Source organism: Eleginops maclovinus, chromosome 8 (assembly GCF_036324505.1).
Source record: "Eleginops maclovinus isolate JMC-PN-2008 ecotype Puerto Natales chromosome 8, JC_Emac_rtc_rv5, whole genome shotgun sequence".
Classification (NCBI taxonomy): Eukaryota; Metazoa; Chordata; class Actinopteri; order Perciformes; family Eleginopidae; genus Eleginops; species Eleginops maclovinus.
Genome location: NC_086356.1, coordinates 17,702,777 through 17,991,134, shown reverse-complemented (window position 1 = coordinate 17,991,134; position 288,358 = coordinate 17,702,777). Strand labels below are relative to the sequence as shown.

General features: G+C 39.9%; 6 protein-coding genes, 1 long non-coding RNA gene and 1 other non-coding gene across 12 annotated transcripts in view; 5 read left to right on the top strand and 3 right to left on the bottom strand.

The window, feature by feature from the left end:
• The first annotated feature begins 96,387 nt into the window (after window positions 1-96,387).
• On the top strand, window positions 96,388-104,897 carry ppp1r26 (protein phosphatase 1, regulatory subunit 26). Of its 2 annotated transcripts, XM_063889496.1 has the most exons (5): window positions 96,389-96,577; window positions 98,832-102,082; window positions 103,778-103,889; window positions 104,100-104,185; window positions 104,287-104,897. In XM_063889496.1, exons 2-5 carry the CDS (start codon window positions 98,901-98,903, stop codon window positions 104,324-104,326), a joined length of 3,420 nt encoding a protein of 1,139 aa, XP_063745566.1. In that variant the 5' UTR covers window positions 96,389-96,577; window positions 98,832-98,900; the 3' UTR covers window positions 104,327-104,897. The 2 variants fall into 2 exon arrangements, 1 of the variants encoding a protein (XP_063745566.1); XR_010166282.1 differs by lacking the exon at window positions 104,287-104,897 and having other exon boundaries at window positions 96,388-96,577; window positions 98,832-101,705; window positions 104,100-104,183.
• Window positions 104,898-104,958: 61 nt separating this feature from the next.
• mrps2 (mitochondrial ribosomal protein S2) lies at window positions 104,959-107,179 on the top strand. Its single transcript, XM_063889497.1, has 4 exons — window positions 104,959-105,045; window positions 105,280-105,426; window positions 105,488-105,608; window positions 106,237-107,179. The coding sequence occupies exons 1-4, from the start codon at window positions 105,021-105,023 to the stop codon at window positions 106,796-106,798; spliced, it is 855 nt and encodes a 284-aa protein (XP_063745567.1). The 5' UTR covers window positions 104,959-105,020; the 3' UTR covers window positions 106,799-107,179.
• A 522-nt stretch (window positions 107,180-107,701) lies between these two features.
• Window positions 107,702-110,405, top strand: LOC134868120 (uncharacterized). Of its 2 annotated transcripts, XR_010166246.1 has the most exons (4): window positions 107,702-107,731; window positions 108,490-108,575; window positions 108,970-109,040; window positions 109,316-110,405. It is a non-coding gene; the product is annotated as an uncharacterized LOC134868120 (long non-coding RNA). The 2 variants fall into 2 exon arrangements; XR_010166245.1 differs by having other exon boundaries at window positions 107,705-107,731; window positions 108,490-109,040.
• On the top strand, window positions 109,093-109,171 carry LOC134869009 (small nucleolar RNA SNORA17). Its single transcript, XR_010166370.1, has one exon. It is a non-coding gene; the product is annotated as a small nucleolar RNA SNORA17 (small nucleolar RNA).
• dipk1b (divergent protein kinase domain 1B) lies at window positions 109,579-114,590 on the bottom strand. Of its 2 annotated transcripts, none has more exons than XM_063889017.1 (5): window positions 114,054-114,590; window positions 112,772-112,906; window positions 111,889-111,996; window positions 111,524-111,700; window positions 109,579-111,225 (listed from the first exon to the last, which is right to left on the bottom strand). In XM_063889017.1, the coding sequence occupies exons 1-5, from the start codon at window positions 114,120-114,122 to the stop codon at window positions 110,413-110,415; spliced, it is 1,302 nt and encodes a 433-aa protein (XP_063745087.1). In that variant the 5' UTR covers window positions 114,123-114,590; the 3' UTR covers window positions 109,579-110,412. The 2 variants fall into 2 exon arrangements, with proteins under 2 accessions (XP_063745087.1, XP_063745089.1); XM_063889019.1 differs by having other exon boundaries at window positions 114,361-114,590.
• A 3,310-nt stretch (window positions 114,591-117,900) lies between these two features.
• On the top strand, window positions 117,901-142,170 carry ttll11 (tubulin tyrosine ligase-like family, member 11). 2 transcript variants are annotated; one of them, XM_063888911.1, is made up of 10 exons: window positions 117,901-118,036; window positions 126,661-126,760; window positions 127,269-127,402; window positions 128,053-128,343; window positions 129,122-129,406; window positions 129,524-129,619; window positions 129,710-129,822; window positions 136,603-136,845; window positions 137,940-138,046; window positions 139,890-142,170. In XM_063888911.1, the coding sequence occupies exons 3-10, from the start codon at window positions 127,271-127,273 to the stop codon at window positions 140,195-140,197; spliced, it is 1,575 nt and encodes a 524-aa protein (XP_063744981.1). In that variant the 5' UTR covers window positions 117,901-118,036; window positions 126,661-126,760; window positions 127,269-127,270; the 3' UTR covers window positions 140,198-142,170. The 2 variants fall into 2 exon arrangements, with proteins under 2 accessions (XP_063744981.1, XP_063744980.1); XM_063888910.1 differs by having other exon boundaries at window positions 117,944-119,004.
• A 2,160-nt stretch (window positions 142,171-144,330) lies between these two features.
• On the bottom strand, window positions 144,331-246,009 carry dab2ipb (DAB2 interacting protein b). The gene is given in 18 exon segments (XM_063889475.1): window positions 144,331-148,209; window positions 150,085-150,172; window positions 150,744-150,946; window positions 156,201-156,338; window positions 158,754-159,598; window positions 159,601-159,629; window positions 162,156-162,309; window positions 162,312-162,342; window positions 163,512-163,713; window positions 163,838-164,074; window positions 165,025-165,169; window positions 166,108-166,252; window positions 178,494-179,048; window positions 181,558-181,656; window positions 182,827-182,980; window positions 216,667-216,785; window positions 227,921-228,033; window positions 245,433-246,009. Coding segments are annotated over 18 exon segments (3,549 nt in total). The 5' UTR covers window positions 245,557-246,009; the 3' UTR covers window positions 144,331-148,041.
• Window positions 246,010-287,111: 41,102 nt separating this feature from the next.
• The window catches only part of si:dkeyp-72a4.1 (uncharacterized protein LOC100148058 homolog), a 5,978-nt gene continuing 4,731 nt past the window's right edge, over window positions 287,112-288,358 (bottom strand). The window contains exon 3 of the mRNA XM_063890064.1: window positions 287,112-287,249. Coding sequence (XP_063746134.1) covers window positions 287,112-287,249 — 138 coding nt within the window. The remainder of the gene's footprint in view (window positions 287,250-288,358) is intronic.

The following is a 288,358-nucleotide window of genomic DNA, read 5'->3' as shown; positions in this document are numbered from 1 at the left end:
GAAAAGATCAGTTGCCTTCAAAATATGTACAGTGGGGCAAAAAAGTATTTAGTCAGCCACCAATTGTGCAAGTTCTCCCATTTAAAAAGATGAGAGAGGCTGTAATGTTTATCATAGGTATACCTCAACTATGAGAGACAGAATGAGAAAAAAAAATCCAGAAATCACATTGTAGGATTTTTAATGAATTTATTTCAAATTATTGTGGAAAATAAGTATTTGGTCAATAACAAAAGTTCATCTCAATACTTTGTTATAAACCCTTTGTTGGCAATGACAGAGGTCAAACGTTTTCTGTAAGTCTTCACAAGGTTTTCACACACTGTTGCTGGTATTTTGGCCCATTCCTCCATGCAGATCTCCTCTAAAGCAGTGATGTTTTGGGGCTGTCGCTGGGCAACACGGACTTTCAACTCCCTCCAAAGATTTTCTATGGGGTTGAGATCTGGAGACTGGCTAGGCCACTCCAGGACCTTGAAATGCTTCTTACGAAGCCACTCCTTCGTTGCCCTGGCGGTGTGTTTGGGATCATTGTCATGCTGAAAGACCCAGCCACGCTTCATCTTCAGTGCCCTTGCTGATGGAAGGAGGTTTTCACTCAAAATCTCACGATACATGGCCCCATTCATTCTTTCCTTTACACGGATCAGTCGTCCTGGTCCCTTTGCAGAAGAACAGCCCCAAAGCATGATGTTTCCACCCCCATGCTTCACAGTAGGTATGGTGTTCTTTGGATGCAACTCTGCATTCTTTCTCCTCCAAACACGACGAGTTGAGTTTTTACCAAAAAGTTCTATTTTGGTTTCATCTGACCATATGACATTCTCCCAATCCTCTTCTGGATCATCCAAATGCCCTCTAGCAAACTTCAGATGGGCCTGGACATGTACTGGCTTAAGCAGGGGGACACGTCTGGAACTGCAGGATTTAAGTCCCTGGCGGCGTAGTGCGTTACTGATGGTAGCCTCTGTTACTTTGGTCCCAGCTCTCTGCAGGTCATTCACTAGGTCCCCCCGTGTGGTTCTGGGATTTTTGCTCACCGTTCTTGTGATCATTTTGACCCCACGGGGTGAGATCTTGCGTGGAGCCCCAGATCGAGGGAGATTAGCAGTGGTCTTGTATGTCTTCCATTTTCTAATAATTGCTCCCACAGTTGATTTCTTCACACCAAGCTGCTTACCTATTGCAGATTCAGTTTTCCCAGCCTGGTGCAGGTCTACAATTTTGTCTCTGGTCTCCTTTGACAGCTCTTTGGTCTTGGCCATAGTGGAGTTTGGAGTATGACTGTTTGAGGTTGTGTACAGGTGTCTTTTATACTGATAACGAGTTCAAAAAGGTGCCATTAATACAGGTAACGAGTGGAGGACAGAGGAGCCTCTTAAAGAAGAAGTTACAGGTCTGTGAGAGCCAGAAATCTTGCTTGTTTGTAGGTGACCAAATACTTATTTTACCAGGAATTTACCAATTAATTCATTAAAAATCAGACAATGTGATTTCCTGGATTTTTTTTTCTCATTCTGTCTCTCATAGTTGAGGTATACCTATGATAAAAATTACAGGCCTCTCTCATCTTTTTAAATGGGAGAACTTGCACAATTGGTGGCTGACTAAATACTTTTTTGCCCCACTGTATATAAGTTTGAAAAAAACACAAATGATAAATATTAATATATTTGGGTATTCCTACACACATGTGGGATATAAGATGTATTCCATTGCTCATTAGATTGTACACAATGTTTTAGTAAACCCAGTAAAATACTATTCTATACATTTCAACATTTGGAAGGATTTACAAACTGTCCGGGACATAGACTGATAGACTTATGTTGCCCTGAGCATGTCCCTGAATATGAATAAGTGGTATACATTATGGATGTACACAGTTTCACTATAGCCTTTAGTCCAGTGTCCCTCTGGTTGCTGTTTTTGCCTCTCTGCACTGTTCCAGAACATTTTCCCCTCAAGTCTGTCAAACCTTGCTACTGTTTAGATCTGTACACTGTCCAGAGGAGTGTGAAGCCACAGTTTACCCCGCTGCTTGTGAATTCAACAGTTTTACTGCAGTGAAATAAACACTCACTCTACACACCTTTTAAAAGATTATACTGCTGTCTGTCTGTCTGTCTGTCTGTCTGTCTGTCTGTCTGTCCGTCCGTCCGTCCGTCCGTCCGTCGTCCGTCCGTCGTCCGTCCGTCCGTCCGTCCGTCCGTCCGTCCGTCCGTCCAGCCTTTCTTTTTTTTTACCTTCACCCCTCCTCTTTCAACAAGGCTACCCTTTGCATTCATTTTCAAATAAAGAGAGCTAATATTCATAATGAAGGTTTGAACAGCTCAAGAGCCTGCGTTTGTAGTAGGCTGGATGATCTTTTTGCCGTAAATGGCCGTGCTTTCCATGTTAAAAGAAAGCGTTTATGACAAGGACTGTGTCACTGATCTGATTTTTTGGGTTTCTGAAAAGTTTTAGTTAATCATCATAAATGAATGATTTAGTATTTTATTGTGTGTGCACATCAATATTTGTATCTAAGTATACGATACAAAGAGTTTTTACCCTGGCTTTTATTAGTAGTATAATCCTCTCTGTGACTCTCCTCTGTCCTTTTGAAAGATTAAGACAGATTTAAAGGTGCCATGTGGAGTTTTTATTGTAAACAAAGAAAGTTTTGATTACAGTTGTTTCTCACCAAAACACACTTAGTTTCCCCTGAGAGAGTAATAAAACATCCCACAGCCTTTTACTGAATATTTTAAAGACTATATTGTTTACTCTACCTCCCTCCCCTCTTTTATTGGTGCACTGCTACCTTTTACAGCCTATTACCAACAACGGCTTCCTGGAGAAATGGATTTTACATCACCCTCATGCTTGTGACCGCGCATGTGCATCCTTGTGCAAATAACAGTAAAACGAGGAACAAACAGTAAAGAGAGCAGCTCATCAAAAAACTGCTCAACAACACAACTAGAGGTCAATAACTCTGCAGCGTGCCTTTAAAAAAACAGAAAGAAGAACATTTAAAAAGAGTCAAAGCCAATACATTCAAAGGCCTTTTTTGGGATGTTATTGGTTAAGTTTTTTCTGAAATTGAATGTTCACGAGGTGGAAGAATAGCTGGAGAGGATGAGTTTAAAGGTGCATGACGTGGAAGAGTCCCCTCTCCTTTTGGACGTATAGATATATCCCCTATGAATCAAAATTGAATCGGCCATGTGGACGAAACAAAGGCTTCTGCTTCTATTTGTAACAAGCCGAATGCTTTGTGGGACGCTCAGCTGAGCAGGAAGGCACAGTCAGCAGGGTTCTCGTGGTGCTCCATTCGGCTTCCCTGCTTTTTTCGTCTCCACTGCCTTCCAGACTGACACCTAAAGTGGCACTAATTGGCATGGGCTCTGACAGCTATCTAGTGTGCCTGCGGAACTTTTAATGACACGCCTTACACCCAGCAGCATCCAGACTATCTTCCCTGGAAACCTGTAGAAAAAAATATATATACACTCAAGCTGTGCATGCTCACTGGCAGTATGTTCCCTCCTGCTTTCCCTTTCTTTTCACTCTTTCTTTTTTCCCTTTTGCACAAATACAGACACACCAGCCTACACTGACACTCACTCTCTAACGTAATGTTAGCCATCGAAGCACAGATGGGGGCTGTCTGGCAGAGATGACGCATAGACCTAATCATTTTTTTCTGGATGTAATATGAATTATGCATGTATAAAATGGGGACTAAAATATAGCACATGCCTCGAAAATGCAATAAAACTCTTAGTTTCTACTGCGTGCAATATAATCATAATACAGTAATCATCTCATTAACTTTTGTGTGCCGAACATAAAGTCTTATCTGTATTCATATTTCTTTTTAAAACTTTAATCTATTTTTTAGGGTTGCCTCCTTGAAAGGATTTGCCCACAGTTAGAGAAAATATCCTTTATCTGCGGAAATATTATATTTAAAAGACTTTGCACCGCAGATGCAGATTGCATTCATTATTAATCACAAGACATAAAACAGGATGCAGAGACTCAAGCACACAAATGCAAGTCTGTATGTTCAAGAGAATTCACGTGAAAACGCACAGAAGAGAAAAAAAACATCCTTGGCCTAATTATTCTCTTCCTCTTTCCTTCTCTCATACTCCCATCGCCTTTAATCTATCTTTCATACTCCCACATTCTCAATATCACCCTCAAAGTGTTCGCACTCTGCAGCACTCTCCCTGTGTCAGTCACTTAAGCCTCTCACTGCTGCTCGCACTTTTCTCTCCTCGTCTGACACACACACTGTGAAGCAGAGAGCAAAGTTTTGGGCTACAGATTAAATCCAACCAGCAAAGCTAAAGATGTCATCTCAAGCATCTCTTATTCCTTTCCACCCTGTGGACAACAGCTAAAAATCTGTCTGGGATACACCGTAGCATTTCTCCACTCTGGGACTGAGTTTCTATTTACTTATGCTCTGCTCTAAGTGAGGGTACATCTCATTTCGGCTCATGAGATAAGGACTGTTGAAGGAGAGGGAGACAGGAATACCCACTGCAACGGAAAATAGAACAGAACAAGGGATAACAATAACATGGGGGGTGATGGAAGAGAAATAGGAGGTCCTCAATCCACCACAGGTGCTTAAATTACCCCCTTCCTCTCACAGCTTGCCTCGGTTCAATCTGCAACAAATAAGAGCAGCTGGAAATTGTGGGGAAGCATCATTTCTCTCTCTCTGCCTCTCTTTGGTCTTTCCATTAAGCCTGCATTACTAACATGAAGTCCCTGCAGACGGGAACTGGAGGTAGCGGTGATTTTTCTTGATCCAAAGCACCAGACAGGATACAGAATCAAAGTAATAGGCATAAAAGCTTACAAAATTGCAGGTACGACAGTGAAACAAACAAAAACGTTACGCATTTGAGCAGTTGTTGCTGAGTTAAAAAGTTTATAACTAAAGAGACAGGTTGCATTCCTAAACTCTTCAGGCAGAGCAATGCACAGCTGGGGGTGCACTGCAGCAGAAGGCTCTGTCGCCCATAATTTTCAGATATCAGTGGGGTTGGTGGTGAATACTTGAGCGAAGTGGGCAGGAGGGTGTGTAAGTATGAATGAAGTCGCAGAGATAATGGGGCGCAGAGCTGTGCACAGATTTGTAAATCGAGGATAGGATTTTGTACCCGAGTGAACAGGAAGCCAGTGTAAGGAAAGTAATTTAGAGCTATGTGTTGAGGTGATGCATGTGAAACTACGGGTACAGACTACGTTTTCCGAACATATACGTATGATTGTGGATAGAAGAAAAAAAATGACAAATTCCCTAATCTCAAGGTTTTTTGGTAGGTTTTTCGGGGTGACAAGAAAGGTATTTTGGGGGGAAGATGGATGAATTAGGTTTGGAACATGCGATACAGATGTTACCAAGGCTTCAAACAAAAGAGAATGGAGTTACTGGAATATTGTCAGTGTTTAAATTGAGGATGCTTGCTTTATTTACAGTTCAGACATTGACAGTACTGACAACAGAAAAATCCTTGTTTTTGTTGAGTTTCAGGAATTTGTGCTCTCGGTGGTCAGGGATGAGTCAGTAGGATCCGGCATGGTTGACATAAATCAACGTAACAGGGGAATCCTAGCCCTTATGTTATTATTATTTGTCCTAGTAGATCAAACAGTATTTAATTGGATTTCACTGTATTTAATCTTTACCTTTCATTCTGTTGTTGTATATTTAAATATATTAACATGTGCATAGTCTCCTGCATTTACTTGGTCACTTTCACCAAGCATTCGATGCATCATTCGGCTAATTGTATTTATTTATTTTTCTGACTTCATCTGCACTACTTGTAGACTGGTCTAGCAACATAACCTACACTATTACTCTGTTTCATGTTGCATTTTATGTTTTTTAGTTTTAGTCCTATTTATAATATGTTGCATTGTTGGAGTAGCTTGGGTCCTAAGATTTTCATTGCCATAAGTACTGTAGCGGCTGTGCACATGACAATAAATACCCTTGAACCTTGAACCTAGAGACACATAACGAGACATGTAAAGAATACAGAATGAAAGTGGGCCCAATACAGGACCTTTTGGAAGTAGAACCAACTACCGCCCATTTTGATAGGTTGTGAGTGTTCTGTTATAATCTTAACCTGATATGCTTCGTACTTTTTTCTGTGGGGTCGAGTAGAAGTAGTCTGTTTTCTGTTTTCCCAGCACACCTCAAATTTTATTCTGACTATCTGTTCCACCCGTATGAAAAAAACATTATTTTTGGGTAAATATTGACTGCCATAGGGTTCAAAGAACTTCATTCAAAACATCTAAGGATAACATCTGCTGCTAAACAAGCATTATTATTTTAGTTGCTTGTTATCATACAGGTCTACCACAAATACTGTAGAGTTTGTTGTGAAAGCTGAGCAGCTGTTTTCTGTGCAGTTAGTGTGTGCATGTTGGTTAATTTAAGGGTCTGGGGACACAGAGACCTTCATCCTCATCGCCAATAGTTAAACCAACAACCTTGGATTTGAATCAAGCTCCGTCTGGATGCAGACTGTGGGAACAGCCCAGAAAACCCACCAAAACAACTCGCACACATGTCTGCAAACACACAACATGCCATAGGGACATTGTGCACATACACATGGGCATAACAAACACAACACTCTCTCTGATGAAAGTGCATTTTTTCTCTTGAAAGATCAGCCTAGGATTTTCTCCAAGCTGTCAAACAGTCATGTTCGGCTGAGCAAGCACACACACACACAAGCAAATATAGCATGTTTGTATGTATTTTGGGTGTGACTTAATGCTGGCTAACTAAGGCCATGTTTCCACCGTCTGCAACCAGTCAGCGTTTGATCTGCCTCCAAACCTCCAGCAGGCTTTGAGGGTGGAGGGCTCCCTCTTCTTGGCCAACCTTTAAAGCCACATGCTCAGTAATTAACATGAATCACCTTCATCATATCACCTAAGATGTGGGGAAATGTAAAATTAACCATGCGAAACTCGGACTGGCACCAATGTGAGCATCATTATTTCATTTTGTCCTGGTCTTGCGAGCAAAACATCCACTGTGTTCACTGTGACCTGAAAAGTAAACCTTTTTGGATTCAACAGAAGCCTGGTGTTACTGTAGCTGTGGTTATTTTTGCATTGTCCCCATGTACCGTGTCATTATAGTCAGATCAGGATTCCATTTTGTGCTCAAGATGGAACATAATGTGTTTATCTGAGATCGATTGTGAGGCGAGGTTTAATATGTGGTCCCTAGAGTAGGGAGAGCAGTTACGCCACTGGCAGGGAATAAAAATACAGATTTTCTTTTTGGGGGGACGGGGGATAAACAGAGAGCAGGAGAAGAGTGAAAAACAGTGAAACCCAAAAATGGAGAGGGAATGAATATATATTTGTATTAAAAGGAACACAGTGAACCCTTTTTCATATATGCAACATCAATTTTATTTTTTAAAGTTTAAAATGCAATAACTTTTAAGCTGCACTGATCAATATTATTATGTTAACAATGCAGTTCAAATCACAGAGCATTTCAACTTAATGTTTTAGTTTTAAAGCCACAACTTTATTGTTTGGTTCACTATAATTCTCAACTAGCCGGTGACCGTTGTGCGAACAGAACTAATATAAGACTGAATATTGGATTTTAATTCATCAGGAGGATAGGAACACAAATCTGTGATAAATGTAAAAGTGTCTGCTGGATGTTTAATATGCACTTGTTTACTAACAAGTTTGCCAATTGGCTTTATAATTAAGTAAAAGCAGGAGGAAATCAGCTTAGGTTAAGCAAAATGCATGAATAAAGAGACGGTGAAAAAAGAGGAGATAGATGAGGTTGGGAGTGTAAACTGAATCATGCGAGGGATGCTAGATGTCACTTCCATCTGGAGGTGCCAGCCTGTTAGTGTTTATTAGGCCTCAGTAGACCCCACCATACCAGCAGAGCACCTGCTGGCCAACAAAACAACTCATAGATTTGATGCAGAATACAGCCGCTGTTAGAGATGCAAAACCAAAAATCTATCTTAATATTGTGTCGCTGAAGTGGGGAACTGTCTGCAATGAAGGAGCAGAGAGTGCGTGGGTAATTGATTACAGTTTTCATGCAACTGTCTCAACACTGATCATAAAAACTGTGGCACATGCAGCAACTCAATATATTGACTCCACTTCATCTTCTGTTTGCCATCACTGTCGTTGGAAACATTCAAATTTGATTGACAGCTTAAGGATTTATGAACACACAAAGACTGAAGCTAAGTGGAGCCTGCTGCTACGAGCCATGACCCTGACCAGTTCTACCACACACACACACAGCTGTAATTGTTTATTGATCTCTTCCAGATCATCGTCTAAATAAGACAGCTCCTTATGAAAAGAGTGCACATTTACAGAACATTCACTAGCCGTGTGACTGTGTAGGCATGCATTTACAAACACATCATTTTCTCAGCAGCAACTAATCACATTTCATATTTAATCACACGGTAAACTGCTTTGATTGGAAAATAGGCTGTTTTGACACTGTGTGAGAAAAGGAGGGAGGTATATAAAGCGAGATCTGCAGACATGAGAGAAATGTATTCCCCATAATGCAATTTTCTGCCTAATTTCTCTCTCTCCTGTTATGTCCCGTGTGAGCTTTGCCAAGAACTGTAACAAGCCTCACGATGTTCACGCTGCCGACTCCTCACTGTGATATTTATATCCACCCAGAGAAGTCTTCCTGTGCGGCCTGGAAATCGAACATGTATCAGCCTGGGTTATTTCTGTTCTGAAGTAAGTCAAGATCTGCTTTTTAAAAGGGTTGATTAAACACCGGAAAAGCATTGAAAAAATTAAGGCTGATGCCCCTTCACCCTCCTCTTTGTTTGTGCGTTGGTAGCATCCATTAGTAAATGAGCATTTGACCATTAGTTTCCTGTTAATTGAAAATAATGGTTCATTTGCCCCAACAAATTAACCAATTTCTGCTCCTGTGTCAACCTCTATTTACAGTGAGACTCCTTAGCTTTCCATTGTTTTCTTTTTGCTTTGCTTTCATTATTAACTGCAGTAATTGATTAAAATAATTATGCTGTCTTTTATACATACATTTGTGTCCCCGGTGTGTAAGAAAACTCTCTCCCTTTCCTCCTTACCCACATCTCTAAAAGTGGGGGTAAAAACGAGCTGATCCAGATTTGCTTTGGTTATGACATCTTAACCGAATTGTGGGCTGGCTTTACATTGAACTCTGTGCGTGTTTGTGTGTTCAGCAGGATGTCTGCAGGAGGGACTTAGAGTTGTTGTAAATATAATACATGTAATGTCTCTGTTCTAGAGGTAAACACTGAGAAGTGTCAGAAATAATGCTGGATGTGGTTTGGACCATAATATGAGGTTTAATCACGGCAGCGTTTAGCTGAGTATCTTCTCTCAGTAGAAAACTTTCTCAGAGGAGAGAGAGCTGCATGATGGAGGGGCGTGGCCAGCTTCAACTCAGCTCAAATTTAAAGCGACAGTCACAGAATCAGCACTTCAGGAACAGGGCTGACATAGAGGGGGATGAGGCATGCTACAATGGGGGTTCTGTTTAGTATTTTGAGCAAAACACCTCACAGACATGTTTTTAATAGATATTGCTCTACAATAAATTGTTGAAATATAGCATAATAGGGACATTTAAAGGATAATAGGGCTTCTTTAAATCCGTTAAACACGTTCCTGTTTTATCTCAGTGAAACTCAGAGCTATATCACGCCACAAACGTTTTTATTAATTTAGTCTTTGCCTTTTGTAATGTTTTTATGTGAGCTTATTTGCATTCATGGTTGGTTCCTCTAGCATCATTCCTGTGTTTTACATCCCTCCCATCATCCCTGGTTTTTCTGCTGCTCTAGTTTCCACTTTGAAACCATCCGTAAACATCCCGACAAGCCACATACAGAAGCAGAGAGCCCTGATTGAAGGCGCACAACCAGCCGAGCAACAGTTCATGCATATCGAAGCAACGAAGGATATGAAATATAGTCCTTTAAAATGAACTTATAAATCAGCCTTTGCATTGGAACCATATTTGGATGTATTGCCCCTGTCATTTTATACATCTTGTTCTTTCATAGCTTTTTGTATTTCATCTCTGTTTAGTTGGTATTTTGTTGCATTTGTGTCTTGTTAGTAACGTAAATATTGTTATGTATGTTGCAGATGGAAATCTTCCCTACACAGATTGTTTTCCTCTCACTGCAAAACCAACCCAGTAAAACAACCCTAAATATATTCATGCTGCAACAACATCATTTAGGTGCCTATTGACAGATTCAGGCAGGTGTATTTTTCCGCACTCCCTCGCAAGAAGCATGATTTTGAAAGGTTATTATAGCTGTTCTCTGATCAATGGAGAGTGCCGTGGGCAATGCAATGATCTAGCTGTATCTCTGTACTCCCCCCACCCCCCCTACCACTGATCGGGCTTTCGCCTGCCCTTCAGAAGGAGTGCATGTTGGGCAGGTCAAGAGGTTAAGAAGGGGCTGTTATCCATAAATATACATTGGATTTCCAAGTCAAGAGAGCTGTTATATGGTATAAGCAAGGGATAAGATCAACATAAATCCTGGGCTCAGGAGAGTGTATGCGTGTGTGTGATTGTGTGATTGTACTTTCCTTTATTCGTATTGGTAAAAAAAAAAAAAAAAAAAGCTGATCCGACAAAAACCAGTTCCCATCAAAATCTCAATAGGCTGTAAATCCTATTGTATTACATTCTGATTTGTTGCTGCAGAAATACAGAACATGATAAATGCGTTGCTGGCAGGGGGGAATCAGAAATGAAACATGTGAAACTTCAGTCCTGAATGAATGAATATCCTCATTTTCAGAAAAGTGCAGACCTTCTGCATCAGCTATTTTCCTGTTGCTCCCTTAAAGCCATATTCTCTTGGCCTTTAGGTGTGTAAAAATCCATCAATATATCAAGTTTGAGCTCTGCACTGGCACATCCACACCACTGCTGTCAGTACACACACAGGTAATTTAGAAGCCAATGTGTGTGTTGATATTTAAATATGGTCTGTTGAGAACTGATGAGGTATCAGCCTGCAACAGCCACATTACTTTATTCTAATTATGATACATTTCCAATCTGAAATACCTGCTTGTTTGTGCAGCTGATGAATGAGTTGACTTGAATTACTTATTGAAATAGAATGATTTTTTTTGTGGCATATTTGAAAACTGCAACACTCCACTGCAGTCATGAAAGAGCCTTATAGATAAAGTTGATACAATATAGCATCCACGATGAGGGGTGTGTGAGAGCCGGGAAACTGCATTTCATTTATATTACCTGTCCAAAAACACAATCCCTGTTATAAATCTGATGACTTCCCATTTATTTCATTTGGAGAAAATGACATTTCATCTAGTATATTTTCTTAGACTGACAGAAGGAACAGTGTCTCTTCAACAAAGACAGCCAAACAACAATTTCTGCAGAGCTGGCTCCTGTGCAAAAATCTTTCCTAATGTGTTTACAATAGCCATGGCGAGAAAGTGCAAAGTCACAATCTTAACAGTTATTACCAGCTGGGAGGTCAATTACAATACATGAAAGTCAAACTGAGTTTTATTGAACTCAGCAAATCTATACGGCAAACCACATTCACACACTCGAAAACTAAATATTAAAAGAGTAACAGGAAACTGCTGAAAGATATACACTGGCAGTAAATCTGGATGCATGTTTGCCAGGATGAACACAGGAACATAAGGCTGGGAGGGTCCCACACATAACAAAAAGTGTAATTTAGCCAAAGTTAAAGATTGGGTCCACACCTCAAACCTCTTCCTGTCTATAAACGCCTTTCTGTATTGCTCACATCTCTCATGGGAATGGTGATTTGTTTTAGCAATATATCAGTGTGCCAAGATGTTTTATCCCCAACTGGACAAACTGACAACCCTGTCTTCTGAAATATTACCTTCCCAGACACCTAAACTGCACTCTCCATTTACATTTTAAGGAAAACAAATTTTTTCTCAAGGATTATAGGTGCAGTTTTTACACCGGTGGAAAGCATTCTAACCTTAGAAAAATAACTAAAATAAAATTGTTATTTACAGTCTATGACTTGTTCTTAGGACATGTATTTATTTATCCGTTCATTTGTTAATTTATTTAAATTATTTTTATTGTTTAGTTTTTTTTGTTCAATTATTGTATTATTTATTTATTTATTTTGATTTACATTTTTAAAGGTTTCATACATTATTTATTTAATGTATTTTTTAATGCTGCTGCTCTCATGACCTTAATTCATATCCTGGTAGTGTTACATTTCAAGCGACACACTCAACCAATACTCTGAATGAAAAAATGGCATGTGTGATAGCCCAAGGGTCCACGGTTAAAGTGACCATATCGGAGGCTTCAGGGCTAAGCTGCAACTTGTACAGCTGTGAGGGCAGAGACACGCAGCAGTCCTTATTGAAAATTTCCATTTTACCGGGACAAGCAGCCAGAAGGAGCCACTGTGGTTAGAAACGCCTGATTGCACACAGACAACTGGCTATTGGAACGGATCGATCAGCAAGTGCAGCTGGAACAAATCATACAGCCACCCCGTCTCTAATCCTCTCTCCTTCACACCCTCTGCTCTCTGCAGACATTCAGCCCTGTTAACTTTCTCTCTCTTTTGTCCCTGAAATAGTGTCCTCTTCTTGTTAAACCAATTCCACCTCGTCTCACACACACAGAATTCACCTGTTCTGTTTCACCCATCCTCTGTGCTCAGTACCCACTCCTTCTCCAAATTAATTCAAATGTTATTATAATAAGACAGATTAAGGAGAAATATATATGAGGCTGGAATGAAGACCTCTCTGATAAACTCAAAGTAATAATATGCCGTTTCACGCTCTCATATCGCCAGCGCCAGGGACATTATCCCCAATCACCTTTCCTATTCTAATGGAGTCATTGATGGATGATTCCAGCCAGTAAAACAGTGCATATCTCCGCTGTAACAGATCACCAAAGCATGTTAAACATTTGTCATTGCTTTTGATTTGTTCCTCCCATAGCAGTAGAATGAAAGTAGCAAGAATATAGGTCATTAGATTAGATCGAAAGAAAATAGCAAATGGTGTTAGTTGTCCACACTGAGCTGGTTGTCTCTTATTGAGTCTCATTGGGCCTATATCAATCATGTTCATAATTGTCATATCGTGTGTGTGTGTGTGTGTGTGTGTGTGTCATGGTGTGTTATTGAGGAGACCCTAACCCTGAAATCTCACCAACATCATGCTAAACATTTGTATTTCTTTTATACAGCATTTAGATTTTTACTCTCCATACTAGATCAATTTTTAATTACTTAAATCATCACCTGCAACATGTCTAAAAAGGATGCCCAACTTCTTTTATATAAAATATAACACTTACTCTTTTTGTTAACACATTCAACTTACCAAATCATACTATTAAAGGCACATTTTACAGGGAAGAGAATAGTTTTATATGGAAGTTAGTATATATTTTCAAAGCCAATAGTTCAAATGTTTTTTTCCCCAAAGGTGGCTACCCTGCTTTGTCTTCAATTGGCTAATACTCATTGCAGTTGTTAGATTTAGGCATGATCACTGAAGATGTTGGAGTTAGGGTTAAGATATCAGGGTGAGACAATCACAGGATGAATGGTGTAGGTCCAATCTTTACCTCAGGAAAAAAAATCCACTAACACACAGACCTGGCATCCTGCTATGTTGATTTGAATGGGAATGTCATTTCTATAGATCCTCTCATGACAGCTCTACTGGTATTTATTTCTCCCTTATCCCTCACACACCCCCTTCTCTGCAGAGGCCATAATGCATTTCCTGAGTGACATCAGTAATTAGTGCAACACTGTAGCCTCTCCCTCTGTGAAGGTTATTTCTGAAAGTAATGTGTTAGGAAATCACAAACCTCCCTGTGCCTCGACCTCATCGTGCCAATTTGTTAGTAATCAGAACCTTTCTTCAAAGCCAAGAAACAACTTTTTCTATTATTTTATTTAATGGTACAGCCAGAGAATCACAGATGATTACATGAAACTGCTTTGCTATGTTTTTTTTTTACCGGTTTAATCCCCTGGTTCACGTGTCTTGGGAAGGAAAAGGCCTCTGCAGGTAATTCGGCTCAAAGTAAAAATGTATTTAATCATGGACAATTAAGGATTCCTAAACAGGAGAAGCTCTCTGTAATACAAACTCCCAAGATCCCACAGTCCTTTATGATACCACCAAACTTTGTTGAGATTGAGAGACGTAATGCAGATGGATAAATGTTGCACATTTAGGAAAGACACAGGGTTATTTTCATTTGTTTGTCACCAGGTTTAGCACATTACCCTATTTGATCCTTTCACCAGGCAGCAAGAGCATCAATAAATGGCTTAAATGAAACTTATGCAAACAACAGCAGAGAGGCTTGAATGTGCTAAAAAAAAAAACACTGTGGAGAGATAAAAGAAATATCCCCACACTGAGCTCATGCAGTGTTACAATTTATTTGAGCCTCGGCTATAGCAGACCTTAATCATAGTGTGCACCGGGAATTTTCTGCTGTGCTACTTAGCATACTGTGCTTTCAGAAAGTTTCAAGAGAAGAGCCATTTTCCATAAGGCTTGTCATTATGCACTAACTCAACCTGTGTGCAGGCAGTTTCTCCTCCATTACTTATGACAGAAACATCTATACTAAAGCAATCTGCAATAATGCATGATGTTGCTTTTCAAAGTGCTTTATAAACTATTAGCTTGATTTCATAGGTCAATCACAAGGTGAAGTTATTTAGTCTTCTCTCTGACAGATGGAGCGGTGCAATAACTGAATTGTAATATTTGGATGTCTTCTACCAGCTGGAGTCATTCATTTTTAAATGTTGCACACAGATGTTACAGGGTGAGGGTTAATGAGCACCATATTCCTCAGTTGATTTCTCTATTAATCAACGTTTTTTCTGATCTTACTAAATGACTCAATTATAGAGTGTTTTCTGATGTATTGCCACCAATTTGATTAATGGACACAAACCTAAATCGGGATAACATTGGAATATTATTATTTTAGCAACTTAGTTGTGTAATAAATTGGTCCAAAATGAAATATTTCAACCACTATTGGATGGATTGCCATGGACCTGTGAACATTCATGCTTCCCAGATGATGAATTTAATCTCAAACTGCTGCCGTGTCTGGGTACAGCTCCACAGGTCCACATAAAAAGTGTCTCTTGGTGTTAGACTTGTGTCCATTACAGACTGGAAAACTATGGGAAGCGGAAGACATTTCCACAAACAATTTCCCCCAGAATCATGTACCACCGTGGTATTGATCAGCCAGACCGAGATTACCACCCTGCCATGCCTCTACCCTTTCAAAGCTCCAGATCAATAGCGCTAAAGAACCAGCTAAAGATAGCTCACGATATCACATATCCGAACTGAGAACAATCTAAAAATGTTGTGAGGAAATAGCAGCAGGGCATTCCCTGTGGCTGAAACAGAAGAAAAAGAAACCTTAAATTCCACAAGGCCAAAAAGAGACAACAGTCTATCCAAAAGTCTTTGGATGTTGTTATAAAATAAATGTCAGCATGTAGAGGAATCACGTTCAATAGAATCTACTGATAAAGTTTCTTTAAAGGATAAAGTCCTTTCTTTTCTTTCCTAAAATGACTTGACCTATAAGCTGTTCAATTTAAGAAATATGTATTTCTTTGTGGTAAAAAAAAAAGGACCAAATACTGAAAATATTCCTCACTAGATGTGCAGCTTGTGCAGAGATGCACATCCTTAGCATCTCATTTGTATGTGGAACAAATTCGATTTGAGCAACTGCAACCTCTCAAATATAACAGAAAGAAGGAAATACAAAAGGCATAATCCTTGCATATTTGAAGAATCGCTTTTCCTGTTCCCGGATGCAAAACCATTATGTAGATGATTAGAAACAACTCTAAACTTTGAGGTCTCTCTCATTCCAGCCCAACGCAATCATAAGGAATCTTTTAAATGTGTACACGAGACATTGAAGCTACACATTATTAGGAGTCTGATTTTAGTGGAAGGGTTTTAGCTTGTCCGTCTTTATCTTTGGCTCTGGGAGGTTCATGTCGGGTTATATCCAGACTTTGACTGGTCTCAGTAGAGTTCTTCTCTGGGAGCGAACTGCTGAGTGATGAATAAAATTGAAGCATGATTCACAGTCAATGCTGTCTTCATGGCTCAGATGAAAACGATAAGGTAGAGCAGCTTTGAGAAAATCTCATCATTAGTCCTCTCACAGGCCAGGATTTAATTATCTACACATCCAAATCGCCCGCTTCCCCCTTCTCAGCAGATTACTCTGCTCCTGGAGGATAATAACCATCATGCTTTTCGCCCCTTTCCCTGCCTGCATAGTAAAACTGAGGTGTGTGTGTGTGTGTGTGTGTGTGTGTGTGTGTGTGTGTGTGTGTGTGTGTGTGTGTGTGTGTGTGTGTGTGTGTGTGTGTGTGTGTGTGTGTGTGTGTGTGTGTGTGTGTGTGTGTGTGAGGCTCACCTACATACTTGTCTTCTTTTATTTTCTTTGATAGGGGGATGGTCGGATTGGATAATGGTAATAGGTGTGTGTCTGTACATGTGTCTTGTAGAGCGCTGGAAAGCCCTAGGAATAGGCTCCTGTAAAATTAATTTTAAGATAGAAAATTTACCCAGATGTAGAAGAATCTCATCGTCCCTAACGGGATCAAACGGTTCCCATAATGAAGACAACATATAACAGTGACAAGAAGAGCTGAACAAGGCTCGATGATTAAGAGCGAGCTAAAAAAAAAAAAGGAGGGCAAGACAAACTGCGGGAGGGAGGTGGGAGATTCAGTGGCATGCTGAAGTGAGACGGAGAAGAAAGGGAAGACAGAGAGAGCCTATACTTCCTCCCAGAGAATAGTAATGCAGCTGCTTTATGTCTTAATGTTGATCACACTGATTCTGGTGGGAACTCATTAGCTGAAGGCAGATAACTGTGTTCAGCCATCTTTTGCCTTGCTGGGAAATTATGTTATTACTTAGCTCATGGCTACGACTACACATGCTAAGTTGTCTGTACCAGGTAGCCCCCCTCTAGATGTTCACCTGCTGAGCCCAGAGTGAAATACTTTGCATGAACTAGAGAGGAACAGCAATCACCAGGGTGATTTCCGTGACTGTGTGTAAATACTCACATTCAATGTTATGTTTTTCCATTACATTGACTTAGTATGAAATAATTAAGTAACTGTTAAAGCAGCAACCACCTAGCTAGCCAGCATTGTGAAGTGGAAACCTAACTTCACGACCTGTAAGAATATTCACATGCAGACAATACTATTCGTCTATGTACAGCATAAACATGTTAAAATAACTTTTCATCTTCAGTAACGTATTGTTAAGCAGCGGAATATTAAACATAACACTTAACTAAAGTCTGTCGGTTGACGGTGTAGGTTGTAACCTCAAGTCTTTTTCCTTTTTTTGGTTTTATGGCGGTTGGCCCCTAGAAAACTCCTCTACGTCAGAAAGTCTACGTCCAGGGTGAACAGTTAACGTCAGTGACGTCATGATGTTACCTTTGGGCATGCGCGTTACCTTTCTTTAGGATCTGGCTTCCCTTTATGGGGTCTAAACTAAACTGTAGTACTTGTCTTACTTTCAGTTTATATTCAACATATTCCCGTTGTGGTCAAATTGCTTGAACAAATAATCTTTAGATTTTACAGATTTCAGTTATATTTATATCTGAAAATATTGCTTCATATTTAAGTAGGTCAAGAACCAGTATTTTGAGTGTAATCTCATCTAACTCTGAAGTCTTACATATTTGCAACTAGGGTCTTATTGTCATAGTTCTTGCCATCATATCAATCAGTTAAATCATTATAATCACCAAAATAATCTCGGCAGACCAGAAAAAGGGATAATCATTAGTGCCAAGCAGACACTGTTAAGCAAGGCCTGTTTCACCCCTGGATTAATGGTCATGACTTGAGGCTTTGTTTCCAACAGATTGATTGTCTTTAAAATTCATTGGGGAGGTTGATTAACCTGGTGGAGGACCCCAGGGCAAAAACACTGCTAGAAACTAGACATGGCCACTTGCATTTAATCAAATCAAAAATCCAATGGACATACATTTAACCTGGGGTCTGGGTCAATGCCTGATTAATTACCCGTACTATCAGCAATGTGGTTATTTGTTGATGGAATGCTGGCCAGTTTAATTTGGAGTTTGTCTTGCTGGTGTGCAGCTCTGTAATCCTATTTTCCTCATGATCTGTTATCAAATGTGTGCTTTTTTAAAATGTTTTTTTAGTAGTATTTTAAATATTGTGGATGAATGCAGTCCTGACTGAGTACAGTGTATTGAGCTAAGAATACATTGTATTGTTTGAATTTGCCGGTCATCTGCAGGTCTTTGTAATTTGTCTTTCTTCTTGAAATAGTAGTAAAATCTCCTTCCTGTTTTTGTCTGAACAATTTTGTTTGATTAGAACAATGGGGGTTCCATTAAGTGCAAGTGCTGGTGTTGCTGGTTGATCAAGTTAAAACAACTTGGAGATGCTCCAAAGGGACGAGAAACACTTGTTCAGTAAAATAGCTTAAATTATTGACCCCTTATCAAACATTTTAACGATTAGATAGAAAGTAAATCAAGCCTTTATTGTGCTTGTAGTTTGCACTCACAACCTGGTTGCAGGCCGATTGTCGGTAGAGATTATTGCAACGAAGCCTGTCAGGCATCTCTTATCCCGATGTCTATCATCAGTCAGCTGACCCAACTCCATTAGCAGCTGAGCAACATGATATCTTGTCTCATAGACCATGCGGCCCTCTATCAGAGAATCGATGACGAGCAGCAGATTGATGTGCTGAAAAGCCTGAGGCTACGCGCTGAATGGTTATGACTCAATCACTTTATCATCTCACTATCATTCTCATGCAGAGCAAGTTCGTGGTGCAGTAAAGGAATATGGATTTGACCTTGACAGGTGTTTGTCATCTTTTTGTTTTAGTGCTCTATGAAAGCTTAAGAACCCTGGTATACATTTGTGGCTGAAAGACAAACCAAGTGTTCATTGTTATTGACTATGATGTTCTAAGAGTTGGTGTTGGGAGTTGCGAATATCTGCACAAAGGGTAAATTACAGCTTCTTAAAAGTGATAGTCCAACATTTACATTTGCATATTCACTTTTCTTGTGGAGTGAGATGATCAACCTGGTGCTACCAGGAAATGTAATTAGCAATAGGAAACAGCTAGGTCCTTTAGGCTCTGTCCAAAGACATAATGTGTAATAAGATATAATACATATTGTTTTATCTTTTGAGAGAGACTAGCTAGCCGTTTCCCTTTGCTTCCATCGGTAATGCTAAGCTAAGGGCCTAGCATAACTTTTAGTATACCACTGTAAGAGTGGTATTGATCTTCTCTCCCAACTGTGGTAAGCATATGCTTTGTAATACTTACTAAAACAAAATACCAGTGCAAATTCTGCATTTTTTACATATGGCACTATTTTGAGCATTAAATGAACATCTGCCTCCCCCACTTCATATATTTGTGTTACCTGTCTAGTCTCACTATTGTCCTCCTCTCCCTTCCCCCTTTCTCTCCTTTGCTATGTGTTTGTTCCCAGAGGTCCGGCTCTGTGTTTTCATGTGAGTCTCTGTCACTGCTGCACCGGGGGGGGAAGCTGCTGCCATACAGATATTCTGAAGGTCGTCTGAGGGTGGCTTTAGGTGTAGAGACTAGCCGAGGCCAGACAAAGATTCACTCACAAACTCCTCTCAGTAATACCCCATAAGCTGCCCACCAGAGACTCACACACACACGTTTTTCTCACATCCCTCGGTACACCAAGCCATCCAATTTCAAACCTTACCACAATGTGGTGAAGGGGAGGATCAAAGACACAAACACAGTCAACCTCTTGCAGACTCACAGAGTAATCCGATACAGTCTTGTGTGTGATGTGTTTGGCCTGAGTCATGTGAGGTCAGCGATAGTTCCCTGTTCTGTGATGAAGGGCGCAGTACTGGACTGTTGACAGCTCAATGTGACCTGCTGGGCAGTAAACATTTATTGAGCCCTGTCTCAGTTCATTTATCTTTATGTGTACCGCTGCACATTTAATAACACAAGAATAAAAACCTGAGAACTGACAGATTGATGTTGTTGGTGATGGGAAAACACACACCAGAGTCAAGCGACAGACTCTTTTCTTAATGTCGCTGCTGCCACACACACAACAATCTGACCATGCATGTCAGAACATATTCACAACATATTAAACTATCAACTGTCAACCAAGACAATCAACCATATAAAGTCCATATGGTTGATTGTCTGTACAGTGAAGTGTTACATATTTCTCAATAATTGTTGCTTAACAAATGGTTTATCTTTGAATGATTGCTTCCTTTGACCAGGGAGACCAGAGAGAGTATGTCTCCTCCCCCTACAGTATATAGGCTTACCAGCTTTGTGCTCGTTTTAATCCTTTACTTTTGCTAATTTGCTGCAATTAACAAAGTGAAGTTTCTGAATTACAACTCATGGGTGGATGGATGGATGGATGGATGGACATTTTTCTCCCCATATGTCAGACTTTCCTTGCATTTGTATCACAATGACCTTCTTTGGCCTTCTCTATTTTATTTATTGAATCCAGCCTGGTTACCGCTAGATAAATCCAGGGACCAGGTTTTTCTTTTCACCACCCACTTCGGCCTGCAGCAAAGTTAAAAGCCGCCTGATCCTGCAAGATTATTTCATGGGTCCCGGGAGATAAGATGATCCAGTCCTCTAAAGCCACGTTTCTATCCCATGGTATGGTTCGACGAGACAAACCTTTTATACCTTTTCAGATAGTATTATACTCCATCAGTGTATGTGCAATAATCAGCTGTTAACATCATTAGGTACCTTGCTAAATCTTTTCATCATTAACAAAAGCAAGGAGTGTGTGCTTTTCGTCAGTTGTAAAGTCTGGTGCACAACATAGTTTTGCCCGCCACCATTTTTGTTGAATCTGGATTGAGTGGAAAAATAATGCTTTAGCTAGTGAAGGAAGTTTGCTATTTAAACATCAGATTTTATAATGGAAAACCAAAAAGAATGAGTTGAACCAATAAATGCTGTACCATGCAGTGTGAATGCGTCATAAAACAGAAACAGCTTTGAATTGATATGCTCTGCTCTCAGTGACCAAACTTTAAGTGGTGTACATATTTGCTAGAAATCTATGCCTATAATATCCCCATAAATTGTCTGTGGGGACTCTTCCTCAGTGGATTTAATTATATTTTGATTTATCTTCTAAAGTTATTAATTGCCAGCAGGAACCCTAACCCTAACCCTTAACTCTACCAAACGACCTGGAGCTTTTCATCTTCACTGCTTGCTATCAAGTCTTACAGCCTTTTATTAGTGTACCTTGAGTCCAGATGGTGAAATTGCTTCAGAATAACATTAGATCTTAATCTCAGGACGATCAGCCTCTGATTTTTAAGGCTACTGGTGGGCATGTCTGAAGTGCTTTGTGATACCAAGATGTTCCAAAATATCTGGAGCATAACAATAGCGGAAATACTTATCCTCATAGTAATCGCTGCAGAGAGAGAACGTGGAGATGATACGTACATTGTCTTTGCACTGGGGACACAGAAAGGGTAGGCTGTGTCGTCTGACTGTTATTTTAATTGTCTGCTCTGTAATCACATAAGAACATGTTTTCTGTCGAAATCGCCATTGCTCTGGTGGGTTTTGCTCCATATAGATCTCATCGGACATCATCTACACAATTCACATATCCACACTGTATTCAGTAGCAAAGATGCAAATGAGTTTCTGTTCCCTGAAACCTATTTCAAGGTCTTTTTCACTCAACTATATGTAAAGGAATCTCTCTGCTTTGAGAAGAGCAAGGACAGTAATAATTAGAACTTACAAAGGACACAATTAGAGGGTATGAAAAGGTTTAAAATAAAGCAGTACTTACATCACCATCGCATGAAAGAATAAAAAGAAAAGAACGAAAATAAAGGATATGGAACTTAAATTGCTATTTATTTTTATTGGAAAATATTTACAATAGGCACAGTATTCATTCCCTTGTGAATGGCCACGCTTAAATTTAAGTGAGAGGCCTGATGTGTGTTGAGAGAGATAAGGAGCAAATATGTGCGGGGATACAGATGAACTCTGCGGACAGTCTACCTATAGCAATTCATGCAGCTGTTATACAAACAAAAAGGGAAATGGATGAATCAGTTGTGTTTGAGTAGAACTTTTATGAATTTAACTACAGGATTATTGTGGCCGAAAGAACTCACAAAACCATATTATTGCATTGTCGTGAGAAAAAGATAAAATAATAATGCTGTCAGTCAAATTCATCTTTAAATGTGTTTATTGTGCATTTTCTCTTTTTGTTGGCAAATGATTTACACTGCATATTATCATATGTGTATTATTAACAGATTATATCAATAATTCATGTTTAATTATGACTGTTATCTTCACTGTATTGCAACTCCGCTAATGAAAAGAATAAATAAAAAGAGCTTGAGAGAGAAACCCTGCCTTACTTTCACATTGTCATACATCTGGTGCATTGTGGCCCAGATGTGGCCATACACTGCAATTGCCACAAAAGCCTCTTTCCCCTTCACCCTCAATTTCCCTGTTGGAAAGATTTAGATTTACATAACCTCGACAGGCAGCAGGAAATCAGTGGACAGTCGGAAAAAAAAGATCAAGGAAGGGAGTCACGGAGCGAGATTTCATATTTAGGTCACTGATAATAACTTGGTATCTCCATGACAACTGAGCACACTCTATCCTACGTGATGCATACAAGATGCATGCGAAAGCTTGGGAAAAAACAAGTAAATAGGCTGCTTTGATATGTGATTTTGTTCCAAGGTCAAGATGAACCCTGGATGCACACTTGCTTTTAAGCCTACGAAGCTTTGTGGGATAAATGGAGTCTCCACTCGTTGCATCAACACAGCACTGTATGTCAGGTAGACTCCTCAGCCCAGTCTTTTACAATCCATTATTCAGATTTGGACTTAACTGCTTTGAATCCACCACATTGACATAATTACTGGTCACTGAGAGAAATTACTGTACAAATTTCCTTTTCTTAAAATGTCATCAACACTGTTGGTTTTCTCTTGATAAAGGCTCTAATGAGCAAACTGCCTCCATTGCTGCTGACTGACTGCCAGAGATGGGACTGTTCAGAAGCTGAGCTGAAGAGAGAGTAAACAAAGAAGTGCTTCAAATAAGAGCATTTCAAACCCACAGTCATCGTGAAACTAAATAAATAAGACTGTGTTCTTGAGTATTCATTTTCATCATCAACTGACATTTTGTTTGTTTGTTTTTCCAGAAAAAGCACAATGTGTATTCTCCTTTCTTCTGCTTTTGCGCAGTAGTGGGAACTTACACCAAGGCCATCTCTCACACTTGAAAAAGATGCAACTTCAGTGAGGAAAATAAAACTGAATCTGACACCTCATCGGTGCAACTGTGAGAGGTGTGTAAAAATGTGAGTTTCACCCCGAGTTGTGAAAATCTGTTCTCGATAGATGGATGAGTCACTGCAAAGTAGACAGACATGAAAAAAAAAAAAGAGCAAATAGAGAGCGTGACATTGTATGTGTTTGTCTTGAAGTGATTCGGTTCAGCTGCTGAACGAACTCCACTGGGGCTTCGACTCTGACATTTTTGTAATACATGATACACACTCAGGTGGTTGAAATGATCCAGGATGTGATAAGCAAAAACACCTTAAAGCAGCAACAACCTCGAGCAACCACTGAAGCTTTGTGATCATCACTCAAACACAGAAATGTCCTACTTTCAATCTCTGACGATTCAATATGCATTTACAAACCTCAATCCAATCTAACAACAAAACAGATAACAGATTTGTCACAATAGAATAAAAAGGTTTTGGTCAACTCGAGTTTCATCTGATGATCTATGTTTGTGGTGGAAGCTTCTGGAGCAATGGAGACGAAACTCAGAGGGATACAGGAGAGCTGGAACTTTGATGGCAAACGCTGAATGTTTATTATGAAGTTAATGTCCGGAGAATTGACAAGACTTTTGCTGCAGACATGAGTTGACAAAACGGTTGCCCGTTCTTCTGTAATCCCAGGTTTTAACTAGTTCAGATTTTATAATCAACATTCCTCATCAGCGAGACTAAAGTAGATAAATAAGGATCCTAAATCTAACTAAAGCTGTCATACATGGGGAAAGCATTTACGCCAGGGAACCTACGTTCCAGATAAGAAGGGCTTCTAGATGTCCCTTAAACAATAATCTATCTCAGGTCAGCTTGTGCTTGGTCAGAAACTGGCAACACCAAAGCGCCCAAGCTGCCCCTCCTTAAGGTTTCAAGGTTTTATTGGTCATATGCACAGCATATACTGTACAACGTATATGTTGGCAATGAAAATCTTATATCCCATGCTCCTCCAACAACTCAACAAACATGGTGCAAACCTTAAGGGAGATTACAGCAACCCGAAGGCCAAAGAACTATGCCGTGGGAATAGAGACAGAGGAAGGAGAAAATGATGAAAATAGGTCAAAAGTTAAACACCTAAGCAAAATATTCCCTATCAATGTTCACTCATGGTTTTAGTGCTTACTTCGGATGTATTATATAAATATTTGATTGGCTCTTCACGCATTGTTTCAAAATGTGATCAAAATCAGATTCCAGCATGAACTGAGGCATGAACGACGATGCCAGTTCAACATACCCTGGATATCTTTGAGTTCTCCGGCATAACTAAACCTGACAAACGCAATATTGCTATTCAGTCCTACGACACTGGTAATCAACTCGGTAAGTCAACCCAGGGATTCTCTGTCCAGCTATGGACAGGACTCTGGTCATGGTACTCAATTATAACAAAAAGCAAAAGCAAATATGCCAAACGCAGATCGCTTTACTGCAATAATAGACTTAAAGATAAATAGTGATTACGTCAGCATTACTAGTTTCATTTCAAAATTGATGGGCAGTGGAAGCCATTGAAACGCATAGGCAAGGATCAGGTTCAGTAGACCAAAAGCAACATTTTATGTAGATGCATTCATTGAAACAGATTTCATCCAAAATGTCACGATGTTATGTGTTACTATAATCTACATCTGTCCAATCTGTCAGCGTCTTGGCCCATTTCTCTCACCAGCACAAAGTTACGACAAATGTCAATCCAGAGTCCAAAAATGGAGCTAATTCCGTCATGCAAACTGAAAAACAAATGTGACCGGAATCTAATTCAGGACCACATTTGAAGGTGGCTGAAAACATGATTTAAAATAATGAGATTCTATGTGATATGTGAGCCACGCAAGCCCCCCAAAAAACATTATTAAGGCCTAGGTCGTGGTTAGAACTTGTCTAACTCCTGGATAACAAACACAACTTATAAGTAACACAATGTAGCGACTCGTCCACACGCCATCTGTCCCCGAATCACAAAGAGAAGAAACATATTAGTCCTTCATCAAACTCTTTATGACACCCCTGCTGTGAAATTACACCAATGTGCAATGATGTAAAAACACAAAAACAAACACAGATGACGACACCACGGTGCAATAACACACGCAATATGTCAATTTGAAATGTATTATGAATGTTACCTTTGAATTGAATATACATATAATTTAAATGTTATGTGCATTCCTTTTCTAATAGTGTTTAATATGTTTTGTCTCTATCTCTGTGACAATGTAATTGTCCGCTCTGTGGGACGACTAATGGTATTTTGATTCCGAGCAAACAAGTTGAACCCTCATTGTTTAACTGAGCTAATTAATTGGAATCTACTGTAGCTGCATTTCAGTTATCACAATGCATTTGCAAATTTTTGTGTCTATAGCATATTACATTTTTTGCCTCCCAGTCTCATTGTGTTACTTGTGATCCATTTAACAAAAAAGTTCATTTTACTGGAACAAATGAGGTTATTTGTGAGGATCCATCTCAGTTGATGTGATTATTTATGTTGCAGAGTAAAAAATGTGCCGATGGGGAGCACTGGTTATATAGTTTGGCTCTTTATGACAGCTGGAGCTGCCGTGTAATGTGAAAGCAATCCCATACCACAGAGCTGCATGTAATTGGAAATCACAACAGCAGTCCAGTGTGCATCAATTGAAGTAACAGGGGAGAAGAAAGCCAAATACCATCTATGATTCAGAAGCTAAGATGGCAAACATTTGTCTCCTTTTCTACTTCTCGCTCCTGCTATACCAATTGAATGTTGTGATTGTGTTTGAGGATCTGTCTCCCTGTGGTTGGAAATCAATGACATCTAAAAAAGAAAGAGCGAGAGATCAGCAATTAGACACATTTTTCAAGCTGCAACAGCGAACATGCATTATTAAAATCAATTTTATACAGCAGTGGATGTAGTCACTCTTCTTTTCAAATGTATTCAGGTAACCTCACATCATTTAAGTTCAATTTGTGATTGATTAAACCTGTGAACTAATCTAGTACTACAATATATCACAGAAATTATAGTATTAAATTATGCATATAATAGAATGTATGAGCTATGTAAACATGTTTGTTTTTCTGTAATTAAAGAGACTAGTTAAACTATTTTTCACAGCCCACACTGAAACACACATTTTTTATTCTTATGGCCTACTGAACTTTGTGCTTAACAGCAAGGTTGTGCAGAAGAAAACAAACGTGTAATCAACCATACTTATTCAAATTCATATACTAACTTGAATTATTTTAGGAACTTGTAAATGTGAGTTCTGGTTAACTCACCACTCATATAGCATCATTTCTTGGCTGCAGCTAGCCACTGTTTTAAGAGAAAACGCTCTTAAAACCCACTGTACACTACCTGTTTAGAATCTAAATAGGAGACTGACACAGTTTACAACAAGCTGCTGCCACTATTTTACACCGTTTGTCACATTTATTTATAAAAAGTGACAGATATTTCCCTCAAGAGCTGGTAGACCAACCAGAGCTAAAAGAGAGTGAGAGTGTTTAATAATTCTGAATTTGGTGGATGAACTTAAAAGTATAAATATAAACCACCTAGAGATGAAGACCCAAAAGTAAAGAGCATATTTCCAAAAGCCAACCTTCTGGAAAAGCTAGTTGAAGGAACAAAACAGGGAAGATGTGCTGTTGTGGGTAGGGCTTTTACAATAATCACTGTAGGCTACTTTTGTAATACGTATTTAAGTAAGCTTCATAAACAGTTGGAATATTATCATTTCAGAAAAGAGATAAAAACTAGATGTTTTTGTTCATGTTAACCTAGTCAATGACATTCAAAATCATAAGCTTTGTCGTATAGTTGTTTTTTAATTGCAAAAACACTGTGTACTTTTAGGTATTATATAGTGTATGTAGTGACATGCAATGTGATTGGACACCTGTCAAACTGTGTCTTCTGCACACCTGCTGCTCATCAGCTCATCAGCCCCTCTGCAGCAGCAGGTGAGCCTTATCATGCCATCATCTGAAGAGTAAAGCATCCAGCCCTCTCAGTCTTATTGCTCCATTGTTGAGCCATGTGCTCAGCCTCTTCCCAGCCGTTACTTCTGTTAGTCAATATCACTCGATACCCAGCTTTATCACCTCTGCCTCGATGGTTTTCAGCAAGGCTTGACACCAAGATCCTCTGAATCTGGTGTGTGTGTTTGGGTTCTGCCCTCTCTTGTAGCCTATAGCTCTGGCAGCATGTTGAGCATGTGAGTTCTAGTTTCAAATGTATTTTGATTTGTGCCTCCATTCGATCCATAGCAGATGTCATGGCAGACATGACGAGTCTCTTGAGAGCAGAAAAAATGAAACAGAACAACAACAGTCGCTGAGAGAACCGAGTTCAACTAGGGTTATTTAGTTAAAATATTCTGCACAGCAGAGAGATGCGTGTCAAACGAGAGAACAGCTGTATTGCTGCGGTCAAAGAAAACATGTATTATTTGTTTAATAAACAGACTATGTATTTGAAAATGCATTTAATGATTAATATGAACTGTGTGTTTTGACATTATCTATGAGGTTTAATATTCCCCTGAGGATGTGAAATGTTCTCCCATCTTACAAAGGCCTAGCGTGGTGTTAATGAGCCCCCATTAGCAGAAAATGGATGTGAAATTTCATTACACAGATTGGGATCAAACACATGCCAACATCTTGGTGATAATGTGCTTGCTTAATGTTGCGTGATTACATCGACAGACTACCATTTAGGAGAAAAAACCTGAGAGGAAAAGTGGCTAGAATGTTAAATGCCTGCTTTTGCCTTTCTAACCGACAGGCTCTAAACGTGTCACATGATCGATTTTTATCATTTTATTGATTTTTTGTTTTCTCATGTCACACACACTTAGTTTCCAACCCTCATGAATTTACAAGACATAAAAGAAAACACTTGCAGTGGTTGATCATTTCATTACATTACAAAGTTACAAGTGTTGTAATGATATTTTACTGCTTGGTCTTAAAGTAAAGTATTCTGAATTCTCTCCCATGCTTGGCAAATAAAATCTGCAACAAAAAAAGTTTCCTTCCTGAAGCAAAACTCAAGTTTTTCATAATCTTCCAGGCAAGATAAATCAACCTAAATGGTTAAGTGCATCCTTTATGTCCTTGTAGACAGGACAAATAATAAGAACAAAATAATGAACGTCATTCTCAATTCCACCCAGCCCACTCAAAGCAAATGCAATATGTACAGGAGAACCTATAATGTGCATTAAGACATACACATTAGTAAGATGATAAGAAGCAACCAGCCTGTCTAGATGAGCTATTCTGAGCAGTAACAGACATAAAGGGGTCCTATAAAGTTCATATTTGTATTATTAGTTAGTGTCTCTCCTGTGTCATGTCTCCATGCTTTAATGTTCAAAAAGCTCTTTATCTTTCTCATACTGCCTGTGCTGCAGCACCTCTATTCACCCTCGGTCTGAAACCAGAGCCCAGTCTGCTCTGATTGGTTAGCTGGCCGGCTCTGTTGAGATTGGTCAATGGCATTAAGATGTGTCGAAATGTGATAGCCTAAGAGGCAAGAAATGCTAGACAATAGATGCGTAAGTGTTACATAATGATGTCACTATGTAACTGAAGTACACAAAGGAGATTAATGGAGGCATTTCAGGCAGGGAGGGAGTGTGTGGGTGAGAAACTCCCTCTGGAGGAAACTTGGGGATTTTAGCCTTTGCAGATACTTTACATGCACAAAAACCTATAGAACACACTACAGCCTTCCTAAACAGCCAGTTCTGAAATACTAAGCCGGGCTGTCAGGCCTGACAGCATCGACATGCGGCCACAAGGTTGTGACCTCACATAACTCAATTTCCCACATCGGTATGAAACTCAACCTCCTGACCTCAACATTAATATTCACCCCCCTCTCCTGCAGTTCAGCCAAACACTGGCTCAGCCAGATAAACACATCTTCCCTGATTATTCTTTTCTCACATGAAAAAAAGTGTTTCCTGAGCCACTTAAGTTATCAGTGTGTCCTAAAGTAAAAAGTGATTTGTACACATTTCCTCACTTATATATTTATCTACTCTATCTGTTTTGCTCTTTAGTCAGGACTTATGAAAGATTCATCCTGTGTTGCTGCTGCTGGAGGGAGCAAGAGAAGCCGCAAGTCAACGTCAGACACATCTATTTGCTGGTGCTTGCGTGCATCTTGTAGCCACAAAATCTTTAATTTTTTATAAGCCTTTGCAAAAAATTTATAGAATCTAAAAAAAGATACAAGATAAAAAAAAATATGTTCCTGTTGTGTCCATCTAGAGCAGCAACAGTGCAAAGGGTGAATGGGTTTGAATCCTAACCTAATTTGGCATGTTGTAAATTACAGTCAGACTAAATGAAGTATGTCACTCGATATATCACACTTTCTTTATTTGTATAGATTTGTATGATCTAGCAAATAAAAAAACACAATTTACAAAATGATGATTACATTGATTACCATGCTTTCTATGGTATTGTTAAATTATGGCATTGACCCAATTATTAAGACAAATGAACCTTCTGAATCTATAAATGATTTATTTCTATATCGACACAAAGTGCACTGTCTTGCTGAATTTTATTTTTGATTGATAGTTCTGTATACTTCTTTTTTTTAATATAATTCTCTTAAGAAGACTTTTTAGAAAGACAAAACCTAAAAGAAATGGTGACAGTGAAACATTAAAGAGAAAATGAATCAAGAAGACATTATAAAACATGTTTTTTAAATGATTCACCAGATGGTATTTCATCATTCAACAGCTTGTTCTTTAAAAATGGCATTAAAAAAAAAAAATCCCTTTAATCTAGTGCCGTTTTTAATACATGTCAGATTTGATAATGGCCCATTTGCTTTATAATGTCACCTTTTATGACAGTAGTGTTGATTCTGCCATATCAAACTCAGCGCAAGTTCTTTCAGGAAGGTATACGGTCACTCACTGCGCAGCTGCATATAATCAGCTCATCATGGGTGTTCTCTTTTAACCAATTACATTTCACCACAACCTACAGCAGTCAATCATCGCGCTGCAGTCAAACTTTAAAATCCTTCTCCTCTCTTCTGCAGTCAGCTGTGATCTCAGCTGTTTATGCTGTGGCCCACCTCCACCCCATCCATCTCCATTCATCACGTCCAGTTCCCAGGAGAGCTAATCCAAAGACCAGACCTCCTCAGTGTCCAGACCCCGGGGGGTTCTCCACTTATACTCACTGCTGCACTTCCCCCTTAAGGTATATGACATCAGGATTGGGTTCTAATCGCTAAAGACTAATACCATTTATATCATATTGCGTGTGTGCCAATTAAATAAATGTAAGTGAAAACGTAAGTCTTTCCTGATTGAACTTACCTTTCAGCCCATCAGTTTCCACCTGCTCAAGTTTAACAATCACAGGTAGACCTTTAGCTCCCGTAAGAGCAAGAGAGCAACAACAATGTCTGAGTCATTTTGGGGCTGCTGTTCTCAATCTCCTTTTCGTTATTTATATTGATTTATTTTCCCCCCTGCTCTAGTTCTCTCATACTTCCCTGCTTCCTGTGATATGCAGAGCTTTGACAGGTATCAAAGCAGAGTACCTTGTCTGAACATGACGATATAAAAACTTGTCTGATTCATGTCAGTAAGTGGGTCTGAGATTGGCTGATCTGTCGCTCTTCTCTGAAGCGAGAACATGTTGGGCTGCCTCAGTCCCTGTGCAACACACTAAAGGGAATGAAAGAGAGCAAGCTAAAAGTCTTTTTTTTAGTGCTGTGGAATTTATTTATTAACACTTTCTGACAGGATTTTTTGGCCACTTGGTGACAATGGAAATAAAATGTGGGTAAAACATTGACATATCATCGGTTTTTCAGTTGATAAAGCTTTTTGTTAGCAAACACTGAACTTTTTCACAAATCCAACACAATCAAAGTGCAAAAATATCATACATTCTGTGTAATGTTTTAGGCCACTTTGAAATCTAGTCCAATATTTACACTTTTAATATTCTTTTGTTGTTGTTTACAAACATCTGGCTCTTAAGCTGCTTAATACTCCACGCTGTTCTTCCGCTAGTCACTTTTGTCAGTGTGCAGCTGAGCTGAAACGCTCTATAAAGCTCCAAAGCTGCAGATTATGTGGGTGATAATTCTCTGTAACTTCGTCATTAGCCACCTTTTTTATACTGTCACATTGTGATAACAATCAATCACAGCTGCTTTAAGTATTCAGTAGCAGCAATAATTCCCCCTTGCCCCTGCCTACCTTAATTTGGACATTTTGTCCCGTTTTTACCGGCTCACAGATGGGATGAGCCGAATCAGTGAACTATGGTCTTAACAGATTTAAGTCCAAGCTTTGGCTGGACCACTCAAGGACGTGATGGGATTGTTTTACAAGTCATTCCAGCATTATCTGGGCTTCAAATGTATCTTTAAATTTGGCCCTCTTTATTGTTTTGTCCATCCCCACCAGTTTATTAGTCCCTGCTACCAGGAAGTATACTCTCCTCCCATTGTGCTGCTACATTTGTGCTTAAGATGAAAAATACTAACATGTTGTTGTTCCTAAATTTATTTTTTGTGGGATATCTTGAGTGCCATTTGACAAACTCCAGGTGGTCTTTACTGCTGATTTATGACATTCTTTGCCACAGTTTACTACAAAGTCCTGAATGACAGATGTGCTGCAAAGATGGTAGTCCTTCTACCTCTTCGCAACATTCATAATCCCATTTTGAGCCATCGTGTTCTTGGTCACTTCCCCTGACTAAAGCCTTTCTTGTCACGAATCTGCAGATGGTCAGCTCTGCTATGCCGTGGGATCTCTCCGTGCTCCTGAGAAGATTCATCCTTGAGTTTATGCAGTAGATCAAATAAAATATCTTGAACTCTAAGGTTCAGGGGAGATTACTTTGGGTTTGGCATGCCTTTTGTTATCCTTCGTATCAGTAGGAGCTCTTTTAAACATGGTCAATGAACGCCAATCAATAAACCACGGATGTACTTCGACTAAGTGGAAGGAAACAGAATGGATTGATTTCAATTAGTTGAGCTTGATTGGTCAGCTTTGTTTCATCGACTACTCTAAGCAAGGCCGGGTCTCCTAGAAATTTCTAATTCAAAAAGTTCCCATACAACAAATTGCATTGTCGATTATATCTTGAGGAGTATGTTTTCCAACCCATATTATGTTTGTTTTTGACGTACCAAAATGAGTTTCTAATCTAAGAAGGAAGTCCAAATATAGAGACGGTTAGGGTGTAGATTGGTAAAACAAAGGACTTCCCTCTAGGTACCGATGCTTGTGCATTATGTAAAACTAAAAGTTGACTTGTTAAAATTTGCCTTAGTTACTTTAATAACGTCAAAAAATAATACAATTGAGTCCACCTCGCCAAGTAGATATCAAGCATTTTTATATTACACAACGTTTGCAGGTCAGAGGAAAAAGGTTGCAGTTTCAGGAGCTTTAGTCCTTTGGGTTTTTTTTTCAAGATATTTTTTGGGGGCTTTTTGCCTTTAATCAGATAGGACAGTGGAGAGTGACAGGAAAGTGGGAGAGAGAGTCGGGGTGGGATTCGGAAAGGACCACGGGTCGGGTATCGAACCCGGGTCGCCGGCGTACGGCGCAGGTGCCCCACACAGTCATGCCACAGCCGGGGCCGCTTTAGTCATTTTTAACAGGGTTACCTAAGAAGTCCCTGAAAACAAGTTAAAGTCATGTGGTCACCAGTTCTTCCAAAACTTCCAATCACAGAGGGGCATGACCTTATCTTTCGGCTCTCTGAAGGTGAAGATGGTGCAGTGCTGCTGCCCTCATCAGACTGTAACCTCCAGCATGCCTTCTAGGGAATTTAAAGTCTGAAGCAGGAGCAGATCTAAGGCCATGCTGCTGTGCTGACACTGTGGGCGGACCCTTCTCTGCAGTAGCCGTCCCAAGTGAGGCATATTGAGTATGTGTTGATGAGAATGAAGTCATTAGAGTTTGACTTGTGGGAATTGCAATAGAATTTCAAATAAAGATTGTAAAAATCTCTCTGAGCACTGATCTGTGGGATTGTTATTCACTCGCAGCAAACTAGATTATTGATCCCCCCTCGTATTTTGGGTGTCCGGTGACTGTGGAAGGGGAACCTCAAAGGTAGCAATGCTGGCTGATTCTTGGACTTCAAACAATCCTGGCATGTGTTTGATGAATGTTTGAGGTCCTAGCCTTGCTGGGAGAGAAATCCTCCATTGCACAACTTTAATACAAGCTTAGCTTCCCTCTGAAAAGGACAGCAAACTTGTCTTTGTCAAACATTTGGTCCAAAAAATGCAAAAACTATTTTACATTTGAATATTTACATCATCCAAGTGGGGAATATTTTCAGTTTGGTTTGTTGGTTTGTTTATACGCAGACTTTAAGGAAGATTATTGACGGATCTGCATGAAACTTGGTGGAAGGGTATAGCTTGGGTCAAGAAAGAGCAGATCGATACCCGGAGGCAGATACATGCATTATTTTCCACTTATGGAAATGGCCTTGGTGGAAGTCTGTACTCTCAGAGTGCCCTTCTAGCCCCATCACGTTTTGCATTAGGGTTTGTTTATTCATCATGCATTTTCTCCTACAAGACTATAACTGTAAATGTCACTTTTATTAGTATGCAATGAAACAATGCATCACCAGGCCATTATGTTCGCACAACAATAAATTATTTTTCCAGACACATGCACCTTTTTTTTTTTGCTTACCACAAGAAAAAGGAGAAAACATTCAGACTTAACAAAAATGAAAAACAATAAATTAAAATCAATATGGACCATGCAACTAGCTCATCAGAAAGGCATTACCATGATAGACATGCTATGGTTATCATCCCATGACATGAACTTTTGAATTGTATTATTTTATTAATTCTAGTAGGAGACGTCCACATTCATTTGTAGAAATGGCTATCTTTTAATTGCTTAATTGTCCCCTATTGTGTCAAATACACTTTTTAATACATATAATGTCACTGTTCTAGTGGTAAATACTGGAGAAAGGACAAGCTATGTTCTGTATCAGAAACAATGTGCCACATGTTTTGGAAGTAATATGGTCTGTGTTTACATTAGCAAGCATCGCAAACACTCAGAGCTAACGCTGTACTGGAGAGAATATGTGTAAAGAAGCTGGATATTAAAGGTACCCCCTGTAACCCTGCAAATGACATATAATTGATGCAGTGATGGTTGGAAGATGATAATTATACAGTTGCCTTTTTTGGTTGTAAAGTGGCAATCTCGCATTGTTTGTAATGTGATTTATTCATGATCTAAAAACTATTTTAAAGGCAGTCTATTTACTTGGTTTTATGTCAAATTAAATAGGAAACATGGCCCCTGTGGTCACAGAAAACAAACAACGTTCCTTTCCATCACTTTCGCCACTGTTGTTCTATTCCAGCAGGACTTAAATCTGTTTGTGTTTTCAACAACAAATAGACGTGTGATCAAAGCAGAAGTAGAGAACAAATAACTCTGAAATAACCCTGGGTTTTCTTGTCTGTTTTCTATCTGAGAAGGCGGTGAAAAGGTGGATTTATTTTTTCTTCTTTTGGTTGAGGTGACATGTCTGAGAATACATCATCACACCCTCTAAGGTGAACCTATCAGCTCCATGGAGCAGCATCCTGACAGACTGGCTCCCCCGTGGGCTCCTGCTCGTCAGTCTCAGGGTGCCGAGAGTGAGTCATGCTCTTCCTGAGATATCACGGGTGTAGCACGCGAAATGGAACCATATTTAGAAATATGAATAACGTCTATACAACAAACATATGTGGGAAAGCGACCCAAAAATTTAACAAATCAGAAATAGAAACGATGGCTGTGTATTGGCAAGAATCTGTGATATGAGACATATCATAAATGGGGTATATGTTTCAATACATTGTCATTCTGTTAGCAAGGCGATGTGTGGGGATCTTTAAAAAAGTATCATTGAATAAAGAACACACCACTAAATAAATAAAACACGTGTTAAAAAAAAGTTAGCTTTTAGATGCAATAAGAACGGATAGATTTGTATTAATCGAATTCCCTTGTAGAATCCAAAATCTATATAATAATATGTTAGAACCATATTTTTCGGTCAGAGCGACTGTCACAAACCATTGCATGTAAAAAAACTTCACAAAACATAACACTGGATAACAGAGTAAATCAATATGTTTTCTTACAGCCCTACTGGAAACACCTGGGCCAGGATAAAACATGTAAATGAGAAAATATATTAATATATATCTGTGGTACTTATAAACATGATCATTTTTCTTACTGTCACCAAATATAATGAAAAGATCCAAAAGTGTGAGTCCATCCATTAATGCTTTCTGACTTCCATACCTCTATTACTCTCTGCTTCAGGATCATTTGATTCATCAGATACTGTAAAAACAAAAAAAAATGGTTAAATATATAGTTTCATTTCCTGTAGTTTAATTTTTGAATATTCCCTGAGCACCGTATGTATGAGAAAAAGTGCTCTAGTCATTGCGTCATCATAAAATAAATATATATATATATATATTTTTGTTATTGTTTTAGAGACTTGTATTCTTTATTCATTACAAATAAATGTTTACCAAATGTTGCCTACAGAAAGACATAGTTTTATTGTTTTCTATTAACCTATCTATCCAATATAACATTCCATATGTTTGCTGTTGCAATGTCACTGTAGTGGTAACTGTTCAAACATCTCCAGGAAGTTGCTCCTCTGGGACGCTGTTCATTGAAGTGTGGCTAGTGTTTATGTTGGGTTAGTACAGTGCATGTAGAAAGGGCTAACATGCTAAATCTTACTGCAGCAGGGCAGCGCTGTGGTCCAATAGCAAGAGAGGATGTTCAGCGAGCAGTGCTTGGCACTCAGACAGTTGGACAGATGGCCGTGAGGGTCCATATGGGATAGAGAGAGTGCCGGAGCAATCTATTGGCATTGTGTGTCTACATGAGCGCATATGTGTCTTTTCCTGCGTGTGCATGTGTGAAACTAAATCATTTAATGCACCATGTGTGCTTATGCATTGTGTATGTACTGCAAGTGGGTGTGTCCATGTGTGAAGGCAATAAACTGCTTTTTTTAAACAATGCGCTGACCTTAACATTACCACCACCACGGGTCAAACCCTCAGTGTGAAGGTTCGTCTGCAGGAGGAGCGCCAAGAACACGACATCACTAACGTCAGTCGGTCAGCAGCAGCATGCAACACATGGCACACTGACATGGCACAGCAACACACAAGCACGACTCAGCAAGCCCGTGACGTGGAATGTAGTAAAAAAAACATCGACAAATGTACTGTTTCTGAGGTGCTTCTACTTCTGAGTTTAAAGTGATGCTACTTCATGATTAACTTTCATTTTAGATTCAGATTATTGGATACAATTTTTTTTAAAGTAACTCATAGATACACATTGGTATATAACTGTAGGTTAAGTAATCTAGCAGAGGTAAAAACAATAAAGTATTTTAAAGAGGAGCCCAGTCTGCTCTGATTGGTTAGCTGACCGACTCTTTTGAAATTGGTCAACCCATTAGAGATGTCCTGTCCCTTACCCTATCACGTACAATGTGTTGGAGCTCTAGCCAATAGAATCACAAGTGTTACATTGCGATGTCATTATGTCATCAAAGTAAACAAACAAGTCCAATGGAGGTGCCTCAGGTAGGGGCGAGTGTGTGGGAGAGTAACTCCCTTTGAAGGGAACACAGGGATGTTCACCTCTGCAGATCATTTACATGCACAGAAACCTATATAACATACTACAGGAGAGGGAAACCCCCAAAAAGCATAATAAATAACTTTTGCTTTTGGTACTTTAAGTATATTGTGATGCCAATGATTTTGCACTTCAGTAAGATTTTGAATTCAGAGTATTTTTACAATTCATTATTGCTGTTACTTAATTATAAGATCTGAGTCTTCTTTCCACCACTGACCTGACCCAGTGGACCTGTGTGTGCAAAACAATAATGGAGATATTTCAAGGTGAAAGCTAACATAAATGAAAAACACTTGTTTCAAAAGTAACATCTGTTGAGCTTCTTCACCCGAATGCTTTTGAAAAACATGAAACCTGTCTGCTTCAGGTATAAATGTCAATGTGACGGGCAGCTACCGTTCGCTTTCACACATTTTTTGCCTCCTTGCTGTATCTAATCCCAGGATCAGCGACAGACTGCGGTGTAAGAAGGAGGAATGTGTGGACTTTATGGGAATTAGGTCTGCTACATGACAAACAAGCATGGACAGTCAGGGCTCCCAGACGCTCATGATAATGTCTGATGCAGTCATTTAGCATAAACAGAAGCTCAGGGACAAATGAGCTTAGTCCCTTTCCTGAAAGGAGCTTTGAAATGAGTGCATAATGAAATGTATAATTTATTTATTCTGAGATGCTAGTGGGCCCTATGCAATAAACATGAGCGAGAGAGAGAAAAGATAAAGACCAAGAGAAGAGAGACGTGATTTGTAACACTGTAGGAGAGAAATTAAAGCTCATGACCGGGGGAAAGAACGAGAAGAAAATACTCCCTCCACCTTCGCCAATAAACATGTGTAGGATGTAATTAGATTCCTGCCTTGGTGCTATCTGAATGATTTGTGTGCAAATGTAATCATTTAGATAAGTACACAAAGCGTGCTGTAAGTTGATCAGCTTGTAAAAGGCAACCTTCTCACAATGTTAACCAAAGTGAAATGTGTGTATCCGCCCTGTGATTTGGTTCAGCTCCAAAACTGCATTGGTACTGCCTTGGCTAGTTTTTCCACATAATCCTACACACAAACACAGAAACAGACATGAACTCACTAACTTTTAATACCACAATTAAAAGTATACTATAAAGCTTTACTGAGGTACAGATAGACTTTGAACTGAAGGCTTACAAACGCCTGCTAACAATCCTCAAAACGACAATCCTAACATGCTAATGTAATTTAGATTTGATGCCATTGGGCGGAGATCCCAGTAAGCATGTAGCAGGACTTAAGGATATACAGTGGGGCAAAAAAGTATTTAGTCAGCCACCAATTGTGCAAGTTCTCCCATTTAAAAAGATGAGAGAGGCCTGTAATTTTCATCATAGGTATACCTCAACTATGAGAGACAGAATGAGGGAAAAAAAATCCAGAAAATCACATCCCTCCAAAGATTTTCTATGGGGTTGAGATCTGGAGACTGGCTAGGCCACTCCAGGACCTTGAAATGCTTCTTACGAGCCACTCCTTCGTTGCCCTGGCGGTGTGTTTGGGATCATTGTCATGCTGAAAGACCCAGCCACGCTTCATCTTCCGTGCCCTTGCTGATGGAAGGAGGTTTTCACTCAAAATCTCACGATACATGGCCCCATTCATTCTTTCCTTTACACGGATCAGTCGTCCTGGTCCCTTTGCAGAAAAACAGCCCCAAAGCATGATGTTTCCACCCCCATGCTTCACCGTAGGTATGGTGTTCTTTGGATGCAACTCTGCATTCTTTCTCCTCCAAACACGACGAGTTGACTTTTTACCAAAAAGTTCTATTTTGGTTTCATCTGACCATATGACATTCTCCCAATCCTCTTCTGGATCATCCAAATGCCCTCTAGCAAACTTCAGACGGGCCTGGACATGTACTGGCTTACCAGGGGGACACGTCTGGAACTGCAGGATTTAAGTCCCTGGCGGCGTAGTGTGTTACTGATGGTAGCCTCTGTTACTTTGGTCCCAGCTCTCTGCAGGTCATTCACTAGGTCCCCCCGTGTGGTTCTGGGATTTTTGCTCACCGTTCTTGTGATCATTTTGACCCCACGGGGTGAGATCTTGCGTGGAGCCCCAGATCGAGGGAGATTAGCAGTGGTCTTGTATGTCTTCCATTTTCTAATAATTGCTCCCACAGTTGATTTCTTCACACCAAGCTGCTTACCTATTGCAGATTCAGTTTTCCCAGCCTGGTGCAGGTCTACAATTTAGTCTCTGGTCTCCTTTGACAGCTCTTTGGTCTTGGCCATAGTGGAGTTTGGAGTATGACTGTTTGAGGTTGTGGACAGGTGTCTTTTATACTGATAACAAGTTCAAAAAGGTGCCATTAATACAGGTAACGAGTGGAGGACAGAGGAGCCTCTTAAAGAAGAAGTTACAGGTCAGTGAGAGCCAGACAGCTTGCTTGTTTGTAGGTGACCAAATACTTATTTTACTGAGGAATTTACCATTAAAAATCCTACAATGTGATTTCCTGGATTTCTTTTTTCTCATTCTGTCTCTCATAGTTGAAGTGTACCTATGATGAATACAGGCCTCTCACATCTTTTTAAATGGGAGAACTTGCACAATTGGTGGCTGACTAAATACTTTTTTGCCCCACTGTATCTGTATTCAGTATCTCAGCGAGTGTGTCTCCAACTAAATCCCAAAGAGACTTTACAGCCAGACAAAACCAAAGACAGTGTATAAGGGTGCCCTCTACCGCACAACCATGCCAGCATAAGCCCAAGAGTGTTTGATCCATATTTTGGAGTCTAAAGGGTGTGATGCATGCTCTGTGAAGGAATTTTAGCTATATTACCCTAAACCGAATACACTGGAGGAAGTTAATTTAGAACCGGAGAGAAAATATATCTACAATTACTTATTTATTTATTTATCTATTAATAATTAAAATATATCTATGTTATGAAGTAAATCATGTATTACAACAATACAATGTGCACGCATAAAATTGAATTCACACTGTAAACACCTTACCCCCGCCTTGAGCATTCTCCTTGTCCTTATCTAAGTCTTCGGTAAAAATGTTTTTTTTAAAAGCATGGAAGGAAAGTTAGGAATACAAAAATGAACAGAAAATGAGAAAGTGGTTGAAGGCACTTATTTTGCCTCAGCATTTGACTATTGAGTATTTGGGTTAATGAATATATAAAGCTTTTTGTTGCAGACTACTTTGTTTTGAATACAGAAAACTGCTGCATTATACCAGTTTCCAACAAACGGTTTCAGTGAATAGTGGTCCAACACATTAACTAAACCCACTTATAGTGAGTGATTGTTCTGGACATGCAGGTAGCAGATACTCCACACCTCATTTCTGTATATTTTGAGTTCCTAAAAACATAGTCAAATATAATATACGTTCAGTTATCAGACCTCTAGCAGTTAGAACAGAAAGATAAAGGTAAAGCAAAAGGAAAAATGTGGAATGATAAGTTATGAAGTTGTCATTAAATACAGCAGCATAAAACTTTTGTTTTGAGGTGAGTGGGTTCTGTCACAACCTTTAAACACAAGGTAGTAGGACTCAAATGCACGACCCCAGGACACAGAGTTAGAGTATTAAAAAAATACTTTATTTCCAAAACAAATGCACAAAAACAACAAGAACTCAAGACGCTCACGTGGAGGATTAAAAAACACAATGCTGGGTACGCTGGTTACTGACTCACAGACAGGACAAGACGAACTGGCACAAGACAGGGGAGACAGGACTATTTAACACGAGGTAACAGGGAACAGGTGGAAACAGTCAGGGGCGGGGCTGACGCTGAGTGACAGGGAGTCAAGAGACCTGGACCGAGACGCAGAAGGTGAGTACCAAAACAAAACAGGAAGTGGGAGACAAGATAAAAATTACTAAACAAATCATATAACATGACCAACCATAGACCTGGGGCATGAGGACCCAAACAAGAAACTTGACAAGATTAACATCTTTGATGAGACACAACAGGTTTAGTCAGTGCTTTTTTGCAGTTGCATTAATAATGTGTCTAACACGGCTGCTCTACTTAGTTTTGAACGTATTGAAAAAGCTGCATATTCTAGCTACAGGTTGACATTAATGCAGTGTTCAAAGATCTTATGTGTACTGATTTATATATAACATGAAAGACCTGACTGAAACTGCTGGATAAAATGCTTGTACTGTGAATTTTAATATGATGCACATTGAATAGTCACTTTAAAAAGACCCTATTATTATTATTATTATTATTATTATTATTATTATTATTATTATTATTATTATTATTATTATTATTATTATTATTATTATTATTATTATTATTATTTTCCCTTTCCTGTAGTGTGCTATATGGGTTTTGTGCATGTAAATGGTCTGCAAAAGTTAAAAACACAAAGCTCCTAGCAGAGGGGGTTTCTCTCCCCCACACACACACACACACACACACACACATACACACACACATTTAGGCGGGATTTTTACTTCACTGGTAAGGTACGTGTGACTTAATAAAAAAGAATCTCCAATCTTTATGAAATGTTGTTTTTAAGTGCAGACGAAGAATTTATAGTCCCTGTTGAGGATGGATTTTTCACTGATATGTTTCCAATTGTATATTGTTTACTTCAGTTCCTGTGTGACTATCATCCTTCTTAGTTTTGTTTTTGCAATAACACTATAGGTGCATGTCCAGGAAAATAAAGTTGGATTTTGCTTTAGCTGCTATAGAGCTTAGCTTGCCTCCTGTTGACTGGCTCTGGCTCATAGGCCCCTTATGGTGTGAGCTGCCTTCTCTCCACACACTGACCCTGCTTCCACACAGTTATGGACAAATATCACAGTTAAAACACCATATTTTCTTTATTCCTCTAAGTATAAAGTTATTCATAACGGAGCTGATAGTTATCTTCCTTCACAAAAAGTACGATTTCATCTCATGAGATAGATATCCACACAGAAGAAAGAAGATGGTGTCAGACAGAACTATCTACCGCCTTTATGTACTATGTGCAGGAATGGAGTGAAAAAACAGACACTCTTAGATAGGAGTCTCCAGCACGCCCAAATATCGATCGCAATGTTCTGAAAAAGAACCAACAGAGCAAGTGTCAGTGCAGTAAGAGTGAAGGGCAGTATACAACAGAAAGCAGTCAGGCGAAACAAAAATGCACTGAACTCAGTTGAAAAATAAAGTTTTTTGATGCAAAGATATTAGCAAAAACTGAGCACAACGTCAAAAGAATCCAAAGCTCAGTTCATTTGTATGTGATGGTTCATAAAAATATTTGACCATAAAACCAAATAATGAATAATTATGATAAATACGATGCTATAATACTTTCATGGTCAGATCAAGTCTGAAATTTCACTTGCATCACAGCAGCTCCATTTTCAACATCAACATGGACAAATATGGATAATTAACAGAGGTCTCAATGTTGATGATAGTTTTAGGGATATTTTTGCAGCCCTATATGGTCATTTGAGCTTAAATATAAAGATCAAGTACTTGCTTTAAAGGTCCCCTATTATGCAGAATGCACTTTTTGATGTATTTTATACATAAATACAGTATGTGTCCCCGGTGTGTAAGGAGAGTCTCAAAGTGTCAGAAAATACAACCTTCTCTCTTTTCCTCCTTACCCAGATCTCTAAAAACGGGGGTACAAATTAAATATAGCATAATAGGAGACCTTTATATAGCTTTAAAAATCCATGAGCAAACTACATATGGCATCAAGAACTTATTCTTAGGTATTTCAGTGTATGTGTGTGCTTTGGTTGAAAACGGGTCCATTTGTTTGTGTGTTGCTAAATACAGTATAAGAAGAAATTGTAAAAAAAATAAAATAATAACATTCTCTAACATTTTTTGTATTTTAGGAAAGAAACACTTCACCTGACTCTGTTTTGAATCCACCTGCAACAGGTTTGTGTTGTAAACAGCACATCATGGTGGGGTTATACAGTGGATGAGTGCCAGATGGATACAGCACTCCACACAAGTGCCTCCAGGTGATGCATTTCCTATGATAGCGCAGAGCAGGATTCTGGGAGGGGATATTTTCAGAGGTGCTATGAAATGCCCTAAGAGATGTTCTCAGCTCACAAAAACATTCTCTTAGTGGGCCTGCTTTAAAATCACTGCACCACATCTCTTTATAGCTGTATGATTTATGACTGAACCAGGGAGAAAAACAAAGCTATGGAAAAAGTATTTTCTGGTACATCACAACAAATATATTGTATATGTATAATATTGTTGTATCTTCTTTGCCAGTGAAAGGAATTAAATTGTTTGCTATGTCTCAACGTTTGGCTCATTGCCATCAGCAGTGAATGCATGCCCCAAAAAATATAAGAAATATAATGTATCTGCACTGTCCCCAGAAAAGCTGGATACTGGATACTCAATACAAGAACACAAGATTTCCAGGCATAAAAATGTGATCAATCTAAGAATTTTTACCAAATATAGGTATATAAGATCTGTCAAAAATACTTGTTGCAATAGATGCCAATCCATTGATGCATATTGGGTCCAAGCTGCCTGTTTTGTTTGTATGGAACAATAAAAAGTTAGCTGTAATCAAATTTAACGTGTGCCCTTATTCCTGATTCTGTGATGACGTTTTATCTATAATGCTTTACAGCTGCTTCCACCTTATACTTCTTCACTTTATCTCTATCGGCTGACACTACTGCTGTTCAAAGGCCTTCCTTCAGGTCTTTAATTGCTTATGAATGTCTTTTAAATATATTTTATCTTGTTTATTTACACAGGGTTAATGCTAAGATCGAAGTTTTTAAAGGAGGAATATGCTTTTGGAAAATCACTGCTTTAAAATGTGTTTTGTATGTGCTAATTCTTGTGATAGCACCTGACTTTCTAAGGTATAGAAACAGATTAACCTTGGTGTTGCGTGAGCTAAAGAATAGAACAGGTGACATGATCAAGGGAGAGAGTAAAGTGAGAGATCGCACCACCTTTCCAAAAATGGCAGCAGAGTGCGTCACCAGTTTAGATGTTCTGAAAGCACTAATTAAGATATTAAGAGCTCTCTGCAAGAATCCTTTGTCTTTCTCCATTTAGCCCATAATCACCAAGTGGTTTCCAAGCAAAGATTCACAAGGGATCTTCAGAAGGCCTTCTTGATTGAATTTGTTAAATTACCCTTCCATATCTCAGGGCCTAGATGATCCTAACTTCATCAAGATGGAAGATAACCCCAGTCATTAAAAAAAAGTCGTCTGATTTCCATCACTCAGTTGCTGCTACAGCATGAACTCCACATTGTTTCAGTGCATTGTCTAAGTCACAAATGATGCATTTCAGCTTGATCTCATGGGTATTTGAATGAGTTGCACACTCCTTCAAAGATAATTGTGCGTGTCATGTCTTGCATTCGAAGCTTTTCACAACTCATTCAACAACGTTCTAATTGCCAACTCGTCATCTACGGACAAACTGTCATAAATTAGTTGAAGTGGTGGTAAACTGCTCTCCATTTTTTTTTTAAAGACATCGTTATGTAAATTGAGGTTACATAGGGAAGTTAAGTAGTCATTGTAAATAGGACAATGGTTGGCATTAGGGTTAGGGTTAGTTTGACCAGTGGCGAACCGTCAGGGCCCTCTAGTTTGACAGCAGGCTCCAAAAAATAATAATTAATAACATAATAAATAATAATTATATGTATAATATATATATATATTTTTTTTCTCATTAGTGTTACCAAAATAACTTGATTTAATTGTATTTAAAACAACATTTCCAAAGAAAATAAATCCTTCAAATCTACCTATTCCGTTTCTGTTGGAGTGTGAAGAGTTAAATGAAAGAAGATCCTTTGGCCTCTCTGGAGTTACTGGGAAGATAGGAGGTGATTGGTGGTCCAGCTATAGTAACTCAACGAGAGAGTAATGTCAAATGACAGTACAATTGACAATCGTATCTTCCCTCTAAATGGGTGGAATTTATTATCGCGCAATTTATGACAAGTTCCGCCCGCTGTCAAACTAGTGGAAAAGTAGCTAGTTAGCATCAGAGCTAACATCAATTAGATGAGTAACACTTTCATTCATTTCAATAGGAGAAGAAGATATACTTTATTTATCCCTTACAAGGAAATTTCTTTCCAGAGTGGCTGTTGTGTTTTACATACACATTAATCAATCAATCAATTGTATGTGCAGAATCACCATGACGCATGGTCCCAATACACTCTACAGCTAATACAGAACATACAGCAATCAATTTACAACCACAAACAACCACAATCAAAACATCAACGTTAAATAATGTTAAAAGGTGATAAGCCAGGCTACATTTTAGGGAAGGCAGTAATGTAATGAATAAAGGTAGGTTTTCAGTCTTGATTTAAAGATTTCAACTGACCGTGCTTCTTTAACGTTTAATGGAAGGCCATTCCAGAGATAAGGGGCACGGTAGGCGAATGCTCTGAAGCCAATTGATTTTTATGTTAACTGGAGGAATGACCAGGAGACCAGCATTGAGAGAGCGAGGGCGTGCTGGTCTAATCAGCTCAGATAAGTAAGGTGGTGCAAGTCCATGCAAGGCCTTATAAGTTAAGAGAAGAACCTTAAAATCAGCTCAAGCTTGCACAGTGAAGAGAGGCCAGAATAGGTGTTATATGGTCAAATTTTCTGGTTTTTGTCAAGATTCTGTCCTCAGAATTCCGAGCTGAAGACTTCTAGTAGAACAGCTAGGAAGACCGGATAAAAGGACATTACAATAATCAAGTCTAGAAGATACAAACGTATGGATTAAGGTTTCAGCATCACGCAGTGATAGAACAGGTCGAACTTTGGCAATATTACTAAGATGGAAAAATGCTGTCTTGGTAATAGCCTTGATGTGAGACCAGAATGTCAGACGGGAATCAAAAATCACTCCAAGGTTTTTGACGGTCGAGCTTTCAGAGATAATACAGTCATCAATATTGACACTCAGGTTCTCAAACTGATGCTCATATTTTGCAGGTCTAATAACTAATAGCTCTGATTTATCAGAATTTAACAGCAAAAAGTGCATATCCATCCAATTTGTTATTTCTGATAGACATGCCTCTAAATTTAGGAGCTGGGAAAGGTCATTAGGCTTTACAAGTACATATAGCTGCGTATCGTCAGCGTAGCAATGAAAATGAATACCATATTTGGAAATGATGTCACCAAGGGGAAGCATGTAGATTGCAACAAGCATAGGGCCAAGGACAGATCCCTGGGGTACACCAAACTTTACTCTGGAAAATGCAGAGGCTGTATTGTTGTAAAGTGCACGTGTTCTATTGATAATATGAATGAAACCATGAGAGCACTGTCCCATGGATACACATATGCTTTTCCAAGCTGTCTATAAGTATGCTGTGATCCACAGTGTCAAAAGCTGCACTCAAGTCAAGAAGCAGCAGCAATGATGATAAATCAGAATCAAGAGTAATTAGTAAATCATTGACTACTCTGGTCAAGGCAGTTTCAGTAGAATGACAGAGTTTCATCTGAAAACCATGGTGCTGATTTAATCCCAGTACGTTTTCTGGTTGTAAGAGGATCAACAGCATCAAGCGTTTTGAGCAAGATGCTTTTCAGATTGTCTGTGAGATGATTAAGGGAATCGGAATTTGCACTACAGGAGTCAAGTAGATCAGGTAAACACTCAGCCAGTGTAGACCTAGCAATAGTGTCAATACGGTGATAAGTAATTGTTTCAGGCTCTGAACACTTAATTGGAGTGCAGAGAGAAACTTTGAAGAAGACACAGGAATGATCAGAAACTGGAACCTGTAGAATAGATGAAACATCAGCATCAATACCCTTTGAAAACACAAGGTCCAGTATATTTCCACGGTTGTGAGTAGCATTCCTCATGTGTTGGGTAAAGTCTAGACTACTAACAAGGTCCATGAATTCAATCGCTCTAGAATCTGAACAGTCATTTATATGCAAGTTAAAATCACCCAGACAAATTACTCTGCAACTGACAAAAGTTCAGAAAATTCAGACAGAAAATTAGGATTGTGCTTTGGGGGTCTATAGATGGTTAATACAAGAATGTATTGTTGAGTTCCAATAGTCATGGCTAAATATTCAAAGGTGGAAAAATCTCCAAAAGTTAATTCAGTGCAGTTCAGACTAGTTCAGAAAAGATGGCTGCTATGACACCCCCTTTCTTGCTTTGTCTAGCCATGAATAAAAAGTTATAGCCTGGAGGAGAAGCCTCGATAAGTGTTTCTGAGGCAGTGGATGAGAAAAATTAAAAATGTAGACCATACTGAGAAATAAAATGACTAATGTAGAAAGTCTTACTAGAGAGCGACCTAATGTTCAATAATGCAAGCTTCAAACTTTTACCTGAGGAGGGCATGGAAGGTGCAGGGTCAGGGTTTTTAAGCTGATATGCACTACGTTTTTAGTGCCAGGCCTACTTGTTTGATGTAGAGTGTAGGCATAAGCTCGAGTTGTGTTACATAGGACATGAATGCCAGTTTTGTTTAAATGGAGCCCGTCTGCTCCGAAAAGATGCCTCCTGTCCCAAAAGACATTAAAATGGTCAATAAAGCCCATGTTGTGGGAGTCACAGACCGAGGAGAGCCAGGTGTTAAGACTGAGCAGCCTGCTGAACCGCCCCATTCCCCAGCAATAGCTGGGGGCTGGTCCAGAGATGAGGACACTGCGATGGAACTGTTTCACTGTGTTGAAAAGACGTAAAAATTCCTGCTTCATTAACTCGGACTGTTGTTTTGGAATGTCATTGGTACCTGCGTGGATAATTATTTTATGACGTCGGGAAGTTTACACACACAGGGAGGATATAGATGCACACGCACAGATGATATACATTTTACAAACGCAACCACCCACATGCAGGAGAAGTGGCAGAGCAGGGAGGCTGCCAGGTACCCGGCGCCAGGGAGCAGTTTCAGGGTTCGGTGCCTTGCTCAAGGGCACCTCGGCAGTGGCTCAGGAGGAGAACCGGCACCTCTCTAGCTACCAGCTCACACCTTTTTTTTTTTGGTCCATTCGGGATATGAACCCGGCAACCCTTTGGACCCAAGTCCAAGCCCTTACAGACTAAGCTGCTGCTTCCCCGGCATCTCTGAAGAACACGCAGCTTGTGTGATGACATGTTTATTTGTAAATAAAATATTCGGCTCCCCACTGTGTTTGACACTTTCATTCACCCCATCGTCCTCCCTTTTCAATTCCTCACATCTACTGGTGCTAGTTGAAATAATGAATTAAAAAAAACGTTGTGATTACATGTGAAAAATGCAGTAAGAAATTGGTGCATTAATCATACTTAAGGTCCAGGCTGTGCCTTCAAGTCAGTTTTTATGTATTTGCCCAACTTAGCATTATCAAACAGCCTTGCAAAACTACACAAAGAATGCAAGAGAATTATTTTCATAAACTTCAATAGTGTTTATTTGTTTATTTTTTGACAGTTTATAGATTCTGTATCTTCATAGTCAACTGTGTATTTTTTTCTCAAATTCTGGTTTATTTTTATTTCTATTTTGAGATGTTTATATTTTAGAATAGTTTATTTCTACTGTTTAATTTCTCATATAATGCCTTGTTTTGTTTTATGCTGCTGCAACAACAAAATGCCCCAGTTTTGGATTTCTTATCTTATTAAGAGGAGGAAGGCATGTAAATTGATAGGATGCCGTGTGGAGATCACTTGCAACATGCTTGTTTAGTGCACATAATACACATTTTAGTATCCGTAACCAGGATTCAGCAACGCACAGACTCCATAGTTAATATGCCATCTGAGAGTGTGTGTGTGAAACGGTGCAAATGAAAAACCCCAAGACGGAAAAAGGCACATAAAGAAAAACAAACAATGCAGGAAGGAAATGAAAAAACTGGCATGTTGTATCAATGGAGAATTCTCTCTCACAAAAATTGAAATCATATAGACAACAGGTAGCAAGTAAATTAAATCTAGCCAACAGCACCGTGAAGGATAAGTCAACAAATGGAAATGATAACAATGATACTTTTTCTACTTAGCTGGAATAATGTGTCACCGCTGCACTCATTGTACATATCAGCACACGGAGAAAACTAATTTGAAAAATACATTATTATGCAAATATGATACTTTGAGACCAGATGCAGATATATTCTGAGCCCCTGATAAAAACACACAAGAACAACCTTTCCTATGATAATGTATCTGCACTCGGAAAGAGATGCCTTCACGGTGAGGAAACAGAAAGGCGGATTGAAGGAGGCTCCCCGCTGTCTGCGGTCTCACTACATGATACTCTGCTGATTATTCGTGCAGAGAAAACATCTCTCTGAGGGGGCTGAATCAAAAATCAAACAAGGTATATTCTGATCAGAAACAGTTTGAAAGAAAGCTTCTACTTTAGATATCACACCTGACAGATGTTCGGCAAAAGCATGAAAGGCACAGTTTTATAGTAAATAAAAAATAGTAACTTTCGTGTAAAATTGGGTTGGGGAATCATGTGAAAGTAAGTAGGCTAAGTAAAATGGTATTTATATAACACCCTTCTCAAAACGAATGTACAAAGTGCTTTACAGGCAGTACACAGTAAAACAGCTGTAAAATGTACATAAAAGGCACAACAAAACACAACACTAACACCAGGACAGCTAAAAACTCACTTCCCCCGACATCCCAAAAGCTCGTCGGAAAAGGTGAGTTTTCAGCTGCCCCTTAAACATTTCCACTGAGACAGTGTCTCTCAGGCCCCGGGGGAGTTCATTCCAAAGCCTTGGAGCCACTGCCTCAAAGGCACGATCCCCCTTAGTTTTTAGCCTGGTCCGTGGCACCCTTAAAAGGCCTTGCTCAGAGGACCTCAGGGCCCGGTTTGTCCTGTAAGGGTGGATCAGTGTTGAGCATGGAGGCGCAGTCTTCCTTCACTCACGCTAGTGGATATTAAGCAAAGAGTCATTCCTTCTCTCTTTAGCCTTCATCCAGGCATATTTATTTTAGGAATATCAACACTGTAGTTTCAACTACATCCCTCGTGTCTCACGCACGGATCATCACAGGTGATTGAACAGACAGAACTTACGTGTGCGCCGTGTGGTGACGTCACATATTACGTACCATAATACATGGAGTAAGGGCGCATCACAAAGTAAAACTTAACAATCAGGTCGTGAATGTAGGCGGGGGCTTGACCATGGGCAGCTCTATATGTAAAAACCTGAATTTTGAACTGTATTCTGAGATGGACAGGGTGCCAGTGCAGGAAGGAAAGGATCGGAGTGATGTGGCATGTCTTTTTGGACCGAGTGAGTAATCTGGCTGCAGTATTTTGGACCTGTTGAAACCGGTTTATAGATGTTTTGTTGAGGCAGGAGAAAAGAGAGTTACAGTAATCAAGCACGGACAAGATAAAATCGTGGATAGCCATCTCCAGTTTTACATTTGTTAAAACGCCCCTGAGCTTGGCAATGTTTCTGAGGTGGAAAAAACATGTAAGGGTCAGAAGTTTGATGTGTTTTTCTTGTAGCATAGCATGATCGAAAGTTACACCAAGGTTTTGATATTAGCCCTGACGTTGCCACTAAATGGTCCCAGATGGCTTGCTACCTTAGAGCTGACGTTATCAGCCGCTAAGATCAGGACTTCGGTTTTTCAGAAGAACATACACATAGTTCTCAGATGCTGATGACCCTATCACCAAAGGGACATGGTGGATGAAACATGTCCTGACAAAGGTGGAACACAGATACAAATGGTTTTGTTTTGTAATTCACAGAACAACCACACACTGTACATCTAGCTTTTGGCCACAATGTATCCACCAGAGACAGTTCTCTGGACTCTGCTCAACTAAGAAACAAAGGCATGTTTGATGATCACAAAAATCTCCCCTGACATGCCATCACTGGCTGGGAAATAAAAGCCCGGATCTCCTGTTGAATATCCGAACACCTCCAGGCAGGTTGGGCTCGGTAAAGCATTGTAAAATAAATAAATTCCCCTCTAAAGCTGTGCAGTATTTACAGGAAAGTAGCAGGGTGTTTTTAGAAGTCCATCAAGCACTGTTTGACTTTCTCCTACAAATGACAGTAATATATAAGTAATATGTAACAAAAAATGTCTTTTGAAAGAAATGTCGAGCCGCTCAGGCTACTATTATGGAGTTTCTTCACGTAGGTGATGTGAACTATTCATACATATATTTGATACTGTAGCCGACCATAAGTGTAAACTACCTTTTCAATATTTAAACAGCTGATACCTGATAGTTCTGTCCCGTTCGAATGAGACGTTTCCGGTAAGTCTCCACAATCATCGAGGTAGTGGCACATTAGGCTCTGGTTGTTGACTTGTATACCTTACTCCAGCAGACTGTAGAGAGGGCAAATCCGGACTCAAGGTCTTCTGAGTCAGTCATTGAAGAGATCCGGATCGTATGAGTCCTTTGAGTCATTTGAGTCAGCATCACCAAGAGCGTAGAAATCCTACCGGTGAAACAGGAGGCCATAGTCTCCAACTTTAAATAAATTCTTCTTTTTTTTTCTGTCTTAGGAGAGCGAGGTAATGCGAGACATTGTTTACATTTGCTCCCCTCTAGCCGAGCTAAAATTATATATCAGTAAAATCTACACATCTCCCATTAATTCAGGATGTTTCCTAACTATGGAAATTATCAGAATGTCTCCAGGACAAAGGACCTTGAAAATATGATTGTTTTTTAAAAAGTGATCTTGTGTCTCACTTTACCCCAGGTCAGGGGTAAACTGAGACGGACCAGAGAAATCAAGGGGGTAAAGTGAACCAGTAAATCGAATACAACATAATATAACTCAAAATGTTTTATTTAACATTCACAGTGTGGGGGTCAGAACACAGGACCTTTAGAGCCAGCTAGTGTCTGGGGGTCAGAGCAAAGGACAATCAGAACCAGCTAGTACACAGTCTGGGGCTCAGAACATACCACCATCAGAACCAGCTAGAACAGCCTGGGACTCAGGACACAGGCTAGACCCACCTGGATTAGAACATCAGCCTCATACTGTATAACAAGTCCTACTCTATATTCCAGCCCTGAAGGTTACAGGGAAAGATGAAGAGTTGCTCTCTCCGAGTGGTTCCTCCAGGCAGCTTCTTCACCACATCACCTTTAGGAACATGTGCCACATCATTTGCTTTTATAGCAAACGTGGGTCTCTCCCACTGTTTCTTGTTTCCCAGGATTCTTCAGAGGAATTGTGTAAGTATTTCGTCATCCTGATGGCGACGTGCTAGGAAGCTGCCCAACCACTCTTCTCCTAAAGAGTAGAGAATTCATTGTTATAAGATTTAGCTTTGTGGCAAGATCAGTTGGCCTAAGTTAACCTACAGAATCATGTGATCTCTTGCACACCCTAGCCTACCTGCACATTGTTTCTCTGTCCAATTGGCAGGGACAGGGATATTGTTTTTCTTTGCATATTGAAATGCCAGTTCACGGCACTTAACTGGAGCAAGGCCATGGAACTGGTCAGCTAGTTGTTTCAAGTGTTTGGCAAGCTCCTCCTCCATCTCATCTGTGAATATTCTTTTTGCCTTAGGTACTGCACCCCTGGCTATTGATTTTACTTCTCCTTTCTCTTTCTTCTTTATGAATCTTTGTAGGGTTGTCTTGTCAATATTTCTATCCCTTCCAGATTTTCTTAAGGACTTCTTTCCTTGCATGACCTCAGCGGCTGCACTCTCCATCTCTGCGAGGGGTGTTTGGCCTCAGGTTGTCTTCCTGCTGTAGTTTCTTGGCATGATGGCTTTTCTACAATGTTTATGACATAAAAAATAAAATGTATGTAATGTAATATTACACTAAAATATGTTTAAGACTAAACTTAACTGGTGCTTCATGGTGGCTGTGGGGTAACAGCCACCATTTTAGAAAAAACAACATCTCTAGCAATTCAGGCTAATCTTCAACTAGCATCAATCACATGGTTGGATATGTTGGAAGTTCATCAACGTGTATGGTATACGTTTTTCTACCTGAATCAATTTGCTTTGACACAACAGTTGATTAAGTTCACAGCAAGAACATTTACTTTTACATGTAAAAAACACATTTTTGTGAAAAAAACATACTTACCACATCACCAGCACCAGCTTCTCCTTCCTGGCAAGGGGGGAATGGGAGGGGCTTGAAAACATAATGGTCACATGACCACAAATGTGTTCCGTTGCCTAGATACAGGGGGGTTACAATAGCAATCAATGTCAACATTTCATTCGCTCTCCCTGCAATATCCACTCCTGACACTTGACGCCACTCTTAAAGCACAATCAATATCTGTATGTTTGGTTTTTTTTAAATCCACGAGGGGAATGAAGTTGCTGTGATTCTGTAGCACTCACAAGTCATGCAAAAGTGGATGGAGGGTGAGCAAGGGTGAAGGATTTTGACAATGCACAGAGGGGTTGGCAGCTTGAGTTGATTTGTTTTAGGCAACAGAAGCTTTTTTGATTAAAGTTAGTGAAAAGAGTCTTATAAATTATAATAAAAGTTGGGGTAGACAACTTTTGAGAAACTATCGAAAGAAAGCTACATTTTTTAATTGAGTCTGCGAGAGAGTGCTGGGGAGAAGGCTAACAATACCACAATGAATGTTAACAACAAAGATTAATATTGTTCATATGCACAGCTTTCAAGAAGCCATGCTAGTATTGGGACATAAGTTGCTACATTACACATTTTTATATAACCTATTAAGTTTTGTTCTTCAATTGTGTTAAATGTCTTTAATTGTGGCATTAAAAGAGGTCTTAAAACGTCTTGAATTTCCCTTTCCTTAAGCAGCTGGAACCCTGATCTAAGTAAAGATGTCCTTTCACATCATTTTAGCATGTCTTAAATAATTAATATTACCACTATTCAACAAAAACTATTATCTTTCGCAAATGTCGCTGAAGGGATAAGCAAATAAAAGTTGTTTCATGCAGCTTTAGTTGCAAGAGTAAAATTCATTGGGAAAATAAATGAACTGAACTACATTTAGTGAACATTTTGTCTGGCTCTGTTTCCTGATGCATTATTGGAATTTTTGCAGTTTTTTTCCTCCTGTGTTCCTGTGCTGCCTTTCCCACCTTCACACACCTACACACCTCCTGTGAATCAGCCTAGTTAGTCATTCCCCGGCTCCCTGAGTTCTTTCAACCAATCAGCTTCCTGGGTCCTGGGTTCCGGTCTAATTGTCCAAAAATCAGCTCCTATTGTTTTTCCTCTCCTCTATTCCTTCACCTCTGTGTGAAAAGTGACGGGGTTAAGGAAAAGGGAATAGGAGAATTCAAAAGGACGTAGGAAAATATAGTATATATATTTTTTATTGTATTCTATAAACTACTAACACTTTGTCTGTGTTGGAATTCAGTAGAGACTGTAATGGCTGCCATACATGTAGAGATACAGATTTAAGAAACATTCGGAGTGGTCTGTATATTCTTCATGACCAAGGTTGGATTTAACAAAAAAAGTATAGCGAAACTTATTGTTGTCACCCTCCGGTCCACACGTATTCACATGAATGCCAATACAAATGACTGTATGATGCTATATAAAAAAATTAAAAAATACAATTATATTGTTATAACTTGTTCGGCCTTCACCATTCAAACATGTTTAAAGAAGTTTAAGAAAGCCCACACCGCTCAGTAACCACTGAGAAATTATAAGATGGACCTTTATTTATCCCGTGGGCAAATTTGTATCATTTTCGTAAGAAAATAACGTTCATATTTCACCTCTTGATTAATATAGTGTTGCACGTTCAAAACAAAGCACTTTGGCAAGTTCCAGCACAAGCTTTAAATAGATTATTAAGCACCGTAACGTTCTGTCTCTATCGGTTGTTTCAGTGAGCGGCCGAATGTTGTGTCACTGTAAAAGTTGCAGCCGCAAGGCATTGTGGGACAGCATTTTCTCCTTTTCTTTGTAAAGGAAGGTCCAGTGTTTCCTAAACGGAAGGAGGTTATAAAGGAAGGTTCAGTGCTCCTTTTCTAATTCCAACAGCTCTCATCATGGCTGCCACTGAGGAACTTCCGGGTCATTTCACTCCGTTGGGAACCTTCCTAAAATAGGAACCCATCGACTGCAACCCATAAAATCTTCAGGTCTGTTTGTGTTTGAGTCCTGTTTTTTTTTTCCAGTTCAGCCTGTTTTCACTCCCTGGTTTTATTTTCTGATGATTACTTTCATGACACTTGTCGACAGGCAAATTGGCTGAAAAGTTCAACAAAACATTCTCATCTTGTCGATTCGAGAAAGTTCAATTCAGGGGAATTTCTTTCCAACCTGTTATCCTCTCTATGAGTTGTGTGCAGTCAGGATAGCACTTAAAAAATCAACAACATTGCCAGTAAACATAATCAGGCTGCAATTAAGCTTCCTTTATGAAAAATGAATTAGCCATAGCAGATTGGCAAACAAATCAGTGGTATATAAACACATTTTGTGGGACACATGATTGAGATAACAGCCCGCTGCTAATTAGGCATACAATTTCACTACGTGGCTTCACTCTGCTGTATTAAACTGTCACACTGGAACTTAGTTTATTTGCACATGTGTATTAAAAGAAAAAAGAAGACACAAGAAAAGTTAGAAAGTGGCTTGTGAAAACAATTCCTTAAATATTCAAATGCTTAGAGAGAAATGTATAACAAAGATAAGATTGCATGAATCATCCAGTTTCAAGACTCAGCAGTCATACCAAATTGATAAAAATGTACAATTAACACACAGCAGAAGTGTTTGTTTACAAGTTGAAACGCAACAATGAAGTGTTATAAATCTTTGCTAATAACTGAAAAAAAATTGAAAAGCAATAACGTTGATATATCGATGGAAGTAGGTCCAAAGAGACGCTGCTCTGTATTTCAATGAATATTGATTAAAGCAAGTCCAACAAAATGGAAGATAAATACATTGTCCCTGAGTCCCTGAGAGTGTCTTTTGGAATATAAGTAATTGTCTGAAGAGGATTTAAAATTCCAATATAAAATGCATCTTTATGATTTTTCCCTTTGGAGGGAAATTTTACCCCCTTAGGAATCAGGGCTGTCACCACTGCCATAATCTGTCTCCAATTTCCGTCAGACACATCTTCCTGTAATCCAAACCAATTTCTCTCACGGTTTTCCTGCTCAACACTTCCCAACCCCCTACACAGATACTAATTATAAATATACTTTACATATAAGCAAATGTCACTGCAGCTCATGGACATACCCACCTACTCCCCCTCTATAATTACCCCTGCGTGGCATCTCTTAATTTTCCATCTTTGCATCTTTATCCGTTGGTGAAGAGTGAGGGCTCCAGAGACTGTGGCTTTTGCGAGAACAATGGGAATTGGAAAAAATTCAGAGGTTCATAATTTATCTCAGCCTGGTTAATGCTCCTGTACACCTCCCCTTTGTATTTCAGTTGATGGCGTGTCCCTCTTAATTGATGTTTTTAAAGATAAATGTATAATTTTCAATATACATTTTGAGCTGCATCTGCTCTTTGTGGCATGTGAAGAGAAACCCAGGAGGTACGGACGGAGAAAGCTAACTGCAGAGAGTGTGTGCAGGGAGTAAATGTGAGAGATGTTGCAGGAATCCATTCTTAGAGGCTCATGCATTAAATATTCCATCAGAAGCTGCTGTAGCATACTGCTGGGAAGAGACAGACGAACACTTGATGTATAACACAGTGTGGATTCTACAGGCCCTCTGTGGACAAAGGTTGGTAGATACTAAAAGACATATGGTTCATTAAAGACGTCCAAATATGACGAGACCTATGTTTCGTTGAGTTGTACACAATTAAATCTGCTTTATTGCGTGTTTTTAGTGGTTAACCACCACTGTTTGTTTTGGACATCAGAAGACATCAAGATAAGTTGTTTACTTGTTAAAAAACTGCAATCAATGTCTGTCTTTTGTCATTGTTTCGATTTACCCTTTGTGGCAAAACTGTGCCTTAAATGCTATAAGAACACACATTATCAAGGTGTAAATATTTACTCTGAGAATGAAAATGGTGATTATTTCTCCGTTTTATAAGCTGTATAGCGCTGTATATTCTTGTTTCCTTTTTGTCACCACAAGCGTAATTGCTGTCGCTCTCAATTGCCATCTCCTCTTATTCCTTGGTTGAAATAAAGCTTTAGGAGACAAGCAATTACCTTGCAATCGCTACAGGTTATTATTTTTCCTTCTTTGTTGTGCTAGTAAATTGACTGACGATGTGCGTGCTTGGGGACGGCAGTGTGATCAGCGTTTAAAATAAGTGGCGTCTCAACAAGTTCCCTCTCCACTTCAGAAACCCATTCATACTCCTTTCTCAAAGTGTATCGCTCTGTGCTGCCTTCTTTATTCATCCCAGCCCGCCCTTATTGCGCCACTCTCTTCTCTATTTTCTTTTCTCTCTGAACCCCATCCACTTCCTTTCTCTGTGAAACCTTCATCCCCGTTGCTCAGCTTGATCCTTACCACTCGCAGAGAAAACAAAATTAGATTACCCCGGTTTCCAATTGTTCCAAAACGACTTATGTAACTGTCATGATTTTGCTCCAGCTGAGGAAATGTGTGCCAAGATAGATGTACACACATACTTAAGATTGGAAGTTCTGTATACCTGCAGCTCAGACTCTTAGCTTTTAAACAAATGAATCTGGGTCAGGATGGGCCTCTGTGGTGCTGCACCGCTTTTACAGGGGATTTCTAATCCCCCTCTAAAGGGATAAAAACGGGGACAAATCCAAGAATATAATGAGCATCACCATTTTATGCAAATAAACTGTACTTATAATGACCCAACTCCAAAGAAAGCTATCTGAAACTTTTCTTAACTATTCCATTATTCAAAGACATGAACGCAACAACAATGACAATCATTGGAAATGTCAGAGCTATCCGCCATGTCGTCTTCTTCGTGTCTATTCGGTTGTAATTTCAGCCTTGGACCGTGTGAGCTGTCTGTATGAGATGTGTGCAGAAAATCAAGTTAGCCTTTGGGAGCCGGGGCCCCTCTCATTTGGATTCTGTCAGACTATTACCGCGGTATATGGAGAGGCTGTGTTCCATTAGAGCTACACAGCCAAGAGCTGGCGAATATAATTACACACTAATTTAGCCTCCTATCCAGAATAGAAAAAGGCAGAGGGATGAGTGAAGTGAAACAAAGGCAGCAAAGGGCAGAGGGAGAGGTAACACTGGGAGATTTTGAGTAAACAATGAGGACAAGAAGAAAAGAGAGGATGAATTACAGAACATCATAGAAATAGATTTCGGAAAGCTCATTACAGGAATAGCTTGAAATAGGCTTTGCACCTGCCGAGAGATGGATAAGAAGATTGACAATCCTCATACTGTATCTGTACGCTATGAAAACAGAGGAAAAGCTAACCTGACTCTGTACAAACAAACTCTGTCTCATCTTAACAGCCATCTTTGCACAATGATGCATCCTTCAGCTTGGGTGACTGTGGCTGCGAGGAGAGTGTGGTTGTCTTTCATCCAGAAGGTTGTGAGTTAAATTCCGGCCCGTCCAGTCAACATGTTGATGTATCTTTGGGCAAGATACCTAACCCAGAGTCTCTCCCGATGGCATGGCCAATGGTGCGTGAATGTTAGTTTCCAAGAGCAGTTGGCACTGCCCTGTATGAATTAAGTGGAAAGGCTGAATGACTTGTAGTAGCACTTTGACCAGGTCGTAAAGACCTGATCAAGCGCGATATAAGTACAGTCCATTTACCATTCAGCGTATATCTTAACACAAAAGGTTTGCGCGTGGTAGCGAAACTAAATGCAGGCAACAAAACTATTCAGTAAGAATTGGAAAGTTCCTGAAGCTACAAACAAAACATCAAATGATCATGAAGTGTCAGTAAAAATAACTCCAGTTTTGTTTTCATGAGGGACTTTATCCCTTGCTTTTCAAAATCATCAGTGTGTCTAACAATGAGGCAAATTATTGTTTTAATCGTGGCCAAAGTCGTCTCCCAATGTCAGAAAGCTATACGAAAAGACTGATCAGTGAGCAGTGAGGGTCACAGACAGAGCCGGGGTTTTTTGGGGGGGATTGTTGGAACAGGCCGGCACAGCGGCAGCTCCGTGGCTCTCTGACAGGAGGTCTGTGCCAGGGTTAACTAGATTTGGATCCATGGTGGCTTCAGGGCCCACCACTACTCCATGCACTAATTCTGAAAGTGAGAGGGAAGTTGAGAGAGTTATTTTGGTCCGTCACAGAAATATCTGCCTTTCTCTATTCCCGACATGCTGTGATCATTTTTTTCTGCATGGCTCTGTTGTTTCCCATTTTGCTTCAGTTTTCTTTACGTGTTTATCGAGGCTGTTCAGTCGGTCGTTGAATTTATATTCCTGATCAAGGTAGTCATGCTTTAGTGAAATTTTCAGTTATGTGTTCAGTGTGTTATTCCTCACTGCGTCTCTGCACAGGATGGCATATCCATCTCTGTGCTTCTCTTTGGCTCAAGTGGACTCGGCTGTTATTATTTTCTGGGTACTAATGGCCCACCGTGGATAGCAAGGTGCTTATTAAAAAACGAATCGGCCACTGTGATATCCAGAGGCATTATCGCATGAGGTCTGAGCAGAATAATGTGCACATAAGCCATGTCATCTGTTTTATTGCTTTTAATGCTGTAATTTGTCTTCCTTTAGAGTGTCATCTAACATTTCAGAATGAAAGTTTCTTTTACCATTTGGTCAATAAAGGACATTTTCTCCAGAGTTGGACTGGTGACCTAAAGTAACTCTCATTTCTCAGTAGCATCACCTAAGTCGTAATGTAGGCGTGTTATAACAACTTTTATTGAACAATAAGAAATCAAAATAACTACAATAAACAATGTACATGCCACAGATAATCGTATAGTGGCGTAATTATGAAGGTACACCATTCCAAGAGCAATTAACTTTTATTTATCAAAGATATTCAGACATTGAAATTGCGCAATGGCTACGTCTAACAATAGTATGGATAACCCTGATGTTTATTCTGGGTCATTTGATATAAATGTTGGTATTGTCAACAAATATGCAAGTAAATGAAATGGGAAATATGGCAGAGAATATGTTATTTCCATGTCAGATGTTCGGTAGTAAATGTTGTATAACGGAAAGTGACCAACAAAAATACAACTTGGATACTGGTATTCTTTTGCAACTATAGAAGAAAAATGCATGCTTCCCAGATAATACTTACATGATGAATTTGGACTCCATTATCTACACAAAGTCTTACTTTCTTAATGTTTGGTTCAAGACTGAGTGTGCAAAACTAATAACACTCCAACATTGTGTCTTTATGCAAATGGATTTGGATACTTCAGTTGAACTACCTTATTCTGTTTCATCTCTTTTCTCAGGTAGAATGGTTAGGCTTAACGCAAAGGGTGAGACAAAATGGACATGCCTCCCTTTTTAGCTAACAAGTTTCTCTATGCAGCTCTGCTATCACTAATTCATGACTGAAGACAAAATGTGATGGGAATATCCCAGCAAAGCCTTGAAAGAGATAAAAAAAAGATCTGATCAATAACCAGAACCTTCCCACACAGTGTATCCATGTTCAGTAGTGCCAATTAAACAAAGATGTAGAACAGCTTGCATAGTCACGGTAGGACACAAGAGAGTTTCAATGATTGTGGTCACATTAAGCATTTAGAAATCAGTATTGCTTCATTATCACTTCATGATCACCATCAAGCTGTGAGTCATACACTTCTTCTTCTTCTTCTTCATCTTCTTCTTCTTCTTCTTCTTCTTCTTCTTCTTCTTCTTCTTCTTCTTCTTCTTCTTCTTCTTCTTCTTCTTCTTCTTCTTCTTCTTCTTCTTCTTCTTCTTCTTCTTCTTCTTCTTATTCTAATAACGTGAGAGTGTATGTGGTCGAATTTGAGCAGTCAATGCTTCAGTATTGAAGAAGCATTGACTGCAAGAAGTGCATACAAAATGTTGGTAACCACCAGAAGACTTGTTCCCATCTGATATTTCTTTAATGCAGACAATCATATTAATGAACTTACTGGTGTGTGTGTGTGTGTGTGTGTGTGTGTGTGTGTGTGTGTGTGTGTGTGTGTGTGTGTGTGTGTGTGTGTGTGTGTGTGTGTGTGTGTGTGTGTGTGTGTGTGTGTGTGTGTGTGTGTGTGTGTGTGTGTGTGTGTGTGTGTGTGTGTGTGTGTGTGTGTGTGTGTGTGTGTGTGTGTGTGTGTGTGTGTGTGTGTGTGTGTGTGTGTGTGTGTGTGTGTGTGTGTGTGTGTGTGTGTGTGTGTGTGTGTGTGTGTGTGTGTGTGTGTGTGTGTGTGTGTGTGTGTGTGTGTGTGTGCATGTGTGTGTGTGTGTGTTCTTAGTGTAAACTACCCTGCTTACAGCTGTATGCATGAGGAAAAACACAAGCTCCTTACAAATCGCAGGTAAATAAAGCAATGGGAGATGTGTTGTTTGTGTTTGCCAACACTCTGCTCTCCTCCTGACCTACATACAGAACACATCTGTTCCTGCATGGAAACCCAGAGAAGAAACCTCTTCACTCAACTGCATGAGGTGGTGATGTTTATCTTTGTGTAAATTGCTTGTAAAGATCTTTCAAAATCTCATTCGTACTCACGGCTCGGTTTGCATTGCATAATCAATAATTAATAAAGAATGGCATCCTTCAGATCTGCATTCACAAAATACAGCAAGCCATATGTGTAAACCTTTGATGCTTCAGTGGAAGTTCAACCTCAACTCCTAAACAAAGGGTAGAGATCCGGTGAACTAACTTGTTCTAACTCCACTTCCCCATATGTTTTTTTTTTTTACTTCTAGCTTTCATCTCTAACTCACGCTGAGCCATACTTTCTTTTTTTTTGCAGTTGCTAGTTAGACCTCAAACAGATTTCTATTGGGTAACTTCCCTTTTAATGTGCTGTAGTTTTAGGAGTAGCTTTTAGAATTCATACCATGCCCCGATGAAATCTATTAGAAGTGTTTGAGTTCAGAATACAAATCTGATTAAAAAGTTCCCTAAATCTAGAGAAATGATCTATTTAAATGATGTAAAAGTGTGTATTTTCTTCTTATTGTGATTAAGGACACTTTGGTTTTGTTGTTGACTTCCTCACATTACTGGATGTTACTTTTGTAGTGAATTTTCTAAATAGTGCAAAAATATTTCCGTCCCAGAGTCACCTTGTCCATTTTTTATTCTCTTCACTTATCTCTGACAAAAATATATTTTTAAAAGAACAGAAAATGAAAGTTAGATTTAATCGACTTATTGTTACCTTCACCAGCATTTAATAACAAAACATTTTTGGTGTTAAATGTTCTACCATCACTTTGTGTCAACACCTTGTGAATTAAATAAATAAATGGGATAAGATTAGGAGGACCCTGATGGTTGTTTGCATGTGGTACAGGAATAAATTGTGGATATGCATTTTAAAATGTGCTTAGTTAATACCACAATATTATAAAATCGCCATGACACAGTAGGTTAGTCCTTTAAATCTAACTGTCATTTTCAAATCTCTTGGAGGGAATAAGAATATAAATAGGGGAAAAGAATTGGTCAAAAAATGTGCACCACTTTACAGTAAGACTACCCTTATAAAGGGTTTACGAATAGTTTGTAATTCATTTATTAATTAGGTTGTGAACACTTTATAAATCCTTAATAAGCTTTTATAAGACAAGCGGCAAACAAAACATCAAGATGGATGGGGGAGAATCAACTCAACAGATACCCAGGATGGTGGCTGATGAAGAAGTAAGCTAGGTAGCCAATATAAGGCTTAGTCATCTTGCCAAATAGTGAGCCTGTGTTGATGTATGAAACTATGTTAGAACTGGTTTATAAATGGTCCTTAATGATTAATAACGTGTTTCCAACCTAATAAATACCGTAATCATAAACCATTCATGAATCCTTTATAAGGGTAGTCTTATTGTAAAGTGGTACCAAAAATGTAATACGCAACAGCATTTAGATTGGAGTTGTGGAAATCTGCCTCTTTCACACATAGGAGACTGTTTATTAGTCAGGGTTCTGCTCAGCCCAGAGGGTTGCAGAATGTCTTCAGTGGCTCTGTAGGAGCTTTGTGAAGTCTGAGGCGAAAAGCTGAAATAACCCCTGATAATGCCATCAGAGTTATCTGGACTTGTTCTTGGAGAATACCAACAGGAAGACTGTGTTACAAGCTAAAATGTAGGATCCAGTGTTTTGGAAGCTAGACTAATACTACAGAGGACAGTCAGAATGACTTCCCTCTGCTGTTACACATGTTTTATTTTTATTTTATCTGCTTTGCTCCCTATTGAGCAAAAACAGTAATCCAAAAAATAATGCTGGATTTGACTTGTAGCGCCTTTTACACTTTTTAGACACTATTGGTTTAAATAAGTGCTATAAAAGTGATCGTACTGGCTAGTTGATTTAAAAATGTATTCCAGTGGTTTAAATCAATGGGGAAAGTATTTTTGGGCCCAATCATGTCAGGACCGATATAATTATGTGATAGTCAGTCGAAATATAGAGATAGTAAGTCATAATATTGAGATAAGTAAACTTACAGGATACATTTTTTCTTTTTTGTGGCTCAAACAGGCTTCTAACACGTGTGTTGTAGTGCCACCATTTGGCCAGTATGAAAATGTGCTTCAATGCTCCGCCCTGTTCCTGAGGGATTGGTTTAGATTCTAAATGGTGTGGTTATTAATCTTCAACAATACTGCTGACATAATGCTTACTTTCTCCTGCTGATAAACTATACAGAAACATTATAGATATCAGTTGCATTTCACCTGTTGATAACACCGCCACAATAGCAGATGGATGTTTTCTATCTGATTATGCTATATTGTGATTTACTGTAGCTGTGTGTGCAATTAGACACAATTAAACAATTGATATGCATAACACATATGCACCCTGTCTAACCTGTGTCCTGAATGCACCCTCGGGTTAATACAATGCAACAACACATCCTTCATTTTAGTCGTCAATGTCACAGAAGCAATTCTCTGTGTCACTCTCCTCTCGTCTTGTTTACTGTGTTTCCTGCAGAAATGTGTCCTGACAGCTGAAATGATCCACCTGCAGAACACGGGCGTCCTTGGATTATTCCTGCAGGGAATTCTAATGAGCTAAAAAATGCCAAAACTGCAAGGACTTCCAGACAGACTGCGAAAAGAACATGCAAAAAATAGGAAGTCCACAATATATTCACAGCATAAATTACTAGCTATTGTAAGGATGGACTGCATTTGTGCATGTGCAGGGACGGGAAACAAAGACTGGGTAGATTATTCTTCATACAACCTTTGCCATCAATCTACAACTTCTGTGAGATTACTTAGGGCAACGTTTCTGTTAAGCTTTTCTGCACTATTTATATTTGTTCGGCCACAAGGGCTCTCTCATTCAAAACAAAAACAAAAGAATGAATGTGGTGATGTCATGAAGTAGTGTGGGATCATGGGAGTTGTTACCTTCACCAGCATTGCCAGCTTCTTTCAGTCGTGAGGTCTTAGTTTTTAATTGTTCAAAGGCTTTTAACTGGGAGCCTAATGATTCACAGCGGTCTCCTCCTCTTCAAACAAATAGACAATGCTACCAAAGCCAGATATAAATACTGAAAAAAGCAGTTGCACTTCAGTAAATGAGCATTTCTTTAAAGCTGTTAGGCAGAAAACAGTCTTCCCAGAGGGGCTTCAAACCGAGATGCTACAAATGTTGGCTCAGCTTGTTAGTCTGTAACTTCAGATCCAGACAATCAGGAGGATTTTTAATAGAACATTATTATCAGCAAAGGTGTTCTCTTCTCCAAAGCAAAGCAGGTTATTCAAACTACAGCAAAGACACTCAAAATAGTAGTTCCACATTAAAAAAACAATGTTTCCCCAATGCTAAAGATCTTGAAAATGTGCCTCCAAATTTTGCAATTGATGTGACAGCTTAAGGTAAACAACTACTATACATTCTTAAATGGGATCTGAAGTTATCAAGTAAACAAACTTGAAAACCAATATGGAGTTCCACTGAAAATTGGTTAGAAGAAAAATCGTTCTTTGGAAGTTTAATGTGGAAATGTTATATTATTACAGAACTATACCATCAGTGAAGAAAAAAGGTGTATTATGAAGACGGTTAGTAGCTATGTGCAGACCACACTCCTAACAGTATCAAGAAGCCTGTGGTGAAATCAGAGCCGTAAATAGACCCAGACAGCGAACGTCTCTAACACAGTGACCTACTGGTACCCTAGCACACATCCCAGTTCTTTCACACACTGACACACTAGAGCGCACACACACAACCATGCGACAATGGTCACCTCCAGATAAATGTGCAGAGAGATGCCGTGTGACAGGCCATTGAGCCCTCCGCAGCTTTAATGAGGCCTGCAGCCAGTGGGGACAGACAGGAGCGGCGATCCCAGTGTGTTCCCATTATACTGTACAGCAGCAGGAGCTGATGCACTGCAGAAAGGACACGTGTCCCACAAAACATGAAGCACTTAGCTATGGGATCTGTAAACCAAATACAGCTGCCTAGAGAGAGGAGCGTTATCAGATTCTTTCCTGCAAGAGTTAAGCGATAAAACTGCATTGTGCTTTTCTTAGGAAATGACATTGTTCTGTCCTTCAGGCATTTACGTTTAATTGGTATACTTTCAGTTTCATGCAGACTCTTATGTTGACGTTTGTTTACTGAGCTAAAACAGAAAGAGACATCGCATTAGAATTCACAACGTTAGAAACACGTGAGAAACGGCAGGCTGGTTAAAAATGCAGACGGTCATTACGACAGTGAAAATGTATCCTACCTGTTGACTTCCCAGCAGAAGCATCCCTTGTATGTATTTAATCTTTGTTCTGACTCAGTTAACTTTTAAGCATATTGACTTCATGCTGTGAAAGTAATGTTCATGGAAGCTAGACGGCTAAGCTAATTACAGTATTTTGCTGTTTGTTTCCTAGTTTCACTCTGTCGTCTCTCATCATATGTATGGATTCAGTACAATGTGAAGAAAATAAATCTACATACAAAGAACTTGGGAACAGTACAGACATTATGAGCTGTGAGTGAGCCATATGTGTTACTGGTACTGTTCTTCCAGAGGTTTTTTTAATTGTAATGCTGCTGAAATATTTAAGGACACAGATATAAAGATTGTGCTATCTTTATCCATTAGTTATGAATTATGGTTGACTTTAGGTGTTGATTAATTTATGGTAACTGGACACATTGCAGATTACATTAACATACAGTGGGGCAAAAAAGTATTTAGTCAGCCACCAATTGTGCAAGTTCTCCCATTTAAAAAGATGAGAGAGGCCTGTAATTTTTATCATAGGTATACCTCAACTATGAGAGACAGAATGAGAACAAAAAATCCAGGAAATCACATTGTAGGATTTTTAATGAATTTATTTCAAATTATTGTGGAAAATAAGTATTTGGTCAATAACAAAAGTTCATCTCAATACTTTGTTATATACTCTTTGTTGGCAATGACAGAGGTCAAACGTTTTCTGTAAGTCTTCACAAGGTTTTCACACACTGTTGCTGGTATTTTGGCCCATTCCTCCATGCAGATCTCCTCTAAAGCAGTGATGTTTTGGGGCTGTCGCTGGGCAACACAGACTTTCAACTCCCTCTAAAGATTTTCTATGGGGTTGAGATCTGGAGACTGGCTAGGCCACTCCAGGACCTTGGAATGCTTCTTACGAAGCCACTCCTTCGTTGCTCTGGCGGTGTGTTTGGGATCATTGTCATGCTGAAAGACCCAGCCACGCTTCATCTTCAGTGCCCTTGCTGATGGAAGGAGGTTTTCACTCAAAATCTCACGATACATGGCCCCATTCATTCTTTCCTTTACACGGATCAGTCGTCCTGGTCCCTTTGCAGAAAAACAGCCCCAAAGCATGATGTTTCCACCCCCATGCTTCACAGTAGGTATGGTGTTCTTTGGATGCAACTCTGCATTCTTTCTCCTCCAAACACGACAAGTTGAGTTTTTACCAAAAAGTTCTATTTTGGTTTCATCTGACCATATGACATTCTCCCAATCCTCTTCTGGATCATCCAGATGCCCTCTAGCAAACTTCAGACGGGCCTGGACATGTACTGGCTTAAGCAGGGGGACACGTCTGGAACTGCAGGATTTAAGTCCCTGGCGGCGTAGTGTGTTGCTGATGGTAGCCTCTGTTACTTTGGTCCCAGCTCTCTGCAGGTCATTCACTAGGTCCCCCTGTGTGGTTCTTGGATTTTTGCTCACCGTTCTTGTGATCATTTTGACCCCACGGGGTGAGATCTTGCGTGGAGCCCCACATCGAGGGAGATTAGCAGTGATCTTGTATGTCTTCCATTTTCTAATAATTGCTCCCACAGTTGATTTCTTCACACCAAGCTGCTTACCTATTGCAGATTCAGTTTTCCCAGCCTGGTGCAGGTCTACAATTTTGTCTCTGGTCTCCTTTGACAGCTCTTTGGTCTTGGCCATAGTGGAGTTTGGAGTATGACTGTTTGAGGTTGTGGACAGGTGTCTTTTATACTGATAACAAGTTCAAAAAGGTGCCATTAATACAGGTAACGAGTGGAGGACAGAGGAGCCTCTTAAAGAAGAAGTTACAGGTCTGTGAGAGCCAGAAATCTTGCTTGTTTGTAGGTGACCAAATACTTATTTTACAGAGGAATTTACCAATTAATTCAGTAAAAATCCTACAATGTGATTTCCTGGATTTTCTTTTCTCATTTTGTCTCTCATAGTTGAGGTGTACCTATGGTAAAAAGTACAGGCCTCTCTCATCTTTTTTAATGGGAGAACTTGCACAATTGGTGGCTGACTAAATACTTTTTTGCCCCACTGTATACACTCATTTTTATAAATTAGCTTTTTGATATTAGTCCTTATTTAATATCTCCATTTTATTCAACATTGTATTTGAAATTTAAAGCACACTCATACTTCATGTGTGGGGATGAAAATAGGAAAATGGATACTATGTCTGTCTTTGCCTTGAAGCCTTAGTTAATTAAAAAACACAAATGTGGACAAAAAAATAACAAATACAGGTGTGTTGGGTGTGAGACAAAAATCTTTATCTTGTAGCCATAATACCTCTATTAAAACATAAACGTTGTGTTGCATTTTTTATTTCAAACCTGTGTTTTAATTTCAAACATGTCCCTTCCAGTCTGTCCTCTCACTGCTCTCCGTGCACATGAACTCACTGCTGGGTTTGGAAATCCACAGAGGCAGTTCCGTCTCCATTTCTACCGTCCACTCCAGTTTGGACGTCAAAATCAGGCTGCAGGACACAACCCGTCCTCCATGTTGTTATTCTTTTACCCCAGAGAGAGATTTCTCTGTTTTCTCTTCCCTCTGAGCTGAGCTTAGGCTATCTGCAGAACCATGTGTACTCCAGGACTGAGGACTCAGAGGAAGAGAGATCCAGTTCAAATAAAAAAGAAGACAGATGACCAAGCCAAAGAGACTGGTAGATAAAGAGGAGCACATAGTGTGGGTGGACTGACAGCATAGGGAAGGAGGTGGACAAGATGTCAATGTTGGAGAAAGACTGTTAAATTACAGATTTCAGAAAAAGCCCAGGTCCTGAAAACATAATTCTTTGCTTACCAATGATCAAGGAAACTTACTCCAGATATGAGTTAACCCTTGGTCATGCTGAATGTGTACTACTGTATGCATGTAACGTTGAGGTGCTGTTTAAACCTGTGCTGCTCTTCTCCCTCCTCTCAGTCTTATTCTCTATCGCGTTCACAGTTGCTGCAATGACCCAGTTTCTATGGGGATCATTAAAGTTTCATGTGAGTTCACTGTACCGGGAATAAATACATAACAGACTTTAGATTTTATCTGTGCATCAGTAGACCTAAAACATCTCAAGATGGATTTTATAAAACAAAGAGAATAAAGAGACAGATGAATCACAAAGTTTTTTTGTGTGTGTGTGTGTGTGAGTGTGTGTGTGTGTGTGTGTGTGTGTGTGTGTGTGTGTGTGTGTGTGTGTGTGTGTGTGTGTGTGTGTGTGTGTGTGTGTGTGTGTGTGTGTGTGTGTGTGTGTGTGTGTGTGTGCATGTGTGCATGTGCGTGTGTGTTCTAAGTTGTGTAAACTAGCCTGCTTACAGCTGTATGCATGAGGAAAAACACAAACTCCTTACAAAACTAAAATCCTTCATGCAGCTCAAATATTGACTTAAACAAGATCTTAAAAACGTGTTAAATGTAAAATGTGATTTGAAACTGGCATGCTCAAAAGAGATATTAAAAAAGCATTTATTTTAATTAAAGTTATGATATTGCTACATTTGACAATTGTATACTATTGATTTGTGCAGCGTACACACGGTTCCGTTGTGTTGACGCTTGCGAGCAACAGAGCCAAAGCATGCACCGGAACCACAATGCAGTTTGGCAAAACTCGATGTCACCCCATTCAAAGTGAATGGGAAGGTGCATCAACGCAATGGAACCGTGTGGACGAGCCTTTAGGGTTAAGTACAAAGCTCAACAAAATATATAACCTAGATACAGTTATTTTTGTATTTTGAAATGATCAAACATTACTTTCTTAAAGTCATAGTAAAAGATACCTGAGATTCCGCTGCTCATTAGCTCTGATGAGTATACAGCACATGGTGATGGTTTCACTTATAGCGTTTGATTTATTCTCCTCCCTGCTCAGTGTTTCCTGGCGTTGGTTGCAAGGGTTTTATTAAATGCTCAGACCTGTAGGCTTTGGAGCTCAACATCTTTGTCAGAATACAGATGGACATTGGAGTTGAGCAGCCTCTGAGTGATGTAGAAACAGCAGGGCATTGTGCTGGAAAGTGCCTCCTCGCCCTTTATTTCACTCTTGCACAGACACTCTTGCCGTGAGCTGACACCGCCAAGACAGATGCAGCCTGTTTAAGTGTTTCTGTGACTTGACAGCTCGGCTTCTACCTGACTACCCTCTGCAGCCACGTAGACATTAGCCCCCTCCAGTACACACAACAGCGACACTATAAATATAGCATGATTACACACAATCACAACTGACATACATAGGATCACAGCAAAGCCTGCTGTCTTTTGAAGCTTACAAATGTACATTAATAATTCAGAGACAGTTTTGTTCAGGGGTTTGATGCACAGTGCATCTCTGCAGTGGTGAAATTATATTTATAGTTTATAAGTATTGACTCTAATAATGTACCTAAATTCATCTCAATGAATTTGAATATTGTGGAAAAGTTATTTAATTTCAGTATTTCAATTGAAAAGGTGAAACTCATACGTTATAGAGATTCATTACACACAAAGGGAATTACTTCAGTTTCTTTGTTTTAATCTTAATGATGGCGGCTAATGAAAACCCAGAATTCAGTATCTCAGAAAATAGAATATTACATAAGACCAATACAAAAACTGATTTTTAATACAGTAATGTCCGCCTTCTGAAAAGTACACTATGTGTGTACATTCACTTCTAAGAGGGCTACCCAAATCATCAATGACTGTGGAGACTTCACACTGGACTTTAAGAAACTTGGATTCTGTGCCTCTCCACTCTTCCTCCAGACTCTGGGACCTTCATTTCTAAATTAAATGTAAAATGTACTTTAATCTGAGAAGAGGACTTTGGACCACTGAGCAAGTTCTTTTTCTCCTTGGCCAAGGAAAGGCGCTTCCAAAGTTATCTCTGGTTCAGGAGTGGCTTGACATGAGGATTGCGACAGTTGTAACCCATGCCCTGGGTACGATAATCGAGTTGGCCAGCAAACTCACCTGACCTGAACCCCATAGAGAATCTAATCAAATGTATGGAGATGCACCTGTACAGGATTACAAGTCTTTTGTATTCACTTTATTATTATACTAATGGAAAGGAATCAACAAATGAGTTATAACGTTATATGATTGATAAATGTAAGACTTTACTGGTCCTATGGTGACAATCACAAGCTACCTAGCAATACATTTTGACATTTTAGAATATGATTTTGAAATGAGCCATTCCTCATGATGTGAACTCTTACTTTTGGAAACACACTTTTTCCTGCAAGATTTATATGAAAAAGTAAAACGCATCAGCTTTATTACAATGTTTCCCTGCCAAAATGGTGACGTCCAACCAAATGTCCACTTCTTCCATCTAGCTTCATTTATTATGCTTTTTTACGTCGTAACGGGAAAAGTGGGTATTTTCAGTGCACTGTGTCTGTGCTAATAGTTAAGAAACTACAAAAACCCATTAAAAGTGATGTGGTCTATCATCCAAAAATGCTCAGAATGGTGATGTCTTGAAAGTATCTGCCACTTAACATTTCAATTATGTTGCTTGAATTGGCAACAATCTTGTGGGACTGATTCATTATTAAAAAGCCAGTTGTATTTTAGCTGCTCTCCCTTTTATTCAGAGTACAGGTTTCCATTTTAGTTTTCAATCTTTGAGTTTCCTCAGGAGAGCCAGCACACCACTAAACAAATTGCTCCTTTTCAACAAATGCGTTTTCAGCCTCTGATCCGCAGAGGATTAAACTCTGCTTCCTAGAAGTGTGGCTGTAGAAGACCTAACAATACCTCAGTACATGGCCTTAGTCCAGATTCACCGGCATACTGTCAACAAATATTAATGGGCAATTTGCTCTGTGCAACTTCTTCACCTCCCATCCACTGCCACCACAGAAAAGTCTCTCCCAACAAATCCCAAATCACCTCAGGTACACGGGCCTCCAGGCAAACCAAGAAGCTCGAAGCCCCTCTCAGCTGAGGGGAGTGCTCTACTTCTAGTCCCGACAGATGAAGATCACATCAGAAGGAGCACAGGGGGCTGCACAACTGGGAGATATAATACCCGGAATTCACAGAGAATACGAAATAAATACCAGGAAGAAAATAAGTTTTCTTCTCTGATATTCGTCGACCATGACAAATCAGATTAAATTGCGTTGTGGGTATCCTGTCCAAAGGTGTTTTACAGACAGCATTGCCATTACATTCATGCGGTATATTCTTTGGAAATATAAACAATGAATAAGGCATTAAAAAGTACTGCCATCATCAAAAGTATATCTGTCATCTCTTATAATAATGAACTCAAGATGGATTCTAAACCTAGGAATAAAAAAAGATACACAAACATGACAAATCCTAAAAGATAGCTATTGCTTTATGGGTGCTATATGTCAAATACTATTTGTTAATAGCAGAGGAATTTACTGGGATTTGAGGAATTGCTTTTTTATTAGGAAGTTGTCCTTTTATATATTTTTCAGTGGGGTATTTAAAACTTTATTAAACTGCTATTTACTGCCCTCTTGGAGAGATTACATTCCAATGCAAACCTTTATTAACAAGCCTTGATCCGCCATGGCTTACACATAACACATTTCTTCTCACTGTGTCTGTTTGCAGTGTGGCTCTATGGGTGTCAATGTCATTCAGTTCACCACTTCGGTCCAATCTGAAACACATACAGAGTTGCATAATCCTCAGAACTTTCCTCTAGCACCACCAGCTGGTCAAGTTTTCACTCATCATTGAAACGTATTTCCATTTCTGATTGATGTATTGGCACAAAGGATTGCAGACGATTAACCTGATGACCTTGCTCTGACTTTTCCTTAGGGGCCACAGTCTGGTTAATTTGTTATGTATACTGAAATATGTCAACAACTATTGGATGGATTGACAAAAGAATTATAACACATTGATGAACCCTTAGCTATTCATCTGGGACAATTATCAGTCAATTCATTAGTCCAATACTTGGTTTTTAGCGGCAAAAGTACCCATCAGCCTCAGCTACCCTTTGTTTTTAATGCTAATTAGCAAATATTAGCAAGCCGATATACTAAACTCAACTGAGATGGTGAACATAGTAAACTATATTCCCCCCGAACATTGGCATTTTGGCATTGTCATGTAAGCAAGCTAGCATGCTAAAGTTAGCCCTTTGCTAAACGCAGTACACTCGCATAGCTGTAGACCTTTGTTGTGTTTGCATTCAGATATATAATGTACGGTATGTATGCATGTAAATAAAAAGGCCTGTAAATTGTATCTCTAGGCAACAGAAAACAGTTTTAAAATACATGTGTGCACTCGCCTCATTGAAATCTTCCAATCTCCATCTTCATCTTTCATGTTAGCTGCTGGCCTGTCTGTTTCTATTTCTCTTCAACTGAGATGGATAGGAAAATAGTTATTCTTCAAACAAAATCACAACCAACAGCCAAGAAAAGAAAGCATCTTATTTACAATCTTATGTTGACACCAATTTGTACAATCACTGAAGCTAGAAAGCTGTTACAGTCATAAAAATCAAACCAATATTGCCACTTGACTGCCAGAAATGTCACATCTCACTAACATTAGGGATCAACGAGAAGTTAAGAGATGATGGATGTCTTAAAGGTGAAAGCTGTGGATGGTGTGTGCTAAATCTGATATAGCTAATGCATATACTGTATACCTCAAATTTGTCCAAAAACTATTGCTGCTGAAAGTATTTTTATCAGGCGGAGGATAAAAGATACAGTACCACCTACTCTTACAGTTGGAATATACCTAGTAACAATATCTTTAGTCTTTTGAACTCGACTGTGTGTTTGTGTGCACACTGTTACTCTCAGTCAGGTTTAGGAGATGTTTTCTTGCTGATATGAAACCATATGCTTTCAGCGCTCATTCTCTTCGAGTCTGCCTTCCTTGCAGGCGTCTTTGTGAATCTACAGAGCAGATATTAAATTGTGAGGGTTCACACTGTATCTTTCTTCTGGGCATCCTTTATTTTCTGAGGCTGTACAAACACTGGAAAGAGGCTTCAGTAAGCGATACGAGCATGGAAATGCCTTTGATGTATGTGTTGTGGGGGGGTAACATGCTTATAATGAATGTTTTCTTCATGTACATGCACATTTAACCATCATCTTTGCTAGCAGTAGCTTAGCATTTCACATGAATACAGCCATTTCAACAAGTTTGCAATATAGTGAATCCCAGTAGGATTTGTTTCTAAACTGGTCTTCAAGGCAAAGCTTGAGAGCGTTTTTTGGATGATTATAATTATTGAAGACAGAAGATGTAGCTTGCAATCCCAGTTCAATTGTTTTCATCATCTTAATTAAATCATTTGTTTATTAGTGATGGGAGAATAGACCAATTTTAAATTAGAAAGGGACTCCTAGAACGCAGACCTTCGCCATCTTGAAATTTTCAAAAAGTGAAATATACTTTGTGTATCCACCCCCTGATTGGGATCCGCTCCTTAAATGTAATTGGTTCTTACTTATCCAGTGCTACAGCCTTCAATCAATTAAATCATTACAATGGAGTCAGCAGTCAAATACTTCTAAAGCAAAGGACACATACATTTGATTTTGACTGTTAATCACATCACCAATTTATTTTATGTTGTGAAATTAATAGTCCTGAAGATCCGGGAGGTAACCTCAGGGTCTCAATTGTGAAGCCAATTTGCATTCCATCGAATATCCAGCCGGGGGCAACACCATGTAATTGATATCCAGCAGGGGGCGACACCTCTGGTTACAAAAATAACTTGGGTTTTAAAGTCTATTAGAAAATGACCTTACTTTTCAATTGAATTGTTACCTCAATGAACAGGAGCCAATAACTTTCTGTTGCATCCACCAGTTCACTTTAAAGGCACCTGTATTTAGCTCATGCTGGTAATGTCACTGACCAGACAATTAGTGGCGAGATGGTGCTAGCTTCTGAGGTCTGAGGCCACGATTAAGCTTTAATTGCTTGTTTGTGGGTTAGTGTTTGATTTTCTTAGAGGGGAAGGGAGTGTCTGATGGATAAACAGTCTTAATGTCTTAAGAGCAGTTTGAGCCAAGTTTTTTTGCTCACATTTTTTTTAGGGAGGGTTGAGAGGAGTTTTATGAACATAAAAAGGCATCCTGGGAAATTCCCTCTTTGTCCAAATTTGTGTTTGGATCATGTCCTCTCCAGCACACTGTGTTTTGTTTCCACTTCTGTTGTGAGGATGTGGTTTCAGTGGATGGGCAGAAAATTGAAAAATAGGGAGGAGAAAGGCAAGGGGGAAAGAAACAATCCTTCATGAGTGCCAACCTGATACAGACCTTTACTGCCCCCCATTGGTGCAAACAGATTGAATATCAAACACTGACATAAAGAAAGATAAACTTGCAAGAATTTTGTTACATAAATCCGGCTGTGAAAGATACATCAAGAAGCTTCAGCAGAAACTGTCAGAATATAGATAGGAATGAAACTGGAAAACGGGGAACTACTGAAGTGGAGACCGTAGAGGTGAATAAATGGTAAGATTAAAAATATATATATATTAATAATGATAGATATCGCAACAAAACTTCCCCAGTTGACAACTTGCATTAAGAAAACTATTTTATGTATTCCAAGTTTCTGAAATGTTATGTTTATATGCAAATGAGGCACTATCCTTTGCTAACTAGTGAATTTAGGAGAAATCCACCAAAGAAAATAGACAAAATTAGTCAATGAAGACCTAAACGTGTAATTTGGATGTTTTGGTTCCACTAGTCTGTAAAAAACCTTTGTCATGAAAGTAAAATAATAAAAATAAAATACCCCCAAAGGGCCAGTTCGTGGAAAAAGGTTTTTGGTTGTAGTTTCTTGACAGAATAATGTTATTGACAAATGCTTGAATATCACACCTGTGTTTTACACCATGTTGGCAGTTTCTTTTTCTTTGACTGATGAATTGAAAATTCCTCCATCTTTGTGCACATGCTTCTCACACTTGAGCTGGGAAAGTAGGTCTCTGGATCATTACACTATCTCTGGAAACCTTTAGGCACTACAGTGTTGTCTCCTAGCAACCAACAAAAAGGGTTGGCAGTGCAGTGAGAGGTGACATTATCCCAAACCACCATCCAGTGATTCAATCTGTATACTGGAGAACATGCGCGTCCATGTTTTATTAAAGGGAATATGTGGCTGGAGCCCACAGGGAGGACATGTTTTCTTCAGTTTTTGGTTTAGATGAATTGGTGGAAAAAAAATCAAAGCAGGAGCTGTCAAATAACAGAAAACAAAATGTGTAATTAATGGATCAGCTTACCAAGCTACTGCTTTTTCTCTAAACTATAAAAAGACATTGATGAATTACTACATTCAATGTTTGTTTCACCTGAACCAAATGGTGCTTTATAGCTTATTAGCTGTTGTCATTTTAATATAACCACTATGCACGGATTGTCTCCTTTCGTTTCTTAAATTTGCACAAAAGAATATCAACTCTAAAAGCTTTGAACCCCAATGGATATGCACGTCCAAACACAGTAGAGCTGAATTTATATTTGATGCCAGTTGAAGTCCTGAGCTAAACGATATCTTTTCAATGGAGATTTTATATTTTCACCGTGCACTACAGCAGTCTCCTGACATTTCTGTTTCCCTTTTCTATCGGTTGAGCTGTCTTCGTGCTGTTATGCAGTTGGGCAAATGTGGAAACATTGAACGGCAGCGTAAACTCGGCTTGTGGGCTTCAGACTTCCACCTAGTCCGCCAGGAGCCTCCAAAAAAATGTATTCTACAAATCTGTAAAGTTTTGGGACTATCTTGCATGGTTCGGAATCTGTTGCATTTTCGAAATCTTTCACGGACAGAAATATAACACCTGGCAAACCTACACTCTGTTGGGGCTGTTAAAAAAGATAAACCTGTTCATTTAAAGTTTTAAAACCATTATCATATGATAATATTAATGCAAAGTGTAGTGTGTAAAGTGTACATACTACAGTTCGCACATCCAAACCAATTGCTTTTAACACTTCCCAGCCTTCCAAAACATTTTTTTTGCACTTTAAGATTCCCATACCAAAATATCAAACAAAACCTCATGAACCAATCAGTGTCTTGCCACAGTCCTTGCAGAAAGTAGGTGTTTATGCAGGCTTTTGCAAATTGCAAATGTGTCGAGGTCATGGTGAACTAGCACTGAGAGGATGTTCAATGTCCCATCAGTCAGTTTTAATCCAGGGATCAATCAACCTATGCCCCTCCCTCTCCTGTCATCCAACGCTGGGCTCCTTCTTGAGGGTCATGAGCTCGTATGGAAGTAGCTGCATGTTGTTTTCATGGGCTGTCCCTGACCTGGAACCTTACAGGCTGTAGAAGAAAATTCATGGGGGCCGAGGAGCGCGTTACATTGAGACACCCTCTCAGGAGCTGTTGCCCTTGACTCAATATCTTTAAGGGTCACAGGAGCAAGCAGACCCCTTGAGGATAGTGAAACAATTATCTGCCAATATCAAAATGCAACTGTGAAGTCAATTTGAAACATTTGAGCTGCACTGTTTAAAGGCCCAAAAATCAATTAAATAGCTGTGAAATGTATTTTGGTTCACCCCTCTCCTAAACCCTTTTTGCAGCTGCATCAAGGAAGTGTTTTCAGGAAGTAAGCAACGAGTTAGTAAATATAGTTTAGCAGCTTAAGGGCCACCATTTTCCTGAGGAGAAATAAAGCTAAACTGAGAGTGATTATTCTATTATTCATCAGGAACGCAACTCTAAATGTTTGCTAATGATGCTATGTCTACTGAATATGTAAATGAGCAACTTCATGCTCACAAACTCAACTTGTTATTTCTTTAATCAATCAAAGGGGGAGAAATGCTTTGTATAACAATATGTCAGTGCTGCATTAATTCAATCGGATTATTTCAAACACGATCTCACTAAAATGGAAGGAGTCTGTGTCTGTGTGTGTCTGTCCCTCCATTTTCTCAACAACCGTTCATCCAAATGACTTCACACTTGGTGGGTGTATTGCTAAGTACTCCACAAAGCGCAGTGTGAAGTTGTTTGTGTGAGGGATTCTCGGAAAAGCTGCAAGCAGCCACACAGGAGGCTAAGCAATTGGCCGACCAAGGCACTGCACCACTATCATTTGAGAGGCAAACGGAGGGTAACAATTAGGATCTGAATAATGCAAAAATAAAAAGCTGTTGGAGGTAAAACGAGACTTGAGGGTTTTTACATCCTGTTTTTTTTTTCTTCACAAAATGCTGTTCAGGGGTTTCCGTAAAATGATGGCCCCATTATAATGCATATAATATATATGGTCACTGCAGCATAAATCCACTCACAGAATGTAAGTGTATTTTAAAATACACATCAACTCCTCTGGTGTCAAGGAGCCTCTTAGCACACCACCCATCACACAGACACACACAGGAAAACACACACACCTACAGTGACTGACTTCACCGCTAGCCCCCAGTGTGACATGCATATTTTATAGACAACCTTTCACTCCAATCCCAGGCCTGAGCCCGGGGGAGCATTCTGGGTAAAAGTCACATTGACTAGGCAAACATTTTTCTTCCCGGCTGCCAAGAACTCAGCAGGATGTGTGTTAACTTCCACCCGTGTTAATCTGCCTGATTTATTGGATCATACAAGTGTTTCAGGCAATGTAACTCAAAAACCATACTTGATATTTATCGGAAATACACTATTATTAAGTCTTAATACCAGAGGTTAAATCTGTACATGTTGCTTTATTATGGTAAAGACAGATGTACTTTAACTTCACACTGTACATTGTACATTTATATTTCACACTTATTGTAAATAATATCCTGATATATTTTGTGTATACTTTAAGTTCCCTTTAATAGTGTTTTAATTGATTGGTCAGATACTTTATAGATGTTTTATCTAAACGGTCAAATTCTATATTTTCTATTCTCAAATGCTGTTTTATTTCTATTTTGAGATGTTTAAATTTTGGCATTGTTTATCTCTTCTCTTTTAGTTCTACTTATGTGCAATGCGTTGTCTTTTTTTGCTGCAACAGAAACAAAATCTTTTTTAATTTGGGATCAATAGTATATCTTATCTTTATCTCTTTATACATGTGCCCTGTTTAAAATGATCCTACTTTGAAAATTGACAATACATATTGTGGATTGGTAAAGGAATAGGCTTTCGGATACAATAAAGACCTTATTATGTTGAGACATTTACTGGGATGACATTTAATCGCTTTGAATGTTTTATTGAATTACCTCCAGTCAAGAAAAAATTAGCATCTTAGTATTTATTTAAACACTTTCATTCATTTTATTTGCTGTTACAGATCACTGTTACTTGCCTGAATTTGAATAACCGAAAGGATTCTTTCCATCCAACGGATATAGCCTTCTTATATATAAAACTCTGCTTTGTTTACCAGTGATCCTAGGAAAACTGTTTGACGGTTTCGGGCCTTTAGGGACAGAGACAGGACTGCACATGATGTCATCCTCACTTTTAATGAGGTTGGACGTGGTTGTAAAAGCCCCAGAGGACGGGATACAGGAAAAAAATAAAGGACACATGGGGATACAACCCCTTAAGGACACATATGGTGTAGTTTGAAAGTCACAAATACTCTCAAAGGCACAAGGTGTGATATGCTGAAGCTCAGAGAATCTCAGATATAATTCCCAGCTCAGGAGCAAACACCCTTTGAGGATAAAGGTGAATTCCACTTTTTTAAATAGGCTTTTCCATATCTGTACTAACACTCCCTAAGACCTGTCAACAGACGTGCTTACCATTAACCCCTTATTGACAGTATTTATAATTATGTATAAAAAAGAACGATTTGTTTTGGCTATCAATCAGATGTTACATTAAGTGGAGATTATTCATTTGAAAATAACATATAAAATAGATCAATTGGCGACATTAGTTATTAAAGGTAACATTAAGTAAGAATTTGATGCATGCTTGGATACAGTGAAATACATATGTACGTTTTTGGAGGTTTTCCCTTTCCTGTAGTGTTATATAGGTTTTTGTGTATGTTAATGGTCGGCAAAGGCTAAAATGTGTTCCTCGAGAGAGTTTGCCTCCCATACACTCCCCCACCCTGCCTCCATTGGACTCCTTTGTTTACTTCCTTAAGTGGTTGACCGCAACAGAGCTAACCAATCAGGGCAGACTTAGCTCTGGTTTCAGACAGAGGGTGAAAAGAGGTGCTGCAGCGCAGGCAGTATGAGAGAAATAAAGAGTTTTTTGAACATTAAAGCATGGAGACATGTCCCAGAAGAGGAACTAAATACAGATATATACCTGAAAATGAGCAGAGTAAGGCTCTTTTGAAGTGTCACCCATCTGTAAAAGCACATATAGATAAAACACTCTGATGACTTGAGCACACTCTTCATGAATATGTAAACTTTGTTAAACATCAGGTGTTTGATTTCATAAGAAAAATACTAAATTATGAATTTCGTTCTTTATGCATGAAAAACCCTGAAACGTCAAAGTAGTGTTGTCCAGGGGAAAGGATATTTAATAAGTAAAAAGAAATACTTCTGTTTTTTGTAATTTTCTCTCTTGTGCTTTTTTGGAGTTATTGGCATTGTAAAGGGGATTAAAGGCGTTTGAAGTTTTGAAATACAGACAATCTACTATAAACATCATCCTACACCAGATTAATCATTCAAGTGACAGAAAAAAAATCCCAAGTGAGTTACTGCCATGTGATGTCAATGACAGGAACTCATCAAATCAGTATTCCCTGTGGAGAGGAGGTGTTGAAAGCACGCACGCACGCACGCACGCACGCACGCACGCACGCACTCACACACACACACACACACACACACACACACACACACACACACACACACACACACACACACACACACTTTTTCTCCCTCTACCTCTATCTCTCTGTATGTGACTTTTACTTTCTGGAATATGGACAACCTGCTGAGAGATAAATTTAATATACTTTCTACACCAATCGATACCCACTGTGTGGAGATGATAGAGGGTTGTTGGGGTTAGAACAAAATGACATGGTTTTATCCTCGAGGTGCATTGCGCACTAAGTATCTGCAAACTTTACATAATGAGTAGTATATGTTTGCTAAATCAGCGACTATCTCATCTGTCTCTGGGTGACCCCTAACATATACATTACATCTAGAAGGGCACTCTGAGAGCACAGGCATCTGCCAAGGCTGTTATCATAAGTGAAAAACAATGCACCATTTGTTTCGGATTCAGTCCAAAAATATAATGAGATCTTCCCCATGCTACATATTCCCATCAAGTTTAATGAAAACTGGGCAAGTTTTTCTTCAAAGGTACAATATTATGCAATAATAGATAGATGTATGTCTCCCCTGTGTGTTAACAAACTCAGAACATTTTAGCAAAAAAAGTTCTCTCTCATTTGTGGGTTGTACAGTGTCAGAATAAATCAATATGTTGAAACGGAACTTTAAAGGACATAATTCACTGTTTCCGGACGGACCAGACCTTGAACTTCTGGTCACCGGATGTTATTGTTTTTATCTTCAAGTAGCATGTAGCTAATGGTATATCGTGTATGTGAGTATAAGGAGAATGACACGTGGAGTTACATACTAAACACACCGTCTACAACTCCCACGTATTGACGCTACAATTTCCACTATCATTATGTGTTTAATTATGTAATATTCTCAATGAATATTAGATTAATTGTGTAACAAGGATATTAGAAGAGACCTGATATGGTTACATCATAAGAGAGTGACAAAAGAAGATGACGAAGCCAGATTTGCCGAAGACCCGCCCCGTTGCCACTAACCAATGAGAGACGACGAGACCCGAAGGACCTCAGAGTTGAAAACAACTTGAAAAGTTTTAGATCAGCCCTTCTTCCTACGCCGCTGTAGACAGCTAACCATTCGAAAGTAGACCGTGGACCAATTAAATAGGAGAAGACCTTAGCCGAGTGTCCTTTTTGTAAACCTATTATATCATTGTATTAATAAATCCTGATAAATTTAGTTGAGAAGCTTCTTGGATTCTTTTCGCCTATTCCTACTATAGAATGTAGAACCCTACAACGGCAACCCTCTTACCTGAATCCCCTCTCGCTGCACCTCTGTGTGTTTGTGTATTTTTAGCCACCGGTTTCAGCAGGATGTCTGAGAAGACGCTGTGCTGTTTTAGGCTGCAAAAATGTGCCGCTGGACATTGTGGAAGCGCTTCTCTTTCGCAGCGTTCACCATTACCGTGGAGCTGCTCGGGCGGGAGGCATAGTGCCAGAAACACTTCAACAGAGGGGCGTGGCCAGCAGCAGCTCATTAGCATTTAAAGCTACAGACACAGAGTCAGCACTTCTGGAACAGGGCTGAAACAGAGGGGTTTATGGCATAGTATAATTCATAATCTGCTTGAGCAAAACTCTTCAGAGACGTGTTTTGTATTGTATGAGACCTTTAATACTGCTGACAATCAGAAAACAGACATGCGTTCAACAAACAAATTGAAAACATAATTCCTTGATGGGGGTAATAAAACAATTGTTCTTATTCATCCTTTTGGTGGCTGCAACATAATTTGTCTTTTCATGCTACTCATCCCGTCTTCGTTTGTAATAATATTCTTGATTGCTTATATGCCTCAACAGGGAAAATACTATGCTAACCGTAAAGAGCAGGCATGTCCTTCAGCAAATGTATAACAACGGTACCCTTATTCATCAAATGTGCATGCTTCCAATTCCATCAGATGAATATAGGCAGCATAAAACGGGAACTGAAAGGGTGATTCAAATCAGATGATGTAAAAGTGTTAAAATGGGTTCTTTGCCTTGTGAACATGTAAAACTCCTACAATATCTGTGAGGAAGATCTGGGTTACATTAAAAAAAGGTTGCCTCTGTGAAATATTGTTATGCAACACGGCCTCTGTGAGACTTTGCACAGCGCCACAGTGCCCCAGCTTGGAAAAAAAGCAAGGACATAAACTTGTTAAAAGCAAATAAGCCTAAGCATGCGGTCAAAGTCTGAGAGTGTGGCAATAGCAGGAGAGCCAAACTCAACAAGACAACTCATGTTCACTTGTTGGAGGTGTTGAAATCACGCATGCACGCGCGCGCGCGCACACACACACACACACACACACACACACACACACACACACACACACACACACACACTTTTTCTCCCTCTACCCTCTATCTCTCTGTATGTGACTTTTACTTTCTGGAATATTCCATTCAGCTGTGCTCAGACAACCTGCTGAGAGATAAATTTAATATACTTTCTACACCAATCGATACCCACTGTGTGGAGATGATAGAGGGTTGTTGGGGTTAGAACAAAATGACATGGTTTTATCCTCAAGGTGCATTTCGCACTAAGTATCTGCAAACTTTACATAATGAGTAGTATATGTTTGCTAAATCAGCGACTATCTCATCTGTCTCTGGGTGACCCCTAACATATACATTACATCTAGAAGGGCACTCTGAGAGCACAGGCATCTGCCAAGGCTGTTATCATAAGTGAAAAACAATGCACCATTTGTTTCGGATTCAGTCCAAAAATATAATGAGATCTTCCCCATGCTACATATTCCCATCAAGTTTAATGAAAACTGGGCAAGTTTTTCTTCAAAGGTACAATATTATGCAATAATAGATAGATGTATGTCTCCCCTGTGTGTTAACAAACTCAGAACATTTTAGCAAAAAAAGTTCTCTCTCATTTGTGGGTTGTACGGTGTCAGAATAAATCAATATGTTGAAACGGAACTTTAAAGGACATAATTCACTGTTTCCGGACGGACCAGACCTTGAACTTCTGGTCACCGGATGTTATTGTTTTTATCTTCAAGTAGCATGTAGCTAATGGTATATCGTGTATGTGAGTATAAGGAGAATGACACGTGGAGTTACATACTAAACACACCGTCTACAACTCCCACGTATTGACGCTACAATTTCCACTATCATTATGTGTTTAATTATGTAATATTCTCAATGAATATTAGATTAATTGTGTAACAAGGATATTAGAAGAGACCTGATATGGTTACATCATAAGAGAGTGACAGAAGAAGATGACGAAGTCAGATTTGCCGAAGACCCGCCCCGTTGCCACTAACCAATGAGAGACGACGAGACCCGAAGGACCTCAGAGTTGAAAACAACTTGAAAAGTTTTAGATCAGCCCTTCTTCCTACGCCGCTGTAGACAGCTAACCATTCGAAAGTAGACCGTGGACCAATTAAATAGGAGAAGACCTCAGCCGAGTGTCCTTTTTGTAAACCTATTATATCATTGTATTAATAAATCCTGATAAATTTAGTTGAGAAGCTTCTTGGATTCTTTTCGCCTATTCCTACTATAGAATGTAGAACCCTACAACGGCAACCCTCTTACCTGAATCCCCTCTCACTGCACCTCTGTGTGTTTGTGTATTTTTAGCCACCGGTTTCAGCAGGATGTCTGAGAAGACGCTGTGCTGTTTTAGGCTGCAAAAATGTGCCGCTGGACATTGTGGAAGCGCTTCTCTTTCGCAGCGTTCACCATTACCGTGGAGCTGCTCGGGCGGGAGGCATAGTGCCAGAAACACTTCCACAGAGGGGCGTGGCCAGCAGCAGCTCATTAGCATTTAAAGCTACAGACACAGAGTCAGCACTTCTGGAACAGGGCTAAAACAGAGGGGTTTATGGCATAGTATAATTCATAATCTGCTTGAGCAAAACTCTTCAGAGACGTGTTTTGTATTGTATGAGACCTTTAATACTGCTGACAATCAGAAAACAGACATGCGTTCAACAAACAAACTGAAAACATAATTCCTTGATGGGGGTAATAAAACAATTGTTCTTATTCATCCTTTTGGTGGCTGCAACATAATTTGTCTTTTCATGCTACTCATCCCGTCTTCGTTTGTAATAATATTCTTGATTGCTTATATGCCTCAACAGGGAAAATACTATGCTAACCGTAAAGAGCAGGCATGTCCTTCAGCAAATGTATAACAACGGTACCCTTATTCATCAAATGTGCATGCTTCCAATTCCATCAGATGAATATAAGCAGCATAAAACGGGAACTGAAAGGGGGATTCAAATCAGATGATGTAAAAGTGTTAAAATGGGTTCTTTGCCTTGTGAACATGTAAAACTCCTACAATATCTGTGAGGAAGATCTGGGTTACATTTAAAAAAGGTTGCCTCTCAGTGAAATATTGTTATGCAACACGGCCTCTGTGAGACTTTGCACAGCGCCAGTGTGCACCAGCTTGGAAAAAAAGCAAGGACATAAACTTGTTAAAAGCAAATAAGCCTAAGCATGCGGTCAAAGTCTGAGAGTGTGGCAATAGCAGGAGAGCCAAACTCAACAAGACAACTCATGTTCACTTGTTGGTCAAGAGCAAACATGCTGACAAACACTTTGCTATCCCCTGAGTGGGGAACAAGAACAGATTAAACATGGCACAGACTCAGAGCTGAATTAAGCAGATTTCTCTCCCTGATTACATTGCATTTTTTTTTAACAAATTGATCTTCAGTTCAGAGAAGGTCCCGAAATACTGGGTGTGAATTGAAAATATGTTTAATTTCCTTAAGTAGTCATTCGCCTTTTCATCCCATACCATATACAAAGCTCAGGTTCTGTGATAGGATGTCAGAGCTCAGTGGATCACTGAATCATCCCACCTGTCAAACCTGACAGAAAACATTGTGTTTCTTCTTAGACACTTACAATATCTCTAAGAATAGAAACCCTCAGGGGGAAAAGGAGCTGCCAGGATGCAAATCAATCAGAAAACCACATAATAAAATACATTTGAAGCTTCTGTTGACAGCTAAAATAGAGTTGAGATGTCTTACAATAAAGCTAATGTGTATTAATGTGCCAACATTAATGTATCCTCCTCCATCAGGCTATGCATAAAAAGTTAGGCATTTTAGTTGATGTATAAAACTATAAGGCTATTGAGATGCAACACATTCAAAGGGTGTCACGCCCCTGGTTACCAGTTAGCTGGAGAAAGACAATTAAATGTAATTATTATGCTTGACTTGCAGACTAATTTGAAGAGTTATAATGTTGGCTTTCTCCTGTGAGATATATTGTGCGAGATTGACAATTCTGGACTTGATGCAAATTTGTGAAAATGATTCTCCACTTCGATCGCTCTGCTGTTTACCCAATAAAATGTAAGAAGCGTATCTGGTTGGCTTAAATGTGTTGTTTTTTTAAACACAGCTCTTCGCCCACTGTGTTTGTGTGTGGGTGGACCTGCATATGTGCATATGTGTGCTGAGTGGGAGAAGGGGCACAGCTGGGGTCCTGGCTTCTCTCTGAACACCATCTTCAAGCCTTTTACATCTCATTGTGAAACCTCCGCTTACCGACTCCTAAGCTCTCTGCTCTCTGCAACATCTGCGACGGGCTCAAGCACACTTCATGCTTCAGTCATTTTGTTCCTATCTCCTCTTACTATTGTCTACTGCAGGGTTTCTGAAACAGTTCACGAACAATGTACACTCTTTTGAAATGTGTTTTTTCCACCGGTCTCCCCCTGAACAGTATAAAACATTTTGAATGGAAAAAAGGCTATATAAATATGCTCAATACATTTCTGCGCCATCAGTGTCTAATTATCTGAACAGCAGCTGAAAACACCTAAACCTGCTATGTACAGTCAAACTAAATTTGTGGCAAACCAAGACAGCCGTTAAGTTTTACTTCCTCCTCCGTGTTTGCAGCTGTGTTGCTTTGTTTAAACCCAGCAGTATTCGCTGAGTCTGAAAAGTGAAGCCAATGTGGAAGTACCTGAAACCTGCATTATGTCTAATATCCAGCAGGAGGTGTTTAGCGACAGACAGTAGTATGTTTGTATAGAAGTCAATGAGAAAATGGACCTACTTCTTAATTGAATTACTTCATTTTTTCCTAATGCGTTTATGTTCACAGTATCTACTTACAAGGTTAAAAAGCATGATGTTCATTTACTAAATGTTTGTCAGATTTTATCCTCTTTGTGCACTCCCTGTATTTTTGAATTTGTTGTATTCTTGTATGTCCTATATAACTATGTTGCAATGTTGGAGGAGCTTTGGACTTAAGATTGTCATTGCCATTTCTACACTGTAATCTACTGGGAATATGACATTACAACTTTTAAATCTTTAGAGTAAACAAGGCAATAAAGCAGTGTATTATTTAGGGTGTGACAACCTTGGTCACTATCATGGTGTTATCTGCATTAGGTGTCCCTGTTTTGTTCGAACAACTTCAATCGAAAAATGTCTCTTTCAGTGTTTGGTTGTCAGTTCTGTTTTTTTTTTTTAAAGATGGCGACGGCCAAAATACTGAATTGGATGGTTCAAAACTGCAGTCCACAAACCAATAGGTAACATCCAGATAACTACATGGACTAACAGAATATGTTTTCAACAAATACATTTTTTTATGGCCTTCTGTCCATCATTCAACATTGAAACCGGCTTCCCGTTCACATGAACTTGTGTGTTGGTTGCAACAGAACAACATGTCTTCCCCATAGTATTAACTCAGCTGAGCCCTGCTTTAGGAAGGAAACAGCAGAAACTGACAGGTCTACTAACAAGTAGCAGCAGAATCCTGCACCCTCATCTGTACACTTAACCTGACTGCCTGCATTTGAACCGACTGGATCCCTTTTTCCTAGACCAACAGCTCTGAAAGCACATGCATGCCAACAAGTTTAGTACTTGACATGCCCATTAAGAAAAATAATAGCTCTGCCGAGTGGCATTTGGAGCCCTGGATCAGTTTCATTTTGGTTAATAAACTTCAGGCATCATATCAGTTTGTCAAGCTCCTCTGAGGAGATAATGCAGGATGAGAGCGGACAAATTAAGATTGAACTTTGTGTTGTAATTACCATCTTTCTCCCATTTGAACACTGGAAATACAGCCAGGAATAAAAACCTAGAGCACCACAGTGAGTCTCTGCTGCCCCCTGTAGGAACAACTCACTAGGATTTATTACTAAAATAACACTAAATGTCTCTTTTCAAAATATCACTTCATATAGGAGGTCATACCAAAATGTAATAAAATGGAAAGGTTTTCATGTTATAATAAAAAGTTATGAAATTAATTATGTAAAACACAAAGAGCATACTGCTTTTTATAGTTCACTGTACCAACACGTGTTATGTCTTTGCCTCTCACATGACTGCATATGTTATATTTATAGATAATTAAAAAGGAGGCCACACAAGGCATTATGGCTGGCTCAGAGGCAAAGCATGCATGGAGAAGATACAAACTTGTCCTGTTGATCCTCCAGACACAAAGCAACAAAAGACAAATTTGTATATGTGCCAGCCCCCAGGATTATGGATGGAGTGGCTCTAATAAAAATATTTGTAAGTAGGTTTTGGAAGTAAAATAAGTACATCTTATATTAATGCTATGTTTTTATTTATTATCATCAATTATCCTTCACTTTATCTTAAATTGAAGAAGTATATTGTGTTTTTACACAGGTCTACACTGCCATCTGGTGGCACATTGCAGGGAAACCTACACGAGCATTATGTCATTATATTTATGTTTTGATTAGGTTAATCACATTTGTTGAGTTATATTTCAAAGCTGTTCCCACACCCACAGGCCTGAACTGAAAATCATTGGCCAATGTGTTTGCAGAGTGCTCTTCCTTTTTAAATATGAAAGGCATTCAACAAAATAAAATAAAATCAATAAATAACTAAACTAGTGGCAAAATCAAATATTCTTTCAATCATTCATGACACAAATCATGACAAAATTCAGCTATCAATATGGACTGATTCAACCATAAGTTGGGCCATAAGTTCTGCCTGGGCCATTTGTGGTTACTTTACATATCTTTAAGAAATACCAGGCACACATAATATACAGTATGCTATATTGTGTGTGCCTGGAATTGTATTCCAAAGATGATTTTACAAGGAAAAACAAAACCTGCTGCATTTTCAGAAGTACATTTTACACATTAATAACATTTCCTATTGAAACATTGTCATAAATCAAATGAATCAATAAAGGTACACTCTTTGCTTTGGTTGTACTGAACTCTTGTATGTGAGTTGGCAGCAAAGCACCCAGACTATGGAACAGCTTTTGCTCTTCATACTGCAATAAATAATTTCACCTCAACTCAGGAATAGACTACTCATATTTTATAGATGGGTACAGACGGATTGCATATTAAACAAGTACAGTGGAGTTACACACTAGCATTAGAGAGTGATAATAATGCAAGTAGTTTATACAAGCTGTGGATAGATGTTTTACTTTTGTTCAACACGGTTAATTCAGTAGAGTGCCGTCTTTCTATGAGATGTGTATTAACTGTAGTGAACAAAAAGTGTGAACATGTGCAGGAGAAGACTACTGCTGTGGTAAGAGGCTGATGATTCATTTGAAGACACTTTCATTAGGCGTTTTAACAATCGAGGCAACAAACCTTCAATTATTTGTAAAAGTCCCTGTCTCCAGCTCTAATACGAGTTCCTCTAAAAAATAAAAAATTGTACTTGACCTTCATTTGACAATAAAGTGCTATATCATAAAGTAAAAATGCTATGAAAGTGCCATTGTATTGCTGCATGTCTTCAACATATAAATGGTTATTTGAAATAAAAGTTTGGAGATTTTTCAGGACGGTAAATAAAAAGCTCTTTTATAAAATACTTTTTTTGCAGATTTGTCATAGTTAACAGCCTAAATGGAAAGACTACACACGTTTAAAGCTTGGTCCTTTGTAAAATATACTGAATAACAAAAATAATTGGTGGAAGGAAAGGAGATAGAAGCAAGGAAACAGGGTTGAAATGTTGAGATCAAGTGAAAAAGGAAGGTAGGAAGGGGCCGAGTGATTAATGCGACTCCCCAAAAAGATGATATGTTATACTTACCCTATTCTGTCTTGAATTCTGGGCGAAAGCGTCTGTTTCTACTCGTTTGCATCGACGGAAACTATTCAATAATAGAAATAGATGGTTGCTGCGTTTAACAGCAGCCAAACAATTCAGTATAAAACATCTGTTAACAAACACTGCAGAATCTGCATTGTAATCCAAGTCTCGTTTATTCAGGCGTGTGCTCACTGCTTCAAACACTTGAAGGAGTGTAGATAGAGGTTAGATGTTTGCTTGTCTCCCAACATCAGTATTTGTTTGTTACACATGCGTTTCGCTAAATACGAACTTTTTAAACCCTTCCGCACTAACAGTCCCACCGCCGCGCTACTTATTTGTGCAGGATTTGTAGCCTACTGTTTATGTGGAAGTGTTAAGGATTTAGGGAATATTCATGTGTGAAACAAATGATCATATGGCAGTCAAGATTTTCTTTAACCTTTATGAAGACTGCTCCGATGGTTTCTTAAGGCAAATCTCTATTTTGTTTGTTATTTTTCAAAAACAGGAAGTGAACAAGGATTTGTAACAACTTGTTATTAAACGAACACTGCTCCCTGTGGACCACAGCATTCCAAAGGGAAGTGTTCATACTCTTCTACAGGTCTGGTAAGAAAATAATGTTATGCAATCTAAACGCATGCCTCTATACACTCTTTTAGCAAACTAAATTAGTTTTAGTTATAGGGCGGCATTTTCACAACTGTCATTTGAGGTATGAATTGTTTTTACCCCCCTAATTATGGATTTCAAATGATCCATTCCAGCTTTAATGAGCACAGGAAGGAAGTTGGAATACATGTTGTTTAACTTTTGCAAGGACTTCCCAATCAAGAATGTAGAACCCCAAATATAATGTCACACAGCCACTTATTGTAGATTAAAGCTGATATTGTTGCACAATGGCCCGGGATATTGGTTCCAGATTTGTTTTAAACAAAAGAGCTATGACAGCTTGCTTCTTTTGTAAACCCTAATTGGAAAAATGGATGACTGCCTTTTTTGTACTCATTAAAGATAATAAAAGTAGTAGCAGGCGGCCTTTAGGTATGGCCATTTTGCATCATTGTTCAGTCTGTTTGTGTGTGTGTCAATATGTGTATAAAGAAATCCAAGTCAGATCAAGATATTCTGCAATGTCAAGTTGTGCCTCCACAAGGAACCATTTTGATTACCTTCTTCAACCATGGTATAGCCATTATTTATATATTAAGCAGCATTATTAAGCAGCAGTGGGCCCTTCAACATGTTTGTAAGGCTTTAAGGATACAGGCATATGTTTTGGAGGAACGAAGTTTCATTTATCAACGCTGGTTACCTCCAATGTTTCCATATTTTCCCCCTCCAAGGCTGAAGTGAGCATGGCTGCTGTCCATGGTGCTGAAGTCCCTTTCTCTTTAGTGTCTGCAGGGCTGAGTATCCACAGCAGACAGGAAATGAGCAGCAGATTTATAGATATAAACAGATACAAAGAGAGAAAATAGAGAGGTTGCTTTGTATTTTCATCATGTCTTTTGTTTTATTATCCAATTAATGATGTTAGTCTGAGAGCTTACGTGCCTGTCGGCTGTCTGTTCTCGGTGCAACGTCAGACTCACTTATCACCAAGTAGTAAGAACCTGCTCATCACCTCCTCATTTACATGCAAATGAAAAAACAACAAATGACCAGGAAAAGTGTATTTCAAGGTCAGGAACATACCAATATGTTGTAGTGGTGCTTGTGCCAGGCTTTGTGTCGTTATGAAAATGGGGCCAATTGGTTGAGTCCCATTACTATTAATGCCACTCCGATCGCTTCATTTCTTGCTGCAAAACAGACACAGGATCCTGCTCAGTATGCATTCAGTATAGTGTGGTTAAAATATATTGGCTCCTTGTCCTCAATAATTTCTTATGGTCCCACAAAGTGTCTGAAGGCACAGACTGATCATAACACCATGTGAGTGGAATATTGACATCCTTTAAAAGCCTCATAACCGTCTCCAAGTCAAAGTTGAATTGCTTTTTTTAATTAAACATAACTGAATTAAGATACAAATGCATTTCCCAGCTAGACGTCGTATCCATTTAAACTGCTATTGGAAGCAAATGTTAAGATGTAAGAGAAAGACCATTAAACATTGATGTTAACCTTTTCAAGGGCCTGTTTTCTGTTCAGTCTTGCAAGATTCGTAAAGTTAATTTATGTTTCCAACTGCTGATTATGCAAGAAATTGAAAAGAAGGCTGGTGAAAAACAAACAAATTACCAATAAACCTTCTCTGCAACCTAACTCTGATTATTACCTGTTATTACATGTTGCTGGACTGTTATAATATAATCTGAAATTCAGTAGATATAAAAGGGACTTTACAAACTTAATTAGTTTTCTTTATTATCATTTTTATATTTAAATTAAATTCTTTATTAAATCAAGTTATGGTGCTGTAACAGTGAAGGTTATTTAGATCACCTGTAGTGCGGGGTGTGGTGTCTGGCTCCTGAGAATTGAAAACAGCTTGATGCAGTTCTTCTCTCGGCCAATCCGGGTGTGATTACGCCCTTCCTTTTGGGCTTAAGAGAAGTAGAGAATAGGGCATTCAGATGCAAAGCTCATTTCAGTGGAGGTTGTCAGACAGAAACTGCTCTCTTGTGAGACTTCTCTGCTGTCTTTTCTGGTTAAGCGTGATTAAGATATTCTGAAACGTAGCTGCAGTGAATATTAAAGTACTTATTTCCACTAGTTCGAGGCAGACCTTAGTGCTATTTGTGCAAAGAGTTGTCGCTTGCATAATGATAATCTTATGCCCGCAGGCTATTTTTAGCATTTATTTTTTAGACATTATTATTATTATTTTTACTCAAGATTCAGGTAATATTAAAGAGGCATTTATTGTACCTGAAGAGGTGTTTTTTCATCAGTATTAAGAACGCATTTGTTATTGTAAAGGCACACGTGAGATTAGGGTTTCTCCAAGTAAAGACTTATTCCTGTTTAATCGGCCCCCCAGGTGAAACCAGTGGAATCCGTACTGCCACAATATACTGTAAACAGCATCAACAAAAACACTATTATCTGGGCACATAATATGTCCGAAGTCAGGGAAACAATCCTCTTTAACTTTCAGTATGTTTAAGTTAATCTGCAACCATTTTGATGACTGTTGGTACCTTTTATAAGCAAAAACCAGACACAACAGGGACGATAAAAATAAAAGATACAAAACTAAAATAAACAAAGGCTGGTAAATGTCCAGGGTGTCAGCGGTCCTGATTTCAAGCAGGAGGTCATTTTTCACCAGAGACTGAATGTCTGAACAAGACAAATGGACAGGTTATCTTGGAATCTGGACACTTATAATGGCTATTTTTCAACAGTTTTTGATATTCCGTAGATTGTAAGCCATGGTCCAATTATCCCTTCTTTTAAATAATAATAGTGAGAAGTAGTCATCCATAAAGGCTATCACTAGAATTCAATCATGAGAGACTTTTTATTTAAAGAACATTTATTGACACCTGCACCATATGATATAAATGTTATTTGTCTTTGGCAATTGAGGGGTACCTCAAGAACATATTTAATGCAACTAAATGAAAGAGATAATAAATAACAATACAATGTTTTTTACTTAAGTGTATTATCTAAGACAACAGAACAATGTGACCTTAAAAAAGAAGAAACCATGTTTTTGAAAATCTAAAATAAATGTATTCATAGGAAAACCTGCCTTTCATATTCCGTCAGCAGCCTCTACACCAACACTGAAACACATGAGCACATACTACAGTTCAAAAAAGCAGAGATAAAATCTGAGCTGACAGAAAATGTTCCGTTTTAGTTTAACACACACAGTTCAGCTCACACACTATTTTGTGAACATATGGGTTCACCTTCTGAATTAAAAAAAGAACAAATGATCCAAAGAAAGTGAAAACCATAAAGCAGATTCAGGCAGTAGGCGTATAGATTCACACTTAAAGTGTTAGCCTACAGAACAGTTTATAGAGAAGAAATACAATCTGATCCTTTTACAACATCACTATATGCTATTGTTGTTTGTTTTGTAACATAGTAATCCTGTTAGTAATCTTTTTTTTCTTTAGAAATGTAGCTGCAAGGGAATACAATTACCCTTTTTTGTATACTGATTACATAATCCCTCTGTTACTCCCCAAGCCTGTATCTACTATTATCTATTATCAGTATGTGTAATTAGAGCTGCATTGATTCCCCGACTCATTGATTTGATTTTGATAATTTATTCATTCTAAAATAAAGTCATTTTTCCCTCAAAACTGATGTCAATGCCTACATTATGTGCCAAATAGCAATGATCATGGATATGGATATTTTTTAGCTTTTCTCTCTTTTGTATCATTTTAAAATGAAAACCTGGAAATATAATTAATGATTTCAGACTTTGTGAAACTGGCATGGAAATGATATCATTTCTTTTGACACTTTATAAAACAAACAATTAAAAAAATTGTAAGAAGTTATAGTTTGTTTGTTTTTTCAGATATGCGTCCCAGATTTTATTGCCATACCCTAATGAAACTATTTCAAGAAGAAAAGGCAAATTACAATCTAACGATATTTAAAAGGGGCTAATAATGACTGAAAAGCTATAGTATATCAAGATGGTATTGCAGAAATATTTGGGAGTATTACTTTCAAAGCCTGTATGAATTTTTCGCTAAACAGGTTCTGGGCCAGAGTTGATGTCATTGCTGTATTTGTTTTCACAATACTTTCTAGATAAGAATTTTTCCACAAAAGCTTAGATATTGCACACAAGGCCAGACTTTGTTGTTATATGTGTAGTAGTTTCTATTAACTACATTCCAGGATTATAAGAGAGAGAGAAAACAGGGAGGTATGTCTTTTACTGCTGGTGTCTCAAGAAAAACAAACAAATGCCTGATGGTTTAAGGACACACAAATTCAAACAGCTAATGCCAAATGACTACATGTGTTATGTTTTAGCTCAGATGCCATGCAGTTATTAAAGAAATGTTTGCATCACCAGCAGCTAAATGTGCCTTGAGTATATCCAATTGGTTTTAGATCTACTTTTGTTTATATTGGCTTCATTGAGGCTAAGGTCTTGAAGGGTCTCTAATGCATTTCCATTTAATATTCATTTCTAAATGGCAATACATTGGTTTGGCAAGGCTATTCCCTGGGAGGTGGAGTGGGCTTCTTTTTGCCAAAGAAGATACATGATCCAAATGCTCTCTGTGGATCAAAATCCAGCTCATACGTTATTGGAGAAGAACCAGACATGAACTGCTCTTTCTGCTTCCTTGTATTTTTGGGAAGCAGTTTTCATTGGTGTTTTAAGGCTTTTTGTGAGCATTTTATTTAGCCTGCAACTAGTCTGTTTTATTAGTAGAAGTATTACACAAATATTGCAGAATATTCTTAAAATGTAAAGCAGCATCAATAATAAACCACAGCAACATTAGTGGTACTTAAATCCTAAAGTTGTCATTTATAATACAAATAATGTAATATATATAAAAGCTATATTTTTTAAATGGACAATTCTGCATCATATTGATGCAGTGGTGTATAGTATGTAAGTACATTTACTTACTTAGGTAATATTTTGTACTTTGTATCTAGTAAGGTTTAAGTATTACACTTGCAACATCACACTTCTATTAATAGGCAGATATTTAGCTACTTGCTCTACTACACTTACTTAATAACTTCATTTTCTTTGGAGATTCAGGTAAAAAATACAAAATATAATCAACAAATTTGTGAAATTCACAAACTAACTGGCAATATAGTAAAAACAAATGTTCATCATTAGCAGCTGCAACATTGAAGTGCACATTAATACATCAATGATTATGATTAAATAATATTATGGCCTATAGCTATAGCCTATACTATACTGAAATAGGCCGTTTTGCAAAACGAGTAGGCCAACCTTTACTTTTGGTAGCCTACTTTAAGTTTTAATGACTTAAATTGTATGAAGTATTTAAGTGCACTATACTATTTGTATGATAACGCGAACATACTACTTAAACATGTTTTAAATGCAGTACTTTTGATGGCGACAGCGAATTTCTACTTATTTAAAAAAAAATTCTTACGTAAATTGGGCTACTTCTTCCACCTGTAGGCTACACTAAATTGTTCCCGAAAAAGCCTGCTTTCATGTTTTAATGCAACAATACTACATTTAATAAAAACTATCCCATCCCTGTATGTTTGTAAAAGCAGAGTGTACTGTAAAATAACAGCGTGCCTGTCTTCCGGTGGTGTGATGCCGTCTGAAAGGGGCCATGCTTGGCTGGACTCTGGGTTTAAGGAAGCTGGTCTGCCCGGCAGTTGCAGCGGAGGGAGACTCGACGGATCGAGCTTCAGGCGGTGTGTGAGCTGGCGACGGACCCCGAAATATCTCCACGACGGCTCTCCAAACATCCTAAAATCTAGGCAGCACTGAACACAATCTCACCGTAGAGCAGTTTTGTGTCATATCTAGGTGAGTGTGACTTCTAGGCTTGTGTTTTTGTGCGAAATAGCCGAGGCTAGGAGGGTAAGCTGTAGCTCAATACAAAGGCTTTCTTTGCCGGAGAAAATGCCGGGGCTGCAGCAGCCGGGAGGCCCGCCTGTGTCTTTCAAGTCACCGACTAGCCACGGTTATCCCTGTAATGTTTCACACCACCATCTGTTCCATTTTCTCACTAAATATGTAGGCATACTGTTTTATAAAGAAGTATTTATGGACATTTCTCGCGTTTAGAGGTGATATCGACTGAATATGGTGCGTTTTGACAACCGTGGCCGGTACGAAGAAACATGGTTGCTCTGCGGAGTCTCCTAGCGCTGCATGCCGGGCATCGGTGCAGTTCGTACCGCTAGAGGGATACGGGGACAGCCGGGGTTTCTTTGTCGCAAACAGGAAAGGGTCCGGGAGGAAAAATACACCCAACAACTCAGTTGCCTATGCAATCCAGAAAATGCTACGCATAAATGTTTGCTTGTGTAGTTAAACTTTGTTAGATATGTCAAACAAAGTTGGCATACGACTACGTTACGTTATGCTACGTTTTTAGCTCTCCTCGGTGTATTTTTTTCGGCGGGGCGTCTTTGGTGACCCATCCTGGTTTCCTGTAGTGGTTTGCTATTTTCTACAACGTTTAGCAGGTTATAATAACATAGGAGTTGTGCATTTTGTCACTTGGTGTCAGGCTGTAGAGGGGATGCCCATATCCCCCTGCAGGGTGCAGAGCTCGGGAGGATTCACATATTTAGGGTAGGTAGACTGGTAAAGGTGGTTGCATAGCGACTCCTATACTGAGTTAATGTCATGGATGCACAATACAGGCTTTTGCATGGTTGATCTGTAGACATGACTCATACTCGTATAGGGTTCAGCAGGTGCCATCTTACCATTGAATAGCCTATGCGCAGCCTGGCAGGTACCCAGTTAGCATTTCGATTTGTTTGGATGAACTGCGTTTGCACCATGAAACAGGAACAAATAATTACAGTCAATATGTGTTTAACTGTTACATTTACTCAAGTCTTTAGGCGATTAATGTGCTGCTACTAAATACTTTTTGTCATTACATTTCAGAGGTAGGGTTAATATTGTTCATTTAACCCCATGACTTTTCTCAAACAACTTTTGTTACTTTTGACGACTTTTCTATTTTGAGATGGATCATAAATGCAAAAGATAGATTAACTAAATGCATAAACTGTTTCATCATGGATTAGGCCGACCAACAGTATATTTAAAATGTTGGTTTTACTCTTTCAACAGCTGCAACATTAGTTATTCTTATCAAAACATGAATAATTGTAATTTAAAACTGTAATGTTTATAATATTCTGAAATGGGACATTCTGCATAAGGAGTACTTTTACTTTTGATACTTCATGTGCATAATCATGAGTTTCTTGGTCTTCAGAGAGACATTTCTTTGTTTAAAAGCTGAATGCCATTTAATTCCATTATATTCGAGACAACGCAGGCCATTTCTCGCGAAAAATATATGTGTGTATCTGTTAAACAATATCCAATGTGGTGTTAAAACTGAATTAGACGAAGGTTGTTAAAAAGAGAAAGATCTATTGGATAAACAATTTAAAGTATTTGATACACTAATTCGAGGGAACTTTGTATTAAAGTAAAGCTGTTACTCTCTCTGACATTGCTGGTGATTCGTAATAAATGCATGACCAAGCTACAACAGCCCATAATCTTCAGTTCCTTCTTAACAGTGAGAATATGGAAGATGTATAGTGTAAGGTTTTACAAAATTGTTGGCATGAGTGATCAAATGTGTTTCCCATTATAACTGCCAAGTTCTGTATATTCATATCCTCTGTTCTCAATTATTTATTTATTTATGAATTTAACAGGGACAGTGCACATTAATAAATATTTCTGTAAATGTGCCAAAGTTTGCTTTGGTACAACAACAGACAAGAATGGCAATCCAACATTTCTTTCAAACCCCTATAATTGAATGCTGTTTTACATCAGGTTACTATCGTTAAGTTCAAACATGTCAAAAATATATCTACTGAAAGTTGTTATTCGATTTATTTTCATTCATACTGATTTTCCTTTGCCATAATGACTACAATTGTTGTTCCTTAATTTCATCCTATGTTGTCTTTAAAAATGCTTTGGAAATACTATTTTAAGTTGCTGAAACCCGTAAAAACCCTGAATGTAGTCTGACGTGCCTGTCTTTGTTTCTCTTTTTCTGTTCCCTCCTCAGATTGAACGATGTGATTGGTCGGAGGCAGCTGCACTCCAATGGTCGAGGACCTCACCCCCCTTCACTAGAATGTACTTGATGAATGTCCCTCCTGTCGCAGTGAGGCAAACAGAATGGAGAACATGTGGCCCACCTGGAGGCTATAGCCTTCCAGTCTGCTTCAATGACTCTGACCCAGAGTTGTCCACCAGAGGCACACCTATCTCAGATAAGGTCCAGATGATCATAGAGAGCCTTAGGAGCACCCAGTCCTCACTCGAGATGGGTGATGAGATCGAAGGAAACGTGCCACCAGGACAGGAAGTTCATCCTCAAGTCTGCAAGGTTGCGATGGGTTCTTATGTGGGGGCTAAGTCCAAAACTAAAAGTCCTACTCAGAACCAACAGGCAGATGTTTCCTCCCCAATCAACCATGAGAGCAGTGACTCTGACAGCGATAGTTCTGTGGACAGAGGAATTGAGGAGGCAATACTGGAATATTTGAAGGAAAAGGATGATCACAAACGCAAGGCGGAGCCATGCTTCACCTTCCTCGAATCCTCCAAAATTCCCAGGAAAAGCCCACCTTTTCCCGAGGTTTCCAAACAGAACTCTGACACCAACACATTTTTGATTGCCAGCAGCCAGTTCCCAAAAAGTGTAAAAACTGAGACTCCCACATCACCAGCTGTTATACCTATAAAAAAGTATATCAAAAGCAAAATCTCCCTAGATGACAACACCATTAATACATTTGACTTCAATAAAAGTTCAACTACCCAAAGTTTAGTCACGCCCCAAGAACCGATGAAGATCCCCTCAAAAACAATCAACCTCTTCAACAAAGCAATGTGCCCGGTCACAGTTAAAGTGGAGGAAGACTCAAATGATTCCAGTAGTGATGATGGCATCGAGGAAGCCATTCAAAGATACCAATTGGAGAAAAAGGAGCAGCAGGACAAACCAGAAACCTTCAGTCCACATGTATTTAAAGAAGAGTCTGACTCAACTAGCGATGATGGGATCGAAGAAGCTATTCGCTGCTACCAGCTTGAGCAACTCAAAGAGAAGAGTGTCCTCAAACCATTCTTGCACAAACCAAAACACTTTACGAAGTCCTTACTGCATGCTGTTGGAAGTACGAGCACTGAAAAAATAAAGAAAAAAAGACTGAGAAAGAAGAAGACCTTAGCAGAGAAAGAAGTCAAATCTGTTCAACCTCCTTCTTCATCTTTTTTCCTACCCAAGAATACACTTTCCGAGAGCTCAAAGGGTAAAGGAAATGAATTGCTTTTGTTTAAAGTTGAAGGTTTTAATGAGCAAACTACTTCATCCCCTTCAAAAATTAATACTACTGCAGAGCTCATGTGTGCTGAGGCCATACTGGACATTTCAAAAACTGTCATGCCTGAGGCCTTCCATCATAGTGTTGGCCATAGCAGTTGCACCCCCACTGAATCTTCCGTGCAATCATCCCCTCCTGGCAACTGCCAGGATGAAGAAAGTGATGGCAGCTCCATTGATAGTGAAGATGGGATAGAGCAAGAAATCAAGAAATTTCTTGAGCAGAAGGCCCAAATGCTCAAACAATCGCCAACTGCTAAGACTCAAGAGCCTCAAAGTATAAATGAACCAGAGAAAGCGAAAGAAGAACAAGTTGCAACTCCAAAGAAACCCCTAAAATTGTCTTTGACTCAGAGAAGAAAACAAAAAGAGGAGAACTTAAGCATTTCCAACCCTCCAAGGACAGGTAACGATGTAAAAGACACAGCCCTTAAAGCTTCACCCGAGCATGGAAAAGAATCCAGCCCATTATTATTTTCCCAGAGTAGTCAAACACACCTCATATCTCGACGTAACAAGACGGAGCACAGTGGAGACAAAAGCAGCTCGCTTGACAGTGATGAAGACCTAGACACAGCTATAAAAGACCTGCTCAAGACAAAAAAGAAGTCAAAGAAAAAGCGAGATCTTAAGAGGAAAAGGATGACCCTAAAGGATGGAGAAGCAGTGCTGGGAAATACTTTAGTGGCCAAAAAGTTCAAAACGGATCCTATTTCAATGAACATTTTGAAAAAAGTAGAAAAGAGAAAAGGATTAAGTAAAAAAAGCATTTCACAACCCAAACATACCAATAAAAGTCAAAATGTGCATGAAGGGGAATTGGCAGCTGGTGTTAAAGCTACCTTTGTGCCGTACAATACTCAGACTGCCATCGAGACGAAGGAGGACAGCAGTTCAGTGGACAGTGACGATAGCATCGAGCTAGAGATCAGAAGATTTCTGGCTGAAAAGGCCAAAGTATCCACCACAGAGAAAAGTAAAGATGAAGATGTTTCAAGAAACGGTACTACGGCTGTGTGTGCTCCACTTCAAAATAAAGACATTAAACAGGAAAATCAGCAGGCTGAAATTCCAATAAAAAGTCCAGGACTATCTCCTTTGAGGAGTCAGCCTCTTCCCACAGCACAGGGTTTGCTGCCAGACATCTCTGCTGTGGGCGCACAATCGCGTCTCTCCTGCAGCCCCGCTGTTTTGGAGCCAGCAGACGGGGCGGGGGCTGCTGGAACTGTGCAAAGGAGGCTTACCTTTGGAAAAGTGGACGTCCACAATGTCACCCCACAGATTGAGAAGGTTTGGCCTGTTTCAAGTCCTAACATTGCTCATTCTCGCTCTGAGGCAAACAAGTGGCGCCAGAGCTTCGGACTTCCCATTACTGACTCGAGGATGCCTAATCGAACTCCATTCCAGATCACTTCGTCTAAAATCAGCGAGACTTCATCAGCAACTTCCGCTTATCAAAGCGAGGGGCCCAAATCACAGACTCCAGGCACTGTTTGGTCCAAGAATGCAAGGACCAGCAGAGCTCCTTTGCCCTGCTCCACAGAGACAAATGTAAATACCACGTTCAGATCTCCTGGTTTGAGTCTTTTGTCGTCTGCCAGGCAGCATCCAAGAGTGTCCTTTACACAGAGGTCTCAGTTCCCTATAGAAGGAGAGACAGAGAGTATGGTGCACATATCTAAAGACAAGAGTGTGTTTGTTGAACTGGAGTCTAATAGGACCAACCATGTCCAGGTTCGAAACAGGGAAAGAAGCGAGGGAAATAAGAAAGTGGACTTGCCAGGCGAGATGAAGAGGGAAAGCGAGGGTATGGAGATAGACGATAAAGAAGAACATCTAGAGAGGAGAGAGAAAGACTTTATAGACGAGGCAGATTGTGAGTCAGGCAACAGGAGAAATCCAGGGAAGAAGCAGGGCTATTCCGCATCGTAAGTACATGTATTTCCTTTGGCCTCTATCTCCCATAGCATCACACATTCAATTTTAATTCTAATTCAAATTGTGTCCTGCTTATAAATATAATATAGGTCAAGCTCATTCATGTATGGGATGGGTGGAAATGTTTGTTAATATGATAAGATGAAACGGGCTTTTTTTAAAAATGTGTTTGTACGTTTATATGGCTTTGTAATGCAACGGCACCACCATGGCAACTTTTTTTGTTAATTCATATCAGCAAACCTGTGGAAAGCAATACAGTACAATTTTCAAACTGGAGCAGACTGAATATGTAGTACGATTGTCACAATGCATAATACTTTCTTTGGGGAAAAAACGGCATCATGCTAAATATCTTTCACGTTTCATGTAAGAAGTGACCAAAAGAAACAAAATAAAGATAGTGGGTTAAGACCAAATGATTCAAATGTGGATGTATCTTTTTTAATTCAACACAGGGACAACTCAAATAGCGATGTTAATCAGAAAATACATGCTGTCATTACAAAATCTTACCCAATATAACATATATATCAGTTTACTTTAAGTCATTTCATGTGCAAATGTTTAAAAGTATTGTTGTTATTGTAATATGTTTCCCACCATTGCCTTCATTAGGGGTATCTCAATAAAGCCATAAGAAAAAAAATACAGAATTCAATCAATTCACGTTTTGGTGTACGGTTTGGTTGCATTACTTGATTGGTTACAAAAGGAAGCATAAAAGAGATATGCATGCAAAACACGTGTTTCTTTGTCAGAGTAAATTACATTAGGTTTGGACATCACATTGGTCTCTGGTCAGTTCAGGTAAAGACAAATTAATTCATAAAGAAAATAATTGGCTAATAAATCTCAAATGGAAACTAGAAGGCCAATAGCAGAATTCAGACCCAATGACCATCTCACCTCACCCATAGATTGAGAATAGCCTTTCTAACTTTTGCACATAAGGGAAATAGCCAGGGTACACTTTCAAAACAGATTATACCCTTGACCCCTTGATAGGCACTGTTTTTAGACAAATTCTATAACAACATTTGTGAGTGGAACAATCATTTATCCTTTCTCAACTACTGTGGAAGCATTAAACCACATCTTCTGTACATTTGTTTTTCACAGTGCGCTTGTAAGGTTTAAACTCATATTAGAGTCGCTCAGATAAAGCCACTAAAACAGTCTTGGACTTATTACCTATATGAATCACGCGTTTTGGCAGATTTCAAAGAAGCCACATTGTTATTTCCTTCTTGTTGATTATATTGATATTTAGTGTAATAATTTCTTTATCATGTTGAAGTTTTCTTGAATTTCCTATGTGAAAAGGTTATTTATTTTTGTTTAACAAACAAAAGAAGTTACTGAACATGCTGTGCATTGCCAGGTTTTGTAAATATTTTGTAAGATTTGGTTCTTTTTTTCTTTTACTCTTTCAGAAAACAAGCTGTTGCTGTGTCTTTTAAGTGCATCTGTGTAATAAAGATTGAAATCAGAGCAACCAAGTGTCCTCAATAATGCATAATAACCCTAATTGCATCACTGTCATGCTCATCGTGGTTCTTTGAACACCTACAATTTTAATTTACACACTGTTAACTTGCTTGAAGATGGAGTTTGTGACGGATTATTAGAGCATTGTGTCATTACTGAGAATGTGTCTGATATGTGTCCTGCTCTTTGCCCAGGTCTTTGTCCAGTGCTATTGATCCTGGAATCACCTTCAGACCTTGCATAGCTCTAACCACAGAGGAAAGAAGGAAGATGTTCCGGAGGTACCTTACACAAAATTGCAAGAAGGTACAATTACATAGAAACCCCAGTGTTAGCTGTAGCTTATTTTCCTACATTCTGAGTCTTTTGACCTGAAACCAGAAATTAAGCATAAAAGATCAGACTCTTCAGCCAAGGAAAGGACAATCTTTGGGTGTTTTTCTGGTATTCCTTTCTTTGGATGTGAGTGCAAAGTATTCAATATCCAGAGTGAGAAATATTGCTTGATGCTTGCAGGGGGTTCCTTCTCACAGCCATGCTACTGTGTACAGGAAGGCAGTGGAATGTGTCAAGAGAAAGCTTCAGTTCATTCCTGTCGACAGGTACGTGTGTGGTTAGACCTGTATGTTTTTTTTTTCTCCACAGTGAATTATCACATTTAAATAAAAACCCATTGATTTTGGATGATTTTCATCTTTTTCAGGGAAAGTGAAGCATCCAGCCACCACAGCGTAACAAAATAAAACCTTTGCATTTGACGCATGCATGATATCACAATGTGGGTTGCTGAATAATAGTTTTGCACTTTATTCAGCGTTTGTAAGATTTGGTGTTATACTTGATTGTTGAAGGCAGGGGAAATTGAATGTGTTTTCTTTTATTCCAGCATTTGTTAGTTTTGAGTTGGATTTGGAAAGAAATGTTTTTGTCATCTTCAAATGATATGTTATGGTTTTTTGATGAGAGTTGGTAGTTAATTTGTTGTTTATTTAGCCAACAGGACTTTTTTTCTATACGTTTTTGGAATGAAAAAGTAAATCCAAGTTTTTTGAGTTAATAAAATAATTTGCTTTAAGGCATTGATATTAGTTTAATAGTTTTCCTGCACCACATAGATTACATGAAACATACTACAGCTGTTATTGTTTGTTTTGAAATGTGTCATCTTTAGTGCAGACATGTTCTATAGCACGATTTATTTCTTTAAAGTGACGTTGGTTTATATTGTGTACACTTTTAAAGCCAAATGACAGGAGGCCGTTGTCAGTTGTGTTGTATTTGTTTTTCAATAAAGTTTAAACGTAAAGACAATAATTTGCCGTCATGGGTGATGTAGTTTTATAGAAAGAGCGTTCACGACAGAAGGGCTGTACGGCAGTCTGTGAACTACAATCACGCAGTCGCAGTTTGCTGACCTTCCGTGGTACTCAAGCAAGCATGGCTGCCCGGGCACTTACGAAAGGTATGGAAGTATATGTTACTATCCGACACAGTAATGTTATAAACTGAATAATTTGGGAGTATGTCAAACAATAAATGCATTTGTTGTGGCATTATTCTGCTTGTAATGCTAACAGACAAATTAGCATCACAGCTAACGTCCGTCACGTTAGCGAGCTGCTTAGCTAGCATTACTCGCTTGTTACAAGTTAGCTTATATTGCTTCCTTTGACCTATATATGTGTTTTGCTTCAAGGGCTTTGGGGGCTACGACAGTCCAGAGCTATTACAGTCGGATACCCCGCTGCTGGACATTTCTATAGCACTGAAGCAGCTGTCAAATCACCTACACTACAATGTATGATGTTTCAGGTAATCAACGACTGCTTAACCATCAGGTCCGGTGTGTGCATGTTTTATTTATTTTTGTTATACTTTAAGCTATGTAATTCTCCTTCATACAGAAAGGATAATGACCCTGCCACTCGAGAAGCCCGACTTCTTTCGTGTGTCAGAGCTCTTCTCTGTCAAATCCCTTTTCGAGGCCAGGGTGCATCTTGGTCATAAAAAAGGCTGCAGACACAGGTTGGTATTAGTAAATCTCATCACCTGTGTACATTATTTATGTTGTTGCTTTGGAGGGAGGGAATTGTTTGGTTAGGGTCATCAATGTACTTTAACCATATACTTCAACAAGAAATATTTGTATAAAGAGAGAAATGATGTTAAAGGAACTCTATTTATTCTGATCTGATGGCTGTGTTCAAATACATTTATGAAATATCACCTTTTCTACACTGTTAGCACCTGATGTGTCGTCCTTAAATTAAGTTTTAAAGGTTTATTATTATCTCATGCTCTACAATTCCAGTGAAACTCTTAGTTGGCAATGCACTTCTTTGTTCTCAGGTTTCCTTCAACAATGCTAATGTTTTAAAATGCAGCTGATACTCCGTTTGTTAGTAAGTTGCTGATTGCTGTTGTGAACTTGACATGTACCAGTGTATTCTGTTCTTTGGATAGACCTGGTTTGTGTTTAGATTTTTGTCCTTGAAAAAAATGAATTTAAATCTGTTACCAGAGTAACCCAGTGAGTAAAATCTTGAGCAAAAGGGAGAGAAAGATCTTGTCCATTAGGCCCACATATCAAATCTATGGCAATGAAGAGTATGCAATATCATACATAGTGTAACTGTAATTCTCTTTTTCACAGGCTCATGGAGCCATACCTATATGGCTGCCGATTGGAACAAGATATAATTGATCTGGACCAGACAGTGGAGCACCTTCAGCTTGCTCTGAACTTCACTGCACATGTAGCGTATCGGGGGGGCGTCATTCTGTTTGTCAGCCGCCAGCGTCAGTTCAGCCAGCTGGTGGAGAACACTGCCAAGGGATGTGGGGAGTACGCTCACACCCGGTACTGGCAGGGTGGCCTCCTCACCAACGCCCCCATCCAGTATGGCCCCGGCGTCCGCCTACCAGACCTCATCGTCTTCCTTTCCACTCTCAACAATGTATTTCAACAGCACGTGGGAATCAGAGATGCAGCAAAAATGAACATTCCTACAATTGGAGTGGTTGACTCAAATTGCAACCCCAGCCTGTTGACGTACCCCGTGCCCGGCAATGATGACACTCCTATTGCCATGGAGTTGTACTGTCACTTATTCAAGATGATTATAAATCGTGCTAAGGACAAAAGGAAACACATGGAGCTCCTGCCGTCTGCTGCGCCTCCTCATGCCTCTGAATTATTGAAAACATCTAACTAGTGTTTGAGGGGAAGGCAAGAATGCTGTCTAATGTTAAGGGTTGCAAATCAAAATTCAAATTATTTTCATAAGCGATTAATCTGCCATTTTTGGACTATAAATTGTCAGAAAGTTTTGGAAAATGTCCATCCCAGTTTCTCCAGATGTCAGTCAAAAAATCCAAAATATTCTGTTTAAATAACATATATTAACATATACATATTTGAAAGGCTGGAAAAATACATTTTTGCCATTTTTCTAAATTACCCTAAGCAATTAATCAATTATCAAAATAATAGGAGATTGTTTCTCTGCAGATTCACTAATATTTGCAGCTCTACTAATGTTAAGACAAAGTTGTGTGTATATTATCATTATTATTAAAGAAATCTTTTTGTTACATATGGTCTTCTGTTTTAAATTGAATACTCTAACTGTATTTTGGCTTGCACTGTTGTGCACCGCCAAATATATAATGACTTGTGTCTACTGCCATGATCTGTGTTGTTGTGAATGTCTAAACAACTGAACTGCCTTTAAATTAGCTGACTGAATTACTTAGAAAAAATATCTGTTAATGTTTCCCAAAGCACAGAAGTAGATTTTCAATGTTTTTGTTTTATCTATCCAATGGGGTAAATTGAAAAAGGATATCCCAAGAACAACCTGGCTATCCTCACAGATGGGGTAATCAGCTTTTTTGCATGAACCAAATTCCAATATCACATTAAACAATGGGGCTTAACAGATAAGCATCGTCAAAAACAAATTTAAAAAACAAAACAATCCTTTCACCTTTTCAGTAAATGGCACCTTCACTTTGTTACTGTACAAGTAATGGGCGATACGCAAACGTGATGATGTTTGATCGCTCTTGGCTTCCGTAGTTGTTATCTTTTCCTGTACCGACTGTCTCTGTCCATTAGGCGCGAGACGTGTTGGAAGGACGAAACAGTGAGCATGAATATAAATTTAACTTAAGAAACACCTACCTTTTATTATAGCTGTAATGTCTTTGAGAATAAGATATACACATGTTCCCTGTATTTCTAAATACATTATTTTTTGATAACTTAAATATAAAATTCGCCGAATATAAGATGCACAATATTAAAATCAATGTAAGCTGCATTTAATCACATTCGATGTTTGCTTTCAGATACATTCTAATACTAAGTTTATCGTTTTCGTTTGCTTTGGCAGGTGGTTAACATGCAACAGGCTATTTCTAGTTTTAAGCTGTTTATGATATCTATGGCGTGATATTAAGAGTTTAATTTTCTCTTAATTTGACTTATTTTAGGCCAATGATTTTATCTAAATTTGCTGATTTTAGCTGATGTTCTGGTGCTGTGTGAGATTGGGTGTAGCTGCTTGCTGAGAGTCTGAGACTCAAACCTGTAACATGAGTGTTAGGTAATGTATATAAATAGCAATTGTGGTACAAGCACTCAGATATTTTAATGTAGTGTACAGAACAGGCCTACCTCAGTCCAAAATACTCCAATTAGAAGTAAATATCTTGAGTTATATAATTGTAGATTATTATATTATTCCTTTTCTTTCACTAACAAATACATGATTGAGCATTTTAATGTTGTAGTTTATCCGAGTGGTACAACTTGTAAATACTTTCGTACTACTGAGTAGATTTTTCGATTAATACTATTAAAGAAGTGCTATCTTCTGATGTATTGCTCTTTTTCATGCAGGTTCATGCACAGAGACAAGATTCATGGCCCTGCTCTCATGTGGACATCTGATCTCAGATAAAGAGACGACTGCGCTCTAGGAAATGGTCACTGGCCTCATCGAAGATGTTTGCTGTTACTGCACATGTGTTTTATTTTGCCCCTTGAGACACAACTCTGGCTGAAGTGTCTCTGTTGTGCAATAATCGGGCAAAAAGTAACAACTGGCTCACGATAGCTCAACTCCCACTGTTTTGTGGGCTTTGGGTATGGAACCGAGCCAGATACTAAGACTCAGTTTACCACAAAGTTAATTATTCATGATGAGTAAAACCTGGAGTACTTTGAGTACAATTTGTTACACTTAATCAATTTCTGCCTGTCTTGTTTATTTGTTTGATATTTGCTTAAGCTTGTTTTAATGAGTAGTTTAACAAACACTTTACTGATTTGCAATCTTCACAACAAAGATACCACTTTGCCTTGTTTTCTACTCATAAGACAGAAGACCCAGGAGTCACCTCTGATGGACCAGATAAAGCTGTAGAGCAGCAGTACAGTGGCTCCAGAAGGTGAGAATTCATGCAGACGTTTTGCTCTTGCACTTCTTTTACTCTTGTCCAGCATGCCCCTTGAGGCATTGCAGTCCGACATTGTGTTGAGGCTGTGTCATAAGGTGGCAGAGAATAAAAAGATCTACATCATCATCTGCATTCAATACCTAAAACAGTGGTGATTTGGAGTGATGACGTTTACCAACATATCACTTGTTAAGTTAAGGATAAGATTATTTTTGAGTTTAGAAACAGACAAATATTATCAGGCTAATTGTGATTTGTCTTCACAGCGTTGGACCCCCATCTTTTGGCGTGACATTTGAAGACGTCTGCAGGTATGTATTAAATAAGACATGGTTGAAAGTGAGTATTTTGCATCTTGACACCTTGAAACATATGCTTTAAGAAAGGTCACGTCTCAAGACAGCAGTAAAGCTTTGTGAAATTGTTGAATAAAAGATGTTCAATAAAAAAATAAAAGTCACTGAGTGTCTTTTATTTAAATGCAACCCCAAATTATCTTTGCTCAAATTGCAACAGCAGTTAAGGCTTTTGTTTACATCTATCAAATGAGGTTGATTGATCTCAAACACCTCCTTACTGATTATTTTTTTCATAGAGTCCTAAAGTGAGACTGTTACTGGTGACTGAGAGCTGTCATCAGTGGTCTGAATGTCCTTGGTCCTTTAAATCAAATAACTGATAATGAATGACAAAAATCCATCTATCCAACCCATTTTAGGAAGGATACCAGTTTTCAACCCCAAAATACAGTGCTCTTGAAGGTCAGATAGCTCATTGAGTAACCATTTTCAATATTTTTAAATCAATTATTTGAACCAAATTAAGTTTATTCACAGGTCAGAACTTCTTTCAAGTATAACCATGATTATCATATACAACTCCAGTCTGTTCAGTTTGATTTAAACACATTATCAATATAAGTAGGCACACATCAGTACTTTTACATTATTCCATCTGTTGTTTGTATCTTATCTGAACTTTACACAGAGAGTCATTTATACACAAAAAAAACAAGTTCAATAATTTCCACCAATAATTAAAATTGTACAAAAATCATCACACTTTGTCAAACTTGACATTCAGTAGGGAGAGACAAGACTCTTCTATGTATTTCGAAAACTAAGTTTACTCACAGATTATTTTACAAATAAAGTTAGAGGCAGCGCCCTGAGAATATTATGTCCAAGCAGATGAATGTGCTTCTCAAAAATAATGCATTGTAATGCTTTTTCGTATGGTATCACAGTTTTATGTTCACAGTCAATGTTAATAACCACCACCTTCTAAAACATTTGACAGAGCTTCAGGAGCAAAAACGACCACGTTCATGAACACATTCACTCCGTATGCAGATGATACGCTTTCAAGAGTACTGCGTGTTGGAGATTTTCTTCCACAGTAATGTCTTCAGGTTGTTGAGCACCAGCGAGTGGTGTACCTCCATCTGGCTGGCCAGGCCGCTGAGTGTCACACAGGTGCGTAGCTGCTTCTCCAGATCCCCACGGAGGTCCGCAGGTGCCCCAAAAAGCAGAAAATCCTGCAGCAGCACACAAACCTTTGCCAGATTGGGCTGCACGACCTCAGAGTTACACTGCTTCACCAGGCGATCACAGGTGGCCGTGCAGTCCCGGCCGTAGGTGCAGTCTGCGTTAGTCTCACACCGCCGCCCCCTCATAAATCCCCGCACCACTGCCTCAGACGCCACGCTGCGCAGGTCGGCCATCTTGCAATCATAATTTGAATTGTAGCCCACGTGGCGAGGACTGGCATCACATATGAGGAAACTCCCGTAGGAGCCGTGGAAGACCTCTTCCACAAACTCCAGCAGGCCGATGGTGATGCGAGCCCTGCGAGGCCAGGCCGGTGCGAGCCAGTGGTTCAGGCTGGAGCTCAAGGCCTCTGGAACCAGAGCCTGCAGGTAGTGAGGCACCTCCAGCCTGTAGAGGGAGCTGTGGCCCACGTGTTCGGTCACATACAAGTCTCCACAGAAACCCAGCAGCTTGGGGGTGTGCTCCTTCTCCTGCAGCGCCACCATCAGAAGGAACTCGTTGATCTGCAGAAGAGCCCAGATAGACTTGGCCTCTGCTAGGGTTACTTTTCTGTCCTGGTTTATATCAGCCAGAGTAATGACCCTGTCCACCAATGTGTTCAAAGATGGCTGATCCCCAAGGTTAGCCTGCAAGAAGGAGGTGAGTAAGTCATTAAAAATGGTCAACAATGATTAAAATGTTTATTTAAAAACAAAAAAAACACATATGGTTCTAACAATTCAAACGTCTATTTTTGCACATTTTGTCCATGACATCATTCCAATTAGTTACGAGCTGAACAGAAAAAAAAACCTTTTCTTAAATGTCAGATTTTTTTTGACAGTTTGAGTATATATCTAAAAGTATTTGTTGACAACCCTGATTGTGATATGTATTTTTCTATAAATATTACAGTTAATTTAGGTATAATTGTTTAAAAAAGACCTTGAGGAAACTGTGCAGCATCTCTTTAAATTCATCCATTGAGGTTCCACGAGTGGGTTTTTCAAATAAGGTCATCTCCTGTCGCAGAATAGAGTCTGGAGCCCCATCGATCTTCACCGGATCCTCAAGTCCACACTTGATCACAACAGGTCTGTCCTTCCACAGTCCACTGTACACCTGTGAGTAACAACATGTGAAGAGAGGGAGAATATATTCTGTATGGTTGTGTTACAACTAAGACTAGTGGTTAGACTGTCTACAGGATTGTTTTTACACTGATTTACATACGAACATACCCTTTAACAAACATGCAATGTGTGTGGTTTGTTATTGTGTTATCTCTGTGTGGGTGTGATTTATTTTACCTGGTGTGTAGAGGAGGTGGACATGCAGCGCTGCATGGTTAGAGTTCTCTGATCACACAATGCCTTGCAGGATGAGCCTGATATAATGCCCCTTCTGTAGTGATCACACTGAAAAAGGAAATGCAAAGCTTGACCTAAACACAGACCTCATTTCAGTCATCCAACCAAAAATCTATTTAAAAAACATTGACTTTGAGACTAGGGGGCTGGAGGTGAGGCACACAAATATTCACAAAGACACACACACAGTTGTGATGATCTGATTGTGATGATCCAATTTCATCATTGATGTTGTCCTAAAACATTTCAGCAGCCTGTTCGGACACAGTCAATGGAAACAGCTGGGCACAGCAGGATATCAGTAGGCTTTATCTTTAGCCAACATCAAAGGCCATGTGTAAAGGAAGAGGCCAACCCAAGCAGCCCCCAACTCTCCCTCTTATTTCTCAGAAAACAGTTCTGTCCAGTTTTCCAGACTTATTCCCCTTGGTTTTTATAGATACATTATGAACTTGTTCTGCCTTAGGGCTTTCTGCTGCTCTCTGGCTCTGCTGGAGCAACAGCAACAAACAGTTTAAATGTTAACACTAAGCATGGTCAAAAATATGACAAAATGTGCCAGAATTACAACTTTGATTTACCAGTGCATAAGGAAATCTGGCCATAATTTGAACTTGGATCCCACAAATGAGCCACGTTGGAAAAATATAAATGTAAAAACATTTCGACCTCAGCTAAGCTATACCACTTTTTACAGATATTTCCAAAGTGTTTCAAATGTATGGCGTTCCCACTTATTTTTATGAAAACATTGAACATGTGTATAAGAACAGGTGAATGAAAACGCACATTCTGGGTGTGGTAGTGTTGAGACTTTACTTACAATGACCATATGGCAGACGTGCCCGCGACACAGCTCAGAGTAAGAAGCGTACTGCATGTAGATGACCCAGCTGGCGATGAGGATGCCCAGCCAGGCCAGGAGAAGATATTTCACCTTAATGGCTGGCAGACGACTCTTATGAGTGTGGAAAAGGATGGATAACGAGGAAGAGAAAGAAAGAGAAAACTCAGTGAGCCAAGAGTCTATGAAAACAAAAATAGGCCCACAGCACAATAAAAGAACAGCTGGACACTTGATCTGTAGATAAAACCAACATAGCTATAGACAGGGGAATATCTTATTTTAAATCAAACATTATTTGAACTTATTCAGAATGCTGCTGCTCAAATCCTAACACTAAGAAAGTGGATCACATCACTCCAGTTCTGCGGTCTTTACACTGACTTCCTGTCTGTCTAAGAATTTATTTCAAAAATACTGCTGCTGGTTTATAAAGCATTGAACGGTCTACTGCTAAATTATGAACCATCCAGAACTCTCAGGTCTTCTGGGACGGGTATGCTTTCTGTCCACAGAGTCAGAACTAAACATGGAGAAGTTCAGTTATTATGCTCCAAATATCTGGAACAAACTACCAGAACCCTGCAGGTCCGTTGCAACTTAGTACTTTAAATCCAGGCTGAAGACTTCCCTTTTTGCCGCTGCTTTTAATTGAACTATTCATATCTAACACCGCACTGTAACTTTTATTCATGTATGTCTTATTCCTGTTTTATTTGAATGTTATTATCTTTGCTTTTTAATGGCTGTTTTTAAATGCAATTTTAAAATGTGTTTCAGCTGCACTATTTAACACTCTTAATGTCTTTCTTTTTTATAAAGCACTTTGCATTGCCTTGTGTTGAAAGGTGCTATATAAATAAACTTGCCTTGCCTTCTACTTCATGCACTATTTTTATCCTTTTGTGTCTTACGCAAACGTATGGTGCATTGCTGGAGGAGCCTGGGAGGTAAGAGGTAGAAGAGTTTCATTGCAAAACAACGCTATAGCTAGTTTGCATATGAAAATAAAGCCTTTGTATGTGAATGATGTGAAATGCAGTGGCGTGTGAAATATTCAGATCCTTTAAAGGGATAGCTTGGTTTAGAACAATAGTTGTAAAAATCAAGTACTGGCCTACTCAAGTACAGCACGTCAAATTGTAAATTTTGTACTTAAGGAGCTCTAATAGCCTATCTAGCTCCCCAATGCATGCAGGTTCTCTGCTGTTTGGACCCTGATAGCCACAAAGGCATAAGGCATCCTGCTGGGCTTACATACCTGCAGCCCTTTGGACAGAGGGCAGAACAGCACCAGATGGACCAGTCTCCGCAAAGCTCTCGGCATCATGAGCGGCTCAGTTAGGGGGCAGAGAGGAACCTGCTGGGATCACTATCTGATCACATCGTCATGGCAGACCTGCGCCATGCGTCGCAAATAACCAAAACCCAGCGCATATGTCATAATATTATCCGCAGATTTGCTGCAAAAACGCCACGGAGATGACGCAACACGATATCTGACTTTCGAAATGCTATTATTTTGAACCCATCGTTCATCGGAGGAAAACAATATAAAGAGAGCGTACTTGAAATTGAGCAATTTCACATTTCAGCTCCATATGGGGGAGAAAATTTCGGTTACAGCCCGATTCAAGTCATCGTCCTCCTCAGAGTCCAGCCGCGATCACGAACAAATCCGATTAATTCAAAAGCATCATTTTATTTATCCCATCAGATTAAGCTCGACCAGAATAATGTGACATATAAATAGCCAGTGGGTCTCCTGATGAGCAGCGAACCTCTGCTTCCCAGCGACTCAACACGGCGCTCCTTTAAAGGGGAAGCTGCGGGCTCTCAGCTGGGAGAGAGCCCGCCGACATAAATCTCGCCTCTGCTTCCTGTCCGTCTGTTTCCACCCAGAGATCTCTTGCTTCAACCTATGGTTTAAAGTCAATCTAATATTTATTTTATTCTAACAAAAATTGTGTTTTACAAGGCTACATTTGAGAATATAACGTATCAGTTGTACTGTATAACATCTACATTCACATATTTCTCAATGTTGGTGTATAACTGAGTTTAATCCTCAAATGCACCTTAAAGGTAAAAAAATCGTTTTTCTCCAATAAATAAAATCACATTTTCTATTTAACTTCTGAAGCAAGTAATTCAAATGATTTTATATATAAAATATCAAACTGCAGGTTATAACCGCATTGTAGCCTACTGCATTACCATTATCTCTTCTTAGTCAGGGAAAAGAAGCTTGTTGAGAAACTTATTTCTTCATAGTGTCTATACCGTCTAGCATACCAGGCAAATACAGATTATCAACAAGGCTTGTCTATGTATCTAAAAATGACTGACATAATTCGAGAGGGGAAATCAGATCCACAAGAGCAACAGTCAAGCAGCCGCGCGGGCAAAGTTTCTTCGGATCTCATTTGCCCTCTCGAATTATGACAGTGGTTTGCCGCCATACTTGTCTGTGTCTTTACTGGACCTCTCTGTGTGATTGTCATTCGGGGAGCGCATTGGTTCCAAGTTATTTATCATTGTGATTATGTTAGGCCCCACCATAGCCTACTCTGTAGCAGAAGATAAATTGTTATGAAAAAATGTCCCTCTATCCGAATTTGATCAATTGGATCTGATGACATTTTTAGTTAAAGAGTGCATCTTCTCTTGTTACTTTTGAGATTGATGCTTCACATTCCCAATAAAACAATTTAAACAATAATTGTTCATATAGTTTAGAGGTAAAACAGTGTTATGACAAAGAAAAAGAGACATTTGTTGTTGCTGATTAACCTAAAGAATATATGGTGTTTGAATTCCAAAATAACACATTGTGTATGAGAGTTCAGTTTGTGTTGAAACACGAATAATGGAACAACATTTGCATTGCTCATTTTATTTTTTTGCAGATGAAGTTCACTGCATCACATGCATACACCTGTATCTGATCACATGGATAGTATGTTTCAGATGAGGGCAGGTCTGTGTGGTAAACGACACGTCTGACAGATCTGTTCTGTTTCTGCCAGCGCTTCGTCTACCATAGGAATTGCACCGGCTGCCATAAAGCAAGATGATTTCTGCAGCAGTTGTCCTTTTTGTCAAGTGTCCTGGCCTGGTTCTCTTTGACACTAGTTCTGGATCTACAATAAGCCCGTCCTTTGGTCTGTATGGGATACGTACCTCAACTAATTTAGACATCTCTGAGGACTTTTGCAGCCCTGGATCCATTTTGACTGTAGGCCCTGTGCTGGTGTGGACCGTCCCCAATTCCTTGTCAGCTGCTGACCCCTCTTTAGGTTTATTGTGGTAAGGACAATCATTGAGATGGCAGGTATACACACTCCTGCTACGCCATTTGGTTGATTTCTGTCCCTGCTCTTGTTTTGTAACTTGTGGAGGAGCTTTGTGTTTGAAAGGAGAAGGTAGTGGCCGTGCAGATCGTAGAGATGTTCTTTTGTCCTTTTGATGGCGAATCTTGAATGATGGTACCCGACATTTCTTATCTCTTCTTTCGCCTATTCGTGGTGGTGGTGGCGAAAGTGGAGGTTGTGGTAGTGGTCTTGGTTTCTCTTCAGATATTAGAGCCGCACTATCCTGACAACCAACAATCGATGGGGAGTCATCCTCCGCTTCATTTTCAGTTATGGGACTCGGCTGTCTAACAGCAACCTGTCTCTTCGTGTAGGGAAAAACAGTCTTTTTTACATTGTGAATTACATTTAGAAAAAAATAACAAGTACAAGAACCGTTTTGGATATTTGCTTCAAAGACGATCACAAATACACAACTAGACATGGCTGCAACTGAATGAAACATCCAGTACCTCTTAAACTCCTTGTAGCAGACAACCTATTTGTACCATCTCACCTCAGGGAAAGCTGACACCAGGAAGGACTCAGAGGATGTACTGAACACACTGGAACAAGGTGAAGGACATTCATCTACACATGGTTTAAGGCTCTCTTTCTTTTTGAGCTCCCCTTCCAGGAAGATATTCTCTGAAAAAGTAATTAAAAAAAAGCACTTGAAGATACTCCCTGTCATGCCTTCATAATAATCAAAAATACCATTGAAAGCACTGGCAGACTGTTCCAATAGTGGAGCTCAACAGTAAAGAGTACCTTAATCAAAATGCCTCTCTGACTTACCCCACTGCTCTTCATAGCGAAAGGCCAGCTCCTTGGTATCTCTTGATCCGTCATCCCTGACATGATGCGAAATTCCCTCCACATGTGAGGACAGAAACTCTGGGATGTCATCTGGCTGCGCAAGGAGTGTTGCCCTGGTTATGCATTCCAACAGACATTTAACACCATAAGGTGTGCAATTATGAGCACTCATCTTTAAAGTTATGACTTTCCTGAAGACATCTTGTGGACATGTGATTTGTAAATGAGTGCAGAATGTCTGCTTAAAGGAAATATTGTGTTTCATTAGCGACATGCAATTTTGATTTGAAAATGTGTATGTATTTGATTCTCATTCTGCTTTTACCAGCGTGATTCTATTATTTGTGTTTTTAAAATACATCAGACTTAATGGAGGGATCCTGAAATCTAATATTTGTATTGCTAAATAACTGTAATATTTGTGCTTACAATAAACACAGAGCAATTAAATAAATGTTTACAATGACACTAAACATAGGATAACCCAACTTAAATAAATTGCTGTATTTATTTAAATTGGGTAAATAAATACACAATACTGATGGCCAAATTTCCTTAACCCACTTTAAATAAATGACTGTATTTATTTAAAGTGGGTTAACCTATTATAGCCCTCAGTAGAGTGAAGAAAAAGTATAGGTTAAGGATGTTCTTTGATCTAATAGGGGGACCGTCACTAAAACATGGCATCCCCGTATTGCCTTCAGGTGACGTAGGGACAAAATACTACATCTAAGCAAATACTACATCTCAGCAGAAACCAATTGAAGACATACATAGTACGACTTCACAAAATGTCAGTGTTATAAATCGTACTCTAAAATGAGGAATTACATGTACAAATTATTTTCGCTAGAATGTACTTATAGTGGAAGTCGGAGATTACGATGAGCTCAAAAGGCAGCATCAGCTGTGTTCAAAGCAGATGGAGGCTGGGCAACGGGCGGCTCTGCCTTCTGCTGCTGGTTCACAACACAGGGACGATAACATACACAGAGAGCGGAGGACTAACTGTGGGCGACTCTACAACGCTGCTGGTGACCGCAGACATATACATAACGCTACCTGTAAGGTAAAGTCTGTCATGGGTTAACGGGTTGTTACGCCAACGGCACAGACCCATATGTTAGCTAAATGACAAGTTAACGGCAGGTTTAGTTGTCTTCAATTAGCTGCTAGCTACAAGTGCTAACGTTAGGGCAAGTCAACGCCAGCTTGTGACACCCGCTGGCCTTTTAAAGTTTAAATATTGTGGCCATCTGGCATCGTTATTTTTTTCCCTTTAGCCTGAGCTGTGAGCCGGTAACTAGCTTAAAAAGACTGAGCATATCTCCACTCTGTTTATTAAACGACCTGACAGAACCAAATGGCTTTTACTGTTTAATGAGCCACTTAAGCTAGCAATGCGTTCAACATCTTTCCAGAATACCGTTAGCTTGCCGGGTTATTATTGCACTTTGGGGTACAACTGTCCCCTGTTCAGCAGCCTCCCTGCACGTAGCATACTGCATTATGAGTGAGCGTTATGTAAAAGTCAAGATTCACGTCGAGCAAATGAAATCATTCGGAGAGGATGCAGAGAAGCAGGGTGTGGATGCTGAGGAGGAAGAGGAGCAGGTGGCCGTGTCTTCGTCCCCCCTTGCCCCTGTCTCCCCAGACCCGCCCAGCATCACCATAGCCGGGAGAGATACGTCCAACACTTTTAAACATAGGGGGAAAAGTCGAATTAAGATGGGGAAAGATGACAAGAACAGTTGTGGCAAACACAGCTTGGATGTGTCACTGCATGGTGGGAGAAACGTGAATAAACTAGGCCATGAGCGGACACTTCACATCAAAGGGACTGGGAAAATACTGCAGGGCAAGAATAATGAGAATAATGGGGTCAGCAAGCATCCGTCCAAGAACATTCAAGAAGCACACCGTGAGGACGGATTCAAGCTTGCAAGGAAGAGAAGGCCAGTGACTGTGGACACATCCAAAGCCAAAACCTCCTTGGAGGCTCTGAAGTTGAGCATCAGGCAGCTGAAGTGGAAAGAGGTGTGCTAATGTCTTTATTTCTAATGATTTTGCTGTTGATATTCACCCATGTGCTTTGCAGGTTTTATCCCTATGGAACAATAAGGTACTGGTTAGAGCTGCAACTATTTGACAGAAAAGTAATCCTCTTTTGACATTCAATTATGATTTAAGTCATTTTCATGCATAATTAGCAGGAAATGCAGCTTTCAGCCTCTCAAAAATGGAGATCTCCTTATAAATACTTCTTTCTGTCCATCAACTACTTAACAGTTAGTCAACTATCTATTATCCCTTTCTTTTTTTCCCCAGTGTCCTTGTCAAAGCTTGACAAAATTAATGATTCAAAACCTTGCACATTATTAATTCAATAACGTGATTACTTTTAAACCAGTCATAATGGATGACAATTTGTTGTAAATATAAAACAACACATTTAAAACATTCATCAGGGACCAAATTGACGTATTTCTTCTGTCTCCCTGACACCATCTGGTCAATCTGAATGTGATGCAATTAATACCAGCTATCATTATGAACATGATCTCCATTATGCATGAGAAGTAAAGAAGGGCAACACGATGACATTGGTGAAGTAAAGACTCTACTTATCACCGGTGACCACGCAGTGACACTTAACCCCTTGCAGGTTGGGTATTGGAAACGATAGACAGAAGGCCTATACATTACCACGCTTTGTCCTCAACGTGCACCCCCAACAAAGTCAAGGGCGCTATATTTCCTCTGACATATTGAAAGTACCTGTCAACATCTTTGAAGGGATTGAAACTCGAGTAGCTTGTTTATCAATTACGAGAAGAATATGCATTACTTGAAAAAGGATTTGTAATATGAAGTACTTGAAGGGATAGTTTGGATATTTTAAAGTGCTGTTGCATGAGCTTTATACACTGACTATGGGTACCTGATAGAAACCTTCTAAAAAGTGGATGTAAATGACCACGTCTCTACATCTGCAGTGTTTTTGGCCTGAGAAGGACAGCTGTCCACTGACTTTCAGCATATGGCCTTCTCTCACACAGTGGGAAATGATTAGCCATAAGCACCTCTAATCCAATAACACCTCTAGTCCTCTTTTAGGCAGAGAGGTTGGCAAGCCTGAGGGTGTAAATGACAACTTCAGGAGAAGAGACTAATAACCGTGCATGGAGGGATGTACTTTTTGTATTGGGATTCTACAGACATTTTAAAATGGTCTGCCAACTGGGGGCTGCCTTGGAGCATCTTTTGGAAATAATTACTTGTATAATTGAACATTTGTAGATGCTATTTACTGGAGGCTTTACAGATGTTCTGCAATTTAAATGATCGAATATCATCACATGCACAGCACACACTGAAATTTAGACTCTACAAACTGGCCCCTCTCCAGGTCCCACTCAAACCTTAGTCCAGTCTGTTTCCTAAACCAAGTCCCACAAACTAAACAACCTTTCTCTGCTGGCCTATATATGGTTCTGTTCTTGCTAAATGATCTAAAGTCGAATACAAAGGAGCTCGTTTTATTATGCTCTCATACACTTTTTTTTTATTCTTGTGAAAGACCCAAAGAAAATCTGCATTGCACTCATGACATATTTCTTAATTATGTAGAATTGTTCATACCTGCTTACCTAATATAATGATAAATCCCATTGTCCGTGTACATTGAGAGCACATGCCAGTTAAAAAGTGGCAAACTGTGCAAATTGCCATTTAAGAGCACAAGACTTCAGTGCCGTGCATACAGACAATTGAAAAAGAAATGTTGAGAGTATTAAGTAAAGAATAGTTGAGCGATTTGAAAGAGGGTGGAGCCTCAAAGTCATAAAATAAAAAGTCAATATTTAAAAAATAGAGGTACGATGAAGTAGCTTCAGTAGCAGATAAAACAAATAACTCAAGATTCCTGGGATGCTTATTTAATGTAGATTTGGTAGAACTGAAAACTGTGGGAAATAACGGATTTTAAGAGGAAGAACATTTGATGAAAGAAGCCAAATGTTCTTTTTCTGTGTTTCAGTTTCAAAGTGTCTTCATTTGTAAAATAGCTCACTAAGCCCACACATGATTTATTCCACAACACGGGGTAACATGTTTCTATGTCTCCATATGTGAAAAAGAAGACCATTTTTTTAACCCGGATTCAAAGAAACTCCTCAATTAGTTTGACCTCCTGCGCTGACGGGATCAGACAGTTGCTGGCAGCTGTGTGTCAGTATTTATAGCCGCTCTTGGCTGTGGAGCAGGTTTCCCCTGCTGCACACGCTACGATGCTAACTCATTAATGAGATGCTCTGTCACAGATCTAACTCGTAGCTGGGCAGTGGGTCGGGTCTTGTGAGAGCAGCATTAAGAAGTGGTCAGGATATCCTCCTGACCTTAATACATCTTGATATAGAGCCCTGATGTAATGAAGTTAGAGATAGCCTCCATGACTAAATGATTTGCAGCTCAGCGATGATGTTTTGAGACTCCGATTTGAGCTGTCAACTTTTTATATATTGATGAGGAGGGAGGACATCAGGGAGGACATCTTTAAAATGAATTATTCAGATATGTTTCTGAAGATTTTCAGGAGAAAGACCGTAGACTGTAAAAATAGAATAGAAGACAGAAAAAAACAAACATTTATTGATTTAACTTTTTACTGTCCTGGTTATAGCCTAATTCTTGAACAATGTTTTGCAGTTCACTTATGACTAGCCTATAGCAATAAACTTAATTATTACATCGCTTTACATTATATTTACTGGATATTTTTATCCAAAGCGACTTGAAATATTTTGGATATGTTGTGGTTGTTGTTATATTTAGTTGCATGCAATGAGAGTCAGCTTCCTGTACAGTGCAGCAGGGATGATTTTTTTTTTTGTAGGCCAACCCCGCATGTAAGCATCGCCCTGGTTCCCTGACATTAAATCAATGGGATTTTTCCATTGGATTATGGATTATTGGAGACTTTCTCTGGCATACTTTATATTGTGGTGCCATGGGAATTGGACACAGAGTCAGAGTGTGTGACAGAGGAAATGTGCTGCACAGAACACGAGTCTGTGGCGACTTCATCACAACAGAGGCTAGCAGGTTGAACAATACAGGATGCCTGAGAGCCTTACTATACTGTTATATTTACAAAAATGTCCCCTGCCACCTTAATTTTGTGTTTTTCTTTTCATAAATAACATCATTTCCACCATGAACTAGTGCATAAAAATCTACCAGAATCCAGGAAATAAAACAAGTTACCTCCCCCCAACTCCTTGTTCAACTTCCATCCCTTTATGTGGAAATATTAAATAATTTAAGTCAAGAGGAGGAGCCCAGCTGTGCATGTTTTACAAGCAGATTGTACTTGTGTGACCTTATCGTAAACCCTCCTTTGCAGGCACATCTTACTAAATGAGTTGTGCACCCTTTAAATAGCAGGAAAATACTGTCACTAACTTTAGTTGAGCTTTTTTAGTCAATGACGCTTTCTACTGGCTCAAGATAGCACGGCCCCAAGAATGCATGTGACCACACCTCATTTTAAAACACTGGGTTTAATTTCTTAGTGACACTCAAACTAGCAGTGACGTTAGGTAAAGATGCATGACTGTAATATCAATTGTTTTATTTCATGATGGCAACACATTTTGCGAATAGTAAATGGTTTGGAGTGTGTGGATGTCTGCTGGAGTAGAGGTGTGTTAAAGACAAAAGCGTTGCTGTGTGCCAGCGGGATCGCCTAGATCTCTAAATACCTCTCCGTTTCCCAGCTCATCACAACAGAGCACGCACTGCCTCCCATCTTAAGGCAAGATTATCCCTGCACTCTGGATGACTCCATAAGGACAAACGCCCGCTAATGTCCTAATGTCCTGAGTCATATTAGCAGATCAACATTCTCAATCATTTACTGATGCGGAAAAAGGGTCACAAATATATGATATATTGTGGGGAGAACAAGTATTTGATACACTGCCGATCTTGCAGGTTTTCCCACTTACAAAGCATGTAGAGGACGGAAAAAATCCCAAAAATCACATTGTATGATTTTAAAATAATTAATTTGCATTTTATTGCATGACATAAGTATTTGATCACCTACCAACCAGTTAGAATTCCGGCTCTCACAGACCTGTTAGTGTTTCTTTAAGAAGCCCTCCTGTTCTCCACTCATTACTTGTATTAACTGCACCTGTTTGAACTTGTTACCTGTATAAAAGAGACCTGTCCACACCTCAATCAAACAGACTCCAACCTCTCCACATGGCCAAGACCAGAGAGCTGTGTAAGGACATCAGGGATACAATTGTAGACCTGCATAAGACTGGGATGGGCTACAGGACAATAGGCAAGCAGCTTGGTGAGAAGGCAACAACTGTTGGTGCAATTATTAGAAAATGGAAGAAGTTCAAGATGTAGGTCAATCTCCCTCGGTCTGGGGATCCATGCAAGATCTCACCTCGTGGGGCATCAATGATCATGAGGAAGGTGAGGGATCAGCCCAGAACTACACGGCAGGACCTGGTCAATGACCTGAAGAGAGCTGGGACCACAGTCTCAAAGAAAACCATTAGTAACACACTACGCCGTCATGGATTAAAATCCTGCAGCGCACGCAAGGTTCCCCTGCTCAAGCCAGCGCATGTCCTGGCCCATCTGAAGTTTACCAATGACCATCTGGATGATCCAGAGGAGGAATGGGAGAAGGTCATGTGGTCTGATGAGACCAAAATAGAGCTTTTTGGTCTAAACTCCACTCGCCGTGTTTGGAGGAAGAACAAGGATGAGTACAACCCCAAGAACACCATCCCAACCGTGAAGCATGGAGGTGGACACATCATTCTTTGGGGATGCTTTTCTGCAAAGGGGACAGGACGACTGCACCGTATTGAGGGGAGGATTGATGGGGCCATGTATCGTGAGATCTTGGCCAACAATCTCCTTCAGAGCATTGAAGATGGGTCGTGGCTGGGTCTTCCAGCATGACAACGACCCAAAACACACAGCCAGGGCAACTAAGGAGTGGCTCCATAAGAAGCATCTCAAGGTCCTGGAGTGGCCTAGCCAGTCTCCAGACCTGAACCCAATAGAAAATATTTGGAGGGAGCTGAAAGTCCGTATTGCCCAGTGACAGCCCCGAAACCAGAAGGATCTGGAGAAGATCTGCATGGAGGAGTAGGCCAAAATCCCTGCTGCAGTGTGAGCAAACCTGGTCAAAAACTACAGGAAACGTCTGCTCTCTGTAATTGCAAACAAAGGTTTCTGTACCAGATATGAAGTTCTGTTTTTCTGATGTATCAAATACTTATGTCATGCAATAAAATTCAAATTAATTACTTAAAAATCATACAATGTGATTTTCTGGATTTTTGTTTTAGATTCCGTCACTCACAGTTGAAGAGTACTGTTCTAACAGTACCTATGATAAAAATGACAGACTTCTACATGCTTTGTAAGTGGGAAAACCTGCAAGATCGGCAGTGTATCAAATACGTGTTCTCCCACTATATGCTAACTCATACATGAATCAATTAACCTTGAACTTTTTTTGTATTATTATAATTTTTTTAAATAACACATTGTTTTAACATTTGTAATAGTATTGTTGCTATCTCTTTTACATCATTTGTGTTTTTATTTGTATTTTTACCTTTAAAGAGAGAGCGATCATTGATCCCAATTTGGGAAATGTTTTTGTTGCAGCAGAACAATAAAACAAAATAAAAACAAGGCAAGGTAATTACAATAAAATAAAATAACATTTAAAACAAAGTAAAAAAATATACAATTTGGACAAAAAATGTACAGAAAATATAAACAAAAACGAAATATAAAGCAGAATATAATATTTACAGTCAGTGTGAAGGTGTGGAATATTAAATAGAATAAATATGGAAGGTACTGTATGGTTTAAATGATCTGTACTATCTCCGTGTATAGCCGTATTTACCTACAGTGGGGCAAAAAAGTATTTAGTCAGCCACCAATTGTGCAAGTTTTCCCATTTAAAAAGATGAGAGAGGCCTGTAATTTTTATCACAGGTATACCTCAACTATGAGAGACAGAATGAGAAAAAAAATCCAGGAAATCACATTGTAGGATTTTTAATGAATTTATTTTCAAATGATTGTGGAAAATAAGTATTTGGTCAATAACAAAAGTTCATCTCAATACTTTGTTATATACCCTTTGTTGGCAATGACAGAGGTCAAACGTTTTCTGTAAGTCTTCACAAGGTTTCACACACTGTTGCTGGTATTTTGGCCCATTCCTCCATGCAGATCTCCTCTAAAGCAGTGATGTTTTGGGGCTGTCGCTGGGCAACACGGACTTTCAACTCCCTCCAAAGATTTTCTATGGGGTTGAGATCTGGAGACTGGCTAGGCCACTCCAGGACCTTGAAATGCTTCTTACGAAGCCACTCCTTCGTTGCCCTGGCGGTGTGTTTGGGATCATGGTCATGCTGAAAGACCCAGCCACGCTTCATCTTCAGTGCCCTTGCTGATGGAAGGAGGTTTTCACTCAAAATCTCACGATACATGGCCCCATTCATTCTTTCCTTTACACGGATCAGTCGTCCTGGTCCCTTTGCAGAAAAACAGCCCCAAAGCATGATGTTTCCACCCCCATGCTTCACAGTAGGTATGGTGTTCTTTGGATGCAACTCTGCATTCTTTCTCCTCCAAACACGACGAGTTGAGTTTTTACCAAAAAGTTCTATTTTGGTTTCATCTGACCATATGACATTCTCCCAATCCTCTTCTGGATCATCCAAATGCCCTCTAGCAAACTTCAGACGGGCCTGGACATGTACTGGCTTAAGCAGGGGGACACGTCTGGAACTGCAGGATTTAAGTCCCTGGCGGCGTAGTGTGTTACTGATGGTAGCCTCTGTTACTTTGGTCCCAGCTCTCTGCAGGTCATTCACTAGGTCCCCCCGTGTGGTTCTGGGATTTTTGCTCACCGTTCTTGTGATCATTTTGACCCCACGGGGTGAGATCTTGTGTGGAGCCCCAGATCGAGGGAGATTAGCAGTGGTCTGGTATGTCTTCCATTTTCTAATAATTGCTCCCACAGTTGATTTCTTCACACCAAGCTGCTTACCTATTGCAGATTCAGTTTTCCCAGCCTGGTGCAGGTCTACAATTTTGTCTCTGGTCTCCTTTGACAGCTCTTTGGTCTTGGCCATAGTGGAGTTTGGAGTATGACTGTTTGAGGTTGTGGACATGTGTCTTTTATACTGATAACGACTTCAAAAAGGTGCCATTAATACAGGTAACGAGTGGAGGACAGAGAAGCCTCTTAAAGAAGAAGTTACAGGTCTGTGAGAGCCAGAAATCTTGCTTGTTTGTAGGTGACCAAATACTTATTTTACCGAGGAATTTACTAATAATTCATTAAAAATCCTACAATGTGATTTCCTGGATTGTTTCCCCCATTCTGTCTCTCATAGTTGAAGTGTACCTATGATGAAAATTACAGGCATCTCTCATCTTTTTAAATGGGAGAACTTGCACAATTGGTGGCTGACTAAATACTTTTTTGCCCCACTGTATGTACAAAACTGAATTGCCCTAAAAAAATGTCAATAAACAAACATGTGAGAGAAGTGAATGTTCATCCTCAAAGTCATTTTTTTTTAACCATCTTTATTCCCTCTTTCTGTTTTCTCTCCTTCTCTGCAGTTCCCTCTGGGGAGACGAGCCCCCTGTGATATCTACTGGCATGGCGTTTCCTTCCATGACAATGAAAACATTGTCTCAGGGCAGGTGAACAAGTTCCCAGGTATTTCACCGCTTCTATCACCTCCTGTTGATGTTGTCCACCTCAAACCAAGAGATGGCTTTATTTCAGCCCGCAGTGCTTCATGTGTGCTCAGTATTCAGTAATCACAACAGGGGGGATTCAGATAAACCCTGACTGATCCTCATAGATCCAATGCTAACCTTTTCATGCCATGGCAATAATAATGACTTTAGAGACTCAGAGATTATTGTATTAGAGAGAAATGTACATCAATGGAGTCTCCAGGTTACTACGTATCTGGCAATACTATTGTGTTGTGGTTGCATGATCCTGTCTAAAATGCCAATCACGCTTATTTAATTGTTGATTTATTAGTTTTAGCGAGCGTTTGCTGCATTTCTGCGACATATCTATAGAATGAAATAAAAAAGCGTGTTCCTCGCATCACCTAGAAAAGTGAAATCAAAAGAAATGACTTTTTTTGATTTTGATATGTTACATGACCGCCTGTTGCATTTATTTATCTTTTTTCTTTTTTGTGTTGCAGGAATGATTGAAATGCTGAGGAAGATCAACCTGAGTCGGGCAGTGCGGACAATGCAGGAGTTGTTCCCGGAGGAGTACGACTTCTATCCCCGCTCCTGGATCCTGCCTGAGGAGTGCCAGCAGTTCTCCACACAGGTATACTGGCTCTCATATCATGAACCTGGACAATATACAACCAGATTTTTTAAATTTAAGTTGCATGCACGGACGGTCAATAATTCAGATAAAAATATGACCTATTATAAACTGTAGTAACATTATAATATTTCCAGCAGGGGGCACCAGAATATCAGAGTTTTCATTCTACTAGGTTTGCAGCAGACAAAACAAAAAAGACCCTCCTTCCAAATGTTTTGTATGTCACAGTGTCAAGAGTTACAAAACACATTTACATTTCAGCACTGATGCAACTCAAACTGCTTTACATAAGACATGAAAAGTATTGAAATAAAAGGCAAAAAGAAGAACATGATACCAACTTTTAAATACAATTTCAAACGCTCATTAAAGAGCAGAAGGAAATCAAATATTCAGACATAAGAAATGAGCAAATTCAGCTAGAAGTTACAGTGCAATAAATGATAATAATGTGATTTAATAAAATATCACGCAGAAGATATTAAAGACCTGTGATGAATTGATATCATCTTTTATACGTGAAACTTTCCTCGCTCGACTCTGAGAGCTTTGTTTTAAATGTTGCAGCGGCATGTGAAAATGTTTGCTTGAGGTCTTACCAAGAGAGGTCTCTGATGTTCTTGTTAAACTCCCCACCTCTGCTTTAGATCCGCATGGTGAAGGAGAACGATGCCACGGTGAACCCCACCTTCATTGTGAAGCCCGACGGGGGCTCTCAGGGCGACGGCATCTACCTCATTCGTGACCCCAGTGACCTGAAGCTCATGGTGGGTTCACAGGCCAAACAGGCTGTAGTCCAGGAGTACATCCAGAGGCCGCTGCTCATTGACAAGCTGAAGTTCGATATCCGCCTCTACGTGCTGTTGAAGTCCCTGGAGCCACTGGAGATCTACATTGCCAAGGAAGGCCTGACACGATTCTGCACAGAGCCCTACCAGGTAGCCACGATGTCCACAGGTTCACTCTGAAGCTGAAACGCGTACTTCCACTTTTATAGCATGTCACTCAGATGCAGGGAGTCTCTTTTTCTCTACTGTGATTTTATCAAGAACCATTCATCTGATTTTAGATTTAACCAATAGAGCAAAACATATCTTAAAAATAGTCATTATGTGCCCCAGGAAAAATAAATGAAAATAGTGTGAGTCTCGGGATGCACAATATTACGTTTTTGAAATATACACACAGTTTTTTTCACCTAAGAACATCAAGTCCTTCCTGAAGTAGAATTAACAAAGTATTGTTCCTACTTTGATTGTCACAGTCCACTGTCACATGCAGAACAAAACATGTCATTTTAAAAATGCATATATTCACTGGGCAAAACGAATAACGACTTCGACTACATGTAAAACAGGCACTATTCTTCTATATAACATATTATTTTTAAAGCCTTCTTTTGCTTTATTATCACCTATGTGAGACTGTTCTTTCTTACATTATACTTCTTGTTTTTTTTTCAATCAGGATCTATTTTTAAACCCCCTGCCATCATAGTGAGCTAGGCTTTTTCAAGTCGCTAATGTGAGAATATTCCATTATCCAGATGATGGAAATGGCCCATGGTCAACTTATTGTGAGTGTTTTTCATTGCTAATCTTTTATGGAGTGAAGTTGTTTGGATGAGCAGCATCACCAGAGGAGGAGCAATCCACTCTTTCTGAACAGCACTGCAGTAGTACATTGATTAAAGCCGCTCTTATTCTGATTTTGTAGGAACCAAGCCAGAAGAATCTGAGCCACGTCTTCATGCACCTGACCAACTACTCGCTGAACGTCCACAGCGGAAACTTTGTCCACTCAGACAGCCAGAGCACAGGCAGCAAGCGCTCGCTCTCCAGCGTGCTGTACAGGCTGGCAGCTAAAGGTGTGGACATCAAGAAGGTGTGGTCGGACATCATCGCCCTCGTCATCAAGACTGCCATCGCCGTGGTGCCTGAACTTAGAGTCTACTATCAGGCTGAAATACCGCCTGGCAAACCGGGACCCACATGCTTCCAGGTGGGTGGGACTGAAAAATAAAAGCTATGCAATGATGCATTTTCTACCTCATTCAAGAACGTTTTTATTGGTAGGGGATGAATAAAATATGAATAAAGAAATATGTTTGTTTCTCAGATTTTAGGTTTTGACATCCTGCTGATGAAGAACCTGAAGCCAGTATTATTAGAAGTCAACTCCAACCCCAGTATGAGAATAGAACATGAGCAGGAGGTCAGAGTGAATGTCATCCTCAGTGTTTGTCAGAGTTTTCTTATATTGTTTTATTCTCTTTGCTGTGATAAATATTTCTGTTTGTCTCAGGTGGCACCGGGAGTTTTTGAATATGTTCCCAGTCCGGTCGACGAAGAGGTCAAAGTGGGTGTGATCAGGGACACTCTGCGCCTTATGGATCCCGGCCACAAGAGACCTTCAATGTAAACACACACACACACACACACACACACACACACACACACACACACACACACACACACACACACACACACACACACACACACACACACACACACACACACACACACACACACAGTAAACACACATTTAGAAGTGGCAACATTCTCTGAGGGGTTGAGGGCTCCCTCCTGAAGACCCGTAGTTTCTCTCTGATGCCTTCTCTCACGCATCCTCTGCCTCCCATGGTTTAGATCCTCTGACCACCGTTCAGTGGGCCAGTTGCTCAGCCAGGCTCTCCTTTGACTTGGTCACTCTGACTGGCAGACCAATACAGATTCTGAAGTTTTCAGCAATCACGTTAAAAAATCAAGATAACCGCGCCGTTTTGAATCTACAAAGAGCCCATTGATGATGGTCAGACAGACAAACTATTAACAAATGTATATGGGGTTCGATGATCTGTTTTGATTTATAGTTTAATTTAAAACAGTAAATAGACGCAGATCATCGATCTCCATTCACATTTTTTATAGTTTGCCTGACCATCATAATTGGGCTTCTTGTAGATTAAAAAAGAGCGGTTATCTGAATGTTTTGATGCGATTGGCGAAAAATTCAGAATCTGTATTGACTGCAATTCAAATGATAGCAAATCTTTTCCCCCAAAAGTGGGTGGGACCGTAATTTCGCCAGAAAGCGACGTAGGTGTTACTCTCATCTATTCAGGGCGATGACATCCCCGGAACCCCCTTCCAATTTTGTTTTTAAAGATTGCCTTTTTGTACTCGATGACTTTTTTATGAGTACAGATTAGAATTCATAAAAAGATCACAAAAACACACTTAAAGTATACAACACACGTTTATTTACACATTAAACAAAATACTAACACAGTGCACATTCTACACTTATCCATAGTCAGTGGGAAAAGCAGCAAAACATATTTATAATCCTAAAACATCCACATGTATATGCTGTATCTGGAATATTTTCACTCATTTAACATGCCATAAGAAATCCATTTCTGTCTGGAAATTAAAAAAGCTCTCTTCAAATCCACCAGTCTTCTTTAAGGGAGGACACCAGAGTTACTGGTCTACCTCTGCCTTGATAGGTTAGTTTGTTTATGTGCTTAAAAGGGTTAGTTTGGATGCACCAGTATTCTGAAACCTTTCAGGCGGTCCTCTGTAATACTCTGACCATGCAAGTGTACCTCATTTAACCCACATCAAGAAATCCTCCAAAAGAGTGAACGATGTGTTACCTTACTCTACCCTTCCCTTCTCAGAGCTCTGCACCGCTCTCTCCATAAGCCTGTTAAATAGAAAAATGTAATTCAGCTGAGTCGAGGTGGAGATTCACACAACTGTACGAGTGTGATGTCTCAATCTGCGCGTCTGACCAGCCCTGTGTGCTGCCTGGCAGTAAACCTCCTCCACTCCCTCTTAATCTGTTTTTCTTTTATGACAAGAGGATTTACTGTTTTCTATTCCACCACCATCTCCATGTGTTTCCTCTCTCTCCATTTCTTGCCTCCTCTGCAGATTATGTTCCATATCAGATATTTGATCTGCTTTGTTCTGCCAGCGACGGGCATATCTTCTCGGGGATAATACCCACTTAGCTATTACATTCATGATGATGAGTAACGCATGGATATAATGCGACTATAATACGCTTAATCCTCATGACTCCCGCATTGCTACATTTTCATCCAGCTAGAATCAGCAGAATCACATCTTGGGCATGAATGAATTACACTACAGCACTATGTCAAATGCACAATTTGAATTCTGTTCATTTCATCGATATCCGATCTACGTACTTACAGACTCCTAATCCATTCATCCAACGCCACTTTTGATTTTGATCATATTTTCTGTAAATATTGCTAAATATTTATAGAAATTGTTTGTTTGTATCAGCCCCACAAATACAGTTGTGGTTGAGCTAACATGTTTCCATTTGAGTATTATTTGTTGAGTTGTGAAAAAGTGGCTTTCAGTCCTTTTGATTTTCTAAATCATATGGCTCATTTCACTGTTTGTACATACCTCCACAAAGGTCTTAATCTTCCTGACATCGTTACTGGAGTTTAAGCAATGTGATTACAGCACAGATGGTGCAGCCACATATAGACAAACTTGCGTTGTGGTCTCTGACAGCTGTTGTGCAGTGGGATTTATGGGATTCAGTCGCTCAGAACGCAGAGTTTAGACTGAGCTCACCCACGTATGAATCTGACTTGTCAAGATGAAGTGGAAGTGAGGTGAGAACTGACCAGGCACACAATACAGAGCTGCAACCCAGTAAAAAAAGGTGTTTCTTATAAAGAATACGGAGTGAAACCTTATATAAGAGAGAAAGATAAATATAAAGTGGCAAAACAAAGTGGCATTTTGGAGAAAGAAGGTAGAGGTTAATGAGGATTCATTTTGGAAAGCGGTGTGATGCTATCAGTGACTCAGACATTTATTTCTTCCACCAAGCTCATTAATCCTGTGTATGATGTCTGAGGGTGATTTATGATGGATGTGTGGGTGGGAACAAAAGTCATCTGCATAAAGAGAGATAATGTGTTAGAGAATTATACATCACCTGGTACATCAGGGTAACTGAGGTGAGTCTGTTTCACAGTGGAAGATTTGAATTCATGCACGTAACCCATTCATTTGAAATCTGCATTACTAGGTTTTGTGTGGCCACTTGGGGACAGCAGAAACGAGCTGTGAAAAATGATTTGCATGTCGACATCCTTCCAAGTTGATATGTGTTAGCCAACAGTTGCTTGTTAACACATACTGCCATTACAGAGCATCATGAGCATAACATCAACTGTCATGTGCTAGCTTATGCTTCTGCTTCAAATCATGCCCCACATTTAATAATTTAACATGTGCACTTGTTCATGACTTTCCTTATGTTTTTTGAATTCCCTTATGTTGAACATAACTTTCTGGTTTAGTGCTCAATAAAAGAAAATAATATGATTACTTTATTATACAGTCTGGATGTGTGCTTTTGAAACGCCACTAACACACTGGGATGTTAAACCCCCAATAGGTTACATGGTATCAGATTTAAATACCTTTCCTGAGGTCTGCCAGGAGCTTTAGCTTAAGACCTCTTAGCATTTATTTTCTACATTTCTCTCTGCCATTGTTCTGACGAGTGTGTTCTTGGTATGACGGCAACATGTTTGCCCTTCCTGTGCCACATGGATAATTGCAATCAGATGCAAAAACCTTATGGTTGTGTTTGCGCTGTAGTATAATTATCTCACTATCTATGAGGAATCGGACCAGATGGGGCAGATAGTGCTTGCAAAAATAATCATGTCATGTTGATTCTATCGGGACTGCAGTCTATTATTTGTGAGAGGGGTGTGAGTGAACAATAAAGAGTTGCAGTAATGAGCTGGAACCCCTGAGAAAGCTCCAAAAGCCGAGGGGAGCTGCAGATTAGGGAGATGTCACGTTCTCAAATTTTAAAACGTTCATTCATAGATATAGCATACACCGATCAGCCACATTATGACCACTGAAGTGAAGAACAGTGATTACAGTGTTAGAATGGAACGGGGGGGGGGGGGGATGTTAGGCAGCAAGTGAACCCTTTGTCCTCAAAGTTTGAAGTGTTGGAAGCAGAAAGAATAGGCAGGCGTAAGGATGTGAGCGACTTTGACAGGGGCCAAATTGTGACGACTAGTCTAGCCGTCACAACTAGACTAGTCAGAGCATCTCCGAAGCTGCAGCTCTTGTGGGGTGTTCCCGGTTTGCAGTGGTCAGTACCTACCAAAAGGGTCCGTTGTTACCTGGGGAAGACATGGCACCAGGATGCATTATGGGAAAAAGGCAAGCTGGCGGAGGCAGTGTAATGCTCTGGGGAACCTTGGGTCCTGCCATTCATATGGATGTTGCTTTGACATGTCCCACCTACCTCAACATTGTTGCAGACTAAGCACACCCGGTCAGGACTGTTTTGTCCGCAAAAGGGGGACCTACACAATATTAGGCAGATGGTCATAATGTTTTGGCTTATCGGCATACTTCTTAAAGCTGCGTAATGTTTTTTTCTGATTCTTGTGGTTGTGTGGATAGGAAAACGTGAAAAAAGTGTCTATTTTAAATCACACACACACCTGACTTACTCACATGTCGGAGGCTAATTTGTTCTGTTTGTGTTTTGGTGTGACTCAGGCAATAAATCCAAAATTCTCCCTTTTTAAGACTTTTGACAATCTGAAACGGCTTTAGTGATTAATTCACCAGGAGGCTGGGAAAATCATTGAAGCCGGGTAATGACAGCTAAATTAGCCCCCTCTCACGTACCCTCAGCCAACATTTAGCACCAGGCCTCTGTAAATCTTTTTAATATCCTGCCAACTTTTGCTTCCTTGCCTAGCCTCCATCATTTTCTCCTCTCCCTCTGCTGGGAATGTGGACCTTCCCCTCACTTCCCCTGCCTGTCAGCTTCTGGTGAAGATGTGTCTGTTTTTAGCTGAGCCCGTCCTGTCTAAATACATGTGGGTGGTGTCCTGCTGGCTGCTGAGGAATGATTGATTCTATTAAACATTCAGCAACGCTCTCTATGTGCCATTCACACTGCTTACTAATTCATGGAGAAAGAAACTGTCTCATAAAAGTCAGCAGCACTGAATCCCCTTGACGTTCTGAATCCCCTCTGTTTCCTTCGTTACTTGTGTTTAACATTAGTTTATTTTAAGGCCCTGCACACCCACTCACGTGTTGTCACTGATTCTCGCTAATGAGGCCCCTGCTCAGGTTGCTATGATTTATTCAAAGTCACTGCACAATGAACTTATACAAATGATGAGGCCTAATTGATACTGCCCTACAGTCACAAGTTCTGCAGAGCTAACAGGCGAGAGCAGGAGATGTCAGTTAAGCACAGTGTCTACACTCCCACACATTCCTAAGGGTAGACAAACGCCTGACTCATCTTCAGTTTCTGTGAGGAGGCAAATCCGTCGGTAGAAGCACAATGGGAGTGCACCGTTCAAATGAATGAATTGTGAACTAAAATAAGTGGAAATTAGCGGAAAGGTAAAACGTCATCACATGTTTATTGCATTATTTACTTTACCTACAGTGGGGCAGTTTGGGGAAACACAGCTCAGCGATGAGAAATTCTAATTCTATATTACGGACGAGAGCATTAGGAACTGTAAACACAGCTGACTATCATTTGAACATATTATTTATAAAGTCACTTGTTTTCAACTTTATTTGGAAGAAAGTTATCCAAATTAGAGCGATTATGAACATGTTTACACACAACTTTAAACAAATGCACTAATATTTAATGATATATCTCCTTTATAATGTTTTTAGAACTTTTAGTCAGTTTATTTTACGTGTAATACACACATTTAAGGGACTTAATTCTTTCTTGACTGAGCCTGATATCCTTTACCTCCACAGCAGATCAGTCTTTTGTTATTGTGAAGTACACACTAACAATACTTATCTGTAGGTCTTTGCAATACACATAATGCCTTTAGGACTCAAAGTGAAAACTCTTCTGGGTTCCCTTTCTTATTACATTTTTTTGCTAGTGATTGTGAATGCCTTTCCTGCCTCCATAAAACATTTTCAAAAGTTTTCTTTTAGTATTTTAAGGCCAGATTTTACTTCCTCATTTGCATGGATCTTCCATCTCTTGGGACAGCGATGCTGAATATCCAAACCGACATAAGTGCTTTAATATTCTGTCGCATCAGCATTCAAAGCATCAAACATGAACTCAATAATTAACCTCTAAAAGCACAATTAGTCCCCCATCAGCATGTGCAATGTAACTGTCATTATCAGCCCTTTTACAAGCTCAGACTTTTTGTTGGCTATTGTCTTATAGAATATATAATAGAGTGAAAGCACTGTAGCTTCTCAAGAGGCTCTCCTGGGTATGAAGTCAGGCTGCTACTCCCATCAAAAGTACTCTTCCTTTTTTACTTGACTAAGTTTCCAAACTTTGTTAGAAGTATTAACTTTCTCTTTTTAAGCATTCAAAACAAATATCCTAATTCTACATGCAACATTCATAGCGTGTAGATGTACAGTGAAGGAAATAAGTCTTTGATCCCCCGCCGATTTTGTAAGTTTGCACACTTACACAGAAATGAAAAGTCTATACTTTTAATGGTTTATTTTAACAGTGAGAGACAGAATATCAAAAAGAAAATCCAGAAATGTGCATTAAGAAAACTATATGAATTGATTTGCGTTTTAATTGTAGGAAATAAGTATTTGATCCCCTTGCAAGAACCACAGTTCTGGCTCCCACTGACCGCTTTAAGAAAGTACTCCTGATATCATCTCTTAACCTGGATAAAAGACACATGTCCACAGTCAATAAATCAGATTACAACCAGACCATAGAAGTGGGCAAACTTACAAAACCGGCAGAGGATCAAATACTTATCTCCTTCACTGTGTCTACTGTTGCACTAAATGCTGTGAATGTGAGCTCAGTCGGTGAAAAGGCTGTGAAGTGAGGGGGTGGAAAGACATTATTCTTCCCATGTCCCCACCAATCCAGGCTCTTAAGTGCAGACTCAAAAAGAAATCTCAGTGCATTTATGTGCGTCCTCAGGTGACCTGTAACTCTGCGTTGGCTCTTTGTTGTCGAGCTTCTGTCCTGCAGGGCCTGAGCCGTGAAGTAGGGACTTTTGTTGTCCTTAATTCAACATGCTCACTCAACTGCTTTATTTTTTTCATACATTTATAATATAATGTGTTTTCTTTTTTTATTTCCCTCCTACCATTTTGCGGCCAAAGTTCTTACCTGAGGGCGGGTGGGACTGAACACGGGGAGGAGATCCTGATGGAGGCGGAGCCACACGAGAGGAGCCCGGATGACGGATCTCTGCCTTCTCTGTGTCTGAAGCAGGTCTACCCCAAGTACACCAAACAGTTCAACTACCTGCGGCTGGTGGAGCGCATTGCAGCGCTCTTCATACGCTTCCTGGGGGTCAAAGGCAACATGCGCCTGGGCCCCACTGCCTTCAGAACCTTCATCAGGTACACGTCTTATTTCATTATTATATTGGATCCCCATTAGCTTCTGCCTTAGCGGCTGCATGAGTTCCTGTACGTCCATCAAGATTATTAATATGAGCAGCAAACCACCAGTCAGATATTGGGAGTATAAAGGCCCTGGGTTAGACCTCTTCACAACGATCATTAATTTAGAGGTTTTTCAAATCATATAGTGTTCAGTGTGCAGCCTATTATTTCAGATAAATATGATCTTGAATAGCATTATTGTTTTACTCAATGTTAAGATCACATGACCTGGGTTCTTCTTAAAGAAAAGAAAAGATTAATATTTATATATTAGTTGCATAAAACAGTTGTGTAGAGCCTTTCCTTGTTTTGGGTTATAACAAACAATTAACACTGTTCTATAAAAAACAGGTTATTTTACTTTCGAAGCTTTCATATTTATTGAGTTTCTGTCTGTGCGTACAACTGTGTGATAAATGACACATTTCTTCAATTAATTAACAAAGCAAGCTGTCTCACTCTATAATAATAATAGATTACATTTTTATAGTGCCTTTCAAGGGACCCCAGGCCGCTTTACATGGTGTAAGGACAGACAAAAAACTGACTGACTGACTGACTGACTGACTGACTGACTGACTGACTGACTGACTGACTGACTGACTGACTGACTGACTGACTGACTGACTGACTGACTGACTGACTGACTGACAATAATCAATATTCCTATAATGATAGGTCACTTTATTGATGCAATAATCTAAATACATTTCTAACATTTTGTTCTGTACCAGGGGATTCAGTCTCATACCAATTTCATATATATATTCCCAAGGTGCATCATTTTGAATTCCTAAGGTATTGCATAACCCAAATAAACTGTAATTTTAATATGCACATTTTCTCAAAAAGACTATATCACGACATTTCGGATGTGGGGTTTGCGTCTGTGTTCCATCATCATATGTTTGTTGTGTACCATTTGGTTTGCTCCCTCCATGTCCTTGAAATGTTGGCAATATTTTTGACTTCAGAAGGGATGAGTTACTAATATCTCAGTTGGATTGTAAACTTGTAGGCTGACATGTTTGATTTGATCATTTCTTCAGGACCTGCAAGCTGAGCAACAGTAACTTCTCCATGGCTTCGGTCGACATCCTCTACATAGACATCACACGTCGCTGGTCGGGAACACTGGCTGATTCTAGGGAAGCAGGTAAAACACACACAAAGGGACACTCAAACATGGATGCAAAAACAACCTTTCCCCTACAAAGGAACAACATGTAAAGGATAGAGAGCCTGATATCCCTGAGACTCGGAGCAAATAACGTGCTTGGAGATAATTGCTTGTCATTCTTTGTCAGATTCCCTCTGACACTGTGCACTAGCATAATTGAAATGAGCTGAGATCACAATGTGACAGCCAGGAGACTCTCCCATGAATTATTCAGACGTTGCACCTTGCGAGGAATGTTTGCGAGGCGGAGTGGATGGATGGAGATCACATGGACAAGGATGGAAGGGTCTGTACGGAGGAGATTGTGGGCTGAATTCAGAATGAGCTCATACGTATTCAGAGGGACTCGAGTGTCAGGGTCTGTTATTTCTCTGGATGTGCTTTGGAGGATTTGTGGGGAAGCAATAAGAGGCAAAAAAAACATGGTGTTTTTCTATTTTTGGGATATGCAGCAAAGTTCTGAAATGACACATGAAGGAATGTATGAAAATGCTCGCCTCTTGGATCTGTAATTCGGATTCACAGCAAAACACCCCCCAACCCTCACCATGCCGGTCCTTATTTCTGATATTATTTTTTTGTCTGCAATCTTGTCTTCCTCTTCTCGATCACAATAACAGAGGTTAAAGCAAATCATTATCAGAGCTTTGGAAATTGTTTGACTGTTTCTTTTTGCATATTTCTATTGACTTTTTTCAACATGGTACAGTTTGACTTTTCTTTTTCTTTTTATCTATGCCATGCTTTTTCAACATCCTATAATGCTTTTTAAAAATTATAAAATACTTACCTTTTGTGTCAGAAACATACAGATACTATCTACAGAAGCCATGAGGAACTCTATTAGATCATTGAAAACGGGTGAAATGGACAGTTATGTACTTGCATGAACACATTTAAATCTGAACGGTTTTATTCCCAATTCTAACTAGAGGTAGTTATTCACATTAGCCTCTTGTGGCCAACATGAGTATTACAACAACCAACACCTTGCATGGATATTCTCTCTATGATTGGACATGTTATACCAGAGTGTAGGAATACTCTGTCACAGTAAAAGTATTCTAAATGTTCCTCCAGTAAAAGTAGAAAGTATTCTCATCTAAATGTACTTAAAGTAGCGACAGTGAAAGTAGTGATTGTTTGATTGGTCCATTTCAGAATAATATCTCTGATATGTTTTATAATGATTGATCATTAAAGTGTTCTCAGAGCTGGTAAAGGTGCAGCTAGTTTGAATGGCTTTGTATACTGCAGGGTAGCTGCTGGATTTACTCCAGGTGAACTACAGTCTGATTTAAGGGCTGATTATATTTACCATCATTAATCCAGATCTGAAAAGTAACTAAAGGGACTAAATAAATGTAGTGGAGTAAAAGTACACCATTTACCTCTGAACTGTGGTGGAGTAGAAGTACAAAGTAGCATACAATGTAAACACTCAAGTAAAGTACAGTACCTCAACATTGTACTTAAGTACAGTACTTGAGTAAATGTACTTAGTTCCTTTACAGCTCTGATAATGGAAAGTCTAGAATGTGCTTTTTATGACATTATTTGCAGAGACACAACAGTTCCCACACTTGTGACAGTAGCATGGAATGACTCAGGATTTGGGTTGCAACAATTTAGCTTAGCTCAAACACTGGAAACGGGGAAAGAGCTAGCTTGGCTCTGTCCAAAGGAAACAAAATCCTCCTACACGCAACTTTAAAGCTCACAAATAAACACGTGATATTTAGTTTGTTTATTGGCATTGTCATTTTAGATTTCCTTCTGAATTACTGCGGGCTCACCTGAACCGCTCTGTGCTCTGCAGGTATGGGACTACAAGCCTTTGTGGAAGCCTTTTTCTACCTGGCAGCTCGCAGGTTCAAATCCCAGCCGCTGAGGGAGCAGGTAGCGTCGCTGCTGGAGCTGTGTGAGGCTCAGCTGGAGTCCCCGCCGGGTGTAGAGGAGCGGCGCTCAGTGAGCTGCAGCAGGGCCATGCCTCGCACCATCAGGACTCAGACACTCACCCACCCTCAGCTCGCCTCCCCCGGCCCCCTGCGTCGGGCGGCCAGCCAGGACTACCGGCTGCATCAGAGACTCAAGCCTCGCACTCTCAGGGCCAACCTGGAGAACTGAGGAGAGCGGGCTCCTTCGGGCGTCCCACTCCCAAACTCCGCCTGTAGCCCTCTCCACAGGAGCTGCAACATTAGCATTCCCTCCTCTCAGCTCACACACGCAGGGCATGATGGGAGCTGAGAGGAGGACTCGCTGGACCCCTGCTGGCTCACTTTGCGGGAGCACCGTTCTCAGCCTGATTGCTTTTTCTCCAGAGGTGGGAGATGACTGCAGGAGGTTGTTGCATTTCTTCCTCCCCTCCTGCTGAGATCATATATGAACACCGTGGTCCAGTCAGGAGGACGGACGGCTGCATTTAATAAATGTACTGATTCCACAGGGCAGCTATTTGCTTCCCTTTCTCCACAACAGCTCACTGAAACCAACTTTATGTTCAGGGATAAGATGAGATGCTCCAGCTTTATTTTCAATGGGGATGCACGATATGAATTATTTTCAGCCAGCTCCGTTAACCGACAAATCTATGCTTCTTAACCTATAAAAGGATTTCACATTTTTGTATTTTTAAAGAAGTTCATATGCAAACATGAAGGCTGGGATGTAGGGAGCGAAGATGGATAACATCACCAGGGTTTTTTCTAGAAAAATATAGTATGAGGGTGAACATTATAGTCTATACATGTCTTAAAGCTGCTGAGTCATATATTGCACCTCAAACAACAAATAAATCCAGAGTTACGATTTCTTTACTTCCTCTGCAGAAACAAGGAGAGTAAAAGAAACTAAATCAGAAATCTCAGTTTCAGTTACAAAGCTGTCTCTGCCGTCTGACCAGACATTTGACACCATCTTCATATGTCCGGAGTGATTATACCGTTTCGGACCAACAGAAGTATTGTTTTCTTCAAGGTTTCAAGGTTTCAAGGTTTTCTGGCATCACTTTAACATTTTACGAGGAAAATCTCTATTTTGGTTTGAGGGCGCACACCGGGAGTAAGAGGGCGCAGCGCTCCTGTTACCTGGTTTAGATAAAACCCTGCTCACTATTGCTAACACAAGAACAGTTTTTTAAAGATAAAGGTGCGTCAAATAACTTCAATGTAAATGAAATGCTTTGACATAATCTGGCAAATGTTATTCTTCTTAAGAAAAGTAAAACAGTTCCCATTATTGACTGTTCTTAATCGCCCTGTAGATATCGTGCATCCTTAGTTACACACATAAATAACTGGGTGTGAGGGAGTGTCCTTATATTCTTGAATTTGCACAACAACTCTTTGACATTTGCACAGAGATGGATGAGAGGGTGACCGAGCATGTGAGCACAATGTGTACGTCAGAGTGTGTGTGTACTGTACTGTATTTATTTGTGTTTTCGCTCGATGATGAAAGCCTATTTACAGCCAGTGGCTCGATGTGCGTTGCACCTCCGTGAGCCCATTAGTGATGAGTTAAGTGAATAAGTGTTCAAAGGGAAAAGGCCATGCCACCACTTATCCTCTTTTTCTGCAGCTATTCGGGTCAGGCAGCTGTCAGACCTCCAGTTTTTAGGGTGATCTCTCTGTAGACACACAGTTGCTATGGGTATTGATTATTGCATGGCAGAAATTGTCACAATCAGATGCAATGTTCATTATGTCATTCAGACAGCTTTTTGTAGTAAAACCTCATCCTGTGTATCGTGGCTTCACACAACATGACAATAAGATCATGGCTGTTATTTTAATTAATTACACTACAGCGACTCACTGAACATTAATATTTGAATTGTGTGTTTGTCTCTTTTACACTTATATTATTAAATGCATTTGTCACATGCAGACTGACAATGATGTGTGACGTGTTACACACAAAAACCATCACACTAGCAGATGCAGATCAGACAGTGAACTACACTGTCTGTGAGATGTACTATAGGACAAACAGATTTCCTGCAGTATGATTGTTTCTATGAAGTAGATCTATGAGATTATGAACAGTGATTGATCATATTGTATTGATAGCACTGCAGAACAATAAAAGTCATTTTGCTCTTTGTGTGTGTTTATGTGGCCACTGTGATACTAATCAAATATCTATTTGAAAGAACTATGTTTAACAAAAGTTATCATAGTGTTTAGTGTTCTTTATTCACCAGATTTGTAGCTGACATTGATGGTCTGGTTGCCCTGATCTGTAAAACTTGTTAAATGTTCACCTTGGATTGATTTCCCCAACGTCATCATCACATGTTGTTCTGGGATAGTTTTTTAATGTTATGATATACTACATTGTGACTGTCATTTTTAACAACATACTACACTATGACTCTTTTTGCTTTTGTTGACTGTTAATTATTATCCTTCTTTTTCTTAAATGCTGTACTTTGACTTTTTCTGCACATTTTTTAACCTACTATACTATGACTTAGTTATCATGTTTTTCAAACTACTATACTATGACTTTATTTGTTGACATACTGTACTATGATAGTTAAACAATAAATTTGACTTTATCATGAATTGTCTTTCATATTTTTCAACATACTATACTTTGACTCTTTTGACATGATGTACTATATACTATAACTTTGTTCTATATGTTTCCACATACTATACTATACCTTTGTTCTATATGTTTCCACATACTATACTATACCTTTGTTCTATATGTTTCCACATACTATACTATAACTTTGTTCTATATGTTTCCACATACTATACTATAACTTTGTTCTATATGTTTCCACATACTATACTATACCTTCTTTTTCATGTTTTTCCAGCGCTATACTATGACGTTATTTTTCGACTACGGCTTTTTTCATATTATTCGACATACTGTATTATGCCTTATTTGGACACAGTACGCTGTGCCTAAACCCTCACAGTATTCTCGTTTGTCTTAGCATTTTTTGGACTTATGCTATTTCGAAAAAATGGAGAAAAACAACTACATACTATACTTTGTTGTTTTTTTCATTTACGACATGTTTTTTATGCCTTATTTGGACACAGTACCCCGTGCCTTACCCTACACAGTATTCAAAGTGTTTTTTAGCATTCTTTAGCGATAATATGCTACGTCATGTTTTTCCATTTTTTCGACTACTATACTAGTATAATGTAGCTTTTAAAAACAACATTATTCAACATACTTTACCACGACTTCTTTTTCATGTTTTTCCAACCACTATACTATGACGTTATTTTTTTCTTTTTTCACATTATTCGACATACTATACTAAAAAAAGCATCATAGTAAAGTATGGTGCAAAAAAACAAAACGTCAAAGTATGGTGTGTCCAAGACAAAAAAGTCATAGTAAAGTATACCAAAATATCTTCAAAAAGGGCATTCTATAGTATGGCTAAAATGTGAGAAAAAGTGACATTAAAGTACATCAAAATAAAAGATACAAGGTCATAATTTAGTGTGACGAAAGTAAAAGGTCAGAGTTTAGTATGTTGTAAATAAAAAAGGTCAAGGTATAGTTTGTCTGAAGATATGAACAAAGTCATATAGTAAAGTATATCAACATTTGATTTTTTCTCCCCACAAACTATACTGACACTTCTTTGTCCAAATACTATATTTGAACTTTTTTCAGATATTGTTTTGGACATAGTATACTATGACGTTTTTACTATGTTATGTGACTCAGGTCGTGTGTTTCATTAGCCTGACATCCTTAAGGCCCAGTGAGCTGGTTCCACTTGGCCAGAGAAACAAGCGTGACTCACAGGGAGCAATTAGCAACACAGGAGCTTTCCTTCAAATAAACTTGATAATGACCCGCTTTTAATGAGGTCCACATTCCCCATTCTAACATACTGTTTCTTTACAAATACATGTGCATGTCTCCTGTCTTTGAGCTATATTTAGAAACAAAGTGTGAGCATTTTAAAAAGCTCATTCTGAAAGAGACATTTTGCTACAATTTCCCCCGCTATTTTCAGCCTGCATGCTACCCACTGTGAGGAATAACAAGGAGGCAGTATGTAGGTCAGGCTCTGAGGAGTCTGTCACATCCTTCCATCATACCCTTCACTCTGTCTCTGGACCTCTAGTCTGAGCATATGCGCTCTCTAGCTACTTGTCATCTATCTAGGCCTGCTTGAGTATTTAATGAGCATGCATCTCATAAACTACAAAACAATCCAAATTTACATTTCACAATAACAGTACAAAGAGAGATAGACAAAGGAAACCAGATTTTAAAATAGCTAAATAAAACTTTAATAGGTCTAGTTGCAAATGTACATAAATTGCACAGCCACATTTTGTCAACACAAATTCCTCTGTACATTATTGTTTTGTCACTGTCGTCAAAGGAAGCAGAATCCAGCAAATACTTTATACTTTCAACATACTTACAAAAGTATTTTCTACAAGATAATAGAAAACTTACAACATCTTTTACTTTATTTATAGCTTTATATTTTTAATAGATCTTTTGTCTGACTGGATGAAATGTGTGACGAGAGAGCTTGTGGTTTTCCTACTCCTAAAAACTTGGATGAGAACATGGATGGGATAAATTAACTGATTGATGAGACGTACAATTAACAACACAAAGTAGTACAAAGTATATCAGTTAAATTATATAGATGTAAACTGAGATTTTAGGTAAGACTATGTCAAATTTGATAAACAACCGCCTCTGCGTAATGCAAATCCTATGATTCAGCTAAATGCTAAACCATAGTTAAAAAAACAACAGCTTGGCATTTAGCTAAAATGCCCTTATAGTTACTGAATTTAATAACTGCCTTATAAAGCAGAAATGACCTGAAATTTGCTAATATTGGCAACCGAAAGTCATTTGTCATACCAGACGATGCAAAGCTGTAACGCTAGCATCACTGTTTCCATGTGTTTAGTTTAGCATTTAGCTAAAATGCTAAGCATTGGTAACAGTAGCACAAACAGTCAGTGAACTGAATATTGAATATGCCTTTTATAGCAAATTGATCTCGAATTATTTGTAATAAAGTATTATTTGTTGGTCAAAAGTAACTTAGTCTTGCTTTAATCTCTGCAGTAAGTATTGTTTAAGGACTGAATGCCAGGTACGTTTGTTTTCGCTATGAGAATTCTCCTGTCTGATAGAAAGGTTTGTGAATGATCTATAGAAAAAATCCCTTTCTTAGGTTTTGAAATATGCCACTTTTTAAACAACCAAAATGGGTAATTTGCAAAAAAAAAAAAAAAACAAGAAGCTAAAAAGCTAAAAGAAACACCAACCACCGAGGATAAAAGTGCATTGAGCTAGACTGATGAGAAATAACGGGATTGGGTGGAAATTTCCAATACTTCCCAAGAGTCTAACTGCTACTTAATCAGTTTTTTTGGCTAGTGACATTACACTCTAAATACAAAAACAATAGCTCTAACAGGGAGTAAACACGGAAAGGTTATTTAAATTGTATAGTTCTACCCCATGAGGACAGATGACCGATTGAGCTATTTGGTATTTACAATATCCATAAAGATACAGCAGAGTTTGAGCACAAGATACATTTACAAAAAGCTCTGTTAACATTAGGTAAAAATAGTGTGTGCATTTTATTTACACGTTCCCAGGCTGTCCAGCCTCATGATGCACTCGGTTATCATATATTTGCTGTATATATGTCTGCAGCAAAGCATTCATCATTGTCGTCATCACCTTCAAATTGGCAACAAAAAACAAAAACAAACGGTGAAGCTACCATTGGCTCCAGAGCGAGGATGAAGCATGCGGAGCCTCACACTGGATGTTTACAGTCTGTTACAGGTAAGAAAAAATGAATACAAAAATATACAAAATACAGATGCATGGGAGCAATGAGAGCAAATGCGGAGAGATAAGATGGACCAAACCCCACGTTAAGACCACCTATGAGTTAGCATCTTCACATTCAGAAGAACAAGGGATGAAAAAGGTGAAAGCGACTAAGAAAAATGGATGAAGAGGCGAAATGATGTCACTAGGATTAATAATCACAGTTTGGATGCAGCACACATCATTACCACTGACAAGAAAAGCAGTTAGAGATCAAATGTTGAAACAAAGGAAGCCATTGCGACAACGGCTCACCAGTCCAGTGTATAGTACGAGAGAGCAGGGTTTCCGTTATCTGTTCCGTATTTAAATCTCTCCGGTCCAAATATTAGGTGTGGCTACATTGAAGCAGAATGTGCCGCTGATTGTATCATTTTACTGGCGGTGAGCTGTGGTTTTGTTTGGGATGTCCTTCTTCCTTCTTTTTCACTGAGTTCTTCTTTTATGGGTAAGTACAAGTCTACAGGGTTAGCTATGTAAGGAATACAATTACTAGGCCAAATGGTCCTGGTGAAATGAATACAATTAAGTCAGTTCATAAAAAAAATAAATAGACATTGTATGATCCATTCTATGCAAAAGAGGCATACCTCCCATAAAATATATAAACAGATGTTTGTGGATCCTTGTGACGTATATCCACCACAGGCGCTGCTCTCACGCCTTTGATTGTTGTGGAAATGTAGCGGCCACTCCACGAAACGGAAAACATGATGTGGTTCTTTATATAGCCTGCAGATGAAGCTGCACCAATAATATTTGATCAGAAGTTCTCCCACTTGTCCAGGACATTGAGATGTTCTAGGGCCGGCACTAATTATCTCTAACGGAAACACTGAGTGAGTGTGTCTTCACCCGCTCTCAATAGCTCTTGTGCTACTAGAGTGAGAGGACCACACGTGTGACTCAAACCAAAAAATCTAAATTGGGTTTTGAACTGATCGAAGAGCAATGATGAGCACCAGAAGAAGAAACCGATCACATGACTGTGCAAGCTAACTGTACAGACATTTCTCTCCAATGCAAAAAGGGTTAATGAGGGGGGGGGGACTGAGGCGATGGTGCTGATCACTGCTCGGTGTGATCGTCTCCTCCCGGGCTCTGCAGCACGCTACACACTAGAGTCTTTCATCGCAAGAGAAGAAAAATAAAACTAGATCTCACTCCTAAATAAAGGGCTGCTTTTATATTTGAGATTATCAAATATAGATATGTGTGTATACTCTATAGAAGAAAAGAAATGCATACATCTATATTAAATCTCATCAATATAGCATATCACATAGATTTCATTTACTTTACTCTTCATAATACATTTATGTGTGTACACGTATCCCTTGCCACAGTAGAAGTTGTGCCTTTTTTGCAGAAATCGGGGAGCTGTGGGATAAAGTCGAGGTGTGTTCCTTACTTAAGGCGGTTCATGTACCAATAGCTTCTCACAAAGTGCACTACATGGGGATGCGGGAGGGGGGAGGGGGGGGCACTCAGGAACACACCCAGGAGAGAGAAAAGGGACATAGAGATAATTTTTTTGACTAAAAATATCTATCTTTTTCTGCGCACCTATTTGGTTCTTCATAAACAATGACTTTGACTGGAAGATAATCCTCTCCAGACAACCATAAACCTCAATGCGTGTCATTGTTTTTTAACTGGGTCCACTCGGTTCTCAAGAGGGAAAAAGAGAAAGAGAGGAGGGCTGCAAAGGTGACCGTGAGAGGCGGTCGTCACTGTGAGTGGTTAAATAGTGGTTCGTCCTACGCGTAGGCAGGGTCTTGAATGTCCCTTACATCCTCTGGAGAAGTGTTCGACAGATGGACAGCTTTGAGTTTTATATGTACAAACTCGGCCCGCCTCCTCTGCCCGCCCCTCGTGACGAAGGCCGTCTGGTGATCTTGTACTCTTGAGGGATCTGTCCGTTACTTGGCGCCCTCTCCAAAAAGCTGAAATGTCCTCCAAAAGTAATATGCTTTCTAAAAACACATACACCCTTGCAGTCTTTCAAACCGGCATGCAGCCAGATGCATGCATGCAGACGTCCTCTCTCTGAATAACTGTACACACACGCAGGCACTCGCACAGGGCAGATGAAGTCTCTAACAGTTGCTGCTGTTCCGGAACTCTCCGTTCTCAGTGATCTGCAGTTTGGTGGGGTTGGTGGGGGAGATGCCATTGCGGGTCTGCATGCTGTAGCGCTCCTTCAGCTGCGTGAGAGCGCTCATCAGACGGGCGTTGGCTGCATCCAACGATGCTATGCGCTTCTCCTGCACACACACACAGACACGAATACAGTTAGAGCGACAGATGGAATCGATTTATACAGACAAGAAACAAATGTCCTGCATGTGTGTTTTCTGAAGGCCGCCCAAGGAGCTAGCACTTCCTGGTTCATTCAACTAAAAGCAAAGAGATTTTTTTATTGATTGGATTTTTGGGGAAAAAGGCTCTGTATTACTATAACTCTTTTTTCATCTTACAAATCTTAACAACTGATCAGTTTAATGATTTTTGAAGTTAGATGCAAATGCCAGATGTACAAAGTTGACTGAAAGAACTACACCACAAAGCTTAAGGTGGTCTATTGTCGGTGTTATGTGATCTACCCAACAACCTACAGTATGTCGTCTGGTTTAACAACATTCATGTTATACATCAGAAGTTCTTAAGCTAGCCTACTTATTTCAGTAATGAAAACCAAAACCCCTTCAAAACTGCCACTGACTTAAGGTAGAAGTGAACAAATGCAACCTTACTCTTGAGTTTGATCCTGCAGGTGGGGGGGTTTCTAATGCAATAACATTTTCTTCTTCTTATCCAAACCACTTTCTAAGTAAACCTTCTTCTTTCTATGTGGCTTGCTTGTACAAATTGGATATAGAAACCCTCTTAAATGCACACATTGGTTCTGAATTCCTTGTTTTATATGTGAAAAAATAGTTACCACAACAATGCAAGGGCGGTGGTGGCAAAGTGGTTAGGGGTTAGGGGCTTGGCCTGGGAACTGGAAGGTCATCAGTTCAAGTCCCTGAAATACCAAGTGCTACCGTGGTGTCCCTGAGCAAGACACTGGTTACCTACACTGCTCCCTGGGCGCCGTACATATGGCAGCCCACCGCTCCTAACACTAGGATGGGTCAAATGCAGAATGTAAAATTTCCCCTCTCTATCCTCAAATGTCTGTAAAGTAGTTGGATTTCTTTTGCTTTGACTTTCTTTTTATCTTATACATTTCAATTCCATATTGATAATAAAAGTACATTTCTAAGTCATGCTGAGCATAAGTCACTTTGCAGGTCTCTCCTGAAACGTGGTACAGATGTGAACATTTTGTCACACAATCTGCACTTACAAATCACTGTGTGTGAGCCTGCATGAGGCTCCCTGTGTTAATCACATAATACAGATCCCTCGGAGAGGCAAACCTGGCTCTCTGTCTTTATAATGAGATTTCTCATTTTCATTCTCTGCCTGTTTACTGAGGGAGACAACTTATTGCCTTCCTGTGGCGTGTTTGTTTGCAGATGCAAAGTCTCATTACTCGAGGCGTGAAGGAGATTAATCACCTGTCCGTGTCGGCAAATGTTATGTTGCAGCATCGTCGTTTCCCCCCCATGCTGTTGTTATATCCCATTGACATCAATCTCCAAAGACGCACCTTTGTGCTTAATTGTGTGTTGAAAGGCATTAACACACACTTTGTCCGGCACGCAGAAGGAACGGTCTCCAGGGTTACATTCTTTCTTGCAGCTGATTTGCCTTTTCAATTACTCTTTGATAATTATATTCCCAACAATCAACATTTCAGTTTGCACTTATTTGATTTCCATGACAGATTTTAAACACAGTTTTGTATGAACAAGAACACGGATAATAGAGCAGCTTCATGTTCACACAAAACTAGATTTGAAATGTGTAAAGGTTTTAAAAGAGAGGGGCAGAGCCACTCCAGCTTGTCAGCGGCAGCTCTGAGACGGCGATGAATTAAACATCTCTGGAGTGACCCTTTGTTTCCTTCAGCAGATGACACAAGTGGCAGCACATACAAATTGAAACGCTGGCAGAAAGTATCTCTATAACTATATGCAACCCGCAGTGTGCTTTCTGTTTCTGTATTGTCAAATGTGGAGGAGTAAACTGACCTGTGCGTCGATGATCTTCTGTTTAGAGTCCACCACAGCCTGCATGTCTGAATGATCCTTCTTCAGCTCCTCTTCCACTGACATTAACCTGCAAAAAGGACACGTATATATAAAAAGGAACAGAACATAAAGCTGCATTTTGACCCCGGCTGCACTATTAACTATTGTTTTTATTGAATGTACTAGTACAATGTCCAATATTTGGCTAAATATGTGATCATATCTGAATGAAGAATTGTGTTTCTGCAGGGCTGTTGTTCAGACTATATACTACTAAAAATCTATTACTGTTAAAGAACTTCTTGAAAATATTGTATTATTACAGAATATTGTTCAGTATTATTGTGAATATTGTTGACCATTTTTTGTTTCCTCTAATATTGCAAATCAAAGTCAAGCTCAAATAATTGCAACAAGAAACAAAACCTAAAGGTAAAATATTTCAAATATATTTACATTATATATATATTTATATGTATTGATTTTTGGGATTTTTAACATTTCAAGAAAAGCGGAAAACGATGACATTTCTAAAGCTTTACAAAGCAGTCTCTACAAACCGTTAGCGCTCTCTTGATGGAGAATAAGAAATACACATCAGCACTGCCAATTCATATTTTCCTGCACCCCATATTGCAACAGCTTCTCCTCCTCCCTACCTGCTGATGATGCCCTTCATCTGGAGGTCCTTGTCGTCCTGCTGTCTGCGCAGCCGCTCCTCCGACTCCTCCAGCCGGGCCTGGTACTCCATCAGAACCTTCTGGGCCTGTTCGTCTTGACCCTTCAGACGGGCCTCGTACTCCTCCAGCTTCTGCACCGACGCCCGCAGCTTCTCCTGCAGCACCATGATCTCCTGCTGGTACTGAACAAAGGAAGAGATTCTCATCATGGCTGTTCCCGTTATCGCCACCATCAACCCTATCAGCTGGGTCTGCTTCATTACCATAGCTGACAAGAACCAAAAAGACATTTCTCAATCAGGCCTGAGATTCTATCCTGTTGTTCCTGGGAGAGTGTCATTTAGAGAAGGGAATCACACGTTTCATTTACAACCCATTTTCATTACTGCACTCTCACTAAATGCCTGAACAGCTGCCCTAAAATAAGTTTTGGGAAATCAATTATCATTTTTATTTCCAATTGAACAATTTCATCCATATTAGCAATGCTTTCATGGCAGAAACACATCTGTTTCTTCAGTGAGACCTCTGAAATAAATGACTTATTGAGAAGTTAAACTGAGAGACAGAAAAGAGAGGAAGTTTAGGATGAAAAGAGAACAAGGAGGAAGTGAAAAGGGAGGCATGGAAGTAGTGAAGTCGGAGTCTAGACTGTGAAATAAGCTCTGAAAATCTCTCCCTGACCTCTCGCTGGACCTAAGAGAGGGCTTTTGAAGCAGCTATCTTCCGGCGATGGGGGGGGAGACTAATGGAGAAATCGAATCTCTTCAGGACAGAAAAACACATTTCTAACAGCAGTGAGGGATACTGTGATCAGTCAGCGTGACGCTGGGAGACCAGGGTGAGTCAAAATACAGACAGGGAAGCCAGAAAAAAGCCTACAGCCACTGAATGCTAAGAGCTAAATGCTAACAACAACTTGCTTCCAATGACAGAGTAGAAATGTTAGTGTTTAACAGGTTTAATATATAAATGATTAATACAAACTGCAACTGAGGCAGAGTATAGCACATATGAACATTTTCGACCTGGTGAATAATTTAACGTTAGCCACATTTGTTTCAATTCTTCCTCAAAGGGACATGGACAACCATTATTTGTTTTATGGCATTCCCTCCAGTAGTTTAAAACAAAAAGAAATCCAGCTGCATGGTGACAATAGAGGTTGTTATTAGGACTAAACCTCTATAAATAACTCACTTTCAGGGCAATCCAGGTCAGCTGACTGCTAATGACATGCCTTAAGTCATGCTGCTAAAACATCTTTACACCGTCATATATTCGGTTTGTTCTGCTTAAAGGTGCCATAGAAAGCATCTACCTGGTCTTTTAAATTGTTCTCTGATGTCTACAAAGAAGGTATATAACTTTGGTTGATCCCAAAAATGTCCAGATGTGGTTTTACAGGCCCATTTACAACTCTATGATTTGGTCCTAGAATGAAACAAGCTGAATGGCGTTATTTGGGGCTCATTTAAATAACTATGACGAGCTCTGCTCTGATTGGCCGGTTTACAAGGAGCACTCCATGGCTGCCTCAGAGCCCAGAGAAGTAAGTCAAGTTCGGAAACTGTGAGACATGAACCATGGAGGCTATCGGCATCCAACCTTACATGTGCGAGCCTTTATCGGAGGAGGAAACCGATGAATTTGAAGAACAGCCAGTTGGTCGAGATTGGAGAGCATCGTTACGGAGTGGTAAGTGTTAGCGTTAGTGTTTCCAGCAGCTGGTGTATGCAAATGTTGGGGCTGGACTACCGTGTGTGACATCACACACAGGGGTTGTTGTAATTCGCCCGTTTTACCGCTATGATATGCATATTCATGATTTGCATGTGAAGGAGGAATCAATGGTGTTTGAGGTTCACGGTATGTCAGTTCAATGTACCGAACTCTCCTTATTCAACTATGCCAAGGGAAATACAGTTTTCCATTCTATGGCACCTTTAATTAAATCCATGTTTTGTCAGTTGTTTTGAAGAACACTTCTACATTATCTCGTAAAGCTTCATGGTCTCTCTGGCTGATAGCTCCCTGTCAAAAGTCTCTGCTGTTATACCTAAATCAAAAATAAAGTATCAATGATTCAATGAGGAGTGTACATATGACATTTTCAGACCAAAGAAATACAGCTCAACAAAAGATGATGTTTTTTGTACGTCTAATGATAAGCTCCTCATAAGATGCTTTTCAACAATATTTGGTGTTAGGAAACCTCTGTAATCTGTACTGGAAATTCATAACTTGAATCTTTAATGCAAATCTTTAAAGATAACATTGTTTCCTTTCTAAGTGTATTGTTTATTGTGCATTTTAAAGGGTGTTTGAACCTAATAAGACACTGTTTTGCTCTAGTTCCTGCAAAAAACCTTGTTAACTTAATATGTGCAGAGTTAACAGCTTTAAATAAAGCAACACAAAATGTAAAGCTGTTATAATGATATACTAAGAAAGTCAGTTATGTGTTTGTAATGCTATAACAATTAAAACTACAACCTAGACATAGTAGTGTCTAAAGTCTAACAGTCTTTATAATGCTATTATTTAAATGTATACAATATTCTTAATAAAGCTTTATATCTTATAAGGAAACAGTGGGCCTTCTTGCCAATGAAATAATGTGTATTTATAAAGCAACACCAAACAAAAACGAGCTGTTTTTCTGTGTTGTGTATGTGAACGTGCTCCAGCTCATTACTGAGGCAGAACTAAAGAACAAGTTAGAGACCAACTGTCTGAATGATCAGCTTCAATCTCACACAGCCAGGACGCTGCTGGGATCACTCCTCTTTCCTTGTCATCTTCTACTTATATTTCCATGTCAATCTCCTGCCCACCACTGGGACATGTTTCCCATCCTCCCGCTCTTCCCGGGAGGAACGGTGACCAAAAATAGATGAATCTGATTGGCTCCTATAACCTTTTGGCCGTTCCTCTCTGTATCTCTAACATCTCCATCTCTCCGGGGAGTAAATGCCATCTCCTGTATCTGTACCTGCCTCGGACAAACTCACAAACATCCCCTCTGTACCCATAGGTCTTTCTCTACCACTATGAATCACTCTCCGGAGCGCATTGTGCAGAACTTGAGTGAATAATCTTATTCTAATAACTGTAAGATATCAATAGAAAATATTTTGAAATGTTCCTAATACAATGCTGAAAAAATGTCAAGTTAATTGACCCGGCCCTGGGCTCTCTCCCCTTAGCTGCTTCCTCTCTATTTGGAATACACTGAAGATAAACTCAGAGGAAATAAAACGGACTATAAATGAACTGTTCTCCTCTTCTGCTGTATTCATTTTTTGGGTAAATTAATTAATTTTGATCTTTTCAATTTTACTCTGAAAGTAAACATCAGAGGGAGAGAGAGAGGATGACATGAAGCAAAGGGCTGCATGTCTTTGAGTGTTATTAACTGTTTATTGTTTTTTATGCCTTTGAAATTTGACCAACTACAGATTAAAATAGCACATCTGACTATATAACAAAAGAGGACTAAAGAAAGTGAAAAAACAAGCTACATCTGTAAACTCATGAAAACATAATCCTTGGGACACGAACGGTTGTACGTTTTTATGTAAATTAAATTAGAATTATATACAAATATCAGGAACAGTGAAACCTAGACTTTCTGCAAAAATCAGAGATAGAAATAAAAATGCATCGCACATTTTAGTCTCACAAATTCGTTATGCACTGTAACACTCATACATTCAGTGTCATTCAACTTGGAAATTAAAAGTCAAAGAGCATTTCCTTTAATATAAAAAAGCAGTGTCTCATTATTGATCTAGTTTTATCGAAATGAGAATATTATTTGATGTGTTGGAATTTTCCACATGTTGATGTCTACTCCTCCTAACAAGACACATGCATGCTCTAATTTGTGTCAGATCGCTGAGCAGATACACTTCATGTAAATTTGTGTGAGAGCATAAAATGGCTCCTGTAGATGTGTGTTGTAGGGTGTACGGACCGTTAGCTGCAGCCTGCGTCTATTTTAAGGCGGCTGCGGCTTCTTTGTTAAGACTAAGTTATTTCCTTCTTTGGTTGCTCTCCCTGCCTGGGCTGCTGGCTTCCATAAAGTATGAGCTATGTTAGGATGACAGGTTTGTATTCATTATAGATGGAAAAAAAAGTGGGGGAGCGTGTGGCAGCCAATCAAAGCACGGAAGCGAAGCTGAGGGTAGGAACAGCAAAAAAGCATTTTTCTGTCTCCATCTCTCACATAGATGCAAGCACACACAAGCTCCAACATGTCTGTGCGGTGTACTGCACACACACACACACACACACACACACACACACACACACACACACACACACACACACACACACACACACACACACACACACACACACACACACACACACACACACACCTGCGTTAGGCTTTATAGTTCATTCCAAAGATGGTAAGACGGGGGAAAGTTGTGAGGGAGTTATTCAAAGGCAGGCGGAGGGACCTTTTTTTAATGAAGGAAGAAGGTTAAAACTACAACATCCAAGATTCTCTCACTGCACACAATATTTTTAGAAGTTATTCATCAATGTTGACGATATAAGTAGTGTATTTATTAGCCGTGCAAACACAATGGTTAGTTTATTTCTTCATCAACAGCTGCAATTCGTTTTATTATCAATTCTCAAGTTGTAGCGCTGTCACACAGCTGCTCTGGAAGCACCGCCCAATTATTTATTAATTCACTTGATGTTTGTACAAGTGGGTTTTTAAAGTGATGGATCAGGGGGTTTGATGTTTTACTGTTGCAACGTGTGTTATCATGGATGAAATTAACTGCAATAAATATCTAACTACAGGTACAAATATAATAACCTGGACCTGATTAATCGTTTGAGTCCATGTTCTTACAGACCATCAATAAATCTATCTTATTTGTCACATACATCATATAAAGTACAATTCCAGTGAATTTATATCCAAATCAAAGTAACTGATACTTTGATTTGTACATTTAAAAGTGACTGTTGATTGCACAACCACTTTCTTTAATTATGGCTGTTGCTTTCCTGCACTTGACACACTGGGGCTCACTGCTGGCTGTGTGAAAGAAAGACATCCCAGAATAACAGCATGTAGAGCACTAAGTAAGCCAATTTTCTCACGCAGAGCCAGCCTGACGCATAATATAAGCTATTTAGCTCAATTTGATGTAATCATTTAGCATATTATGACTTAAGTGACAATTTAGATACATCTGAAGCACCTCAGGCTTAGAGGAAAGAGAGTGGAGACAAATCCTGTAGAGTTTAAAGTGTGGAAGGGCTAAAGGGAGGGAGGTGTATGCAGGAGCTAATGAGGGGTGAACAAAGGAAGGAGAGTTGAGTGGGAGCGTCAGGGCTGAAGGTTGAGGTGGGTTGTGAAAGGAGGGGTTGGTCAAAGGTCAAAGGTCGGATGAGCAGGTAGGTTACCTTCTCCACCTGAGTCAGATCCTCTCTGTTTCTCAGTGACTCGGGCTCCATCCCCTCATGGTCTAAAAACTGCACATTCATATTCAAAAGCCAGGCTGCTGTGCGGTCCAGCGCACTGGGGTTCACTGGGGAGGGGGCCTAGTGAACACAATACAACACACACACACACACACACACACACACACACACACACACACACACACACACACACACACACACACACACACACACACACACACACACACACACACACACACACACACACACACATGAGCCAAGTGCAAGTGATAGGGAGGGGAGGGAAGGGAGGGGAGGGGAGGGGAAGGGAGGGCAGGTTGCAATAACAGCACAGAAACAACAGAAATAAGCTTGAAATGCACCAAATCATCTGGACTGAAAGCAGCAGGTGGAATGGATACACACTGCTGTCCTCAAGCTCACGCACACACAGGAGCACACACCTCGAAGCGCTGATTTGTGATGTGAGTGTGAGTGTGTACGCCTACAGTATTGTACAAGCAGCAAAGAAGGTAAACACTGTAAGATTAAATTAGAGGAATTGAAATCAGCCTGGAGGCAGATACTAGCAGTTAAGGTGTGTGTGTGTATTTCTATCTGCCATTTATCTGATATACAGAGGAGTAGAAAAGCTGTGGGCTGTTGCAGAACATGAGAGCATAAGGAGGATGTTTTTACAGTTCAGCACACTCATTTGCATCGAGGGCTTTTGAAAAGGCTGAAAATCGAATATTTGCAAACGGACAAAATGTAATAAAAAATGTTTAAAAATGTGGGAGCCGTTTCTTACTTGCCGGGTCTTAGTCATGCAGAAAAAAAAGTGTTTGGGAAATACAACTTGTCCGCCTACAGATAAAAACCTCTTATAATTGTTGTTAGCATTATGACTCATTATTGAATTGAAAACCTGTAAGGAAAAGTTCATTTTAATCAAGACGGCATGAGTCAAGATATTCATTTAATCAAAATGTTAGTGCTTTCTAAAAGATATACTTATTTTTCTATTCCGTAGATGTAGGTACAATAGGTAGGAAAGTCAACTTAAAGCCACTATGCAGAATTTCAATATTTCCAAATTTCTAAAGTGGTAGCATCAACAAATGATGATAAATATAACACAAATGAACCCAATGCTATCGTTAGACCACCAAAGTAATTCAAAATGATCCTGAGGAAAAGTCAGGGTCACCAAACTCATCATCTGGGAGCCATAAAAATCCATGTCAAGATATTTCTCTGGACAATTAAAGATTGAGCAGTGCAAAAGGAAAGGTGACTTGATCACAAAGCTGATCCATCCTCTGGGGATCATTAATGTGTACAATGACATGGCGATCCATTCAATAACTCTTGAGATATTTCATTCCGGGCCAAAGCGATGGAGCAACCATCACTACAATCCAAAAGAATAATTAGAAATCATGTAAAACTCCTCACATAGTGGCTTTAAGGTCCTTTGCTGCTTCGACCAATACATAATAAATGAATTTGCTCACATGCAAATTTAATTAGGGTTCGGTGCGATCTGTAAATAAGTCAATACTGTAGAGTATCCCTCAGAGACGAGAGCAAAGCATTATGGTTAATGTGCCCTTCCCTTGAGCCATTATCCAAGGGCAACTATTGACCAGTGTTTTAATTACAGCTGATAGTCCTGACCCGACAATATTGAACATAGACCCTCCAGTGAATGCATTAACAAATGTAAACCCCCCCACTGTGAGGACACACACAATGACTCAACTCAATTAGGGTGTCTGTGGTGACCCCCCCACATCCTTTTTAACATTATGGAAGTTTTGTTAATAGGAACTTTTTTCATCAATGTAATTCCAGGCAGCTCTAGTTGGCTGTCTCGAATAATGGTCTAATGAATATCATCGTCAATTATTTTTCTGGAAGTCAGAAGAATACTTCAATCACAAGACGATTTATAAGTCACCCTGTGTGACCTTGAATTCCTGAATACTCTAGTTGTAATGACTTACAACTAGAGTAAAATATCTGTGTATAGAAACTCACAGAATTGTGCGGGAAAATCCAAGTCAGATTTATCCACTTTTAATCTCACTTTTACCAAAACATTTCCCAAGGATTTTCACCAAAACATCCCTATTTATCATACTTGAACAACCATGAGAATAGTTCATTTTCAATATAATTTTTAAGAGGAAGAGGTAAGATTATGACTGGATAAGTAAGACATGGGTTATCCTGCACAAGTTTTAGAAAATATTAGATACGTTGTATTAAAATGTTTTGTCACAGCATGTAGCGAGTGTATGTAAATATGGTATTGCACTTTAAAAACAGTATTCAACAAAGAGTAAATGTATAGCTTTTTAAGAGAGATATTTGATTAGATTTGATGTTTATGCTGCCCTCATTTACTTACATCCATTAATAATTGATACTTTGTTCAATGTGCAGGAATGAAAAGTCATTTTTTCTTTACTTAATTCAACGTAACACAGCAGGGTGAGTCCTGATTAGACTCCTTAAAAAGATGTGCATGCTACGATGTGAGTCCCGTACCTGTTTGTGTGGCCCCCTCTGCTTGGTCTCCGGACTGTCCCCTTTAGAGGAGGAGGACTGCTGCCGTAACCGTGCGCCGCTGCCAGGCCAGTCGGGCGAATTGGTCATCATGTTTCCAGAGGAGGGCCGGGGGTACGGTCCGCTGTTGAGGAGATTAGGGGGTGTGCGGCCCCGAGTGATGTTCTGAGGCGGGGGCTGATCTATCCTCCGCTGGGGGCCGGCGCTGTTCTGTCTGGGGACGGTGGGCTGGTGCTGCTGCTCTGTGAGGGACAGCTGTCGGCGGTTAAACTCCCCCGAACGCCGGGTGTACTCGTCCCCGCTGCTCCCCCCGCCTCCTCCACCGTGGTTCAAGAAGGAGAGCTTCCCACCCGCCGGTCCATCCTCGTTGTTGCTATGGGAACTAACAGAGCTTTGGCACTCTGACCCCGAGTCGTTCATCCCGCGGGGGGACACAGGTAGGCAGGCCGCCATCTGGTACACCGGGTTCTGGAACGAAAGGGGGGCTAGCAGCTGGGCGGGTCGGCCTGGGGTGCTCTCTGTCGCCAGGGTGGGGGGGGTCTGGCCTGACCTCCTCAGAGTTGGACCCCCCGGGATATTGCCTTGTGGAACTCTGGCTGACCACACCCCGACAGAGCTTACACCTTCACCCAGGGCCTCCGAGGAGCTGGGACCAGGGCCCCCGTCCAGACTGCGGGGGTCCTGGAGGTCCACCATGGACAGGCTCTTGCTGCCGTTGGCCATGCCCAGGTCGGGTTCATTGGTCTCGGAGTAGCTGGAGCTGCGTGCTGGGGAGGGCTGGATCCCTGAGCTCCTTGTAACAAAGAAGAGGTCCTTATTCTCGGGGTGGGGGAGGGTAACCGGGTGAAGTCTACTAATCTGAAAGAGACAGAGCGAAAACAGATATTTAATCTAATGTACGAATGTTAAAACCTCCACCAATTAACTTCAGTCACAGGGGATAGCCTGGAAATGTGGACCCACAACATCATGAATGCTTTGGTGATCTCTTCTGTTTGTGAACGTATTGTCATTGCATATTTAAATTTCAGGGGCAACAACACTGGTATTGTTCTCACCTTGAACATATGTGTTTGAGTATGTCAGTATGTGTCTGTGAACATATATTGCAACCATGCTAGGGTCACAAACATGCAAATTGCAAAAAAATTTAAAACACATGTAAGCTTTATGCCCCGTGAAATGGGTGTAGCTTGAGGAAGTTGGGAGTTAGGAAAGTGGCGAGGTAGGTGACTACTTTATTGTCCATTCAATTTACATAAAATGGAAATTTGTCTTTGGCATAGACATATAAAACAACACTCACCAAACACATCACAACATACAGTCCACACACAAAAAGGTGTTCTGCATCATTGAGTATGTGAAAGTGACTAAGTAACAACCGTGCATGATTAAAGTGCTGAGTGTATTGTTATTCCTCAGGTGTGTAGTCCATTTAAAAAGATATATCACCACAGAGCATGGTACACAGTAGTGTTAAGAATACATACATTAACATGCATTCAAATCAGGTGATGTGTTGGTGATGGTTTTGGTTGCACAAAGATCCTAAAAGGCGTCGTTGAACCTTTCCTCAATTTCCCTCGGGATAAATAAAGCTTCTTGAATCTTGAATCTTTTACCCCCATGGCCCCAATGAGTCATCGCTGCTGATGTAATCTACAGTATTTTAGCATTACACTATTGTCACAGTAGAGCATGTGGAGAAGAGTCATAAAGTCATTGAACTGAATCAGTAATGTGTTCATTAACTAGCTCTTTGCCACCATTAGCTGCTGGTCATAACGGACCAAGTAAAGCTGTCTAGCAACAGTAGTTTAATAACGCTAAGCTAGTGTGAAATAAGCTGAAGCGGAAAAGAGTGACAAGGCTAGTTTTGGAGAATGTGCGGCCTGTGCACACACACTCCTGTCCCGTCATCTTCCCTTTCTTCCTTCCCTTCAGCCAGCAGATGGAGGCTTTATCGCCAGAAGAGACGATTACCTTGACAGCCGTGATTTATCTTCCAATAATCTCAATGATTCACATCACGCTCATCTCCTCCTTTCTGTGTCCTTCTCCCTCCGTTCCATTACCCTCCCCTTTTAACTTCTTGTCATTCTGCTCAATTTCTTCCCTCTCTCAGTTTTGGCACTATCTCCTACTTTGCGTGTCACTGGTTGGTGGATGAGAGGCAATTGTGTGAGAATGGTGAACTCATTGTTGCTACACCACAGACACACACATGTCAATAAACAAGCAAACAGTGATACAGTAGAGAGGCTCTGACATCGGGTCTTATAAGGACATCTCCTAATTAGCTCTATTGATCGTGGCCCTCTGATCGTCATAGTGACAGCAGCTGTCTGACCCTCTTCCTGTTATGTACAGTATGATCTGGTGTTGTGTGTGCTGGCGTTTGTGTCCGCTGGCTATTACTCATACATCTGTGGGCCCCTGTGCCGTCATGTTAATCTTTATAAGTGTCACCTTGCCTCCTGCCATTGTTCTGCCAGGGAGTTTAGAGGACAGCAGATAAGGGAGATAAGGTGCAGTCAGAGAGTGTATTCACCCACAGGAGTGTACAGAGGTTTCATCTGGCTGATGTAAACAAGCAGGGGTGACACTCACGCTGTGTCACGGCCGCGGCTGACAAACATTAACACGCAGAAGAACTGCTTTGAGAACACCATCTCCTTCGGAGGCAAAAGCATCGTCCATGTTTTTAATACCTACTTGGAATTATTGGTAACTGAAATTTACACAAACAGGTGAGCTGTCACAGAGGTTGCAAGTTCATATTGATGTCACATATTTGTTTTATTTGCTTGTTTCCTGATATAAGGACTGTTTAGGGACTTTGTAGATTAAAGAGCTCTGATATTTACCACTGCCAAGTAGGTAATGTTTTTTCCAGGAATATGTAAAAAAGCTTTAGCTAGATATTCATTAAACTCAGTGCAACGGTGTTACATTTGCAAATGAAGAACAAATTCAATTTGGGAGTTGATCTGAGTCACAGTGCGGATAAACAAATACATTTTCACTCTCTATAACAATGAGATGATGCATGGACCTTGCCAGATGTCTGCGCTCTCAGGAAGCCGTTCTATTTGTACTTATTGCACTCAAAGACTTTTTTTTAAATAGGCAGAGAAGGAGCAGAAACCCACAGTAGTTTGCACAGCTATGGCTGGATGTCCATGCTAGCAGCTGCAGTAACGTTAGATAGCTGCCTTTAACGTGCTGCTGAGTTTAACACATGCAAATATACTCTATCATAAAGATAAAAACTAAACAAAATAGTCTTTGAAACCTCTAATCTTTCAGTTAAATGTCAAACAGTGTAATCCGAATGAATGAACAAATACTTTTCGAGATGAGATGTTTAATAAGTGTTACCCTGAAAGCTCGTTGTCTATGACCATCTTCTGCAGGCCGGTGGAGATGCTGCAGCCGGCCTCAGCTGGGGGCGATCCTGTGAGCTCTGAGGAGGGTCCGGGTGTCATCTGGACGCAGGACGGGTTGGACAGAGCCGTGTTGACCTCCCGCAGGATCTGGGCAGAGGACCCAGCTTGGAGGCAGCGCTCTGTGAAGGAGACACAAGACACAAGGAAACGTAACTCTGGAGCTCTTTAGCACGGACGATAACTGGATGTAATTTCGGAGCTGTTTTGCTGAAGATGATATTTGCATATTTTTTAGACTTTGTTATTTCCTCTATGCCATGCAATCAACTCTCTTATCCAGACAACATACTAAATAATGAATAAGGCCGGTCAGTCTGATGGACTTAACTAGACACGCTGTGATTTCTGAATTATTGAAAGAGAGCAGGATGCTCGAACAAAAAACTGAAAAAAAGAATCTGCCCTTTATCTAATTATTACCAGCTTCCCATCTGCTACCAGCGCTAATGTACACGTCCTTGTAAATCCATTACTAAGCCTCACCCAGCATCTGACGCTTCACTATTTACCTAATGCAATAATGAATTATTGATTGATACGATTCCCACAACATCCTAATGTAGTCTGATTCAAGCCCTGACGCTTGTGATAATCATTTAAAGACCTTTGGACCTCCCGCAAAAGCTGATTTCGATTAAGAAATCTTTAGAATATCTATCCATACACCCCAATTTCTTTTTGAGAGAAGCAAATGCATAAAGATCAGCATTGTTTTCTACAGCATGTGGAATAGTGTGTTCAGCAACGCACGCTGGTGGCTATAACAAACAGCCATCTCTCTGGCTTTTGAGACCAACATTTCTTCTTTAAAGCCTCACACTGTTTTATGATCTGTACAGGATTTTCCACCTTTCCTTATAATATATTTGCTGTTTTAGACTCCTTTCTTTACAGGGATTGTATCAAGACGATCAAAGTTTATTTATACATTTGTTATATGAGATTTGACTTCTTGCGTCCTTACATAACATTTCATTTGTTAGCCCTCTGGGATTTTGGAGAATAAGGAAACCAACAACACGCTGGACAAATAAAACCCTGTGCCTGCACTGTACCTATACACAAGGCTAAAGTTACCATCAATCTATCTGCAAGTCTCAATTTAACATCAGTATCCCTGTCAAAACTTAAATGCACTGAAAGTTATTCCATCATATTGACGCCAACTAAAAGTTTTAGAAGTTAAATATGAATGAAATGAATGTCATGCTAAACTTTGGTTTTGCGTCTGTAAACACATTATAGAGATGTTTGTCCAAATCGATGACACATGATGCTGATGCAGTACCTGGTCCATCTGGAACACCACCTCAGAGAGGAGGGAGTGCAGGGTGGAGAGCTCCCTGCCGAGGTCTATGTACCCCTCGAAGCCCGCCGTGTTGGAGATTGTCTCTGGGTTTGAGATTTCCAGCAGGAAGCGCTGCATGTTGGTCCACTCGTGCTCCAGGAACTGGTTCATGAAGGACATGTACTCTTCCTTGTTACCAAATCTGAAGGCAAACAAGGACAGGAAAGGGGAACAATGAATAATGCAAAAAAGTTATTTTGAGCACATTCCTCTGCTAATAAGATCGGTACGGATATTTTCTCTTCATCCAAATCCCCAACACTCACTTGGTGAAGTTGGCCAGGTTTTGTGTGACTTTAGCGATGAGTGTGAGCGTGCGTGCTGTGCGGTCATCCGGATATTCCTGCATCAGATTGAAAAGCGAGGGGGACATGATGGCTGGACAGAGGAACCGCAGGAACAAGGAGGCGCTGATCAGACGCTCGCTGATGTCCGGTCGACCCCTGTTGCTGCATTCCTGACGCCACGACGCAAAAACCTCTTTCAGTTCCCTTGGAAATACACTGTAGAGGAACAAAGGAGGGGTTTTTTTTTAAGGGGAAACAGAAAATACACATCAGACTGCATGAAAATAATTGATAAACTGTGAAATAGAAGTGAAAATGTTTTTGGTCTTTTTATAGTCTCAATACTTTGGGGACAGATGGGCTGGAGCTGTGATGGAGTGACTCATTCTCACTCCTGCTCCCCAACGTAAGAATACAAATGATTGTATAAAGTTTTGTATCAATTAAAATGCTTTGAATTTAAAAGCGTTGCAGAAATCTCACAACATGGTTAGGAATAGATCCTACGGGACTGCAGTATAGACAGAGAGGAGAGCACATCCTGAGACTTGTTTTGAGAATTATTTTTAAAGGCAATTATGAATATAAACACGTATCTAAAGCGATATGTATAATTCAGAACAGTTTTCTCTTAGCATATTATTTGCATTTGTCACTGCTTCCCTTTTGCCTATTTCATTTGATGAATGCAAACAACAAGCAGGAAGCCGTTACTGATTTGATTGCAATCACTTTCTTTACATCTTGTGTTCTCATTATTCCAAACGCCTTTGTTTGCTTTTGTTTCCTTTTCATCAGAATTGCATCCAATCCCTTTTAATCTATCAATTATCCACCATTTTTGTTTACTCGCACCATAATAAAGAATCAGAAATCAGAGACAATCTTTGATGAAATAAAGTTGTTCTATAAACTATAAAAGTTCGTAAACAAAGGTTTTGATAAAGTGTTGCCTATTGTAAAACGAGGCACATCATGTAATATAACTCATTAAGAATATCCTCAGTTTTTTAGATTATTTGTTCACTTTGGTGGCAAATTAACATTTTTGATATACGAATTATCATTTTTGGGATTAAGTATTCCTATAATTACTTGGAAGACTGGATATTTTAAGTCTGCACATTGAGACACTATCTTTATTAATGCTGTGTTCCAGTATTCACCAGTATGAGTTGATGATTTTGCAGAAAGCCAGCTCGCAGCACATCTTCAGGTTACTCTGGTGCTCCTGCAGGTCACCTGAGGAACATCTGGACGGATCCACCTCACAGTTCTCATCTGACTCATACAGAGCCTTGATAAACTCACCTGAAAAACACACAGGAAACAGGAAATTAAGTAACATATTGAGATTTTCCACATCAGGAAACTATTTGTTGCCTATGTTTGTGATTTGAAGTGCTGCAGAGTCCTACAGAGCTGAGCTAGGACAGAGGACAGATAGGATGGCTAAGCTACAGAGTTTTACTTTGTCCTTGAGATACCTCAGGCTGAACCATAGACGCAAAAATAAAAAATGAAATTACTTTTCAAAACAGATCATTTTAGTTTGACCTGCTGTGACAACGAACAAAAAGACTGACAGAGAAGATTCAAGCACGCCAAACAAGGTTACCCTCACAAAAATAGTGGCAAATAGAACTTTGTGTTAGGTGATAAAAGACACATTTTAATGCTTGCCCCAGTGGTTTAGCAACTCATTAAACAATACAAACTACAACCATAAACACTAATGCATAATTGACCAGCCTTTGATATTTCACTGAATAAACCCTCTGATGCATCTATAGCTCCAAAGATACACACATAGAGCAACATGAACACACACGTTGAGCATTAACATTAGCAGCCTACAGAGGGGGGATTTGTGCCGTTTGTAGATTAAACTGCGACTGTGTACACTTCGGAATCAGGGAGGGAGAAAAGTACACAGTGCATACAGAGTGCTTATTGTTGCGACTGCAGACAGACAAACACACCTGATTTGACCTTGGACTAACATTGTCAAGTGGGAGTATGGGGGGGGATAAAACCATCGACCCATAATTGTCTCTACAAAGCTGATGAAAATGGACCCTTTTGAGGTGAATGCAAGGACAAACTGATACAAATTGAAATACTTAAAAAAAGAAACCTCAAACTACAGACACACAGCAACTTTGTTCTGCTTTCAAAACTATTTCTGACTCTTCATAAGGAGAAACAGCCTCTGCCTTCCACTTCTTCCAGATCAGTGCTCCACTCACCGAGGGCGTCCTGCAGGTACTTCTGTCCCACCAGTTTCAGGTACTCCTCTATGGCCTTTGTCGCGAGTGTGTTTTCTCTGAAGATGAGGTGCTCGTTCTCCCCACAGCGATCCACCTCCGACATCATCAAGTCAGTGAGGAAGTCCTGCAGAAAACAACAAGAACAAGTACAGGGTAAATCACTGCAAGTCATACAATCATATGACATTATTGACCCATCAGATGTCTGTCCATTTGTTGATCATCTTGCATTTTAAAGGAGTTTTTAAATATTCAAAATAGAATAAATTAAATGCATTCTCTGAAAGAGAGTTGAAATGTATGAGTAGGTTAACCCAGCTTGGTCATCACAGTTTCCTCTGACTCATCTCTATCCACTTCCTCCGTTTGTCCTCTGATATTTTACATTACAAAATCTGCCATTTCAGGCACTGTTATTCCTACTTTCCACTCGTGATCCCGTGGGTGTTTCACTCCTGGAACACTCCAGCTAAAACACCTGCTCCCTATCAGTAAACACAAACTCCCCAGCAACTGTTCACCTGTTCACTAGCTTGTCTTTCGTTGCCTTTACTCTGCATATAGTCATGTTGTTTGTTAAAACACCAACGCCCCACAAACTAACCAGCAGCGAGTCTTGTTAGCTTTGAGGTAAAATGACTGTTTCTGTCAATGGAGTCTGCCGGCTTTGCTGAGCCGAGAAACAAAAGCTTAGTTAGTGTGAGCTGTCTTTTGGCAGAGAATAACTGTGAAAATATTATAAATATACTGTACACTTGAACTGCTATTGATTTTTTTTAGTGGGCCTTTTTGAGCTGGCTAAAATATGTGTGGCTGCTGCCTCCGTACTAAGCAGTAATTTGCTTTCTGTGTCGTCTGTTTTCTGCCGACCTCCACATACAGTAGGTAATAAACTGACTATGGATTAGTACCTCACACAACCCCACTTCAAAAGACACTTAATATCTCTTTATCTTGACTGATCTCAACTGTAAATCACAGCTTTGCCCAACCCAACAAAAACACACGACATGTTTTGTGATGTATTCGAGGGAACTGCAGTGTCTCTTGATCGTTTCCTAAGGGTTCTGGATTAATAAAGACAACTTTCACAGACATGTAGTCATTAGTTCCACTGTTAATATAAAAACACTAAATATAGTAGCATTCATGCTAACAACATTAGCTACTTAATCTCCTTCCTTTTCCGTGTGTTGCACCTATTTCTACCTATATCTTTTTCCTTGTAAAGTTTAGCAGAGTGTCTCACAAACCTTCATCAAGTCACACCATGGCACAGGTGGATATCACACGTCTAATTATTAATAATGTCTTTTCTCATCTGTGTGCAAAATGATATAACAATCGCTATCAATTTGCAGGTGCAATCACATTTTTGGGACCATTAAATGTGAACAAAACATAATTCTGTCATTAAAATAAATGGAAGGAAACAAAATGGCTTTATTTATATAATCTTTTGAATTTGACAGAACAGCTGAAAAACAGTGACAGGACTCATATTATTAATATAATAGCAGCAAACCATTTCTTCACTTTCATTCAAATGCTCCAAAGGTTGATTTTGACACATGCTATGCTTTGCAATGAGCAAACAAAGAAAACAATTAGCTTGTCTGTTTCCGACGAGAAGAAATGGAGAATATTCAAAAATAAAGGCAAAAGTTATTATCACTTAAAAACATGTCAATAAACAGATGTGTTTATCTTTAAAGTCTGCAGTGTGAATCGTGAATAGAATTCTCTTATTTATTCGTTTCACTTTCTTGTTAAGGAGTTATCTCTATTAGGATTATACAGTATTCAGCAGGTGAAGGAAAATGACAGGCGGAGACATGCATCACAGCTCCCAATAACTCCCAAAAAAAGTCTGAAAAGGAGACTTGGAAACGAAGCCATCTGGGGATGAATCATCTCTTGTTTGGATCCCTTCGAAATATTTCTGGGTGTACGCTCCTGTAAGTCCCCTGGCAGCTTGTTAAACTAGGGGAACCAGCATGGCAGCAGCGCAGAAGAAAGCCAAGTGACAGATGTAGAGAAGGAGAGGAAGGAGAGACAGAGCGGTGGTCTTTAAAGAAGAGAGGAGGAGGCGGAAGGAGAGCGACGCAGCCTCTCAGACACTTCTATAGCTGCTGCAGACGCCTGTTATCCAGCTAATCAAAGATACACCGCAGGGAGCCAATCATCACTGATGTGCAGCCAAAGGAGCCTTTTTGGGAACGCATTTGCACATTTCACACATGGACCGACCCCATAAACACACACACAGAGACAAAAATCTCAACTTTTTTGAATATGGATTTATATGAATTACCATTTTAATTAAACCTAGATCATAGCATTAGTGTGTTTGTATATCTATGTGTGTGAGTTTGTACATTATCTGTTATTCTCAGAGATAATGATTTCATAATATAATATACAAATCTGTGCAAGTGGCTTTTTTGACACAGGTCAACACAAAAAAATGAATGTCTGCAATGCAATTTAAATAAATGAAAAACATATCTGCATAAGTACATCCTTTAACGATGAAGATTGAGGGGCAACTCAGAAAAAAAAGTGAATGACAACCAGGGGATGGATGTCAGTTATCATCCACTGTACAGTTAAATCTATAAATTAGGATAATTATTGAGTGATTGTGCAAGAAGGAGACATGGCTACCAAGAAAGCTATTTGCGAGGTTTTAGGGCCAGATATTCAAAAGATTGCACACACGACAGTGGTCTGGATGCTTCATGAGTCACAGCTTCATGGGGGAAATTAGACGAGGAAGAATGAAAATATCTTTTAAAAAAAATAAAAAGCTCCTCAGACGTCACGGCTGCAGTTTTGCCAGAAGCCATGTGGGAGACTCTGAAGTCAGCTGGAAGAAGTTATTACGGTCTGATGAGAAACTGAGCGTTTTGGCCCTTAGACTAAATACCATTTTACAGTGCACATCATCATAAACACAGCCTCCCCACCGTGAGGCGCAGCGGTGGCAGCCTCATGCTGTGGAGCTGCATCCACAAAACTTCAGAGGGGAGAGGGCGAAATTAATTCAGGGGAATCTTGAGGAGAAAAAACAACTGATGTAGTCTGCAAGAAACCTGCGACTAGGGAGGGGATTTGTTCTCCAGTGGACCCCGAGTATAAAGGCAAAGCCACACTGACTTTAAAACAAGTGAACATGTGAGTGCCTCAAGGATGTAACTGCTGCGAAAAGGGCCTTAAGTTAAATTTAAGGAGGTGAAATCAAGCATTTTGTGTTGTGTAATACATTTGAACACTTTGCAACATTATATATACCTTAGTGAACTTTACTGCACTGTACAGCCCCCCTCCTGTCCCTTCTAGTTCAGGAATCTCATTTATGCTGGCAGCATTACAATTTAGGTAACACTTTAGAAGTAAGAAAATGTCATCGCAATTATGATCATCTCTCTATCCTCCCCTCCTCTCTATTGCTCACCCACTCCCTCCCCTCTGTATTCCATATGAGGCCACTGAGGCGAGGCAAATCCAGGTCTGATTACAGAGGACGATTGGAGGAAATAGAGAAGGAGAGAGTCTGAAACTGAGAGGAAGACATCAAAAGAGAGACGGAATAATTCCTGCTGGCAGTCTAAAACTCAAATTTCAGCCCGAAGCCGCTGACAATCTCTCTCTAACATAATTTAGTGAGCCTAAAAACATATAGTATGAGCGTACAGTTTATGTCGGTGTTTATGCTCTCAGTATTTCATCACAACATATTGATAGTATGAAAAAAGAGGGACTATAAAGTTTGATTTTCACACTTTCTCCCCTGTGCCTCGAGTACAAACTGCATACATTATCTCTTTTTTTTTCTTTCTCGTGCAAACCATATGTTGTGTTAAGACTGATTTCTTACCTTCCAGGTGGCAACTTGCTCCCTGGTTCTCTTTTTGGAATGCTGTTTAAAAACAGACTTGAAAATGGACCACTGACAACTTTTGTGTTTGCAGACACGGAGTCAAAATCCCTAATTTGAGAGCTGGCTGCATTGACAGGCTTTGAAAACAAACACCAAGACCAAGAGATTATGCTAGCCCTTCTTGGAGGCTACAAAACCAAGAGAAAAATAAATCAATGCCTGGGTGTCAAATATGGCATGTTAAAATTGCCAAACCTTTGGAAGCTGTAGTTTTTGCCATAGAAAGAACTGACCTAACGTCAATGCTGCCTTAACTGATCAGGGGATTAGATAACATGTCATAGTAATGTAATCTGTAGCTCAGATCTTTCACTCTGGACTAACTTGCATCAGCCTTATCACTCCTGTTAGCCAGTCTAAACGCCAGCCAGGACCTTTTCACCTGTATCAAATAACAAAAAAGTCTGCCTGGAAGGTAGTATAGGAAATCAATGTAAAGCTCTTAAGTATACTTTTGAAGATGGTTGGCAGTAAGTGCATAAATGTTTTAGAGTAATAGATTAGGACATGAAGAACTACTGGCATTACGGCAAACGATCGAGTCCTAAAAAGAGACCGGAGCTCTTCCCCTTTTTCCCTCCCATCATCCCTCTGCATTTTCTCTGACGCCCTCAATCCTGACACCCCCCCCCCCCACACACACACACATACACTCTCAACTCCCCTCCCCTCTGCTTCAGTGCTAATAAGGAGAAGTAGAACGCTCTCTGTATCGCTGCCACATCCCATCAGCCAAACCATGCCTAAAAAAAAAAACAACACACAGGGCACAGAGAGAGGAGATATGAAGCTAGGGCTGGAGTGGGGGGTGGGGGGTGGGTTGCAGCACGGCTGATCAGATCTAATAAATAATACGGGAACCGAGTCCTGTTGGAGAAGATGAGGAGGTCCCTGTAAAAACTCATAAAGTTTTGTCCATGACACTGCTGTACACACACCTACCTACTCTAGGCCCTCTGTGTCTTTGCACTGCTTACATCTCTACTCTGCAATATTCTCCGGTTTAGTTTGCAGCTGCAGGTTATGAAGCTGAAATATAAAAAACACAGGCCCATGTTGAAGAGACGGTGATGTTTTAAATGGCACGCATTGCAATTACAGGACCTTGAGTCATGGGAAGGAAAAAGGAGAGAAAGTAGATGAATAGAGCGACAGGCTTTGTGCACGCTCAGATGTGATTTCTGTGTTTCTATGGCAATGTAAAGCAGAGAAACACAAGGTTGAGAGAAAGAAAGAAAATGCCTTAAAAGGATAATACCGAAGCTCTGAAAAAGCAAGAGGAGGTAACAGAACATGTTCTTCAGCTCAAGTTAAGTGTCGCTGATATATCACTTCAGCCACCTGCGATGTTATCAATTCACTTCCATCCAAAGCGATGTAGCTAATATGCTGCTAACGCTGATGATATTAAGTGATTTAAAACTAAATATTAGTTTGGAGTAATATATTCATATTCCTTCCACCGTGTCCTGCTAGTATCTTTATGAAATACATTTGTTTTTCATGTGTATATATTATATTTCAACTATGCACAACCGAGCAAGATTTTCATTGTAGCATAAATGCTCTTTCTTCAAAGACTGTAAATGGATAGAGACATTATTATTGGAGAGTGGATTGTAGAACTAATAGAAATCATTAGAAAACCACCAAAATGGAAACTACCTGTTGGTGTTCTGAGTGTGTATTTATACAGCAATGTAGCACTTTTTTCCCCGCAAATGTTGGGCCCAGTAATTGGAGGATTGTTACAGATGGGCATGACACAATAATTGAATGTGATGGGGAAAAGAAACCCTATAACAGTAGCAGTTTGTCTGATCGATGAGGCTGGCTTTGCAGCCCCGGGCAAGGGCTGAGGAAAGACTCTGGGAGAGCAAACAGGAACCACTCCAGCCTCCCCACCCTTTGCTCTCCTCATCTTTCCCTCATCTCTCTGCCTCCCCTGGTCTCCCTCCCTGGAGACCCGGTGGCTAGAATTAGAGTCATCGCCTGCAGCTCTTCCTGTGAGGGTCATATTGGGTTGAATGAAAGGACTGGAGGGCCAAATGGAAATGGTGGTTTCTCCCTGTGCAGAGAAGCCTGTCATTCAACACAAAAACAGGAAGGGCTGCAGCCCTCCTGATTCAGCTACCGGTGCACATGATCGTTATGAGGTTAGGTTTGGCTGGAGGGGGTCTTACAGCAAGTGTCATCAGCATCCAAACCTCATGTTTGATGATTACTCTGACTTACTGTGTGTATTTCTGTTTGGCTTTCTGTCCTGATTTCTGTTGTGTTAGGTTGAAGTAATGATCTTAAATATGTTAAGTCACTATCTATTACCAAATAAAGTACAAAACAATGAGAATTAGGGCTATAGCCCACTGATGAAAGCATTGAAATGTCTATTCATTGTTAAGTAACTTAATGTTAAAGTGGGCAAATGTTCTTTTTCATAATCAAACATGCATTACAGGGCTTTTTGTGGCAAAATGGCAATTATTAAGATTTCAGTCCTGCTTATTTACTGGTTTGCATTACAGAGATGTGGGTTAATACTCCAAGTCTCAACATAATGGGAACAGCCAAAAAAAAATTGCTTAAGGATTGATTATTCTATTTAAAAGTTTCAATGTTCTATTTTAAAGCCTTGCTGTGAGTATGTGACACATGTAATGCTTCATATCAGTATGTTGTGTCTCTACTGGGACATGTCTCCATGCTATAATGTTCAAAAAGCTCTTTATTTATCTCATACTGCCTGTGCTGCAGCACCTCTTTTCACCCTCTTTCTGAAACCAGGGCCAAGTCTGCTCTGATTGGTTAAATGGCCGGCTCTGTTGTGATTGGTCAACCACTCAAGAGATGTCCCAGCCCTTAGCATATCACATACAATGTGATGGAGTGCTTTCCAATAGAGGCACATGTCTTACATAGTGATGTAATTATGTTCCGTAAGTTAAAAAAAAGGAGTCCAATGGAGGTGTTTCAGGCAGGGGGGGGAGTATGTGGGGGAAAAACTCCCTCTGGAGGGAAAACCAGGGATTTTAGCCTTTACAGACCATTTACGTCCACACAAACCTATATCACATGCTACAGGAAAGGTCCAACCCAAACAAGCTTTAAAACTATATAAAGGTAACTGATGAAAATGAAGTGACAAAGAGAGAGACCGTGTCTTTGTATTCTCAGTGCCAACAGAGATGTCAGGAGTGTCCGGATCGATGTGTTGCTGAATGTTTCTCCTTGCAGTCTGCTGCTGTTTGGCTCCACAGCCATAAAATCTCATTCTTCCTCGCTCTCTTCTTTTCTCCTCTCCTTGTCAGTGCTCTCACCTTTCTCCTCACCTTTCCCTGTCTCACCTCTCCTCCATCACTCCACGCTGTCAGGGGATGGTCAATAAAAATCCTGCTGGAATTACCAAACAGTCTGAAGATATGATGCATTGCCTTAGTGCAAATCCTACGGAGAGCCTGTGAGGAGTGCATTGACGTGTTTGGTGTTTATTTCCTGATTTGAATAGAGCTTATAGTGTAGATATATAACTACATGAATAGCTAACATCTCCGGTTATAAATGTGCCCTCCTTCTCTCACTCCAACAGCAATCTCAGTTAATCCTACGAAGGCTCAATTCTTATGAGTAAAAACACAAGATTACAGGTATCAAAGGGGTTAGTGTCTCAGACGAGAGCAAATACAGAATAAATGGCAGTATATATTGGAGAAGCACAGTTCCAGGGGTTTTAAAATTAAAGAAAGTAACACTGATAACTCCAGTGTTAATTTCACAGGTTATTGACAGCTAGCTAGCATGTCATAAATGCTCGCTGGTCCTCTCAGGGGACAGCTGATTCATTAAAAGACGGAAGAGGAATATAGTACCAGAGCCCTTCATGCCGTGTTGGTAAATCATTTGTCACATCGTGTTATGTACAAACTGTGTGTGAGCGCTACAGCTGTGGTGATGAGAGCGCTGCATTCATTAATAAGATGTCTGTGCTGAATGTAACTGTAGTCGTGCTTCAGGCTGGCGACAGTGTACCACAGAGGATGTTATGTAGAGAGGAGAGACTTGATTATTTTGCACTCTTAAGAAGGGCTGTTATAGTTTATCTTGGAAGCAGAAACATAAAAAACCCCAAAGCAAAATAACCAGAGCCTCACCCGAATCTGCCAAGTTATCAAGAGGATAAATCCTCGTTATCGTCGCGACTGAGAGGAGAAGCAACAAAATTAGAACATAATCCTCCCTGAGGGCCCCGGGCGTCGAGAAGACTAGATCAATAACGCAGAGGATTCATGCCAGCAGTGGATATTTTCAGACGATAGAAAGGTGAACTTCTCTGGGCAATTCCAACACAGCACAGGGTTTTGTTATTGTAACTGTGGGAGCTTCCAACAGCGCTGTTTGGGTGTGTGGATATAACGTCATATCCCATAGGGAAGGTGAGGGACTGGGGTAGTGACCTTACAGCACTGGAAATCAGCAGACATTTCATGATTGAATTTTTGAATGACTGCACTTCTGACCTTTTAATGTGCTACTTAAAGGTCCCCTATTGTGCAAAACGCACTTTTTGATGTATACATAAAAATGTGTCTCAGGTGTGTAAGGAGACTCACAAAGTGTCAGAAAATACAACCCTCTCTCTTTTCCTGCTTACCCACATCTCTAAAAACAGGGGTACAAACGAGCTGATCCAGATTTGCTTCGGTTATGACATAATGAGGCAAATGTGCGCTGGCTTTACATTGAACTCCTGGCAACGTCCCGCCCACGTGACACGTCCCAACCTTTCGTCCCCCATATTCAGTCTGCGAGCTGAAACGACTCTGTTTTGGAAGTAATATGGTCTGCGTTTAAATTAGCAAGCATGGCTAACACTCAGAGCTAACGCTGTTTAATCACGTCAGCAATTAGCTGAGTATCTTCTCCCGGTAGAAAACATTCTCAGAGGAGAGACAGCTGCATGCAGCTCCAAAGGGGCGTGGCCATCTTCAACTCAGCTCAAATTTAAAGCGACAGTCACATAATCAGCACTTCAGGAACAGGGCTGAAATAGAGGGGAATGAGGCATGCTGCAATGGGTGATCTGTTTGGTATTTTGAGCAAAACACTTCACAGACATGGTTTGTATAGATATTGAACTACAATATATTGTTAAAATATAGCATGATAGGAGACCTTTAAAGCCATATATGTATCTTAAAACATCCTACCTGCTCAAGCGTCAAACGTTAAAACTGATCTAAAACCACCTGCTTTAGGCTTGTGATTTATACGTAGGTGTGTGTGTATAAAGTTAGCATCCGCAGGGCACGCCCGTCATGCTCACCAAGGCATCCAGACATCAATACAGCATCCGTAATGACATCCCTCCAGAGAGCTTTGGCCTCATGACGCAATGGAGCATGAAAGAGAGATGAAGGAAGACAAAGACGGAAAGTAGGGAGAGAACAAGAGAGAAGGAGGCAGTGTGCAATGGAGCGGAATATTCGGGGTGTAATTATTCGGTGATGGGTGATAAAATGACACTGGAAGAATCAGGAGTGCAGGCGGTGTTGTGCATACTAATCCCGCCCTGAAATCTGCATCTCCTAACAGCAGCCATCTGCAGTTATAGGAGATGTTTTCCACCTGTACACAGCTGATTAAACACCATCAGCAAAGTTACTGTTGCATCTCCGAAAAAGAAGCGTTCACCTCCCGTTCACCCCTATTGGGTGGAAGAGTATGTGCTTGCACTCTTTGCTTTGTTGTTGTCTCTTGCAACAGCAATTCAAATCTCTGTCTGAACTACATACTGAAATACTCTGGGGTAATGGGATAAACAGACACTGGCTCATGGATTTGACTTGGGACTGACTAGTTGGAGGTAGGTATGTCCCTGGTATTCCAAATAACTGTGGTATTCAAAAAACAAGTTAATAATACACACTGTATTTTCATGAACATGTTCAGGTGCCTCTTACATCATTTGGTTTCTTATATAGTGACAGAGTTACCTCTACACACATTTTTGGAATGTAATTAATTTGCCAACATTTGATAACTTTAGCAAAGACTGCACCCAAGTTGGCAGTGCTTAAATAAATAAAAAACAACTTCACAATATCATATGAAACCACACACGATAGGCCCAAAAGCAGTATGTGTTTATACAAGGAGCAACAGAGGATATTGAAATTAGGTCTCAGGAATTACATGTGGTTTCTCGGTATTGCCGTGTGCTGTGTGTGCCAAACAGCACTACTTTATACACCGAGAATATATTAAAAACACGTACCTAAGCGAGGTGCGTACTGTCTAAATATATGTCAGACCACTTCACAACGTGTTGAATGATGAAAGTCTTTTGAGAGAGGAAGCTGCAGCTAACAGCTCTGACACTTGACATTTCTAAAGCAGCTTTCATTAATTCTTCCTGTTTACGTCAATCCAAGAGCTTCTGTTTCCCTATTTTTCAAAAGGCAACAACAGCTCGTCTTTGTATTTACAGCCACCTAATGAGAAAAGTGAAGAGGATTTGTTTGTGTTGTTGGTTTTTCTTGAACATAAAAGGGATGTATGCGGGTCAATCTCATTAAGAGCAACCTTGAATAGATATGGTGTATTAAAGGCGACTCTAAGGCTGCAAGACACGAAGATAGAAAGTAATCATGATTATTTTTGACTGATCAAGCGATTACGATTTGAGAGGAATTGATCATTTTTGCCTCATCATTCTCAATATCATTAAACAATATATTTAAATCATCCATCCATCCATCCCTCCCTCCCTCACTCCCTCCTCCCGCTAAGCGGGAGGTAACAGCTCCAGCAGAGAGCCCCAAACTTTCCTTTCCCTGGCCACATCAACCAGCTCTGACTAGGGGATTCCAAGGCGCTCCCAGGCCAGTGAAGAGATATAATCCCTCCACCTGGTCCTAGCTCTACCCCTCGGTCTCTTCCCAGCTGGACGTGCGGGATATGTTTTTTTTAAATCTGTGGAATATTATTTGTATGGTATTACAACACATAACTGGCCTTTAACAGCTATTGTGCTTTGTGCAAGTTGATTATTTCACTAGTCCATGTTGCAATTTATATAAAAAGTAGTGATAAATTGTGCAGCACATCCACTAGCTAGACTTGGAGGGATGAGACAAGTAAAAGTTTTAGAGATTTGCTGGGAAAGTATGGATTAATTGAAGGTAATTAAGGACATGGCTGCCTCTCAGGAGACCCCCTCCCCCCCATCCACCAGCATCCATCAGTCCTGAGACTAAAGCGGCGGTACAGTGTGGATAGACATCACTTCTTAAGCACTGATCGTTCATCACTCCGCTGAGCTGTGATAAAGTCAGAGAAAGTTTCAAAGCTCTGCTGATGAGATACTGTCAAAGAGAAAACTAAATTGAGGCACAAGCTGTCGCGGCCGACTGAAGAGAGAAGATGAAGAGTCGAGGACGCAGTGAAGAAAGACGACTGAAGAAATATTACTCATAACAAGGACAACAGGAGCCTATTTGCTAACGAAAAAATATCTTCTGTTCTTTAGAAATGCTTTGGAACAGAGTGAAATCCATTAGTATTATTTCATTATTAGCAGAACGTTTTCAAATATATCATTTAAATAATTTAAGTACCAGGATATAGTGAAAGATTCCCAGTATGTGTTCCCATTTCACAGTTGGACACCATTTACAAGTCTTACTTTCTCAAGCCAATAGACAAAATCCCAAACATATTCAATTAACCATGATACAAAACTGAGAAAAGCTGTCTATATTTACAGTTAAATGGCTGGAACCTGTACTTTTTTGTCATTTATGCTGAATAATAACCTATTTGCTGGTTAATTCTTTACTCATAGTTTTATAGTACAGCTTAATATTCTCTATATCCTTTCTTCATCGGCAGCCAATAAGACGGCTTTGCCTCTCATGCCCCATGCTGATGGGTCAAAAACGCCTTCGTCTGTTTCCCTGTGCTGAAAAGGCAAACACTGTGCTGTCAAAATAAAGTCAAATACAGCCATTTATGCTGGATGTGAGATTATCTGAGCCCAGCTGCCTGCTGTTATGGTAGACTCGGCTCCTGCTGCGGCAGACTAATCTCCCTGTGCTTGCGTTGCTGCAGACAGCGGTGGATACATTGTGCTTCTGTCCTGCATCGGTATGCCGTGAAGCACTGCGGGGGATACATGTAAGGGATTAGCTTGAGTTAAAAATGTAATACCGGCTGGTGCAGCGAGAGGAAACCACCCGTCTGTCTGCTCTTTGTCTGCTCTGTATTACAGCTTTGGGGGGTCAATAGTTCACAGCATGAACAGGCGGCGGAGGAATTGCTAACCTCATAATACCTTGTCAGTACCTCAAAGCAGAATAATGGTCGCATATTATGTTTTTTTATGTCTCCGTTGAGAGTTCCAATAAATCATATATTGGGTTCTTACCTTAGCCTTGCCGGTGCTCTGCAGGATGTGCACCAGCGCACATGCCATCTCCTCCTTGTTCTTCACGCTAATCCCGGGCTCGAGCACGGAGCATAGCTGCATGTAGTTGTTGGTGGTGTACTCTGCAAACTCCTTGTACATCTCCATGGGAAGGATGTTCATACTCTGATAGCGTGCCTTGATCCTGATCATAGGCCCGGATGTCTTTCCCTTAGGTGGGTTTGGCAGGCTGACCTGATACCACTTCTCCATAAACTGTCGCCCGGTGACCGCCACGATGGGGATATTGACAAGTCCAATGTAATTATTTTTATCTTTCTTTTTCTTCTTGTCTGTGTCTTTGTACAGGTGGGCTGTGATGCTCTTGACAGCTGGCAGGTTGTTGAACTCAAAGTGCTCACCCCAGAACACATTGTCAGTCTTGAGTTTGCAGGTGGTGCGGGCGTAGAGAGAGTCATCGAGACAAAGCTCACAGAAGTATTTCTTTTTGGCGGGCAGGTCCTTCGCCTCGATGATCCACAGCCTTAACAGGTTCTCCACCCGACGACTGTTGTCCTGTAGAAGAGGATAGGAAGTTGGTTAGTACGTTTTTTTAAAGGGGCCTCATTAAGCAAATTTTCAGGTTCATATATGTATTTTGTGCAATGTTTTCATGCTTTAATGTTCAAACAGCTCTTTATTTTACTCATAATGCCTGTGCTGCAGCACCTCTTTCCAATCTCTGTCTGAATGTGGAGGCTCTGTTGTGATTGGTCAACCACTTAGAGATGTACAGCTCCATAACCTATAACGTACAATGTGCTGGAGCGCTAGCCAATAGAAACAAAAGTGTTAAATAGGTATGTTACTATGTTGCGGATGTAAACTATGGTCTATAAACTACAAACTCAGGTAATTGAAAACCCAGAAAAAGCTAAATATGGCCTCTTTAACAGTTTACAACAATATTTCCATTAGGAAGTTTTGAACAAAGGTTCAAAATGGGTTCGAGTTTGAGCACATGGATGAAAGTAACCAACCTTAAAACGTATCTAACATAGCAACAAGCTAATTAAATCACATGACTGCAGGAGTGAAACGATGAGATCCAAATGAAAAATCTTCCTTTAACCTTGATGTCGAAGTTTCTCCCTTTTAAATGACAGAAACATCTCAGAAAGTACTTGATAATTATACATCTTTCATCTCTTGCATTTGCAATATGTTAGTGAAAAAAAAAAAATACTCTTACACTATTTCACAGAATGCTAACCCATTCTTGTGTCATCAACATTTTTGCCAAGAGCACGGCATATTTTTTGACTACTATTCAGATAGCCTTGAAAGCTACCTCTGAAGATGAAGAGAGTGAAAAAAGGAGCAAATAATTACAATAATAGAGAGAAACACCAGAGCTTCACTTAAACACAAGGACGCCAGTATCCAAAATAAAGTTAGCTACGCTTGAGAAAAAATAATTTAATGAATTTCTGTCACGCGTTTTTGTTTCCTTCTCTTCATCCAATCAGGTGTTTCTAAACTTAATATGCATTAGTTGGAAGATAAAGGCCAATGTCAAAGGTAGGGAGGCTGATCCGTCAAACGATAGGAGATCAAGTGTTTGGGTCATCATGCCTCACCTCAACAATTAAATGTTGGGTAATTATGTCACACAGAAATGTATTAACAATTAAACACAATCCTGGAAAGATGATACTTGTGTTAATAGACTTTTATCATAATCACCCATAATTATCCTCTTATACACGAGCTAAATTGCTCAGGTTTATCATTTAGAACACATAATCCAATTTACAGTGATTACATCTCTGGTAAAGAGGTGTTGAAATTCCCTTATTCTATTTTTATTTCCATTGTTATTCCATATTTTTACGATATGAGCATCTCTTTCCTTCCTTCGAGCACCAGCTTAAGAACAAATCTCTGGCAAGGTCACAGAAACAAATACTGAGCTGCAAAGCACCATCAGGTGGAGTCTTTTGGGTCCTGCATAATGCCCTGTCAGATTCATCCTCTGGTGAACAATATGCGCTTTATCATTGTATATCATTACATATTACGATTTATATAAGGACCACAATTGCAGTAAGAGTTTTTAGCATTGCATTTCTTTTTTGATGCCTCACTTGTCCCCCATTAGTGGATAAATGGTGTTGATATTAACAAGTGTGTGTACATTTAGTTCACATTGATATGTTACCTGGAAGGGGCCCTATCATGCTCATTTTCAGGTTCATATTTGTATTTTGTGACGTGTTTCCATGCTTTAATGTTCCAAATGCTCTCTATTTTTCTCATGCTGCCTGTGCTGCAGCACCTCTTTTCACCCTCTGTCTGAAACCAGAGTCTAGTCTGCTCTGATTGGAAAGCTGGCCAGCTCTGTTGTGATTGGGCAACAAAGCTCTTAGCGTATCATGTACAATGTGTTGGACGGCTAGCCAATCAAAGTACAAGTGTTACGTAGTGATAACCCCCAGAAAAGCAAAACAGGGCCTCTTAAATACTCTCTTCTAGCACTAGTACAACTCTTGAGACCTCCTGCTCTCAAAGAATCCCGCTATCCGATTCCAGTTTTTATGCTTGCCAAAAAAATTGCATCTAATCCCTCGAAATCATCGAATAATTAAAAAACACTAAGCAAAAACACAGAATGATGGATGTAAACACCAACTTGCCAAAAAAAGAACTGAAGAGAAGACCTCCAATGTGTTTTCAAATGAGTAAATCACTAGATAATGAAGCTGTGAGAAGAGGATTCTTTTTCTTGGCTTGATGTTTGATGCAACTCTGCTTGTACCACAGCTGTGTTTGTCATATAATAGATGGTATCAATGCTCAGGAGCAAAGCACGATGTACCCTCTGTGTCCTCTGTCCTGTGCGTGCAGGAAGGGCACAGCTGGAGGCCACAGATCAGATTACGTTGATGTTGGAGTTACGACACAATGTCAACACCGTGTATCTCACTGTCTTCAATGTTGCACAGTGTGGAATTGGGACACTCATGCTTGAAAATATTAGCGATGATTGCGGCACGCAGTATCGTCCCACCCGCTGCGTGTTTACCTTGTTGGGTTGCACCGCTCTCCTCAGATTCTCCATCCATTTGTCTCTCTCGGCGGACGATCGGCAGGAAAAGCATTTGGTTCCTGTGGAGGTGGTGACCTACGCAGACACAGAGAGAACAAAATGTTTTACAAAACTTAGTTCTTAAATATCATTTACTCTCAGAGAAGCTTATCCACACAATGAGGGTGACTTGGCAGGGTTGAGGAATGACTGAATGTTCGAATGGACGAAGATGGTTGCTTGGCAGGCAGGATGATGACTGGATAATTAAAAACCCACAGTGGGACGTAGAGAGCACAGAAAGGAGTGAGAGAAAAAAGCAGCAGCGTGATGTAATGAGGAGGAGAATGAAAATGAAGTGTTAGAGAGTGTAGGATTCAAAGAATTCAGTCATTTTCCTCCAACCCGAGGCCCCCAGCTGCATGCATATACTGTATGTGTTTGTGCACACCTGAATACTACAGTAATTAAAGGTAATTTGTTTGAAAAGACTTCAGATGGTGATGATCATGAAGACTCATCAGTTATCACAAAGCCAGGGACTGAAACAAATGATTGCTGTGCTTCAGTTTATTTTCTACAACCACAAAAATGAAACCATAGTCGTTCGCTTCTGTTATTTAATGCTGAAAAGCTGTCTGCAAACTGTTAATCAAAAACTGGAGTCTCAATAGAAAGTGAATGTATTCGCTGGAGTCGAAATGATTGTTCCAACAGTGCAGGATTTCAGAAAGATATTTGGACGGGCATATTTTGCGTCGACTGTCAAAAAAAAAGCAAGCATTTGAAAAATGTAAGGGGGTAATTTTAAATGTCTTTTCGGCACTGGTTATTAACTATGACATTCGAGATTTGAAGGCTTTGCTGACACATTCTCCATGAAAATAAATGAAAATCTGAAGTCCAAGGTCCAATAGGTCAACATACCTAAAAGTACATCGACTTAAAATGAAACAAATAGAGAAAAAATACATAGTGATATAATTGTCCAATAGATAAAGGAAAACATGAAAAATGCATGTATAAAATGTATATTAAAGTGAATAAGCGCGACCAAAATATATTTCGAGTGCCTATTTTTGTATTGATCCACTCATCAATGCTGATAAGAAAGAGGATTTTTTACATAGGATGCCTGAAATAACTCAGCAAGCAGCAACACAAGATTTAAAACGGTATATTGGCGCTTTAATGAAGTAGGGCCAGAGGTGGATGTTCTGTAGAATTTGTGTCTACCATTCTGCATGTGTGTGTGAGCCCCCTCACCTCAAAGCAGTAGTCCTGCCCGAGGATGCTGCTGTGAACAGGCTTGATGACGACCTCGTCCTCCATGCTTAGGTCCAGGGCTTCCACAGCGCTACTGGGGCTGAGCAATGACTCATGGGAGCGAGACTCCTTCAGCCTTGGCATCAGATGCGATCTAAAAGCCACAAAGGAGAAAACAGAGAGAGAAAGAACTGAGTCACCCTGCAGAGCCGGAGAGGGGGAAGTGACAGCGAGAGAGGGAGCATATGCATGGCGCGTATAAGCGAGCATTCATGGTGAATGTGAAGGAAGAGAGTGAGAGGATGATGAACAGTGGAGGCTCCACTCGCCTCAAAGTCAACGAGTTCTCTGCATGACAAGCTTGCACAATATATCACATAATGTGATATAACACATGTTCATGAACCCACTTCTAAACTCACTTGCTAATGTGAATATTCATTTGCAACTCAAAACGTCAATGGATGAATGGAAAGCTGCACTGCAAACTCATGCACGTTAAAACAGGAAGCAATACATATAATTGATTATCATTATTGGTAAAGTTTAGGCAGTTTTTATGATGTAATAATGCTTCACAACGAAAAATAACTTGCTATCTATTTTGTGGGGCTTCATTTAACAAACACACGCCCACAGAAACTCACAAACCTGTCAACTGTTTTCCATTGCACGCTGACAGGAGCTCAGACTGCACTTTAGAAAGTGCTCAATATTCTGACAATGACAAACCTGAAGCTCTTTTCTCCAGCAATTTTCTAGCCAGAGAAGATTAGGAGGAAAGTAAAGAGCTTTCCATTATTTGCTGTGTTTGATGTTGCCCTGCTTCTGTGTTTTTAACCGTTTCTGAAGTGCTGTCACCCGGCAAGAGCAAATGTATGTCTCCTTGCAGTGAATCTCTGCCTGTGTGTGTATATGAACCCCACCATTGAGTTTGATGTTTGGCCCAACATTTATAGAATATAATAATATCTAGTTATGTTGAAGTATATAGTATAGTATATTTCATGAAGTTAAGTTAAGTTAATGTTGTCTTGAATCACACAAACACTCTAAGCAGCACTTCCTTTGAAGGGTGTAAACTGCCAATTTGATCAAGAAATACTATTACATTGGTGCTTTGTAAACAGGAAGACATTACATTTCATTTGGCTGACACCTTATCCCAAAGCTTATAATAAGTGCAAAAACAAGAAAGATTAAAACTCCAAACAAAAAAAGAAAATCAAACCATTATAAGGTCCGGTGATTTAGTTACAATGCCTGAATTAACTTTTTAATGCTTTTTCTTTTTGCATTGTTCAAGAATTAAATTGCCAAGGTACAATCGAGATGGACAACTTTCCTACTGATTTTACAAAGTGTGCCACTGTACGAGTTTGGTTTATTTATAAGTCCAATTAACACGATTTGTTATATTTATATCAAATCACCAATACCAACTTAGGTATGAAGTGACGTTTTGTCTATCTCTTACATTTATTTTAAAAATTATATTAATACAAAATAATAACAGACCAGTTTTTCATTACAAAGTGATACATTTCTTATGTTTTAACTGTTTAAATGCTTAGAAAGGTGTGTCATGATCATTTCAAAATAAAGTATCTTAAATATGATCATTGACTTTTCACACACCTAGCTCTTTTGGTTTAATTTAAAACCTTACCAATGTTCCAGCAAGCCTCACATAGCATGAAGAGCTAAATAAGCTAGTAGAGGCAATGAGCAGCGACAGGCAGGCTATACAAACATTAGCCCCCCGACACAGACAGGTGCAGTATATGGGGGGTCATCTTGTGTAATGAGAGAAAACATTATTTTAATAGTGCCCTCTATGGACGGCTTACACACTAATCCCATGTATGCCTGTTTGTGTGTGTACATCTCTTGTGTGGAATTTTAAAAAACAGCAATCCGGGGAAAATGCAGCAGCCTTAATGACAGATTAGCGACCGCCACAGCCCTTTGTACAGCCTGCCGGCTTTGTTGTCAAATCCACTGTCCAATGTGAAGTGGATAATAATCTAGACTCCCTCTCCCTTTAATCTGTTTCTCACACACACAGAGAGGCGCATCATCATTTAAAATAGAAATAAAACAACAAAACGTGTGTAAACACCTCTAGGGTAGCTTTGCATTTGAGAATCTAGCTGTAGGACTTCCTAGCGTATTTCCAAAGCGAAGCAGCTGCAGAGGAAGTGTGTTCGCAACTATCTCTTCTCTGTGATTGGCTGGCTGGGTACCGGGCAGAACTGAGAGCGAGTAGTGTAAGCACAGAGGAGGGGAAACAGGGGTTTTCTACTGGGATGTGTTGTTAAGCGACAGAGGGAAGCAAACTTATGTCCAGAGTCCAGAAACCTGCAGGATGATATTTCTATGACTCATAAACAGACTGAGGAGGAGAAAACTTGCTAGATTACAAAGACTGTCAAACATTTGAATTAACGTGTAGCAAGCCACTAGACTAAAAGGAAGCATGCAGGTATATTTCCTGTGAAAATGGACTTGAATATGCATCAAGTGTACCTCGCCAAAAGCAATATTCTGCATGTTGTGAGGAAGAATTGCATCTTCAAACAATACTTATTTGATTCTGCTATTATGGCTTTCTCTCAGCATATCATATTAGCACTTCAGTGTCAGTACAAATGGTGGGAGACTGTGAAGGTATGCATTGATGAATAATAATGCCCCTTCCCGTCTTCATGGCTCTGTATCACATTGTAGTGTAATTTACAACCTATTGTAGTCCCCTTTGAAGTAACGACAATGAAGGACTGTCTGGCGTGTGAAATCTGCTCATAACTTCTTTAACGCACAGTTTGACACACTGTTGATGTCAGCCTCTGTAAATAACAGCTGGTCGTTTCTCTACTCTTTTGCTTCCCTTCCCCCGACATCGTATATTTGTGGCAAACGTCCTTCTTTGTCCTTGATAATCCTCCATTGCTCTGCCTCCATTTTTTTTCTTCTATCCTCCCATTCAGTGTTTACCTGAGGTGGGTGGTTATGGTTTATATTCGGAGGATTTGCTCAGACTCTATGGTACATCTCTTCTTCTCCCACCGTTCTGTTTATCCTTCTTGTTTATCCTCCTTCTCTTCTCTTTACCTTGGTAGCCATCCTTTTCTTCGGGGCTCATTTCAAGGTTTCCTATATATTTCCGATGGCTTACAAACTTCCAGTGACTCCTACACACACAGATGGTACTATACAAAGCTCTGTAGTAAAATGATTGAAAAGGTCAAGGCATAAAGAACAACCTTTGAGAGACCTTAGCAGAATTACTGGATATGTGGCATAGAGATTATTCAGCTTGCATCTTTAGCTGATTGGATAAATTACAGGATGAAATGCTTGCCTCTGTACAACCAAACACAGGTTATAAGTACAGGGTTAATTTGCAATCTTTTAGGTGGATGTCCAATCACAGTTGATGCTAAATGAGGTCCATGGAGCTATATATCCCTCAGTGCATGGTACATTCACTAAATAGAATGTATTGCTTCAATGGACCACATTTACCATCAACTCTGATTGGACATCTACATAAAAGTTGGCTTTAAAAAAAGGTTGTCCGAGTTAAGGGAATTCAAATATGTGAATCAGTGCATGTAACTTGACAGGAGTGCATTATTTATTAAGCACCAGCAGCTCTGCACTTCATTTAATTGCTGTTTCCACCAAAATGGATTCATTTTTCCCTTTTTATCCACGTGTGCCCTGGTGTGTTTTCATCAGGTGCTATAAGTGATAGAGAGGGAGGTGATATAAATCAAACTACACTGTCTAGACTCAAAACAAGGTTGTTACAATGAGCAGCGAGTGGCAGAACAGCATGGAAGCTTAGAGCAGAGGAAGCAGAAGCAGGTTACACAATTTCAAAAAGTCTCTCTCTGTTGTCCTTTCTTTTTTGACATCCCAACTTTCAGCCAAATGTAGAAATGTTTCTGTACGAATAAAAAAATTTTCTGCCATTTATCCTAGTTTTATGCACTATATGTTTTGAAATACCTGTTACGGTAACAGTCTGCCATCTAAATGCGCTGAGCCTGCTAGGGTTCAATGGAAACTCAGTTAGGAGTAAGTACAGCGCCGGCAGAGCCGAGTAAATTATTCTGAGTGTGTCTGAGCTGCACCCAGCGTGCTTTGTCTCCTCATCCTGTAGAAAGAGAGAAAGAGTTCATCTGATAGCCTTTCTGGGATCTGATATAGTCTGAAATCACGGGCCCATATAGGCGTCAGAGCACTTAGACTTGTAGCACACTGGCTTTCTATCTCGCTAGCTGTACCACAAGGGACTATATTTATACTGATAGATCAAGATAGGCTGAATTAAAGTACTTCAACTTCAAATTACAGCACTTTAAAATCCTACATCCTGCTAGAGTATGCATTGTTTCACTACATGTACAACAACAGCAGCACGTTATGAGAAGTAGAGTTATTTCCCAAGGAAAATAATACCCTTGTTGTCATATGCTTCCAATCACGTTACTGTAATAAGCAACTTGCTAAATGACCCTAATGACCAAAGTCATGGTCATTAACTCCAGTCGAAGCCCGCGTTAAGCAGCATGATGATAAGTATTTCTCTTGCTAACAGTGCTCTCTGTGGTCCAGTGTTTACACAGCATTTTGCTTTGCTGTTAGACCAGCGATTACAATAATCAATACACTTTCCATTGGCTCCAAAGACTGGCACAACAGCTACTTTTTATTGATGCTCTCAAATTTTTTGTGTTATTTAGAGCATTGTGATTTTTTAAATATCAATTAGGTTGAGGCTTCAATAAGCCCAGTGGGTTTTCTGCATCTTCTGTTATGCATGTGTATTTTGAAATTCTGCACAAAACTATAAAACAATAAAAAAGTAGAACCAGGCACAGACATAGAGAGGCACACTTTATTGTAGTCACAATTTCTGACAACTAGCTTTTGTTTCTACGGAGGTAAGATGAGCATATTGTAAGTAACGTTAAGTACCTTTCATAGAGAGAGTTGTGTAAAACTAAATTAGTAGAGAATATAAAAAATGTGTTACTACGAAACAGTGCATAAGAGCTCATTGAAGTGTGAAAATGATGTCAATCATTAGTGTCAATCAAGTGTATTTAATAAAAAAATATATATAAATAAGCACAGATATAAATCACAATACTGTACATATTTTAAATGTATTCATGTCATACCAATTGAGCATGGACTATATTATTTTTACCTACCCAGAAGGGTTATATCGGATACAGAACAGGTAAAAAAAAAAAGTGACTTTGAAGATTGTGGAATTACATTCAGATCAGTATGTATTGTGTAAGATCTTCTACACATATCAAAGTATTTTTAGGAAAATGCTTGGCTCTTTGTTGGCCCATTACCACAGTAAGACACTCTGTTTTCCTCAAACATACCACCAATCTTTGTATATCAACAGTTTTATCTATGATGCAAGCCAAATACTGGCATGAATACAGCCTCGCGGCGAAGGAGAAAAATTTGGCATCAGCTCTCGGATAAATTCAATGAAAAATAAGCAGACGTGTGGCCTGTGGGACATGACTTTGGTAAACTGTAGATGCTAAACCAGATGAGATGGTTTGTAGCACAGTGGTTTGAAAAGTGGTTTGTAACAATGTACTTGAGATGAGGTTGCAATAGAGTTTTCATCATATTTTTGATCCCTGTAGAGTCTCAAAAACTACTTCTCACATGTGCCTGGCTTGTGAATGGGGCTTGAATAATAATAAAAAATAATGTATCCAGTCAGTAACACCAAGCACTCCACAAGCACCTGGGCCCTGACTAAAACATCAAAGCGGGAAAACAAATCCCAGTAAACAACGAGACACGAACTGCGTGCACACACAATCTCCCAGTAATTGTTCAAGCTCAATTATGAAACACATGCACTGCGGAGACAGGCAACCGGACAAATAAGCCATTATTCATGCATCAAGACTCACACAATAAAGTGCCCATTATTCCCACTGCTTTGGCGCTAAGTCAGGGGAAAAGACCACAGGCTGTTTGACGAAACAACTACGTGTCTGTCACACAGCAGACTACTCTGTCACGGGTCCGATCACTCATATGATCCAAGAAAATGTGGTCAGTCTTTCTCAGTGTTTGACAGAAATAATGAGGCCCCATCAGCCATAAGAGGAAGTTAAAGCGCCTCGGACAGTCCTTTGTACCATTCAATCTTATTTTTATCTCATGTGTACCATCTGTGTTGGTCTCTTATTCTGTTGCTGCTACAACACCTGCATTTCCTACTGGGATCAATACATGTCCATCTTATCTTATCTTAAATCTTACCCAAATGGTGTCCGGATTTTAGCTGATTCATGTGCCTATTTGCACATTATTAAGAAATATGAAAGGCAGTTATGAAAGTCCTCATGAAATCGTGTGTTTTTGTGGCATCTGTCGATTGTCACTTGCTGCAGTTGAGAAAACAGTTGTGTGATGGTTAGCCGGAGAACACAGACAAGAAAACAAGCGTCTAGCCACAAGCGAGAGACATAAACAGGAGGAGGCAAAGGAAAAGAGACAAGGGGGATCCTGTCAGATGCTGCTGGTGCAGAACGGCAGAATGTGTGAGCTGAACCACTGACATGTGGCTACAGGGCCTTGGAGCCAAAACACCAATCAGGGAGATCCAGTCAACAAGAGCACACCTAACTCGCTGCAGAGAAAGAAAGATCTCTGGAGGGTTTGTGAGTGAGTGAAGTGAGCTGGAGACGCAGCAGCTAATGCGAAAAAGCCCCACCACCATTCCCCTCGCCAATAGCCCCTGGAGGAACATTTCCACATTGAAGCTCTATATCAAAAAACCCTTTCTGTTCATCCATCCGTGACCTCTGTGAATCCTGATTGGCTGTTGTATCTTACCACATAACAATGACAGTGAAAGAGAAAACGCAAACATGTGCAGTTAACCAGACGGGCAACATAGATGAGCGGGCACAGTTAAGTCCATGTTGGTCCATATCCGGTGCATTAGTGCTTTGCGCCACCTGTGCTGGTTGACGGCATCCGCTCTTTAGGTTCTAACTGTGCCAGCGGTCTAATGCAAACAAGACAAAAGAGAGATTATACTGGGAAGAGGGGAGAGAGAAATACTGCCCTGGGCATTAAGGGGGAATACAAACTGTAGCTATGGTGTGAGCGCTTTTGTGAGGGAAAAATAGTTTGAGCTATAGACGGAAACACACATTAGCTAAAAGTGTGGAAGGACAAAGACCACCCTTCACTTACAGGAAGCTTTTAAAGGCAAGAAAAGAACCACACACACACCATATTTCACATACACACTGGAAAGGAGTTAGCATGAGCATTTGCTATCTCAGCTCTTCTGGAAACTGTTAAAGGGGATGCCTGACTCAGAGCACTGGCACACATGCTGAATTGTGGGAAAGTTTGGCTGGTAAGCGAGATCAGGTGGTTGGGAGAACAACTGTTGGGAGAGCTAACGTAGCCACCGAGCCATGCTGTGACACACGCGCGCGCACGCACACACCCACACCCACACTCACACTCACACCCACACCCACACCCACACCCACACCCACACCCACACACACACACACACACAGATTGATTACAGTGAGAGTGAGTCCCCGCTAGGCTGGGAGGTAATTCAGTGTAACATCTGCTAGGACACTCACTGCGGGAGACCGACACGCAGCGCTGAGGAGTTGCTGCGGAGCGGGCCTGGCTGGGGTTGGTATATGAGGTCATGTGCTGAATGAAAAAGAACAGAACAGCTGGCTGCAAATACAACCGCTGGACAGAGGAGATCACACTAACAGCTGCATGACACAGCCAGCCAATTAGCTGTGAGGACTTTTATTTTGGTGGTGATTTTATGACAGTATTTATTCGAGCCAAGCTCGGCAGGATATGACACATTTACATCTTTCACACTACTTATTCTCCTACCAGGTGAGCTTAAGGAGTCACGAGAGAAATGGTCATTAGATCACATTGCGTATGACTGTAAGAGCACACATTAGAGTAAGGCAATATATCTTTAATTCTGACAGATTTTTGAATAGATTTCGCAATATCAGGGTATTTGGTCAGAATACTGGGTGATTGATTTTCATCAAATTGTTTAGCTGTAATACATGTAATCATATTGAAAGGATGTTTAGTTAGGTATGCCTTTGTTGTTATGGGACCACATTTTATATCTATAACTCCTGGATAGCAGGTTTTACCAGGAAAGATTTGGCAGAGCTCCAATTGGCTGTCAGCTGTATCATGCTAGTCAGTTTAGCCAAGTTAGCAGTTAATCAAACTCAAAGGACAATATGGATACACAACATTTGTTTACAATATCCCCTGAATGTGTCAATAAGCAGAATGAGACAAAATCAAAAGGGAAGGGGACTTCTTCTCCACACAGCATCTAAGCAGCCTCCTATACCGTGGATTCAGAGTGTCAGAGTGATAATTTATGTTTAATGCTTTCATAATTTGTTTTCTGTTTTGTTTCCACATGTATATTTGTGTCAGTTTTTTCTGCCTTTTCACTATTATCAACAGGTCTGAGTCTAAACTGGAGCATATTTATTTGTATTCATTCCTTTTCCTTACTCCAAATATTCTAGAATTTGTGTCATAACCGTTGTAGTAATAATTACGGCCAATGAGCCTCTATTGCCTATATGTTTGTCTTTGGTTGTCCTTGTGTTACCGAAAACATGTTAACAATGGACTCCGTTACACTGAAGGGAATGTGTATGTGTTTGTCTGCAACTCACAGTAATTACATTCCGGGTGGCCAGATAGGAAAGCTAAAACACTGCAATGACAGAGAATGCATAATGAGGTCAAAGGTCGGACTAATGAGTAACTCCTTCAGTAGCTGCTATTGTTAGAGGACAAAGGTCAAATGTCATTCTAATGACTAACGGCCTTCTGGGAACTCACCAATGTGTTATTATTGGAATATTGATTCAGATATTGTCCATTGTGGAACATGTTGGGAAAAATCCCATCAAGATGGAATATGGCTGGACTAGAATACACATACAATTAGTTGTTTTCTTTCATACAGCCCTGTTGGATACTCTGTCTCATGATGTTTTGTCTCTGGCATTGTATGACTAGTCACCCACACACACTCACTCACAAACACAGGTGGTATCTTCCAAGGAATCCTCAAAGGCAATGCCAATATGAAGTAGGATTGTAAATGATTAATCAGAGCACCAATGTCTTCTATAAAATGGGGTTGCCTTTATAAAACTGCCGCATAATAATGACTCATATGATAAATATCTGAATACATTAACATGTCATACAGTATTTTCTAAGCAATGAAATATAAAAGTACTTCACAATTATCACAACTATCACAATTCATGACATCATTTTATAAGCTATATTTATTTATCTATATATTTATCTTTCTGTTGAGCTACTGAGCAAGTGAAATTAGCATCCTTTCCTTTTTCCCCTATCCCTAACATAATTCCATTAATAAAATTCCAAATAAGGGTTTTTCTCGATTAGACAAGTAGGTCAGTAGTCTCTACATATTTTAGTTGTTATCCTCCGGGCCAACAGGAACGTTGACAGACTATGCCTTATGAATGTTTTTTGTTTAACTTGCACACTTAATACATTTGAGTGTGAGTCCTGAGGAAGTCACAGGATATGAATTGATTATTTCATAAGCACGCAAAATGAAATGAACCAAAATCAATACGGTGCACCACTCTATTGATTTTTGCTTTTTTCTACATATATTATTTATAATTAAGATGTATGCCACACACTGTATTTCGTAAGCCCCAGGAGCAAAATAAATGTTGAACCATATTTTAAAATGTGAATAAATGACCCAGGATACAGGTAATGTTTCTTTAAATTAGATGCTGTTTCTTTAAGTGTAATTTATAGTCATAGAGCATTTTAAACTATGAGGTATTAAATCAGCCTTGCATGAATTGGATACCTGATTTGCAGCAATATGTGCTGGGTGATGGCTGTTTGTGATAATTATAGGCTGCTTTAAAAACCAGCCAAAAAAGTCCACTTTGCCAAAAATAACCTTGGCAGGTCAGGGCTGATTCATTTCAAACTTTAGAAAGCAATGCACTTTACAAAAGAAATGTATTTCGCTTTGTAATTCCAATTACCTATGACCACTCAGCACAATCATTATTCTGCACTTAAATATCACAGCAGAGAGGAGAAAGGGGGGCTGTGGTAGAAGACGGAGGCAAAAATAATGTACTTATCACCATAAGCGAGGGGAAAGTGAAAACGCTGGCCAATTAACTGACTTATTATCTGGCCTCGGGCCATCCAGAGATCCTTAATGTTAAAGACTGAGGGGTGTCAGAGTGGTCTCAGAGCGTCGTTCTTAATTACAACCTGACATAACTAGAGACTGATTTTCACATGAATCTGTGAAGTATTCCACTGTACAAAGCCATTTTTCTGTAAGTAATAAACATAATAAAGCATGCCCAAACATATATACATGTTTTGAGGTGTGAGTTTATCCTTTCCTTTATGTAATTGCTCATTAGCCATTATTTATTTGTCATTAAAACTGTCAGAATATAAGTGTTTTAATCACAAGTTACTCTCCATTTGCCTATCACTAAAGGCTATTGAAGGCAAAACAGTCATAAATCAGCGGGTATGACACAGCTGAAAGAATACTAGAGAATACGTCAAGGTCATGGAAGCAGTATTTGCATCTGTGCCCATGTGCTAAATAGCCTATATATAGGCTTTGTGTTTGTTCGCAAAGACAGACCAAAATCCCATAAAAACAAAAAAGCATTATCTTAATTCCATTTTTCACTGTGGAAATATGAATTAGTTACAATCAAGACAGCATTTTGTATTGAACTCTTGCATAACTGCTAAGTGCTCGGGGAGCTGATAACACCAGGTGCAAAGGAGTAGAAGAGATGAGGAAGTGTGTTTTTCACTTCTTGACCTGAATATTCAAAAGACCCTGTGGCATTGGACAAAGAAACAAAGAAACACTCAAGTTCACCACGCAAGAAGAAGGGGAGCATGGACTTTTCTTCCCACGCAACATGGCAAAACTCTTAAGGGAAAAACAACAGCTAGCCTGTAATCTTCGCTAACACTACATTTCCCACTTTATTCTGTTTTTCTTTTATTTGTTTATAGTTGCTCCAAATTCAGATGGGTAAAGTAGCTTTCTAACTGTCTCTAAATTGTTAAGCCTACAATCCAAATAGGGATCTTATTTACTCTAAAGCCATGACTTGCCTCTGGCACTGAATACTTATCATGTTCAAGTCCAAACGTGCCCTCGTTTTGCTCTCCGCACTTATCCTCCCCAACTATTCACGTCCTTTTCTCTTTTTTAACTACCCTGAGTAAAAAGTTGTTTTTCAGCTCTATTTCATATCTTTCCGGAGCAGTTAATGGCATTTGTGAAGCAAACAATTAGAGGAAGCCACGGTGTTCAGCCCTGAGTGAACCGTGGGTGGATGCAGAGACAGAGGTTTCCAAAAGCCACAGCATGCAGCTGTGCTGTAACCATCCACAGCAACAAGCACACCCTTAAATGAAGTATTGAAACAAAATGATACTTACGATCTACTGAATATGTGAAACATGGTCCAGCAGAACCTCTCCAAGCCGGATTCCCAAAAAGCACAAATCCACTTTAGGTCGCATTCCTCAATAATGCTGGTCTCAGTGTTTTCCCGACTATTTTTGAGTCTCTGGGAACGTGGCTAGAGCCTCTGCCCTCTGAGCTACACCACACCGCTCCCAAAGGATGTCTGTTGCTACAAACACACCCCTCTCCACATCCCATTTAAAAAGACAGCGCTGTTATTTAGGACAAGCCTGCTTATAGTGCAGAGGACACTATACTGTGATGAAGTAATGCATGAACATATTTGATATGGTGCTTCAAAATAAAATACAGCTCAGGTTTACTTTAATATTGACATTTGAAAAGAGCACTAGACTTTAATGCTGATGAATTACCATACACTATAAGAGCAAAAGCACTTTTTCCGTATTTTCTTTTTTAAATCTCTTTGAGAACATTCAACTTGTTATATTGAGCCTATATGTTTTCTATGGTATCCGGATGATGTTGTTTCTAGATCAGAACATTGATCACTTGGCATCTTAGGTAGAGTAAAGGGCAGAGCTGACTCCTGTCTCTGTTCCAAATAGAAGGACAACAACACACTACACCAAAAAAGGGCTGAAAGAGAGAAGCCACTGACAGCATGGGATGAGGTTTTCTAGGTGCTACTGTCCGAGAAACAAAGCCTAATCAAATTTTCTCTCAAGCTGAACTGAGTCCCTGGTATCCACATTTATTTTGCCATCATCAGATCTGCCTCCCCTGCTTTTTCTCACACAGACATAGACCCTGAGTTGGCAGCCAGGAAGTGAGCTTGCCTCCTCCTCCTCCTCCATGTTTCCCTGCAGCAGGAAACAAAGGCCCAGCCTTCAGCGCTACACTCTGTGGGAAAATGCTGGGTCCTTGGCCGGAGAGAGGAAAAGGGAAAATGCACAAAAAAAGGGAACAAGAGAGAGAAGGAGAAATAAAGCCAGCCAGGTTCAAGAAGGCAACACACTGACAGATGTATTGTACAGTAGCTGGCAATCCAGTGAGGGAAGACTGATGTCACAGCTAAGACACGCTTCAAATAAAACAGATTTCTGAGCTCCAAACACAGACATGTCAGTCCTATCCTGTGAAATAATTACATGGAAACTGATCCACTTCTTATTAAAATGCTTTCTGAATGGCAGGAGAATGTTTCAGCTCAATCCTTCGACAGAAATAACACAGCCGTCATTATGTAAAGAGACTTAAGTGAGACTCTGAAGGAGCCCGTAGCTCAACAATGGAATTCATTGTGAACTGTACTGCGGAAAAGGTCTCCGCACCCCCATTATAGATGGACCGGGATCTCCAGCTCCAGAACAATTTAAGTATCATTCGGGGAGGTGAAACTGGAGGAGGTTTAATGTACTTGTTCTCCCCGATGCATTGGATTAGAGTTGCTTGCTCTTATCACGAGTAAACAGACCTGCATGCCTTGCTGTTCTGGAGAATGGCTGGGTAAAGGTTAACTACAAAGCCAAGGCAAAGCCGGGAGACTAAACACTCAGGGGAATTTCCTCATTCCTCTGGACTGGGTCATGATAATATCATACCTCATACGGTTGTTTGGACTGACTGCTCCTAAATAGATCATGGGATGGGCTCAGGCTATTTTATTTATGGAAGTTTGTTTGCAGCAGGAGAAGGAATGCAGTAAACTATCTCAAGATCTTAATTTCTCTAGCAGTTGAACACTAACCCTCTGTACTGAGTAACTTGGACACACAGCTTTTACATGTTGCATGTGTATGTGCATTAGTGTGTGCAGAAATGTTTCTGTGCAAGCACACAAACAGTAAATGTGTTTGTAGTGATGTTGTGAGAAAAATCTGTGTCAAATCATGCCAAGGAGTGTGTGGGCGGGGTATGTGTGAGGTCATGAGCCAAGTGTGCAGCAGCAGACAGCAGCAGGACGAGGTCAGGAGAGAAGGAGGGAGAGACAGAACAACTGTCCGTCCGTCTGTAAGGCAGTCCCTGAAGGCCTCACCTCAGATACATTACTCCCCTGCTCACCCTAACCTGATTAGTAGAGCACCGGTGGAGGTAAAGAGAGGCAGGAAGGGAGGCAGAGATAAATAAATAATTGGTGGATACAGGCCATTCCAGGCAAGTTTCCACAAGTCTGCATCTCAGAGAAGTGGGCGGCCGATGTAGGGAGGGCGAGACGTGTCGGACAAGTGGGTGTAAAGGGCAGGCGAGAGGAAGGCAGGAGGAGGAAGAGATGAAAACAATGCCAAGATGAAGAGAAGGACAAGTTGAACTCGCATTGACAGTACGAAATCTGAATAAAAAGTATAGATTTTAAATTTAAACCCTTGACCGTTCACATAAGTTTGCTAGAATAATCACGCTGGTAATGATCATTCATCTTAGGGAAGAAATATTCAATTATTAAGATATATGTTGTCCTTTGAGGCACAGCCTTTAAAGGTCCCCTATTATGCAAAGTGCACTTTTTGCTGTCTTTTATGCATAAATGTCCCGGTGTGTAAGGAGACTCACAAAGTCTCAGAAAATACAACCCTCTCTCTTTTCCTCCTTACCCTCATTTCTAAAAACGGGGGTACAAACGAGCTGATCCAGATATGCTTCGGTTATGACGTCATAACCAAATTGTGGTCTGGCTTAACATTGAACTCCTGACAATGTCCCGCCCACGTGACACGTCCCAACCTATCGTCCCCCATGCTGAATGCCCTCCACAGCACGTCTGTGTGTCTGTGTGTTAAGCAGGATGTCTGCAGGAGGGACTTAGAGTTGTTGCATATATAATACATATAATGTCTCTGTTCTTTTTTTTTTTCTTTTAAGTTATTTTTGGGGGATTTTTATCTTTAATCGGATAGAAGATAGACAGGAAAGTGGGTGAGAGAGTCGGGGTGGGATCCTGAAAGGACCACGGGTCGGGAATCGAACCCGGGTCACCGGCGTACGGTGCAGGTGCCCCAGCCAGTTACGCCACGGCCGGGGGATAATGTCTCTGTTGTAGAGGTAAACACTGAGAAGTGTTTCAGGAATATGCTTGATGTGGTTGGAACCTAATATGGGGTTTAATCATGGCAGCATTTAGAAACGTCTCTCTTCAGACAGAGAGCTGCATGATGCTGCAAAGGGGTGTGGCCAGCTTCAGCTCAGCTCAAATTTAAAGTGACAGTCACAGAATCAGCACTTCAGGAACAGGGCTGAAATAGAGAGGGATGAGGCATGGTACAATGGGTGATCTGTTTGGTATTTTGAGCAAAACACTCATTTCACTTTTTTATTATTGTTTATCACGTTTTGTATAGATATTGCCCTACAATATATTGTTCAAATATAGCATAATAGGAGACCTTTAATAGCCGATATTAGACACATAACAATTCAAAACAGAATAAATTGAACAAAAAGGCAATTGATTATAGAGATTGGATTAATAAATAAAGACATTGTAAACACAAATAATGCAGCAATAAGGAGCAAAGTGCAATGTTAAAACTGACCTGGCAGCATTAAAAAGCAAAGCTCTTTCAGCCTTGATTTAACTTTGGCCAGCCCCAGTCAGAATTTGACTAATACTAGAGCATCTCTATGTCTAGAAGTAAAACAAAGAGCATTTTATAAATGGTAAGGAATGGAGGCATAAGGGATCCCTCCCATCTTCAACCCTTTCATTCAGCCCTCTATAGCCAGCCCTCCATTTCACTTCATCTTTATAAAGCAGCTTACTGAGGAGGGATGGATAAAAAAACCGGGGCAGTGACGTCGGCTGTCCTGTGTGCTTATTTACTGTGAAGGAAACATAAAGAGAAACTGTATAAGAGTGGAAGGACAGAAAGACCTGTAGGACTGATGCTGGAGAGCCTCTCGTGTTGGCGCCTCACTGCACCCTCCAGGGCAGAGGAGAGCGAATAAGTGATTAAATTATTGACAACGCACAACACTGCCCCGTCATGAGCATATGCTCCCCTCTCATCCTCTCCCAGGCAGGGCAGAGGGGATCCAGAATAATGTGACTGAATGTCTGCAGACTTCAAGCACCCTTCACTCACAATGGCAAGAGATTGAAGTCGATATTCTAACGTCCTATTCGCAGACACGCATCATAAAACCAGCCCTTAGAATTTAGGATACTTTGATGGAAGGCCCTTAATTCTCTCTTCTTTTAAATCCTTTTTCCGATTGATTGTTTGGAGTATAAAAAGCCTATTGTGTTTGTGTGTGTCGAATGTCCTCTTAATGTTTTGTATCATGTATTCTTTAATAGAATTGTTGGATTTAAATCAAACATTTAGAATGTGTTAGATCAGATTATCCCAGTTCCAGCCTTCTCCTGAATAATAAATTAAATAAAAACCAGGAAATCGGGGCACTTCTGAGGGAAAATAGAAACGGATACTACTGTTATGTAATTATTTAAACATTAAACGTTTCAGCAGACATACATATATAGGAATAAAACTACTTGGATCCCAAATGTGTCAACAATCCAAGAGAAACAACTCTTTGCATTTTTCAGATAAAACTAAATATGTTTAAAGAAGATTTTCACAATCCCTCTAAGGAACACCCCATCTTTGTTTTTCTAAATAATAAAAAAGTGAAATGACATAACTTTTCACAGACAACAAACACAGCCTGTGTGTGCATGTTAGTCAGTTGTTGATTAAGTGTTAATCTATGGCTGCCCCCCTCTCTCTCTGTCCACTGCCAATGGTTCAGACTTATTGACCCCCCAGTAGTGGATTGACCCATGGGTGCGGCGTTGACCCCTCCCCCCCTGTAAATGTGTCTGATCAAATCCTCTGCCCCACTTCACCGACTCTCAGTAAATCAATGGACATCCCAGAGATGATCTATGACAGAGTAATTAGACTCAGCTGAATGACGCAAAGAGACTCGGGAGGCAGAGGCAGAAAGATACTGTACAGCTCTGCGTTGATCTGTGTCTTCATATCAAGAACATTATTAATAGTATGCCATATATATTAAGTGTTCAATTCCATGATATTCACTCAACTCACTTTACTCAGTTTCTAAATTCTGTCCAAAAGCAGGAATTAAACGCCACATCCTGGAAGGTGAACGAACATTGCATAAGAGGTTTAAATCCCCCAAAATAAAACTAGTACACAAAATATGGAACGTTAACATTAGCACCCTGTCATCCCTATTGTGCCTCGTCTGTATTCCAGTCATCTAATTTGCATCCCTTTTCTCTCACTGTTTGTCTCACATTCGCTGAAATCATCTCCCCCTCTCTTTGTCCAACTGCATGTTTTTGGGCTGTGAAAATGCTCTATTTCTCGCTCAGCTATCCCTCGTTGAGCTATCTGGTTAGCAAGCTCCGACATGAAATAGGATCAGAACATACAGAAACACATACTCCAAACACATATGTGCATACAGTCACGTGTGCACATGTTTTAAATATGTGCAGGAACATTTGCTCATGCATGCAAACAGATACAGTACTCCAGGCTGGAGGAATAAATATGAATCCCACTGTTACTGCATACAAATAGAGACATACACAAATGCTTGTAGCATAATATGATGCCCTGTATTGTTCTGGAGGGCTCGACAGCAGGCTACGATCAAGAGGACCACCAGCTGAGCCCTCACACTCAAACATATCTGCATACTGCAGTAAACAAGCCACAGAGCCATCAAACTATAATTTATCTGTTTACTAAGCCCAAGATGGCTTTCTCCTGTGAAGCAGGGAAAATAAATGTTTGGTTGAACGCTGTTCTGCAGCAGGAGCTGTTTAAGTAAACTATGTCTGTAATGTGGCAGGGAGGATCAACAGTAGTGTTTAAACCGACATAAGACAACTAACAGGAATAACTTCATTATACTTGCTTGTTGACTCATGTATGTGTATGTAGAGTAAAGTATGTTTTATGTGTACTGTGCATTAACAGGACAGTGGATGTTTGTGAAGGATAAAATAGAATCACTGTCAGGAAACGCATTTATATAATCCATCTGTACAATGCAAACAAATCTTGAGCAGCTCACATGATAATTCGTACTGCCTGACTTGATTCCGTCTTTTAGGATTACTTTAAATCTCATGCAGGAATATAAAGTCCATGGGGCCTGGATGATATGCTGACTAGCCTCAAAGATTAGCCTTTCCTCTCATCTCATCATCTCTTGTGAGGAACATTTATATATGATGAAATGAGCTGTTGCTCTCCGAGACTCCCAAACTCTGGATCTCCAGGACAAGCAGCTTTCTTTCCTGTAAACTGCTAATTGCCTCCAACATATGACCCACACTCAGAATGGCAGCCAAAAACGAGCCGGCTGACCTCACAGCGTGGCCCAGTCATCTGATTTGTGTTAGCTGGCTGCCCTCCGTAACACAGGCCGGGTGTTGTGTGATGTTGCTACATTTAGAAACAGCCACTATCAAATCCCTCTCCCTGCATTATCATCTCCGGTGTTATATATATATATATATATCATATCATGAATGCAGCGCTCTGAATGAAATGCCCTTTGGGAATTAAAAGCAATTACATGCAAACATGACAGAGTAACCTGAATTTACGCAGGATATAGCAGCCCTGTCACTGATAGAGAGAAGCAGGGAACACAGCTGGGCAGAGCAGCGGAACACTCTCACTGAAGCATCCTCAGCTAGTACGAAATGTAAGCTACCACTGCATGAACCCAGGCGAACAGACACACAAAAAGGCGGGAGTGACAAGTGAAAAAGCAGGGTAACACTCACCAGGCATTGCCAGAATTCCAAAGAACAATCAAAGGCAGTCGGGGAGAGAAACAGAGGCGGAACAAAAAGCAGAGAGGCAGGGATGGATGATTTCAAAGCTCCATTCCCTCACTCCTCCTCCTCCTCCTCCTGCTGCTGCCGATGCAGACTGCTGCTCGCCCCTTTCGCTTTCTTACTTGTGCTTCTCTTTCTCCTTTCTCTCCCTGACTCCTTCTCTTTTTCCTACCCGCTGCTGCTTTAAGGCAAGGGGTGGAGAACGAGCGCTACAATGCTCTCCCTCTCCTCCTTTCCTTCTCCCACCCTGTACAGAGCATGCCCTACTTCCTGTGTTGTCTCTGAAATGGAACACACACTCCCTCCTCTCCTTTATTCTGATATATTCTAACTCAGATGCAGGGTTAATGAAGACCGGTCCCCCTTTTTCTCCCTCCTGCTGTCTCTCCCCCACTCGCTAACCCCAGCTAAGCCTACTCTGTTTCCCTGTCAGTGATTGACTGCACCTCCCATTTCTGTCTCCTTGCGCAGGGAGGAGCCTGCATATAGTGTGCGGGAGAGGGGGGGTGGTGTGTGTGTGTGTGTGTGTGTGTGTGTGTGTGTGTGTGTGTGTGTGTGTGTGAGTGTGTGTGTGGCTCAGCCTAGCTTGGCCCTGCCCCCCTTGTGTGGCTAGAGTGGGAGTGTGTGTGCTCTTTGTCCTGTCAACTCTGCAAGAGGTGTGCTGCTTTGCCTGTCAGCCTCTACCGCTGCTGTCGCCTTGCTCTCTCCGACTAAGGTGTGTGTGTGTGTGTGTGTGTGTGTGGGGGGGGGGTGCATTTACCAACAACCTGCTCGGAACATGGAACCCTGATGTGCAATAACACTGCCTGTAAATATAAAACTTTTGGCAATATATACTGTATGTGCAATTCAGACTTCACTTTTTCTCTACATTTATTACTTATTTTATTTAATGTTCTTTTTAAAAAAAATATATACTGCTACTTTTTTTACCTTTGTGTACTGATCTGCTATTTCTTTTCATTCTGAAGACCAGGGCTCAGTCTGGGGCTCAGAGAGAGGAAAACAGTAAACATGTGAGGCTGGAGCTTTGGCTAAATGACTTGGCTGCTGGAGCCGGCCAAAGGGTTGGTAGCAGGGAAACTGGAATGTGGGTGGGAGGTTTTTTACCATGCTCAATTTGAGCCAGGATTGGTAGACTGGCAAAGTAGATAGGGGGTGAGTTTGAGGCTTTTTCTAGAGCTTACACACCAACAGAGCCGGCACGAGGGGGATTAGGAGCCGGGGCGGGACACACCAGTCATGCAGCTGTGTGGAGAGTGGCCTCTAATCTGCACTCCCTGCACGTCTGCAATGATGTCACCAAATATGACATCACCCTTAGCCTTTTTTCTCCAGGACACAAACACACACATGTGTAAACCGAGTGACCACACAATAGGTTGTGGAAGAGGTTACAAATACTGTGTACACCCATTATAAACAAAGGTCAGGTTGGTTTAAAAATCATGGAAAGTAGCTGAGTAGCTTGAGGCTGGCCACCTGTTCCTCCTGAAGGAAAACATCCCATTTAACTGTAGCAGCTTTTGCACTGACCAGAAAGCTGATTTTAATTCAATCCCAGCGTGGCTTGTTGTGGATTATAGATTAGTTACTAATTCTTACACAGAAAGCAATGTCAGGTGCAATCTAAAGCAACGGCTCTGCAATGATGGGGATGATTAAACTTACACTGACTGCAAATTACATCTAAATATTTATTTTGAGAGAGTGTTAAAAAAACACAATGGAGCTAGCTCACACTAGCTGTGGTTAATACATTTGCTCAGAAAACCAATTTGTATCAGTGGAGAATGCAACACAAATACCTCAAATAACAAATGCCAAGTATTTCATATTTGCAGTATTTTATTTTGTCTAGAATACATGTTTTGTAGTCTATATGAAAACTGCTGACCTTAAATTATATATAAACATTGTAGCGTTATTATGCAAATGTCAAAGTCTACTGATTATCAAACATAGCTATTTTCCCACATTTGAAATAAACCTTAGTGTAAAAACACACTCTACACCTACATGAAATTATGAATATGAGAAAAACAAATGTACAATTAGGTTGACAATGGCATGCTCAAAAGTCAGTGAATGTTGTTTGAGGACGAGAGTGCAGTCTGAGTGCAGGAAGCTATTTGCTGAGCGTCTGACCCAGACGTAATCCAACTAACAATGACAGCACTCAGAACACACACTCACAGGTTTTCTTTTTCACAGGGCTACTGTCTAGTGCCGACTAATCTCTCCTTCACCTCACTGACGGTCCCTATAGTAACAATTCTCCTTATAGTGAGCATGCAGTGTAGCACAATGACAGCCATTAGTAAACGGTGAAACAGTGGGAATATACACTCCAACAATAAGTCAAATATAGGGGTGGGACATCTCTCATCAACCAATGACATGTTAGTGACAGAGCCACCTAACCAACCAGAGCAGACTGGGCTCTGGTTTCAGACAGAGGGTGAAAAGAGGTGCTGCAGCACAGGCAGTATGAGGAAAATAAAGAGCTTTCTGAACATTGAACATGGAGACATGTCCCAGGAGAGGAATTCATATAAATAGGATCCTGAAAATGAGTATAATATGTCCTTTTTAGTGCAAATGAGGGGAGATGATATGTTAAATGTAATGGACCTCTGACTTTAGCCCATCCTTGTGCTTGCAGGACAAGCTATGAGCAGAGAGGTAAACAGCATCTTGGTTCCTAAATGTTTGTTTCTAACTAGGTCAGAGCTGTGCTGCCGTTACACCACATATACCAGTCTCTCTCTTCTCTGAGTTTCACACAGTTTAATTCAGTTCAAGCGAATGAGAAAATATTACAGCAGAAGTATTTAATTCACATAGCGCGATAAAGGGTATCAAAAGGAATGATAGATAATGGTGACCGTATGGTTAAATGTTCCTCGAATGCAAGTATATGATGTTCATATCAATGCACACGAAAGGATTAAATATTCAAGAATAAGACTATAAAAGGGAGGCCAAAGATCAAATGTATAAAGGATATACTGTAAATAGCAATATCGAATAGATATAAGATACTGAACCTGCCTTTTTCTTTCAGACTTTTCATTTACTTACTGGGTCACAATGGCTGAGCCTAATTCAGACACAAAACAACAGTCTGACCTTAATGAGGCAGTGTCTGGAGGAGGCACAATGTCCGGTCGATTCTGCAGCACACCAAACCATTGAGTTTCATCACTGCTGAAATCACAAGGTTTCTTAACCCGCATTACATACTACTCAGAAAAAAGAGCACATTATTCAGCATACAGAACTGTTGCAACACTGCTTACACATAGGGGCAGGTCCAGACTGATTAATTTTGTGTGAAATTCAGTGATAGATGTAACTGGGGTCTTGTGAACAGAGATTGGTAATACAGTCTGACAGATGACCAGGTGATTCTGTCACCTTTGTACATTCAGAAAATTACGGTCTGCTGGCTTGTCTTTAAGAACAGACAGAGCAATAATCACTGAAGTAGTTTCTGTAGTGAGACATGTATTTATGATCTGTTATATAGTATCCACAAAAAATCCCACAATGGAACAAAAAAAAACACGCTATAACCCTCTAAGTCTGAGTTTACATTTCACAGAGCTTTTATTATTGTACTACTGTTCATTCCTATCAGTTAGATACATAGTAAAGATGAACAAATGGTGATCCTGAAGCATTTTTATACTTCTTCTCATGTTAATCAGCTTGGATACAGGGCAATGACATTCTTACCACAGTATTTGAGATGCAAGTAGAAGTTTGCAAAATAGACTTTTATAAGTCCATGGAAAAATAAAAACCCTGGCAGGCTACACACAAACACAACATATTTAAAAAATGAGAGAAAGGGAGGTTGAGCAGTAGTTGGGTGCCTGTGAGTGAAGTGCAATTGATGAAAAGCATTTAGTGTCATAGCTAGGATAATTGAGTGGCTCTATGAGTCACAGAGTACCATCTGGACTGTCAGTGCCCCTTCTGACTTATTTTATTGCATCACAATAAAGATAGTATGTCTATGCTTTATCCAAACAGACATTTCTCTGGTTGAATCTTATTTCTTTCCCTTGTGCATGGATTACTTCAGTAGAAATGTCAAGATTAAAGAGTGCCAATAATGACATTGGTTTTACATTCAATACTGCTCTAATGCCAACTCTCAAGTTTTGGATAATAACCTTCAAGGCAGTATGTACCATGTCTGCTTCAAATTAAGTTCCTATATAACAAAACTACACTGTCAATTATATTTCAACATGTCTTTTCTGGTTAGATTAATCACATTAACACGGGAAGGCCGCTGACCTAGTCCCGTTTAAGAAAATACTTTAAAAATGTATGTCTGTAACTTGACTATCATAACAAACATACTTCATTTTAGAAAAACCTTAAAAGTGTAGTTGTCTTACAACATTGTCCATGTGTTAAAACTGTATTGTTTTCCATGGACTGCAATAAAAGTGTGGTTCATACACTTAACCTATTCTTACAGCTTTGCCCATATTTTGCCGTTTGTCCTATAGTTTAAATTTGATCAAAAATAAGTTTTCCTTAAAGGTCACCTATTATAGTCTTTTTCAATAATATATTAAAGGTCTCAGGTATAAACAAAACATAAACCCCTCTGTTTCAGCCCCATTTCAAAAGGGCTGATTCTGTGACTGTCGCTTTAAATGCTAATGAGCTGCTGCTGGCCACGCCCCTCTGTGAAGTGATTGGTTTAAAAAAAAGTGCTCCAGGAGTAGATTCAGGTGATCAGGTGGGTGGTTGGTTATTGGCTTATGGTTGCACCAAAACCAACATTGTGACTTCACAAAGTTGGCAAAATCTGATCAGCTCATTTTCAGACAGGTTGTCATAAAGATGGATCAGGACAAAAAGAGAGAGGATATTTTTTCCTGAAACTTTTGGAGTCCCTTAACACATAGGGGACACATAATTATGTATACAAGACATGTTACAGTGGATTTTGCATAATAGGTGACCTTTAAATTTGAACAGAAAACAATGCTGTAAGAAGGCGACAGAGTTGTTACATAGCTCTTATATCTGCACATGATAAATAACTGAAAGCTTATGCCTGGGGTGAATTAAATAGAGGAATGAATGAGTGTTTGCATGCGTACTGAGCAGTCCTTTAGAGGATGCGCAGGGAGCTGCTTTGATGGGGCCCTCGGTATTCCTGTCACGCTCAAGGCCCTATCCATTACAGCTCATTACCCGGAGAGGGAATGAAAGAGAGGAGACCCTTGGCCGGGGCTCACAGAAGGCCCAGCGGGGTTAAACATCCACCAAGCCACCCCCCACCCCAACCCACCCAAAGTACCAGCTGGGCAGGTGTCAGCAGCACTACCAATGCAGGGAGGATTCTGCTGCATGTTATGGAGACAGGGAAGTGATCAGAGAGGTATATATGCAGCGTCTCAGATCACAGGAAGCATCATCTGGGACAATGTAAAGCTCACCCATTGATTAGAGGGATGAGAGATGCATACTTCTCTAAAATTATGTAGTTTCTATTTGTCTGATAGCTCACAGATTTGTATCTTCACAGTCAACTTATGTAATTTTTCCTTTTTTAATTCTGTTGTATCTTCTATTTTGAGATGTTTATATTGTATAATTGTTTATTTTCTACTATTTATTTTATTCTAATTATGTGCAATATTTAGTTTTACTTTAGTTTTGCTTTTGCAAGGAGAAAAACGTGGGATCTATAAAATATATTATTTTACATAAAGAGAAAAAGGTGTTTAATCAGTGCTGAGATAAGACGTTGAACCAACGCCATTTGAAATATAATTGCTAATCAGCAGCAAGTATTTTTTCATGCAAAAAAAGCTGTGCAAAGCCTCTCAAATATAGAGATCTTTTTTTTCCTCCGATTTATATCAAAATAAACTTCCTATCTTTAGAATTTGGTCTGACAACACAAAGACTTGGGTAAGATAAGCACTTACGCAAAAACGGATTAACCTTTTTTTCCTGTTTCCTGTTGTATTTAATATTAAAATATCAACAAGATTCAGACTTATTCATGAGTTTGTCATAATAGTAGCTAATGTTGCAAAGCTTTCTTCAATTTGTTAAAAGGGCAGTTTTAAAGCAGTTGGAAAAGATCTGTAAATCTCTTGAAGGATGAGATGTGCATCGTCTAAAAACAAGTACTTATTGCCGTACATATTTACATCAATAATCTGGCCACTCTGGCTGTGCCATGGGTCAACTTCTTATCACTGAATGTAATCTTTATGTTAGAACGACTACACTGAAGTTTGAATTAAATATGGTACTTAAGGTTGCAGATTGAGATATTCAACACTAAAACAATGTTCTTTTTTTCCTCCTTTGACCCTCAAACACCCACAAGCATCTCCTCACTGAGTGTTTGAGAGAAGCATTTCCCGTAAATTGATTCTGATGTTCCTTGTCGTTGAGAGACTTTGAACAACAAACAATAACAGAGGAGTTTATCTTAGTTAATGTACTTAAGCTACTTTGGGGAATCAGTTTGACAGCCGGTATAACCTGAGACATCAGTCTATTAGGACTGTGCTGTTTATCTCTGTTAAACTGGTTAGAACATTGAAAGAGGAAAACACACACACACTCAGTCGGAGCACTAGAGCTTCAAAACTGAGTATCTGTCCTTGAAGCAAATGAAGAGTCCTCTGTTTATCAAAGCAGGACAAATTAACCTTTTCAAAACACCTAAGCACTTAAACAACGCAGCATTACTGTTGAATTAACAAATTGTGATTCAGAATGGAGAGGGATAATGCCAGGAAGCCTAATAACCACCAATACATTAGAGTCATTAAGTAATAGAAGCTGTTGCTATCAAAATCTGCACGGGATAGAGCTTAACAATGCACAGTGGTGGGTGAGACCTGCTCAGAAAAACACATTATTACCCAGAGAGCCCTTTTTCATCTACACTAGATCATGCTGAGGCATCGCAAATGAGACGGCGAGAGGGGAATGGTGCCAAAGACGGAAAGATGCAAAATTCCTCTGCCTGATTATACTGCTGCAACAAACATAATGAAAGCACAGCTGTTATTTCACCTCTGATTGGCTAACAAAATATCTAACTGGAAATTTGGGGTATTACTTTTGTGGACATCCTAACGGTGTGTGTACATGCTGCTGTAGATAGCCATAACAAAAGAATACTAAAACAATATTTGAGAAAATGAATACATGAATGATGCCAGAATGATTTGATAAAATGAATCAGTTCTCTAAATGAAATGTGTCTGTATTTGTATCCAATTGTCTATGATTGTGTGTGAAGTGCGTACGAGATCAACAAGCATGTGAACTTCAGCATCAGGGAAGTGCGATTGATGGTTTGAATGCAAAACAAAAAAGGAGGACGAGGAACAAGTACAGGAGTGATTTTCCCCGTAAATGAGCAGAGACAACAGTTTAGGGATTATCAAAATGATGACAAATGTGGAGGCACAAGGATGTTGCTGCAGTGGCCCGGATTGAATAAGAGAGGGTAGAGAGAGGGGAGAAAGGGATTTAGGGACAAGGCTGAGTTTAATGTAGCAGAAATCCACCAGTGATCTGCAGCTCCGAAAATTAGTATTAGCATGAAGGGACAAAATAAGACAAGAGCAAAGAGACGATTGATAGCACAGACAAAAGAAAGTAACAACAAGAGCAAGAGAAGGTCAAATGTGAGAAGAGGCAGGGGAAAAGATTAAGAGTTAAAGGAGCCCTATTATGTTTTGAGGCTTTCCCTTTTGTGTGGTGAGTTGTAGGTTTATGTGCATGTAAATGTTCTGCAAAGGCTAAAATCCCAAAGCCTCCATTGAACTCCTTTGTTTACTTGAGAAACAAACGGACATCACTGTCACACTCGCGCTTCTATTGGTTGGAGGCAACACTTAGGAGGAGACTGATAAAAGCAGAGGGGTTCAAGTCAAGCCTCAAATAAGCAAACGTTTCCATAACAACATTATTCAACATTATTTTCCAATATGTGTTAAAGAGGCCTTAGTATGTTGTTTGTGCTTTTTCTGTGCTGTAGTGTGTTATATAGGGTTCTGTGCATGTAAATGGTCTGCAAAGGCCAAAATCCCAAAGTTTCTCTCCCACACATCGGACTCCTTTTTATACTTCCATAACATATTGTAATGACATCACTATGTTACACTCGCCCTTCTATTGACTAGCGCGCCAACACATTGTACGTGACAGGCTAAGGGGCGGGACATCTCTCAGCGTTTGACCAATCACAACATAGCAGGACAACTAACCAATCAGAGCAAACTGGGCTCTGGTTTTAGACAGAGGGTAAAAAGAGGTGCTGCAGCACAGGCAGTATGAGAAAAATAAAGAGCTTTTTGAACATTAAAGCATGGAGACATGTCCCAGTAAAAGAACTAAATACAAATTTAACCTGGAAATGAGCATAATAGGGCGCCTTTAACAGATGTTGGTATGCTGGCAGATTGAAAAGCGAATGCGGGTAAGAGAGTGAAGCAGAGAGGAAGAGAAGCGGGAGCAAAAGAAAAAAAATGATATTACAGTTGAACCACCTGGGGAATGTTTACAGAATTTAATAACTCTAAATGGCATCACTTTATTGGATTTATGGATGGATGTGTCTCTCACTCCCTCACAAACACACTCCAACACCCCCTCCTGATACAATTGCGATGGCACCCATTGGCGCAGCGTTATGAAAAATGACAGGGGGTTTGTATCGAGGGCTCTTGAATTATGTTGCAGGCAGCCTTTCAGAGCTAAAGGGGAAAGCTTCTACACGCTGATACCACGGGTTCATTACCTACGCTGAAATTGATAAAGTAATCACCCTCCAAACACATTTTTCTTTTCTAAATCTGTTTTTTTAGAAGAAAAAAAATGGTAACAAGGCTCCGGTTATCTTATAGGTTCCTTTTTTCTTTTTGGAAATGTGTGATAGTTTCAGAGCGGTGGCTATCATAAAGGACATAGAGGTCATTTTTAGAGTTGGTTGAAAAAGCTTTTTGTCCGTTAAAAGTATTTTTATAATGAATTACATAATGTTCCCAAATTGGGAAACTAATTTGTTCCACTAGCAGTGTCAAACATTTCAGGAGTTAAAAGATACAATAAGATATGAATTGAATAGAAATAAAGATAGCGATATATACTGTATATAGTAAGAATACAAATAAACCAAATTTCTTTAGCCTTGACAAATATGTTTTGTAAATGTAAAGATGGATGTGACTGCAGGATGATGGGCCTTGGATCTTCATAAAATCTTATTTGAAAAATAGACTTTATATTTAAATTGTATTATTTTTGATCTGCAGCAAATACAACTTGTCATCATCAATAAAATGTAATAACAACAAAATCATCTTATTTGCTGTGATTTAGACCCCTGCCTTCAGTCGTTTAAAATCCTTTCAGGATATTGTAAATTGAGGTATCATGGGTATGTTATACAATCCTAATTTCCTACTTCCTCTGTGTTTTTTTATTAGCTGTATAAGTGTCATTGTCTTAGTTGTAGACATTTAATTATATATTTTATTTTTGTGCATCCATTTCTAGACTTCATTAATGTGTTCATCTGCCTCTCCCAGCATGCATCTATAAGATCTCTCAGCAGGCAGCATTCTGTGTGATGCACACATAATTAAAGCGTACGCTGAGCAGATTGTCAGAGATAAGTGAAACAGGAATAGATGTACGGGTGTTATAAATCGCTGCAGCCATTTTATCCATCTGCTAATGTCTGTGAGTGATGGCGAAAAAGCTTTCCTGCTGTGTAAGAGACACAGCCCCTGCATAAAAAAATCATGAGTCATTGGTGCACACGATTACAGAATGAAAATGCCAATCTTTTTTCTTTCAAATCTTCCACCACCGTGGCCACATAATGAGCACATAGACATCCTTCTATAACAAAGTAAAGATAGACAGAAAGTCACCTGTAACCATATCAAACAGGATTTGGAGAAACTTTAGAGCAACAAATTGCAGGGGAAGACGACTTTCATCGCAAAAGCAGTACATTTGATGCAGAAACACGGACGCTTCTGAGCCCTTAATGTATATTTCACACTCAAAGAGCTTGAATATGCTTTTGAATATGCCCCTAGGAGTTTGTATTTATAGTTTATGTTTGTGAATCATTCCAAGATTGACTGATGGCATGTTGAAAGATGATCCGTTTATGTTTAATAATGAATCAACCTTTTTAAATGTGACTAAAATATTTACACACACATCAAATATCAGATTACATCAGGCCTGGTGCCATGTCAAAAAATAAGTTAATTAAAAAGTCATTTGAAAGCAAAGAGGAAGGTAATGGGCCTTTTTATGTTTGTGTTTTTTAGCTTTTATCTAATACATGTTATGTTATGTTATGAACAATTGTTTATTTACAAGCTCCTGGTCTCCTGTCATTTTACAAAAGTTGCCCCAGGGCAAACTACAGTATCCCTGCACTACAGTAAGGAAAGTGTTAGTGTGCATCATGCATGTATTCATAGAGAAAACAAGATTTTGAAGAGGGAGCAGAGTGTTACAAGCACAGCAGCTCAGACACACAAACAGACAGTGAGTCACTGATTGCTTGAATATTTAATGATACTGTAAAAATGACCCTGCATTGCAATGACCGGCAACATCTGGCATGATGCAACAGGAAGGAAAGCAGCAGCAGGAGGAAAGAGACAGGGACACGACTACAGCAATCACAGACATTGATAATAGCTATTTGGCTTGGCAAATTTACCTTTATAGGAAGCAGTTGGAGGATAATGAAAAGTAGCCAAGTATATTTTGTAACAACAGAAATGTATATTTATCCTTCAACTATCTTTCTTATGAAACATATTCAAGCTATTTTTTGAAATATCCTATGAATTTAGTTTTGTTTAATTTCATGTATGCTCTACTTTTGAACTATTTTTGTTGGCACATGACTATGCTTCTTTGTGCTTTAGCACCAGCAAATAACACCATTAGCAGGAATTGTGTCACCTGCGTCCTTATGTGTGACACAAAACATGGAGCCAATCAGGAAAACAACTGTAGGCGTAAAAAAACACCACAGGAAACCTTTAGCACTAATTATTAGTCAGAGCGCTTCAATACACTGAATAAACTAAACTGAGACTTTGATTAAATGTACGTTAGTTGAAAGCGATGGTATTAGGTTCAACCTATTATTTATATTTAAACTCAATATTATTGCTTTCTAATAACTTAATATAGATATGTGAAATCTGATTACATAATAAATGTCATTCAAGTCAACATTGCAGTTTTTCGGTGTACATGTACTTCCTCAAATCTATATACTCTTATCACAATATATGTAGATAATAAGGTACTACACAGTATTTCATTTCTTCTTACTGTACAATATTTAATTTAACATTATGTTCTTGTATATATCATATTCTTTAGACTTTCCTTGAACTATTTTTGAATTTGTTTTATTGTTTTATGTCTTATATAGCAATGTTGCATTGTTGGAGCTCAACACTTTTCAAGATTTCCATTGCCATTTCTACGCTGTAGCTTATGTGCATATGACATTAAAACCTTTGAATCTTGAAAGATGGGCAAAGGAAATAGTTACACCTGACAACTTAAACAATTTTTACAAAGCATGTCACACTGTCCATCCAAGGCACTCTGCTGTTGCTAAAGAATCTAAAAGCCAATATGTTGCAACAGCTATGATATTGTTCAGTGTGTCCACAGAGGCCAGTAAAGGTCGGTGTCTATAAGATGAGGGCAGAGAAGCTGGTGAGGGTCAGATAATATCTGATACAGGTACAACGTTTAACGAGCAACAAGAGACATACAAGGTATGGTTACATCCGCTCAGCGCACAAGACAATACCAGACCACAACAGGAAACACCAGATAATAAGCAGTATGCGGCAGTGAGTGGCATTAAGAGTGTGATTTTTACCTACATTAAGGGTATTCCCCCCACAAATTAAAAAGCTTCCATACACGTTCTGGTATTGCATCTTCATTTTCTGTACTACCCTCTGTTCCATTGGTACAGTAATGAGAAGCCCAGACAATTATTTTGGGGTACCGTGACGTTCATTAGCAGCGTATCACATCTGGATGGAAACCTGGACTAAAGTCTGGTTCCCAAATAATTACCTCCACTGCCACAGTGGCAGCCGAGTTGAAATTGTGTGCAGCCTCTCACTATCTCCAGTTGGTATTCACAGAAAAAAAATGTATTCTGAGGAGTGTAATAAAGTAAAAATAGATGCAATTCCTTAAGGCGAAATAATCCAGTAATTTGCTGGTGTTGTACACTGCCGCTGTGTGCGCCCACACGTTGCTGTGTTCCTGCTTAGCCAATCAGCGAGTGTCCGGTCTCTGTTACCACAGATGAATATTTCATTTAGTAGTCCAGCTGCTCATCATCTGCAGGTCCCTCTCCTGAGGCCACCTCCGGCTACATGGCTCAACAACGTCATCACAGCAAAGAAATGTGTGTGTGTCCATATGATGTTAATAAATGCAAATATTGTGAAATCCAATTAGAGAATATATTAGGATTATTCTCAGTAATGAAAATCCTATTAATGACTGAAATATTGTACATAACTCTCTGATGGTACAGCGAATACTAAATGTTCCCAGCATGAATTCATCTCACATTCGAGGCTGCACACCAGTGAGTTTACAGGCTTTAGGATTCCCCTCCTCCCGCCTCCATCCCCATCCCTCTTCGTCTTGTCATCTCTCTTCCCTCTTCTTCTCCTGTTGGGAGACTGCTCGCGGGCTGACGGGGGGGTGACACTGACTCCTCTCGCAGCACATTACTCTCTCAATCTGACACTATTTCACGCTTTCTTCCCTTTTTTTCAACAGAAACATGGGAGCAAACACGCATAAATGTGCTACTATATCCAGCCGTGGCCCAAATAAGGTGCTATAGGAGTGTAGTCTTCTACTACATGAGGATACGTGAATGGAGACTAGAGCTGCATATTTAATCGAGATTTAATATAAATTGGAATTGTGGAATATCTAAATCGCATTAAGTGGAATATTTGAAAACACCTGAAAGTGTTGTGTTGCTGCAGACAAACAGTGTTCTACAGACTTAAGAAAAATGCTTGTTTGTCACAGATATGCTTTAAAAAAAATCATACTGTCATGATTTAAATATATTTTTTATGAGAATGTGAAAACATTTCAAAAATGATTATCCAATCATCATTGCCCATTCCCTTATGTTTACAATCATACGGCGAATGCATCATTAAAAATAATCCCTGTAGCTGTAAAATGAAAAACTCAAACCTCGAAAAAAAAACTGTGGCTGAGGCACCAGATATCAATTGGTATGCAGTTAATAACTAATAAAATATTAATGGGGGGTATATTTAAATAGTTTCATAAAAGGCATACAATGCCTTCATCTATCCTGCTTTGTGGATTTCCCTAAAATGGGAAAAATAACTGAAGAAAAAAAAACTGAAGACAATGAGGTTGGAATTGGAGAGTGATGAGTTTGAAATGGATAGAAGGAAGCGGGGTTAGAAAAATAGAGGCATTACAGAACTGGGTGGAAGTGGGAGAGGCAATGAAACAAGACAGCGGGACAAAGAGAGGACAGAGGAGCTCATTTTGTTCCCCTGCACCAGAGAACCAGCTCACTCTGTTCCACACTGAACAATCGCTAGTGTTCCCTGGTGAGAGTTTGACAGTGATGGTAATGCCTCATTAAAAATACGAAGAGAGGCATAACTCGGCTCGGAGTTTGGAGAATGCTGCGGAACATATTTTCAAAAGCAGCACCTCCATTAATTAATCTCCACGGATGGACACCTTGGCTTCTATCCAAGGTGATGGGAGATATAGCTGTTACTTCTGCATGGATGGGAACAGCATCAAAAAAAGTCATCAAAAACAGAGCGGTCGCAGGTCTAGAGACGAACTGGCGTCATTAAGCGAGGGCAAATGTTTGCCAAGTGGCTGAACTGCTGAGGAAATCAGGAGAAGTTATCAGGAACTGGCAATTATCAACGCCTGAAGCAACACCATCTCATAGGGCAGCGCTCTGAACCCAAGGGTTAACAGAGATCTGTTTAATTTAGACTCTGAGGCCAGAGAAGGCAGGAACTGAAATGGTCAGTGGGGCAGCTTTATGAGATAGGCCCTACATCATTCAAATATTAATTAAGTTACATTCTAACATTCAAGTATTTTCTCAAAAAGGAATAGTTCACCCTCAAAATAACCATTATATATATCAATAACTAACTCTGTGTTACTATAAAGTCATAAAATAACTTCCTGTTATTCTTTCTATCATGCATCCTCTGTGAACGAGGAACCAAAAAGATGGAAAATCTTGATTGATCAAAGGTTAAAAAACGCATCAAAAAGGTTGTGCGTGCTAACCACCTTTCTGAGTATCGTTAAAGAACATGGCAACTGTAGAAATGTATATGTTTATGAAGTAGTGAGCAAACGACTGGATTTATGAGACATGGGAAACACTGTACGAGTTGTCTGAGAGTTGGTAAACAGATGTTCGGATATAATTGTGAAACCTTCTTCCCAATTACTTTGATATACCAAACTATAATTTGTTTTTAGATTCTTCGTTTAACACGTAGGCATGCGAGGAAAAAAGAATGCTTTACAAATTCAAGTAACACAATAACTGCTTACAAATGTAGTAATCTCTGCGTTAGAGGTTTAGGGTTTCATTAAATTCAGTAGAATGAAAAACCTGAAAAAATGCCAACAGCTGTTTGAGCTGAAGAACAACAATCTATTTTAATAAGATTGTATGAGTCCTTAATTGTAAAAAGGCTTACATCTTGGGTAAGTCTAAGGTACCTAATGGCACCATACCCCTTGCAGACAGCATATGAGATATGTTTATTACCAAGGGGAAAGCACAGCGTTATATTACAGTTTGTTGCTGTGCTTGCACTGCACGCTTTATTAGGTGGGGATGCTTCAGGTGACAAACTTTCCTTGTTGACAAAGGTTTGGGACTTAGTAAGCTGTTTTTTTGGGATCTGTATACATCAGGTTTTTATTTCCAAGCCCTTATGTTAAGCGAATAATTTCGTAATTTGGCATACAAGATCTAACAAAAACTCTGCTAATAATCAAATGTGCCATGGCATCAAACTACAGAGGACATGAGATTCCTCCAGTATTGCAGTGAGAATAACAGACAGAGGGGAAACGCATTAAAAGGGACAGATTGGAGTCAGGATTCACGAAAAAAAAAAAAACGACACGATAACATCAACAGCGTCCTGAATAAACAGCTGTCAGGCAGAGAGAGAGGCGCCAAAAAACAAAAGAAATATGAAGAAATCTAGCACACACAAACACACACCAGCATCAACACACACACACACACACACACACACACACACCATACCTGTCATTGTCAACGCTCCTGAAGCCAGGCAGGATGTGTCTGAAGCTGGAGTTGCGGTCCAGTTTGGGTTGACTCTTTGTGCGTTTTATCGAGCCCTTCAGCCGGCGACTGAGGAAGCCCTGATGGAGAGAGACACAGACCGTCAATAAATGGAGTCACTGCTACTTTGTGAGGGAAGTCTCAGAGATGCCAATCATCAAGATCATGTTGGCAGCGAGACAGAACTTATTAATACCGACACTGCAAACACGTCCAAAATTCAGGGTGTCATGAATAGTAAATGGGTAATAAATGAGTATAGATCTTCATATCAGAGCAACGTGCACAGTCCTGAGGACAATGTCTAACAGTATATTCCCCGACATAACACCCCTTGAGTGGTGCACTGAAGCATTTTCACTACACGTTTATGATTTCTCCAGCATAAATGCATCCCTATAAGTATAAAAAACAAAACATAATGTACCGTAACGTAATAGAACTTAACAAAATAAACAAACAACTTGACAGTCATATGAATTCACATCACCCCGCTAAGCTAAAGGTGGCTAACCAAGCCTAACCTAGCCACCTGTTTTATGATACCTAAAAGCTTTGGACATTTACCAACAGGTGTGTTCTAACTCATTTTATGCATGGAATATAAACAATATGTGTATACATACAGTGGGGCAAAAAAGTATTTAGTCAGCCACCAATTGTGCAAGTTCTCCCATTTAAAAAGATGAGAGAGGCCTGTATTTTTTATCATAGGTATACCTCAACCATGAGAGACAAAATGAGAAAAAAAAATCCAGGAAATCACATTGTAGGATTTTTAATGAATTAATTATAAATTCCTCTGTAAAATAAGTATTTGGTCACCTACAAACAAGCAAGATTTCTGGCTCTCACAGACCTGTAACTTCTTCTTTAAGAGGCTCCTCTGTCCTCCACTCGTTACCTGTATTAATGGCACCTTTTTGAACTCGTTATCAGTATAAAAGACACCTGTGCACAACCTCAAACAGTCATACTCCAAACTCCACTATGGCCAAGACCAAAGAGCTGTCAAAGGAGACCAGAGACAAAATTGTAGACCTGCACCAGGCTGGGAAAACTGAATCTGCAATAGGTAAGCAGCTTGGTGTGAAGAAATCAACTGTGGGAGCAATTATTAGAAAATGGAAGACATACAAGACCACTGCTAATCTCCCTCCATCTGGGGCTCCACGCAAGATCTCACCCCGTGGGGTCAAAATGATCACAAGAACGGTGAGCAAAAATCCCAGAACCACACGGGGGGACCTAGTGAATGACCTGTAGAGAGCTGGGACCAAAGTAACAGAGGCTACCATCAGTAACACACTACGCCGCCAGGGACTTCAATCCTGCAGTTCCAGACGTGTCCCCCTGCTTAAGCCAGTACATGTCCAGGCCCGTCTGAAGTTTGTTAGAGGGCATTTGGATGATCCAGAAGAGGATTGGGAGAATGTCATATGGTCAGATGAAACCAAAATAGAACTTTTTGGTAAAAACTCAACTCGTCGTGTTTGGAGGAGAAAGAATGCAGAGTTGCATCCAAAGAACACCATACCTACTGTGAAGCATGGGGGTGGAAACATCATGCTTTGGGGCTGTTTTTCTGCAAAGGGACCAGGGCGACTGATCCGTGTAAAGGAAAGAATGAATGGGGCCATGTATCGTGAGATTTTGAGTGAAAACCTCTTTCCATCAGCAAGGGCACTGAAGATGAAGCGTGGCTGGGTTTTTCAGCATGACAATGATCCCAAACACACCGCCAGGGCAACGAAGGAGTGGCTCCGTAAGAAGCATCTCAAGGTCCTGGAGTGGCCTAGCCAGTCTCCAGATCTCAACCCCATAGAAAATCTTTGGAGGGAGTTGAAAGTCCGTGTTGCCCAGCGACAGCCCCAAAACATCACTGCTTTAGAGGAGATCTGCATGGAGGAATGGGCCAAAATACCAGCAACAGTGTGTGAAAACCTTGTGAAGACTTACAGAAAACGTTTGACCTCTGTCATTGCCAACAAAGGGTATATAACAAAGTATTGAGATGAACTTTTGTTATTGACCAAATACTTATTTTCCACAATCATTTGAAAATAAATTCATTAAAAATCCTACAATGTGATTTTCTGGATTTTTTTTCTCATTTTGTCTCTCATAGTTGAAGTATACCTGTGATAACAATTACAGGCCTCTCTCATCTTTTTAAATGGGAGAACTTGCACAATTGGTGGCTGACTAAATACTTTTTTGCCCCACTGTATATATATATATATATATATACATATATATATATATATATTTAAATTTGGTAACCTAGCATTAACCACAAACCTTATTTCAGGCATTTAACCAAAAGGTAATTCAAAAAACTTTGATTTAGCAACAAGGGAGCCTGGAAGCACGAAAATGGTGACTCATTTTCCAGTTTAGGACTAATTGCTGTATCACTCTATAGAAGAATCCAAAAGAGCGTACACATAATTAGCTGGTAGGTAATATTTATGCAGAAATTAGAGATTTATTCTCACAGCGGTAATTATGTCAGCATTCAAAATGAAATTACAGCACACAAACATCTGTGTTTTTATAAGAGATACACCCCGTTTTTAGTTGTTTTGTCATTCCTTTCTCCGCCTGTGTGTTTACTTCTTCTAACATCTGCAATCACACTCCCCCAAGCACCTCGCCGTCTCCATGGCAACTGGCTGGCATTAAGAGCGAGGGAATAAGAACGAATGAGATGTGCTGCAGAAACGGCAGGCTGTGGCCAGTTTTAAAGGTCTCCTATTATACTATATTTTAACAATATATTGTAGGGCTATATCTATACAATGCATACATATGTGAAGTGTTTTGGTCAAAATACCAAACAGATCACCCATTTTAGCATGCCTCATCCCCCTCTATTTGAGCCCTGTTCCTGAAGTGCTGATTCTGTGACTGTTGCTTTAAATTTGAGCTGAGCTGAAGCTGGCCACGCCCCTTTGGAGCGTCATGCAGCTCTCTGTCTGAAGAGAGAAGTTTCTAACTGAGAAACTCAGCTAAACGCTGCCGTGATTAAACCCCATATGATGTTCCAAACCACATCCAGCATTATTCCTGAAACACTTCTCAGAGTTTACCGCTACAACAGAGACATTATATGTATTATATATACAACAACTCTAAGTCCCTCCTGCAGACATCCTGCTGAACACACAGACACAAAGAGGTGCTGTGGAGGGGATTCAGCTCACCGACTGTATATGGGGGACGATAAGTTGGGACATGTCACGTGGGCGGGACGTTGCCATGAGTTCAATGTAAAGCCAGCCCACATTTTGGTTATGATGTCATAACCGAAGCAAATCTGGATCAGCTCGTTTGTACTCGCGTTTTTAGAGATGTGGGTAAGGAGGAAAAGAGAGAGGGTTATATTTTCTGAGACTTTGTGAGTCTCCTTACACACCGGGGACATATGTATGTATAAAAGACAGCAAGAAGTGCATTTTGCATAATAGGGGACCTTTTAGATAAAAAATGTAAAAAAGATAGAAAGTATTGGTTATTCAGCTTTTTTTCAAATAATTTACTGCTGAGAGAGAGCTCAGGAAGAAGAAGAGGATGAAATGAAGTTCTTTGGATAAAGAGGGTGTGAAAAAGTGTTGATGGAGTAGCTTCAGCACGAAGAATTGTACAACTCAGAATGCTGCAGAAAGAATTGAGGCTCAGGTGTAGCTTTTTGTATTCAAATAAAACAACATAGCAGCTTATACATGGTCTACATGCAGCACTGAGACCTCTAATGACACACACACCTCACAAGGTGAAGATGGAACACACACCGCAAACAGACCTCCCTCAGTTCCAGTCAGGCCATTAACACACCTGTATAATTACCACCTACAGTGTGAATAGGTCGCCCAGGGCAACAGTGGTAAAGGGATAATTAGAGAGTGACTTGTAGACAGCCTGCCAGCTGATCACAGAGCAGTCACTGCATCCTGATAAATAACACCTGTCATCAGTAAAACACTCTGGGAGAGGAACAAAGCCTCGCTAAGTTCCGTATACAGGCGTCGTCAATCATGGGAGTGTCTCCGCTACATCAGTGTGTGACCAAAAACAATACCTGTGTCCAGACTACATAACATTGAACATCTTCGAGTGTGTTCACACTGGGAAAATGATAATATTGAGTAGGAAATATTCAACTTTTTGGGAAAAGACCATATTTCTACTAAGTTGTTGTCATGTATAGTAAAAATGCGTATGGTATATTATAGTGTTGCCTTTAATTCAGTCTGTCATATAAGAAATGTGGGAAAGTTTAATGGTTGGAAACACTTTTGCTTCTTAGCATCAAAATTGAAAGATCGCATAACAGCTACAGTAGGCTATAGTTTTGGCAAATAAAATCCTAATTGTTCAGCTCCTCTAACAATTCAACATACAATAGACTTAACATAAAAGTTAAAAGACAATAAAATACAGAGAGCAAAACATAATTTGTTCAATGTTTTAACATGTTGGCAGGCTTGTTTCTTGTCACCTTCTGTCACTCCCCTAGAAAGTTGGGATTTTTCTTACTAATCCATAAACCTGTAGATATCCAAATCTCTGATAATGTTTCAAAGTTGGAGTGTTTCTCATTCTGAGCAGAAATTTGGGCTTTTTTTTTTTGCATCTCTTTGTTTGTCAAATACAAGGATCAGAATATGCAGTTTGTTTGAGGTTGCTGTTTATGTACAATGCAAAGTTCATGGAAATGGAAATGGCTACTCCCACCTGCTAAACATTTAAATTGAAAATCTTGGAAAACAAGCAGCAATAAAAGGGGAACCCCACCTGTTACTACATAGAAGATAAGCAGGAATACTCAGCCGGTGGAAACAGTAGTTATTCGGAGGGAGCTTTCAAAAGTAAAAAAACAATACCTCAGTTTTGGCTTTAAGACTTCAAATTTATAACAGAAGGTTTATATTTAAATTTGGACATGGAGTTTGAAAGACGGTGGAATATCCAAGGCAAGGAAAGTCTAGATAAAGATGCTACTGAGGAGTCCATCAATGCACTGCAAAAACTGTATAATAACAAGCTGACACTGAAGCATGAAAAAGGCCAGAGCTAGTGTTGATTGATTTGTTAATTTTGTGGTAGTATGATATGCCTTTTCATTCTTATTGTCACAAACTAACCAATTGTTGTCTTTGTCGTCACCAACAATGGCAGTTACGCACACTCGGTATTGATCAGACCGTGGTGATAACAGTGATAGATATTTATAGTTCTGACATGGTATACTTCAAGTAAACCACAGAAAATGGGCAGAAAATTACTTCCCATTGTTACCTGCCATCAGTGAAGTGTGTGCGGGAGCTTTTAGCTGAATAACGGAGGCTGAGTCACTGCCTCACCTGAGGCTCTGCTGCTTTCTGAATCAAACTCTCCTTCTCTTTTTCTTCCCCTCAGCCATTATCCACTCCATATGTGGATGTGAATATGTGGGCATGTGGTTAGATTAGCATAAGCACCATTCTAAACAATGAAAAAAAATATGAGTCAGACTATGCAGAAGGAATATTGTTTTTTCCCTCCACTGCATTTAGCATGCCCTCAAAGACTCAAGGAGAGGCAAAAGATTGTGACTTTTTGATAGCTAAGATGGCAGAGCAGTATAAAACCAAAACAGTGACACACACCTTGGATAATTTCCAAGTGACATCCTGTGTGGTCTCTGAGTGTGTGCCTGCTGCTGCTGGCTTATTCAAGGCTAACAAATTAAAACCATTTTTTTTTCTCTATTCGTGGAAATAAGCCGGTGAATAGAAACCTGTCCCTGCAGGCGAGGTGAATTGATTAGTGGCTGTTCTGTTTTTACTTCTCTGCTTCCCCTAATGGATGGACTTTTTTAAAAAGGGACGGAGCAAATCGAGAGAATCGAAAGTCAGAAACTCTGCAATTTCTCATAATATTCAGTACTCTTTGTTCTCACTCAACGTTATATAACACCGCTCTCTAATTCACTCAGCCTTTTACAGCCCTCACACAGCTGTTGTACAGGTTGAAGGTCAGCAAATTTAAACTGCCTATTTCCACACGTACAATCAGTCAGTAAGGATGAGTGACGCCTACATTAACGACAGATAATACCCCACGGGAGGTCGGCATTCTACAAGCGCTAAAGTGTTAGCATTTAATTTGCCTTCAGCGCCTGTTCGTGAGAGATGATTGAGAGGGCAAGAGAGAAATATATATATATATGAGAGGACAGAAATAGAGGTGAAAAAAAAGTCAAAAAAAGTACAGTGAGTGCTTGCCAGAGACAGATGAGCTATGATAGAAGGACACATGGAACACAAGCTGATAGAAAAAGCAATAGAATGAAAGTAAATGAGGGGGAAAGCGAGGAGAAAAAATGAGTGACATGGTGGTCGGTGGACCAGGGCTCAACACATCACAGAAACTGAGACTATAGAGTTAGTTAAAAGAAGAAGAATGAAGGCTGTTTCTCCCTGTGGGGTTTGTTCTGATCCGTCCTCTTTTAGAAATGTGCTTCCATACAGTATGACACTAGTTATTACATAATACATTTTGAGGGACAAAGTATCAATCATCTACATTCAAGAGTAGGCTAAAGACTTTACTTTTAATAAAGCCTATAGGAAGGGCTTCCAGAACATCCTCATGGGTCCAACATGTTATGGTATTTTTGTTTTTTTTAAATGTGTAATTGATTTGATTAATAAATATATTATGATTAGGTTAGCTCCACATTTACCAGCCCTGATAGTCACCCTAATGCACTAATAATCATATTCCAGTAATGTCATATATATGGTTTTGGAATGGTCCATTACAAATGAAGATTACTTTTGATTGTAATACTTTAATTGTATTTTGAAAACAATACTTTAATACTTTATTTTTCTTACTTTTAGTAAAATATCTGAGTGCTCCTTCCACCACAGTGTTGAAACCTTGATTCTCCCCATTACATCTTGCTATATTCAATGAGTCCTTACAGCTGACAAGGCCAGTAATGATGCACAAATGACATCCAATGAGATACATCACATCATTGTTCTGTTGTATTCCAAAGAAATGTGTAAAATCAAATTATGAGAATACAATTTCCCTGTGATCTTGGTTGAATAATATAAATATAAATGATTGACTCCAAGACGTGAATACTGACCCCTCTAAATAAATGTTTCTGTTTAACATACATTGGTTTTGCCATAATGTTGCTAAATGTACATTTCAGATTGCATTTTTACACACAGAGACATGTTAGGGCTATTACAGCCAGTGCAACATGACAGGGGTCCGATACAGTGTCACATATTAGCGTGAATTTCAATGAGCTCTTTAATTATTCCACATTTCCACGGTTGACAGCTAATTAGCTGAAGGAGGGGATGGATTAATCTGACTCAACATGCATCCTGGAAGGAGAGGAGGGGCTAGTTTTTCACCAACCCTCGATAAGTCTAAATGGAATTTCATGGTAGTGGAAATAGAGACTCAATATTTACTATGTTACCGTGTTTACAGTGCAGATCTGAGTTCAATTCCCTCAGCGCATGTGTGTTTGTGAGAGTGCAGAACAGGTTTGCATACTTGATTGTAATCTCAGCCTGTCCAAGCCCATTAACTGAGCACTGAGAGGACAACTCAATTTTATTGCTGTGCTTTTTTTTTCATGAAATTAAAGCAAATGCAACAAGTTAATTCTATTCCCTTGGCTTGGCAATTCCCGGCTTCCCTAATGGGCTCTGATAGAATCTGTGCCTGGACAATCAGCAGGGTGTTCCCTGCTTCTACATCAACCTCTCTCGTCCTCCTCTAGCACAACCTGATGAAAACAAGAGACATACCTGTCCAATTAGACCCCCTGCTATTATCTGAGAGGAGAGGGGAGGTTGAGGGGTGGGGGATGAAGTCAGGAAGAGATTGGACGAGGAGCTAAGGCACAATTGAGAATCAATCCAGCCAGCGGGTGCAATCAGCGGGACGAGGACGTGACGGACTGAGATAAGGTTTGTTTGTCTGCTCTTTAAACAGCCTCTGAATAAGAGAAACTAGCCAGTATGTATGCACTTTCCTAATATTTCTGAATTGGCTGTGGAAGATTAGGCTTTGGGGAGGTTTTAGTTTTCTCCAATGCCTACTGGGGAGAAAATTGTTTTGGAGAAGTGTTCCAGGCTGGGCTACTCTGTGTCTGTGTGTGTGTGTGTCTGTGTGTGTGTGTGTGTGTGTGTGTGTGTGTGTGTGTGTGTGTGTGTACACGTGGATTTCAATTGTGAGTGCACACATTTAACCGAGTCTCTTCAAAAAACATGAGAGAAAAACATTTTGACAGATTTAGCTCAAGGCCTAGGAGGGGTACTTTAGATGTCAACTCTTTTCATTGAAGGGAGAAAAGTGAGATGCGAGGAGGAGAAAAACCACCGACGCCTTCCCACATTTATGTGTGCCGCCATGATCGAAACCCCAATCCCTCTACATCTATAGTGTCTTTATATACTACAAATGATTAGTTTTAATATTCAATGCCATTTAACTGACACTTTTATCCAAAGTGACTTACATTTACTAAAAAAAATCTAGACATGCCTTTTATTAACAGCAATGTTTGGGGTTGACTAACCACTGACGGGAAGTAATTAAGTACATTTACTCAAGTACTGCTCTTAAAGAAGCCCTATTAAGCTTTTTTTTCAAGATCAGTTAATATTTACTTTTGCAGGTTCATATAATTAATACAAAAACTCAAGTAAATAACGACGTATGGTGTCTATTTTGGATGGAAATAACCGGCAGTATGAAAACAAATGTGTCTCTTTTCCAGCTGCAAAATTAAAATGATGAACAATAATTAATGGATCATTAATTCTAATCCAATAGTAGTACATATTCTGATCTTTTCAATGTGGTACTTGTGTACATTTTGCTGCTAATACTTTTAATTTTATTTCAGCAACATTTTGAAAGCAGGGCTTTTACAAAAGAAATTATACACTACGGTATTATTACTTTTACTTGAGTATAAGATCTGAGTACTTCTTCAGCCACTGGTAAACCCCCATTTTCCTGAGCCACAGCCGCCCCGATCAATGAGTAGTTGATCTATCTACACAATCCGTTACCTATCCGTAAAATGTCTTCAGTCAAGCAGAACATTTCTTTAATAAAAGTTGCCTTGTTGGCTGTGTTGCCTTTACAGACCAGAAGGGGGCAGTGTGAGAAAAAGCAGGAAGGGGGATGTTTTTTAAAGTGCAAATACTCACTGCTGCTTAGCAATAAGCCATCAGAAGTAAATCAAGTGGTCATGTGATAGAGACAGGATGACTTTGCTGCAGTGCTCTCTCTCTCTTCCTCAGGAGACTGCTGCATGAGAGACACTTAATCAATATTTAGCCTCCACTATTGACCCTTTCTGTCTCCTGCAAGCTCTTTATTCGCCTTCTATATCTCTCTATATCCACTCTTTGATTCCTAGTCATATCAAAATAAAACTCAAATCCATTCACTTTCGCAAGAGGGATCAAGAGCAAACACATCCAATGCTATTTTCACTTTTTTTTCTAAACCAATGAAAATTTAGCAATCCCTCCCTCATCAAGCTGAGGTGATTTTATATTTGCACCTTCTAAAATTGTTTCGTGACACACTTTATTCCCAGTCCACAGGCGGTCCAACACTAGCGGGTCTCGTCTATTTGTTAATTTATTCACTGTGAGCTTTTACTTTCCTTGGAGGCATCCACATGCTATTATTTTTTGTAGAGACTGCCTCTTAATAATATTGAGTGCTAAAGATGGCTGATAGAAGAAAGTTATAACACCTTTCAGAAATATTGCAACTCCTTTTAACACTCACCACAGCCCATTAGTGTCGCTGCTAGAGCTTCACAAAGGCTGAAAGTAAAACAGGAAGTGGATTGTTTATGACACACAGAGTAACAGGAAGTTGGATTGTTTATGACACACCGAGTGCTCTTGGCCCTCCTGGACAACATCCACTGTTTACAGTTCACCTCCGGGTCGTCATCTCCCCACTCATTATTTATTAATGGAAATGTGCATTGCTAATTGCTAATTAGCTTGAAATTGATGACTCACAGCGGATATTTTTGTTTTGCTTCATTAACTGGCTGTTTATCTATTGAATTAAACATGGCAGCAAGCATGCCAGATTTGATTTAGAGCCAGATGAAGGCTGCTCTGTGTGTGTGTGTGTGTGTGTGTGTGTGTGTGTGTGTGTGTGTGTGTGTGTGTGTGTGTGTGTGTGTGTGTGTGTGTGTGTGTGTGTGTGTGTGTGTGTGTGTGTGTGTGTGTGTGTGTGTGTGTGTGTGTAGTTTTCCTCTAAGTGAGTCACTGTGTTGTGCAGGTGCTGGTTCGGGAGTGTGTGTGCAAGTTATTCAGTGTGAAAAAACCTCACAGGAAGTAAGAAAGGCAGTGGAGGATGGTGTGCTGAACACAAACCCAAGATGTGTTAATGTGTGATGTGTATACACCAAACATCAAAGGCCCCTTTCCGACATTTGAAGTAAATTAGTTTCAGATGGGCATGAGTCCATCTGGACACCAGAGCAGCCTTCTGTAGACATTGATGTACAGCTAAGAGCTTCATAAGGCAAACTAAGGAGGAGACAAAGTCAGAGTATAGGCATGCTTGGCACAACACTAAGCGTAACCAATCAAAAATACCCTGCACTGAACTGTGTCATTTATTTTCATACTATGACTACATCTTTATTCTTATTTAATTTTGTATTTTTTTATATTTATTCTTATTATCTCATGTATAAAATATGTGTCTTATATTGTTGTTGCGATAATACCTAAATTTCCCTACAGGGATCAATAAAGGTATATTTCTTATCTAAATGATTTAGATTCTATATTTATTCTATTTAATATTCCTCACCTTTCACACTTATTGTACATATTATATCCTGCTTTATATTTAGATTTTGTCTATATTTTCTGTAAAAATGTTTGTCCAAGTAGTATTTTTTTTACTGTCTTTTAAAATGATATTTTATTTTATTGTAATTACATTGCCTTGTTTTTATGATGCTGCAATGAAAACATTTCCCAAATTTGGATCAATAAAGTAATTCTATCCATCTATCTATTCTATCTATCTATGAAAAGTACCCCAATATAACTTCTGTGATGATTTGATGCTATAGAAATCATATTACTCTAACACAGAAGAGAGGGACGATACACAGAAACACACTCACAGTACTCACGGTGACTCTGAAAGGCGTGGCGGCAGTGGACGTAGCCTCCATGGTGGGTGTACTCTTGTCTGAGGAACTGCCTGGCATGCTGCGTCGGCGTCCTGTCCTCTCTGGAGGAGACTCTGCAAACAGAGACATAAATGTTTCCCCAATTAAAACACCAATTTCAATTTGTTGACACTTTGTTGAATAAGCTGACTGCTTTCTTGCCGAGAGTTACATAATAGGGTTGAAAGCAAAACTGATCTACGACACTGAATCAAAGGTAGAGCTTTGAGTGTTGAGCAAGAAGGTAAATCTTGGGTCGTCCAATGGACTGATGCAAGAGAAAGTTTTAATGTGGGCGAAACATATTTCACCATGACAAACCCGAACCTTAGCCTACGGTGTTTAAAACATTCATCATGTACTCACGCAGTAGGAGATCAAAGGAATATGTCGTATCAGAAGATGCAAAAGTGAGAAAGGTTGCATCATGTTAAAAGTAACTTAATTAAAAAACTTTCATAAAATTATAAAAATGTTCACTATATCCTGATTTGCATTGCCAAATTAATCTATAAAATCATGTGTCCTCCCAAAATACTTCTTGTGTTCACCTGCAGCCGACAGTGTGCAGAGCTTAGTTTTAGCAAAGTGTTTTTAACTGGTCACCTTCTCTCTCATTCAACATCTAAAAAGATGACCAAAATATCTTTCTAAAAAAACAGAAATAGGAAATGCAGAGACTTGATCCACATTTAATGAGTTGCCTAGTTAGATCGGAGTTTTGGAGATTTCTCAGCTCTGATTGTTTTAGTTTTTTTTAATCAGGCACGATCAAATTATGAGGAACACAGGGAGGAGGCAGAGGAACAAGATTTATTTTTTTGACAGATACCCCGTCTCACGCATTTCTGTCAGGATATACTGACAGTTTTAGCAGAAATTACTAAGTTCTTTTCCATAAAGTTATTAACTACTAACACCTTTAACTTTGCACAGTATTAAACTACCCATTCCTCCATGGAGTCAGCAATGAGTGCATTCCATTGCTGATATTCCCATCCTTATCCCGTTTCACTGTACTCCTCCGTTATCTTTTTATCAGAAAGAGTTGTGAAAGAGAGAACAGAAAGAATGAGGATGTGTGCGGTAGCAGCAAATCTGGACACGTCCAGGAGGAATGCGAGTGATGCCGAACATACACGTCTCCACAGATTTCAGATAGCCATCACCGCTAACTAGCTACAGAGCAAACCATCAACAAGGTTTCTGTGAACTTTTATAACCCCACAGGATGAATGAAGAGCTGTTCAGACCAGTATGTCCCGTACACAAGCTGCAACTTTGAGTACACAGCATTCAGTTGTCACAACTGAGTTTTCTACAGGGAAAATCCCGGCTAGGTGAGCAGAATTTATGAAGGACACTCTAAGATGCATTGCATTAAGTAAAATATAAATGAAGAGGCCTGAAACAGAAATCGTGAAAAACTAGGTCAGATATGCTGATAAATTATTTTGAAACACATTGGGTCTTTGCACCAATGAGACTCTGTGACATTATTTAAATAAATATTTGACTGCCTGCAACATTGGGAACTAATTAAATTAGTGTTTGGTGTGTGGCACTGAGACTGTAATATGGATGGAATTATGAAATTATGAAGCAAATCCTCCTCTTCTCTCCCACACACGTTCACACACTACACAGGAACATGTTATTGTGAACTCCCTACAGTTGCTTATCCAATCATCTCCAGATTTAGTTTGCAGCATCAGTGGACTTCCAATACTTTATCAAACCTCTGTATCTTCACTAAGATTAGTCAAAAATGTCAATCAGACCTGAAACCAAATCTTTTAATCCCAAAATGTGATAAGATTTGGCCAATATGTGATATTAGGGTACTAAACCAGAAAGCTTAGATTTAAATTCAGGAATTATAAATTAGACAAAGGAAGGAGGCGAGAACTGCGGTGATCAGGTAATGATCTGAAATGATATTACCAACATTTGGATGTAGGCTTCACCAATTTGTACCAGAAGACACAAAACATTTTCACATAGAGCATCTGTAATAAGCCACACACAAGAACACACACAGCTTTTGTTGTTTCTATGAGCTTGTGATGCTGAGCTGAGCTAAATGAGCTGTCTGCTGTTTAACAGGCTGGTTAACTGAATTAGCACAAACTGTAATTGAACAACGAACGGTGGAATAGCACTTCCTGGTGTGCCGAACACTGGCTGGCATCCCAGCCCCCATAATTCCCATTTTAATATAAACATAAACACAGTCCACGACAACAAACAGCAGACGAACACAACATGCTCTGACACTGAGCAGATGTCCCAGAATCCAATTTCTATAATTAAGAAACAGAACCATCTGGATCCTCTGAGCAGTGATCCCAAGCTCTGGAGGTAAGGCGGGTTTTATTTTAAAACAACTTTGTCTCTCTGTCACAGGGACTTGTTAAGCCTGCCCTGGGTTTTGTATTCGAGGGGTGAGACGTGAGGTTAGAGAGTTTCTGCTTTTTCCTCATTTCACACCAGTATCAGTACACATAGGGAGGCAAAACTTAGGAGGTGAATGATAAAAGTGGGGGGGGTTCAAGTCAAGCCTCAAATAAGCAAAGCAAACAGCTAATGAATCCATCTCAACATATCATTTTCAAATATGTGTTAAAGAGGCCTTAGTATGCTTTTAGGGGTTTGCTGTCTTTGCTGTAGTGTGTTATATAGGTTTTTGTGCATGTAAATGGTCTGCAAAGTCCAAAATCCCCCAAGTTTCTGTCCCAGACACTCCCCTCTCAAATCAAGTATTTGTTGTTAATCTCTGAAAGCTAAAATCTCACAGCAGTCAAATCTGTCAAAAGGAGTTTTAACATCACCTGACTTGTTGTAGATTGTTGAATCAGAGTGATTTAGGTATGACGCATTCAAGTTGGCGGACCGTATTGATAGCATCTCCATGGTTCCCATGACAAACAGCCATTGGGACTAAATAATAATGAGGCAATGTATGCATGGGGAAGTGGGCACATTAAAACCTGCTCAGTCCATTATAATGCCTGTCAAATATCTGTCTCCCTTCCTTATTATAAAGAACCATAATGGTGTGATTGAAATGTCTGCTGCCATGACAACTAGGGTATTTGATCCTTTTAAATCAGAAAATCAATCACAAGTAAATAGGGCTGATAAGGTAAACATAACTTTTAATGGATTAAGTCTCCAGTGTGAATTTCAGTTGTTCTTGTAAAAAATGGTACCACTCAACTACAAGGTATCAACCCCTTTGGTGCTTTTCAATGCCTTAACGGAAGTCTCCTCGCTCGTACACTGCTGGCTCAGAGGAGAGCTCACACACACACGCACAAACCCACAGTATTTAGCTGTGAACTAATTGCTGTGTGAAATTGCAGTGCCTGTTTCCACATGTTATCACCATCTGTGTGTGTGTTGCTTCTCTAAAAATGAGTGGAACATTTCCATTCGCTTTATCTCGCCCGTGTCTCTCTGATTCTCTAATTTTCGAACCAACAGCACACTGTAAACTTGTGTTTGAATAAAAACTTTAATTAAAACCAATTCCAAACTGAAGTAAATACTCAAAGAGAGGTTTTACGGTGTGGCTACTGTCAGATAGTAACCAGGTCCCGTTTAGAGGGGTCTGTTTAACAGATGTTGACGAAGACATTTTGGTATCTTGAGGTGAGGGAGCATCTAGCATGCAAGTCTGGATTTCTAAGGCCTTAAGTGTCAAGAGCTGTTGTGTCAAAAGGTGAGCTATATTTAAACTACCAGGTCTGGAGGTCTTCTGAGGCCACTCGATGTATTATGTTCAACATAAAGCTTTTGTCGGCTGGATTACAGAAAATCTCCTTGCATGATTTTCTTGAAACGTGGTTGAATGGTGAGGCATGGGCCATTTTAGAGTGTATTTGAAACTTTATTATATTTCACTCTCATTGATATTGCGAGTTAGGACATGGCCTTGGCGGAGGTCTGCGCTCTCTGAAAGTCTTTTTTGTCTTTTACTCGATATATTTTTTGTTCTACTTCACAAATCCACTTTCTTCCCTAAATTAATTTTCTTTTCAAACCACCCTGAATTCTCTCATTCAATCACAACTTCATCTCAACTTAAGGTCAACGTTTGGTCATTCGTTACCGCTTCATTTCCCCTCGCTCGCTGTTATTCTCTATCCTTCACATTCCCTCAAAAAGTCATAGCACCATCTCTCCCTCCTCCATCACCATCTGCCCACAAATAGAGCCATCACTACGTCTTGAGTCCTTCTACCTGCAGGCTTGATCACAGTTGTTTAATGGGACCCTAAAAATGCCATTGAAAGCCCTGGGGGGGGGGGGGGGGGGGGGGGTAGTCACCATCATTTTGTGTGTGCACAGGAGTGTATGTGTGTCAGTCTGGCCATCAGAGACAGTGAGTTCATGTTTCTGAAAACATTCAACAAAACATAGACTTTTTGGGAAATATTGTCTCTCAGAGTTATACGATATTGTCACGTACTGTATGTAAGCTGACTGTGAAGCTTAAGACAAAAGGGAGTTAGCGTAGCTTAGCATAAAGACTGGAAGCAGTCTCTAAAGTAAAATGAATGAATTTCACCTTTTAGCTCTTTCTACTAATGACTAAGTAACATGCTCTGCTATCTTCTCTAAGCGTAACCCATAGTGAATGTTGGGTGTAAAAAACATGTTTGTGTCACCTTGATGTGTCAAAGCAAACCGAGAAAGAAACAAATCAAGCTTGCCACTTGTTCTTGTCCTGGTTGTCATTTCACAATTTGTATTTTGAACAGACACAAGATCAGAGATGTTAAATATTTAAATAATCGTAATACTTAACTCCTGCTCTACCCATCTGTCCTCAACTGTCTTCCTTCCTTTAAGGGGGCCCTATTATGCTTATTTTCAGGTTAATATTAGTATTCAGTGTCTCTACTGTGACATGTTTCCCCCTCTGTCTGAAACCAGAGCCCAGTCTGCTCAGACTGGTTACCTGGCCGGCTCTTTTGTGACTGGTCAACCACTTAGAGACTTCCTATGGGGTCAGATCAGTCTCATAATTCACAAATGCACACAGAAGGATTCAAACTTGTATTTCATGATCCGCAAAAGCGTGTCAAACCGCTTTCTGTGCATGGATCGCTGTGCATTCGCGTGTGGGTTTTTTGAGACTCCCCTGACGGTCACCCGATTTGTACTTGTAATTTTTTCCATCTATAGCCAATCAGATGTCGCCTCCATTCTAAGCCAATCACATGAGCGTGCCTCCACGAGGGGTATGATTTCTTGCGTTCGTGAGGTAGCGCTTCATATACGCATTGTGCGCTGTCCGGAGCTGACAGGTCAACTTCAACATGGCGTCTAGCACAAGTGTAAGTGATACGTGTCTCTGCGTCAATGATTCAATTCAAATTCAAATGATTGTTTGCCCCCTCAGCTTGATCCTCATACATCCATCAAAAAGTACAAAATATGTCACAATTATTAAACAACTATAAATGATTACTTCCCAGTTCTAAATGTTTTTGTATTTTTTTATTCTTAATTTTTCTTGAAACTGTGGTTAACTTACAAAGTAAAAGAACAAATAAATATATACTTATTTGTTCTTTTACTTGTGTTGTTCTGCTTCTGTTCATCTGTTCGGTAAACTCGCACTCTCTTTAGCTGCGCCGCTCGCTCTCTTTTCTTGATTGCCCTCAAACGTACCTGAGAGCACTTCACTGTCCCACTTAACTGTAGGAATTCTGCTTTCTGCCGCTTTGACACATTTACATTGACGTTGATTTTTCAATACTGTATTAGCCCTGTGCTGCTCTAGGTTTCTGTGATTTATTTTTTGTGATTTGGTTAATAAATGTTTTAAATGTTGAAACCGTATGTTCTAATTGTTCAGCCTTTTTGCATGGGTACATTAAATTACTTTTTTTCTGAAGAAAAAAATAAATAATAGCCCCCTCAGTCATTTTATCCTGGTGCCAGGCCTGACGCAGACACTTATCACTTACACTTGTGCTAGACGCCATGTTGAAGTTGACCTGTCAGCTCCAGACAGCGCAAAATGCGTATGAAGCGCTATGTCACGAACGCAAGAAATCATACCCTCGTGGGGGCGTGCTCATGTGATTGGCTTAGAATGGAGGAGACATGTGATTGGCTATAGATGGAAAAAATTACAAGTACGAATCGGGTGACCATTAGGGGAGTCTCAAAAAACCCACACACGAATGCACAGCGATCCATGCACAGAAAGCGGTTTGTGTATGCAGGTTCAGCGGTTTGACATGGAAAACAAATATGTAGATCAAAAATACCCAAACTTTTTGCTGTATTTGGATTTTATTTACAAGTATGTGAAATGGAACACATTTGTGTGTGAATGCTTTTACGGATCATGTACAAGTGTAAATCCTTCTGTGTGCATTCGTGAATTATGAGAGTGATCTGGCCCCTTTGCAAAGTTGTGGTGTGCTAGCCAATAGAAGCTGGAGTGTTACATAGGAAGTAAAGAAAGGAGTCCAATGGAGCCGGTTCGGGCAGGGGAGGGAAACACCCTTTGGAGGGAACACAGGGATTTTACCCTTTGTATGCCATTTACATGCACACAAACCATTATAACACACAACAGGAAAGGGAGAACGCCAAAAAGCATACTAGGGCCTCTTTAACATTTAGTTAACCAGGTCAGACTAAACATTTCCTCAGGTTGTCCTGACCAGGCGTGCTCCATCCAGGGACCGGTGCCTGCTGACCTTCACTTCCTCTCAGCCCTGACAGAACAGGATATTACCGTTTGCAAATGAAAGGGTGGAGGAGAAAAGATTGAAAGTGTCTTGAATTCTAAAAGCGATGTTTAAACATTTTTTGCTGCTGTCAAGGCGATACAAGCAAGGTAAATATAGTCTGACTTAATCATTTGTGGGGTGTGCAGCCGAACAGCATGCTGGGCAGGCAGGTGGTAATGTGTCACCAAAAACTGTTAAAATACAGACTGAAAGCATCTATTTACCCATCCAAGAGGCAAACAGGACTGGTGATTACCATTTTGCATAACAAGTTATTTTGAGCTGTGCCAAAGTGCTGTGCTCATATAGTAATAAGGAAAGCTGACTTTCAGCAGTCGTGTTGCTGTGTTGCTGTGTTGCCTGGAGTGATGTGCTTTATGATCTTTATCACCCGAGGAGCTGGCTGTGCTAAGTGGCTTCTTGATGAAAGAGAACATTCAAAAAGGTTGTTGCAAGCGAATTGTTGTATTTAATCTGCCTTACAGAACATTCAGTATCTACACTCTGTACACTGTAATTACTCTGTGGACTTGCAGTTCCTGATTTGCATCTTGTTTTACAAATGTCCCTCTACAGCAGTGAAAAGATGTGTAATCTATTTATTGTAAAAAAAAAAAAAAAAATAGAAAAAGGCATTCACATCCAGCAGCCCAATGGGATTGCAAGTGAGTGTAAAATAAATATATAGCATATATAATCAGGCACAAAATAGGACTTTATGCAGTGTGGTGCATCCAACACCAGGCTCCTTTTCAAATTTCTGAAACATAAATATACTGTAGCTGCCCTATAAATACGTGTTGTTTTGTCATCAAGGGTATATATGATTCTGTGTATGTCGACTAACATATGATATGTACTGTAGATTGGTGCTGTGGTTTCTATAGTGACTACTGCCTACAATCTTCATTCATTATTTCAACAAAAGAATCTAATGGAGACGAGCGCAAACATGTTATATAACAGGTGTGGGGACTGATTGGATCCTAAAGTGGTTTTCAGTAGAGTTTTAATCAACATAGAAAACAATAACACTGCATCTGGTAGGAAAAGGGCAGTTAAAGGCCCTGTGAGCAGACATTTGCTTATGTTCACATCCAGCAGATATGAACCAAGATATTTATAGTTAATTGTTTGGCATGTTATCGTTCTTTTAAGCATCTATTTATGAACACCCAGCCATATTTAAATGATTTAGTGTGTATATCGAATTGTTTTAGTTTGTAAAATGTGTAAATATGTGCATTTAATGAAATGTATTCTAACAGAGCCTTCTAATTGAAGTGCCTTGTGGCTGCTGCTACTTCTGCTTTTGATTATTCTATTTCTTGGCAGTGAGAGACACCTACAAACTGTGTTACACCCAACAATGATGACAATAAAGACATGATGATAAAAATAGGGGGCAACAAAAGTATTTTTTGTTAGTACAGAAAATGTTGCTCTCTATCAACTTCTTTAAGAGTTATGTGGCTAAAACTACAAGTGTTGGATCAAAGTTGTTTTGGTCCCAACCCAATGCGGATCCTTTATTACTGTTGGCTATATCGGCTGAAACAGAGTTTGGTCAAATACTTGCAGTATACTTAAATACAATTAATTACATCTAAATGTTGATAAGTTATGTATCTGACGCATAGAAACTATAGCTGTAGCCTATTTATATTTGCACCCTCAACCAAATGCTGGGAGATCTGCTTTATAAACTTAGTAACATTTAAATATAAGTAAAAAGATTCATATAAATCCTCCTGAGCGACAATTTCCACATTCACCTCTTCAATAATTCCACGATTGATATTATAAAATTCATTATAGCCACTTTAAAAGAGGGTATTAGAACAAAGCAGACATATAATCCGCCCTGTGCTCGTGAGGCTAATGAGAGTTTGAGTACAGGATCTTGTTATCAATAGCAGCACGTGTCGGCATTTCAGGAAGTCTATACCCCGAGGGCTGAAAAACAGCCTCCAAAAAGAATGCAGCGTTCTTGTGTAATGACAGAAGGGAAAAGAGATTCACACACACACACACACACACACACACACACACACACACACACACACACACACACACACACACACACACACACACACACACACACACACACACACACACACACACACACACACACACACACACACACACACCTATATACATTCTCAGTGGGCCGGTGAAAGGGCAGCAGAAATCTTAGGTTGTCAAGCTGTGTTTACTGCGTTCTCTTTACCTAGAGGACTATCTTCTCTCGGTCCAGCCCCATCATCCTCCCTCTTCACAAATACATCACTTTTTCAGTTATTCCCTTCAAGTACCAGACAACCAGAGCTCGTATTGTCTGGCTGATAGCGTCGCAGAAACAGCTCAGTCTGTCTCTGGAATATAAACTGCAAATTAATGTCAATCCAAGACCAATCTGCCAGAGAGAATATTTCTTTCTTCATTTCATTTTGTCAGAAGGCATAGTCTCATTAGTGGTGCATCTGACTCCTAGCTGGACAGTGATCCATGTAATGGGGGTCACAGTGGAGGCCCACCAAGGCTCATACTGTATCCCCGACACAGCTTTCAAAAACATGTGTTAGGGAGACAGAGGATAGCAGAGCGGGGGTGAAATGGTTTGGTTGTGTGTGGGTACACACAGAGTGTAATGTGTTAACACTGAGCTGTGAGGACAGCGCTGGACTTTTGACCCCTAAGATGTGATGTTTACACAGCGCAGAGATGATGGGGTGATAAAGAGGTGCTGCTCCGTCTCCTCGGAGCGACTGTGTGGAAACGATTGAGTAAAAGAGAACCATTTCAACCCACAGCAAACACTAGCGGAAATACAGTCATCAGCCATTTAACTCTCTGCCAACACCGAGCCCCTTACATGGAGGCAAACATCACAGCAGAATGTATTTATAGGAGAATTAAGCTGAAAATAAGATATGGGATTTTATTGGGACATTCATAATGAATTGAACTATGATGGTGTGCCACATTTAGCAAAAACTACATCAAATAAGTCATTAATAAACGCTCTCAGACCTCGTAAAGTTCAATCCAACTTGGATGTATGCAGCTTTAAGCTCACTTTCATGCAAACTCATGCATTTTGCTTAAAACATACTTTTTAATAGACATCTACGTAATTAGTTATTGCATAGACAAGTAGTGCATCTTCCCAAGCGTGACACTGTTTATGCACAAATGTTTCACATACTAAGGATTTTGCATAAATACATAGTTTGTTTGGGAAGTAAGTGAGCCAATGACTGGATAAATAATACTTGGATTATATTGCACAAGTTGTGTCAGAGATTTTAAACAAATGTACATGTTGGCCTGGTGATAAATGCTGCAATCACCTATTTTAATTGATACAACCTTTGGATTTTTCCCTAACCCTAAAGCAGGGATGTTTAAACTATGGGGGCCAAATGCAGCCCGCAAATATTGTCTTATATTGTACTTCTTATATGGAAATATATATTACACAGTAGTATTCATACGCCAACTTTTCAAATCAATCCAGTCAATTAAAGTTGAAAACATGTTCTAACAAATCTTAGTTGGTAAGAGAAAAGCCCAATTACTTATTTACATACAAGCGTTAAATATCCCCTTCATATTTCCCGTTAGAAGCAATCTCAAGCTTCTGTTATAAGGAATGAGCTGCCAACAACTTTACTTATGAGGCAATATCCTCAAATCTAGTGAGTTGCCCAGCCCTTCATATATTTCTCTGAATGTGGCCCTCAGTGAAAAACGTTTGGCATGCAAGAAAAACAAGTGTCTAAATTTAGTGTAAGTAAATAATGAACAAAGGGTAATCTTGAAGCTAATGTATGGTATATTTAGTTCAGATATGACGAGCACAAAGCAGCCCTGATGCTGATTTAAGGTGGATTTTTCTCCACAAACTCAAGGTTTCTATATTCGACCCGGTTCACGTGATATCCCGAGAGAGGCTGTGCTTCATGTTTGGTCTGGCACATGCATGCCTTTGTCTGCGATGTGTTATGAAAAGGCAGAGAAGAGGGGAGGAGGTGGAGAAGGAGGAGGAGGAGAGTGAGTTACAGGAGGAGGAAGTTTGTGTTTGTGCAGAGGGCGACACAGAAGCAACATTCCTTCGGCTGACGGCTGAAATCCTACCAACTTCGATAACATCCAGAAACTCCTGATATGAGAAACACTTCGTGCAGGCTGAGTCTCAGATGATAACTTCACCAGACGACACATGACTGACAGCTCTTTGAGATGTTTTTCCCCCAAAAAATACAGGTTGCACAGGGCCAACCTGGCGTGACAGGTCGGCTTCACTGGGAAAGCTTTTACTTCTGTTTTGAGATCTGATCTTCCGGACTGGTTTCAAAGGGCAATAGATGCATTTCTAAAAAATGTGGTTGAGCATAACTTCTTGTCCTCCTCATGTTTTTATATTGCATATTGTGGTTGTTTTCTAGCCCCTAGTATTCTAAATGTAATATCAGATTTCAAATATTTTTGTAAAGAGAAAAACAAGAAAGACAAGAATACCAATGGCTGAGCAAATGCATGTTATGGAAACACAGTTGTATTCATATTCTTACCATGACTATAAGAGCATGTGAGATTATATTGCTTACTTGAACAGTCTGCTATACGTTACAGGCTATTTTCAGAGTGAAAGATGGCGATGATCCTCTATATTTCTACACATATACTCCCGAAATCATCCAGTGGCTCTAGCTTGTAATCTGAGATGATATCTCTGGATTAAGGGGGATTAGCCTGCACCTGTCCCTGATATTGGACTCTTTTGGGTGCTGAGAAACACTGCGTCATCTGGCCCGTCTCCATTATTCACCACGATGAGAGAAAAGGGGGTAGACAAGGACACACACGGCCAGAGATGAGACTGCGATGGGAAAGTAATCCTGGGTTAAACATTGAGATGATTCGGAGAGTTCTGGCGGACTCACTTCACTGTTTGATTGCTATATCAACTTTCCCTGCCCTCTGTGTGTCTCTGCTTCCCATTTCACCTTCTCAGAGGAGAATTGATTACCCTTTACTTTTCATTTGACCCGACAAAGTAGATGGGATATATTTTAACTCCTTTTTATCTTGGTAAATTCGTTGTGATATATTCTCCTGGTCCTTGGCCTGATTGCTAAAAATAAAGGAAAGATGATCAAAGACTGAGGCTGCCGATGCTGATTAGCGAGTCCTTTGTTTTACTTAAAATATGACCCTAATCTCAGAGAGGATGCTGGGGCGAAAACAGATCAAAGGGCTAATCTGTTTTAGAGAAAGTAGGAAAAGTGAGTCCTTCCATAAAGTTAACGTGTGAACTCGGCACTGCTAAGCTCTAAGGTCTTGTTCTCCGCATCGTGTTAATATTTAAAGTAGCTTAACACTTTGAGACACCAGCCATTAATACAGAAGCGTTTCCAGCCTTCCTGTGTATACAAATGTGACCTAGACATTGGAAAATATGAGTCATAACTGTCCTGTTCTGGCTGTGCTTCCCATCTAACAGCATTATTTCTGTCCTCATTTCCCATCAGCACACCAACACAAACTCTTGCAACATCCTAAACAGCCCGACAGAAGCAAAGCATGATGTAGCAGCACAGATCAAAAAGTGTTTCTTGATAATGACCCATTGAGAATATGATTATGTGCAATAACTGTCAGTGGTGATGCATTATTCAGATGTTTTTGAGGAGTTCAAACACTTCCTTGCGAGCTGCTGGCTGTAAATCTTTCTGTACTGTTGTGATATTTCATGTTTCCCACAGTTGGTACTTCTGTTACTGCATGCAGTGTGGTGTATGTTCAGAGCTCTCACTGGAACACAGAGCTGTCAGATCACACGCCTGTGGTACTGACTTTCTTTCGGATTTATTGTGTGGGACTTATAATGCTACCGTCGCTGTTGGACTCAAATTGTATTATTGTTTTATATCTGTCTTTTTCTGGGTCTTATCACAACTACAATTCTGCTACAGTGTCTCCTTCATGTTCATAGATTTGTTAAGTTATTCCTTGTTTGAGGAGAATTGAAATAGTGTTGATGTGGACCGGTACAGGACGTGTTGTAACTCGCAGAGACCCTGGAAGTATGTGCCTCCCAGCAAGGAAAAAACTAAAACTACTACTGTAAATGTATTGTTTTAATGCTTTTAACTAGTTATAAAGTCACCTATTAGTCACTATATTCTGTGAAAAATAAATAGCTGGAAATGCAAATTCACTTAATGTTAGGAATAGGTTTCATATTTGTTTGGATAGTATAAAGGTTAAAAAGTGTAAGAAAGCCAAAAGTTATCCATAAACGGTTGTCTGACAGTAAAATGAAGAAAAAGTGATGTGTGTGCATGTTTATGGTTAAGGTTCAAGGTTTCAAGAGTAAGAAAGGGAAGGAACGTTATCTATGAATTACATCAAATGTACAGCGTGTGAGCATGCTTATGGATTTGTACCACAGTTGATTTTTGGGTAAGGTGTTTCAAGTGAAAATAGGGGATCAGCGGAAAGACAGTAAGGTCAATGGAAAGAAAAGTAGAATAGCAGGTTAATACTGCAGGGAAATAACCAGCCGGTTTTGGTAAATAAATCATAGTCCTTAAAGGGGCCCTGTTATGGACAGAGAAGCCTCCATTGGACTTCTTTGTTTACTTCCGTTCTATAAACATCACTATGTAACACTTGCTCTTCTATTGGCTAACGCTCCAACACATTGTACGTGATAGGCTAAGGGGCGGGATATCTCTAAGCGGTTGACTAATCATAGAGCCGACCAGCTAACCAATCAGAGCAGACTGGGCTCTGGTTTCAGACAGAGGGTGAAAAGGTGCTACGGCACAGGCAGTATGACTAAAGTAAAGAGCTTTTTGAACATTAAAGCATGGAGACATGTCCCAGGAGAGGCAAGAAATACAAATATGAATATGAAAATGTTCCGTTATAGGGCCCCCTTTAATGGCAGTCATTCCCGATCCTACATTAAACAATACTATTGCCCGCAATAACGTCACAAACAAGCCAAGTAACATACAGTATCTGCCCAACAGGAAGCAAGAAAAAAGAGAAACTATCCACTCTTTCAGAGACCTATTTTCCCACCACAGTGCCGCTCTCTGAGGAAATAGAAATGTTTACTAGAGCCAAGAGAACTTTTCTATGGAAAGTCCTTTACAATTTAAATCTGTTTTGTGTTATCTGCCAGTGCAGATAAAAATAGAGACAGATGATGAATTCTGTTTTGAAAAATGACAGCATTTCATTCACAGGACAATTCAGAACAAAGAGTTTGATTACATCAAGCGTTTTCCAAACACGGCAGCAAAACAAGCAGACAATGCGCTCTCTATTTCTCTGCCCGACTCTCTGCCATTTTCTGTCGGAGATAACCACTCGTTTTCTATGTAAATGTCAGCAACCCCTGCAATAGAAGGGGAAACGGATCCAGAGTGATACGAGTGAACAGAACTGATACAAGTTTTCCATTTGAAGATAATGCCAGGCTGACATGCACCCACATGCTGAGAAAACAATAACAAATGAGCTCAGTGAACTACCACCTCATCTGTCCCTGTGACAGTGTGTACAGCAACCGGGGCAGCAGTCACTTCCTCTAGATAAACTCACACACTGTGGCTGTGCATGGCTGTGGTGTGAACAAAAACACTATTTCTATACCGTGTCACCAAGCTTTTCGAATGAGACACATTTCAGAAATACCACATCATCTAGCTCCAGGCACAAAGAACTGTGTACTGTGAGAAATACATTTTTTTTCTTCTCACAAGCCTCATTTCAAAGAATTACAGAAAACACACTCAGGGGTGGACAGTATGGATAAAAACAACTTTGATCACTATTCTATAAATACAATTGTTGTATCATGAAGTATGTAACTCACTACTTTAGCCTTGTTTTGGTCTACACGTACTCATAAAACATCTGTCTCTTTACTTAATCATTTCTCCATTAAGCCCATGTTACCTAGCTAGTCGCTAACGTTGCCTGTTTGTACATGGATGTATAATAAGAACTGGATACAGCGTTGGAGGCGGGCCCTCATTCATTCCTATGAGAGCTGCTCATCGACGCATGAAGACGAAATAGCCTGAGATTCTCGAGAGCAAAACGTCACAAATTACCCATGATGCCTCAAGAGCATAGAGCATGCGCTGTTGAGTTTCCCCTTCAGCCCCGTCCCCAATCTCCTGTTCTCGGCTTAGTAGAATGAATGGAGAGAGAAAATACATTTGGATTCAGCTTTTAGCGCACTTTACAACTATAAAGACCTAATGTTTTTAATAAGGGCTATAAAAAAGGTTCATACTGGGTACTTTATTTGGTTTAAATCAAATTATCCACCGATGTACAGACGTCTCTTTCCCAATGTAAGTCAATGGGAAAAAGTCTTTCTGGACCGGATCACGTCACGGACTGATAAAGAAGTTGTAGTACCCGCTGTTTGGCCACTGCCAATATTTTCTCCAAGCCCGGAGCACTTCCTGGGGGCTTGGTTTGTGTGATATAAATCATGAGAGCTGTAAGACTCAACCAAAACAAGTGAGGTTGTCGGATTGAAGAAACCCCAAAACAAACATAAGATGCTAATAAAGCCATGTAGAGCTAAGAAAACTACATATTTGGTTGATAACTCAATACAAATTCATAAAAACAAGCGATTCCTCCCACCAAGAAGATTTATGTTGACAAAGAAATATTGATTATATCTACTTTAAGAGAGCAAAACTATATATTTGCCATACAAGACATTCATACTGCCATGATGCAGCAGCTTAAACATTCTCTGCAGCTTCAACAATCAATATGATTCAATTATAGTAATTCCTCTAAATAGAGGAAATGTGGTCAAATGACCTCCTGACAATTCTGCGAGCTGACCGACATACAAGTCTCTAGAACACTGAAGTACGACAACACACTGTTAAAAGTTTGAAAAGGAAAACCACAACTTCTTTAAACCATTTGAAGTGCAGAAATCAAAGTGTGCCATGTATTGCTCTTGAGAGGGGTCTTCATCTGGAAACAACTCTACTCTCTACGTGTCACTGCGTTAATGTGCATAGTGTGTAAAAGTTTTTGTGAGGGGAGCTTGCACTTATCCACAAAGATCAAGGCAGTGTGTGTTGGTGTGTGTCTTTTTACATTCGCTCAAATGCATGTGTGTGTTTTTTGAATGACACAGAGGGGAGACTTCAAAGCATCTCTTTCATCAGACAAAGAAGAGAAGTAAAGACAAAGCAGGCACCTGCACACTCTGTTTGTCTCTCTCATGACCATGACTGTCTTTGTCTGTCGACAGGACTAACTAGCCTTACATAATACGGGTCATCTTAAAAAAAAATACAAGCGGTGTAGAGTTTCAGTGAAAATGAGCCTCATGTTTGCCTGCCTGAGCTTTCGGTCTCCAGGTTTTTGCATCATGATCCACAGCAACAGATGCACAGCACTGCTACTTTATATCTTTGTTGGCAGTTCATTTGGAGAAAAGTCAATAGGCTGATGAATTCAGATAAACTTCTTCTCTAACAATCCAAGAAACTTCAGCTAAGCCTTAGGGGCAGACTTATCACTATAACCTTGCCGTTCAGAAAGCGCCTCCAGCAGTGAGCAGGGAGCACTGGGAGGCAGCAGCCAAGAGAAGAAGCAAAGTGCTGGAGGACATGAGCTCACAGAAAAAAGAAGAAGTTATTGAGTACAGAAAATATAATAATAGAGAAGCAACGATGCTTGGCCGTTGACTGGAATTGTGTCGCTTTCCAGTCATGAAAGGGGAACAGCTGATCAACCTCATGGTATATAAATATAATAAAATACAAACAACCACGCACTGATGTCATTAACAATGGAATAAATAAAGGGTTTGAGATGGAAAGGTTGATGGTATAATAGGCCTACACACATAGCATAGAATATTTTCTTAGAATTTTCTTAGATAAGAGCAGGCTAAATCATCAAAAATCCACCGCTGTTCAATTCTTGATTTCTATCCTATGGTCCTTTATAATACTATTTACATATTGTGTTCACAATCAATAAACCACGTTATCCATCCAAAAAAGGTACAAAAACATCTGTTAATCCTTGTTCTTATAAAGAAAGTGAATCAGGACAGGGTATAATCAGCAGGGTAAATAGCAGGTCAGACCTGTAAAAGTTTGCCAAGTTGCAATTGTTGCATTTCCACTCACTTATGCACCTTTTTGTCTGTAACTTTTAACACAAATACTTGGTTGAAACTGTGCAAGTTGTCATGAAGCTGTGAGCTGTCAAGTGTTGATGGTGCAATTTGAGAGTAGCATCACCTTGTGAATAGTGACGCCAAACTATCATCCCACTCGGCTTCTCATGACACACACAAGCACAAACACATCTGCAACAGTGTCACTGTGGGTTCTAAAAATAATGCTGCAAAGTGTGTCTTGTATTAGCAAGAAAGGGGAACTGTTTTTCCTCATGTAGCTCACACAGAATGTAGCCTGCATGTCCAATAAAATGCATAATAATACAAATATAAAAGAGATACAGACACTGTCAAAGAGAGTAACTGAGCTACAATATGTTTCTTCTGAACTTTATCAGCTACAGCTCCAGTGTTATGTAGGAACAAAGTAACTAGACATGCCTACTAGAGTATAAAACAAGGCTGATCTGCTGCAAGGAGAACTTGTTTGATCAGTAGTAGTAGTAGTGTTTATTACCCCTGCTGACAGATGGCCTGGTGCGGCTGCGGGACCGGCTTCGCTGACGCTGCAGTCGAGACTTGCCCAGGAATCTGTAGTAGTACGAGGGTCTCCCAGATCCCTTCCTCGTGACCCCTGCCATAGCAGTAGTTTCCCCCCTCTCAAGCCCACCAACAACCAGATATCTCAGCAGCACTGAAAGCACGTCCTCTTCAATCTGGTATCAGATCAGATAAACTCCAGGCAACATTCTCATGAACTCTGTTTAATACCAACTTCACTCAAGAGTCCTCCAGCACACACACACACACACACATTAACTTGAAGTCCTTGTGTTGTGATCAAATCCGATCCATTGTGAAAGCATTTCCCACTGGAGTAGGAGAAAATTGAACCATCAAACATGCACCTCTGCTCAATACTCGTGTGCTATCTTAAGGTCCTGTCCCACAAGCTTAGATTTAAGCTCCACCTTTGAACACTCCCCCTCAAAGTTTCCTACAGCTAGATCCCAGAGGCATGATGTCCGGAATACTGTGTATCCTGAATGACAGGAATGCTGTTCCTGTTAAGAGTGCCAGTGTAAAGTGAGTATTATAGAGAGGCAGCCGCTCTTTTTCACAGAGCTTCTTGTAAAACAGTTTTATACATACATCTAAAATCACTATCTCAACTCCTGTGTGTGAGAGTGTAACAGACAGAGAGAGTGCTTTGTGTTGGAGAACAACAGGAGAAAAAGTTTGGGCTGCATAGAAAACATGCGTAGATAAGGGCTTCAGTGGAATGGAGTTAAGAGACAGCCATCAGATTACAGCTTGTTTTGGTCCCCTCCATTAACCTGATTGATCCGCTACAGACTCACTGATAAGATCTGGAGCAGTAAACAAGTCGGACACAAAGAGAAACACCAGCACTGTGAGGGGCTCCTGATCCAGTCTGAGTCTTGGGCATGTTCCTGGTTTTCACAGCATCACCCTCTTAATTTGCCTCCCAAGGCAAGAAAGGTCTGGCAGGGAGGGGCGGCCTATCAGAAGCAGATGTAAATAGGCTGTTAAACAAAGTCTAACAGCCAATCAGAGCGCGCCCTGCAGGGAAGGGTCAGGCAGATGGACCATAGTCCACATAATGACAGAGATTGCAATTGCAAGGGTTTGTGTGTGTGTGTGTGTGTGTGTGTGTGTGTGTGTGTGTGTGTGTGTGTGTGTGTGTGTGTGTGTGTGTGTGTGTGTGTGTGTGTGTGTGTGTGTTTTCACATTTTGACCTTACAAAAAATTGTGATGCATGACTGTCCTCTTCACACAGCGTAAGTTCATTAATAGGAAGTCCTCTGCAGTTGTGGACAGTGACTTTTTTAAACTCAGTTCACTCAAATAATCAGATTCACGGCAATAAAAAAAAGTATGATCCACAAATAATTATTTCTGTTTTACAAAAGCCTTTGGTAAAACTTTATTGACACCTTGGTCAGATTCCCAAACTAGCAACTAACTATATATACAATAATTAAAGCTCCTGCTGTGCAAACTGTAACAGTAAATACATGTTTAACAAATGATCTAAAATATTGTGACAAGTGATTGCTTTAAATTCCTATCCAAGTGCCAAGTCTAGAGTTGCACTCAAATTGTCCAAAATCAGCTCCTATAATCTTTCCTCCACTATTCCTTTCCGGTCCCTACGTATTAATCCACATGAATCACAATACGTATGATTGTATAAATACAAAATATATAAACTTGTTAGGCCTTAATCTATAACTGTGTATATCATCATTCAAACATGTTTTAAAAGTTTAAGAAACACCATACAGCTGAGAAATGTTGACTTTATTTGATCATTTCAGTAAAAAAAGTAACGTTCGTATTTCTCCTTTTGATTCATAAAATGCTGAGCAATCAAAACAAAGCACCCTGGCAAGTTACAGCATAAGTTTCAAATTGCTTGATAAGCACCATAACTTTCATGAGAACCATATCTTGGTCACGATCGGTTGTTTCAGTGAACGGCCAAGTGTTGTGTCACGGTAAATGTTGCCCCGGCAAGGCATTGTGGGACAGCATTTTCTCCTTTCCTTTGTAAAGGAAGGTCCAGTGTTCCCTAATCTAAAGGAGGTTATAAAGGAAGTTTCAGAGCTCCTTTCCTATCATCTAGAGAATTCAAACAGCTCTTATCATGGCTGCCACTGAGGGACTTCCGGGTCATTTCACTCCGTTAGGAACCTTCCTAAGATATACAGACAATATGACCACATGTTGGTTCTCTGACTGATACCAATACTTCCAAGTCCTACCAAGAACCATCTAGCACCAGAACCCTATTGTTGACACCCTATAGCAAACAACTGGGACATTGTTTAAAACAATTAAACGTTATAAATGCATAGATATGAAAGAGCATTTCAGAAGACAAATAGTACGACTGACAAGTGACATGTGGGGACTAAAGAAATAAAATAACAATGACCACAAAGACACCGTTGAATATTATTGCTGATACACAAATAAAATACAAAAAGTCCTTCACATCCCGTGGATGAATGAATTATTCTTCTCCTGCTCTCACACTTTTCTTATAGCTGAACAATCGTTCACTGTGATAGCACTTGTAGCTAGTGAGAGCCATGGGAACCATAATGCTACACATGGTATGAAGTTTTTGTCATTTCCTCAGCCCATAAACTCACAATGACAGAATGCAGCAGTGTGTGTGTTTCTCTGTGTCTCTAACATAGGCTTCACTGTTCCCCCGGTCCCACGGAGAGTGTTTAGTTGGACCATTAGTAGCTATACATCCTCGAAAAGGAGTCAGACTTGTTCCAGGTAGCAGAGGGAGTTGAAAGGCCTTCAGGCTTCACACAGCTGCCGCGGGGCTCATGAAACACTCTGAAGACACTGTTAACATGTTCTCTCAATCTCACAGGGAAACCAGTGTCAAAGTCTGTCTATGTTTTAAGGTCTAGCCTCTAATGACACATAAATATTAATAAATTAGGGTTACAGCTACTTAGCTGGTGTGAGGTCTCCCTCGATTTCATTTTAAAGCTGAATGATTTGTCGTGCATAGATAATAGTCACGCTGGGAATAGCTTCCTACAATGAGTTCTTGTTAGTGAGGACAGGAGCCTATAGAAAGGTATATCAGAGGATCAGGGTCATGCAGAGTTTGAGTTTTACGGCTGGGTTCTGGCTCAAAAGGGCCAACAAAAGTTTGGAAACAAAAGTAAAGTAAACCACCGGCTTCTGTTTTTAGGTACAGCGTTGAACGCATCATCAATGATTCCCAAAATTGGTCTCTCAAGTAAAACATTGGCTGCATTAGGAGAAGCCAAATAATCTGTAATCAAATAATCAAGATGAAAACTAAGATGATGAGTTCTTATTCTGTTGAAAATAACAAATGCAGTGCCCAATTGCTTGGCTTCTGGTTTTACTCCTCACAGCTTTTTCAAATATTGCTCATCCAAACATGTTCATACTCAACACTGCACAACCCGTGAAGCTACAAATAAGATTTGGATCTAACTCAAGGAGGTAACACCTAAGGGGTGACCGCCATTAAAAATGGGGGTAGGGGAAATAATCGATACAGCATAGTATCGCGATACTTTGCGTGGCGATATTTTATCGATACACGGGTGCAAAGTATTGATTTGTTATTATATAAACTATTCATATTGCAAATCCAAATTAAAGTGTTTGGTAACAATCGCTTCTTCAATTCACTAAATGGCGCTGAGCGTTTTCTTGTGCGGTTATGGCCATGGCTGAAGTCAGTGTTACGTGCCGGGCAGGCTGTACTTTTGTTTCTTGCCTCCTGTTCTTTTCTCTACTCCCTGTCATTCGCTACAGCTAATCAGCAGCTGATCAGTACCTGCCTGGGCATCTCTGAAGGATGACTGATTGGCTCCTCTCACCCTCAGCTGACCAATCAGCACCCAGGACCAGCCATAAAGGAGACAACCAGGAAGCCTTCTCGGTCTCACTGCTGGGCCTGCTGCTGACTGGAGAGCCTCAATTTGACTGCGTGTTAAAGCATTGTGACAATTGTGTATCCTGTGCTATATGTTGTGACTGTGTGTGTGTGGTGGGAGGAGGAGGAGTTAGGTAAGTTGGGGTACCCTTTACATCTCATCACGTAGATAACATATGTTAGACACACTAGGTTAGCGGATTGTTGCCACCCCTGTATTTTGCTTTGTCCACTTATTAGTAGTTCAGGAAGTGAGGGTTTTAGTTTGAGTTTGTTTCAGAAGAGAGATGTAGGGATAGGCCTGGGTTTTGTTATATTTATTTCTTTTATTTGGCACAATCTCCCTTGTCTCCTCCTCCTCCTCACCTGAAGAACATTTGTTGTTTATTCTTTAGTGATTAGAAATAAACATTGTCTGTCTACTTTAATCTGACTTGCTCACTAATTGGTTGTCGTGTGTTACTGTCTCCAGGTCCCCTAGACTTTAGTGGGGACGTAACAGCGCCATATTGCAATATATTGTATCGCAAGTAAGTATTGTGAAAGTATCGTATCGTGGGGACCCGGGTGATTCCCACCCCTAATTAATAAGCTCTTAACTGCTGTCATATATGACTGTTGTTAGTAAATATAACTGAAGGATTCTGGTGTTTTATTTTGTGATATTCTAAGACCAAAACAAACAATCAGTTAATCTTTTATGAGTAATTGCTATGCTACTAAAGCCTGATTGCATCCTCTGCGCTTTTACTGTGACGATCGAAAACATTGGAAACTCTCTAACAGCTCCTTCGTTTCCATGAACCCAAGGTCATTTCAGTCAGTTATAAGTCAATCCCAAAAACAGCTGCTATTACGATTTACTAATCATTGAGTTCCAAATGTCTATTAACCAGCGGCTGACAAACGTCCCCATCAAATGTACCTTTTAGAACGAGCTTTTTTGTTGACAACGACAGGAATATGGACTCAGCAGACTTCTCCTTAGTGTCTAGGATTGTGCTGTTAATTTCCACCTGAATAAGTTGTCATAAATATATTGTGCTTTTACAAGTTTCCTTCCCCACTTTGATGGCATCACTTCAAAACCCAGGCATTTCCACCAGGTATTTAATAGCCCACTTTCCGGGCTGTCAGCAAACTGAATTGTTAATCCACGTGAGCAGAATGGAAATAGTTTCGGAAGTCTTGAAGGCTATGGAAACACGTCAATGACTTGAATATAAAAACATCAAGATGAATGCATACTGTTATGATCAGCAGTAGCCATTAAGTGTGCTGAGTACAGGATAATTGATCAGAAGCCAAATACTTGAGGGGTGTTTGCGAGTAAATGTGCAGCTACAGCCTGAGGGATGACATTACTTCCTGTTCCTCGGTATGAATAAAACATCCAGGACTAAACCAACAACGCCTTATGTTGAGATGTAGTGCAGCATACAGGGATAAATTAATCTCAAGAACAAAGAATATTTTAGAAACTGGAGGAAAGAATATGTTTGGCTTCTTGAGACCAGAAAGAAACATGGAAGATTTGAACAGAATTTCCTGTTACATCAGGAAACACAAGTAAGAGTAAAAATGTCTTACCTATTGAAGAGCCAATGGAGGGATGAGTCGAATCCATGTGGCAGCAAGCAGAAAGAAGAAAGTGTGCAAATTAGACCAACTGGCGCATTACAAAACAAATATATATTAGATCATTTATGTACATAGCACTTTCCAGTCTTTGAGACCCCTCATTCACCGCCAGTCATACAGAGGCTGCAATATAAGGTTCCACCCACTCAGGGAGACACATGAGGATCAATGCAATCCGGAGCAGGCAAGGACAAATCGACATGTTGACTGCAGGAGCTGGGGATCGAACCAACAACCTTTCGATCGGAGGACGGACACTGTACCTGAGCCTTTACATCACACCACTTCTATAGTTAGGTATCCAAACTACTACCGTTTCCTAATACTAACCAGATTGTTGTGTTTATTAAAAAGGTTATGCACCACAAGAGTTTGGGCAGGCACACTGAGGGCTCAAGTCATTGGAGATACATCAGAAAATGCACGAAAAATGCCAAAATAATGTTTATTTAGAGGTCAACAAAGCATCGGGACAACCATTAAAAACATAATGAACTGGTGACAGATATAGCTGATTTAAATGTGTATTGCTGCCAATGGAAGTCACTGGACCTTATAACCCTCCTATTGTCTTTGGGTCAAATTTGACCCGTCTCTAAATGTTTCAATGTCGGAAAAAGAGGTTATTTCATCTTAAATACATCACATGGTTTCATGCAATGTTCTACGCGTGAAACATTTATTATCACTTTTTGCATTGAATTGTGTTAAATGTATATTTGATCAAAATAGACTCCTGACTAAACAAATGCCAGTGTTATATCTGACATTAAATATAGTCAATACATTTCTAAAATGTTGGCCTTATATAAACCATTTTTTTAATTAAATAAAAAATAAATTAGGTTTATTTATTATAATATGAATATGTCTAAAAGGTCTAACAACGATTTGGGTTATGGATTATACTATATGCTTTATACCAACACAGACAAAACAATGACTATGTCAACACATTTCACATAAATGTATCGTTTCAGTTTTTACCGTGCAGGACAGAAAGACAACACAAAGGTTAAGCTTCAAAATGTTACTTGCTGGAGAAGTGTCCAGCAGATGGGAAAATAACTTATTTCACTTCTGGAGGGAACAAAAACACAAGGAGCAATGCCCTGATTCTCAGCATCACTCTGTTGTCTCACAATGGAGAGATGTTTTCACAGAGAGAGTGGCACATATTGGCTATTACATCCAAAATATAGCCAGCCATTAGAGCTCAACGCCGCAGAGGGATTCACGGGGGATTAAACGCCTCTGAAATAACAGAGCAGGCGGACTGTGATTAGAAAACATAAAGATTGGAGGATTGAGAGTCTGTACGTCTGGAAGTGACAAAACATATTGGTATGGATTGCGAGCATGTGGATAAAGACGAGATTGATAGCTACTGCTGCTGGAATATCCTTGGGCGGACAAAAGTTTACCCTTTTAAAACACAACTTTACTTTATTACATGCAATAAAGTCAGGGCTGCCTTATGTAGAATAAACAATGTATCAAAGACGTCAGACAGAGGAGAGTGAGACTTTATATTTCTGTCTCTGTCTTTTCCATCCTGATGCAGCAGAGTTTAAATAATGGTGCTTCTGAAGGATAGTCAGGTCTTTTTAATTATTTAGAAGTCTCTCATTAACATACAAAATATAAGGAAACACCTGTCATTAACTATTAATTGATTTCCAAAATGATGCCAAAGTGTGTCCTATCGTTTGACTAATTGATCGGTCTGCTGTGTCAGCTCCAGATATAAAGAGTGCAAACTATTCATAATGGATTTGAGTCTATTTCCACCGACACAAGAACATACTTTACTTCACATTAATATGTAATTTGTCATATAGATTCAGACTGAGCCAAACGGCACATCAAAACTGTATCACTACTGCCCCCTTCTGGAGACCCTGGCAGTGTGCAGCTGATAATAACAGCACTGTGTTACAGAATGACACGTCAAACTGTCCTGAAGTTGCTTGATGGTTTTGACAGATGTAGACACATTAAGTGTCCGTGGAACCAGACCAGGAATAACTGAAACACGTTTAACCACAAAACAAACTACTAAAATCCAAATGACTCCAGCTGCACGGCTCAGAATTGTGTTGTGGTCGGCTTGGATTATACAGCATAGTAAGTAATGCTGAAAACAGATAGAGGTAATCACATGGTTCTAAAGCTGAAACATTATTTAGGTCCATTTTGTTATATTGTGTTGCCAACTCCCACACATCATCCTGCTCTCCAATTAACTCTGAGTCTGAATTTATCCTCAAATATGTGGCGGAGAAAGGACAAACAGATGGACAGAGAAATCATCCACCCCTTTTTGATAATATATACTAGACCGGCTTGTGTGTTCTGGAAGAAAATACACATTTTCATCATAAAGGAAATGAAGTGTCTGGGTGGATTGAAGGGATGTCCACATGGAGCCAATCCAACATATCTGAAGATATACAGAATCTGAAACATCACAGAGTGAGACGGCATTAAATGAATCCGTCTGAAGTTAAAGTTGGACCATACTGACTTCAAATTCCTGCTGCTATAGTGACAGACGGATGCCATCTATCCATGCAGGCTTTTCTTTCTCTTTTATTCATGCTGCCCACTCCCTCCTGGCCCCAGAGTAAAGGCCAAACTGCAGAATGTACCATCCCAAGCAGGACTCATTATAAACAGACTAGCGACAGACAGAGAACAGAGGAGTCTGTGTGACTGTTGGCCACAGACAAACATAGGCAGGCTAGAGGAGGAGGAGCGAGAGAACTCTCTTTTTTTACTGATGATTAAAATAAATAAAAGGCAATAATAAGTGTGAGATGGAGGAACAGATGAGAAAGGTCTGGCTATTGAAGCAAACACTTGAGAGATCCTCTGGCTATTTCAAATTGAATATAATGTCACACATTTCACGCAGTGTCACGCTCAGTCACACACTACTTACAAGCAATTAAAGAGAATTAGTGCTATGATGGTGTTTTAGGGCTATTGTAGGTTAGCAAATACATCAATTACAACGTTATTATTTCAGGGATTAAACCACCTTGAATATGCTCTGAGATGAAGTCATACAATTACTGTTTGAGACAAAGTTATACAATTCTTTGAGGTTAAATCACAAATATATTTTGAAAATGGTGGCTTTTTGACAAGAAACCTCACATAGCTTAACTTATGTGCCGCTGAGTTCCATGTACTATGGCGACCTAATAATATTAAACTTTGCAATCAGATTTAGCAATAAGGAAGTCCTTGTGATCCGAACCCAGAATTATTTATCATAAGCATCCAGGATGTATGGAGACATTGATGTGAGGAAAGCAAGATACTGATTTGGATGAAGTGATAGCTTTTCTGCATCTGGAAATACAACAACTTTTCAAGTTTGTTTGGCATATATTTGTAACTTAATTGCAGGATAATGGATTAATAATGTTGAAAAAGTCCCTTCAAAACCTTGTCTTTAAATCTTTATTTTTCTGATCAATAACCAAAAATCTCCACAATTAAAAAGCTGAAACCCCCAACAACGTGGGTATTTTTTGTTCATTAGTGACTTGCATATTGAAACCGCTGGCGATTACTTAATTGTAGATCAATGTATGTACTCTCTGAAACACACCCAACGTGACACAGCACACACACACAGACTGAGGCTGTGTGCAACGCCCATCAAAGAAACAATGTCAGGATTACAGTGTGAAAAGTCCTCATTCTGTTGTTGACATTAAAGGCGAATGCTTACACAGAGACATCAATCCTCTGTAGATCAAACAAATATGCATCTGACTTGCAGAGACACTGGGACACACCAACACACACATGGAAGGATTATTCAGTGCATGGCTGGAAACACAAACATCTCGACCTAAGACTGATAAGGAGTCTGCAGTGATTTCACCGGGGGGGGGCGTGAGCCTATGCACATGATCTACACCTGCCTGGACATACACATATATACAGTGTAAGCTCTGTCAGAGTTGTATTGTCCATCTACTTCTAGTAATCCCCTTCTTATTTAATCTACATGGCAACCCTCCCTTAAGTCCGGGGTCAAACTGCATGCGATGGGGAAAGAGATGAGAAGAGAAATGAGTGTCGGGAGGCTTTCCAGAGCATTTCCAGTATGCAGAACAGTTTGTTGACTTAGGCTACAAACAAAGCTCACATCAGTGCTTACATTTTTGAACGTTAAGTGCCACATTGAGTATCCTTGTTTTGTCAATATTCTTTTTGGTTGCTTTATTACAACGTTCCTGCTTTGTGGCTATAGAGTGGTGCAGTAATGAGTCCTAACACCCAGAAACAACTTAACATGTTACCACTTCCAGTTCCCCTTGTATCGAAGTTAGTGATTTTTGAAATGGTTTGTGGAGAGAAGCCTGAAATACATTCTGTGGTTAACAAGTTCACCAGGTTTTTACGTTTTGTTCTATGGCATAAACTATAACCCCATTGGTGACTGTCCGAAGCTGCTATGTGGCTAAATAAATGTCTAAATGTTTTAATGCTGAACGTTAGCCGCCTTTAGCTTAGCAATGGTGTGCAGCCGTGCTGTGATGTAGTTGGTTTATAGCATTACAGTTGCTCTTTATTCTTGCTGATTGCGTTTACGCTTAGAAAATGTAAGTTTATGTGGAAATAAACCCACTTAAAGTATTATAAACGTGTTCTGGCTTATTTTCTGCAATTTACTCAAACTAAAATATGGAAATTCCATTGCCTTTTGTCGAGGGAGCACTTGCCATGCTAACTTCTGCCTACAAAAATACTGTATGTCATCACTGCAACCAAATATCTACAGGTGGTTATTTTAGGCAAGCATCACAGTAACTTTTGCACAAATTAGTACTAAAACTCTTTTCTGTGTTAACAGGGCTAATCCTTTTAAGATACAAGGTGCTGAAATATTGTACCTATAACTAATCCAAATATTTTTCTGCAAGGCGCCTGTGACAGTCTTTACTCTGACAGGACAGGCTGTAAAGAGGCAGAAAAAGAATTAGAGGACAGAGAGAGCCAGGAAGCCTGTTTTATAGGTAACCAAACATGTCATTACAGAAGTGGGACTGTAGTGCATCAATTATCCTCCTCTTAGTTCATTCCTAAGCTTTTTATTGCTGCTCTTTATAACATCCCCCTGTAGGACAGAATCACAATTTCTCATTCTTCGCTTTAATTGCTCACTTTCTTTACTTTGCTCGGTTCCCATTAAAACGTATACACCACACTCTCAAAGCAAACGTGGGACAAAACAAAACACGCCTGTGGTGGTATGTTGACGTGGCATGAAGTGGGTTACCTACATTTACATATCAGTTTTACTCTGTTATAATTCATGTTCTTTATGTTGGAATTTATGGAATCCAGTCACAGCCCACGTAAGGGTCCCCACCTCCCCTTCAGCCACAGAGACTCCTTTGTCATATGAACAATAGGAATAATTTGTTTAATGGCCATGTGAAATTTAAGTGGCCCACAGAGTGAGTCTAAGTAGGGGGGGCTAGGGATTTTGGCAGTGATACAGGCAATACTGAGCTTACCAATTAATGCTACTGTAAAGGTTCTCTATCCATCAGCAGCTGACCTTTGATATGCGCTGACTGTTAATGGAGCCCTCAACTGCATGTACAGAGTCTGGCACAAGCAACGCTTCCACAGCTCTAATTGTAGTCAATGTGCTGCGGAGATTATTATGCATGAACGCACAGATGGATGAACACAAAGAGCCACAGCGTCAACCGTTTAACATGGATATTTCTACAGTGGAAGGTAGCTCAAAACTGTATACGGTGTTATTCTTTGGATGCATAGCTCAGTTACAATGCCATGTTTCTAGAAAAGAGTAAAGATAATTTATTTTTAACGTTCCATACAAATTCCATTGGCCTCCATTGAATTGGTGAAAGTTCAAGGACAGACAGCTCAAATTGAATCTGATAATAACACACAATATACAGCTGCGAGACCACTTCAGCATTATCAGTTTCTCTTGTTTTACTATTTATAGGTATGTCTTTGAGTTAAATGATTTTATTATTTTATTTTATTGTATTCTATAACCTACTGACAATTTTTCTCTGTTGGAATTCAACAGACACTGGAATGGCTGCCATACATGTAGAGATAAAGATTTAAGAAACATTGGGAGTGGTCTCTTAATGTCTTACAGAGCTGCATATACAGTAGGCCTGAACCTAAATACACTGCCAGCTGCACATGGTTTTCCTTTTTTTGCAAAGGTTACTGTCCACGAAAAACATATATTCTAGGTGCATATATAAACTTGATGTATATTTGCATTGGAGCAACTGCTTATCTACACAGCTTTTGCTTTTGCTTGGAATAAACTACATGTAGAATATTAAGTCCAGTGTAAGATCAAATGCCCTACATGAACATTTCAATATTTATCATGTTGTAACCACTCGTTTGGAGACCGCCGTGTCGATCCTGCTGCTGTGTGATGGCCACATTTTATTGCAATAAAGCACGTGTTTGGTCGGTGTGAGGCTATCTGAAAGCAGATGTTTCGAGCCAGGTGTGCAGCGCGATGTTATTGCTGGAGAGGGAGCTGATCTCTGACAGAGTGAGATTTAGATGTCAGGAGGAGCTGCAGCTCCGGCCTAATTTAACCCCTGATTGTCCCCCAGAGCCTCACATACATTTATCCTTTTGATGTGTGTCCAATAAAATAAACACAGCAGGGAGATCCTGGCAGAACTGCAGGGACAACATGAGACAGTAAACGATGAAGGAAAATACAAAAAAATGTGTTAAATGTTTTATATTGTAGTTAGACATTGCTGTTTTGTGTTGATAGATTATACTATTCCCACATTAATGGTTGCCGCTACTTTTTCTAACATGGTCAGAGCTTAACTGAGCTGGTGGACACGGTTAGCATTAGGCAATAGAAGCTTAATAGCAACATGTTAGCATTGTCAGTGTGAGCATGTTAGCATGGTGACTACTCTACTTAAGAGTGGGAGTCTTGGTACAGTCCAAACAGATGGTTACTCACTGGAAATTGCCCAACGTGTTAAAGTAAATTCCTTCCTTAGGTTATTAAACTAATCCTCTACGCATCACAACACTTCTTACAGTTCCTTCACAATAAAAGCCTTTCAGAACAAGTACTTTATTTCTGTTGTTTCAGGTTCCAAGTTGATGTTGTGTACCACGAGAAAATAAATCAATGTATGCTATCCTATTTATAAACCATAAAGCCTCATAAAATGTCAATACTATTCCCTGAATTTACTTTGAAGTAGTAGCAGGAAATCACTCTTGGCGACGGAGGCCTAATTAATTCCTGGCACCATAAAAGTTGGTCGGCTCTATTTTTAGTTGGGTTTTTTTCAGTGTGAAGGGCCAGCATGGCTCCTTTATATCTGTCGGATACACTAGTAGGAACAGCAAACCTTTAAGAGGAATAAGAAAAGAGGAAAGACAAAACTGTTTGGAAAACCTTCCACATTTAACAGCTGCTCGAGCTGAGCTACACCTTAAATGCCCTGTCAGGGCAACAAGCCTTCTGATTTCAGCATGCCAAACCATAGATAAGTCGAACAATGGGAATCTGCTAACAACACACAAACACGTTCATGCACGCATGCACGCACACACACACACACACACACACACACACACACACACACACACACACACACACACACACACACACACACACACACACACACACACACACACACACACACACTTAGACAAAGACACACACACACACACACACACACACACACACACACACACACACACACACACACACACACACACACACACACACACACACACACACACACACACACACACTTAGACAAAGAGACAGACAAAAAAAGCACTTGAAATGAAGTACATTTACAAATCAACATGGCTTTTAAGTCTAGTCAACACTTGATCCATCACAGGAATCCACATCCAAGCTATAAACTGCAATCTCAGTTTCTCTCTCTCCCCGACACACATGCACAGACACATTGTGAGTGTGTTTGTGTGCATGTCCTTCTGAGGAAAAGATATTAGTAAGAGAGGCCAGAGGGAGGGCAGCTTTGCGATTCTGTATTTTAATAGCTTCATACAGTACACTTGACAAAGGGACTGAATCTTTCTCTCATAATGGTACAGCCCCGATGATAAAGGGAACAACTTCTGTTTTGTGTGAGGCTGTTTAGAGAGATCAAGGGCAGGACGCAAGAGGGGAACAAGTATCTGGGACAGTGCAGTCTCCTCCAGATAGTTCAACAAAACACCTTTGAAAGTATATTTTATATCTGTATACTTATCTACACACTTTAACAGAAATGATGAAGGAGGAATTCATTTTAACCCTCCATTTCCACTGAAATATGATTAACTTGTCATTAAAATAGTCATATGGAGTTTCGTTAAGCAACTGTATGTGTGTGTGGGTGTGCGGGTGTGGGGTCCAAATAGAGTTATGTGACAGGAAGTGATGTGCGATGGGAGGGAAGGGGAGCCTTTGGGAGTGGAATTCATTTCCCCCTCTTTCCTGTTTTGTGTTTTGTCTCAGAACGTCAGACCACCGTCTTACATCATCAACACTCACTTCCACGGCCCATTGTGTGTGTGTGTGACGTGTGCGTGTGCGTGTGCGTGCGTGCGTGTGTGAGTGTGTGTTAAACTGAGAGAGAGAACTGATAAACAGAAAACTTGAATATATATCTCGGTAAGTGCAATAATCCATCATGAAAGGTGTGTTAAAAAAAAAGATTTGGACAGATCTTAAAGGGATAGTTGCATCTTTCGAAGTGGGGTTTCATAAGGTATCTTAGTATTATAATTACCTTATTTGACCCCAATGCAAAAGACCCAAACCATCCATTAAAACAATGCTTTTATTGCCATCAAGACCGCCTCTCTCATGTGTTAGAAACAGAAAATCATGCACGGAGAAAAAAATATATAACTATGTCCAGAAAATAAAGTTGTGAAATTGAAATGGTTGTTATTATTATGTGTTCAGTTATCATATTAGTGAGTCTCTCTTCGGAAACAGCGTGTCTTTTGGTGATTTTGAGACTAAAAATGTATTCTGAATCCCATGAAATCCCTGTAACACATTTCCTATGTTGTATAAATGTCTTGTTTCGTGATATCTCTGAAAGCTGAATGACAAGTAAAAGACTTTAATCCCGAATCAGGGAGCTTCTCACTGTGCTGTCTTGTGAATTAGAAAACCAGTCAAAGGGTGAGCTCAGTCCGCAGGACAACTACAGCATTGTAAAACTTCAGCGCTGTACTGCCGTGTAAAATTAATGTCCACGCTGGCTTTTCCAGGGGTCAACACCTCGAGCTGCCTGCGTAGTCTCAGAGCGTGCAGACGAGCGCTGCATGCAGTGTGTGCTCTGCAAGACAAGTTTCATTTTGTTCTGACAGCCAGGGGCATGGTGGAGCAGTGATGGGCTTTTTCTTATCTGCACAGATTTTATTGGTTACCAGTCGGTCTGGGACTGTGATGAAAGCCTGTTTAAATCAATGTCAAGGCAGACGGAAAAGAGTGAAGAGAAGAGAAAAACAAAAGAGTGGGCCCGCTTTCAAACATGGAGACGGTTATTTTGTGTTTTTTGGGACCTGATTTTATCTCTTAAGAGAAGTCAGACAAGGCAAAACAACACTTAACGTCACAGCGTGAGACCGGTTGACACCCAGGTCAGTCGAAGTTATTTAGAAGAAAACAAAGCTTTACCTTCAACAAAATGTGAGTGCATGATATATGAGGGTACTAATTTTCTGTTTAACCTCCAAATAAAGTGCTATTTGGTTGAAATGTTGGATGCTTTAAACTGTCTGGTACTTTTTTTTGGCCTGTCAGACCTTGCAGGAAAGTGAGCTATATTCACAGATTTCTGCAAAACAACTTGGTGTGAAAGTAATCCAAACTGACAGAAATGATGTCCTCTATGTCTTTTTGTTGCTTTCGTGTTTGTCTAGTAAACACAACAGTGTTGTTCTACACCCTGCTGTGAATTTTCATACACAAACATGTCACATCAACACAGACTTGGGTTCCCACACATTGGTGAATTTAAGGGCTTTCCAGGCCTATTTCACTCAAATTAAAAGGACCTAAGAAGACATTGAGACACATATAAAGGTTAATTACTGTCACAAAACTGAACATTTTTTATGATGAGAATTTGCAGACTGTACTGAAGTTCACAGACAGCAATTAAAAAGAGATGTCTCAATTTGCTGTGCTACAGTGATGGTTATATGGGCTGTTGCCATCTCTAACGCAGCACAATGAGACTCTATTGAGCGACAGAGACTTTTTAAAGTAAAAAAAAAAAACTTCTATTCTAATTATGTCTACATTCAAAAACTTTTAAAGGTTTAGTTTTGGCCCCTCAACTGTATCAACTTAAATAAACTACACAAACATGTTCCCGAATCCTTATCAACAATTACTTTGAAATAGAAACAACAAGAGGACGTTTGAAGGCGCTGTACCAAAAGTTTGGCTCATTCAAAGGTTTGTATTTATTTAAATTGTTTTTTACATTGCAGATTAATACTGAAGACATCAAAACTAGGCAAGAACACATAATTGATCCAAACTGTTGATTGGCAACTGTTAGGTATTGCTATTAAAACTTTAAAATCAGGAAAGATAGATCTCCTGTCTACTCATCATAGGTTGCAGAGTGCACACTACTAAACTGTTAAACTAGTAATGTAGCGCTGCTGGAACCACAGGCTGAGAGCTGAAATATGTGCCGTGTTATCTCCTGGCTCATTGAAGGCTCAGTGGGTGGTCGAGCTCCTTGTGAATCACAACAGTGCTTAGGCAAACAGGACAGCATCCCACAAAAACACAGAAATGTCACACCTATGCATACAATCTCACAGATCATCATCTCTTCATGGGAGATTTACATCCCAGAAGAGTCTTTCCAATTGTTCCAAAAATCAAAGCACAAATACAATATATCCAAGTGCCGATAACCTTAAGTGTGATGACGATGGCACTAATGGTTAAGAATATTGCTATGGAAACCTCAATGTGGCTCCTACACCAATAATGACACAGCAAAAGTGCCGTCAAGCCCCCATAATTATAAAATGAGATATGACTCGTGGCCTTCCTCAATAACATACACACTTCTTTATTTAAATTGGATGTTAGTATCTGTTTAACAAATAAAGTCATCTTGCATAAATGAAAATGACCATCCTTCACTGCTATACCATCATTATTTCTTTGACATTTAACATTTTAAATGCACCTTCCACCATTATTTCTTTGGCGTTGTACATTAAGCTTATGTCATCTAGAGACAAATATCAGATCAATATAACTACTGCGACATTAATGAATAGTATTTGTACTGGGTTTTAAAAGCAATGCTGATTCAAAACCTGAAGTTACATTCAACTTTGTTTGTCTTTCATCACAACCTAAATAATACCTTTAACAATCTCCTAAAAGTCACATTTATCAACAGTTTACCCTGCTAGCATATACTGATTTCACAGACTTTTCTATGAAGTCATCAATATTGCATTGAAGCATTGACTGTAGCTACATCTGCATACAGCAGGGGGGGAGACAACACACACGCTGACACTGCATTGTGCCCATTCAAACTGTAAGCCTGCATGAATACATGCAGACACACAGTGAGCCGTACATCCGTTAAACCGGCAGCCTGAGTGCAGGGTGTGACAGAGAAAAGGCTCAGTCAGGGTTAGGCGTGTTGCTCAGGGCCACATCTGCTGAGAGGGGCCAGTTATAAACATAGACCAGCTGGATAAAAATAGTGAAGAGTGAATAAATGAGCATATTAATAAGAAGAGTAGTGTTGTTCATACTTGTACACACCTGCAGTACATATAAATGCACACCCACGCAGAAAGAAGGCTGTTGCAATATCCGCGATATTTCTGTAATATTGACAAGCCAACTACTGGGAATTTTCATGAAATAGCCTCCAAAACCCTCACCTTTACATTATTAAATGCAATGAAGAATGTACTTTTGTATGTACTTTAGTTATCTTTCCACAAAGTATCTTACCAAGCATTTATGTGTGTGTGTTCCTCAGGGGTGAGCACTGGGGTTCATTCTTTTCTTTAAGGAGTGTTTAGGGAAAGCAAAACAAACAATTTAGATCCACAATAGGCTTGGTTTTTCACCCCTAACGTCAGACGTTAAGCACCTAATTGCCATAACAAATGAACAGTAAATACATTTCCAGTCCTCATTACTGCTCTGTGGGCCAGAGAACAATGAAATGATTAACTTACATATTAAAAAGCAATGTGCACACACAATGTAGCTGCAGACACATGCCCAAACATGCAATCTAAAAGACACAGATCACTGCGCTCAAACATGATCACACACAGAGTGCACCAGGTAATTGTACGTTATGCCAACAAACCTCTTTTCCACATAATCCACATACAAAGTGAAATCACCCAGTTTATTGGTGTCGAACATGTGTCAGAATCCCCCTCTGTTGGGTGTGATTTACAGCGCTAACTAATTAAAAAGCTGATCTTCAGAGAGCTGGAGGGAGGAGGAAAGGAAAGCTGGATAGAAAGTGATGGAAATGAGGGCAGGTCCTGTAGCACAAAACACCTGGAAGACACAGTGAGGTGTTTGTGAGGAGGACACGCTAAGACTTTGATATTAAAAGACAGGAAACTAAGTCACACAAAAAAAGTATGTCATAGAATAAAATCACACTGTTCTCTTGATCATTTAACAGATATATTTCAGTAATAGAAAAACCTTTAATTAAAATAGAAGTTACCCCATCAGAAAGAAATGCAGCCTGATTGAAATCTTTGATTTCACAATAAATATAAAAGTATCTAAACGAGTTCTCTCAAGCCAAGAGATGTTACCTCAAATCTTTTCTAAGCTTTTCTTTTTTTTCTTAATTAGATTTGATTCAACTTTACTGTCATTGCACAGTGAAGTTTGAGACAAATTCCTTGGCTGGCAGTTTAGACTTGAAGGTAATTTCTTTTTCAGCACATCTCAGCCTGTAACAAAACTCCAGGTAATGGGGAAGTGACATATAACTTTAAAAGATCATAAATAAAAAAAGAAATACAAAAAAGTTCAAAGATTTCCAGATGACAAAGCCCTTGTTGTTGTACTTATAAAAAAGCAGTGAGCAAGTGTATTTTCCTGGAATACACACCTGAGATTTACGAGTAGAGAAAGGCAGAGATAGCAGAGATAGGCGAGTAATTCTGGGATGCCATTATCTCTTTAGCCAGTGTGGCACTAGTTTATCACTGCCGTCAATCACAGAGTCATCACTATCTGCTTCCACTTTCACTGCTGAGAATACTCTTGTCAGCGTCGGTGCTCTGTGCCGCCGCAGATAAAGATGCTACAAAGACTGAGTAAGCACGCTCAATGACAGACGGGTCGTATTTTATTTATCACCCTTTATTCAAAGTCAAATTGCCAGCCATTACACCTTCACTGTAGTCTGAAATGAAATATAGTCATTGTAGTGGTGTGTTACAGGTTGTAGAACCAGGAACAATCAGGTGGTTGGTTGGTTGGTTGGTTGACTGACTGAAAAATAATGAACTATTATGGGAATTATCAGAAAAAAAGAAACAAAATCAGTCAGTATTCAGGCACTGGATTCACTGGTTTTAAGCTTCTTGTTTGATTTTCTAGTATTATTATAATTTGAGAAGTGTTGAAATTGAAGGGTAAACAGATAAATAATTAGTTTATTGTCTGAAAATTATTAAACTTTTTTTTAAATCAGTCATTAGTTTCAATTGATTCTTAGATTTGCTGCTTGAAATCTGTTTTATGTAATTGTAAACTCAAACAATATTTGAAATTCTGACGGGAATTGTTTTCCTATCATCGATTAATAAAATAAATAAATAAAAGGAAAATATATTTATTTTTACGCAGCTTTTAACAAATCATTGTCCATAAATCAGCAGCCGAGTCATCCATCTGTTGGACAGATGTAATCTGTAATCACAGCAGCGTGTCCGGTGCAGATCACCGTTGACCTCTACGTCTTTTCTTATGATCCACACTGATCTCTGTCTGCTGCTCCGGCTCACTCATCTTCCATTGCCTCCGCCACCTTAGGAATGCCATTCCAGTCAGTCCATAATTCCCGCTCAGTGTTCCCAGTAATCCCTCTTCTCCGGCTGCTCCCGAGTCTGCTTCCTTCCCCACAGCTGCTGGACGGCCCTGCTTGCTCTAATAATAGGACAACAATGCCCGCCCCACGCCCGGACACACTGCACTACTACTGACAAAAAAACACATAAAGCTTATCCAAACTCTACTTGCATCTGGGATATGTAAAAGTTTACCATCAACATTTACTCGAACAGATACTTTATCCAGAAAGGTCAGAAAATTAATACAAATATTAAATGGCAAATATTGACGTTCCTGTCAAAAAGAGCGACATTACACAAACTTGTTGACACTTAGTGCTTCTTTGTGTGGGTTTTAGACGGCAGCATGTAAACACATGTTGGTGGAGGAATGATGATGAGGCTGCACACTCAAGTGAACTACTATCTGTGGTGGAGTCAGAGAAAACACTGTAATCAAGCGAGAGCTGATAAATGAGGGCTACACTCCGCCAAAGTGCTTAAACACTACCTTCTAGCTTTGTATGTTGGAGTTGGAAAACTCCTCTAACACACACACACACACACACACACACACACACACACACACACACACACACACACACACACACACACACACACACACACACACGTAAAAAAGGAATACGTGATGAATAAGTGTCATAGGTAAGTTGCATGGTCCTGTCAACGAAGACCAAAGAAATATTCAGAAATCTAGAGATTACTTTCCCATCCTCTGCTGAGAACTCTTTGTTTCCTCCACATTAGTACCCTTCCTTTAAGATACTTTCTTCCCCTAATTTGCTTCTTTCTCTGACAGATGAGTGTGAGAATGTTGCTCCCCAGCACGTGAACAGCTTTCCTACACACCTCCTCTCTTCCAACCCCCCTCCGCCATTCCACCAAGAGAGCAATCCCACAGAAAAGTTCACAAAACATGAACTCAAGACTTCTTTTTCTTTCTCACAGAGTTATTGAGTGGGGGGAAAAAAGTGAAATGCAAGCGCTCACCTCAGACAAGGTCCCACTGCCGCAGGGAAAGCAGAAGAAGTATCATCCTCAATCCACACAGAAAAACCAAAAGCAACAAGTAGTAACTCCAGAGATTCCTCCTCCCCTCTCTCACACTCCTGCTTCCTCGCTCGGCTTCTCCTTCTGCTTTGAGCTCATTCAAAGCTGCAGTAGCAAGTATGTGTGTGTGTGTGTGTGTGTGTGAGAGAGAGAGAGAGAGAGAGAGAGAGAGAGAGAGAGAGAGAGAGAGAGAGAGAGAGAGAGAGAGAGAGAGAGAGAGAGAGAGAGAGAGAGAGAGAGAGAGAGAGAGAGAGAGAGAGAGAGAGAGAGAGAGAGAGAGAGAGAGAGAGAGAGAGAGAGAGAGAGAGAGAGAGAGAGAGAGAGAGAGAGAGAGAGAGAGAGAGAGAGAGAGAGAGAGAGAGAGAGAGAGAGAGAGAGAGAGAGAGAGAGAGAGAGAGAGAGAGAGAGAGAGAGAGAGAGAGTAAGTGTGTATGGTCCTGTGGACTCCTGCAGGGGTATTGACTCTTAGCAGGGTTCAGTTCCTCCCCCTTCTTAGGATCACAGAGCGAGAGAAAAAACAAATCTCACCCACACACACACAAACAGAGGGCAGGAGAGAACTCTCTTTGTCTTTTGTGGCTATTCTCTCACTTCCTTGCCCTGTGTCTTCAAATGTCTGGAACTCCCTGCTCTACAGCACCCTTTCATAGGAGAATAAGAGAGAGACTGTGTGTGTGTGCAGAGGGAATGCCATCGTGCTCCAGCGCTCAGGGCTGGAAGGAGGAGAAGGAGGTGGAGCTTAGACCTCAGAGAGCCTGAATTCCTGCCTCACATCCAGCCAATCAGAGGCCGTGTTGCGGTTGACCAAAAACCGCGGGGCCAAGCCGGGCCCCACTACCACACTCCAGCTTTAAAGCATTAGCTGCAGTTTGCTGGGCACTCAGGCTACATTCTGCAGCAGTGCTGTGGATGACCATTACTGTTTTATGTCGGGAAAGTGCATTTTGCTAGCATACTTCAAAATGAAACCGGCAAAAACACTTTTACTCCAATGGTCAGCATTTTAAAAAAACATGTATGTAGCACATCACAAGGGCAACTCAAAGTAATGTTTGTTAAACTCAAAATTTAAAAAGGCAAGTTACTAGTGTACTTGCAAAGAATCCAACAAGTTTCCATGTGTTTAAGCTGAAGTCACCGCATGAAACAGACCAAACCTACAAAGGTAAAGGTATGTTACAGTAGGAAGGAGCTGGGTAGAGATGTTTCCTTTTCTTTTCCCACGGCCCTCCCTCCTTCCTGCCAAAGAACAGTACTCTCATGTTTCTGCTGCCGGCCTTGGCTAGACATTTGTCAAGCAAGGCATTTGTCCACAAAAGTGACAGCAGACCCCCACCCCCATTCCCCCTCCTAATATTCACACCAGGTTACTGTTGGCTACTTCAACTTTTCAACACACTAAAGCCTTAGGGCTGTGTAATAAGAAATATGTCATATGTCTCTACTCATACTAAACTCCCAGATTTGTATTCAAATAAAGCCTGCTGGTATTCATGAACACCATTATTTAGTATTGATAGGATGTGAAATTGAAAAGAAACACATGTTAGCCACACTAGCGTATGCACTACATGCTGACAGTGACAATGCTAACATGCTGAGGTTGAACTGCCATTATGTCTAATATAAGCGTGCAAGCATGCTAATTAGCACTTGACAGAAAATACAGCTGTGGCTGATTGGGTTGTTATTTGTCAGTTTCGCAGGGGGTTAGTCATTAATCAAAGTATTGCAGAAATGAACCAAACACATTTAAATGTTAAACTGTTGTTGCTGGATGAAAAGTGAATGGATCACCAAAGTTAGTACAATTAATTATGAAAAGGAATATTGACTAATGTGTACTAAATGTCATGGAAATCCATGGATTGTTAATATTTGACTAAAGACAGAAATCTCAACCTCAGTTTTGTGCAAGAAAGAAAGGCAAAGGATTACTAGGATATCCTTTTAAGGAAATGGTTACAAATGTCATGATAATCTATCTAACAGCTGAGATATTCAAGTGTGGATCAAAAAGGTCGACCAACAGATCATCCTTGCAATCACTTAGTAAAGCTGCTACTTTAACGCAAAATGTTAACAAAATTCACAGGAATAAGTGTGGCATGAACATGCACAGATGCACAAGGCAGAAATAAAACATTTGGAAAAGAGACCTGTTTTCAAACATGTGTGGTTCTAGTATTCCTGAAAGTATGGGTGCATGTACATTTCTTTAGCCTGTTGAATCATTTAAAGGTGCCATAGAAAGCATCTACCTGGTCTTTTAGATTGTTCTCTGATGTCTACAAAGAAGGTATATAACTTTGGTTGATCCCAAAAATGTCCAGATGTGGTTTTACAGGCCCATTTACAACTCTATGATTTGGTCCTAGAATGAAACAAGCTGAATGGCGTTATTTGGGGGCTCATTTAAATAACTATGACGAGCTCTGCTCTGATTGGCTGGTTTACAAGGAGCACTCCATGGCTGCCTCAGAGCCCAGAGAAGTAAGTGAAGTTCGGAAACTGTGAGAGATGAAGCATGGAGGCTGTCGGCATCCAACCTTACATGTGCGAGCCTTTATCGGAGGAGGAAACCGATGAATTTGAAGAACAGCCAGTTGGTCAGAGATTGGAGAGCATAGTTACGGAGTGGTAAGTGTTAGCGTTTCTTGTTAGTGTTTCCAGCAGCTGGTGTATGCAAATGTTGGGGCTGGAATACCATGTGTGACGTCACACACAGGGGTTGTTGTAATTTCCCGTTTTACCGCTATGATATGCATATTCATGATTTGCATGTGAAGGAGGAAACAATGGTGTTTGAGGTTCACGGTATGTCAGTTCAATGTACCGAACTCTCCTTATTCAACTATGCCAAGGGAAATACAGTTTTCCATTCTATGGCACCTTTAATGAGCAAAATGGTGTTAAAGGTTAACAGATTTCCAGATATTCTTGCGACAAGATGTTTCCTTTATGTTACAATAACTATGCAAGTTATACTAATAGCAACAGAGCATTAAAGTAATCCGAAAGATAGAATAAAATGAAGACAGACAGCACCATGTGTCCTCCAATCAACATACAGTGAGTCATTGCTTCCAAAATCAAAATGAAAACAGCCCTGTTTCCACATGACGTGAAATGATACAAATTGTGTTGGTCTGTGATTTCATCGGGGATGGGATGAATATGTTGATCTATTACTTTCATATGGTTCTGACTTCTGAGGCATTTCTCAAAACTATTGAACTCTCCAGTTAAAGATGTTGTTGACAGTGAGTCTTTGTTTGTTGCGTACCAAAGCTTGGTGACTAATTGTTTGACTTCATTTGTAACTGTTTTTTTTGTTGTTTTTTTTCAGTTTATGACAATAAGTGCAGCTTTTTGCCTCGGCCAAGGAGGTTGTGTTTTCGGTTTTGATCGTTGTGTTTGTCTGTTTGTCTGCAAAGTTGGCCGATCTACATGAAATTTGGTGGAAGGCTTTATCATGGGCCAAGGAAAACTCATTGGAGCATATTCGAATCAAAGGGGAGACACACAATTTATACTTTGGTTTACATTGAAAGACATGGCATGTGGTTTTGGCAGAGGTATAAACTGTCAAGTGCTATTCTAGTTTTCCAATGTTTTTCGCTGATAAAAAAAACATTTTTTATCAGAAGATTTCTGTGTCCGCCCTTACCAACAGATTCCCATGAATCATGTTTGCATGCAGTCTTTGTTTAGGATTTGCAGTCAAATTGAAACGTCATCAACACGCCCACTCGCAAGCTATACATTCTATGGACATTAATTAGTCCATTGAAACACTTGCCCAATATTATACAGAATTTGTACTGGGTGGCAGGCAGGGGAACTCTTGTTTCATGTACTGCTGATTCAGCCATTTTTGTTCTCACAGTTCCTCAGGGTAATGTCGAGCTAACTATAGGGCTGCAGTAAATGTTTTAAAGTGTATATACCCAGTTATAACTTATTTTCTGTGAGAACACACATTTATTTTAAAGTTTTAATTGAAGCTGGAACTTGCTGGACCCCGGCTTAATATGTAATATAAACCGAACAGCAGTGTCATGTGCTTCTTTTTCATTATGGTTCATTAGGTCTTGGCTCCAGCCCGTCCTAAAGTCTTATGATTGAAGCATAGCCTTACAGTTGTCTTACTCATTACTCACACTGTACTTAGTAGTACTACATACTTCTTACATTAGCATGTGGTTGCATAGTGGTTTTAGAGCAGATTGAGGTTAAACCAGTAAGAACTGCTAATGCTGCTAATGCTTGTTTAGGCCAACTGTGGCTAAAGGCTAATTCCACCTTCTAGTAACATTACCAGGAAAAACATTTTGAAAATCAGAGAATGAAAGTAAAAAATGGGAAAGAAAGAAAGGAACCCAAAGGCTGAAGTGACATAATAAGTTAACACTTTGGTATGTGGGCTCTAGAGTTACACAGGGACAAAAAGTAAAGCAGTGAGTCCACTTCTATAGAAAATGAGACACACCTCCCCTTTTATCTTCCCCTTTATTTGTCTCTCTTGCCGTCTCGTTTAATCCCTCACCCTTTGTTTATGTTCCTGAGTTGATTTATGTGTTTAGGTCCCAGAACGTGTGAAAAGTTAACAACATGGGTAGTGAAATCCATGTTGAACCATTATTGTTAGCAAATATGTTTGTGTATTAACATATAAAAGTCAGGTTTTTGGGAGTACAATCATACATCATCAGAGTATGACAGGAAAAAAAGCAAATAAACAGGATATACAGATGAGAAGAAGAAAAGATGGACCAAGCAGAATGAAAAGTCCTAATGTGACCAGAGAGCTGACAAACACAGGAAACAAACAGTCTGTCTAATGTGTAGCTACAGTGTTGTAATGATCTGCCTCTGGAGGTAATGTTATCCTCTGTTGAGTGCTGGAGGTCTAAAAAAATGTTTGGCACATAAGCACAACCTAAAGCATACACAAAATGACACTGCACTCCTCAGAGAACTGAGTCAGGGACAATTATCCCATAAAACTACGTCAATTCAAATCAGAGTGTCTGGTGTATGATCAGTCTCTGTGTCTATCGCGCCAATAAAACCAGAGAAACAGAGAGTGCGTAATGCAGTTTTAGGAAGCATCCGGACAGTCAGGAATGCCATCGTTTTTCGAGACAAAGGCACTTGTGTGTGTGGCATGTGGGGTCAGGCCGCTACCATGCCAGCAAGTGCTTTTTGTGGAAGGAATCCAAAGAGAATTCAAGTTATAAAAGGCTAGAACTGGAGCCCAGCACTCAACATGCATACAATCCAACTCCCAAGGTCGCTATTTTATTAAGACCTTCAACACAAATAAATCACACCTCTCTCTCCATGTTTTCTGTCCCCTCTTTACTGCCAACCATCCAATAGAGGCAAAATCCAGAAATCTTATTTTGCAGAATAACTTTCCCAAGTCTGACAGCCTAGTGTCAGTTAAGGTAGAGCACTAAAGCTCTCATTAGCACCCTGCCGTTTCCCCATGCTAATGTTGTTTGCTGCTGTACTCCCTCCACCCGTAGAACCTCCCTTAGTATGAGCTTTTGTTTTCTTGACCAAGCTCTCATCATGTATGTCATTGTTATGCTGAGAGGATTAGATCCTCTAGCAGGATCCTCACTCGTCAATGCTGCTTGGATTGACTCAAGAGTCGGCTAACTCAAAGAGCAGAGCAAAATGACCTTGTTTTAAAATGTAGGGGTGCTATGATCGATGGATTTGGATTTAGACATCCATACAATGATCGACTATTCAATCCGGTCGAAATTAAAAACATTGAAACATATTGCAGTGGGCAAGCACTGTTTTTTGAGCTAAATATTTTTACTACAAGGTGGTCCTTAATCCTAAAATGTCAAGGACAATTTTCCCTAGAAATACCTGAAAAAAAACATTTCCCTGACCTGGCCATATACACAGAATCAAACCCTAACCCTAACCTTACACCTAAACCAGAATCCAATCTTTAAATCAAACTTCTAAAAGTAAAACAGAGATTGTTTTCTCAAAGTATTAATTTCAGGCTAGAATTACTGCACCCTCCCATTAGAGTTGGCACTAAAATTAAAACTTGTGGAGCATCACATATCTGTTACTAGTTAAACTGCATAAACAATGAGGCGGGATAAACAAAACACTGATCAAGATCTGTTGGTCTCAGGATTCTAGTATCCTCATCTGATAAGAATCTCCCAGGGAAAGCTTGAGTCTGGCTTTACCAGTTTCTTTCCCAACTTTCTGTGCTCAGCGCGTTCCCTCTCCACTCTCACCCTCTGTGGCCCTCTTTGCTCAGTGTGGGACCGACACATTAACATAAGATTTACAGAGAGAGACATTTAAAGCACATTCCACAACATTAGTGTGTTGTTGTGAGCCTGTAACATCCTCATGGCTGTGTTTGTCTTACTTTCTGTCCATTGCATTCACTTCAATTGGACACACATCTGACGCATGGGCAGCAAAACATACCCTGACACACTGAAGGTAACACGAACAACATGCTGCTCTGCTAATATTACTACTGGCTGCTACCTCTTAGGTTGTCCATTCCAACAAGAATATGTATGTTATGTAAATATATAATTGTATTTGTATTTACCACTGAAATCAACATGCTACCACGCAGTATTCTACCATTTTACACGTATTTAATTGAATAAGTACTGTTTGTTTGCTTATTTTCCATGAGTGAGTATTTCTGTACATTTTTATTTTATGTTAAATACTATGTTTATGCCTTTTTTTAATCTAATAGTGTGTTATTTTTATTTTTCATCTCTATCTATACTGCTGTAACAATGTATGTCCCCCTCTGTGGGACGAATAAAGCAATTCTGATCACACCAACATGCCTAACCTTAACGAACAGAAAAGGCACAGTATGGATTGTACAGTTTCCTTGACCTTCTTTTGTCTTGCGCTGCATTTCTCGGTTTCCTGTCCATCCCTTCCTCCCCCTCCTGCCCTGCTCCCCCTCCACAGTAGTGTTGTTGAATGACAGTCTCCCATCAGGGAGGCTTTCTAACAAATGGGGCCAGATGGAGTGGTGCCACTGTTGCTGCTGGCCGGCAGTCAGCTCTCTGAGGTTATTGCTGAGCTCTGCTCTCACTGTTATTTATATCCCACATCTCCAGACGAGTTGTAAGTGTTTGATGAACTTTTCACGTGTCGTCTCTTGTGTGGACTGTCTGGTGAGCAATCCATTTCCTATTTCAGTGTCATATCAATACAGTTGGAAAATGCAGAATCCTTTGTAGTTTTCAATTCCGTATGACATGGCTTCCCTTTATTTTTTATACTTTTGATTGAGTTCTCATTTACTTAAAAAAAATTGAAGGGTTTTCTTACTGTAAATTAAAATAGAGTTGGTCAGGAGCGATTTGTGTGGCTGCCTGAGTCAGTAATGGCCTGTTTTTCACAATATTTAACTAATCATAAATATTGAAGATTATTAACCAATAATCCAAATGACAGCAATCTCAAAAATGTAAATTGAGCATCATGTTTATCTTATTTATTATAACTATAATCTAGATCAATCAATATAAAGTATAAGGAAAAAAAATACAAACATTTTCGACCATTTCGTAATTTTTTTAATTCTGAGGCAAATACTAGGAGAAGGCTTTTAATGAGGCAGAACAAATATTACACAAGTGAAGCTATCCAAAATGCACTGATCAGGTCCTGACGGTTCAAGCTGCTTCAGGACATGGTCAGGTCAGGGATGCATTTATCCGAGCACAGAGTGTAATGTCAACACGTCCTTGACCTCTTACAAGGACCACCTACACAGGTTTGTAGTAAATATATTTAGCTCAACCATGCTTCCAAACATAGACCCGAGGGACTCTTTCTCTCAGTTATTCTGCGTTTTCATGGCTCTTCTCATCCAGCTGTCTCATTTCACTGTCGTTCTATGCATTATGCAAATAGCCACAGCAATCCTCTTGTGTGGCTGGATGGTTAAGCCCAAATATGTCTTCAGAAACATCCACAATTTTCTTCACAGATAAAGTCAAATATAGGCATGGAGGCAGAATCCCATCCACTCGAGTTCCTTATGAAAATAATTCTAGAGCCATGTGTGAAATGCAATCAGGATGAAGACACAATCTGAATGCTTTCATGGAAGATACCAAGCAGTGACGACGGGCTTGTATTTCAGTACTGAGGAGGTGAAAAAAACGTATATTTTACTAATACAAGTGTATGTAAAGTTTGTGTTTCCAGTTCAAGATAACATCTAGCGCACAATTGAGCAGCTATAAGAAAAAGCCTGATCCACAATATACAGCCTGCCACAGACATTCTTTTCCAGCCCAACTAATCTAGTGCCACTTGCGTGATCTCTTGAGGAGCATGACCAACAGCGTGCCTTAAATTATTTATACTTATTTTAAACTCTTGTGATTAAGCTAGAGGAGAAAATTACCCACATTATACTGTATTCCCTCAATCTCGTATTTCATATAATGCTTTCAGCTTCAGCAGGCAGTTGTTTTAGTTTTTCAAGTTAGAGACTAGCTGCTAAACATACAGTTATGGATCACTTAAAAGTCAAAGTCCAAATCCACTTTATTGTCAAAGTTTCCACATGTGTTATACATACAAAAAATTGAAATACCGTTTCTGGCAGTCCCACAGTGCGAACATAAACAAGAACATATAACATACAAGATATAAGATATAAGAGCCTAGAAAAAAATAGGGGGGTAAAAAGGGGTATACGACAAAATAAAATTAAGTAATATATACATATATTACACATGTTTTTAGCAGCTAAAGTGCCAGAAATCTACCTCATGAATTTGTAGAGACCGAAACAGAACTAAAAGAGAGTAAAAAAAGTACTAGTCCGCATCATTTGGCTGGAAATACAACTCCAAATGAAGTTGAACTCAAACTCCAGGCCCTCTAGAAAAACTGTTTTGCCAAGAAGTTCAACATAACAAATCCATCCGTGAAGATCTGTCAGGGTTCTGTTCACAACTTGTAGCTGCTGCTCCCAAGTGTTGTAAACACCCTGCAACCATTAAATACCCTTTAAAGAAACGACAGAACTACAAACTTTGCCAAAATGTTGTTCCAACCTACACACAAACATATTACAGACGTAACATCATGTTTTTTCTCAGTCTCTAAATCCTTTAGACAAAACCTCTCCTCTGCCAAGGCTGCAACCTCTCAGAAGGAGGAAAGCCTCCTGTACAACAGCATGCACTTGACCGTCTGATGCAAGATAGTGTTTCCTGTATTAAAAGTAGAGTATAAGCTGACAGCCCAGTTCCTAAATTTACACACTGTCCCAGCCAGCTCCGGCTAGATTTTAGCACATGAAAACACCAGCAAGAATAAATCTTTTATTTAAAGATGAACATTCTTGGAGACAAAACCCTGCGGTGCACTCACCCACAAGACCGCAGATTCATCCGATAAAATATGGGAAATCTTAGAAGAGTAGTTAGAAAACCTAATTCCCCTCAAAATGGAAAATGAGAGAAGAGCCCCTTGTTTTTCATAAAAATGCTTTATAGCGAAATATAAGAGATCTCAACTGGATAAATCCCCAGGTCAAATACATCTAACACCTACTCAAACAAAAACACACACACCAAGTCCCTGTGCTTTCCACTACAGAACATGAGGAGGCAGGCAACCTTTCACAACTGGGACACAACGTGCAGACCTATTTACATGTGAATGGAGGCCATGAAAAAGGACTTCTCTCTGCCTCACCCTTTTTACTTTCCTCCCTCTCATCTCTGTGCTGCTTCAAACTAGATGTGCTCATTTTGATGCCTGATAAAAGAGATGGCTGCTTTTAAAAAGATTTTTTCTCAGTTTATCCTGAGAGAACTGTTCGAGCATACAAAAACAACTCTAGACTTGTGTGACAAAGCTAAAAATGTAAAAGGAGGTCATATATCTGACTATTGATTTGGGTAATCGTAACCACTTGAATATTAGCTTGTCTGGTAGTAATGTCCAGCATTAGCAACCATTAGCTGTCTGAAGACAGTAAGAGGAAATAAGTGGCTGCAGCAAAAGTGTCTGCGCCATGGAAGATTTCCATCTCCCCTCCCGCCTGAAACGCCTCGTTTGGAGTCCTTTGCTTACTTCCGTAATATGATGACATCAATATGTAGCCACTCTATTGGCCAGTGCTCCAACAAATCACCAAGGGGTTGACCAAACACAACAGAGCCAGCCAGCTAACCAATCAGAGCAGACTGGGCTCTGGTTTCAGACAGAGGGTGAAAAGAGGTGCTGCAGCACAGGCAGCATGAGAAGAATAAAGAGCTTTTCGAATGTTAAAGCATGGAGACATGTCCCAGTAGAGGAAAAAAATACAAAGTGGCTCGTATATTGTAGAATACTAAATCATATTCATAAAAACATTTTAAATGTTGTTGTTTGTCAACACCGAGGCAATTCGACTGCATTAAAGAGGTATAGGTGCTATATTATATGTTGTTATTTATTTAGGTGAGAAATTACTGTAGTGGAGTAGAAACTACAACATTTGAACTACAGTATATGAAAGCAATATCTGTATGCATGCATGCATTTCTGTGTGTGAGAGTCAAAATTGACGCATCAGGAAGCATGAACTCTTCCTTAGGCTTGCCTGACGTGAGCTTGTAGTCGGATGATATCAGATTATTGCTCTTCCTACTTTCACTTTTCTATTTCTATTCAACCTTTATCAGGGAACTTCTGTGGCGGTGAGCATCGAGGGAGGCCTGCCGGACTGGTTGAGAGGGGAAAGTAGTCAATCACTGTTTGAAGTTGAAGTTTAAGTTAGAAGTCGAAGTGAGAAAATGCTCAATGTTCTCAGTTAAGATCATAACCAGAAGCTCTGAGCCTCGAGAGATGGATTAAATCAGTGAAATTGTGTCTATAGCAGTTTGCTTTTTCTTTCTTCGTATCCCCTTCTCCATCATGGCAGAGAGCCCAGTGCATAAAGCGATGTGGCTTAGACGCTGGCTAAGAGAAACATCTTTCTCCTGGAAATATGCTCTCTGTTGGTTATTCACATTCTTCATCAGCGGCACAGCAGAGTCCTCCCCATCGGCCATGGAGACAAAATACAGTCTTCTCTGGCCTTGTTAATAACACACCACTTTTTCTGCCTTTTAACTATCTTGTTTGGAGCCGAGGAGGAAAAAACGAGGCAGTGGAAAATGAGGGGGAAGAGAAAGAGTGATCACTCTCACCGGCCTACAGTGCAGGCTGGATCCCCCTGGATTTATTTGTGTACATAACTCTTTCTTTCTATCTCTCCCTTTCTCTTTCGTTCTCCCACTTTCATTCTTTTGTGCCGCTCTGCGTCTCTAACACAAACACCCACATGGTGCAACCACTACCCAGCATGCAAATATACAGATTCACATAACCATCAAATTATCGTGCTGCCTTTGAATAGAAATGCTACACCCACGGCTCTTACAGATGCCACAGTTAATTATTCCATTCAAAGAGCGAGAGGAGAGCTCCCTGTGCCACAAAGCTCGCATCAAAACAGCCGGACGAAAAACCAAACAGAGGACGATGCTTCAAATTCCAGACAAACGATTGCAATTTGGAACTTTTTTACAAGTTTATAATGCTGTTAAAGTAATGGCAAAAAGGTCACAGAGCAAAAGGCTGTTAAATTCACATTGCCATGTAAAACCCCACACCCCTCGACCCTTTTCCCAACAGAACAGACTGAAGTCCCATTCATCTGACCACAGAGGCCCTAGTCAACAGCTTAAGAGCCAAATGGAGAGCATACTCATAGTAGCAAGCAAACAGGAAAAACCATGTGACCAGACAGCCTTGTTCACACAAACGCACTCTAACTTTTTCCACAGAATCGGATCTAAATCTCTCCGTCCCAGAACAGGCGCCTCAAATCTCACTCACCCTGCTGTGCCTCGGGATGGGTGCTGGTGTCAGGCTCCATGTTAACTTCACAATGTGATGATCAGATCAACACTCCCATATCCTGAGGCGACGTAACTGAACTGCAACTACTTCAAACTGCTACTACAACTACTGTTTCAGTGTCTGCTGCCGCCGCCACTGCGCCTCTCCCCTCCGCTGTTCTCTCCGGACAGAGTGTGGCCCCCGCAGCCTGCCAGCTCAGCTTCTAGCGCTGCGTTACATCTGTCTGACTGAGTCCCTCTCTGGAGAGTGAAGAGAGAGAGAGAGAGAGTATAACAGAGTACAGAGAAGAGGGAGGAGAGAGAGGTTTCCACAGTGTGGCGGTGCAGAGAGAGGGAGAGATATATATGGGTGGAGTAGCGAAATGTTTCCACTTTGATCAATTTTGCACACTCAGCCATTTTTTTTCTCGTCATAAAGAGTTGCTAACATCAGTTTGGAAAACATTAACATGGCAGCAGAATTTAGGAACTTTGTTTTAGTACATGTGGACCCTGCCCGTGGGGCTAGGCATGCTTTCTACTCACATTTCAATTTGGCACAAGCTTCCTCTGCTGACCTGAATTTACAGCTTGAGCGGAAATGTCAAATTGGGGCTGCAAATATCAATAATTTTAATTTAAAATCCAATAGTTCAGACAATGACACAAATGTAGGCACTATAATGATATAAACTAGGAATTAGTATATATAACGTTATACTAGACAAAGAAATTATAAGCATTTTTCCTATTTTACTTTCGGCTGATTGACTATTTTTATAATGGACTTATTGTCCAGCTATTATGAGTTTTGGTGGTTTCCAGTTCCTGTAGTGTGTTATATAGGTATTTGTGCATGTAAATGGTCTGCAAAGGCTAAAATCCCTGTGTTCCCTCCAGAGGGAGCTTCTTCCCACACACTCCCCCCTGCCTGAAACATGTCCTTTGTTTACTTATGTAACATAGTGACATCACTATGTAACACTTGCGCTTCTATTGGCTAGCGCTTCAACACATTGTACATGATAGGCTAAGGGACAGGACATCTCTAACCGGTTGACCAATCACAACAGAGCCGGTCAGCTAACCAATCAGAGCAGACTGGGCTCTGGTTTCAGACAGAGGGTGAAAAGAGGTGCTGCAGCACAGGCAGTATGAGAAAAATAAAGAGCTTTTTGAACATTAAAGCATGGAGTCATGTCACAGTAGAGACACTAAATACAACTTTGGACCTGAACATGAGCATAATATGGCCCCTTTAACCTTAAAGAACCTCACACGAGGAAAACTTATTCTGGTAGGTACATTTTATTATTTTAGCCAAGTGGTTTGGAACAGAAATGAATAAAATCCTGAGAAGTAGGCCAACTGTTTGTATTAATCAATAAATAAACCCTTTAGCTTTGGTGGTTTGGACCACCAGGTTGGGAATTAGGTGAATTGAATGATGAAAAATAGTTTTGTAAATGCTTTGAATTTCTATTCATATTGATGTGCCGAAGAGCTTTTTGAACATTAAAGCATGGAGACGGGTCACAGTACAGACACAATGATGAACCTGAAAATAAGCATAATATGGCCCATTTAAGATAACATGAATAAACCAAAGAGATCGTACAGGAACACTGCAACTTATCCTCAGAATATGTCATTGCAGCATTTACATTGTCTGTTTGATTATACTCTGCTAATGCTGCTCATATGCCAATAATGTCTTTTCAGTGACAGCCAAATAAAGCTTTTATCTTAACCTTGATTCATTTGTTATTTACATCTTGATGATAACTAATTCTCAAAATGTATAAATAATTACAAGAGCATATTATAAATCCAGGGGAGACACAGGCAAGCAGGACTTTGTTCAAATATACATCACAGGAAATGTTGAGATATTTTAAAAATGCAAGTGACGCAGTATTTTGGCTACAGGGCATGTTCAAATCACTCTGTAGCTTTGCTCAGTTATCCAGTTCTATTTGATCCTATCTAAAGTGTTGCAGCTTCATCGTAAATATTTACAGGAGAAAGTAAAACAACTGGGAAGAAAATAGGGCAGCGTATGCCCTAGCATCTTTAAAGAAGCAGCATCAAAAGGAACTTTTATCCAGAGAAATTCAGCTTTGCTGTTCAGGTAGGAGCTCTCCATCTTTAACATGTTTGTGCAAAACGGCGGCCGGCTCATTCTTCACACAGAGGATGAGAACCCTCTGATCTCTGATTTGCTGTGGATTCCTATTGATCAGGGTTTTTATTCATCCTACTGCTTATTAAAAGCCTGAGTCACACAAGGACAAGAGTAGGAGGGGCCTACGCAAATGAATAATTTAGAAAAAGATTGGCTCAAGGAGTGTTGAATGAGATTTTTTTTTAAATGCAAATGCACAGGCACAAATTAAACTGTAAAGGTCAGCCAGTGAGGAGAGGACTAAAGCATGTACTACCGTTTGGTTTTCGAGATAAATTCAACAACTGTCAATGTGAGATTCATTTTGGCACTCAATGGTGTTCCCGTGAAAGAATAATTGCAAAGAGTGTTTGAATGAAGCTCCAGCCGTATCTCAGCCCACCCACCGATGCCTACATAAATGCACATTATATATGCGTCTAATTAAAGGGTTTTCATGCCTTGTAAATGTATATTTCTAACGTGTGAATATGAATTTGTAATATCTTTATGTACTAAGTAGCTTAGAAGGTGGCAGAATAGTATCAAATCATGTCTGACCTTTTCACTACAGCATTTTATTTATGTATTAAAGCGAACATGCAGAAAAATGTGGCTTGAATATGGATATATGATTCAGCAATTCAGAAATAATCCTACCTCATCATCGTGGAACAGTTTCAGAGTATCATTGGCAGAGTTACAAATGTACCCTGTGATTATGGAACGAGCTGGCAGACTGTGTTTATTCTTTGAGCCTCGGTCTCTTCTTAGATAAACAAAATCATTATAATCACAGATCATGTGAAATGATGCATCTACAGTGGGGCAAAAAAGTATTTAGTCAGCCACCAATTGTGCAAGTTCTCCCATTTAAAAAGATGAGAGAGGCCTGTAATTGTTATCATAGGTATACCTCAACTATGAGAGACAGAATGAGAAAAAATATACAGGAAATCACAGTGTCTGATTTTTAAAGAATTTATTTCAAATGATTGTGGAAAATAAGTATTTGGTCAATAACAAAAGTTCATCTCAATACTTTGTTATATACCCTTTGTTGGCAATGACAGAGGTCAAACGTTTTCTGTAAGTCTTCACAAGGTTTTCACACACTGTTGCTGGTATTTTGGCCCATTCCTCCATGCAGATCTCCTCTAAAGCAGTGCTGTTTTGGGGCTGTTGCTGGGCAACACGGACTTTCAACTCCCTCCAAAGATTTTCTATGGGGTTGAGATCTGGAGACTGGCTAGGCCACTCCAGGACCTTGAAATGCTTCTTACGAAGCCACTCCTTCGTTGCCCTGGCGGTGTGTTTGGGATCATTGTCATGCTGAAAGACGCAGCCACGCTTCATCTTCAGTGCCCTTGCTGATGGAAGGAGGTTTTCACTCAAAATCTCACGATACATGGCCCCATTCATTCTTTCCTTTACACGGATCAGTCGTCCTGGTCCCTTTGCAGAAAAACAGCCCCAAAGCATGATGTTTCCACCCCCATGCTTCACAGTAGGTATGGTGTTCTTTGGATGCAACTCTGCATTCTTTCTCCTCCAAACACGATGAGTTGAGTTTTTACCAAAAAGTTCTATTTTGGTTTCATCTGACCATATGACATTCTCCCAATCCTCTCTGGATCATCCAAATGCCCTCTAGCAAACTTCAGACGGGCCTGGACATGTACTGGCTTAAGCAGGGGGACACGTGTGGAACTGCAGGATTTAAGTCCCTGGCGGCATAGTGTGTTACTGATGGTAGCCTCTGTTAATTTGGTCCCAGCTCTCTGCAGGTCATTCACTAGGTCCCCCCGTGTGGTTCTGGGATTTTTGCTCACCGTTCTTGTGATCATTTTGACCCCACGGGGTGAGATCTTGCGTGGAGCCCCAGATCGAGGGAGATTAGCAGTGGTCTTGTATGTCTTCCATTTTCTAATAATTGCTCCCACAGTTGATTTCTTCACACCAAGCTGCTTACCTATTGCAGATTCAGTTTTCCCAGCCTGGTGCAGGTCTACAATTTTGTCTCTGGTCTCCTTTGACAGCTCTTTGGTCTTGGCCATAGTGGAGTTTGGAGTATGACTGTTTGAGGTTGTGGACAGGTGTGTTTTATACTGATAACTAGGGCTGTTCGATTAATCGATTTTAAATCGTAATTGCGATTATGTATTTAGAACGATGTTAAAACGTGAAACTCGTAAAATCGATTTTTCACTTCAGTTTTTCTAACTTCTACGCTACAGTCCCCGTTCATTTGTCTGGGCTGCGCCCTACGGTCTATGGCTGCGCCAGATACATTTTTGGCTGCACTGGTTTGCCTTACTTACTTCCGCCTCTGACCTCCCCATGGCGCTCTTTCTAGTTCCTACACATTTGTAAACAAACATGTCGGCGTTGGAGTTAGTGGATAGAAAGAAGAGCAAGTCCGTTGTATGGAAGTAGTTCGCCTTCGACGCTTCGGATGAAGAGCAAAGTACTCCGCTTTGTAAACTCTGTCGGAAGTCAGTGGCAGTTAAAAACAGCACAACGAATTTATTTCAACACCTCCAAAAAAACCACCCATCGGAATGGCAGCAGTGTGTTGCAGAGCGGACTGCACAAGGGCACGCGGATGCGGCTACACCACCACCCCAACCAAAGCAAGTTACTCTGTCAGCTTCATTTTCGCGTGGTGTACCGTACGATAGGACTGACAGGAGGTGGAAATCTATTACGGATGCAGTCGCGTTCCACATCGCAACAGACATGGTCCCAATATATACGGTAGAAAAGGCTGGCTTCAAACATTTGCTTAATACGCTGGATCCCCGCTACAAGCTACCAGGGCGAAAACATTTTGGCGAAGTTGTCTTGCCCCGTCTGTACAACACAACTCGTTCGAAAGTGACAAAGAGGCTGGAAGACGTACAGTTCTTTTCCGCTACTACTGACTTGTGGTCCAGTCACACTATGCAACCATACCTGAGTTTGACAGTGCACTTTATCACCGATGATTGGTGTCTTGAAAATGCCTGCCTACAAACGTCTTTCTTCCCGAGCGACCACACGGGTGAAGAAATCGCCCAGGGGTTGAGAGATGGACTGGAGTCCTGGAATCTGAGTGAAGACCGCCTCGTTATCTGGGGAGAGTTATGTGACTGTCTCCATCATCAAACCAACACTCAGCATGTTCAGAAGCTGTCTTCTCAAACCAGAAGACGAAGACACTGAGCTCACCAAAAAAATCTAAGAAAACATCCTGCATTACATGACTGAAAAATACAGTGACCCAGACAAAGACGAACTCTTGGACATAGCCTCGCTGATGGATCCCAGGTTCCGCACGACATACATCAACCCTACCAGGGTGGAATACATTAAGGAGAGAGCTGTCACAGAGCTGCTGTCTTTGATGCCCACTGTGCCTGGCACTGCTGTGCCGGTGCGCCAGGAAGAAGAAGAAGTAGCTGCAGTTGAGCCTGGTCCTGTGCTGAAGAAGCGGAGGAGCTTGTCAAGTTTCTTCCCGAAGAAAACGCCCGCTCCCTCCTCCTTGTCAAAGGCAGACAGAATTAGAACTGAGCTGGCAACCTACCTGTTGATCTCTGAGATAAGCGAGGATGCTGATCCACTTCAGTGGTGGAAGAAACACGAAGAAAATTTCCCAAGGCTCTGCAAGTTAGCCAGGAAATACCTCTCAATACCTGCGACAAGTGCCCCATCGGAGGCTCTTTAGTGTTGGAGGGGGCGTTGTAACATGCCACCGGGCATCCCTCAAGCCAGATGCCGTAGACCGGCTTGTGTTCCTTGCAAAAAACTTTCAAATGTGAATAACAAATGTAATGACTGACTGACTGACATTACACACCTCTACCTCCTTCATGGGTTACATTATTATTTAGCATGCAAAGACCCGGTTTAGTTTAATAAGTAAATGTCTTGTTTTATTTAATATGTTTGCAAGTGGTGATTTGCAGATTTTTTTTTTTCTCAGAGATAAAACTTATATTTTTTCAAACTTTATTTATTTTACAAAAAGAGTTTTGCACTTTATTCATTCATTTTTGGTTTAATAAGAGCAAAGTTTGCACTTAAAGCCCAATGGGGCAAATGTTCAATAAAAAAGCAGCATATTTGAAATAATTTCTTTGCCTTTTGTCGGAAGGAAATCGGATTTGGAGAGAAGAAAATCGAGATTTCATTTTTGGGCAAAATCGAACAACCCTACTGATAACAAGTTCAAAAAGGTGCCATTAATACAGGTAACGAGTGGAGGACAGAGGAGATCTTGCTTGAAATCTTGCTTGTTTGTAGGTGACCAAATACTTATTTTACCGAGGAATTTACCAATTAATTCATTAAAAATCCTACAATGTGATTTCCTGGATTGTTTCCTCCATTCTGTCTCTCATAGTTGAAGTGTACCTATGATGAAAATTACAGGCCTCTCTCATCTTTTTAAATGGGAGAACTTGCACAATTGGTGGCAGACTAAATACTTTTTTGCCCCACTGTACATGCCCTGTTTTTCATCTTCATGTCATCACCTGTACCAGTAGACTACAAAAAAGACACACATATAACAAAACTTCCCTTTGCTACCACTCATTTTGTGTTTGTGTGATTTGGCACTGAACTATTTTAGCATAATTGTCCCCGTCCTTGTAAAAAGTCAAATATGTGCTATGCGGATAGTGCTGGGTTAGAGCCATGACTTTGAGAAGACAGAAGGACATGTCTGTTAGTCATCATCATCTTTCATTGAGAGATAAAGAGTATGATAGATAGAAAAAAATGTACAATGGAAAAAAAAGTATGAGATACAACATAGGTTTCCTTGACGCTGTCAAGCTTTTGGGGGGTTTCCCTTTCCTGTAGTTATATCGTTTTGTGTGCATGTAAATGGGCTGCAAAGGCTTAAATCCCTTTTTCCTCCAGAGCAAATTTCTCTCCAACACACTCCCCCACCTGCCTGAAACATCTCCATTGGATCCTTTGTTTACTTTCAGAAGATAGTGACATCACTATGCAACACTTTCTTACATTTCTAGCCCTCCAACACATTGTACATGATAGGCTAAGGGTCGGGACATCTCTAAGCGGTTGACAAATCAACACATGGCTGGCCAACGAACCAATCGCAGCAGACTGAGCTCTGGTTTCAGACAATGTGAAAAGAGGTGCTGCAGCACAGGCTGTATGAGAAAAATAAAGAGCTTTTTGAACATTAAAGCATGGAGACATGTCCCAGTAGAGACACTAAATACAACTATCAACCTGAACATTTATGTGACCTCAACAGCACAGGTGCGGGTGATTGGGACAGGGAAGAACAACAGTTTTTTGACTATGTAGCCATGCACACGCAGTTTTTCTTTGTTAATAAATGGAATTGAAAGCTAAAAAAACACGTGCCTACTGGTGCTCTACTCCCACAAGTGTGTCTTTTAGAATAAAAGCATAGAAACGACTTTAACTCACTTTAATAATAATAACATGTTCACTATAAATAAAAACAGAAAGTTAATAAATGATTTAATATTCAATTAAATAAAGCAATAAATAGCTCCAACACATATGGCTCCCTCTGATGGTCAGGGTTGGTAAAGTAAACAGACAAATCACATCTTTGTAAAAGTTTCTGCAGAAAGCCCGATTCCTCTCCCTGAACAAGCCTCACTAAAAACCTTTCTGTTCCATGGACACCGTCTCAGGGATAGAGGGCAGCAACACCTCAGTCAGGAAATGACTAAACTTAATCAAGCCTAAACTTAATGTTCTGTACTGTACTGTAAACGTGTAATGACATCATGTCCAAGCACTTAAACTAAACAACCATTCAGCACACTGATTTAAAGGTGGACTATATTACGTTGCATGCCAGCCAACAACCCAGCAACGGTAACCGTGGGATACAAACACTTGAATGTCAAGCCTCAGTGCCTCCTAGTGTTTCTTTTTGACTGATTGTGTGTGTTCATCACGCAGACACATCGACACACTACACTGGTTAAAACTCAGCTGCTCCATCCTGTCCGGAGACAAAAGTGCATGAACTGGCACATCCAGAAAGTAATGATATACAATATACTGTCATAAAAAGAAACAAGGAAGGAGCAAAAGCCATCTGCTGTTTGAAGAAGACCTTGTTCAGTTTCTTTGTGAGTGGTTAGGATGAAGGAGCATTACATGTGCAGTGATTTGAAGAAGCAAGCTCTCCATCTAGTGGATACGAGGGAGAATTAAAGGGTATCAACAATTTTCCCAGGCATGTGAGCAATGCACGGCTCACTTCCATGGGCAAGTTTTTAGCTGGTTATGTCACTGTGAAGGAGAAAGAAGTGCTTCTCTTCGGTTTCATTTGACCTTTGCGTATAACACATAAGCATCTGACTGCTTCAGTTTGACTATAAGGAGATATTTTAGCAGCCTTTAACAGATTTTAAAAGCAAAAATCATAGAAAAAAACCTCTCATTCACCAACGTCCTGATTATAAATGTTGCATGTATGAATGTTCAGAAATGCAACATTTGGGTATTAACATTTTTTATTTATTTATTTGATTTGTTTAACAATTGTTAGAGACTATGTAATGTTTTAAGACTTTGTTGATTGTTATGTGTGAACCTGTCCAGGTACAAAAAAAACATAATCTGTCCAAAACAATAAAATTATTCTAATTTTGAGATTATTAGATTATTTTTAGGCATGGTCCTTGTATTATAACAACAACAACAACAATAATAATATTTTTTTCTATAATTGTTTTTCCGTGTGTGTGTGTGTGTGTGTGCGTGTGTGTGTGCGCATACTAATCATTGCAGAGGTATGCCTTCAGGCGACTCACCGCTCTCCGTGGACAGCTGGCTGTGGTATTCTGGAAACTGAGTTTCCACTGGAACGCTGATGGTGCGGCGCAGGAGATGGACCTTGCATGACGCAGGACGCCTCTCCTGCAAAAACAAGGAACGGATCTGCTGAGACAGAGAGAGGGAGAAGAAGGAGACAGAGACATAGAGCAAAGAATTCAAGACGGATAAAAGACTGAGGACATTCAACAAAGCACAGATACAAAGTGAGCACACACAAAGAGAAGATACAGCAGAATGAAGGCTAACAAAATGAAAAATGGCGCCTGCTAGAAATGTGAGATATGCACATACAATAGCTGCTGAGGCTCCTTATCTATGTTCTTGTGGTTATTCTGGTCACCATGTTGAATGCTGTGTTAGGCCAAAAGCACACAATAGCTGTAGAGCTCCTGATAAATAAGGAGTCACTGGATGAAACAAAGCAGGCATTAGCAGCACATCCGTCTGTGTCAGGCCATATCTGCCTATAGCTGGCACGCCAAATGTTTGGTTTCAGAAGATTAAACAGACAAAACCAAAGGGATGGCTGTGTTGAGAGAGTGGCGCGAAGAGAAAGGGAAAGGGCCTGAAGCCCTCCAGAAGGAGTGATAATGGCTTATCGAACATCCTCACACCTCTCAACCGTCTGTCTGGCTCTCCAAGTCCGTCTGTTTATCTCTCTACGACCTCTTTACTTGCCTCGTGGGACTTTGGTTTTGAGTACAGCTCTCACTGAAACCTCCTCTGACGTAAAGACAACGTCTGGAGGTCTGAGGCATGATGACTAAGCATTGTGAGCTGTAATTTGAGTCATACGTTTCCCTGCATCAAGTTTGTATGGGATACATTCAGGAACATACTGTCAGGGATTCCAGGAACACCAAGGATTACACTACAATCTCTGGCTTTATTATAATCAGTTTAAAAATCCTTTTAATCTTATTACTCTGTGATTAAGGTTGATTAAAAATGACTTAATTCTGCCTATTAATTTAGAGTAAAAAAGGCACAAAAAGAAGGTAGTCACTACCTAAAAGCTGTTATGCAAACTACAATTAAGAGAAATATAATTCTAAATGTATTAAAGAAGAAATAGGAAAATAGGAAACAGTGTTGTATCTTTTCACTCATTGGATAAAGACATCTGCTTCTGCCATGGACATAAGCACGTATTTAAACGGTAAAGCAAATGGCTAATCCCACTTTAAGGC

Bases quoted from the DNA above. Each gene is read 5' to 3' on its own strand.
- ppp1r26 (XM_063889496.1), top strand. From the start codon at position 98,901: ATGTACTTGATGAATGTCCCTCCTGTCGCAGTGAGGCAAACAGAATGG. The intron at 102,083-103,777 runs GTAAGTACATGT...CTCTTTGCCCAG, and splicing joins AAGCAGGGCTATTCCGCATC to GTCTTTGTCCAGTGCTATTG. The intron at 104,186-104,286 runs GTACGTGTGTGG...CATCTTTTTCAG, and splicing joins CAGTTCATTCCTGTCGACAG to GGAAAGTGAAGCATCCAGCC.
- mrps2 (XM_063889497.1), top strand. From the start codon at position 105,021: ATGGCTGCCCGGGCACTTACGAAAG. The intron at 105,427-105,487 runs GTGTGTGCATGT...TCCTTCATACAG, and splicing joins CTGCTTAACCATCAGGTCCG to AAAGGATAATGACCCTGCCA. The intron at 105,609-106,236 runs GTTGGTATTAGT...TCTTTTTCACAG, and splicing joins AAAAAAGGCTGCAGACACAG to GCTCATGGAGCCATACCTAT.
- dipk1b (XM_063889017.1), bottom strand. From the start codon at position 114,122: ATGATGCCGAGAGCTTTGCGGAGACTGGTCCATCTGGTGCTGTTCTGC. The intron at 111,701-111,888 runs GTAAAATAAATC...TGTTACTCACAG, and splicing joins CCACCTCCTCTACACACCAG to GTGTACAGTGGACTGTGGAA. The intron at 111,226-111,523 runs GTCTTTTTTAAA...TCCTTCTTGCAG, and splicing joins TGCTGCACAGTTTCCTCAAG to GCTAACCTTGGGGATCAGCC.
- ttll11 (XM_063888910.1), top strand. From the start codon at position 118,477: ATGAGTGAGCGTTATGTAAAAGTCAAGATTCACGTCGAGCAAATGAAA. The intron at 128,344-129,121 runs GTAGCCACGATG...CTGATTTTGTAG, and splicing joins TCTGCACAGAGCCCTACCAG to GAACCAAGCCAGAAGAATCT. The intron at 136,846-137,939 runs GTACACGTCTTA...TCATTTCTTCAG, and splicing joins GCCTTCAGAACCTTCATCAG to GACCTGCAAGCTGAGCAACA.